Source organism: Pimephales promelas, chromosome 16, assembly GCF_988280905.1.
Source record: "Pimephales promelas chromosome 16, fPimPro1.hap1.1, whole genome shotgun sequence".
Lineage (NCBI taxonomy): Eukaryota > Metazoa > Chordata > Actinopteri > Cypriniformes > Leuciscidae > Pimephales > Pimephales promelas.
The window spans coordinates 29,337,144-29,598,482 of record NC_142784.1 but is presented as its reverse complement, the minus strand read 5'-3'; the positions used below and the strand labels follow the sequence as shown (position 1 = coordinate 29,598,482).

At 38.2% G+C, this 261,339-nt stretch overlaps 9 protein-coding genes, 1 long non-coding RNA gene and 1 pseudogene across 54 annotated transcripts in view; 7 read left to right on the top strand and 4 right to left on the bottom strand.

Moving 5' to 3' along the window:
* tenm4 (teneurin transmembrane protein 4) overlaps nt 1–5,577 on the top strand; it is a 267,387-nt gene extending 261,810 nt beyond the window's left edge. For all 11 annotated transcript variants that reach the window (XM_089121430.1, XM_089121432.1, XM_089121433.1 and 8 more), the window contains one exon: nt 2,529–5,577. In XM_089121430.1, the coding sequence (XP_088977556.1) occupies nt 2,529–3,287 (759 nt within the window). In that variant the 3' untranslated portion in view covers nt 3,288–5,577. The remainder of the gene's footprint in view (nt 1–2,528) is intronic.
* A 1,436-nt stretch (nt 5,578–7,013) lies between these two features.
* LOC148973373 (uncharacterized) lies at nt 7,014–13,656 on the top strand. The gene is made up of 3 exons (XR_016146901.1): nt 7,014–7,130; nt 12,359–12,445; nt 13,320–13,656. It is a non-coding gene; the product is annotated as an uncharacterized LOC148973373 (long non-coding RNA).
* A 12,162-nt stretch (nt 13,657–25,818) lies between these two features.
* Nucleotides 25,819–35,738, top strand: nars2 (asparaginyl-tRNA synthetase 2, mitochondrial). Of its 2 annotated transcripts, none has more exons than XM_039678538.2 (14): nt 25,819–26,279; nt 27,272–27,381; nt 27,828–27,948; nt 28,039–28,179; nt 28,526–28,606; nt 28,737–28,840; nt 30,084–30,216; nt 31,359–31,457; nt 31,571–31,608; nt 31,835–31,901; nt 32,431–32,568; nt 32,856–32,953; nt 35,107–35,133; nt 35,570–35,738. In XM_039678538.2, exons 1-14 carry the CDS (start codon nt 26,115–26,117, stop codon nt 35,712–35,714), a joined length of 1,467 nt encoding a protein of 488 aa, XP_039534472.2. In that variant the 5' UTR covers nt 25,819–26,114; the 3' UTR covers nt 35,715–35,738. The 2 variants fall into 2 exon arrangements, with proteins under 2 accessions (XP_039534472.2, XP_039534473.2); XM_039678539.2 differs by having other exon boundaries at nt 26,142–26,279; nt 27,272–27,352.
* Nucleotides 35,739–43,707: 7,969 nt separating this feature from the next.
* LOC148973372 (protein NLRC3-like) lies at nt 43,708–134,809 on the bottom strand (annotated as a pseudogene). Its single transcript, XR_016146766.1, has 5 exons — nt 134,025–134,809; nt 133,399–133,529; nt 44,432–44,506; nt 44,209–44,300; nt 43,708–44,122 (listed from the first exon to the last, which is right to left on the bottom strand). The product of XR_016146766.1 is annotated as a protein NLRC3-like (transcript).
* A 919-nt stretch (nt 134,810–135,728) lies between these two features.
* LOC120478693 (NACHT, LRR and PYD domains-containing protein 3) lies at nt 135,729–167,197 on the bottom strand. 29 transcript variants are annotated; one of them, XM_089121434.1, is made up of 16 exons: nt 166,923–167,197; nt 165,185–165,241; nt 164,876–164,983; nt 164,510–164,623; nt 163,889–164,002; nt 163,531–163,620; nt 161,121–162,923; nt 158,533–158,703; nt 157,707–157,877; nt 156,990–157,160; nt 155,711–155,881; nt 148,016–148,186; nt 147,175–147,345; nt 146,336–146,506; nt 137,885–138,060; nt 135,729–137,096 (listed from the first exon to the last, which is right to left on the bottom strand). In XM_089121434.1, coding segments are annotated over exons 2-16 (3,654 nt in total). In that variant the 5' UTR covers nt 165,235–165,241; nt 166,923–167,197; the 3' UTR covers nt 135,729–137,094. The 29 variants fall into 29 exon arrangements, with proteins under 29 accessions (XP_088977560.1, XP_088977562.1, XP_088977567.1 ...); XM_089121436.1 differs by having other exon boundaries at nt 167,035–167,197; XM_089121441.1 differs by lacking the exon at nt 146,336–146,506.
* An 11,281-nt stretch (nt 167,198–178,478) lies between these two features.
* sacs (sacsin molecular chaperone) lies at nt 178,479–207,550 on the top strand. Of its 3 annotated transcripts, XM_089121421.1 has the most exons (11): nt 178,479–178,801; nt 180,505–180,868; nt 182,158–182,308; nt 186,022–186,112; nt 188,746–188,831; nt 189,385–189,496; nt 190,111–190,257; nt 190,753–192,235; nt 192,903–192,994; nt 193,973–193,999; nt 194,748–207,550. In XM_089121421.1, the coding sequence occupies exons 2-11, from the start codon at nt 180,846–180,848 to the stop codon at nt 206,300–206,302; spliced, it is 13,767 nt and encodes a 4,588-aa protein (XP_088977547.1). In that variant the 5' UTR covers nt 178,479–178,801; nt 180,505–180,845; the 3' UTR covers nt 206,303–207,550. The 3 variants fall into 3 exon arrangements, with proteins under 3 accessions (XP_088977547.1, XP_088977549.1, XP_039526586.2); XM_089121423.1 differs by lacking the exon at nt 193,973–193,999; XM_039670652.2 differs by lacking the exon at nt 178,479–178,801 and having other exon boundaries at nt 180,441–180,868.
* A 607-nt stretch (nt 207,551–208,157) lies between these two features.
* sgcg (sarcoglycan, gamma) lies at nt 208,158–218,003 on the bottom strand. Its single transcript, XM_039670655.2, has 8 exons — nt 217,517–218,003; nt 215,423–215,617; nt 215,155–215,256; nt 214,921–215,008; nt 214,456–214,575; nt 212,346–212,418; nt 211,717–211,840; nt 208,158–210,200 (listed from the first exon to the last, which is right to left on the bottom strand). Exons 2-8 carry the CDS (start codon nt 215,615–215,617, stop codon nt 210,024–210,026), a joined length of 879 nt encoding a protein of 292 aa, XP_039526589.1. The 5' UTR covers nt 217,517–218,003; the 3' UTR covers nt 208,158–210,023.
* A 2,503-nt stretch (nt 218,004–220,506) lies between these two features.
* Nucleotides 220,507–222,381, top strand: trappc4 (trafficking protein particle complex subunit 4). The gene is made up of 5 exons (XM_039670787.2): nt 220,507–220,712; nt 220,820–220,994; nt 221,364–221,467; nt 221,696–221,822; nt 221,952–222,381. Exons 1-5 carry the CDS (start codon nt 220,538–220,540, stop codon nt 222,028–222,030), a joined length of 660 nt encoding a protein of 219 aa, XP_039526721.1. The 5' UTR covers nt 220,507–220,537; the 3' UTR covers nt 222,031–222,381.
* Nucleotides 222,382–222,425: 44 nt separating this feature from the next.
* On the bottom strand, nt 222,426–234,292 carry slc37a4a (solute carrier family 37 member 4a). 2 transcript variants are annotated; one of them, XM_089121420.1, is made up of 10 exons: nt 234,101–234,292; nt 231,001–231,027; nt 230,767–230,925; nt 229,137–229,369; nt 227,011–227,254; nt 226,461–226,619; nt 225,167–225,252; nt 224,780–224,893; nt 224,393–224,531; nt 222,426–223,110 (listed from the first exon to the last, which is right to left on the bottom strand). In XM_089121420.1, the coding sequence occupies exons 1-10, from the start codon at nt 234,156–234,158 to the stop codon at nt 222,944–222,946; spliced, it is 1,386 nt and encodes a 461-aa protein (XP_088977546.1). In that variant the 5' UTR covers nt 234,159–234,292; the 3' UTR covers nt 222,426–222,943. The 2 variants fall into 2 exon arrangements, with proteins under 2 accessions (XP_088977546.1, XP_039526719.1); XM_039670785.2 differs by lacking the exon at nt 234,101–234,292 and adding an exon at nt 231,165–231,419 and having other exon boundaries at nt 230,767–231,049.
* Nucleotides 234,293–237,433: 3,141 nt separating this feature from the next.
* On the top strand, nt 237,434–238,438 carry kcnk20 (potassium channel, subfamily K, member 20). The gene has a single exon (XM_089121419.1). The coding sequence runs from the start codon at nt 237,521–237,523 to the stop codon at nt 238,352–238,354; it is 834 nt and encodes a 277-aa protein (XP_088977545.1). The 5' UTR covers nt 237,434–237,520; the 3' UTR covers nt 238,355–238,438.
* A 1,807-nt stretch (nt 238,439–240,245) lies between these two features.
* On the top strand, nt 240,246–251,194 carry calm3a (calmodulin 3a (phosphorylase kinase, delta)). Of its 2 annotated transcripts, XM_039670854.2 has the most exons (6): nt 240,246–240,379; nt 245,955–245,985; nt 247,593–247,736; nt 248,363–248,469; nt 249,932–250,067; nt 251,107–251,194. In XM_039670854.2, the coding sequence occupies exons 1-6, from the start codon at nt 240,377–240,379 to the stop codon at nt 251,133–251,135; spliced, it is 450 nt and encodes a 149-aa protein (XP_039526788.1). In that variant the 5' UTR covers nt 240,246–240,376; the 3' UTR covers nt 251,136–251,194. The 2 variants fall into 2 exon arrangements, with proteins under 2 accessions (XP_039526788.1, XP_039526787.1); XM_039670853.2 differs by lacking the exon at nt 240,246–240,379 and having other exon boundaries at nt 245,949–245,985.
* The last annotated feature ends 10,145 nt before the right edge of the window (nt 251,195–261,339 follow it).

The following is a 261,339-nucleotide window of genomic DNA, read 5'->3' as shown; positions in this document are numbered from 1 at the left end:
TCTGTGTCCAGAACAAGCCATTGAGACATTATAGAGACCTTATGTTTTTGTTTTTTACATGTTCAGTAACTTAATCTGTAGTGAAGGGCGACACTACGCAGAGAGTAAAAAGAAGGCAAAGGGAGAGATGGGGACATGTACTCGAGGGGGAATCATATCTGATAACACAAGAACTTTGTTCCAGTGCCAGAGCTTCAGCTGGACTCTGTTTCTCCTTCCGGACAGGAGCCCTGGAGTCTGACATACACAACTCACCATTTCTAAGACTCGTACATCGCGGCCATCTAATCTAAATCTGCGCTTGGGGCGAGGATTTCCCGTCAAGTCACATTAAAGGGTCACTTATCAATGGATTATTGTTGTCCTAAAGAGAGAATCTTGTATTAGTTTCTTTTCAATATATTATTTGCTTGTGGCAATAACTGCCTGAAAAGTACTTTAAAGTCACTTTATTTCTGTAAAAGTCAACATGAAACTATTCATATATAATAAACGTATTAATGGACGTTTATTTCAGCACTATAAACGCTTACCACACATCAATTTAATGGCAGTTTTAATTAAGATTGTGAAATAACTGCAGACTTGAAAAGGAAGTGATGTCCTTTGAACACTAAAAGATGCTTTGACGAGAGAACTTGACCTCCAGATTAACATCTGTTATCACAGTCCAATCTATTTATTAAAGTCCCTCCCTGCATTTTTATTCATAAGTATTGTTGAAAATGTTGTTTCACGTTACAGAAGTTAAATAGGTTGTGAATGCCGTTTAAACCACAGCTGATGCTCCTTTTTAAATAGCGCAAATCGGCTGCAAATGATGCTTTAATAAAGAGAATCGTGAGAAGAACTGCAAGCCCTCTTCGGAAGCTAGTGGGAGGTAAAAAATCACGGGTTTACTCCCTACAAACAAAAAGTTATTTACGTGTTGAAGAGTCAGATGGAAGATCTTCAAAATAAATCACTTGATTCACACCCGTTCTCACCTGAACATAAAATAAGAATGAGTTACGCTACGTACAGTAGTTATATCAGGAAAGTTGGCATGTTTGAAGTGTTAATGAATCGGCATGATTCTCGGTTGAGGGGAAAGTTGAGCAGCTGAACGCGGGGGTAAGATGAGTCTCCCGCTGAGATCACCCATCTCGCACAAGCCATCAGGAAACGTCACTTACTCCCAGGAAATAGCAGAAGCCGCAGTGCCGCTGGAGGAGATGACATTATGAATGTGAAAATCACACACAAAGATTTACAACATGCAATGTTTTGCTGAGATGAAACATGCCATAATATGTCACATTCAATCAGTAGCGCCAATATTGTTTTGGAGATGCAATCTCGTGCGCTTAATTTAATCGCTCAAGGTACACCACCAGTCAAAAGTTTTGGATCGAATTTTTTTAAAAGTCGTCTCTTCTGCTCTCCAAGTATGCATATATTTGATAATAATAATAAAAAAACGTATATTGTTAAGTATTATGACTATTTAAAATTACTGTTTTCTATTTGAATATATTTTAAAATGTACTGTATTCCTGTGATCAAAGCTGAATTTTCAGCATCATTACTCCAGTCTTCAATGTCAAACGATCCTTCAGAAATCAGTATAATATACGGATAAATATATAAATAACTGTTTTCAACATTGATAATAATGAGAAATGTTTCTTGAGCAGCAAATCAGCATATTAGAATGATTTCTGAAGTTTCGTCATGTGACCCTGAAAACTGGAGTGGTGCTGAAAATTCAGCTTTGATCACAGAAATAAATTACACTTGACTATATATTCACATATCATATTTTAAAATGTATAATATAATTATAATATTTCACTAAATACATTTTATATATATATATATATATATATAGTCCTTGCATTCTTTCTTGTGTGCACATCTATTCAGCATTATGCAGGTCTGTGTCTTCTCAGGTGAGGACAGCCTAATTATTCACAATGGGTTTTGGCTGTTAACACCCATTTGCATATTGTCTTGGCAAACAAAAAAATGTTTTTCACAATTTAAAAGTATCTATTGTGTTATGTGAACGATTAGGAGGATGATTTTCTGATCATTTTGAAGAAAAAACTCTTGGCGACAACTTCCATTAGTCATGTCTTGTGGACGCATATTTAGTATGTGTTTTGAGGCCTTATTTCAGAAACTCTCATTTTTAGTTTTTTCAATAATCACGCATAAACAATATTCTATGTACATACATGTTGCTCACATATTACACATATACATGGATAAGGCACAGTGGATAAGACACATGCCTTTGGTGTGAGAGACCCACCCCGAGACACCAATGTGTCCCTGAGCAAGACACTTAACCCCTAGTTGCTCCAGAGGTGTGCGACCTCTGACATATATAGCAATTGTAAGTAGCTTTGGATAAAAGCGTCAGCTAAATGAATAAATGTAAATCCAAAAGGTTTGGCTGGTAGTCGTCCATAATCACAGTGAAATCCACAAAAGGTTGACGTCAGGACACTCACAGGGTTTGGTTTTGTTTTGTCTCTTTGCAGTCCATTCTGGGGGTCCAATGTGAAGTCCAGAGGCAGCTGAAGTCTTTCGTCCGACTGGAGCGTTTTGGCCAGATCTACGGAGCGAGTGATTCCGGCTGCCCTCAAACCCCCCTCTACACGCTCTTCGCCACAGGGGGGTCGCTCTTCGGGAAAGGTGTGAAAGTAGCCATCCGGGAGGGCCGTGTTTCTGCTGACATCATCAGCTTGGCCAACGAGGACGGACGGCGAATCGCTGCAGTCCTAGACAAGGCAACCTATCTGCAGGATTTACACTTCACCATTGCAGGAGTGGACACGCACTACTTTGTCAAATCGGGACCGGTAGAGGGAGACCTATCTCTGCTGGGAATGACGGTGGGCCAGCGCACGCTGGAGACGGGCGTTAACGTGACCGTCTCGCAGGTCAACGCGGTCCTCGGCGGGCGTTCGCGCCGCATAACCGACGTCCAGCTGCAGTACGGGTCACTGAGCCTCAACGTCCGCTACGGCAGCGGTCTGGACGAAGAGAAGGTGCGCGTACTGGAACTGGCGCGTCTGAGGGCCGTCGCTACCGCGTGGGCTCGCGAACGCCACAGACTTCGGCAAGGAGAAGAGGGCTCTCGAGTCTGGACGGACGGCGAGAGGCAGCAGCTCCTGAGCGCGGGACGCGTGCAGGGCTACGAGGGCTTCTACATAGTGTCGGTCGATCAGTTCCCCGAGTTGGCCGACAACGTAAATAACGTCCACTTCTTGCGACAGACTGAGATGGGTCGCAGGTGACATGAACGCAAGGGGAACCCGTGCTCGGACTCAGCGTCCGGGACTTCTTGCCAAAGACAAGTTTCGTTTGTGACCATATTATGTTACTTTATTTTTATGTTGACTGTGCCAGACTTATTTTTTTAATACATGACGTACATGGTTGCAAACAGTTGCACTGTTTTGACAGCAGAGTGCCCTTCTCTCTTTTGGTAATTCTTAAACCCTCTTCGTCCCACTAGGAGACGGCGTACGGCAGTGTCGGCGGTTTATTCGGCTCTGCCTTCGTGTTTTGTGGGTTCGCTCAAAGGAATATAGGAAGAAGGCTGGTAATGCATTATGCTCATTGGCTCAGCCTGCTGCCAGACGAGCAGATTGTTATTCACGAGCTTCACTCCACTCTGCCTTTCCCCCCCGCGCGCCTCAGCCAAGGAGAGACCTCTTTTAATCGCTTCTTTTTATACTTGAAAGCCTACCGGCTGTGTCATACTTAAACAAGGACATTGGTGTTTGCGGTTCAGACACCTCGCTGAACCCATCTCATTTTCAGAAACTTGCTGTGGTGTCTTGTAATATTTTGGGACTGAGTGGCTTGCTGGTAACATCCATTTTTATTATTATTATTATTTCTACCGTTTTGACCAAATGGCTTAAAACACATTTAGAAAGAGAAAAGACGAATAAAGAATGCCACTTAAAATCTGAAAAATGGACAAATTTAGTAAATAAATAGAAAATAGGAAGCCCCATGGTCTTTAAAGATGCTTGTGAAAATGAAATCGACACTGTTTTGAGAAAAAAAAAGCTCCAAAACCTAGTAATCTGCCCACCCAGAATTCATTACTTCGCTTTTGTTCTTCAAGGCAGCGAAGCAAGTATAAAAATCCAATGAGGTGAGACAAATGTTGATCTTTTTATGTTTTATTTAGTGCTCAAAAGTAGTCGGAACGAATTGGACACTTACCCAATATTTCGTGCTATGATGTTTCACGCACATTAGAGTACTGTGCATTTAGCATAGCAACATGCTAACATCAAACTCTATTGGAAAGCACAATTTGTGTGCACATAGTTTTGTTAGGATGCCTAAAAGGCAGCTCTGTTGGCGGTACACAGCACGGCAGCTCGCTAGGTTTTGGAATGGAGCTACTAAGACTTTATGAAGAAGGATTGTTTTTTTTTTTTGTTTTTTTTTTATTAAATAGTTTGAGATCAACATGTTATTTTATGGAAGCATTCACAATACACAGTATAATAACAGTTGTGAAAACAAAAATGTGAACGTTTGTCCCTTTTATCGCTAATTGTTGTACTTGAACAATGTTTCAACACATGGAATAAAGTCCAGAGAGTTGGTCGATTCGGTTGATTTTGTTTTCATGGTTAAAACAAAGAGTTGCATATGGACCATTCCTAAGAATGTCAGTATTTATTTTAGTGCTGTGTTTTTTAGAGGAGTACCTATACGTCCTCATGTTTGTCAGTGAAATAAACGCTTCAAGCGTAAAGCGGCATGAATGCTTAAAAAAAGCACATTACTTAAACGTGCACTCAGACTCCTTTTCTGTTTAGTGTTTTTTTTTTTTTTTTTTTTTTTTAAGAAATGTACTCGGTGCTCCAAGTACTGCACATCGTGGTAAGGAAAGGTGACATCCCCTGTGAATAGCCTTTGCCCCGAGGATCTCCCAAGCATGAGGCGACGTCGTGAGTGCTCTGAACGAAAGTCTGCAAGCTGCCTGAAATGCATTAAGGCCTGAAGCTGCGTCGTTTAGAGTTTGAAATGCACGTCAACCCACCATCTGGATATGTGAACTTCAAAGAGCATCTATTTCTGGTTGGGTGATGTTAATATGTCGGAGATGATGGCGCTTCACGTTAGCGTTCGGTGTTCGCTGACGCTCTTGGGGAATCACTTTGGGATGGTCACCGAGATGAATAGATCAAGTGTTTTAAGCTGTATAATGTCGTCGAGCATATTTTGGTTTCTTTAATGTCATTGAATGCAGTGGCATCGTGAGTCTGACAATATCGCTGTATTTAAAAAGAACAACGCTGAATGAAGGGAAAAAATGCTATTTGTTTTCAATTGCACTGAAACGCATCGGCTTTTATTTTTTTTCTAAACTTTCGGACTCATTTGGACTTTTTGTTCTCAACACTGTGTTTCTAAATGCTTCTCTTTGAAAATGTAAATAAGATGAGAAGTGGGCTGTAAATAAAATGCAAATGTAGATACCTTTTAGAGCTACAGCAGTGAATCTGTGTAGTCTAGACGAAAAAAAAAATAAAGAATATTTTGTGTTTACATTTATTTCACGTCATTGTGATTTGCACTGCAATTTAGAAACGGGCAACACTCCCGTTGGCCGCTGGTTTCCATTGTTCAAAAAACTCCCTGTTGATTATGACTTTATATTTCACAATTACAGCAATTTTCTCCCCCAATTGCAGCTTTATATCCTGCAATATGACCTAATATGGTCCACTTGCGACTTTGTTTCTTGTAATTGTGACTTTCACTGTTGCTATGACTTTAAACAAGTATATAACAATTGAGACTATTTCTCATAACTTACTCTAAAGTGGACTTTCATTCTCTTTGCACTATGATCGTATAATGAGTCAATAGAAAGATAGGCTACAATTGCAGTTGATCTTACTGTTTGGGTCAATGTCACTAGAATAATTTGTTTATTATGACGTTAAGATATAGAAGGCCTACAGTGCACATTTTAGATGTGGTAAATGCAGTAGGTCATCAAGATATTCCATGAATGCAGAAATATGCTTACTGTATGCTGAAAAACTAGAGATTATAGCATGTTAGCATACTAGTATGGTTCAGAATTCACATCCTTTACATTTAATATTCCTGGATTACTCTATTTTACCCGAGAACTTCTTTGATGCATGCAAACCCTATAAATCCAAATATCTCCAATTAATGTGACACACAGGGTGGAAAGTACACTGTCTGACTCTATTTCATGTCAATTTGCTTCTAAAGTGGAACTGCAAATTAATGCCTTTAATATGGATTTTGACGTTAAGTGGTTCTGGCATCTAATTGTGCATTGTTTAATGAGGTGTTTACAATTTTCGGAAGTTTTGCACAAGTAATTGAAATATTCATACAAAGTGATGAGGTTGTGGTGGATGAGGGAAAGAGTTACAAAAACAAAATAAAGCGCCACCAAGTAGTTGTCATTTTTATAACCATGAATGTATGAGACGAGTCATAATGCTAAAGTGTGTTTTAGTATTGCAACAGATGGATTTTGAGTACTACAGAAAGAATGCCAAAAGTTGGATTAATATGTCTTGACTTGAAAGATAGCCTTAAAATCTATATCTCTGTGTGCAAGCATCAGTTCTGAAGACATGAGTCGTTTAGGCATGTCAATAAATAAACCAGTGCATGAGAAAGTGTTACACTCAACAGCAGTGAGAAACCATAAATAATAGATGAATATCTTCAAACATGTCCAGATGTATGTGTTACTTCATTTGTTCTGTGATTTTTTTTTTTTTTTTTTTTTAAAGTACATTTTCCAGCTTTCGGCTAAAAAAACACACATTTAAAAATTGCAGAATGAAACTTTTTATACAACTACTTGTACTGTAAAACAAAAAGACCATTTTGAGTGTGTAGACAAAGAAACAACAACAAAAAAAAAACGAAGTGTTTTTCCGATGCAAGACTTTTATTTTGAAAAACGTGCGTGAGCGCTGTTGACTCTTACGAGACTAGTTATGTTCTGCCTGAAGCTGTTCACGTCCTCAGACTCGGATTTATGTGTTTCTATGTCAACAACACTACTCTGAAATGAACTGCAGCAGTCAGATGGTACAAGTCAAAGCTCTGTAAGTAGTTTACGTTCATTATTATTATATTGTTGTGTGCTTTGAGACAGGTAGTTTAACGGCGTCTCTTGTGACGCTTTGCAGACTGACCGTGTGTGTTCATGTGTTTTGGAGGTGGCGTGGCCTTGGAGAAGCTCTGAAGGGAGGGTGGGATCTTATGCTTTCAATGCTAACTTGCTATTGCTAGCCTCGTTTGAGATTGAACCACTGAGCTTGAGCTTGAACCACTGCTTTAGAAGAACCATTTTAGTTCCTGCAAAGAACCTCTGAGTGAAAAGTTCTTAAAAGAACCATGCTTTTTGTAAAGAACAATGTAATACTCGGAAGAAGAAACTTTGGTAACACCAGAGCCCGTCTAACGGAGAGCCTTGGCACTTCCTATTAGCCCCATTATGTATCAACCCCATTGGTTGCAGTGCCATTAGAATTTCACTGGAGGTGTTATCAGGGGCGAGTGCAGAATGAATGGGAGTCTATGGAGCTAAACGGCTAAATGTGTCTCTTTCTCCTGCTTGTTGTTGAATCAACATAGATTGTATTGTTGATTCCGCAAGTTCAATATATGTTTAGGCCAAAAGTCGAATGAACGAGTACTTGTGTCCTTTCGATTTCTTACAGGTTAGGCCGTTGTTGGCCGGAACACGCATCACATTTTTCAACGGATTTTTAGAACAGATAAGTGAACTTAAAAATGCAATTTTCAGCTGAGTGTATTATTTTAGCCCTCCCTTTTGAATGCAACTTTCAAATTACTTGACAAAAAAATACATCCTGAGAAAAGTGGATTTCTGGGGGTGAAATGATGTCTATGGGTGAAACCCCATAGACTCCCATTCATTCTGCACTCGACCGCGAGCGCCCCCGCATGGACAGACGTGTTACTGGAGCCAGTCCAGAAACCGGAAGTAACCAGCCCGTGCCAATTCTCTTCAATTAGACATTCTCTGGTAACACTTTACTTGAAGGGGTGTGCATACGACTAACATGAAACCTTCATAATCATGACATGACATATGTTATTAATCTGAAGGAATTTTATGCATGTTTGTGACAACTGTCATTAAGTGCCTTTCGCTCAATAATGACATTTTAAATGCAAATAGATCATTGTTTGAGATGTCTTTGTTATGACACCTTGACATAAACCAATACATTATAACCTGTCAGTGTCTTTGACCTTGACCTTACTAAGACAACAAAACCTGTCATAAACATGATGACATAGCAGATTAATTATCAAACTTAAGAAACCGCCTAGCTTTATTGGTTAACATTACATTAAACTGTCAGGTGGTTGGTTTTGACATTGGCTGTCATGAAGCCATTATAACTTTTTAATGACAAATTCAATTAGTACCACTGTAGTTGAGGTCACTAAAAATATTCATGACACAGTTATAATGGCCTCATGACAGCCAATGTCAAAGCCAACCACATGACAGTTTAACTTCATTTAATGTCAAGTTGTCATGACAAAGACACTGACAGGTTATGATGTTATGGTTTATGTCAAGGTGTCATAACAAAGACATCTCAAACAATGTCATATTTGCATTCAAAATGTCATTATTGAGGGAAAGATTTATTGAGATGTCATGATTATGAAGGTGTCATGTCAGTCTTATGCACACCCCTTCAAGTAAAGTGTTACCAAACTTTTCCAAAGAACCTTTAGTGCAATGAAAAGCTTCCAGAATTTTTAAAGGTTCTTCATGGAACCACAGATTCCATTAAAGAACCTTTATATTTAAGAGTGGCATGTACAAATGCAAGTGTAGATTGCCTTATAACATAAAGAATAGATAAGGTGTCACTTTCCACATTCTGTATGTGTGTCTTAAACCATAAGTGCGGTATTCAAGTGATTGACTATTATTTCTGAAGCTCTTAGTCAGAAACCTGTTCACAAATGAAATGATTTTGAAGTCTGGGCTCAATGCTGAAATATTATTACTCCAGGACTTCCTCTTGCTATCCATCTGTTCCTACTTGACTGTAAATTGAACCTTGAGAGAGTGTTGAGAAAACATTAGACAAGTGGGTACTATTAAAATCAGTGAAGAACTGATTCCATATGCATGCCTTGAGAGGCAGTCATTTATTTTTCTCCATAAATGCAGAACTTGCATAAACCTGCTTTGTTCACTTTCAACAGAAAGTTCAAGGATTTTAAAGTCAAAGAAAAAATTTAAAGTCGCGAAAAAAATTTCACAAACCATTTGATTTCTGTAATCTAGTTTTTGAGTGAAATAGGCAGCAAGAAAAAGTCTTTATCCATGGGGAATTGGTTGGAGAGGTATTCTTGACACCATTAGAAAGAGGCAAAGCAAGTTATTTCAATTTTGATTATTACAAAGACAACATTTTTCTTTGGAATAGTATGCATTGGTTAATCTAATAATTATGCGTATTGAGAACTAGAGTTCATGTTCATGTTGACTTGATTAAAAAAAAACTGGTAATACTTTACAATAAGTCTCGTTTGTTAACATAGGGCTGTCAAACGATTAATCGTGATTAATCGCATCCAAAATAAAAGTTTGTGTTTACATAATATATGTGGGTGCACTGTGTATAATTATTTTGTATAAATACACACACATGCTTGTATATATTTAAGAAATATTTTCATGTATATACTGTATATAGATTAATATATAATTTATATATAAATATTTTATATATAAATAATATATTTTTCTTAAATATACATGTATGTGTGTGTATTTATCTGTCTATATATATATATATACAAAATAATTATACACAGTGCACCCACATATATAATGTAAACACAAACTTTTATTTTGAATGTGATTAATCGCGATTAATCGTTTGACAGCCCTATTAACTACATTAGTTAATATGAACTGCACATATACAGCATTTATTGATCATTGTTAATGTTCATTTCAACATTTACTAGTATTTTATTTCAATTTTGTTAACATTAGTTAATGCACCATGAACTAACAGGAACAAACAATGAACAGCTGTATTTTTATTAAATAACATTAACAAAGATGAACAAATACAGTAACAAATGTATTACTCATTATTAGTTCATGTTAGTTAATACATTAACTAATGAACCTTATTGTAAAGTGTTACCAAAAAACAATTTAAAATTTGATGCAATATTTTTCTGTATAAAATTCAGTGACCTACAGTATTGTATCAAGTCAAATTCTTACTAAATTAAACTACTTTGAGAATATTTTACACATCAAATACATCTTCCCTTTATTGCAAGCGTGAAGCGTTTGATGCCACTGCTATCCCACAATGCACTTGATGAAAATAGAAATTTAGTGAAACTTAAACAAAACGTAACCTGAGATTGTTGAAAGAGCCAATCAGCCACCTGTCACTGAAAAGCACAAAGAAAGAGAAAAGAAGGAAAGAAAAAAAAAATCGAAAAACCAAAGAGAACTTGTGTTTTTGCTTTGTGTCCAGACGAGTATTAAGAAACAGGGGTGAAATGGAAAGAGGGAGGGAGATGTCAACACTCATTTTCTCTCATCTCTTTATTTCTCTCGTTCCTGCTGTCTAGTTTTCACAGGTCGGCATGAGGGCACATGATGTTCCTGCAAGAAGGGACACGTTTTCCCTGACAAAGATGTTGCCTGAGGATTCTCTGCACGAATGTCAAACTAGAGCACTGCGTGATTGCAAATTAGCTGCATATTCATCGTTATATCATTAAATTGAGGACTATTATGTTATTTTAAACGTTCCTAAATTTGTTTTTGAGATCTCCTATAATAGGATTACATGCATGCAAGGGCAAAAACAGTTTAATTTTCATTTTAATATACATTGCATGGAGAATTACTTTCCTCGCAGAGTCTGAAGCAATTCTATAAAGGATTACTTCTCTCTAAAAACCCCTCCTTTCTGAGAACCTACTCTGCTCTGATTGGTCAGATGAACCAGTCTGTTTTGTTGTGATTGGTCGACCTCTTACTAGGGCTGTAAAATAAAAAATCGAATTTTTGCCAAATTAAAAAAACTGCACATTCGAATGTAAAAAAAACGTGCATTCGAATTTTTGGTGTGTCAAGAGGCGGCACCAGACATGATGGTGGCGTAACTGACGCGGTTTGTTTTTGTTAGCTTATCACAGTAGTTATAGTTTTATTCACAGTGCGGCTGCGTTGTTAATTTGAAATGCTGGGAAAAGGCTACCTGCTGGCGAAAAGGTGGCAAAAATCGTGCAACGACATACTTGAAGTTGACCAAACCTGCACATTGGCCAGAGCTGAGTGTGAAACAGCAAAAAGCCCTCGCTCTCAGATCAAGTCATGCGCCTTTTTTATTTATTTATTTTTTTTTTTGACGAACACTGTGTAAGTTAGTGAGTAGAATTGGATTGTTCTGAATAGCAGTTTGCTATTTTGTGTTCATGTAGTAACGTTACATTACGCTGTCTGTTGGAGCTCGTTTTCTCCAGTTACTGATGTACGTAGACAGTTTTATGCATAGATATCTATATAAAGGCTAGATGTCTCACGGCGGAGTATTTATCGTCATCACCGGCGGCCATCTTGTCACACACAGGCTTTCTGGCGGGCTCTGTGGTATCTGATGTAAGAAATCTCGTTGAAATCTTGACGGATTTACAAACGTTTTGGTTTCTAACAAACGTTATTAACGTGGCTATAATTCTGGATAATTATTTATTTATACACTTATTAGTCATAAGTATGCAGTATCATAACTACATCTCTGCCGTTTATAACAAACCAGACCGTTTGAAAATCGGTAGAAAATTTAGCAAGTTACGGTGATTTAAAAAGTACATGCACCATTAAAACAATGTTACCAGTGAGCGAGCTGCCTGTGACAAGATGGCCGCCAGGTGCTGACATCGGCCTCCATTGGCCAGCAGCGCGGACGAAATATATAGCCTTTATATAGATATCTATGGTTTTATGCACTATGTAATCTAATTTTTAATAAAAGGGATAGTTCACTTTGAAATTAATTTTTGATATGTTTTAGCTTACCTCAAGGGCATCCAAGATGTAGGTGTCTTTGTTTCCGCAGTAGTTTCAATTTTAATATGTTTAGGTCAAAACGTTCTTGTCTGTCAGCCAGTGGCGGTTTCAGGCACGGGCGAACCGGGCAGTCGCCCGGGGCGGCATTTCTTCGTGTCACATGGGGGCGGCACGAGCAGTTAAAAAAATCCTCTGTGCCGCGAAGGTTTTTATTTTGTATCATTTCAGTTCAATTATTGGCAATGGCGCCCCTGCTTGCTGAGAAGGTGCGTGCACAGAAGCGATGTCAAGGAGGTCTCCTGATTAGCTCACCAAGTTGGTATCACGTCTTTTTCACTCTCGAGGTCGTTACTTTAAATGTAAGCGCACGGGAAGCGCGCTCATTATTTAAGCAACACGCTCATTTTTTTCCAGGAGCAGCGAGATGAAAAATTGTAAACTTTTCAGTATGGGAGTGCACGTGCAACCAAACACGTGGGTGTTTTTCTCTTCTCCATAAATAAATCTTTTAGCAGAGCTACAGCAAGTGTTTTTCTGTGGTGGAAATACATTAACGACTAACACTTCTTTGTCGTTGTGGAGAGCACAGTGCATGTTTGTATAGCAATGACAGCCATGGGAAAATCGGACCGAATTTTACTATTAAAGCGGTGGTATACGATGTTAAAAATCGGCCGAGAAAGCCTGAGACGGTATAGGGAAGTTTTTAAAAAACTCATCCCGCCCCTCCACACACACACACACCCCTCCCCTCTGTGCTACCTGATCCCTGAGCTATGTCACGTTTGAGTTCACGTCAACGCAAGACTAGCAACACATGAAATGTTCTTCTAAGGTTTTGAGTAATTGTTATAGCAGCACACAGCGCATCTTGTTCAAATTCCGATCGGCTCGAACAGTTAGTCTAAATTAAAATAATTTCATAAAATTCAAAACAATGACATAGTTCAGTTTACTTAAAATATTTCAGTTCTGTGAACTTGAAAGAAAAAGAGTGCGCTAAATACTCATAAAAGTTAATTTGACTGAACTATTTAGTTTAATTTAAGTTTGTCCTACTCAAACCAATTAATTATTTTGAGTGTACGGGTTTACAGTGTCACACTACATAAGAGGTAATATCTGGAAGGAAAAAAAGCATAATAAGCCCATTCGCCGAACTTTCCAAACAATTTTTGATTTTCTTCAGTGGAACACAATAGACGTACAGTTCAGCCAGCGGCATGTTGAAGAAGAAGGGATGATGAAGTGTTAAAGCAGTTGTTGATGTTGACGGACATCTGGACAGACGGACAATGAAGGGTCCTCAGCTGTGTGTTGTTGTCCCCAATCCCCCCACATTCCTCGTGACAGGTGAGAACAACGCCAGGGCCCGAGAAATGTCTCCACGCCATGTCTGTAAACCCAAGTGACATTGTGTGTGTTCGCCGGTAAGACCGACTTCACACATTATGCAAATCATATTGACAGCATAGCTAATGCTTTTTATTAAGCTAATTAGCCTTAAGGTCATTTCTGTTTTTGGCACCAAGGCAAAGGAGAAAACTAGTTTGGTAAGAGAGAGTTCAGTTTAGAACCTGTGCTTTAAATAAAGATCATTTTATCATTTATCAATGTTTAATTTCATTTTGTTGGTATTTAAAGGCCTAGTTCACCCATAAATGAAAATTCTGTCGTCCCAAACCCGTAAGACTTTGAAACACAAATGAAGGTATTTTTAATGAAATCTGAGAGATTTGTCCCTCCAAACTAAAACATTCATTAAGAGATCTTAAAATAAATCAGTTTAATCCAAGTCTGAAGAGACACGATCGCTTTATATGATGAACAGATTTAATTTAGGCTTTTATTCACATACAAACATATTTATATAAGCATGTGGCTAAGGAGACATTTCTCATTTTCTTTTATTTTGACTTAATGTACTGAAATAACAGTTTTTAACAAATTGCTAATTTTTTTTCTGTGGAACACAAAAGATATTTTGAAGAATGTTTCAGCTGTTTATGTCATAGACTGATAAACCCCAGACTTTTTATTGTATGGACGGAGAAACAAAAAATCGAAATATCTTTTTTTTTTTTTTTCTGTAGAAGAAAATAAAGTGCGTGTTTGAAAAGGATATTTTTGTTTCACGTTGTAAGTGCTAATCAAGATGCTGGATTTCTTTTATATGAAAATGTAATAAATGTGAAGATTTTCTTCTGCTAACCTTTTGTAGAAAGTGAAAATCCAGTAATTTTGTGCTTTAAAAAAAAAAACAAGCTCCCCTCTTAATGCACTTCTGCATCTAAATGGCTCCTGGAAAATGAGTCCAATCTTTGCACTGGCTTAAAAGGATTCTTGACGCAACCCTTTTATATTTCCAACAGCTTTCTACGTGACTGGCATGATCGGCATAAAGTGAGTTATACATTCAGTAATGAGCATTCTGAATCACCAGAATTACATTTCTATGTGTGCAAGCTCGCCATTTATCTTACACTCATGTTCACTGGTCAGGGTTGGCATGCACTAATTTCCAGAGGTTTCCGAACAAGGTAACAGATATCGAGTCATCAGGCAAGTACGGCATATTTGAGAATCATGCGGAATTAGTTTGGGAAGAAAAGCTGCCCTTGATCACAGGGGTTTGAAATACCCATTACGCTCATATGTTACAACAACAACTTCAGAGCTGGGTTCAGTGCGTATACTTGAGATTAAAATATGATATTATTAATACAGTTAGAATTTTCATATGCAGTTCAGAAATTGTCCCATCAGTCTCCATTAAGCTCAATTTCTATGAGCATGAAAAAGATTCAGACACACTTTTCTTTCTAGCATAGCATATCCTGTAAGCATAGAAGGGTTATTTAAATGAATAACTGTTACAAAGACCTTGAAATTTCATCTGATTTTTTATTATAGAATAGTTGACGTTCTAATAATATAATATAGCTAATAAAAATATGAATAAATAATAGAACTTTACAAAGCCACGGGCATCTCTGGAGTTAAATTCTCTGTTTCCTCTAAGCATTAAACCCAGTTCTTCTGAATTTTAACTGCATTTAGGCTCCGTTCCAAAACCTAGTGAGCTTCCCGGCTGTCTGCTGCCTACACACACTGACTGAGCAACTCTTCACCCACACATCACACAAATAGTGCTCTTCAAATCAATTGCAAAAGAGACTCACAGATTTCAGTTGGGTTGGGGGTTAGCATGTTGCTAAGCTAAAAACGTTTTGGAACAAAGCCTTATTCAGATTCAGACATCACTGAGGTAATGTTCCTCTCTCATTTTTCTATGCAAATTTGATTTGGCAGGTTTATTATGTCAACAGCGAGCCACAAAATGTTTTCATGAGTATCTTTCAGGGATTTCCTGAGGGCTCTGTTCCAAATCCTATTGTACAGGAACGTGTGCTCTCACTCTCACCACTAAAGGTGTTTCAAAAGGTACAACATTTACAAAAGACATTCATAGAGACATTTCAATGTAAAAAAAAAAAAAAATTCATCCAAAATCCTGAATAAGGTTCAACATAGTTACAGTATAGACTATGGGTAACGTTTCTATATGCAACCTACTTTTTATGCTTCTTAGATTATCATGTTAGCTAACAGGCTAACCGGCAAACTCTATAGTGTGCTGCAGGGATGATGTATTTTTGTTAGCCAAAACCTGGAAACTCGTGATTTTTTTAAAGGTGTTATGTGTCTTGAAAAAAGACGGTTGTTATCAAGTTGCTATATGGGATGCAACTCTGGTGTAGTTTGTTTATAGTCTAAGGTTAGCTTTTTATTTCTGGTGATTTATATTTAGGCTTCAAAGTTCATAAAAGGGCTTTTTTATATAATTCAAAAGCTAATGGACAAAAAAAATCTATGGGGTTTTTGTTGAGGGGAACCAGTGTGATCATGCAAACTTCCGGGTTGGCCTACAAAAATATGTGCAAGAGTCCAACTCAATCTCACAGGAAAACAGAACTACTTCAGAGGTGCCATTTTGGATGAATTTGTACAATGTGAATCATGCTAAAATGGAAGATTTTTATTAAAAAAGCATGAAGCTCCTCCTCTAAACTTAACTGGCACTGAGTTTGAGCAAATCAGACAACATACGAACAACATTGTATAAATTCGTATACGAATTAACCAAATGTAAAATAGCTATAATTGCCATGAGATTGTGTTGAACACAGTAAAAATGTGTTTTTTAAATGTTTTCAACAAAGGTTGTTAATTATGCTTTTGTTGAAGCCATCAGCCTACATTCTTGAAATGTATTATTATTCATTAAACTGTTTAACAACTTTCTTTTCTAATTTCAAATTGCATCAAATGAATAGTTTAGCTCCGCCCACTCCCATGAAGTAAATGGCGTAAAGATGTTTCTAAAGACAACATCTTAAAATTTCCATTGTTTTTATTGTCGTTCACAATGCTTCTGTTCATCATTAACACCTAAGAGTCTTTACCTCAGTCTGATTTTCTGAATTTTTTTTATTCAAATCAAACTTTGTAATGTTGTGCTTAACCTTATAGCTAGTTGGTTTATTTTGTTTTAAATGCCTATGGGAACAAAAGTCTCTAGAAAAGTGTCCGGGCACTGTTGCACTCGACTGAAATCGTTGTAAGTCTTCTCGTGCTTCGGGTGAGGTGCGCCAGAACCTATAGACTAAACTACCGGAAGTAAGCGGGCGCCATTACTGAGCTTTTGCTGGGTAGCGTTGCGCCATTGCCTCTTGCGTCCACTGGAATAAACAACCCGCGATTTACGACTGTCACTAACGTTACAAGGTTAGCCCTTGTATAATGTCGAGTGGGTAAACAGTTTCCGTTATAAATTGTTTCTATGGTGGCAGTAAAATTTCAATTTTGAAGAGAAAACATTGTGAATACCACAGGTCGACTGCCCCTGTCTGGTGCCGTACGGTTTACACAGATTTCCTGGGCGAGTACAAGACGCAGACATTCGCGTATAATAACAATTATTTAATGACATAAGTAAAAAAATATAATAAATATGTGATATAGTGATCAGCAAAATCTCCTCTCTTGCTATTTTTTCTATTCAATTAACATGCTATGGTCATTAAATGGCTTTCCTGAGCTAAATATAACGTTATGTGACATAATTGTTCTTCCACTGTTATATTGACCTCTTTCCATGGTTTAAAAACACTAATTGGTCGATATTATGTATACTTTCTAGCTGTAACGTTACCGTTACCTTACCCTTGCCCGTTGCAATGTGAAAATGAGATAAATAATGGACACAAATGAAAAACATGAAATTTGTTTATTTGATTTCATTTATTTATCTATTGTTGCCAAATGGACAGATCTTTTTATAGTTTCCTCGTTAGCAAAAGTTAGCCTAGCTAGCTTGCCAAGCTATTTTCATAAATAATCTGTAAGATCGTTTGTACCTTCACCTGTGACTGGAGGCCAAGGTCTAACATCATCAACCCAACAAGTCATTCTGCCTGGCTGTAGCTGTCATCGAGGGTGCGTTCGCGTTATCACCGAGGTTTGTTTACATACCGGTGCATATGTCTATGCCGGTGTAACAGCTCAGTAATGGCGTCGCCACAAGATGGCAGCCTACACAGAACGCTCGTCGGATTCGTCTATATAGAGCGTTCCAAATCAGTCACTGTTCCAGTTCAGTTTGGATGTTTCTTAGAAAGCTCACTAGATTTTGGAACAGAGATTGATTCACTTCACACACAGCACTTGCATTATAATTGAATGAATTACTAAAATATGTATATTATAAATTGGGCCATGATGCAGTTTTGCCAACAGCTCTACCTTTAGTTAACATATTTCACATGTGTATTGAGGCTACTCTTCAAATGAAGCTGCGGTGAAGGCCAAAGCTCTGTAATTTATATTTGGGCTAATTAGTGAGGTTGTGGGTCTTGTCTTATAAATAGAGGCAATTACTTATGAATATGTGTGGGGCTGTCCACTGAGGCTGAGCACTCGGTATACAAGATGTTGCTTACTGTGTGTGTCTGTGTCTATGTATGTGTGTGTGTATAACATATCCCCACAAGGATAAAACCTGAGATCACCTACATTGTGGGGACCAGCCAGCGGGACATGGATTAATAAACAAACCAAATTATGTTTCTTTGAAAACATAAAAATGCAGGCTGTTTTCTGTGATGGGTAGGTTAAGAATAAGGTTAGTGTAAGGGGAGATAAAATACAGTTTTTACAGCGATTTTTCATGAGAACCGTGCCCCGTTCCGAACTAAACTGCTAGTGTGAAAGCCGGTCTCTGTCTACATGTTCGGTACGCAGCAGGGTTTGTTTTAATCGAACCAAATATGCCTAAACACACCCTGCGGTGAAAATCAAGCTTGTAATGTTGTTTATGTGTGTATGTGATGTTTTTAATATAGGCCTACTTTCACAAACCATGTATAAATTCATAAGTCAGCATCATTGCTGAGTGTATTCTCCTTAAAACTGCAGTGAACCAAAGACAGTCTAAAAAAACACAGCTTGAAATGTTTCTGATGTCACAAGAAACCAATCAGGTCAACCAGTGGATCTCTGAGCTGCTGTGAGTGAGTGGAGGCGGAGCTAATTTACATATTCATAGAACCACGTATAGCCTATAAATGAGTGAGTTACATTCAAGCTATTTTAAGGCATGCAGATTAAAGGGGTGGGGAACGTTTAAAGTCCCTGTAAAGGCAATTCAAAAAAAAAAATTCTAAACAAATTATAAATGTTAGAAATGTATTGCTAAAACATACAAAGACTGTGAACTGTGAAGTACTGAATTGACCTATGGCTAAGCCACGCCCCCTCCACTCACTCGGACAAACAGTCAACATTCGGGGACAGGCGCTATGGAGGTGTCACAGTAAGAGACATTTCACAGGAGACAATTGGGGATTTTTGGAGACAGAAAGATTATATATCATCTTGAAGTCACCAAAAGGCCCTTAACTATGCATTGGAGGGTTGTATTAATAATTTTATTGTTGAGAAGGTCGATGAAAAGCTTCAGCTCCTGGCAAACATGTACAGGTCACAGTGTAAACGTGATAAACCGCATATCGTTGCCATCACCGTTTGGTACTACAGTATATGAATCATTCAGCACAGCATTGTTAACATTTGTTATCGCAGTTATTTACAGAAACGTTTATGAAGCTATGTGACATGATGTACAACGCAGCGAGAAGCTAGCGTTTGCGTTTTCTAATGTTCGTAACGTTAGCGATTTTAAAGATAACATTGAAATACGTTGATGACTTAACTTAGATTAGATCAGATGTAGACATCCTTGTTTCATTTATGGACATTTAGTTGGTGTTGTGGTCTACCGCATAACTTAACCGCATAACTCTCAGTTCTGAGAAAAAAATGTCCGAATCATGAGATGTAAAGTCCCAATTGTGAGAACCTCAGATAAAAAGTAGCAATTCCATTTTTTATGTACAGTATGTATTTCGTGGCGGAAACAACCCCCATAGGCATTCATCTCATCCCCTTCTCCTGAAATCTGAAATATTTTCCCCCTTATCAACAAAGTTTTATCCTTATAGAGAAATGAATAGTGCTTGCATCATTTATAATATTCTAATTGCTTTGACGTTGTTGTTTGTGACCTTGTTGTCTCGGTGGCTTTGTTTCTAAAGACGGTGTCTTTTTTCCTTCACCTTAAGACCTTGTTCAAGCTTCCCTCTGCCAAAAGCTCACAGAGAGTTATGTACGGCATATTTTTCCCAGTCTAACACGAGGGCATATGGCCTGCTTTATGAGCATGATGCTGCTGTAAATAAGAGCAATGCCACAGTGCTGTGCTTTAAGCAAACCGACAGCAGCAACGATCTGTTCTTTACTCTCTGTTAAGGGCTGGCAGCAGAAGATGCATATGTTATCTTGAACTCCTCTGATATGCTAAGAACAACTTTGCCTTTTCAGGATATAGTTTTTTCCTAATCAAAATGCACATTTTAGCAAACCTCTCTGTTGGATGTCTACAAGCTCACAGTGATTGGGAATGACCTGACCTTGACATAGGTCACACAAATAATATCTGAATTTGTGAAGTGAATAGCGAGCAGCATTAAGCTTTTAAAAAAAGACGCAAAAGTATCACAGATTGGTCCGATGCTACATGTCGTATATTAAAATTGTTCTGGTGGGATATGATAAGGTTTGGGGAAAAATAAACCAAAGTTAATGTATTATTTAACAGAAATCCAGACCTTTGCCGTTGGTCTTCTGTGCATGGCTGCATGACATGAAATACAATCCATCTCAGAGAAACGTCTATTTGATGTCTGAATTTACATCTGCAAGATGTATTTTTTGAGTGTTTGCTCATCTGCAACCCAGATAGCACAAGTCTATTTGATGTGTGTGTTTACATCTGGAAGACGTATTTTTAAGAGTGTTTGCTCATCTGCAATACGTCTATAGGACGTTTTCTGTCAGATGTCAAATAGACGTTTAGAAGATGTCAGTTTAACATCCATTCTAAATCATTACATCTTAAAGACATCTTCTAAACGTCTATTTGACATCTGACGGGAAACATCCTATAGACGTATTGCAGATGAGCAAACACTCTAAAAAATACGTCTTCGGGAAATACATCTCTGAGACTTCTCCTGTCAGATGACTTATAGACATCTAGAAGATGTCTGTAAGATGTTTATGGTTTAGAATGTATGTAAAACTGCTCTTTCTAAGATGTTTATCAGATGTATTTACAAAGCTGATTTTTTCTAGATCTCCAGATATTTAGCAGACATCCTACAGACGTACATGTGCTTTCTGGGTCTCTCAGATACTTCTTTGGGTATTTCCAGAGCTTTATATTTCATGGTACAGTTTTCTTAGGCTTGATTTCAATACTCTGACCGCAAGTACAGTATTTTAAAGATTTGAAGTGAAAATCAATACAATTAAGTGGACTTCTTTTTAACCATGGCTGTTTCAATAGAAAATGCAGGAAAGAAAATGTATTCATCAAGCCACTTCAGTAAAACCTCACAACGTTTGTTAAAAAGAGAATTTTACTATAGAGCCAATTACTTAAATAAAATCCTGGACGAGAGTTCTCTTTGAAATTTTTATTCTTTAAATAATGCAATGCTAAATTAATTAAATATGGCATTGATTAAGGCTTGAAAATGTTCACAAAATGATACATTTCCTCACTGTATCATTTTAGATCTAGGATCATTCTAATCATTTTCTTTTTCAGTCCACTTCAGGAAATTGAATGCTATATTTAGCATTTATTTAATTTAGTACAGTTATTTTTCTCATTATTTCCAGCATTGATGATTGTGTTCTCCAGAATCATTTGAGAAATTTTTAAGGTAAAAACATCTATCACAAATTTATACATTTCATTAGTGACCTAGAAATCTGAAATCCTCATTTAGTTTACACAATAATGTTTCTTTGTTCATTTTATTTTTTACTAAAACTTTTGTACTAAATTTCATGACTTTTGAAGCCCTCTGTGACTGTGTATGTAAGCTTGTTTCCGCCACTGAATAAAAAAAAGAAAAAAATAATTGTGACTTTTTATCTCACAATTACGAGATATGAAGTCAGAATTGTGAGAAATAAATTCGCAATTTCGAGATATAAAGTCGCAATTGCGTGTTAAAAAAAGACAGAAGTGCAACTTTTTTTCTCACAATTGCGAGTTTACATCTCGCAAATTAATTCTAACTTTATAACGCATAATTGCGAGTTATATGTCAAAATTCTGACATCTTTTCTCAGAATTATGAGATATAAACTCGCAATTGCGAGTTATCTGACCAATTCTAAGGGGAAAAAAAACTTTTTCCCCCTCAGAATAGTTTATATCTCACAAATCTGACTTTATATCATGCATTTCGGACTTTATAACACGCAATTGACTTAATATCTAGCGATTCTTACTTTATATCTCACAATTCGACTTTATAACATGCAATTGCGACTTTCTGACTTTATAACTCGCAATTCTGACTTTATATCTCGCAATTCTTACTTTATATCTCGCAATTCTGACTTTAACGCAACTCTGACTTTATATCTCGCAATTGTGACTTTATAACACGCAATTCTGACTATATCTTGCAATTCTTACTTTATATCTCGCAATTCTGACTTTAAAAGAGGCAATTCTGACTTTATATCTCACAATTGTGACTTTATATCTCCCAATTGTGACTTTATATCTCCCAATTCTGACTTTATATCTCGCAATTCTGAGAAATAAAGTCAGAATTGCGAGATGTAAACTCGCAATTGTGAGAAAAAAGTCTGAATTGTGGGATAAAAGGTCGCAATTACCTTTTTTAATTTTTCATTCTGCGGCGGAAACAAGCTTCCATAGTGACAGCCCATTTGCTGTTTGTGAAAGTATTTTGTCTCTGTCTTGCAGAAGGACTGCTTTCCCACAAATGAAAAATTGCCTTAATGAGGGTACAGTTGCCTTACATTTGACCTCTATTTGTGAGTTATTAAAATAACCATCACAGTATGATATAAAAAAACAAAGTTTGGAGGTTATTATAAAAGATGTAACCTGCAGGAAAACTGAAAATGAGAACTGAAGAGCATTTGAAAGAAAGTACCAGAACTTCCACAAAAAAAGGCTTGTGAAAGGTCAAGGGTCACTCGTCAGGATCTCCAGAGAATGGAGTAAAGGTGCAGCAGTCAACCATATCAAGAGCTCTGCATAACACAACAAAAGCCAGTTCCCAAAGAGATCCACGTGAAAGCATAAGAAGATTTTGCATAATAAAGATTAAGTTACGTGGGAAGATGTTTAGTTAGCCTGTTATGCATCACGGCACAAACCCTGTCCACACTCTGAATAAAAAACATTCGTCCCATGATATTTTGAATAAGCTGAGTATTTGAATTTTACCACTCTTTCATGTAAAAGATGTTTCAAATGCTGTAGGTTAAAAACACTTGCTCGATCCAGCTATTTCCGATGATGAAAAGCTGACAGGAAAAAGAGCTAGACGCAGCAGAGAGAAAGCGGTGTAATCGGCAAATTGAAGTCCCACTTTCCCTTATCAGCTTCTCGCAAACAAAAGGGACAAATTGATATGTTGGAGTTAAGGTGCTGCCGTAAAGATATTGGTCCGCTCCTGAAGGATTTGTCTAGTTAAGCTCATGAAACATTAAGCAGTGACAATTCCATAAGATCAATAGAGCGCGCCCGCTCTTCTCTGCTGCCTTTGTTATTCTTTCCTTTCTGTCCCTGGGTGTCTTTTACCATTTTACAAAAAAAAAAAAACTTCCTTCAGAACCAAGTCGGATCTCAGTTCATTTGCATTAAAATGCATCTGAGATATCATCTTTTTTAGTTTTGTATATTTTTTATTCATTTAATCTAATATAGGAACACCACTATTTTTAATGTCTTTGAAAGAAGTTTCTCATCGAGCCTGATTTTTTATTTATTTTTTATCGAAAACAGAAAACAAACAGTTTATGCGGGTGTGTGAACGATGTTATTTTTGAAAACGGAGAGGGGAAAAGTATTCGTTTCGCTATTATACCCGCGGCTTTGTGTAAACGTGGCCTTGATCACTGTCAGGTTTGTGGCGAGAGGCATGTAAAGTCTTTCCCTCAGATGACATCACTGTTTCGGCTTCATAAGTAGCCTAAACGAACAGCGTGACGTCTGACGTGAAATCAATGCTGCTTACAGTGCACATGCATATCGTGAGCTGCGCAGGAATTGATGATAAGCCGCTTGAATTAAGGGTCAATACAGCTTGTATAGTCAGTCAGGAGAGAGGACACTGCTGAGCTCCCAGCTTTTAAAACAAGATCCATGTTTGTGTTTGTTAATCACATATTGATTCAGGCCAAGAAACAGAGAAATAATGATGCCCTGAACTTGACTACACAATGTCTCTCTTTGTCATTTGCATATACAATAGATACATAGATAATATGACCTAGATTTTATAATTTGAAGGAACAAAAAACTGACAGCCACAATAGGTTAAAATGTATCTATGCATCACAGATTCATCAAATCTGCTGTAAAATTGAATGGCACCAAAAAGCAAACAAAGGCACAGATAGGCTACAATTATATAACACGCTGTAAAAACAACATTATCATTGCCTTTGGTGAGATGCAGTCCTTGGAGACCCTAAACCTGCATTAATAATTCACCGCTGAAGATGCTGAGCTAATAAATAAGTAATTAAATAGATTTGTCTTGTGAATGGCTGCTCTTGTGACTCAATGCATGGCGGACTGATGGAGCTACAGCGCCATCTTGTGGATTATACGTGGTTTCGCGTGAGTGTGAATTTACAGTCTAACGTTACTACACTAAGTGTTAAGTATATTGATTTGAAATAAATAAATACATTCAAATACATATAAAATAGATTCAATAAAACCTGAGTGAACCTTGGTTTAAACCTAGTGATGTGTATCATGTATTGCTAATTTACACGGAATGGCTTAATGCACCATGTTTTTTTTTTTGTTGCTTTTTTGTTTTGTTATGATCAATAAATTGCCTTGATCATTCCAGTATTTTATGATAACTGGATAAAGATTTGAAAGACATCAAGCATACCTGGAAAAAAATATATTCATATATTCATATTTTTTTTAAGTGTTTAGACTTTTTACAATGTGCTGTTTTGAAAAGCATTCCCAGACAGCAAGTGTAAATTTGGATAATCTCGGATAATCCCCTAAACAAGTAGCCTACCTAATGAGTGATGTTTATTTAGAAGCCTAACTTACACAGTTGCACTGACCTTTACAAAAGTCTTAAAAAGATTGTTATTGTATGATTTGTAAACGGGTTTTTTGGGTGTGCTGGGATTGGGATTGGGATATTTAAATTGTAATTAATGTTAAATTGTTTTTTAAATTCCCTTATTCGTCGTCTGGTGTAGTTCAAAACTCTCATTTGGACCTTGAATCGTTTGGTTCCCAATGAAGTCCATTATATGGAGAAAATTCTGGAATGTTTTCATCATAAACCTTAATTTCTTTTCGACTGAAGAAAGACTTGGATTAAAAAAGTGAACTATCCTTTTACCTACCTTCTGAAATGCTTGATTTTTGTTTAGCCAGTCGCGACATGATTCCAATATTATTAAAATCTTAATAAACAGCCACATGGCTATATGGTGGCACTGGTGGAACGTAATATGTAATTAATGTAACAAAGAAGCTTTTTTTTAAATGTCTTGATAAATATTTTTTGAACAGGTTCTTATAAATGATTCCTTGAAATGATTCGTGGAAATGATTCGGGCATCGGACTCTTTACTGCGCATGTCAAAGTTCAGCCAATGGGATGCTACGTACATGTTTCGTTCCTTATCGATATCAGGAAGAAGATGTGGTGAGATTAGGACATGGGTTAAATAGAACGTTATTTATAATGAATAAGCATGTTGATGGAAAATGTGATTACTGCAATAGTCAAGAGACATTAGAACATGTAATTATGAATTGTCCTAAATACCATCAAGTTAGGCAAAGATTGATATCACAATTGAGAATGGGATTACCCTTAACTTAAAGGAAATAATGCAAAGAGGGTCTGGTGAAATTTGTTTTTATTTTTTGTTTTATTTTTTAAAGATAACTGGATTAATAAAAAGAATTTAAAAAGTGTAGTCAGGTTGCAGAGTATGAGTTTGACCCATTGATCCACACTCCAGTCCAGATGGTGGCGGTAATGCACCAAAAAGCTGGTTGCCAACCGCCTTAGAAAGAGAAGAAGAAGAAGAAGATTTCAGGAAGCGCATGGAGACTGAGCAGTGAATGTCAAAACCAAACGGAGACCGACCAGACTTACCAATGGAGCTGTTGTAGAAGTGCATGAGTTTTATCATCACACATGAACAAAAATAACATCAATATCCCATTTACAGGACGTGAACTGCACTAGTCTTCAAAGCGGAAGGAGCAAAGAACATCAAGCTGTGTTGAATCTCTCGCTCATTTGAAATGCTGTCGCTCACGTTACAGAGGATTACTGCTTTCACTTCAGCATTATTCTGCAGATGTAGCTCAAAACTCATTCAACGACACTGCAGCCGCATGTTGTCCAAGAAAACGAGAGTATCCGATGCGCTCGCAAGCAAAGAGACTGGATCACATGTGAGAATACAGGTGAGAGCAACACTAACGTTACCCGAAATTATTCTGTTTCTTCAATTTGGAGTCAGTTTATATTTTATGCCCTTTATGTGAAGATCACATTAAAACTATCTTTGAAACATATTTACCATCCTCTCATTTATTGTCGCTATTTTGACTTTTATGTATTGATTTTATGTTATTAAACCCAGAATTTACTGTTTTATTATTACAATATAATTAAATATTTCATATGCGTGCACATACAGAGTAAACCAATTTCGGTATTTATTGTGTGAATGGCTGTTCCTTCAGTCTGTTTCATTACTATTATCAAGTTTGGTCCTAATTTGGTATTTTTTTTATTTTATTATTATTAAATAAAAGTTGGTGTACTTACCAAAGAGACTGAAGGATCAGCGAAGAGCTGAGATTAAGTATTAGATAAACATATTATTGTGAACATAATATTGTATTATTTTACATTTCCAATCAAACTAAAATCATGCAAAAAATGTCAAATATTATGTGTATATGTAGGATACATACTAACAAGACAGAGGAAGCTTTTTACTCCAGACATGTTTATAATGTCATTTACCCAACAAATTATATTTACAGAAAAATATATATATATATAATTTGAGATGTGGTAGAAAGTTGATGACGTATGTATAAACCAGGTAATTAATTTTAGTTAACTGAAATTAAATCCTATAAATTTAAATAAAAGAAACGTATTGCACCTAGTTAACAATGCAGCATTTCTTAATTTCATTGATTTGATCCTCTAAAATAACAAAAGCTAAAATAAAAAAATATCTAGACATAATTTAAAAAATACAAAAATAAAACCCACAAATGTGCTTAAAATTTAACTAAAATGAAAACTAACTCAAAATGTAAATTATAAGTAAATATAAATGGACAAATGTAAGTAGCAGTTGAATCAGCTTGATAATTGTTTTTTGTTTGTGATCTTTTTTTTTTTTTTTTGTATGTGAATATGTATGCTGTTCCTGCAGGGCTGGGTTCGATCCGTCAGGCCACAGAAAGACAACCTCTTCTTACATGTGAACGATGGAAGTTCATTGCAACCTCTACAGGTTGTTGCCAGCTCACACCTGAATACCAGGTGCTATTCTGTTCATGTGAAATTGAGTACTTAACACTCATGAATGAATATGAATTACTGTTTCAAATGAAAGTCTTGATATATGCAGTGATTTCAAAGGTTATTTGGACACATAAGCCACACAAATGTGTTTGAATGTCAGTAAAATAACAATCCAAATGACATTTATTTTAATTGCATTTAAGCACAAGCATAATTTTCAAACAAAATTCACAAAATCAGGTTTTAAATTATTAAACAATATACAGTTTACATTTAAAGGTAACTTTTGATCCTGTAGTCTAGTGTATAAAAATTAAAACTGCATGCATTTTGCAGAAGAACGTTATTTTGGTTGTGCTTTAGCTCTAGCGTAATGAATAAGAAAATGACATTTGTGTGTGTTCAAATACTTTTTGGGCCACTAGATATGTATTCTTGATAATATATCCTCCCTTCTTGTGAAGAGACCTCACATTTGGCTGTGCTGTTGACATCACTGGCACCTTAGAGAAGAGCCCAAATAAGAAACAGAGTGTGGAGTTAAAAGCTCAGCGCATTGAAGTGGTTGGAGAATGCAATCCTGTGGTGAGTCTTTACCTTTACATTGAATCAGCCAGATAAAACTGATAAAGTGATTTATATAAAGTGATGAATGACTGTGTATGTCTGCTCTAGGACTTTCCTTTCAAGATCAAGGAGCGTCATTCTCTGGAGTACACCAGGCAGTTTCCTCACCTCAGATGCCGAACAAATGCCTTCAGCTCCCTGCTCAGGATACGCAGTGAGGCTACAACTGCCATCCAGTCATTCTTCAGGGTATTAAAGTCACTTTAAACACACTAGTGTTCAAAAGTTTGAGGTCAGTAAGATTTTAAAAAAAAGTTTTTGAAAGATGTCTCTTATGCTTACCCTTATTTCAAATATCAACAGTGTTTCTCAGAAATCACTTACTGCACCTTTAATGTTAGTTAATGCATTTACTAAAGTTTTCTAATGGGACCTTATTTTCATACAGAATTAATTATCATTTTTTAATTTATTCTATAAACATTTTCAAATCCTGTATAATTTATATGGTTGCAAATGAGTGAAAATATGATTCTCACGCAGCTTGTGTGTGAACACCTCTCTTGTAGATTAATTGTGTTAATTGTTGTTTCAGGAGAACGGTTTTGTGCAGATACACACACCAGTAATCACCTCAAATGACTGTGAGGGAGCTGGAGAACTCTTCCAAGTTGAGGTGCATTTCAGATCTAGATAATTTATATTTTTTAGAATCGATTGCTTAGTTAAAGTGTGATAAATAACATGAATACTTTTAATTCCTCTGTGAATCTACAGTAAATGATCAGTGCTTGTGTTCTCTAAAGCCTGCAGGTGATAAAAAAGACTCAGATGACCCCAACCCACATTTCTTCTCAGTCCCAGCTTACCTAACAGTCTCAGGACAGCTACACCTGGAGGTGATGGCAGGGTAAAGCCAAAAACACTCGTATTTAATATTCAAAAGTTGATCTTAGTTTTATTTCATTATTATTAGGGCTGTCAGTTGATTAGGAAGTTTATTTGTTGTGTTGCATATAGAGGTGGGCGATATATCGAATAGACGATCATATCCAAATTGTTGTCTGGGCGATATGCAAAATTGGGATATCGAATATTTCATAATTTGTACAATCTGACCCCCCAAACATGAAAAGAGCTGAAGGAAGTTAAAAAGAAAACAAATTACGCACACTATAACCTTCTAAATAATTATATGTAGCTATTTTAATACTGCATGGCAGGTTTGTTTGACTATATTTTATTTTATTTTTTTGTACAAAATCATGATCATTCCTAAATTGCACGAAAGTAAGCTGCTACTAATTTGCAATACAACTACGGAGATCTTAACTGTGTGTTATGATGTTTCTTAGGTTGAAGTAACTATCCAAAAACGTAAAGAGTAAAGCCAATGTATGATTAAATGAATGAAATCTTTATTTCGAACAGTTAATTAAAAAAAAAATATATATAAAGACAGAAATACGTATGAGATATCCAAATAAATAAATAAACACACACACCCAAAAAAAAACAACAACAAGAAACTTTAGCATGATGATCAACCTGTTCGAAAAGGGATAGGTACTGTAGAAGCCCTAGGCTTATCAAGACCTAATGATGATTAATATAATAGCTGCTAGAAAAGGCAAAATAGTGTTGTTTGTGGAAAACTGAAGTCTGAAGTTAAAAAGTTTTGGCGTCCTCAAGTGGCGAGCTTCGTAATTGCATCATTAGAAAATTGCGTTGTATAATAATGAGATATAATATATAATAGACTAATATTTCGTACAGTAACTTGGTTCATGTTTAAATCAATAATCTATCTATGTACTAGTAATTCTATACAATAATAGGTCAAATGCAGCAAGTCAAAAAACCAACTGGATCTTCTTTGCACACATTTCTTTGAAGGATTGCAAAAATATCATCTGAATATCAATATATAAAAACATAGAGATATCCATTTTTTTCAATATCTCACACCACTAATTGCATATCAATACTTGCTGAGAAAAGCCCCTAAAGAAAATAATTGAAAAACATTACTTTATTGCTGCATTGAATAGTAATTGCAAAATGTATTTGACATAAATCAAATCTGCTTAATGAGAACCTTTAGCTAAAGGTGAATGCTAAACTATGTTGTGATTGCTGGTTGTCTGTTGCAGGGCTTTTTCAGCGGCGTACACATTCGGTCCTACGTTCAGAGCGGAGAACTCTCAAAGCAGGAGACACTTGGCAGAGTTTTACATGGTAGAGGCAGAGATTGCCTTCACTGAGTCACTAGACGACCTGATGAAGGTAGAAACCGCTCTGCTCCTCACTCATTGTATTACACGCACTGACAAGCAAATGATTATGTTTTAAATGGATTTGATCACGTTTTTTTGTTCCCCGGATCCAGTCCAAGTTATTGAAAATTGAGTATCTGCCAATGAGCCCTGTTCTGATACTTGTATTTTTCTAGTGCACTGTAAAAAATATATTTTTAAGATTTGTTATCACAACATTTTTTTCTTTTGTCAAATCAACTTTAATAATTTATTTAGTTCAAATAACTTATTATTTTGAGTTTCTGATTATTAAATCAATCTCCTTCATTGTTTTAACTCACTTTTTCCAGTTCAATCAACTTAAAATTTTAAGGCAACCAAGTTACTTCATTTTTAAGTTAAAGTAACGATATTTTTTTTTTACAGTGCACTGCAAAAAATATGTTCATAATTTGTAATCACAACATTTTTTTCTTTTGTCAAATCAACTTAAATAATTTATGTGGTTCAGATAATATAATATTTTGAGTTTCTGATGATTAAATCAATCTCCTTCATTGTATTAACTCAATTTTTCAATTTCAATGAACTTAAATTTTAAGGCAACCAGCTTACTTCATTTTTTTTTAAGTTAAACCAACAATATTTTTACAATGAGACATTGGTAGATTTAAACATTTGATACAATGGTAGAAATTGTAAACAGACTGTGCGGTCACAATTCTTAATATAGGACTGCTGATATAAAATTCTTGTATTTTATATGTATTTTAAGCAGAATAATTGCAACCAAAAGAAATAAAGGTGGTGATAAGGTTAGAAAACATGAAGCTTGCGGTGTCATAATGCCGGTCTGTCAGTCAAGTCCGAAGCGAGACGCAACCTTATGGCTGATAAAACTATACATTTTATTTTACAAACTATACATATTTTTGCTTGTTCTCATCTGTATTTAAATGTCAGAAATATAAAATAAACATTTAAGGTTGAAATTTTCACTGTTGTGTTCTTCCATCACTGTCTCAGCTCCAGCCAAAGAGCGAACGCAGATATGGGTTTAGTCAGATGATAACGTGATGCTCCGGTGTGATCGTACGGTTCAGGGGATTAATTATTAAATCTGTCTTTTGGAAGCTGCATTCTTTTTTAAGGCTGTTTCTTATTTTCCAGGTAATGGAGAATTTATTCAAGGCGACCACAGAGCATGTGCTGTCCCATCGTACAGAGGATGTCGAGTTATTCCACAAATATATGGCACCAGGACACAGGGTAAAACAAACAATACTATTGTGTCTCATGCAAGAAGCTGTAATAAGAGCATTGAGAGTTTCTCCACCATAATGGCTGTAGTAAACCGTTTCAACTCGTCTGAACATCCTCAGGACCAAGTGGATCTCATGTTGAAAAGAAAATTTCATGTGTATGTATTATATTTCAGTTCAGTTGGCTTTTTACGATTTTTAAGTCCTTTTACTTTTTAAAATAGGCCTTGAGCTTGGGATTAGACCGAATACAAGCTGTTACAAGTAAGAATTCTCTTGAAAATAATGAATAAATTATTAGTCATTTTACATGTAACCATGGGCTCTGTGAACTATACATCTTTACTGCTCTCTTTTAAATGGATTTGTATTTGCTTTCTACAGCATTTCTTACACCGAGGCGATAGACATTCTAAGGAGCAGTTCACAGGACTTTACATTCAGTACCGAGGCAAGTCAATTACATATGTTTGTGTTTACAATAGTTACTATACATAGAGATGCACTATATATGAAATGCATGAAGAAAACATAATGTGCATCATCATTCAAAAGTTTGGGGTCCATAAGAAATGAATACTTTTGTTCAGCAAGGATGCATTTAATTGATTAAAACATACACTATAATGTATTTCTTTTTCAAATAAATGCTGTGTCACGGTTTCAGCACAACTGTTTTCAACATTTATAATAATAATAAGACATTTTTTCTAGCAGTAAACCATATTTGAATGATTTCTGAAGGGTCGTGTGACAAGCTTTGCCATCTTAAAAAAGTTATTCAAATATAAAAGTCTAAATTGTAATAATATTGCTTTATTTGTGATCAAATCGGTGAGCACAAGAGACTTAATAAATATTAAAAAAATCTTACCAACCCCAACTTTTCAGTGGTAGTGTGTAATTTAGTTTGAGAATATTGATGTTTTATATGTAGATTTATTATAAAATTGGTTTAAGACTATCTATTCTGTCTTTAGTGGGGCTGTGATCTTCATACAGAACATGAGAAGTTCCTGGTGAAACATTGTGGTAACGTCCCAGTGTTTGTCATTAACTATCCATATGAGCTAAAGCCTTTCTATGCCCGAGACAACCAAGATCAACCCAAGCACACTGTAAGGATCAACTCTTACCATCAATCTTTTCTATATGTGGCCCTGCCACGAGTTTCACTCAAAGATCTCTCATAGACCAGCTAATATGTGTAAAAATGTTAAATATGATTATATTTGATGTGTTTGAAGCCTATAGAATAAATGCTAAATATCAAAAGGGGTAAAGATGTTATGAGTTGTTGCTATTTTTTAATTCAGCATGTCCATGAGGCCTATTTCTTCTTTGTTTTCCTCACCTCCATGCTCTCACTGCTCACTCAATCATTCCTGATGATGTTTTTGGACAGGCAGCTGCCGTAGACCTCTTGGTGCCTGGAGTCGGGGAGCTTTGCGGTGGATCCCTGAGAGAAGAGAGAATAGAAGTCCTGAGCCAACGACTAGCACAGTGAGAGTTCGAAAACAATTCCTCTTTGCGTTGATATAAGTCATAAAACATAACTTATGCTGATAATGTTTAAGACAGTGATACACTATGGTAAGATTTATTAATTTTTTGCTCATTAAGGCTGCATTTATACGGAAGCGTATTGCATTCACTTGAAGAACAAAAAATCTACTGTTTTTCTGAATTAACGAGTTAATTATCTGAGAATTACGAGATAATTTTTCATGGGAAAAAAAATTTGCTCTGTTTTTCTGAAGTAATGACTCAGAAATTCAGAGCAGATTTTTTTTTTCTTCAAGTGAATTAGGGCTGGGCGATAAAACGATAACGATAATTATCGCGATATAATTTTCCTCGATAAAACGATATCAAGAGGTCGATAAATGTTCGATAATATTTATGCGTCAAAAAAGCGGAACGAAACTCATTTAAACCGAGCGCGCCACACGGAGCATTTATCCGCTCGGCTCAAAGTCCAAACGGCAGTGCATTGAGCGGAGCGCGAGCTCACGCAGACGCGCCTCTGATCGTTTACGAGATCCAGTGAGAAGCACTTGAGTTCAGCGAAGAACACAAATGTCAAGTTTAAACCAGTTTAAAGGCAGATTAAACACCGCTGACAAAAAGGAGAAACACTGCGTGCAACGATACAGTCAGAATCTGAATTGATACTGAATCCATTTAGCCTACCATGGATTTACTGTAAGGTTAGCCTGGTAATATTAACTGCACCATGAAATGTGGGATATACTTGAATTGTATAATATTATTAATGTTGACGATGTATTATGACTAATGGAATATAAGTATAGTATTTAATAATGTATTTAGCTGTCAGGCTATTGTTTTTCATTCAAAAAATGCAGAAAACAAAGTTATGCCATGATAGTGAGGAGCTAAGTTATAGGCTATACCTGGTTTTATCTGTGGTTATCATGATCTAAATGCATGATACTGAATGACCAATGGTTAAATTGAATGCAACTCAAACAGTCAGAATATTACTTTTTACCAAATAAAAATGTGGTTGTTACATAAGAAAAAAAAGGAAAAAAAAACAGATGTTACTGTTTTTGTTAGTGAACATAAATTTAAAGAGTAGTTTAAAAACACAATTAACACTCTGGTTTATACAACTTTGTTGCAAAAATCTGCCTTTAAACTTGAAAAAAAAAATATTCGACATATATCGTGATAATTATCGATATCGACTGATATAAAAAAATTATCGTGATAATTTTTTTTGGCCATATCGCCCAGCCCTAAAGTGAATGCAATATGCTTCCGTACGTTTATTTGATCAAAAATACAATAAAAAATTTAATATTGTGAAATATTGTAACCATTTAAAATAACTCGGCATCAATACTCCAGTCTTCAGTGTCATGATCCTTCAGAAATCATTCTAATATTCGGATTTGCTGCTCAAGAAACGTTTATTATTATTATTATTATTATTATCCTATTCAGATGGTAATTGTTTTGGACGTAAGGTGGTGGAGCTGTCAAGAACAAAACGAAAGAGAACAAAATCGCAAACATTTGAAATATGCTGGTTCATACGGTCATGAAAACCTGGGAAAGTCATGTGTATCCATCGACAGAAGCATACATGAGCAGAACTCGGTCTGTCTGTTTTACACATTATTTTCAACAAACCTTATTATAGATGTATTGTTTAATTTAAGATGAACCGCGGCGCAAGTGCATGCCCAGACTGCAACATAGTGTCGGCCCAGATCCGGCCCACATCTTGTACGCGTTGAATCCACATTTACCAGATGTGGCCCGGATCTGTGACGACACTATGTTGCTGTCTGGGTGCCGATTCGTGGGTGGAGAACGTTTTTTTCGTTTTTTTCTACCTCTAGTTGGGTTACAGGATTCACTCCTCCACCAGAAAGCAAGAGTTTTATCACTAAGGTGCCATGCAAATTTATTTTTTCCCCATGAGAAACAATTACTATCCGAATAATGTTGAAAACCTTCTGCCGCACTGTTTATCTGTCTGTTAAAATTGTTTTTGTTTTTTTTAAAGAGATTTTATTTGAATTTTGTATACAAATACCCAAAATAAGTGATGCTTTCCAGATGATGCAAACTTTCACAGATGTATAACTACATGTATGTTCTATTCACTCTCATCCCCACAGGGCTGGATTGAAGGACACATATGAATGGTAGGTTCAGAAGATCAATTTTTGCATCTCACCCATATTTTTATTCCAAACTGAGGGTGTTTACATGACAACAATGTACTAAAAACTGAAAAATTTTCCACTTTACGTTTTTCACGTACAGACAAATGCATTGTCAAAACGACCCCTGTTCACACAGATCTGTAAAAAACAATAAAAACGCTGTATTCTGCGGCCAGGCCAGTAGTTGGCGATGTCACTTTATAAATAAACATTATGTGGCTATAGACTGAACAAGTAATACCGCCACCGTTTTCACAAATTTATGTTAGATGATAATGGTGTAGTTTTCAAAATCTTACACTTTAAAGCACACTTTCAAAAGTTTGCGGTCAAAATTCAACTAATAGTTTACTGGTTTTAGTTGAAAACGTTGTTGTGTAAACGTCCTCTGAGAGAATATCTTTGTGATTGAAAGGTATCTGCAGCTGAGAGAGTTTGGCTCTGTCCCACATGGTGGTTTTGGGATGGGCTTTGAGAGGTACCTGCTGTGCATTCTGGGGCTCCACAATATCAAAGATGTGATTCCATTTGCAAGGTTCTCACACTCCTGCCTGCTTTGAAATTAAAGGGAAAAAAGGATTGAATGTGCTTTTGTCTTTTTTTTTTCTTTGCTTTACTGAGGTTAAATGAATGTTTTTCACTTTTCATGTTTTAATTAATTGCACATTCTATACAGAGTTGCCAAAATTGACAATAAAAAAGTCCCTTTCCAGTGTAAAAAAAACAAATACTACATACACAAACAAACATACAAAAATAAGAGAGAAATAAAAAAAAAAATTAAATAAGAGAGAGTTAATGATGCAAGACAAGAGTTATTATAAAGTTCTATCCTGACCAGATTTGCCACACTGCATCAACACATAAGTTGTCCTTTCTTCATCAGTACTGACAAATGCAAAAATCAGTCATGTGATACAGGCAGGCAAATCGCATCCTCCTTTAATAGGTCAGTGCCACATTTTCCTCCGGTGGTAATATTCACACCTATTGATAACCAAACTGGTTCTGATCAGAATAGAGAGAGCAGCTTATTAACCTTTAACCGTAAAGTTGGCATCTGTCAAAATTTACTTCAAGGCATGTGTTTAATGTTATTAAATGTGCCTCTGCAGAATGGCACTGAGTGTTTCCCCAGGATTAGAAACAGCCGTCATGAACTTAACGAACAACGTGAACATGAGACCTGAGGGTGAGTTTGCTGCCACAGTCCCCAACAATACTCTCACAATATCTGCAAAGCACCACTAAGCATCGTCTTCTTCTCTTCATCTTTTAACAGAAGACATTTTTAGCCCCCTTGGAATTATAAGGTTCTGTTTTGAGATATTGAGCTTCAAAGTTTTGCATTGCATATAGGAAAATTTATATGGGGAACAAGTTTCATTCAAACATGAAAATAACAGGGACCCTAAATGTATTCTAAACATACAATATCAAAATCCTCTCAAATTTGTAAATGGGGATTTTTGGAATGGGTCAAATGCAGATAGAACCTTCTAAATCTAAAAAAAAAAAAAAACACTTTTCGCTTAGAATTATAAGGTTCTATCTGCCAAAACATTATTTGAACATTAAATTAAAAAATTAATGTTGTAACAATGTCTCAACATGTGTTAGAAAGTAAAATTTTATCCTTTCTATGACATTTATTTAATATTTTTTAGCACTTCCATGTCTTTAGGACATTTAAAATTAAGCAAGGTAGGTCTAAATATTTTCCCCAGTGCATAATCTTCATTTTTGGTACCAATTTGGTGGGTAATTAAACACATTATTGCAGAAATTATACTTTAATCTTTCTTTTGCTTAGAAAGAATGCAGCCACTGTAATACATCCGAGCAGGACTTTATTACAGCTAAAGTGGGCCAGGTAAAATGGCTTTCTCTCTAGACCTCAAAATGGCTGAAATAACATGCAAATGTTTATTGTTGTAATTTAGACCCCCATTAATTAAATTGTTAAATATATGACCTATAAGCCTTAATATGGTAAAAAAATTAAGACATTTTAAGACTTTAAAAACTGCAAGAAAATTGACATGCTTCAGCAAATTAATTCATAAAGTTTAATAATCATTGAAAAATTTTTCACTCACTATATAGTCTTTGTCTGCACCATTCTGTCTTCGTCATCTTCACTACACTTCCCAGCATCCTCTTGTCTCCACACCTGAACTCACTCCCTCAATCATCCACTTGTTCGTCGTCCTGATCATCTGTGTCACCTTGTTAGTGTTCATTTTGTTTCAGTCTGTGCTTGTCGGTTCTTGATTATGTTTCATGGATAGTGTGTGTAATCTTCTGCCAGTCTTCCTTGTACCTGTTTGAGTGAGCGAGAGTGTGTGTGATTAAAACTCCACTCACACACACATACACTTTCACACACACGTTCTCTCTCTCTCACACACACCAACACACTTTCTCACACATATGCACACGTACACACTCGCGCACACACACGCACTTGCATGTTGAATGGTTTTCTAAAATATTAATTTACTCACTGCATATTTGTATAATTCAGATAATAATTCAGATGCCACAATCCATCAACCTGTACAATGAAATTTTGAGTTTCTCTGATCTTCTTGAAACTCTGGATTCTGATAGAGGGCCATGGGACTTAGACCTGAGTGCAAAAATGGAGTCTCTAGACCCTTCCTGAGCTAAGTCTCATGGCCCTCTATCAGAATCCAGAGTTTTGAGAAGATAGGAGAAACTTAATTTCTCGCCCCGAAAAAAACGACAGGGGTTCCTCTTTTAGTTTTTTCGGGTCGAAATTTCGGGTCTAAGAGCTGAGATATTGAGATCCCACGTAGCATTTATGCCATTATAAATATCTCAATATCTCAGCTCTGGAAGGGCCTAGAGCCTCCATTTTTGCACTCAGGTCTAAGTCCCATGGCCCTCTATCAGAATCAGAGAGTTTCAAGAAGATTGGAGAAACTTATTTTTTCGCTCCAAAAAATAAAACGACAGGGGTACCACTGTCGTTTATTTTGGGGGGTTGAAATTTTGAGTTTCTCTGATCTTCTTGAAACTCTGGATTCTGATAGAGGGCCATGGGACTTAGACCTGAGTGCAAAAATGGAGGCTCTAGACCCTTCCAGAGCTGAGATATTGATATATTTATAATGGCATAAATGCTAAGTGGAATCTCAATATCTCGGCTCTGGGAGGGTCTAGAGCAGTGGTTCCCAACCTTTTTTGGGTACTGTACCCCCAAAACATTTTATCCTGCCTGAAGTACCCCCACAAGCGCATGTGATCGGTGTGATTTTTAGATTTGGTGTACATTTTAGGTGATACCTGAATTTACCTGTAAATAATGATATTTTTACTTCTTATAACTCTTATAATATAATACTTGTCTTTGTTCAATATTTGTGACCTTTTCACTTCTTCACATGTTCAGACCAATTATACAAAAACAAAGATTAATAATAATAATAATATTTCTTTTTTAATTTACAAACTTTAAATACAAAAATAAACCAATAAAATTAATAATCAAGTTCTAAAATAATCCTTCTAATGCAATCCTAAAATAAAAATTTTAAGAAAAGTTTGAGAAATGTTTTGAGTCACTAATGTATTTGAATTCCATACTGTAGCATAGGAACAAAACAGACAAGCACATTTGGCGGGAAGGACAGGGTAACCATATTATAACATGATTATAATTTTATATAATATATATTTTTATATTATATAATTATATTATATAATGTTTTGAGAATAGTCTGTGGTTAAAAAAAATGTTCTAGTCTTTTGAGAATCATCCCACGTACCCCCTGGGGACTGCTCACTTACCCCTAGGGGTACACGTACCCCTGGTTGGGAAACACTGGTCTAGAGCCTCCATTTTTGCACTCAGGTCTAAGTCCCATGGCCCTCTATCAGAATCCATAGTTTCAAGAAGATTGGAGAAACTTATTTTTTCGCACACCAAAAAGTAAAACGACAGGGGTACCACTGTCGTTTTTTTTGGGAGTCGAAGTTTTGAGTTTCTCTGATCTTCTTGAAACTCTGGATTCTGATAGAAGGCCATGGGACTTAGACCTGAGTGCAAAAATGGAGGCTCTAGACCGTTCCAGTGCTGAGATATTGAGATCCCACGGAGCATTTATGCCATTATAAATATCTAAAAATCTCAGCTCTGGAAGGGTCTAGAGACTCCATTTTTGCACTCAGGTCTAAGTCTCATGGCCCTCAATCAGAATCCAGAGTTTTGAGAAGATTGGAGAAGCTTAATTTCTCGCCCCGAAAAAACCACAGGGGTTCCCCTTTTAGTTTTTTCGGGTCGAAATTTCGGGTCGAAGAGATGAGATATTGAGATCCCACGTAGCATTTATGCCATTATAAATATCTCAATATCTCGGCTCTGGAAGGGTCTAGAGCCTCCATTTTTGCACTCAGGTCTAAGTCCCATGGCCCTCTATCAGAATCCAGAGTTTCAAGAAGATTGGAGAAACTTATTTTTTCGCACACCAAAAAATAAAACGACAGGGGTACCACTGTCGTTTTTTTTGGGAGTCGAAGTTTTGAGTTTCTCTGATCTTCTTGAAACTCTGGATTCTGATAGAAGGCCATGGGACTTAGACCTGAGTGCAAAAATGGAGGCTCTAGACCCTTCCAGAGCTGAGATATTGATATATTTATAATGGCATAAATGCTAAGTGGAATCTCAATATCTCGGCTCTGGGAGGGTCTAGAGCCTCCATTTTTGCACTCAGGTCTAAGTCCCATGGCCCTCTATCAGAATCCAGAGTTTCAAGAAGATTGGAGAAACTTATTTTTTCGCACCAAAAAATAAAACGACAGGGGTACCACTGTCGTTTATTTTGGGGGGTCGAAATTTTGAGTTTCTCTGATCTTCTTGAAACTCTGGATTCTGATAGAAGGCCATGGGACTTAGACCTGAGTGCAAAAATGGAGGCTGTAGACCGTTCCAGTGCTGAGATATTGAGATCCCACGGAGCATTTATGCCATTATAAATATCTAAAAATCTCAGCTCTGGAAGGGTCTAGAGACTCCATTTTTGCACTCAGGTCTAAGTCTCATGGCCCTCAATCAGAATCCAGAGTTTTGAGAAGATTGGAGAAGCTTAATTTCTCGCCCCGAAAAAACCACAGGGGTTCCCCTTTTAGTTTTTTCGGGTCGAAATTTCGGGTCGAAGAGCTGAGATATTGAGATCCCACGTAGCATTTATGCCATTATAAATATCTCAATATCTCGGCTCTGGAAGGGTCTAGAGCCTCCATTTTTGCACTCAGGTTTAAGTCCCATGGCCCTCTATCAGAATCCAGAGTTTCAAGAAGATTGGAGAAACTTATTTTTTCGCACACCAAAAAATAAAACGACAGGGGTACCACTGTCGTTTTTTTTGGGAGTCGAAGTTTTGAGTTTCTCTGATCTTCTTGAAACTCTGGATTCTGATAGAAGGCCATGGTACTTAGACCTGAGTGCAAAAATGGAGGCTCTAGACCCTTCCAGAGCTGAGATATTGATATATTTATAATGGCATAAATGCTAAGTGGAATCTCAATATCTCGGCTCTGGGAGGGTCTAGAGCCTCCATTTTTGCACTCAGGTCTAAGTCCCATGGCCCTCTATCAGAATCCAGAGTTTCAAGAAGATTGGAGAAACTTATTTTTTCGCACCAAAAAATAAAACGACAGGGGTACCACTGTCGTTTATTTTGGGGGGTCGAAATTTTGAGTTTCTCTGATCTTCTTGAAACTCTGGATTCTGATAGAAGGCCATGGGACTTAGACCTGAGTGCAAAAATGGAGGCTCTAGACCGTTCCAGTGCTGAGATATTGAGATCCCACGGAGCATTTATGCCATTATAAATATCTAAAAATCTCAGCTCTGGAAGGGTCTAGAGACTCCATTTTTGCACTCAGGTCTAAGTCTCATGGCCCTCAATCAGAATCCAGAGTTTTGAGAAGATTGGAGAAGCTTAATTTCTCGCCCCGAAAAAACCACAGGGGTTCCCCTTTTAGTTTTTTCGGGTCGAAATTTCGGGTCGAAGAGCTGAGATATTGAGATCCCACGTAGCATTTATGCCATTATAAATATCTCAATATCTCGGCTCTGGAAGGGTCTAGAGCCTCCATTTTTGCACTCAGGTCTAAGTCCCATGGCCCTCTATCAGAATCCAGAGTTTCAAGAAGATTGGAGAAACTTATTTTTTCGCACACCAAAAAATAAAACGACAGGGGTACCACTGTCGTTTTTTTTGGGAGTCGAAGTTTTGAGTTTCTCTGATCTTCTTGAAACTCTGGATTCTGATAGAAGGCCATGGGACTTAGACCTGAGTGTAGGGCTGGGCGATATATCGAGTTTGTACGATGTATCGTTATATTTTTTGAAACGATATGGAATGAGGCAATACCGTTTATATCGATACAGTAGTTTGATATGAGCACATCTGAAAAATAGCGGAGGTTGCAGTGTGAGCTGCTGCAGTGAAAGTAGCTAGGCTACGTAGTACAATTTGTCCTAAACATGACACAAGCTTATATTAATTGCGTCAAAATCACTTTGATATAGTTAACAAGTTTAAGGCAGCTTGCCGCCCTGTCAAATGCTCTGACAGACACTGTTGCTGACTGACAAGATATACTTGCGCTGTTTAATGCGTTTGAGATGTGGTGCTTTCCTCAGTGCTCAACTTACATTTCACAGGTATATTCTCCATCTGTAAAAGTTAGAAAGTAAAGCAAATATGTCCATTTCACAACAAATATGTCCATGTCAGAAGAGGACGAGTTTCTGCAAGTGAATCTCCGCTAAAATTCATGCTTCCTTGAACGAGCGCCGGCACGCGCATGCGCGTGAATAGTACTACGTAGTACGCAATAATTCTGACTAAAATAAACATATTGCTAAAATATTTGTTGTTGGAGAAAATAAATGTGCCATATGTGGAATTTTAAACCTACAAGTATATATTTGTTATGAAAGTGAAAGTGATTATAATGGGGTAATCAAATGCAGGCTAATATAATTAGTTTGTGCTTTTGTTTTTATTTTCATTTTTAGTTTAGCCTTTAGTCAATATAAAAACAAAAGCTTTTTGCACATAATATATTGCATAGCCTATATTATATTTGTTTCCATATCCTTCAATATCAACATTGTTTGTAGGATATCATTGGGCCGAATGTGAATATATATATATATATATATATATATATATATATATATATATTAAATATAAAGATTTTCTTTATCTAAATAGAAAACGTAGAAAGTACCGAGATATATATCGTATATCGCCATTTGACCAAAAAATATCGAGATATGATTTTTTGGCCATATCGCCCAGCCCTACCTGAGTGCAAAAATGGAGGCTCTAGACCCTTCCAGAGCTGAGATATTGATATATTTATAATGGCATAAATGCTAAGTGGAATCTCAATATCTCGGCTCTGGGAGGGTCTAGAGCCTCCATTTTTGCACTCAGGTCTAAGTCCCATGGCCCTCTATCAGAATCCAGAGTTTCAAGAAGATTGGAGAAACTTGTTTTTTCGCACCAAAAAATAAAACGACAGGGGTACCACTGTCGTTTATTTTGGGGGGTCGAAATTTTGAGTTTCTCTGATCTTCTTGAAACTCTGGATTCTGATAGAAGGCCATGGGACTTAGACCTGAGTGCAAAAATGGAGGCTCTAGACCGTTCCAGTGCTGAGATATTGAGATCCCACGGAGCATTTATGCCATTATAAATATCTAAAAATCTCAGCTCTGGAAGGGTCTAGAGACTCCATTTTTGCACTCAGTTCTAAGTCTCATGGCCCTCAATCAGAATCCAGAGTTTTGAGAAGATTGGAGAAGCTTAATTTCTCGCCCCGAAAAAACCACAGGGGTTCCCCTTTTAATTTTTTCGGGTCGAAATTTCGGGTCGAAGAGCTGAGATATTGAGATCCCACGTAGCATTTATGCCATTATAAATATCTCAATATCTCGGCTCTGGAAGGGTCTAGAGCCTCCATTTTTGCACTCAGGTTTAAGTCCCATGGCCCTCTATCAGAATCCAGAGTTTCAAGAAGATTGGAGAAACTTATTTTTTTGCACCAAAAAAAAAAAACGACAGGGGTACCACTGTCGTTTTTTGGGGATCGAAATTTTGAGTTTCTCTAATCTTCTTCAAACTCTGGATTCTGATAGAGCGACATGGGACTTAGACCTGAGTGCAAAAATGGAGGCTCTAGACCCTTCCAGAGCTGAGATATTGAGATATTTATAATGGCATAAATGCTAAGTGGAATCTCAATATCTCGGCTCTGGAAGGGTCTAGAGCCTCCATTTTTGCATAATTGCATTGTTAGCCCACCCCAAAACTTAAACAAAATAATAATATTAAATGCTGACCAATACTTAATTATATAACTTTTTTATATACTAAATATATAACTTAATAAAACAAGCAAAATGTAATTTGTTTTGTCATATGACAGTTATGCATGAATTCATTTATATTGCTAAATGCAGTGAAACATCTCAATTGTCAATTGATGAATTAATGCATACATTAATTAAATTGTATATACTGACAACAATAAGAAACATGAATAAATGAGTAAAAGGACAAAAAAAAGTAACCATCACAATAAACAAATGCATATACAAATTAATAACACATGAAACAAAGCTTTATTCAAACTACAAGCATGTATTTACAAGCCGCTGAACACCACATCCTACTGCCGACTCAACACAGCGGTTCCCATTCTGCAGCTCTGATCAATTCACCAGAGGGGACTGTGCCTTCGTGCCGGAGCTTGTTGCTGCACTGTGCTTCACAATCTGAGGCAATAAGGGCAGGTGGAGCGATGGAGGGACTCAAAAGGGCAGGTGGAGAGATGGAGGGACTCATCCATGACACCACTTCCAGGATGCAGCTATGGGCTACTCATCCTCAGTGCTCACACCAGTCTGCAGACTTTTCAGATCCTACAAAAATGCTCACAAACATTACACAAAAGCAGTCATTTTAACAGCACAATGTCATTTGATTTATGTATTAAAAATAGCCTTACTTTATATTTGAGTAAAATCCCTGAAACCTTTTTTTCCCCCAACAAATGCTGCCATCATCTTTCCTTGCAGGTCCTGCTCCACCTCAAAAGCTCTGCAGCAAATGCAGAAATCAAGACTCAGAAAGGTGGTGTTGTAATTTCTCAGTTTGAAATTACAATCATTCAAATAAACTACAACTTAATATTTAATAGATTTTGTTATCCATTTCTGTAGTATACTCACTCAGAGCCATTGATGACAGCATTCAGCATCATGAGCTTCTCTCCACCGGATAAACACACGTGTGTTCTTCTGTCCCTGTAACATACAGACAAGATTCACATTATGAGCTCAACACTGAATTTACATGCTGAGGTTGATGTGTTAACTCACTTTTAATCCAACTTAAATGTTCCTCAATATATCAACACTGATAAGGGACAAATTATATATATATCATGTTTAGTTACTTTATAGATGTGTTTATTTACAGCACATATTTGTCTAATGTAAGCAGTGTTGACAACAGTGAATTATCCTACATAATAGCACACACATGTATTTTTCATGTTGGGATGTGCTCACCTGCAATACAGTCGTACCCCTTTCGGTTTTTTTTTCGGGGCGAAATTTTGAGTTTCGATATCTCAGCTCTCGAAGGGTCAAGAGCCTCCATTTTTGCACTCAGGTCAAAGTCTCGTGGCCCTCTTTCAGAATCCAGAGTTTTGAGAAGATTGGAAAAACTTAATTTTTCGCCCGAAAACGAAAAAAAAAAACGAAAGGGGTAACACTGTGGGGGTTTTTTTCGGGTCGAAATTTTTAATTTTGATACCTCAGCTCTGGAAGGGTCTAGATCCTCCATTTTTGCACTCAGGTCAAAGTCTCACAGCCCTCTATCATAATCCAGAGTTTTGAGAAGATTGGAGAAACTTAATTTTTCGCCCGAAAATGAAAAAAAAAACGAAAGGGGTAACACTGTCGTTTTTTTTTCGGGTCCAAATTTTGAATTTTGATACCTCAGCTCTGGAAGGGTCTAGATCCTCAATTTTTGCACTCAGGTCAAAGTCTCTTGGCCCTCTATCAGAATCCAGAGTTTTGAGAAGATTGGAGAAACTTAATTTTTCGCCCGAAAACGAAAAAAAACGAAAGGGGTAACACTGTCGTTTTTTTTTTTGGGTCGAAATTTTGAATTTCGATATCTCAGCTCTGGAACGGTCTAGAGCCTCCATTTTTGCACTCAGGTCAAAGTCTCACAGCCCTCTATCATAATCCAGAGTTTTGAGAAGATTGGAGAAACTTAATTTTTCGCCCAAAAATGAAAAAAAAACGAAAGGGGTAACACTGTCGTTTTTTTTTTCGGGTCGAAATTTTGAATTTCGATATCTCAGCTCTGGAAGGGTCTAGAGCCTCCATTTTTGCACTCAGGTCAAAGTCTCGTGGCCCTCTATCAGAATCCAGAGTTTTGAGAAGATTGGAGAAACTTAATTTTTCACCCAAAAAACGACAAAAAACGAAAGGGGTAACACTGTCTGGTTTTTTTTTCGGGTCGAAATTTCGAATTTTGATATCTCAGCTCTGGAAGGGTCTAGAACCTCTATTTTTGCACACAGGTCAGTCTCGTGGCCCTCTATCAGAATCCAGAGTTTTGAGAAGATTGGAGAAACTTAATTTTTCGCCCGAAAACAAAAAAAAACGAAAGGGGTAACACTGTCGTTTTTTTTCGGGTCGAAATTTTGAATTTCGATATCTCAGCTCTGGAAGGGTCTAGAGCCTCCATTTTTGCACTCAGGTCAAAGTCTCGTGGCCCTCTATCATAATCCAGAGTTTTGAGAAGATTGGAGAAACTTAATTTTTCACCCAAAAACGACAAAAAACGAAAGGGGTAACACTGTCGTTTTTTTTTCGGGTCGAAATTTTGAATTTCGATATCTCAGCTCTGGAAGGGTCTAGAGCCTCCATTTTTGCACTCAGGTCAAAGTCTCACAGCCCTCTATCAGAATCCAGAGTTTTGAGAAGATTGGAGAAACTTAATTTTTCACCCAAAAATGACAAAAAACAAAAGGGGTAACACTGTCGTTTTTTTTTCGGGTCGAAATTTTGAATTTCGATATCTCAGCTCTGGAAGGGTCTAGAGCCTCCATTCTTGCACTGAGGTCAAAGTCTCGTGGCCCTCTATCAGAATCCAGAGTTTTGAGAAGATTGGAGAAACTTAATTTTTCACCCAAAAACGACAAAAAACAAAAGGGGTAACACTGTCGTTTTTTTTTCGGGTCGAAATTTTGAATTTCGATATCTCAGCTCTGGAAGGGTCTAGAGCCTCCATTTTTGCACTGAGGTCAAAGTCTCGTGGCCCTCTATCAGAATCCAGAGTTTTGAGAAGATTGGAGAAACTTAATTTTTCACCCAAAAACGACAAAAAACGAAAGGGGTAACACTGTCGTTTTTTTTTCGGGTCCAAATTTTGAATTTCGATATCTCAGCTCTGGAAGGGTCTAGAGCCTCCATTTTTGCACTCAGGTCAAAGTCTCGTGGCCCTCTATCATAATCCAGAGTTTTGAGAAGATTGGAGAAACTTAATTTTTCACCCAAAAACGACAAAAAACGAAAGGGGTAACACTGTCGTTTTTTTTTTCGGGTCGAAATTTTGAATTTCGATATCTCAGCTCTGGAAGGGTCTAGAACCTCCATTTTTGCACTCAGGTCAAAGTCTCGTGGCCCTCTATCAGAATCCAGGGTTTTGAGAAGATTGGAGAAACTCAATTTTTCACCCAAAAATGACAAAAAACGAAAGGGGTAACACTGTCGTTTTTTTTTTCGGGTCGAAATTTTGAATTTCTATATCTCAGCTCTGAAAGGGTCTAGAGCCTCCATTTTTGCACTCAGGTCAAAGTCTCGTGGCCCTCTATCAGAATCCAGAGTTTTGAGAAGATTGGAGAAACTTAATTTTTCACCCAAAAACGACAAAAAACGAAAGGGGTAACACTGTCGTTTTTTTTTTCGGGTCGAAATTTTGAATTTCGATATCTCAGCTCTGGAAGGGTCTAGAGCCTCCATTTTTGCACTCAGGTCAAAGTCTTGTGGCCCTCTATCAGAATCCAGAGTTTTGAGAAGATTGGAGAAACTTAATTTTTCGCCCGAAAATGAAAAAAAAAAACGAAAGGGGTAACACTGTCGTTTTTTTTTTCGGGTCGAAATTTTGAATTTCGATATCTCAGCTCTGGAAGGGTCTAGAGCCTCCATTTTTGCACTGAGGTCAAAGTCTCGTGGCCCTCTATCAGAATCCAGAGTTTTGAGAAGATTGGAGAAACTTAATTTTTCACCCAAAAACGACAAAAAACGAAAGGGGTAACACTGTCGTTTTTTTTTCGGGTCCAAATTTTGAATTTCGATATATCTCAGCTCTGGAAGGGTCTAGAGCCTCCATTTTTGCACTCAGGTCAAAGTCTCACAGCCCTCTATCATAATCCAGAGTTTTGAGAAGATTGGAGAAACTTAATTTTTCACCCAAAAACGACAAAAAACGAAAGGGGTAACACTGTCGTTTTTTTTTTCGGGTCCAAATTTTGAATTTCGATATCTCAGCTCTGGAAGGGTCTAGAGCCTCCATTTTTGCACTCAGGTCAAAGTCTCACAGCCCTCTATCATAATCCAGAGTTTTGAGAAGATTGGAGAAACTTAATTTTTCGCCCGAAAATGAAAAAAAACGAAAGGGGTAACACTGTCGTTTTTTTTTCGGGTCCAAATTTTGAATTTCGATATCTCAGCTCTGGAAGGGTCTAGAGCCTCCATTTTTGCACTCAAGTCAAAGTCTCGTGGCCCTCTATCAGAATCCAGAGTTTTGAGAAGATTGGAGAAACTTAATTTTTCACCCAAAAACGACAAAAAACGAAAGGGGTAACACTGTCGTTTTTTTTTCGGGTCGAAATTTTGAATTTCGATATCTCAGCTCTGGAAGGGTCTAGAACCTCCATTTTTGCACTCAGGTCAAAGTCTCACAGCCCTCTATCATAATCCAGAGTTTTGAGAAGATTGGAGAAACTTAATTTTTCGCCCGAAAATGAAAAAAAACGAAAGGGGTAACACTGTCGTTTTTTTTTCGAGTCCAAATTTTGAATTTCGATATCTCAGCTCTGGAAGGGTCTAGAGCCTCCATTTTTGCACTCAGGTCAAAGTCTCACAGCCCTCTATCATAATCCAGAGTTTTGAGAAGATTGGAGAAACTTAATTTTTCACCCAAAAACAACAAAAAACGAAAGGGGTAACACTGTCGTTTTTTTTTCGGGTCCAAATTTTGAATTTCGATATCTCAGCTCTGGAAGGGTCTAGAGCCTCCATTTTTGCACTCAGGTCAAAGTCTCACAGCCCTCTATCATAATCCAGAGTTTTGAGAAGATTGGAGAAACTTAATTTTTCGCCCGAAAATGAAAAAAAACGAAAGGGGTAAGTAACACTGTCGTTTTTTTTTTTCGGGTCCAAATTTTGAATTTCGATATCTCAGCTCTGGAAGGGTCTAGAGCCTCCATTTTTGCACTCAGGTCAAAGTCTCGTGGCCCTCTATCAGAATCCAGAGTTTTGAGAAGATTGGAGAAACTTAATTTTTCACCCAAAAACGACAAAAAACAAAAGGGGTAACACTGTCGTTTTTTTTTCGGGTCGAAATTTTGAATTTCGATATCTCAGCTCTGGAAGGGTCTAGAACCTCCATTTTTGCACTCAGGTCAAAGTCTCACAGCCCTCTATCATAATCCAGAGTTTTGAGAAGATTGGAGAAACTTAATTTTTCGCCCGAAAATGAAAAAAAACGAAAGGGGTAACACTGTCGTTTTTTTTTCGAGTCCAAATTTTGAATTTCGATATCTCAGCTCTGGAAGGGTCTAGAGCCTCCATTTTTGCACTCAGGTCAAAGTCTCACAGCCCTCTATCATAATCCAGAGTTTTGAGAAGATTGGAGAAACTTAATTTTTCACCCAAAAACAACAAAAAACGAAAGGGGTAACACTGTCGTTTTTTTTTCGGGTCCAAATTTTGAATTTCGATATCTCAGCTCTGGAAGGGTCTAGAGCCTCCATTTTTGCACTCAGGTCAAAGTCTCGTGGCCCTCTATCAGAATCCAGAGTTTTGAGAAGATTGGAGAAAATTAATTTTTCACCCAAAAACGACAAAAAACAAAAGGGGTAACACTGTCGTTTTTTTTTCGGGTCGAAATTTTGAATTTCGATATCTCAGCTCTGGAAGGGTCTAGAGCCTCCATTTTTGCACTGAGGTCAAAGTCTCGTGGCCCTCTATCAGAATCCAGAGTTTTGAGAAGATTGGAGAAACTTAATTTTTCACCCAAAAACGACAAAAAACGAAAGGGGTAACACTGTCGTTTTTTTTTCGGGTCCAAATTTTGAATTTCGATATCTCAGCTCTGGAAGGGTCTAGAGCCTCCATTTTTGCACTCAGGTCAAAGTCTCGTGGCCCTCTATCATAATCCAGAGTTTTGAGAAGATTGGAGAAACTTAATTTTTCACCCAAAAACGACAAAAAACGAAAGGGGTAACACTGTCGTTTTTTTTTCGGGTCGAAATTTTGAATTTCGATATCTCAGCTCTGGAAGGGTCTAGAGCCTCCATTTTTGCACTCAGGTCAAAGTCTCACAGCCCTCTATCATAATCCAGAGTTTTGAGAAGATTGGAGAAACTTAATTTTTCACCCAAAAACGACAAAAAACGAAAGGGGTAACACTGTCGTTTTTTTTTCGGGTCCAAATTTTGAATTTCGATATCTCAGCTCTGGAAGGGTCTAGAGCCTCCATTTTTGCACTCAGGTCAAAGTCTCGTGGCCCTCTATCATAATCCAGAGTTTTGAGAAGATTGGAGAAACTTAATTTTTCACCCAAAAACGACAAAAAACGAAAGGGGTAACACTGTCGTTTTTTTTTCGGGTCGAAATTTTGAATTTCGATATCTCAGCTCTGGAAGGGTCTAGAACCTCCATTTTTGCACTCAGGTCAAAGTCTCGTGGCCCTCTATCAGAATCCAGAGTTTTGAGAAGATTGGAGAAACTTAATTTTTCACCCAAAAACGACAAAAAACGAAAGGGGTAACACTGTTGTTTTTTTTTCGGGTCGAAATTTTGAATTTCGATATCTCAGCTCTGGAAGGGTCTAGAACCTCCATTTTTGCACTCAGGTCAAAGTCTCGTGGCCCTCTATCAGAATCCAGAGTTTTGAGAAGATTGGAGAAACTTAATTTTTCACCCAAAAACGACAAAAAACAAAAGGGGTAACACTGTCGTTTTTTTTTCGGGTCGAAATTTTGAATTTCGATATCTCAGCTCTGGAAGGGTCTAGAGCCTCCATTTTTGCACTCAGGTCAAAGTCTCGTGGCCCTCTATCAGAATCCAGAGTTTTGAGAAGATTGGAGAAACTTAATTTTTCACCCAAAAACGACAAAAAACGAAAGGGGTAACACTGTCGTTTTTTTTCGGGTCCAATTTTTGAATTTCGATATCTCAGCTCTGGAAGGGTCTAGAGCCTCCATTTTTGCACTCAGGTCAAAGTCTCACAGCCCTCTATCATAATCCAGAGTTTTGAGAAGATTGGAGAAACTTAATTTTTCACCCAAAAACGACAAAAAACGAAAGGGGTAACACTGTCGTTTTTTTTTTCGGGTCCAAATTTTGAATTTCGATATCTCAGCTCTGGAAGGGTCTAGAGCCTCCATTTTTGCACTCAGGTCAAAGTCTCGTGGCCCTCTATCAGAATCCAGAGTTTTGAGAAGATTGGAGAAACTTAATTTTTCACCCAAAAACGACAAAAAACGAAAGGGGTAACACTGTCGTTTTTTTTTTTCGGGTCCAAATTTTGAATTTCGATATCTCAGCTCTGGAAGGGTCTAGAGCCTCCATTTTTGCACTCAGGTCAAAGTCTCGTGGCCCTCTATCAGAATCCAGAGTTTTGAGAAGATTGGAGAAACTTAATTTTTCACCCAAAAACGACAAAAAACAAAAGGGGTAACACTGTCGTTTTTTTTCGGTTCGAAATTTTGAATTTCGATATCTCAGCTCTGGAAGGGTCTAGAGCCTCCATTTTTGCACTGAGGTCAAAGTCTCGTGGCCCTCTATCAGAATCCAGAGTTTTGAGAAGATTGGAGAAACTTAATTTTTCACCCAAAAACGACAAAAAACGAAAGGGGTAACACTGTCGTTTTTTTTTCGGGTCCAAATTTTGAATTTCGATATCTCAGCTCTGGAAGGGTCTAGAGCCTCCATTTTTGCACTGAGGTCAAAGTCTCGTGGCCCTCTATCAGAATCCAGAGTTTTGAGAAGATTGGAGAAACTTAATTTTTCACCCAAAAACGACAAAAAACGAAAGGGGTAACACTGTCGTTTTTTTTTCGGGTCCAAATTTTGAATTTCGATATCTCAGCTCTGGAAGGGTCTAGAGCCTCCATTTTTGCACTCAGGTCAAAGTCTTGTGGCCCTCTATCAGAATCCAGAGTTTTGAGAAGATTGGAGAGTTTTGAGAAGATTGGAGAAACTTAATTTTTCACCCAAAAAACGACAAAAAACGAAAGGGGTAACACTGTCGTTTTTTTTTTCGGGTCGAAATTTTGAATTTTGATATCTCAGCTCTGGAAGGGTCTAGAGCCTCCATTTTTGCACTGAGGTCAAAGTCTCGTGGCCCTCTATCAGAATCCAGAGTTTTGAGAAGATTGGAGAAACTTAATTTTTCACCCAAAAACGACAAAAAACGAAAGGGGTAACACTGTCGTTTTTTTTTCGGGTCTAAATTTTGAATTTCGATATCTCAGCTCTGGAAGGGTCTAGAGCCTCCATTTTTGCACTCAGGTCAAAGTCTCACAGCCCTCTATCATAATCCAGAGTTTTGAGAAGATTGGAGAAACTTAATTTTTCACCCAAAAACGACAAAAAACGAAAGGGGTAACACTGTCGTTTTTTTTTCGGGTCCAAATTTTGAATTTCGATATCTCAGCTCTGGAAGGGTCTAGAGCCTCCATTTTTGCACTCAGGTCAAAGTCTCACAGCCCTCTATCATAATCCAGAGTTTTGAGAAGATTGGAGAAACTTAATTTTTCGCCCGAAAATGAAAAAAAACGAAAGGGGTAACACTGTCGTTTTTTTTTCGGGTCCAAATTTTGAATTTCGATATCTCAGCTCTGGAAGGGTCTAGAGCCTCCATTTTTGCACTCAGGTCAAAGTCTCACAGCCCTCTATCATAATCCAGAGTTTTGAGAAGATTGGAGAAACTTAATTTTTCACCCAAAAACGACAAAAAACGAAAGGGGTAACACTGTCGTTTTTTTTTCGGGTCCAAATTTTGAATTTCGATATCTCAGCTCTGGAAGGGTCTAGAGCCTCCATTTTTGCACTCAGGTCAAAGTCTCACAGCCCTCTATCATAATCCAGAGTTTTGAGAAGATTGGAGAAACTTAATTTTTCGCCCGAAAATGAAAAAAAACGAAAGGGGTAACACTGTCGTTTTTTTTTCGGGTCCAAATTTTGAATTTCGATATCTCAGCTCTGGAAGGGTCTAGAGCCTCCATTTTTGCACTCAGGTCAAAGTCTCACAGCCCTCTATCATAATCCAGAGTTTTGAGAAGATTGGAGAAACTTAATTTTTCGCCCGAAAATGAAAAAAAACGAAAGGGGTAACACTGTCGTTTTTTTTTCGAGTCCAAATTTTGAATTTCGATATCTCAGCTCTGGAAGGGTCTAGAGCCTCCATTTTTGCACTCAGGTCAAAGTCTCACAGCCCTCTATCATAATCCAGAGTTTTGAGAAGATTGGAGAAACTTAATTTTTCACCCAAAAACAACAAAAAACGAAAGGGGTAACACTGTCGTTTTTTTTTCGGGTCGAAATTTTGAATTTCGATATCTCAGCTCTGGAAGGGTCTAGAGCCTCCATTTTTGCACTCAGGTCAAAGTCTCACAGCCCTCTATCATAATCCAGAGTTTTGAGAAGATTGGAGAAACTTAATTTTTCGCCCGAAAATGAAAAAAAACGAAAGGGGTAACACTGTCGTTTTTTTTTTCGGGTCCAAATTTTGAATTTCGATATCTCAGCTCTGGAAGGGTCTAGAGCCTCCATTTTTGCACTCAGGTCAAAGTCTCGTGGCCCTCTATCAGAATCCAGAGTTTTGAGAAGATTGGAGAAACTTAATTTTTCACCCAAAAACGACAAAAAACAAAAGGGGTAACACTGTCGTTTTTTTTTCGGGTCGAAATTTTGAATTTCGATATCTCAGCTCTGGAAGGGTCTAGAGCCTGCATTTTTGCACTCAGGTCAAAGTCTCGTGGCCCTCTATCAGAATCCAGAGTTTTGAGAAGATTGGAGAAACTTAATTTTTCACCCAAAAATGACAAAAAACAAAAGGGGTAACACTGTCGTTTTCTTTTCGGGTCGAAATTTTGAATTTCGATATCTCAGCTCTGGAAGGGTCTAGAGCCTCCATTTTTGCACTGAGGTCAAAGTCTCGTGGCCCTCTATCAGAATCCAGAGTTTTGAGAAGATTGGAGAAACTTAATTTTTCACCCAAAAACGACAAAAAACGAAAGGGGTAACACTGTCGTTTTTTTTTCGGGTCCAAATTTTGAATTTCGATATCTCAGCTCTGGAAGGGTCTAGAGCCTCCATTTTTGCACTCAGGTCAAAGTCTCGTGGCCCTCTATCATAATCCAGAGTTTTGAGAAGATTGGAGAAACTTAATTTTTCACCCAAAAACGACAAAAAACGAAAGGGGTAACACTGTCGTTTTTTTTTCGGGTCGAAATTTTGAATTTCGATATCTCAGCTCTGGAAGGGTCTAGAGCCTCCATTTTTGCACTCAGGTCAAAGTCTCACAGCCCTCTATCATAATCCAGAGTTTTGAGAAGATTGGAGAAACTTAATTTTTCACCCAAAAACAACAAAAAACGAAAGGGGTAACACTGTCGTTTTTTTTTTCGGGTCCAAATTTTGAATTTCGATATCTCAGCTCTGGAAGGGTCTAGAGCCTCCATTTTTGCACTGAGGTCAAAGTCTCGTGGCCCTCTATCAGAATCCAGAGTTTTGAGAAGATTGGAGAAACTTAATTTTTCACCCAAAAACGACAAAAAACGAAAGGGGTAACACTGTCGTTTTTTTTTCGGGTCCAAATTTTGAATTTCGATATCTCAGCTCTGGAAGGGTCTAGAGCCTCCATTTTTGCACTCAGGTCAAAGTCTCGTGGCCCTCTATCAGAATCCAGAGTTTTGAGAAGATTGGAGAAACTTAATTTTTCACCCAAAAACGACAAAAAACAAAAGGGGTAACACTGTCGTTTTTTTTTCGGGTCGAAATTTTGAATTTCGATATCTCAGCTCTGGAAGGGTCTAGAGCCTCCATTTTTGCACTCAGGTCAAAGTCTCGTGGCCCTCTATCAGAATCCAGAGTTTTGAGAAGATTGGAGAAACTTAATTTTTCACCCAAAAAAGACAAAAAACGAAAGGGGTAACACTGTCGTTTTTTTTCGGGTCCAATTTTTGAATTTCGATATCTCAGCTCTGGAAGGGTCTAGAGCCTCCATTTTTGCACTCAGGTCAAAGTCTCACAGCCCTCTATCATAATCCAGAGTTTTGAGAAGATTGGAGAAACTTAATTTTTCACCCAAAAACAACAAAAAACGAAAGGGGTAACACTGTCGTTTTTTTTTTCGGGTCCAAATTTTGAATTTCGATATCTCAGCTCTGAAAGGGTCTAGAGCCTCCATTTTTGCACTCAGGTCAAAGTCTCGTGGCCCTCTATCAGAATCCAGAGTTTTGAGAAGATTGGAGAAACTTAATTTTTCACCCAAAAACGACAAAAAACAAAAGGGGTAACACTGTCGTTTTTTTTTCGGGTCGAAATTTTGAATTTCGATATCTCAGCTCTGGAAGGGTCTAGAGCCTCCATTTTTGCACTCAGGTCAAAGTCTCGTGGCCCTCTATCAGAATCCGGAGTTTTGAGAAGATTGGAGAAACTTAATTTTTCACCCAAAAATGACAAAAAACAAAAGGGGTAACACTGTCGTTTTTTTTTCTGGTCGAAATTTTGAATTTCGATATCTCAGCTCTGGAAGGGTCTAGAGCCTCCATTTTTGCACTGAGGTCAAAGTCTCGTGGCCCTCTATCAGAATCCAGAGTTTTGAGAAGATTGGAGAAACTTAATTTTTCACCCAAAAACGACAAAAAACGAAAGGGGTAACACTGTCGTTTTTTTTTCGGGTCCAAATTTTGAATTTCGATATCTCAGCTCTGGAAGGGTCTAGAGCCTCCATTTTTGCACTCAGGTCAAAGTCTCGTGGCCCTCTATCATAATCCAGAGTTTTGAGAAGATTGGAGAAACTTAATTTTTCACCCAAAAACGACAAAAAACGAAAGGGGTAACACTGTCGTTTTTTTTTCGGGTCCAAATTTTGAATTTCGATATCTCAGCTCTGGAAGGGTCTAGAGCCTCCATTTTTGCACTCAGGTCAAAGTCTCACAGCCCTCTATCATAATCCAGAGTTTTGAGAAGATTGGAGAAACTTAATTTTTCGCCCGAAAATGAAAAAAAACGAAAGGGGTAACACTGTCGTTTTTTTTTCGGGTCCAAATTTTGAATTTCGATATCTCAGCTCTGGAAGGGTCTAGAGCCTCCATTTTTGCACTCAGGTCAAAGTCTCACAGCCCTCTATCATAATCCAGAGTTTTGAGAAGATTGGAGAAACTTAATTTTTCGCCCGAAAATGAAAAAAAACGAAAGGGGTAACACTGTCGTTTTTTTTTCGAGTCCAAATTTTGAATTTCGATATCTCAGCTCTGGAAGGGTCTAGAGCCTCCATTTTTGCACTCAGGTCAAAGTCTCACAGCCCTCTATCATAATCCAGAGTTTTGAGAAGATTGGAGAAACTTAATTTTTCACCCAAAAACAACAAAAAACGAAAGGGGTAACACTGTCGTTTTTTTTTCGGGTCGAAATTTTGAATTTCGATATCTCAGCTCTGGAAGGGTCTAGAGCCTCCATTTTTGCACTCAGGTCAAAGTCTCACAGCCCTCTATCATAATCCAGAGTTTTGAGAAGATTGGAGAAACTTAATTTTTCGCCCGAAAATGAAAAAAAACGAAAGGGGTAACACTGTCGTTTTTTTTTTTCGGGTCCAAATTTTGAATTTCGATATCTCAGCTCTGGAAGGGTCTAGAGCCTCCATTTTTGCACTCAGGTCAAAGTCTCGTGGCCCTCTATCAGAATCCAGAGTTTTGAGAAGATTGGAGAAACTTAATTTTTCACCCAAAAACGACAAAAAACAAAAGGGGTAACACTGTCGTTTTTTTTTCGGGTCGAAATTTTGAATTTCGATATCTCAGCTCTGGAAGGGTCTAGAGCCTGCATTTTTGCACTCAGGTCAAAGTCTCGTGGCCCTCTATCAGAATCCAGAGTTTTGAGAAGATTGGAGAAACTTAATTTTTCACCCAAAAATGACAAAAAACAAAAGGGGTAACACTGTCGTTTTTTTTTCGGGTCCAAATTTTGAATTTCGATATCTCAGCTCTGGAAGGGTCTAGAGCCTCCATTTTTGCACTCAGGTCAAAGTCTCGTGGCCCTCTATCATAATCCAGAGTTTTGAGAAGATTGGAGAAACTTAATTTTTCACCCAAAAACGACAAAAAACGAAAGGGGTAACACTGTCGTTTTTTTTTCGGGTCGAAATTTTGAATTTCGATATCTCAGCTCTGGAAGGGTCTAGAGCCTCCATTTTTGCACTCAGGTCAAAGTCTCACAGCCCTCTATCATAATCCAGAGTTTTGAGAAGATTGGAGAAACTTAATTTTTCACCCAAAAACAACAAAAAACGAAAGGGGTAACACTGTCGTTTTTTTTTTCGGGTCCAAATTTTGAATTTCGATATCTCAGCTCTGGAAGGGTCTAGAGCCTCCATTTTTGCACTGAGGTCAAAGTCTCGTGGCCCTCTATCAGAATCCAGAGTTTTGAGAAGATTGGAGAAACTTAATTTTTCACCCAAAAACGACAAAAAACGAAAGGGGTAACACTGTCGTTTTTTTTTCGGGTCCAAATTTTGAATTTCGATATCTCAGCTCTGGAAGGGTCTAGAGCCTCCATTTTTGCACTCAGGTCAAAGTCTCGTGGCCCTCTATCAGAATCCAGAGTTTTGAGAAGATTGGAGAAACTTAATTTTTCACCCAAAAACGACAAAAAACAAAAGGGGTAACACTGTCGTTTTTTTTTCGGGTCGAAATTTTGAATTTCGATATCTCAGCTCTGGAAGGGTCTAGAGCCTCCATTTTTGCACTCAGGTCAAAGTCTCGTGGCCCTCTATCAGAATCCAGAGTTTTGAGAAGATTGGAGAAACTTAATTTTTCACCCAAAAAAGACAAAAAACGAAAGGGGTAACACTGTCGTTTTTTTTCGGGTCCAATTTTTGAATTTCGATATCTCAGCTCTGGAAGGGTCTAGAGCCTCCATTTTTGCACTCAGGTCAAAGTCTCACAGCCCTCTATCATAATCCAGAGTTTTGAGAAGATTGGAGAAACTTAATTTTTCGCCCGAAAATGAAAAAAAACGAAAGGGGTAACACTGTCGTTTTTTTTTTTCGGGTCCAAATTTTGAATTTCGATATCTCAGCTCTGGAAGGGTCTAGAGCCTCCATTTTTGCACTCAGGTCAAAGTCTCGTGGCCCTCTATCAGAATCCAGAGTTTTGAGAAGATTGGAGAAACTTAATTTTTCACCCAAAAACGACAAAAAACAAAAGGGGTAACACTGTCGTTTTTTTTTCGGGTCGAAATTTTGAATTTCGATATCTCAGCTCTGGAAGGGTCTAGAGCCTGCATTTTTGCACTCAGGTCAAAGTCTCGTGGCCCTCTATCAGAATCCAGAGTTTTGAGAAGATTGGAGAAACTTAATTTTTCACCCAAAAATGACAAAAAACAAAAGGGGTAACACTGTCGTTTTCTTTTCGGGTCGAAATTTTGAATTTCGATATCTCAGCTCTGGAAGGGTCTAGAGCCTCCATTTTTGCACTGAGGTCAAAGTCTCGTGGCCCTCTATCAGAATCCAGAGTTTTGAGAAGATTGGAGAAACTTAATTTTTCACCCAAAAACGACAAAAAACGAAAGGGGTAACACTGTCGTTTTTTTTTCGGGTCCAAATTTTGAATTTCGATATCTCAGCTCTGGAAGGGTCTAGAGCCTCCATTTTTGCACTCAGGTCAAAGTCTCGTGGCCCTCTATCATAATCCAGAGTTTTGAGAAGATTGGAGAAACTTAATTTTTCACCCAAAAACGACAAAAAACGAAAGGGGTAACACTGTCGTTTTTTTTTCGGGTCGAAATTTTGAATTTCGATATCTCAGCTCTGGAAGGGTCTAGAGCCTCCATTTTTGCACTCAGGTCAAAGTCTCACAGCCCTCTATCATAATCCAGAGTTTTGAGAAGATTGGAGAAACTTAATTTTTCACCCAAAAACAACAAAAAACGAAAGGGGTAACACTGTCGTTTTTTTTTTCGGGTCCAAATTTTGAATTTCGATATCTCAGCTCTGGAAGGGTCTAGAGCCTCCATTTTTGCACTGAGGTCAAAGTCTCGTGGCCCTCTATCAGAATCCAGAGTTTTGAGAAGATTGGAGAAACTTAATTTTTCACCCAAAAACGACAAAAAACGAAAGGGGTAACACTGTCGTTTTTTTTTCGGGTCCAAATTTTGAATTTCGATATCTCAGCTCTGGAAGGGTCTAGAGCCTCCATTTTTGCACTCAGGTCAAAGTCTCGTGGCCCTCTATCAGAATCCAGAGTTTTGAGAAGATTGGAGAAACTTAATTTTTCACCCAAAAACGACAAAAAACAAAAGGGGTAACACTGTCGTTTTTTTTTCGGGTCGAAATTTTGAATTTCGATATCTCAGCTCTGGAAGGGTCTAGAGCCTCCATTTTTGCACTCAGGTCAAAGTCTCGTGGCCCTCTATCAGAATCCAGAGTTTTGAGAAGATTGGAGAAACTTAATTTTTCACCCAAAAAAGACAAAAAACGAAAGGGGTAACACTGTCGTTTTTTTTCGGGTCCAATTTTTGAATTTCGATATCTCAGCTCTGGAAGGGTCTAGAGCCTCCATTTTTGCACTCAGGTCAAAGTCTCACAGCCCTCTATCATAATCCAGAGTTTTGAGAAGATTGGAGAAACTTAATTTTTCACCCAAAAACGACAAAAAACGAAAGGGGTAACACTGTCGTTTTTTTTTTCGGGTCCAAATTTTGAATTTCGATATCTCAGCTCTGAAAGGGTCTAGAGCCTCCATTTTTGCACTCAGGTCAAAGTCTCGTGGCCCTCTATCAGAATCCGGAGTTTTGAGAAGATTGGAGAAACTTAATTTTTCACCCAAAAACGACAAAAAACGAAAGGGGTAACACTGTCGTTTTTTTTTCGGGTCGAAATTTTGAATTTCGATATCTCAGCTCTGGAAGGGTCTAGAGCCTCCATTTTTGCACTCAGGTCAAAGTCTCGTGGCCCTCTATCAGAATCCAGAGTTTTGAGAAGATTGGAGAAACTTAATTTTTCACCCAAAAAAGACAAAAAACGAAAGGGGTAACACTGTCGTTTTTTTTCGGGTCCAATTTTTGAATTTCGATATCTCAGCTCTGGAAGGGTCTAGAGCCTCCATTTTTGCACTCAGGTCAAAGTCTCACAGCCCTCTATCATAATCCAGAGTTTTGAGAAGATTGGAGAAACTTAATTTTTCGCCCGAAAATGAAAAAAAACGAAAGGGGTAACACTGTCGTTTTTTTTTTTCGGGTCCAAATTTTGAATTTCGATATCTCAGCTCTGGAAGGGTCTAGAGCCTCCATTTTTGCACTCAGGTCAAAGTCTCGTGGCCCTCTATCAGAATCCAGAGTTTTGAGAAGATTGGAGAAACTTAATTTTTCACCCAAAAACGACAAAAAACAAAAGGGGTAACACTGTCGTTTTTTTTTCGGGTCGAAATTTTGAATTTCGATATCTCAGCTCTGGAAGGGTCTAGAGCCTGCATTTTTGCACTCAGGTCAAAGTCTCGTGGCCCTCTATCAGAATCCAGAGTTTTGAGAAGATTGGAGAAACTTAATTTTTCACCCAAAAATGACAAAAAACAAAAGGGGTAACACTGTCGTTTTCTTTTCGGGTCGAAATTTTGAATTTCGATATCTCAGCTCTGGAAGGGTCTAGAGCCTCCATTTTTGCACTGAGGTCAAAGTCTCGTGGCCCTCTATCAGAATCCAGAGTTTTGAGAAGATTGGAGAAACTTAATTTTTCACCCAAAAACGACAAAAAACGAAAGGGGTAACACTGTCGTTTTTTTTTCGGGTCCAAATTTTGAATTTCGATATCTCAGCTCTGGAAGGGTCTAGAGCCTCCATTTTTGCACTCAGGTCAAAGTCTCGTGGCCCTCTATCATAATCCAGAGTTTTGAGAAGATTGGAGAAACTTAATTTTTCACCCAAAAACGACAAAAAACGAAAGGGGTAACACTGTCGTTTTTTTTTCGGGTCGAAATTTTGAATTTCGATATCTCAGCTCTGGAAGGGTCTAGAGCCTCCATTTTTGCACTCAGGTCAAAGTCTCACAGCCCTCTATCATAATCCAGAGTTTTGAGAAGATTGGAGAAACTTAATTTTTCACCCAAAAACAACAAAAACGAAAGGGGTAACACTGTCGTTTTTTTTTTCGGGTCCAAATTTTGAATTTCGATATCTCAGCTCTGGAAGGGTCTAGAGCCTCCATTTTTGCACTGAGGTCAAAGTCTCGTGGCCCTCTATCAGAATCCAGAGTTTTGAGAAGATTGGAGAAACTTAATTTTTCACCCAAAAACGACAAAAAACGAAAGGGGTAACACTGTCGTTTTTTTTTCGGGTCCAAATTTTGAATTTCGATATCTCAGCTCTGGAAGGGTCTAGAGCCTCCATTTTTGCACTCAGGTCAAAGTCTCGTGGCCCTCTATCAGAATCCAGAGTTTTGAGAAGATTGGAGAAACTTAATTTTTCACCCAAAAACGACAAAAAACAAAAGGGGTAACACTGTCGTTTTTTTTCGGGTCGAAATTTTGAATTTCGATATCTCAGCTCTGGAAGGGTCTAGAGCCTCCATTTTTGCACTCAGGTCAAAGTCTCGTGGCCCTCTATCAGAATCCAGAGTTTTGAGAAGATTGGAGAAACTTAATTTTTCACCCAAAAAAGACAAAAAACGAAAGGGGTAACACTGTCGTTTTTTTTCGGGTCCAATTTTTGAATTTCGATATCTCAGCTCTGGAAGGGTCTAGAGCCTCCATTTTTGCACTCAGGTCAAAGTCTCACAGCCCTCTATCATAATCCAGAGTTTTGAGAAGATTGGAGAAACTTAATTTTTCACCCAAAAACGACAAAAAACGAAAGGGGTAACACTGTCGTTTTTTTTTTCGGGTCCAAATTTTGAATTTCGATATCTCAGCTCTGAAAGGGTCTAGAGCCTCCATTTTTGCACTCAGGTCAAAGTCTCGTGGCCCTCTATCAGAATCCAGAGTTTTGAGAAGATTGGAGAAACTTAATTTTTCACCCAAAAACGACAAAAAACAAAAGGGGTAACACTGTCGTTTTTTTTTCGGGTCGAAATTTTGAATTTCGATATCTCAGCTCTGGAAGGGTCTAGAGCCTCCATTTTTGCACTCAGGTCAAAGTCTCGTGGCCCTCTATCAGAATCCGGAGTTTTGAGAAGATTGGAGAAACTTAATTTTTCACCCAAAAATGACAAAAAACAAAAGGGGTAACACTGTCGTTTTTTTTTCTGGTCGAAATTTTGAATTTCGATATCTCAGCTCTGGAAGGGTCTAGAGCCTCCATTTTTGCACTGAGGTCAAAGTCTCGTGGCCCTCTATCAGAATCCAGAGTTTTGAGAAGATTGGAGAAACTTAATTTTTCACCCAAAAACGACAAAAAACGAAAGGGGTAACACTGTCGTTTTTTTTTCGGGTCCAAATTTTGAATTTCGATATCTCAGCTCTGGAAGGGTCTAGAGCCTCCATTTTTGCACTCAGGTCAAAGTCTCGTGGCCCTCTATCATAATCCAGAGTTTTGAGAAGATTGGAGAAACTTAATTTTTCACCCAAAAACGACAAAAAACGAAAGGGGTAACACTGTCGTTTTTTTTTCGGGTCCAAATTTTGAATTTCGATATCTCAGCTCTGGAAGGGTCTAGAGCCTCCATTTTTGCACTCAGGTCAAAGTCTCACAGCCCTCTATCATAATCCAGAGTTTTGAGAAGATTGGAGAAACTTAATTTTTCGCCCGAAAATGAAAAAAAACGAAAGGGGTAACACTGTCGTTTTTTTTTCGGGTCCAAATTTTGAATTTCGATATCTCAGCTCTGGAAGGGTCTAGAGCCTCCATTTTTGCACTCAGGTCAAAGTCTCACAGCCCTCTATCATAATCCAGAGTTTTGAGAAGATTGGAGAAACTTAATTTTTCGCCCGAAAATGAAAAAAAACGAAAGGGGTAACACTGTCGTTTTTTTTTCGAGTCCAAATTTTGAATTTCGATATCTCAGCTCTGGAAGGGTCTAGAGCCTCCATTTTTGCACTCAGGTCAAAGTCTCACAGCCCTCTATCATAATCCAGAGTTTTGAGAAGATTGGAGAAACTTAATTTTTCACCCAAAAACAACAAAAAACGAAAGGGGTAACACTGTCGTTTTTTTTTCGGGTCGAAATTTTGAATTTCGATATCTCAGCTCTGGAAGGGTCTAGAGCCTCCATTTTTGCACTCAGGTCAAAGTCTCACAGCCCTCTATCATAATCCAGAGTTTTGAGAAGATTGGAGAAACTTAATTTTTCGCCCGAAAATGAAAAAAAACGAAAGGGGTAACACTGTCGTTTTTTTTTTTCGGGTCCAAATTTTGAATTTCGATATCTCAGCTCTGGAAGGGTCTAGAGCCTCCATTTTTGCACTCAGGTCAAAGTCTCGTGGCCCTCTATCAGAATCCAGAGTTTTGAGAAGATTGGAGAAACTTAATTTTTCACCCAAAAACGACAAAAAACAAAAGGGGTAACACTGTCGTTTTTTTTTCGGGTCGAAATTTTGAATTTCGATATCTCAGCTCTGGAAGGGTCTAGAGCCTGCATTTTTGCACTCAGGTCAAAGTCTCGTGGCCCTCTATCAGAATCCAGAGTTTTGAGAAGATTGGAGAAACTTAATTTTTCACCCAAAAATGACAAAAAACAAAAGGGGTAACACTGTCGTTTTTTTTTCGGGTCCAAATTTTGAATTTCGATATCTCAGCTCTGGAAGGGTCTAGAGCCTCCATTTTTGCACTCAGGTCAAAGTCTCGTGGCCCTCTATCATAATCCAGAGTTTTGAGAAGATTGGAGAAACTTAATTTTTCACCCAAAAACGACAAAAAACGAAAGGGGTAACACTGTCGTTTTTTTTTCGGGTCGAAATTTTGAATTTCGATATCTCAGCTCTGGAAGGGTCTAGAGCCTCCATTTTTGCACTCAGGTCAAAGTCTCACAGCCCTCTATCATAATCCAGAGTTTTGAGAAGATTGGAGAAACTTAATTTTTCACCCAAAAACAACAAAAAACGAAAGGGGTAACACTGTCGTTTTTTTTTTCGGGTCCAAATTTTGAATTTCGATATCTCAGCTCTGGAAGGGTCTAGAGCCTCCATTTTTGCACTGAGGTCAAAGTCTCGTGGCCCTCTATCAGAATCCAGAGTTTTGAGAAGATTGGAGAAACTTAATTTTTCACCCAAAAACGACAAAAAACGAAAGGGGTAACACTGTCGTTTTTTTTTCGGGTCCAAATTTTGAATTTCGATATCTCAGCTCTGGAAGGGTCTAGAGCCTCCATTTTTGCACTCAGGTCAAAGTCTCGTGGCCCTCTATCAGAATCCAGAGTTTTGAGAAGATTGGAGAAACTTAATTTTTCACCCAAAAACGACAAAAAACAAAAGGGGTAACACTGTCGTTTTTTTTTCGGGTCGAAATTTTGAATTTCGATATCTCAGCTCTGGAAGGGTCTAGAGCCTCCATTTTTGCACTCAGGTCAAAGTCTCGTGGCCCTCTATCAGAATCCAGAGTTTTGAGAAGATTGGAGAAACTTAATTTTTCACCCAAAAAAGACAAAAAACGAAAGGGGTAACACTGTCGTTTTTTTTCGGGTCCAATTTTTGAATTTCGATATCTCAGCTCTGGAAGGGTCTAGAGCCTCCATTTTTGCACTCAGGTCAAAGTCTCACAGCCCTCTATCATAATCCAGAGTTTTGAGAAGATTGGAGAAACTTAATTTTTCACCCAAAAACGACAAAAAACGAAAGGGGTAACACTGTCGTTTTTTTTTTCGGGTCCAAATTTTGAATTTCGATATCTCAGCTCTGAAAGGGTCTAGAGCCTCCATTTTTGCACTCAGGTCAAAGTCTCGTGGCCCTCTATCAGAATCCAGAGTTTTGAGAAGATTGGAGAAACTTAATTTTTCACCCAAAAACGACAAAAAACAAAAGGGGTAACACTGTCGTTTTTTTTTCGGGTCGAAATTTTGAATTTCGATATCTCAGCTCTGGAAGGGTCTAGAGCCTCCATTTTTGCACTCAGGTCAAAGTCTCGTGGCCCTCTATCAGAATCCGGAGTTTTGAGAAGATTGGAGAAACTTAATTTTTCACCCAAAAATGACAAAAAACAAAAGGGGTAACACTGTCGTTTTTTTTTCTGGTCGAAATTTTGAATTTCGATATCTCAGCTCTGGAAGGGTCTAGAGCCTCCATTTTTGCACTGAGGTCAAAGTCTCGTGGCCCTCTATCAGAATCCAGAGTTTTGAGAAGATTGGAGAAACTTAATTTTTCACCCAAAAACGACAAAAAACGAAAGGGGTAACACTGTCGTTTTTTTTTCGGGTCCAAATTTTGAATTTCGATATCTCAGCTCTGGAAGGGTCTAGAGCCTCCATTTTTGCACTCAGGTCAAAGTCTCGTGGCCCTCTATCATAATCCAGAGTTTTGAGAAGATTGGAGAAACTTAATTTTTCACCCAAAAACGACAAAAAACGAAAGGGGTAACACTGTCGTTTTTTTTTCGGGTCGAAATTTTGAATTTCGATATCTCAGCTCTGGAAGGGTCTAGAGCCTCCATTTTTGCACTCAGGTCAAAGTCTCACAGCCCTCTATCATAATCCAGAGTTTTGAGAAGATTGGAGAAACTTAATTTTTCACCCAAAAACGACAAAAAACGAAAGGGGTAACACTGTCGTTTTTTTTTTCGGGTCCAAATTTTGAATTTCGATATCTCAGCTCTGGAAGGGTCTAGAGCCTCCATTTTTGCACTCAGGTCAAAGTCTCGTGGCCCTCTATCAGAATCCAGAGTTTTGAGAAGATTGGAGAAACTTAATTTTTCACCCAAAAACGACAAAAAACAAAAGGGGTAACACTGTCGTTTTTTTTTCGGGTCGAAATTTTGAATTTTGATATCTCAGCTCTGGAAGGGTCTAGAGCCTCCATTTTTGCACTCAGGTCAAAGTCTCGTGGCCCTCTATCAGAATCCAGAGTTTTGAGAAGATTGGAGAAACTTAATTTTTCACCCAAAAATGACAAAAAACAAAAGGGGTAACACTGTCGTTTTTTTTTTCGGGTTGAAATTTTGAATTTCGATATCTCAGCTCTGGAAGGGTCTAGAGCCTCCATTTTTGCACTGAGGTCAAAGTCTCGTGGCCCTCTATCAGAATCCAGAGTTTTGAGAAGATTGGAGAAACTTAATTTTTCACCCAAAAACGACAAAAAACGAAAGGGGTAACACTGTCGTTTTTTTTTCGGGTCCAAATTTTGAATTTCGATATCTCAGCTCTGGAAGGGTCTAGAGCCTCCATTTTTGCACTGAGGTCAAAGTCTCGTGGCCCTCTATCAGAATCCAGAGTTTTGAGAAGATTGGAGAAACTTAATTTTTCACCCAAAAACGACAAAAAACGAAAGGGGTAACACTGTCGTTTTTTTTTCGGGTCGAAATTTTGAATTTCGATATCTCAGCTCTGGAAGGGTCTAGAACCTCCATTTTTGCACTCAGGTCAAAGTCTCACAGCCCTCTATCATAATCCAGAGTTTTGAGAAGATTGGAGAAACTTAATTTTTCGCCCGAAAATGAAAAAAAAACGAAAGGGGTAACACTGTCGTTTTTTTTTCGAGTCCAAATTTTGAATTTCGATATCTCAGCTCTGGAAGGGTCTAGAGCCTCCATTTTTGCACTCAGGTCAAAGTCTCACAGCCCTCTATCATAATCCAGAGTTTTGAGAAGATTGGAGAAACTTAATTTTTCACCCAAAAACGACAAAAAACGAAAGGGGTAACACTGTCGTTTTTTTTTCGGGTCCAAATTTTGAATTTCGATATCTCAGCTCTGGAAGGGTCTAGAGCCTCCATTTTTGCACTCAGGTCAAAGTCTCGTGGCCCTCTATCAGAATCCAGAGTTTTGAGAAGATTGGAGAAACTTAATTTTTCACCCAAAAACGACAAAAAACAAAAGGGGTAACACTGTCGTTTTTTTTTCGGGTCGAAATTTTGAATTTCGATATCTCAGCTCTGGAAGGGTCTAGAGCCTCCATTTTTGCACTCAGGTCAAAGTCTCGTGGCCCTCTATCAGAATCCAGAGTTTTGAGAAGATTGGAGAAACTTAATTTTTCACCCAAAAAAGACAAAAAACGAAAGGGGTAACACTGTCGTTTTTTTTCGGGTCCAATTTTTGAATTTCGATATCTCAGCTCTGGAAGGGTCTAGAGCCTCCATTTTTGCACTCAGGTCAAAGTCTCATGGCCCTCTATCAGAATCCAGAGTTTTGAGAAGATTGGAGAAACTTAATTTTTCACCCAAAAACGACAAAAAACGAAAGGGGTAACACTGTCGGTTTTTTTTTCGGGTCCAAATTTTGAATTTCGATATCTCAGCTCTGAAAGGGTCTAGAGCCTCCATTTTTGCACTCAGGTCAAAGTCTCGTGGCCCTCTATCAGAATCCAGAGTTTTGAGAAGATTGGAGAAACTTAATTTTTCACCCAAAAACGACAAAAAACAAAAGGGGTAACACTGTCGTTTTTTTTTCGGGTCGAAATTTTGAATTTCGATATCTCAGCTCTGGAAGGGTCTAGAGCCTCCATTTTTGCACTCAGGTCAAAGTCTCGTGGCCCTCTATCAGAATCCGGAGTTTTGAGAAGATTGGAGAAACTTAATTTTTCACCCAAAAATGACAAAAAACAAAAGGGGTAACACTGTCGTTTTTTTTTCTGGTCGAAATTTTGAATTTCGATATCTCAGCTCTGGAAGGGTCTAGAGCCTCCATTTTTGCACTGAGGTCAAAGTCTCGTGGCCCTCTATCAGAATCCAGAGTTTTGAGAAGATTGGAGAAACTTAATTTTTCACCCAAAAACGACAAAAAACGAAAGGGGTAACACTGTCGTTTTTTTTTCGGGTCCAAATTTTGAATTTCGATATCTCAGCTCTGGAAGGGTCTAGAGCCTCCATTTTTGCACTCAGGTCAAAGTCTCGTGGCCCTCTATCATAATCCAGAGTTTTGAGAAGATTGGAGAAACTTAATTTTTCACCCAAAAACGACAAAAAACGAAAGGGGTAACACTGTCGTTTTTTTTTCGGGTCGAAATTTTGAATTTCGATATCTCAGCTCTGGAAGGGTCTAGAGCCTCCATTTTTGCACTCAGGTCAAAGTCTCACAGCCCTCTATCATAATCCAGAGTTTTGAGAAGATTGGAGAAACTTAATTTTTCACCCAAAAACGACAAAAAACGAAAGGGGTAACACTGTCGTTTTTTTTTTCGGGTCCAAATTTTGAATTTCGATATCTCAGCTCTGGAAGGGTCTAGAGCCTCCATTTTTGCACTCAGGTCAAAGTCTCGTGGCCCTCTATCAGAATCCAGAGTTTTGAGAAGATTGGAGAAACTTAATTTTTCACCCAAAAACGACAAAAAACAAAAGGGGTAACACTGTCGTTTTTTTTTCGGGTCGAAATTTTGAATTTCGATATCTCAGCTCTGGAAGGGTCTAGAGCCTCCATTTTTGCACTCAGGTCAAAGTCTCGTGGCCCTCTATCAGAATCCAGAGTTTTGAGAAGATTGGAGAAACTTAATTTTTCACCCAAAAATGACAAAAAACAAAAGGGGTAACACTGTCGTTTTTTTTTTCGGGTCCAAATTTTGAATTTCGATATCTCAGCTCTGGAAGGGTCTAGAGCCTCCATTTTTGCACTCAGGTCAAAGTCTCACAGCCCTCTATCATAATCCAGAGTTTTGAGAAGATTGGAGAAACTTAATTTTTCACCCAAAAACGACAAAAAACGAAAGGGGTAACACTGTCGTTTTTTTTTTCGGGTCCAAATTTTGAATTTCGATATCTCAGCTCTGGAAGGGTCTAGAGCCTCCATTTTTGCACTCAGGTCAAAGTCTCGTGGCCCTCTATCAGAATCCAGAGTTTTGAGAAGATTGGAGAAACTTAATTTTTCACCCAAAAACGACAAAAAACAAAAGGGGGTAACACTGTCGTTTTTTTTTTCGGGTCGAAATTTTGAATTTCGATATCTCAGCTCTGGAAGGGTCTAGAGCCTCCATTTTTGCACTCAGGTCAAAGTCTCGTGGCCCTCTATCAGAATCCAGAGTTTTGAGAAGATTGGAGAAACTTAATTTTTCACCCAAAAATGACAAAAAACAAAAGGGGTAACACTGTCGTTTTTTTTTTTCGGGTTGAAATTTTGAATTTCGATATCTCAGCTCTGGAAGGGTCTAGAGCCTCCATTTTTGCACTGAGGTCAAAGTCTCGTGGCCCTCTATCAGAATCCAGAGTTTTGAGAAGATTGGAGAAACTTAATTTTTCACCCAAAAACGACAAAAAACGAAAGGGGTAACACTGTCGTTTTTTTTTCGGGTCCAAATTTTGAATTTCGATATCTCAGCTCTGGAAGGGTCTAGAGCCTCCATTTTTGCACTCAGGTCAAAGTCTCGTGGCCCTCTATCAGAATCCAGAGTTTTGAGAAGATTGGAGAAACTTAATTTTTCACCCAAAAACGACAAAAAACGAAAGGGGTAACACTGTCGTTTTTTTTTCGGGTCGAAATTTTGAATTTCGATATCTCAGCTCTGGAAGGGTCTAGAACCTCCATTTTTGCACTCAGGTCAAAGTCTCACAGCCCTCTATCATAATCCAGAGTTTTGAGAAGATTGGAGAAACTTAATTTTTCGCCCGAAAATGAAAAAAAAACGAAAGGGGTAACACTGTCGTTTTTTTTTCGAGTCCAAATTTTGAATTTCGATATCTCAGCTCTGGAAGGGTCTAGAGCCTCCATTTTTGCACTCAGGTCAAAGTCTCACAGCCCTCTATCATAATCCAGAGTTTTGAGAAGATTGGAGAAACTTAATTTTTCACCCAAAAACAACAAAAAACGAAAGGGGTAACACTGTCGTTTTTTTGTCGGGTCCAAATTTTGAATTTCGATATCTCAGCTCTGGAAGGGTCTAGAGCCTCCATTTTTGCACTCAGGTCAAAGTCTCGTGGCCCTCTATCATAATCCAGAGTTTTGAGAAGATTGGAGAAACTTAATTTTTCACCCAAAAACGACAAAAAACGAAAGGGGTAACACTGTCGTTTTTTTTTCGGGTCGAAATTTTGAATTTCGATATCTCAGCTCTGGAAGGGTCTAGAACCTCCATTTTTGCACTCAGGTCAAAGTCTCGTGGCCCTCTATCAGAATCCAGAGTTTTGAGAAGATTGGAGAAACTTAATTTTTCACCCAAAAACGACAAAAAACGAAAGGGGTAACACTGTCGTTTTTTTTCGGGTCGAAATTTTGAATTTCGATATCTCAGCTCTGGAAGGGTCTAGAACCTCCATTTTTGCACTCAGGTCAAAGTCTCGTGGCCCTCTGTCAGAATCCAGAGTTTTGAGAAGATTGGAGAAACTTAATTTTTCACCCAAAAACGACAAAAAACGTAAGGGGTAACACTGTCGTTTTTTTTTTCTGGTCCAAATTTTGAATTTCGATATCTCAGCTCTGGAAGGGTCTAGAGCCTCCATTTTTGCACTCAGGTCAAAGTCTCGTGGCCCTCTATCAGAATCCAGAGTTTTGAGAAGATTGGAGAAACTTAATTTTTCACCCAAAAACGACAAAAAACGAAAGGGGTAACACTGTCGTTTTTTTTTTCGGGTCCAAATTTTGAATTTCGATATCTCAGCTCTGGAAGGGTCTAGAGCCTCCATTTTTGCACTCAGGTCAAAGTCTCGTGGCCCTCTATCAGAATCCAGAGTTTTGAGAAGATTGGAGAAACTTAATTTTTCACCCAAAAACGACAAAAAACAAAAGGGGTAACACTGTCGTTTTTTTTTCGGGTCGAAATTTTGAATTTCGATATCTCAGCTCTGGAAGGGTCTAGAGCGTCCATTTTTGCACTCAGGTCAAAGTCTCGTGGCCCTCTATCAGAATCCAGAGTTTTGAGAAGATTGGAGAAACTTAATTTTTCACCCAAAAATGACAAAAAACAAAAGGGGTAACACTGTCGTTTTTTTTTCGGGTCGAAATTTTGAATTTCGATATCTCAGCTCTGGAAGGGTCTAGAGCCTCCATTTTTGCACTGAGGTCAAAGTCTCGTGGCCCTCTATCAGAATCCAGAGTTTTGAGAAGATTGGAGAAACTTAATTTTTCACCCAAAAACGACAAAAAACGAAAGGGGTAACACTGTCGTTTTTTTTTCGGGTCCAAATTTTGAATTTCGATATCTCAGCTCTGGAAGGGTCTAGAGCCTCCATTTTTGCACTCAGGTCAAAGTCTCGTGGCCCTCTATCATAATCCAGAGTTTTGAGAAGATTGGAGAAACTTAATTTTTCACCCAAAAACGACAAAAAACGAAAGGGGTAACACTGTCGTTTTTTTTTCGGGTCGAAATTTTGAATTTCGATATCTCAGCTCTGGAAGGGTCTAGAGCCTCCATTTTTGCACTCAGGTCAAAGTCTCACAGCCCTCTATCACAATCCAGAGTTTTGAGAAGATTGGAGAAACTTAATTTTTCACCCAAAAACGACAAAAAACAAAAGGGGTAACACTGTCGTTTTTTTTTCGGGTCGAAATTTTGAATTTCGATATCTCAGCTCTGGAAGGGTCTAGAGCCTCCATTTTTGCACTCAGGTCAAAGTCTCGTGGCCCTCTATCAGAATCCAGAGTTTTGAGAAGATTGGAGAAACTTAATTTTTCACCCAAAAATGACAAAAAACAAAAGGGGTAACACTGTCGTTTTTTTTTCGGGTCGAAATTTTGAATTTCGATATCTCAGCTCTGGAAGGGTCTAGAGCCTCCATTTTTGCACTGAGGTCAAAGTCTCGTGGCCCTCTATCAGAATCCAGAGTTTTGAGAAGATTGGAGAAACTTAATTTTTCACCCAAAAACGACAAAAAACGAAAGGGGTAACACTGTCGTTTTTTTTTTCGGGTCGAAATTTTGAATTTCGATATCTCAGCTCTGGAAGGGTCTAGAGCCTCCATTTTTGCACTCAGGTCAAAGTCTCGTGGCCCTCTATCAGAATCCAGAGTTTTGAGAAGATTGGAGAAACTTAATTTTTCACCCAAAAATGACAAAAAACAAAAGGGGTAACACTGTCGTTTTTTTTTCGGGTCGAAATTTTGAATTTCGATATCTCAGCTCTGGAAGGGTCTAGAGCCTCCATTTTTGCACTGAGGTCAAAGTCTCGTGGCCCTCTATCAGAATCCAGAGTTTTGAGAAGATTGGAGAAACTTAATTTTTCACCCAAAAACGACAAAAAACGAAAGGGGTAACACTGTCGTTTTTTTTTCGGGTCGAAATTTTGAATTTCGATATCTCAGCTCTGGAAGGGTCTAGAGCCTCCATTTTTGCACTCAGGTCAAAGTCTCGTGGCCCTCTATCAGAATCCAGAGTTTTGAGAAGATTGGAGAAACTTAATTTTTCACCCAAAAACGACAAAAAACGAAAGGGGTAACACTGTCGTTTTTTTTTTCGGGTCGAAATTTTGAATTTCGATATCTCAGCTCTGGAAGGGTCTAGAACCTCCATTTTTGCACTCAGGTCAAAGTCTCACAGCCCTCTATCATAATCCAGAGTTTTGAGAAGATTGGAGAAACTTAATTTTTCGCCCGAAAATGAAAAAAAACGAAAGGGGTAACACTGTCGTTTTTTTTTCGAGTCCAAATTTTGAATTTCGATATCTCAGCTCTGGAAGGGTCTAGAGCCTCCATTTTTGCACTCAGGTCAAAGTCTCACAGCCCTCTATCATAATCCAGAGTTTTGAGAAGATTGGAGAAACTTAATTTTTCACCCAAAACCAACAAAAAACGAAAGGGGTAACACTGTCGTTTTTTTTTTCGGGTCCAAATTTTGAATTTCGATATCTCAGCTCTGGAAGGGTCTAGAGCCTCCATTTTTGCACTCAGGTCAAAGTCTCACAGCCCTCTATCATAATCCAGAGTTTTGAGAAGATTGGAGAAACTTAATTTTTCGCCCGAAAATGAAAAAAAACAAAAGGGGTAACACTGTCGTTTTTTTTTTCGGGTCGAAATTTTGAATTTCGATATCTCAGCTCTGGAAGGGTCTAGAGCCTCCATTTTTGCACTCAGGTCAAAGTCTCGTGGCCCTCTATCAGAATCCAGAGTTTTGAGAAGATTGGAGAAACTTAATTTTTCACCCAAAAACGACAAAAAACAAAAGGGGTAACACTGTCGTTTTTTTTTCGGGTCGAAATTTTGAATTTCGATATCTCAGCTCTGGAAGGGTCTAGAGCCTCCATTTTTGCACTGAGGTCAAAGTCTCGTGGCCCTCTATCAGAATCCAGAGTTTTGAGAAGATTGGAGAAACTTAATTTTTCACCCAAAAACGACAAAAAACGAAAGGGGTAACACTGTCGTTTTTTTTTCGGGTCCAAATTTTGAATTTCGATATCTCAGCTCTGGAAGGGTCTAGAGCCTCCATTTTTGCACTCAGGTCAAAGTCTCGTGGCCCTCTATCATAATCCAGAGTTTTGAGAAGATTGGAGAAACTTAATTTTTCACCCAAAAACGACAAAAAACGAAAGGGGTAACACTGTCGTTTTTTTTTCGGGTCGAAATTTTGAATTTCGATATCTCAGCTCTGGAAGGGTCTAGAGCCTCCATTTTTGCACTCAGGTCAAAGTCTCACAGCCCTCTATCATAATCCAGAGTTTTGAGAAGATTGGAGAAACTTAATTTTTCACCCAAAAACGACAAAAAACGAAAGGGGTAACACTGTCGTTTTTTTTTCGGGTCGAAATTTTGAATTTCGATATCTCAGCTCTGGAAGGGTCTAGAGCCTCCATTTTTGCACTCAGGTCAAAGTCTCGTGGCCCTCTATCATAATCCAGAGTTTTGAGAAGATTGGAGAAACTTAATTTTTCACCCAAAAACGACAAAAAACGAAAGGGGTAACACTGTCGTTTTTTTTTCGGGTCGAAATTTTGAATTTCGATATCTCAGCTCTGGAAGGGTCTAGAACCTCCATTTTTGCACTCAGGTCAAAGTCTCGTGGCCCTCTATCAGAATCCAGAGTTTTGAGAAGATTGGAGAAACTTAATTTTTCACCCAAAAACGACAAAAAACGAAAGGGGTAACACTGTCGTTTTTTTTTCGGGTCGAAATTTTGAATTTCGATATCTCAGCTCTGGAAGGGTCTAGAACCTCCATTTTTGCACTCAGGTCAAAGTCTCGTGGCCCTCTGTCAGAATCCAGAGTTTTGAGAAGATTGGAGAAACTTAATTTTTCACCCAAAAACGACAAAAAACGTAAGGGGTAACACTGTCGTTTTTTTTTTCTGGTCCAAATTTTGAATTTCGATATCTCAGCTCTGGAAGGGTCTAGAGCCTCCATTTTTGCACTCAGGTCAAAGTCTCGTGGCCCTCTGTCAGAATCCAGAGTTTTGAGAAGATTGGAGAAACTTAATTTTTCACCCAAAAACGACAAAAAACGTAAGGGGTAACACTGTCGTTTTTTTTTTCTGGTCCAAATTTTGAATTTCGATATCTCAGCTCTGGAAGGGTCTAGAGCCTCCATTTTTGCACTCAGGTCAAAGTCTCGTGGCCCTCTATCAGAATCCAGAGTTTTGAGAAGATTGGAGAAACTTAATTTTTCACCCAAAAACGACAAAAAACAAAAGGGGTAACACTGTCGTTTTTTTTTCGGGTCGAAATTTTGAATTTCGATATCTCAGCTCTGGAAGGGTCTAGAGCCTCCATTTTTGCACTCAGGTCAAAGTCTCGTGGCCCTCTATCAGAATCCAGAGTTTTGAGAAGATTGGAGAAACTTAATTTTTCACCCAAAAACGACAAAAAACGAAAGGGGTAACACTGTCGTTTTTTTTCGGGTCCAATTTTTGAATTTCGATATCTCAGCTCTGGAAGGGTCTAGAGCCTCCATTTTTGCACTCAGGTCAAAGTCTCACAGCCCTCTATCATAATCCAGAGTTTTGAGAAGATTGGAGAAACTTAATTTTTCACCCAAAAACGACAAAAAACGAAAGGGGTAACACTGTCGTTTTTTTTTTCGGGTCCAAATTTTGAATTTCGATATCTCAGCTCTGGAAGGGTCTAGAGCCTCCATTTTTGCACTCAGGTCAAAGTCTCGTGGCCCTCTATCAGAATCCAGAGTTTTGAGAAGATTGGAGAAACTTAATTTTTCACCCAAAAACGACAAAAAACAAAAGGGGTAACACTGTCGTTTTTTTTTCGGGTCGAAATTTTGAATTTCGATATCTCAGCTCTGGAAGGGTCTAGAGCCTCCATTTTTGCACTCAGGTCAAAGTCTCGTGGCCCTCTATCAGAATCCAGAGTTTTGAGAAGATTGGAGAAACTTAATTTTTCACCCAAAAATGACAAAAAACAAAAGGGGTAACACTGTCGTTTTTTTTTCGGGTCGAAATTTTGAATTTCGATATCTCAGCTCTGGAAGGGTCTAGAGCCTCCATTTTTGCACTGAGGTCAAAGTCTCGTGGCCCTCTATCAGAATCCAGAGTTTTGAGAAGATTGGAGAAACTTAATTTTTCACCCAAAAACGACAAAAAACGAAAGGGGTAACACTGTCGTTTTTTTTTCGGGTCGAAATTTTGAATTTCGATATCTCAGCTCTGGAAGGGTCTAGAGCCTCCATTTTTGCACTCAGGTCAAAGTCTCGTGGCCCTCTATCATAATCCAGAGTTTTGAGAAGATTGGAGAAACTTAATTTTTCACCCAAAAACGACAAAAAACGAAAGGGGTAACACTGTCGTTTTTTTTTCGGGTCGAAATTTTGAATTTCGATATCTCAGCTCTGGAAGGGTCTAGAGCCTCCATTTTTGCACTCAGGTCAAAGTCTCACAGCCCTCTATCATAATCCAGAGTTTTGAGAAGATTGGAGAAACTTAATTTTTCACCCAAAAACGACAAAAAACGAAAGGGGTAACACTGTCGTTTTTTTTCGGGTCCAAATTTTGAATTTCGATATCTCAGCTCTGGAAGGGTCTAGAGCCTCCATTTTTGCACTCAGGTCAAAGTCTCGTGGCCCTCTATCAGAATCCAGAGTTTTGAGAAGATTGGAGAAACTTAATTTTTCACCCAAAAAACGACAAAAAACGAAAGGGGTAACACTGTCGTTTTTTTTTCGGGTCGAAATTTTGAATTTTGATATCTCAGCTCTGGAAGGGTCTAGAGCCTCCATTTTTGCACTCAGGTCAAAGTCTCACAGCCCTCTATCATAATCCAGAGTTTTGAGAAGATTGGAGAAACTTAATTTTTCACCCAAAAACGACAAAAAACGAAAGGGGTAACACTGTCGTTTTTTTTTCGGGTCGAAATTTTGAATTTCGATATCTCAGCTCTGGAAGGGTCTAGAGCCTCCATTTTTGCACTCAGGTCAAAGTCTCGTGGCCCTCTATCATAATCCAGAGTTTTGAGAAGATTGGAGAAACTTAATTTTTCGCCCGAAAATGAAAAAAAACGAAAGGGGTAACACTGTCGTTTTTTTTTCGAGTCCAAATTTTGAATTTCGATATCTCAGCTCTGGAAGGGTCTAGAGCCTCCATTTTTGCACTCAGGTCAAAGTCTCACAGCCCTCTATCATAATCCAGAGTTTTGAGAAGATTGGAGAAACTTAATTTTTCACCCAAAAACAACAAAAAACGAAAGGGGTAACACTGTCGTTTTTTTTTCGGGTCCAAATTTTGAATTTCGATATCTCAGCTCTGGAAGGGTCTAGAGCCTCCATTTTTGCACTCAGGTCAAAGTCTCACAGCCCTCTATCATAATCCAGAGTTTTGAGAAGATTGGAGAAACTTAATTTTTCGCCCGAAAATGAAAAAAAACGAAAGGGGTAACACTGTCGTTTTTTTTTTCGGGTCCAAATTTTGAATTTCGATATCTCAGCTCTGGAAGGGTCTAGAGCCTCCATTTTTGCACTCAGGTCAAAGTCTCGTGGCCCTCTATCAGAATCCAGAGTTTTGAGAAGATTGGAGAAACTTAATTTTTCACCCAAAAACGACAAAAAACAAAAGGGGTAACACTGTCGTTTTTTTTTCGGGTCGAAATTTTGAATTTCGATATCTCAGCTCTGGAAGGGTCTAGAGCCTCCATTTTTGCACTCAGGTCAAAGTCTCGTGGCCCTCTATCAGAATCCAGAGTTTTGAGAAGATTGGAGAAACTTAATTTTTCACCCAAAAATGACAAAAAACAAAAGGGGTAACACTGTCGTTTTTTTTTCGGGTCGAAATTTTGAATTTCGATATCTCAGCTCTGGAAGGGTCTAGAGCCTCCATTTTTGCACTGAGGTCAAAGTCTCGTGGCCCTCTATCAGAATCCAGAGTTTTGAGAAGATTGGAGAAACTTAATTTTTCACCCAAAAACGACAAAAAACGAAAGGGGTAACACTGTCGTTTTTTTTCGGGTCCAAATTTTGAATTTCGATATCTCAGCTCTGGAAGGGTCTAGAGCCTCCATTTTTGCACTCAGGTCAAAGTCTCGTGGCCCTCTATCATAATCCAGAGTTTTGAGAAGATTGGAGAAACTTAATTTTTCACCCAAAAACGACAAAAAACGAAAGGGGTAACACTGTCGTTTTTTTTTCGGGTCGAAATTTTGAATTTCGATATCTCAGCTCTGGAAGGGTCTAGAGCCTCCATTTTTGCACTCAGGTCAAAGTCTCACAGCCCTCTATCATAATCCAGAGTTTTGAGAAGATTGGAGAAACTTAATTTTTCACCCAAAAACGACAAAAAACGAAAGGGGTAACACTGTCGTTTTTTTTTTTCGGGTCCAAATTTTGAATTTCGATATCTCATCTCTGGAAGGGTCTAGAGCCTCCATTTTTGCACTGAGGTCAAAGTCTCGTGGCCCTCTATCAGAATCCAGAGTTTTGAGAAGATTGGAGAAACTTAATTTTTCACCCAAAAACGACAAAAAACGAAAGGGGTAACACTGTCGTTTTTTTTTCGGGTCCAAATTTTGAATTTCGATATCTCAGCTCTGGAAGGGTCTAGAGCCTCCATTTTTGCACTCAGGTCAAAGTCTTGTGGCCCTCTATCATAATCCAGAGTTTTGAGAAGATTGGAGAAACTTAATTTTTCACCCAAAAACGACAAAAAACGAAAGGGGTAACACTGTCGGTTTTTTTTCGGGTCGAAATTTTGAATTTCGATATCTCAGCTCTGGAAGGGTCTAGAGCCTCCATTTTTGCACTGAGGTCAAAGTCTCGTGGCCCTCTATCAGAATCCAGAGTTTTGAGAAGATTGGAGAAACTTAATTTTTCACCCAAAAACGACAAAAAACGAAAGGGGTAACACTGTCGTTTTTTTTTCGAGTCCAAATTTTGAATTTCGATATCTCAGCTCTGGAAGGGTCTAGAGCAGTCATTCCCAAAGTCGGGGTCCCGACCCACACGTGGGTCGCGGGAGATTTTGTCTGGGTCGCCAAGTCGAGCACTATTTTTCAGTGTGTTGTAGGCTACTCTCTAGATATGGGCTATTCAATTGGCGGCCCGCGGGCCAAGTGCGGCCGGCCAATCATCTCCATACGGCCGAGGGCACCCCAACCTCTCTCTCCTCCTATTTTCTGGTGGTGCCGCGCGGCTAAATTTGGTTAGATATGCGCGTGGACGCAGTGGCGCGTGCAGCTGGATGACTATACGCACGCACTGTGTGTGTACCATGAGCACTCCGACTGACCTGAGAGAAAAGTTTACAGTCCGAATATTTCAGCAGCTTTTATGTGTGTCCCGCATTTCTGTCGGATGAACCAGCGATAATAATCATTCGTTGGTTTGATTATTTCCTTTCCATGAATTGGCCATTGGCCAAACGCGCGTGCATAACGGTCTGAAACGATTCGGATTTGTTCACCTGAAGCGGTTTCTCGGTAAGTAACAACAAATAGAGAACAAAATAGCGCTGGTTTCAGTCGTTTCACTAGTTTACTTTGAACTAGGCAGCACGGCCCAGTGGATAACGGAACGCAAAGCTTAAAGGAGTTGCGTTTACTCCCGGTCCCGGACACTATTATTAAACAACGTTGCGCGACATCCTTTAAGAAGCGTCGGACACGTACTCCTCTCTCTTACAAACCACACATCACTCAATGATTTTAACTAGTTTTAAATCGGATGAAACAGTCTTAACATTCCCAACACTACTGATGAGAAAAATAGAAGAAACATGAATAAAGTTAGAAGACTAAATGCCCTAATCACCCCCCTTACAAACATTTACCATGTAATAGCCTGAATGTAATAATTTACCATGGTTTGGGCATAAATGTGGAATATTTATATTGAATGCTATGTTATAGTCATTTATATTGCCTTAGATTTATTAGGGGGGTAGAGGAATATGTATTTAATCGTGTGTGTAGTTTTTTTTTTTTTTTTGTGCCTGTTTAGGCATTTTTATGCAGTGGTAGTGAGCCATGCATGATTACAAAGTCTCAGTGTCAGAATATTTTAATTTAAGCCTATAATAATTATTATAGTAAATTATGTACACTGTAACTATGAGAATATGAAAACAATGAGATGCCCTGTCAACTTTTCCTTTCTCATTTCACCTCTGCATATTGTCAACAACAGGTTAAACAAAAAAAGTGCTTTGTCAAATATCTGTATCTCTTTTAAATAGTTAACTGGAAGCTTAAAAAATGACCTTAAAAATGGTCATACATATTTTGTTAATGCATAAATTCTCTTCGTGATATATGAACTATATGGGCCTAATGTTTTTTGGGTCACAAGGATTTATCGACTTTAAAATGTGGGTCGCCAGAAAAAAAGTTTGGGAAACACTGGTCTAGAGCCTCCATTTTTGCACTCAGGTCAAAGTCTCACAGCCCTCTATCATAATCCAGAGTTTTGAGAAGATTGGAGAAACTTAATTTTTCACCCAAAAACAACAAAAAACGAAAGGGGTAACACTGTCGTTTTTTTTTCGGGTCCAAATTTTGAATTTCGATATCTCAGCTCTGGAAGGGTCTAGAGCCTCCATTTTTGCACTCAGGTCAAAGTCTCACAGCCCTCTATCATAATCCAGAGTTTTGAGAAGATTGGAGAAACTTAATTTTTCGCCCGAAAATGAAAAAAAACGAAAGGGGTAACACTGTCGTTTTTTTTTCGGGTCCAAATTTTGAATTTCGATATCTCAGCTCTGGAAGGGTCTAGAGCCTCCATTTTTGCACTCAGGTCAAAGTCTCGTGGCCCTCTATCAGAATCCAGAGTTTTGAGAAGATTGGAGAAACTTAATTTTTCACCCAAAAACGACAAAAAACAAAAGGGGTAACACTGTCGTTTTTTTTTTCGGGTCGAAATTTTGAATTTCGATATCTCAGCTCTGGAAGGGTCTAGAGCCTCCATTTTTGCACTCAGGTCAAAGTCTCGTGGCCCTCTATCAGAATCCAGAGTTTTGAGAAGATTGGAGAAACTTAATTTTTCACCCAAAAACGACAAAAAACGAAAGGGGTAATACTGTCGTTTTTTTTTCGGGTCCAAATTTTGAATTTCGATATCTCAGCTCTGGAAGGGTCTAGAGCCTCCATTTTTGCACTCAGGTCAAAGTCTCGTGGCCCTCTATCATAATCCAGAGTTTTGAGAAGATTGGAGAAACTTAATTTTTCACCCAAAAACGACAAAAAACGAAAGGGGTAACACTGTCGTTTTTTTTTCGGGTCGAAATTTTTAATTTCGATATCTCAGCTCTGGAAGGGTCTAGAGCCTCCATTTTTGCACTCAGGTCAAAGTCTCACAGCCCTCTATCATAATCCAGAGTTTTGAGAAGATTGGAGAAACTTAATTTTTCACCCAAAAACGACAAAAAACGAAAGGGGTAACACTGTCGTTTTTTTTTTCGGGTCCAAATTTTGAATTTCGATATCTCAGCTCTGGAAGGGTCTAGAGCCTCCATTTTTGCACTGAGGTCAAAGTCTCGTGGCCCTCTATCAGAATCCAGAGTTTTGAGAAGATTGGAGAAACTTAATTTTTCACCCAAAAACGACAAAAAACGAAAGGGGTAACACTGTCGTTTTTTTTTCAGGTCCAAATTTTGAATTTCGATATCTCAGCTCTGGAAGGGTCTAGAGCCTCCATTTTTGCACTCAGGTCAAAGTCTCGTGGCCCTCTATCATAATCCAGAGTTTTGAGAAGATTGGAGAAACTTAATTTTTCACCCAAAAACGACAAAAAACAAAAGGGGTAACACTGTCGTTTTTTTTTCGGGTCGAAATTTTGAATTTCGATATCTCAGCTCTGGAAGGGTCTAGAACCTCCATTTTTGCACTCAGGTCAAAGTCTCGTGGCCCTCTATCAGAATCCAGAGTTTTGAGAAGATTGGAGAAACTTAATTTTTCACCCAAAAACGACAAAAAACGAAAGGGGTAACACTGTCGTTTTTTTTTCGGGTCGAAATTTTGAATTTCGATATCTCAGCTCTGGAAGGGTCTAGAACCTCCATTTTTGCACTCAGGTCAAAGTCTCGTGGCCCTCTGTCAGAATCCAGAGTTTTGAGAAGATTGGAGAAACTAAATTTTTCACCCAAAAACGACAAAAAACGAAAGGGGTAACACTGTCGTTTTTTTTTTTCGGGTCGAAATTTTGAATTTCGATATCTCAGCTCTGGAAGGGTCTAGAGCCTCCATTTTTGCACTGAGGTCAAAGTCTCGTGGCCCTCTATCAGAATCCAGAGTTTTGAGAAGATTGGAGAAACTTAATTTTTCACCCAAAAACGACAAAAAATGAAAGGGGTAACACTGTCGTTTTTTTTTCGAGTCCTAATTTTGAATTTCGATATCTCAGCTCTGGAAGGGTCTAGAGCCTCCATTTTTGCACTCAGGTCAAAGTCTCACAGCCCTCTATCATAATCCAGAGTTTTGAGAAGATTGGAGAAACTTAATTTTTCACCCAAAAACAACAAAAAACGAAAGGGGTAACACTGTCGTTTTTTTTTCGGGTCCAAATTTTGAATTTCGATATCTCAGCTCTGGAAGGGTCTAGAGCCTCCATTTTTGCACTCAGGTCAAAGTCTCACAGCCCTCTATCATAATCCAGAGTTTTGAGAAGATTGGAGAAACTTAATTTTTCGCCCGAAAATGACAAAAAACGAAAGGGGTAACACTGTCGTTTTTTTTTTCGGGTCCAAATTTTGAATTTCGATATCTCAGCTCTGGAAGGGTCTAGAGCCTCCATTTTTGCACTCAGGTCAAAGTCTCGTGGCCCTCTATCAGAATCCAGAGTTTTGAGAAGATTGGAGAAACTTAATTTTTCACCCAAAAACGACAAAAAACAAAAGGGGTAACACTGTCGTTTTTTTTTCGGGTCGAAATTTTGAATTTCGATATCTCAGCTCTGGAAGGGTCTAGAGCCTCCATTTTTGCACTCAGGTCAAAGTCTCGTGGCCCTCTATCAGAATCCAGAGTTTTGAGAAGATTGGAGAAACTTAATTTTTCACCCAAAAATGACAAAAAACAAAAGGGGTAACACTGTCGTTTTTTTTTCGGGTCGAAATTTTGAATTTCGATATCTCAGCTCTGGAAGGGTCTAGAGCCTCCATTTTTGCACTGAGGTCAAAGTCTCGTGGCCCTCTATCAGAATCCAGAGTTTTGAGAAGATTGGAGAAACTTAATTTTTCACCCAAAAACGACAAAAAACGAAAGGGGTAACACTGTCGTTTTTTTTTCGGGTCCAAATTTTGAATTTCGATATCTCAGCTCTGGAAGGGTCTAGAGCCTCCATTTTTGCACTCAGGTCAAAGTCTCGTGGCCCTCTATCAGAATCCAGAGTTTTGAGAAGATTGGAGAAACTTAATTTTTCACCCAAAAACGACAAAAAACAAAAGGGGTAACACTGTCGTTTTTTTTTCGGGTCGAAATTTTGAATTTCGATATCTCAGCTCTGGAAGGGTCTAGAGCCTCCATTTTTGCACTCAGGTCAAAGTCTCGTGGCCCTCTATCAGAATCCGGAGTTTTGAGAAGATTGGAGAAACTTAATTTTTCACCCAAAAATGACAAAAAACAAAAGGGGTAACACTGTCGTTTTTTTTTCTGGTCGAAATTTTGAATTTCGATATCTCAGCTCTGGAAGGGTCTAGAGCCTCCATTTTTGCACTGAGGTCAAAGTCTCGTGGCCCTCTATCAGAATCCAGAGTTTTGAGAAGATTGGAGAAACTTAATTTTTCACCCAAAAACGACAAAAAACGAAAGGGGTAACACTGTCGTTTTTTTTTCGGGTCCAAATTTTGAATTTCGATATCTCAGCTCTGGAAGGGTCTAGAGCCTCCATTTTTGCACTCAGGTCAAAGTCTCGTGGCCCTCTATCATAATCCAGAGTTTTGAGAAGATTGGAGAAACTTAATTTTTCACCCAAAAACGACAAAAAACGAAAGGGGTAACACTGTCGTTTTTTTTTCGGGTCCAAATTTTGAATTTCGATATCTCAGCTCTGGAAGGGTCTAGAGCCTCCATTTTTGCACTCAGGTCAAAGTCTCACAGCCCTCTATCATAATCCAGAGTTTTGAGAAGATTGGAGAAACTTAATTTTTCGCCCGAAAATGAAAAAAAACGAAAGGGGTAACACTGTCGTTTTTTTTTCGGGTCCAAATTTTGAATTTCGATATCTCAGCTCTGGAAGGGTCTAGAGCCTCCATTTTTGCACTCAGGTCAAAGTCTCACAGCCCTCTATCATAATCCAGAGTTTTGAGAAGATTGGAGAAACTTAATTTTTCGCCCGAAAATGAAAAAAAACGAAAGGGGTAACACTGTCGTTTTTTTTTCGAGTCCAAATTTTGAATTTCGATATCTCAGCTCTGGAAGGGTCTAGAGCCTCCATTTTTGCACTCAGGTCAAAGTCTCACAGCCCTCTATCATAATCCAGAGTTTTGAGAAGATTGGAGAAACTTAATTTTTCACCCAAAAACAACAAAAAACGAAAGGGGTAACACTGTCGTTTTTTTTTCGGGTCGAAATTTTGAATTTCGATATCTCAGCTCTGGAAGGGTCTAGAGCCTCCATTTTTGCACTCAGGTCAAAGTCTCACAGCCCTCTATCATAATCCAGAGTTTTGAGAAGATTGGAGAAACTTAATTTTTCGCCCGAAAATGAAAAAAAACGAAAGGGGTAACACTGTCGTTTTTTTTTTTCGGGTCCAAATTTTGAATTTCGATATCTCAGCTCTGGAAGGGTCTAGAGCCTCCATTTTTGCACTCAGGTCAAAGTCTCGTGGCCCTCTATCAGAATCCAGAGTTTTGAGAAGATTGGAGAAACTTAATTTTTCACCCAAAAACGACAAAAAACAAAAGGGGTAACACTGTCGTTTTTTTTTCGGGTCGAAATTTTGAATTTCGATATCTCAGCTCTGGAAGGGTCTAGAGCCTGCATTTTTGCACTCAGGTCAAAGTCTCGTGGCCCTCTATCAGAATCCAGAGTTTTGAGAAGATTGGAGAAACTTAATTTTTCACCCAAAAATGACAAAAAACAAAAGGGGTAACACTGTCGTTTTTTTTTCGGGTCCAAATTTTGAATTTCGATATCTCAGCTCTGGAAGGGTCTAGAGCCTCCATTTTTGCACTCAGGTCAAAGTCTCGTGGCCCTCTATCATAATCCAGAGTTTTGAGAAGATTGGAGAAACTTAATTTTTCACCCAAAAACGACAAAAAACGAAAGGGGTAACACTGTCGTTTTTTTTTCGGGTCGAAATTTTGAATTTCGATATCTCAGCTCTGGAAGGGTCTAGAGCCTCCATTTTTGCACTCAGGTCAAAGTCTCACAGCCCTCTATCATAATCCAGAGTTTTGAGAAGATTGGAGAAACTTAATTTTTCACCCAAAAACAACAAAAAACGAAAGGGGTAACACTGTCGTTTTTTTTTTCGGGTCCAAATTTTGAATTTCGATATCTCAGCTCTGGAAGGGTCTAGAGCCTCCATTTTTGCACTGAGGTCAAAGTCTCGTGGCCCTCTATCAGAATCCAGAGTTTTGAGAAGATTGGAGAAACTTAATTTTTCACCCAAAAACGACAAAAAACGAAAGGGGTAACACTGTCGTTTTTTTTTCGGGTCCAAATTTTGAATTTCGATATCTCAGCTCTGGAAGGGTCTAGAGCCTCCATTTTTGCACTCAGGTCAAAGTCTCGTGGCCCTCTATCAGAATCCAGAGTTTTGAGAAGATTGGAGAAACTTAATTTTTCACCCAAAAACGACAAAAAACAAAAGGGGTAACACTGTCGTTTTTTTTTCGGGTCGAAATTTTGAATTTCGATATCTCAGCTCTGGAAGGGTCTAGAGCCTCCATTTTTGCACTCAGGTCAAAGTCTCGTGGCCCTCTATCAGAATCCAGAGTTTTGAGAAGATTGGAGAAACTTAATTTTTCACCCAAAAAAGACAAAAAACGAAAGGGGTAACACTGTCGTTTTTTTTCGGGTCCAATTTTTGAATTTCGATATCTCAGCTCTGGAAGGGTCTAGAGCCTCCATTTTTGCACTCAGGTCAAAGTCTCACAGCCCTCTATCATAATCCAGAGTTTTGAGAAGATTGGAGAAACTTAATTTTTCACCCAAAAACGACAAAAAACGAAAGGGGTAACACTGTCGTTTTTTTTTTCGGGTCCAAATTTTGAATTTCGATATCTCAGCTCTGAAAGGGTCTAGAGCCTCCATTTTTGCACTCAGGTCAAAGTCTCGTGGCCCTCTATCAGAATCCAGAGTTTTGAGAAGATTGGAGAAACTTAATTTTTCACCCAAAAACGACAAAAAACAAAAGGGGTAACACTGTCGTTTTTTTTTCTGGTCGAAATTTTGAATTTCGATATCTCAGCTCTGGAAGGGTCTAGAGCCTCCATTTTTGCACTGAGGTCAAAGTCTCGTGGCCCTCTATCAGAATCCAGAGTTTTGAGAAGATTGGAGAAACTTAATTTTTCACCCAAAAACGACAAAAAAACGAAAGGGGTAACACTGTCGTTTTTTTTTCGGGTCCAAATTTTGAATTTCGATATCTCAGCTCTGGAAGGGTCTAGAGCCTCCATTTTTGCACTCAGGTCAAAGTCTCGTGGCCCTCTATCATAATCCAGAGTTTTGAGAAGATTGGAGAAACTTAATTTTTCACCCAAAAACGACAAAAAACGAAAGGGGTAACACTGTCGTTTTTTTTTCGGGTCGAAATTTTGAATTTCGATATCTCAGCTCTGGAAGGGTCTAGAGCCTCCATTTTTGCACTCAGGTCAAAGTCTCACAGCCCTCTATCATAATCCAGAGTTTTGAGAAGATTGGAGAAACTTAATTTTTCACCCAAAAACGACAAAAAACGAAAGGGGTAACACTGTCGTTTTTTTTTTCGGGTCCAAATTTTGAATTTCGATATCTCAGCTCTGGAAGGGTCTAGAGCCTCCATTTTTGCACTCAGGTCAAAGTCTCGTGGCCCTCTATCAGAATCCAGAGTTTTGAGAAGATTGGAGAAACTTAATTTTTCACCCAAAAACGACAAAAAACAAAAGGGGTAACACTGTCGTTTTTTTTTCGGGCCGAAATTTTGAATTTTGATATCTCAGCTCTGGAAGGGTCTAGAGCCTCCATTTTTGCACTCAGGTCAAAGTCTCGTGGCCCTCTATCAGAATCCAGAGTTTTGAGAAGATTGGAGAAACTTAATTTTTCACCCAAAAATGACAAAAAACAAAAGGGGTAACACTGTCGTTTTTTTTTTTCGGGTTGAAATTTTGAATTTCGATATCTCAGCTCTGGAAGGGTCTAGAGCCTCCATTTTTGCACTGAGGTCAAAGTCTCGTGGCCCTCTATCAGAATCCAGAGTTTTGAGAAGATTGGAGAAACTTAATTTTTCACCCAAAAACGACAAAAAACGAAAGGGGTAACACTGTCGTTTTTTTTTCGGGTCCAAATTTTGAATTTCGATATCTCAGCTCTGGAAGGGTCTAGAGCCTCCATTTTTGCACTCAGGTCAAAGTCTCGTGGCCCTCTATCAGAATCCAGAGTTTTGAGAAGATTGGAGAAACTTAATTTTTCACCCAAAAACGACAAAAAACGAAAGGGGTAACACTGTCGTTTTTTTTTCGGGTCGAAATTTTGAATTTCGATATCTCAGCTCTGGAAGGGTCTAGAACCTCCATTTTTGCACTCAGGTCAAAGTCTCACAGCCCTCTATCATAATCCAGAGTTTTGAGAAGATTGGAGAAACTTAATTTTTCGCCCGAAAATGAAAAAAAAACGAAAGGGGTAACACTGTCGTTTTTTTTTCGAGTCCAAATTTTGAATTTCGATATCTCAGCTCTGGAAGGGTCTAGAGCCTCCATTTTTGCACTCAGGTCAAAGTCTCACAGCCCTCTATCATAATCCAGAGTTTTGAGAAGATTGGAGAAACTTAATTTTTCACCCAAAAACGACAAAAAACGAAAGGGGTAACACTGTCGTTTTTTTTTCGGGTCCAAATTTTGAATTTCGATATCTCAGCTCTGGAAGGGTCTAGAGCCTCCATTTTTGCACTCAGGTCAAAGTCTCGTGGCCCTCTATCAGAATCCAGAGTTTTGAGAAGATTGGAGAAACTTAATTTTTCACCCAAAAACGACAAAAAACAAAAGGGGTAACACTGTCGTTTTTTTTTCGGGTCGAAATTTTGAATTTCGATATCTCAGCTCTGGAAGGGTCTAGAGCCTCCATTTTTGCACTCAGGTCAAAGTCTCGTGGCCCTCTATCAGAATCCAGAGTTTTGAGAAGATTGGAGAAACTTAATTTTTCACCCAAAAAAGACAAAAAACGAAAGGGGTAACACTGTCGTTTTTTTTCGGGTCCAATTTTTGAATTTCGATATCTCAGCTCTGGAAGGGTCTAGAGCCTCCATTTTTGCACTCAGGTCAAAGTCTCACAGCCCTCTATCATAATCCAGAGTTTTGAGAAGATTGGAGAAACTTAATTTTTCACCCAAAAACGACAAAAAACGAAAGGGGTAACACTGTCGGTTTTTTTTTCGGGTCCAAATTTTGAATTTCGATATCTCAGCTCTGAAAGGGTCTAGAGCCTCCATTTTTGCACTCAGGTCAAAGTCTCGTGGCCCTCTATCAGAATCCAGAGTTTTGAGAAGATTGGAGAAACTTAATTTTTCACCCAAAAACGACAAAAAACAAAAGGGGTAACACTGTCGTTTTTTTTTCGGGTCGAAATTTTGAATTTCGATATCTCAGCTCTGGAAGGGTCTAGAGCCTCCATTTTTGCACTCAGGTCAAAGTCTCGTGGCCCTCTATCAGAATCCGGAGTTTTGAGAAGATTGGAGAAACTTAATTTTTCACCCAAAAATGACAAAAAACAAAAGGGGTAACACTGTCGTTTTTTTTTCTGGTCGAAATTTTGAATTTCGATATCTCAGCTCTGGAAGGGTCTAGAGCCTCCATTTTTGCACTGAGGTCAAAGTCTCGTGGCCCTCTATCAGAATCCAGAGTTTTGAGAAGATTGGAGAAACTTAATTTTTCACCCAAAAACGACAAAAAACGAAAGGGGTAACACTGTCGTTTTTTTTTCGGGTCCAAATTTTGAATTTCGATATCTCAGCTCTGGAAGGGTCTAGAGCCTCCATTTTTGCACTCAGGTCAAAGTCTCGTGGCCCTCTATCATAATCCAGAGTTTTGAGAAGATTGGAGAAACTTAATTTTTCACCCAAAAACGACAAAAAACGAAAGGGGTAACACTGTCGTTTTTTTTTCGGGTCGAAATTTTGAATTTCGATATCTCAGCTCTGGAAGGGTCTAGAGCCTCCATTTTTGCACTCAGGTCAAAGTCTCACAGCCCTCTATCATAATCCAGAGTTTTGAGAAGATTGGAGAAACTTAATTTTTCACCCAAAAACGACAAAAAACGAAAGGGGTAACACTGTCGTTTTTTTTTTCGGGTCCAAATTTTGAATTTCGATATCTCAGCTCTGGAAGGGTCTAGAGCCTCCATTTTTGCACTCAGGTCAAAGTCTCGTGGCCCTCTATCAGAATCCAGAGTTTTGAGAAGATTGGAGAAACTTAATTTTTCACCCAAAAACGACAAAAAACAAAAGGGGTAACACTGTCGTTTTTTTTTCGGGTCGAAATTTTGAATTTCGATATCTCAGCTCTGGAAGGGTCTAGAGCCTCCATTTTTGCACTCAGGTCAAAGTCTCGTGGCCCTCTATCAGAATCCAGAGTTTTGAGAAGATTGGAGAAACTTAATTTTTCACCCAAAAATGACAAAAAACAAAAGGGGTAACACTGTCGTTTTTTTTTTCGGGTCCAAATTTTGAATTTCGATATCTCAGCTCTGGAAGGGTCTAGAGCCTCCATTTTTGCACTCAGGTCAAAGTCTCACAGCCCTCTATCATAATCCAGAGTTTTGAGAAGATTGGAGAAACTTAATTTTTCACCCAAAAACGACAAAAAACGAAAGGGGTAACACTGTCGTTTTTTTTTTCGGGTCCAAATTTTGAATTTCGATATCTCAGCTCTGGAAGGGTCTAGAGCCTCCATTTTTGCACTCAGGTCAAAGTCTCGTGGCCCTCTATCAGAATCCAGAGTTTTGAGAAGATTGGAGAAACTTAATTTTTCACCCAAAAACGACAAAAAACAAAAGGGGGTAAAACACTGTCGTTTTTTTTTTCGGGTCGAAATTTTGAATTTCGATATCTCAGCTCTGGAAGGGTCTAGAGCCTCCATTTTTGCACTCAGGTCAAAGTCTCGTGGCCCTCTATCAGAATCCAGAGTTTTGAGAAGATTGGAGAAACTTAATTTTTCACCCAAAAATGACAAAAAACAAAAGGGGTAACACTGTCGTTTTTTTTTTCGGGTTGAAATTTTGAATTTCGATATCTCAGCTCTGGAAGGGTCTAGAGCCTCCATTTTTGCACTGAGGTCAAAGTCTCGTGGCCCTCTATCAGAATCCAGAGTTTTGAGAAGATTGGAGAAACTTAATTTTTCACCCAAAAACGACAAAAAACGAAAGGGGTAACACTGTCGTTTTTTTTTCGGGTCCAAATTTTGAATTTCGATATCTCAGCTCTGGAAGGGTCTAGAGCCTCCATTTTTGCACTCAGGTCAAAGTCTCGTGGCCCTCTATCAGAATCCAGAGTTTTGAGAAGATTGGAGAAACTTAATTTTTCACCCAAAAACGACAAAAAACGAAAGGGGTAACACTGTCGTTTTTTTTTCGGGTCGAAATTTTGAATTTCGATATCTCAGCTCTGGAAGGGTCTAGAACCTCCATTTTTGCACTCAGGTCAAAGTCTCACAGCCCTCTATCATAATCCAGAGTTTTGAGAAGATTGGAGAAACTTAATTTTTCGCCCGAAAATGAAAAAAAAACGAAAGGGGTAACACTGTCGTTTTTTTTTCGAGTCCAAATTTTGAATTTCGATATCTCAGCTCTGGAAGGGTCTAGAGCCTCCATTTTTGCACTCAGGTCAAAGTCTCACAGCCCTCTATCATAATCCAGAGTTTTGAGAAGATTGGAGAAACTTAATTTTTCACCCAAAAACAACAAAAAACGAAAGGGGTAACACTGTCGTTTTTTTTTCGGGTCCAAATTTTGAATTTCGATATCTCAGCTCTGGAAGGGTCTAGAGCCTCCATTTTTGCACTCAGGTCAAAGTCTCGTGGCCCTCTATCATAATCCAGAGTTTTGAGAAGATTGGAGAAACTTAATTTTTCACCCAAAAACGACAAAAAACGAAAGGGGTAACACTGTCGTTTTTTTTTCGGGTCGAAATTTTGAATTTCGATATCTCAGCTCTGGAAGGGTCTAGAACCTCCATTTTTGCACTCAGGTCAAAGTCTCGTGGCCCTCTATCAGAATCCAGAGTTTTGAGAAGATTGGAGAAACTTAATTTTTCACCCAAAAACGACAAAAAACGAAAGGGGTAACACTGTCGTTTTTTTTCGGGTCGAAATTTTGAATTTCGATATCTCAGCTCTGGAAGGGTCTAGAACCTCCATTTTTGCACTCAGGTCAAAGTCTCACAGCCCTCTATCATAATCCAGAGTTTTGAGAAGATTGGAGAAACTTAATTTTTCACCCAAAAACAACAAAAAACGAAAGGGGTAACACTGTCGTTTTTTTTTCGGGTCCAAATTTTGAATTTCGATATCTCAGCTCTGGAAGGGTCTAGAGCCTCCATTTTTGCACTCAGGTCAAAGTCTCGTGGCCCTCTATCATAATCCAGAGTTTTGAGAAGATTGGAGAAACTTAATTTTTCACCCAAAAACGACAAAAAACGAAAGGGGTAACACTGTCGTTTTTTTTTCGGGTCGAAATTTTGAATTTCGATATCTCAGCTCTGGAAGGGTCTAGAGCCTCCATTTTTGCACTCAGGTCAAAGTCTCGTGGCCCTCTATCAGAATCCAGAGTTTTGAGAAGATTGGAGAAACTTAATTTTTCACCCAAAAACGACAAAAAACGAAAGGGGTAACACTGTCGTTTTTTTTTTCGGGTCCAAATTTTGAATTTCGATATCTCAGCTCTGGAAGGGTCTAGAGCCTCCATTTTTGCACTCAGGTCAAAGTCTCGTGGCCCTCTATCAGAATCCAGAGTTTTGAGAAGATTGGAGAAACTTAATTTTTCACCCAAAAACGACAAAAAACAAAAGGGGTAACACTGTCGTTTTTTTTTCGGGTCGAAATTTTGAATTTCGATATCTCAGCTCTGGAAGGGTCTAGAGCCTCCATTTTTGCACTCAGGTCAAAGTCTCGTGGCCCTCTATCAGAATCCAGAGTTTTGAGAAGATTGGAGAAACTTAATTTTTCACCCAAAAATGACAAAAAACAAAAGGGGTAACACTGTCGTTTTTTTTTCGGGTCGAAATTTTGAATTTCGATATCTCAGCTCTGGAAGGGTCTAGAGCCTCCATTTTTGCACTGAGGTCAAAGTCTCGTGGCCCTCTATCAGAATCCAGAGTTTTGAGAAGATTGGAGAAACTTAATTTTTCACCCAAAAACGACAAAAAACGAAAGGGGTAACACTGTCGTTTTTTTTTCGGGTCGAAATTTTGAATTTCGATATCTCAGCTCTGGAAGGGTCTAGAGCCTCCATTTTTGCACTCAGGTCAAAGTCTCGTGGCCCTCTATCATAATCCAGAGTTTTGAGAAGATTGGAGAAACTTAATTTTTCACCCAAAAACGACAAAAAACGAAAGGGGTAACACTGTCGTTTTTTTTTCGGGTCGAAATTTTGAATTTCGATATCTCAGCTCTGGAAGGGTCTAGAGCCTCCATTTTTGCACTCAGGTCAAAGTCTCACAGCCCTCTATCACAATCCAGAGTTTTGAGAAGATTGGAGAAACTTAATTTTTCACCCAAAAACGACAAAAAACAAAAGGGGTAACACTGTCGTTTTTTTTTCGGGTCGAAATTTTGAATTTCGATATCTCAGCTCTGGAAGGGTCTAGAGCCTCCATTTTTGCACTCAGGTCAAAGTCTCGTGGCCCTCTATCAGAATCCAGAGTTTTGAGAAGATTGGAGAAACTTAATTTTTCACCCAAAAATGACAAAAAACAAAAGGGGTAACACTGTCGTTTTTTTTTCGGGTCGAAATTTTGAATTTCGATATCTCAGCTCTGGAAGGGTCTAGAGCCTCCATTTTTGCACTGAGGTCAAAGTCTCGTGGCCCTCTATCAGAATCCAGAGTTTTGAGAAGATTGGAGAAACTTAATTTTTCACCCAAAAACGACAAAAAACGAAAGGGGTAACACTGTCGTTTTTTTTTTCGGGTCGAAATTTTGAATTTCGATATCTCAGCTCTGGAAGGGTCTAGAGCCTCCATTTTTGCACTCAGGTCAAAGTCTCGTGGCCCTCTATCAGAATCCAGAGTTTTGAGAAGATTGGAGAAACTTAATTTTTCACCCAAAAATGACAAAAAACAAAAGGGGTAACACTGTCGTTTTTTTTTCGGGTCGAAATTTTGAATTTCGATATCTCAGCTCTGGAAGGGTCTAGAGCCTCCATTTTTGCACTGAGGTCAAAGTCTCGTGGCCCTCTATCAGAATCCAGAGTTTTGAGAAGATTGGAGAAACTTAATTTTTCACCCAAAAACGACAAAAAACGAAAGGGGTAACACTGTCGTTTTTTTTTCGGGTCGAAATTTTGAATTTCGATATCTCAGCTCTGGAAGGGTCTAGAGCCTCCATTTTTGCACTCAGGTCAAAGTCTCGTGGCCCTCTATCAGAATCCAGAGTTTTGAGAAGATTGGAGAAACTTAATTTTTCACCCAAAAACGACAAAAAACGAAAGGGGTAACACTGTCGTTTTTTTTTTCGGGTCGAAATTTTGAATTTCGATATCTCAGCTCTGGAAGGGTCTAGAACCTCCATTTTTGCACTCAGGTCAAAGTCTCACAGCCCTCTATCATAATCCAGAGTTTTGAGAAGATTGGAGAAACTTAATTTTTCGCCCGAAAATGAAAAAAAAACGAAAGGGGTAACACTGTCGTTTTTTTTTCGAGTCCAAATTTTGAATTTCGATATCTCAGCTCTGGAAGGGTCTAGAGCCTCCATTTTTGCACTCAGGTCAAAGTCTCACAGCCCTCTATCATAATCCAGAGTTTTGAGAAGATTGGAGAAACTTAATTTTTCACCCAAAACCAACAAAAAACGAAAGGGGTAACACTGTCGTTTTTTTTTCGGGTCCAAATTTTGAATTTCGATATCTCAGCTCTGGAAGGGTCTAGAGCCTCCATTTTTGCACTCAGGTCAAAGTCTCACAGCCCTCTATCATAATCCAGAGTTTTGAGAAGATTGGAGAAACTTAATTTTTCGCCCGAAAATGAAAAAAAACAAAAGGGGTAACACTGTCGTTTTTTTTTTCGGGTCGAAATTTTGAATTTCGATATCTCAGCTCTGGAAGGGTCTAGAGCCTCCATTTTTGCACTCAGGTCAAAGTCTCGTGGCCCTCTATCAGAATCCAGAGTTTTGAGAAGATTGGAGAAACTTAATTTTTCACCCAAAAACGACAAAAAACAAAAGGGGTAACACTGTCGTTTTTTTTTCGGGTCGAAATTTTGAATTTCGATATCTCAGCTCTGGAAGGGTCTAGAGCCTCCATTTTTGCACTCAGGTCAAAGTCTCGTGGCCCTCTATCAGAATCCAGAGTTTTGAGAAGATTGGAGAAACTTAATTTTTCACCCAAAAATGACAAAAAACAAAAGGGGTAACACTGTCGTTTTTTTTTCGGGTCGAAATTTTGAATTTCGATATCTCAGCTCTGGAAGGGTCTAGAGCCTCCATTTTTGCACTGAGGTCAAAGTCTCGTGGCCCTCTATCAGAATCCAGAGTTTTGAGAAGATTGGAGAAACTTAATTTTTCACCCAAAAACGACAAAAAACGAAAGGGGTAACACTGTCGTTTTTTTTTCGGGTCCAAATTTTGAATTTCGATATCTCAGCTCTGGAAGGGTCTAGAGCCTCCATTTTTGCACTCAGGTCAAAGTCTCGTGGCCCTCTATCATAATCCAGAGTTTTGAGAAGATTGGAGAAACTTAATTTTTCACCCAAAAACGACAAAAAACGAAAGGGGTAACACTGTCGTTTTTTTTTCGGGTCGAAATTTTGAATTTCGATATCTCAGCTCTGGAAGGGTCTAGAGCCTCCATTTTTGCACTCAGGTCAAAGTCTCACAGCCCTCTATCATAATCCAGAGTTTTGAGAAGATTGGAGAAACTTAATTTTTCACCCAAAAACGACAAAAAACGAAAGGGGTAACACTGTCGTTTTTTTTTCGGGTCGAAATTTTGAATTTCGATATCTCAGCTCTGGAAGGGTCTAGAGCCTCCATTTTTGCACTCAGGTCAAAGTCTCGTGGCCCTCTATCATAATCCAGAGTTTTGAGAAGATTGGAGAAACTTAATTTTTCACCCAAAAACGACAAAAAACGAAAGGGGTAACACTGTCGTTTTTTTTTCGGGTCGAAATTTTGAATTTCGATATCTCAGCTCTGGAAGGGTCTAGAACCTCCATTTTTGCACTCAGGTCAAAGTCTCGTGGCCCTCTATCAGAATCCAGAGTTTTGAGAAGATTGGAGAAACTTAATTTTTCACCCAAAAACGACAAAAAACGAAAGGGGTAACACTGTCGTTTTTTTTTCGGGTCGAAATTTTGAATTTCGATATCTCAGCTCTGGAAGGGTCTAGAACCTCCATTTTTGCACTCAGGTCAAAGTCTCGTGGCCCTCTGTCAGAATCCAGAGTTTTGAGAAGATTGGAGAAACTTAATTTTTCACCCAAAAACGACAAAAAACGTAAGGGGTAACACTGTCGTTTTTTTTTTCTGGTCCAAATTTTGAATTTCGATATCTCAGCTCTGGAAGGGTCTAGAGCCTCCATTTTTGCACTCAGGTCAAAGTCTCGTGGCCCTCTGTCAGAATCCAGAGTTTTGAGAAGATTGGAGAAACTTAATTTTTCACCCAAAAACGACAAAAAACGTAAGGGGTAACACTGTCGTTTTTTTTTTCTGGTCCAAATTTTGAATTTCGATATCTCAGCTCTGGAAGGGTCTAGAGCCTCCATTTTTGCACTCAGGTCAAAGTCTCGTGGCCCTCTATCAGAATCCAGAGTTTTGAGAAGATTGGAGAAACTTAATTTTTCACCCAAAAACGACAAAAAACAAAAGGGGTAACACTGTCGTTTTTTTTTCGGGTCGAAATTTTGAATTTCGATATCTCAGCTCTGGAAGGGTCTAGAGCCTCCATTTTTGCACTCAGGTCAAAGTCTCGTGGCCCTCTATCAGAATCCAGAGTTTTGAGAAGATTGGAGAAACTTAATTTTTCACCCAAAAACGACAAAAAACGAAAGGGGTAACACTGTCGTTTTTTTTCGGGTCCAATTTTTGAATTTCGATATCTCAGCTCTGGAAGGGTCTAGAGCCTCCATTTTTGCACTCAGGTCAAAGTCTCACAGCCCTCTATCATAATCCAGAGTTTTGAGAAGATTGGAGAAACTTAATTTTTCACCCAAAAACGACAAAAAACGAAAGGGGTAACACTGTCGTTTTTTTTTTCGGGTCCAAATTTTGAATTTCGATATCTCAGCTCTGGAAGGGTCTAGAGCCTCCATTTTTGCACTCAGGTCAAAGTCTCGTGGCCCTCTATCAGAATCCAGAGTTTTGAGAAGATTGGAGAAACTTAATTTTTCACCCAAAAACGACAAAAAACAAAAGGGGTAACACTGTCGTTTTTTTTTCGGGTCGAAATTTTGAATTTCGATATCTCAGCTCTGGAAGGGTCTAGAGCCTCCATTTTTGCACTCAGGTCAAAGTCTCGTGGCCCTCTATCAGAATCCAGAGTTTTGAGAAGATTGGAGAAACTTAATTTTTCACCCAAAAATGACAAAAAACAAAAGGGGTAACACTGTCGTTTTTTTTTCGGGTCGAAATTTTGAATTTCGATATCTCAGCTCTGGAAGGGTCTAGAGCCTCCATTTTTGCACTGAGGTCAAAGTCTCGTGGCCCTCTATCAGAATCCAGAGTTTTGAGAAGATTGGAGAAACTTAATTTTTCACCCAAAAACGACAAAAAACGAAAGGGGTAACACTGTCGTTTTTTTTTCGGGTCGAAATTTTGAATTTCGATATCTCAGCTCTGGAAGGGTCTAGAGCCTCCATTTTTGCACTCAGGTCAAAGTCTCGTGGCCCTCTATCATAATCCAGAGTTTTGAGAAGATTGGAGAAACTTAATTTTTCACCCAAAAACGACAAAAAACGAAAGGGGTAACACTGTCGTTTTTTTTTCGGGTCGAAATTTTGAATTTCGATATCTCAGCTCTGGAAGGGTCTAGAGCCTCCATTTTTGCACTCAGGTCAAAGTCTCACAGCCCTCTATCATAATCCAGAGTTTTGAGAAGATTGGAGAAACTTAATTTTTCACCCAAAAACGACAAAAAACGAAAGGGGTAACACTGTCGTTTTTTTTCGGGTCCAAATTTTGAATTTCGATATCTCAGCTCTGGAAGGGTCTAGAGCCTCCATTTTTGCACTCAGGTCAAAGTCTCGTGGCCCTCTATCAGAATCCAGAGTTTTGAGAAGATTGGAGAAACTTAATTTTTCACCCAAAAAACGACAAAAAACGAAAGGGGTAACACTGTCGTTTTTTTTTCGGGTCGAAATTTTGAATTTTGATATCTCAGCTCTGGAAGGGTCTAGAGCCTCCATTTTTGCACTCAGGTCAAAGTCTCACAGCCCTCTATCATAATCCAGAGTTTTGAGAAGATTGGAGAAACTTAATTTTTCACCCAAAAACGACAAAAAATGAAAGGGGTAACACTCGTTTTTTTTTCGGGTCGAAATTTTGAATTTCGATATCTCAGCTCTGGAAGGGTCTAGAGCCTCCATTTTTGCACTCAGGTCAAAGTCTCGTGGCCCTCTATCATAATCCAGAGTTTTGAGAAGATTGGAGAAACTTAATTTTTCGCCCGAAAATGAAAAAAAACGAAAGGGGTAACACTGTCGTTTTTTTTTCGAGTCCAAATTTTGAATTTCGATATCTCAGCTCTGGAAGGGTCTAGAGCCTCCATTTTTGCACTCAGGTCAAAGTCTCACAGCCCTCTATCATAATCCAGAGTTTTGAGAAGATTGGAGAAACTTAATTTTTCACCCAAAAACAACAAAAAACGAAAGGGGTAACACTGTCGTTTTTTTTTCGGGTCCAAATTTTGAATTTCGATATCTCAGCTCTGGAAGGGTCTAGAGCCTCCATTTTTGCACTCAGGTCAAAGTCTCACAGCCCTCTATCATAATCCAGAGTTTTGAGAAGATTGGAGAAACTTAATTTTTCGCCCGAAAATGAAAAAAAAACGAAAGGGGTAACACTGTCGTTTTTTTTTTCGGGTCCAAATTTTGAATTTCGATATCTCAGCTCTGGAAGGGTCTAGAGCCTCCATTTTTGCACTCAGGTCAAAGTCTCGTGGCCCTCTATCAGAATCCAGAGTTTTGAGAAGATTGGAGAAACTTAATTTTTCACCCAAAAACGACAAAAAACAAAAGGGGTAACACTGTCGTTTTTTTTTCGGGTCGAAATTTTGAATTTCGATATCTCAGCTCTGGAAGGGTCTAGAGCCTCCATTTTTGCACTCAGGTCAAAGTCTCGTGGCCCTCTATCAGAATCCAGAGTTTTGAGAAGATTGGAGAAACTTAATTTTTCACCCAAAAATGACAAAAAACAAAAGGGGTAACACTGTCGTTTTTTTTTCGGGTCGAAATTTTGAATTTCGATATCTCAGCTCTGGAAGGGTCTAGAGCCTCCATTTTTGCACTGAGGTCAAAGTCTCGTGGCCCTCTATCAGAATCCAGAGTTTTGAGAAGATTGGAGAAACTTAATTTTTCACCCAAAAACGACAAAAAACGAAAGGGGTAACACTGTCGTTTTTTTTCGGGTCCAAATTTTGAATTTCGATATCTCAGCTCTGGAAGGGTCTAGAGCCTCCATTTTTGCACTCAGGTCAAAGTCTCGTGGCCCTCTATCATAATCCAGAGTTTTGAGAAGATTGGAGAAACTTAATTTTTCACCCAAAAACGACAAAAAACGAAAGGGGTAACACTGTCGTTTTTTTTTCGGGTCGAAATTTTGAATTTCGATATCTCAGCTCTGGAAGGGTCTAGAGCCTCCATTTTTGCACTCAGGTCAAAGTCTCACAGCCCTCTATCATAATCCAGAGTTTTGAGAAGATTGGAGAAACTTAATTTTTCACCCAAAAACGACAAAAAACGAAAGGGGTAACACTGTCGTTTTTTTTTTCGGGTCCAAATTTTGAATTTCGATATCTCATCTCTGGAAGGGTCTAGAGCCTCCATTTTTGCACTGAGGTCAAAGTCTCGTGGCCCTCTATCAGAATCCAGAGTTTTGAGAAGATTGGAGAAACTTAATTTTTCACCCAAAAACGACAAAAAACGAAAGGGGTAACACTGTCGTTTTTTTTTCGGGTCCAAATTTTGAATTTCGATATCTCAGCTCTGGAAGGGTCTAGAGCCTCCATTTTTGCACTCAGGTCAAAGTCTCGTGGCCCTCTATCATAATCCAGAGTTTTGAGAAGATTGGAGAAACTTAATTTTTCACCCAAAAACGACAAAAAACGAAAGGGGTAACACTGTCGGTTTTTTTTCGGGTCGAAATTTTGAATTTCGATATCTCAGCTCTGGAAGGGTCTAGAGCCTCCATTTTTGCACTGAGGTCAAAGTCTCGTGGCCCTCTATCAGAATCCAGAGTTTTGAGAAGATTGGAGAAACTTAATTTTTCACCCAAAAACGACAAAAAACGAAAGGGGTAACACTGTCGTTTTTTTTTCGAGTCCAAATTTTGAATTTCGATATCTCAGCTCTGGAAGGGTCTAGAGCAGTCATTCCCAAAGTCGGGGTCCCGACCCACACGTGGGTCGCGGGAGATTTTGTCTGGGTCGCCAAGTCGAGCACTATTTTTCAGTGTGTTGTAGGCTACTCTCTAGATATGGGCTATTCAATTGGCGGCCCGCGGGCCAAGTGCGGCCGGCCAATCATCTCCATACGGCCGAGGGCACCCCAACCTCTCTCTCCTCCTATTTTCTGGTGGTGCCGCGCGGCTAAATTTGGTTAGATATGTGCGTGGACGCAGTGGCGCGTGCAGCTGGATGACTATACGCACGCACTGTGTGTGTACCATGAGCACTCCGACTGACCTGAGAGAAAAGTTTACAGTCCGAATATTTCAGCAGCTTTTATGTGTGTCCCGCATTTCTGTCGGATGAACCAGCGATAATAATCATTCGTTGGTTTGATTATTTCCTTTCCATGAATTGGCCATTGGCCAAACGCGCGTGCATAACGGTCTGAAACGATTCGGATTTGTTCACCTGAAGCGGTTTCTCGGTAAGTAACAACAAATAGAGAACAAAATAGCGCTGGTTTCAGTCGTTTCACTAGTTTACTTTGAACTAGGCAGCACGGCCCAGTGGATAACGGAACGCAAAGCTTAAAGGAGTTGCGTTTACTCCCGGTCCCGGACACTATTATTAAACAACGTTGCGCGACATCCTTTAAGAAGCGTCGGACACGTACTCCTCTCTCTTACAAACCACACATCACTCAATGATTTTAACTAGTTTTAAATCGGATGAAACAGTCTTAACATTCCCAACACTACTGATGAGAAAAATAGAAGAAACATGAATAAAGTTAGAAGACTAAATGCCCTAATCACCCCCCTTACAAACATTTACCATGTAATAGCCTGAATGTAATAATTTACCATGGTTTGGGCATAAATGTGGAATATTTATATTGAATGCTATGTTATAGTCATTTATATTGCCTTAGATTTATTAGGGGGGTAGAGGAATATGTATTTAATCGTGTGTGTAGTTTTTTTTTTTTTTTTGTGCCTGTTTAGGCATTTTTATGCAGTGGTAGTGAGCCATGCATGATTACAAAGTCTCAGTGTCAGAATATTTTAATTTAAGCCTATAATAATTATTATAGTAAATTATGTACACTGTAACTATGAGAATATGAAAACAATGAGATGCCCTGTCAACTTTTCCTTTCTCATTTCACCTCTGCATATTGTCAACAACAGGTTAAACAAAAAAAGTGCTTTGTCAAATATCTGTATCTCTTTTAAATAGTTAACTGGAAGCTTAAAAAATGACCTTAAAAATGGTCATACATATTTTGTTAATGCATAAATTCTCTTCGTGATATATGAACTATATGGGCCTAATGTTTTTTGGGTCACAAGGATTTATCGACTTTAAAATGTGGGTCGCCAGAAAAAAAGTTTGGGAAACACTGGTCTAGAGCCTCCATTTTTGCACTCAGGTCAAAGTCTCACAGCCCTCTATCATAATCCAGAGTTTTGAGAAGATTGGAGAAACTTAATTTTTCACCCAAAAACAACAAAAAACGAAAGGGGTAACACTGTCGTTTTTTTTTCGGGTCCAAATTTTGAATTTCGATATCTCAGCTCTGGAAGGGTCTAGAGCCTCCATTTTTGCACTCAGGTCAAAGTCTCACAGCCCTCTATCATAATCCAGAGTTTTGAGAAGATTGGAGAAACTTAATTTTTCGCCCGAAAATGAAAAAAAACGAAAGGGGTAACACTGTCGTTTTTTTTTCGGGTCCAAATTTTGAATTTCGATATCTCAGCTCTGGAAGGGTCTAGAGCCTCCATTTTTGCACTCAGGTCAAAGTCTCGTGGCCCTCTATCAGAATCCAGAGTTTTGAGAAGATTGGAGAAACTTAATTTTTCACCCAAAAACGACAAAAAACAAAAGGGGTAACACTGTCGTTTTTTTTTTCGGGTCGAAATTTTGAATTTCGATATCTCAGCTCTGGAAGGGTCTAGAGCCTCCATTTTTGCACTCAGGTCAAAGTCTCGTGGCCCTCTATCAGAATCCAGAGTTTTGAGAAGATTGGAGAAACTTAATTTTTCACCCAAAAACGACAAAAAACGAAAGGGGTAATACTGTCGTTTTTTTTTCGGGTCCAAATTTTGAATTTCGATATCTCAGCTCTGGAAGGGTCTAGAGCCTCCATTTTTGCACTCAGGTCAAAGTCTCGTGGCCCTCTATCATAATCCAGAGTTTTGAGAAGATTGGAGAAACTTAATTTTTCACCCAAAAACGACAAAAAACGAAAGGGGTAACACTGTCGTTTTTTTTTCGGGTCGAAATTTTTAATTTCGATATCTCAGCTCTGGAAGGGTCTAGAGCCTCCATTTTTGCACTCAGGTCAAAGTCTCACAGCCCTCTATCATAATCCAGAGTTTTGAGAAGATTGGAGAAACTTAATTTTTCACCCAAAAACGACAAAAAACGAAAGGGGTAACACTGTCGTTTTTTTTTTCGGGTCCAAATTTTGAATTTCGATATCTCAGCTCTGGAAGGGTCTAGAGCCTCCATTTTTGCACTGAGGTCAAAGTCTCGTGGCCCTCTATCAGAATCCAGAGTTTTGAGAAGATTGGAGAAACTTAATTTTTCACCCAAAAACGACAAAAAACGAAAGGGGTAACACTGTCGTTTTTTTTTCAGGTCCAAATTTTGAATTTCGATATCTCAGCTCTGGAAGGGTCTAGAGCCTCCATTTTTGCACTCAGGTCAAAGTCTCGTGGCCCTCTATCATAATCCAGAGTTTTGAGAAGATTGGAGAAACTTAATTTTTCACCCAAAAACGACAAAAAACGAAAGGGGTAACACTGTCGTTTTTTTTTCGGGTCGAAATTTTGAATTTCGATATCTCAGCTCTGGAAGGGTCTAGAACCTCCATTTTTGCACTCAGGTCAAAGTCTCGTGGCCCTCTATCAGAATCCAGAGTTTTGAGAAGATTGGAGAAACTTAATTTTTCACCCAAAAACGACAAAAAACGAAAGGGGTAACACTGTCGTTTTTTTTTTCGGGTCGAAATTTTGAATTTCGATATCTCAGCTCTGGAAGGGTCTAGAACCTCCATTTTTGCACTCAGGTCAAAGTCTCGTGGCCCTCTGTCAGAATCCAGAGTTTTGAGAAGATTGGAGAAACTAAATTTTTCACCCAAAAACGACAAAAAACGAAAGGGGTAACACTGTCGTTTTTTTTTTCGGGTCGAAATTTTGAATTTCGATATCTCAGCTCTGGAAGGGTCTAGAGCCTCCATTTTTGCACTGAGGTCAAAGTCTCGTGGCCCTCTATCAGAATCCAGAGTTTTGAGAAGATTGGAGAAACTTAATTTTTCACCCAAAAACGACAAAAAACGAAAGGGGTAACACTGTCGTTTTTTTTTCGAGTCCTAATTTTGAATTTCGATATCTCAGCTCTGGAAGGGTCTAGAGCCTCCATTTTTGCACTCAGGTCAAAGTCTCACAGCCCTCTATCATAATCCAGAGTTTTGAGAAGATTGGAGAAACTTAATTTTTCACCCAAAAACAACAAAAAACGAAAGGGGTAACACTGTCGTTTTTTTTTCGGGTCCAAATTTTGAATTTCGATATCTCAGCTCTGGAAGGGTCTAGAGCCTCCATTTTTGCACTCAGGTCAAAGTCTCACAGCCCTCTATCATAATCCAGAGTTTTGAGAAGATTGGAGAAACTTAATTTTTCGCCCGAAAATGACAAAAAACGAAAGGGGTAACACTGTCGTTTTTTTTTTCGGGTCCAAATTTTGAATTTCGATATCTCAGCTCTGGAAGGGTCTAGAGCCTCCATTTTTGCACTCAGGTCAAAGTCTCGTGGCCCTCTATCAGAATCCAGAGTTTTGAGAAGATTGGAGAAACTTAATTTTTCACCCAAAAACGACAAAAAACAAAAGGGGTAACACTGTCGTTTTTTTTTCGGGTCGAAATTTTGAATTTCGATATCTCAGCTCTGGAAGGGTCTAGAGCCTCCATTTTTGCACTCAGGTCAAAGTCTCGTGGCCCTCTATCAGAATCCAGAGTTTTGAGAAGATTGGAGAAACTTAATTTTTCACCCAAAAATGACAAAAAACAAAAGGGGTAACACTGTCGTTTTTTTTTCGGGTCGAAATTTTGAATTTCGATATCTCAGCTCTGGAAGGGTCTAGAGCCTCCATTTTTGCACTGAGGTCAAAGTCTCGTGGCCCTCTATCAGAATCCAGAGTTTTGAGAAGATTGGAGAAACTTAATTTTTCACCCAAAAACGACAAAAAACGAAAGGGGTAACACTGTCGTTTTTTTTTCGGGTCCAAATTTTGAATTTCGATATCTCAGCTCTGGAAGGGTCTAGAGCCTCCATTTTTGCACTCAGGTCAAAGTCTCGTGGCCCTCTATCATAATCCAGAGTTTTGAGAAGATTGGAGAAACTTAATTTTTCACCCAAAAACGACAAAAAAACGAAAGGGGTAACACTGTCGTTTTTTTTTTCGGGTCGAAATTTTGAATTTCGATATCTCAGCTCTGGAAGGGTCTAGAGCCTCCATTTTTGCACTCAGGTCAAAGTCTCACAGCCCTCTATCATAATCCAGAGTTTTGAGAAGATTGGAGAAACTTAATTTTTCACCCAAAAACGACAAAAAACGAAAGGGGTAACACTGTCGTTTTTTTTTTTCGGGTCCAAATTTTGAATTTCGATATCTCAGCTCTGGAAGGGTCTAGAGCCTCCATTTTTGCACTGAGGTCAAAGTCTCGTGGCCCTCTATCAGAATCCAGAGTTTTGAGAAGATTGGAGAAACTTAATTTTTCACCCAAAAACGACAAAAAACGAAAGGGGTAACACTGTCGTTTTTTTTTCAGGTCAAAATTTTGAATTTCGATATCTCAGCTCTGGAAGGGTCTAGAGCCTCCATTTTTGCACTCAGGTCAAAGTCTCGTGGCCCTCTATCATAATCCAGAGTTTTGAGAAGATTGGAGAAACTTAATTTTTCACCCAAAAACGACAAAAAACGAAAGGGGTAACACTGTCGTTTTTTTTTCGGGTCGAAATTTTGAATTTCGATATCTCAGCTCTGGAAGGGTCTAGAACCTCCATTTTTGCACTCAGGTCAAAGTCTCGTGGCCCTCTATCAGAATCCAGAGTTTTGAGAAGATTGGAGAAACTTAATTTTTCACCCAAAAACGACAAAAAACGAAAGGGGTAACACTGTCGTTTTTTTTTCGGGTCGAAATTTTGAATTTCGATATCTCAGCTCTGGAAGGGTCTAGAACCTCCATTTTTGCACTCAGGTCAAAGTCTCGTGGCCCTCTGTCAGAATCCAGAGTTTTGAGAAGATTGGAGAAACTTAATTTTTCACCCAAAAACGACAAAAAACGTAAGGGGTAACACTGTCGTTTTTTTTTTCTGGTCCAAATTTTGAATTTCGATATCTCAGCTCTGGAAGGGTCTAGAGCCTCCATTTTTGCACTCAGGTCAAAGTCTCGTGGCCCTCTATCAGAATCCAGAGTTTTGAGAAGATTGGAGAAACTTAATTTTTCACCCAAAAACGACAAAAAACAAAAGGGGTAACACTGTCGTTTTTTTTTCGGGTCGAAATTTTGAATTTCGATATCTCAGCTCTGGAAGGGTCTAGAGCCTCCATTTTTGCACTCAGGTCAAAGTCTCGTGGACCTCTATCAGAATCCAGAGTTTTGAGAAGATTGGAGAAACTTAATTTTTCACCCAAAAACGACAAAAAACGAAAGGGGTAACACTGTCGTTTTTTTTCGGGTCCAATTTTTGAATTTCGATATCTCAGCTCTGGAAGGGTCTAGAGCCTCCATTTTTGCACTCAGGTCAAAGTCTCACAGCCCTCTATCATAATCCAGAGTTTTGAGAAGATTGGAGAAACTTAATTTTTCACCCAAAAACGACAAAAAACGAAAGGGGTAACACTGTCGTTTTTTTTTCGGGTCCAAATTTTGAATTTCGATATCTCAGCTCTGGAAGGGTCTAGAGCCTCCATTTTTGCACTCAGGTCAAAGTCTCGTGGCCCTCTATCAGAATCCAGAGTTTTGAGAAGATTGGAGAAACTTAATTTTCACCCAAAAACGACAAAAAACAAAAGGGGTAACACTGTCGTTTTTTTTTGCGGGTCGAAATTTTGAATTTCGATATCTCAGCTCTGGAAGGGTCTAGAGCCTCCATTTTTGCACTCAGGTCAAAGTCTCGTGGCCCTCTATCAGAATCCAGAGTTTTGAGAAGATTGGAGAAACTTAATTTTTCACCCAAAAATGACAAAAAACAAAAGGGGTAACACTGTCGTTTTTTTTTCGGGTCGAAATTTTGAATTTCGATATCTCAGCTCTGGAAGGGTCTAGAGCCTCCATTTTTGCACTGAGGTCAAAGTCTCGTGGCCCTCTATCAGAATCCAGAGTTTTGAGAAGATTGGAGAAACTTAATTTTTCACCCAAAAACGACAAAAAACGAAAGGGGTAACACTGTCGTTTTTTTTTCGGGTCCAAATTTTGAATTTCGATATCTCAGCTCTGGAAGGGTCTAGAGCCTCCATTTTTGCACTCAGGTCAAAGTCTCGTGGCCCTCTATCATAATCCAGAGTTTTGAGAAGATTGGAGAAACTTAATTTTTCACCCAAAAACGACAAAAAACGAAAGGGGTAACACTGTCGTTTTTTTTTCGGGTCGAAATTTTGAATTTCGATATCTCAGCTCTGGAAGGGTCTAGAGCCTCCATTTTTGCACTCAGGTCAAAGTCTCACAGCCCTCTATCATAATCCAGAGTTTTGAGAAGATTGGAGAAACTTAATTTTTCACCCAAAAACGACAAAAAACGAAAGGGGTAACACTGTCGTTTTTTTTTCGGGTCCAAATTTTGAATTTCGATATCTCAGCTCTGGAAGGGTCTAGAGCCTCCATTTTTGCACTCAGGTCAAAGTCTCGTGGCCCTCTATCAGAATCCAGAGTTTTGAGAAGATTGGAGAAACTTAATTTTTCACCCAAAAAACGACAAAAAACGAAAGGGTTTTTTTTTCGGGTCGAAATTTTGAATTTTGATATCTCAGCTCTGGAAGGGTCTAGAGCCTCCATTTTTGCACTCAGGTCAAAGTCTCACAGCCCTCTATCATAATCCAGAGTTTTGAGAAGATTGGAGAAACTTAATTTTTCGCCCGAAAATGAAAAAAAACGAAAGGGGTAACACTGTCGTTTTTTTTTCGGGTCCAAATTTTGAATTTCGATATCTCAGCTCTGGAAGGGTCTAGAACCTCCATTTTTGCACTCAGGTCAAAGTCTCGTGGCCCTCTATCAGAATCCAGAGTTTTGAGAAGATTGGAGAAACTTAATTTTTCACCCAAAAACGACAAAAAACGAAAGGGGTAACACTGTCGTTTTTTTTCGGGTCCAAATTTTGAATTTCGATATCTCAGCTCTGGAAGGGTCTAGAGCCTCCATTTTTGCACTCAGGTCAAAGTCTCGTGGCCCTCTATCAGAATCCAGAGTTTTGAGAAGATTGGAGAAACTTAATTTTTCGCCCGAAAATGAAAAAAAAAACGAAAGGGGTAACACTGTCGTTTTTTTTTTCGGGTCGAAATTTTGAATTTCGATATCTCAGCTCTGGAAGGGTCTAGAGCCTCCATTTTTGCACTGAGGTCAAAGTCTCGTGGCCCTCTATCAGAATCCAGAGTTTTGAGAAGATTGGAGAAACTTAATTTTTCACCCAAAAACGACAAAAAACGAAAGGGGTAACACTGTCGTTTTTTTTTTCGGGTCCAAATTTTGAATTTCGATATCTCAGCTCTGGAAGGGTCTAGAGCCTCCATTTTTGCACTCAGGTCAAAGTCTCACAGCCCTCTATCATAATCCAGAGTTTTGAGAAGATTGGAGAAACTTAATTTTTCACCCAAAAACGACAAAAAACGAAAGGGGTAACACTGTCATTTTTTTTTCGGGTCCAAATTTTGAATTTCGATATCTCAGCTCTGGAAGGGTCTAGAGCCTCCATTTTTGCACTCAGGTCAAAGTCTCACAGCCCTCTATCATAATCCAGAGTTTTGAGAAGATTGGAGAAACTTAATTTTTCGCCCGAAAATGAAAAAAAACGAAAGGGGTAACACTGTCGTTTTTTTTTCGGGTCCAAATTTTGAATTTCGATATCTCAGCTCTGGAAGGGTCTAGAGCCTCCATTTTTGCACTCAGGTCAAAGTCTCGTGGCCCTCTATCAGAATCCAGAGTTTTGAGAAGATTGGAGAAACTTAATTTTTCACCCAAAAACGACAAAAAACGAAAGGGGTAACACTGTCGTTTTTTTTTCGGGTCGAAATTTTGAATTTCGATATCTCAGCTCTGGAAGGGTCTAGAACCTCCATTTTTGCACTCAGGTCAAAGTCTCACAGCCCTCTATCATAATCCAGAGTTTTGAGAAGATTGGAGAAACTTAATTTTTCGCCCGAAAATGAAAAAAAACGAAAGGGGTAACACTGTCGTTTTTTTTTCGAGTCCAAATTTTGAATTTCGATATCTCAGCTCTGGAAGGGTCTAGAGCCTCCATTTTTGCACTCAGGTCAAAGTCTCACAGCCCTCTATCATAATCCAGAGTTTTGAGAAGATTGGAGAAACTTAATTTTTCACCCAAAAACAACAAAAAACGAAAGGGGTAACACTGTCGTTTTTTTTTCGGGTCCAAATTTTGAATTTCGATATCTCAGCTCTGGAAGGGTCTAGAGCCTCCATTTTTGCACTCAGGTCAAAGTCTCACAGCCCTCTATCATAATCCAGAGTTTTGAGAAGATTGGAGAAACTTAATTTTTCACCCAAAAACGACAAAAAACAAAAGGGGTAACACTGTCATTTTTTTTTCGGGTCGAAATTTTGAATTTCGATATCTCAGCTCTGGAAGGGTCTAGAGCCTCCATTTTTGCACTCAGGTCAAAGTCTCGTGGCCCTCTATCAGAATCCAGAGTTTTGAGAAGATTGGAGAAACTTAATTTTTCACCCAAAAATGACAAAAAACAAAAGGGGTAACACTGTCGTTTTTTTTTCGGGTCGAAATTTTGAATTTCGATATCTCAGCTCTGGAAGGGTCTAGAGCCTCCATTTTTGCACTGAGGTCAAAGTCTCGTGGCCCTCTATCAGAATCCAGAGTTTTGAGAAGATTGGAGAAACTTAATTTTTCACCCAAAAACGACAAAAAACGAAAGGGGTAACACTGTCGTTTTTTTTTCGGGTCCAAATTTTGAATTTCGATATCTCAGCTCTGGAAGGGTCTAGAGCCTCCATTTTTGCACTCAGGTCAAAGTCTCGTGGCCCTCTATCATAATCCAGAGTTTTGAGAAGATTGGAGAAACTTAATTTTTCACCCAAAAACGACAAAAAACGAAAGGGGTAACACTGTCGTTTTTTTTTTCAGGTCGAAATTTTGAATTTCGATATCTCAGCTCTGGAAGGGTCTAGAGCCTCCATTTTTGCACTCAGGTCAAAGTCTCACAGCCCTCTATCATAATCCAAAGTTTTGAGAAGATTGGAGAAACTTAATTTTTCACCCAAAAACGACAAAAAACGAAAGGGGTAACATTGTCGTTTTTTTTTTCGGGTCCAAATTTTGAATTTCGATATCTCAGCTCTGGAAGGGTCTAGAGCCTCCATTTTTGCACTGAGGTCAAAGTCTCGTGGCCCTCTATCAGAATCCAGAGTTTTGAGAAGATTGGAGAAACTTAATTTTTCACCCAAAAACGACAAAAAACGAAAGGGGTAACACTGTCGTTTTTTTTTCGGGTCCAAATTTTGAATTTCGATATCTCAGCTCTGGAAGGGTCTAGAGCCTCCATTTTTGCACTCAGGTCAAAGTCTCGTGGCCCTCTATCATAATCTAGAGTTTTGAGAAGATTGGAGAAACTTAATTTTTCACCCAAAAACGACAAAAAACGAAAGGGGTAACACTGTCGTTTTTTTTTCGGGTCGAAATTTTGAATTTCGATATCTCAGCTCTGGAAGGGTCTAGAACCTCCATTTTTGCACTCAGGTCAAAGTCTCGTGGCCCTCTATCAGAATCCAGAGTTTTGAGAAGATTGGAGAAACTTAATTTTTCACCCAAAAACGACAAAAAACGAAAGGGGTAACACTGTCGTTTTTTTTTCGGGTCGAAATTTTGAATTTCGATATCTCAGCTCTGGAAGGGTCTAGAACCTCCATTTTTGCACTCAGGTCAAAGTCTCGTGGCCCTCTATCAGAATCCAGAGTTTTGAGAAGATTGGAGAAACTTAATTTTTCACCCAAAAATGACAAAAAACGTAAGGGGTAACACTGTCGTTTTTTTTTTCTGGTCCAAATTTTGAATTTCGATATCTCAGCTCTGGAAGGGTCTAGAGCCTCCATTTTTGCACTCAGGTCAAAGTCTCGTGGCCCTCTATCAGAATCCAGAGTTTTGAGAAGATTGGAGAAACTTAATTTTTCACCCAAAAACGACAAAAAACAAAAGGGGTAACACTGTCGTTTTTTTTTTCGGGTCGAAATTTTGAATTTCGATATCTCAGCTCTGGAAGGGTCTAGAGCCTCCATTTTTGCACTCAGGTCAAAGTCTCGTGGCCCTCTATCAGAATCCAGAGTTTTGAGAAGATTGGAGAAACTTAATTTTTCACCCAAAAACGACAAAAAACGAAAGGGGTAACACTGTCGTTTTTTTTCGGGTCCAATTTTTGAATTTCGATATCTCAGCTCTGGAAGGGTCTAGAGCCTCCATTTTTGCACTCAGGTCAAAGTCTCACAGCCCTCTATCATAATCCAGAGTTTTGAGAAGATTGGAGAAACTTAATTTTTCACCCAAAAACGACAAAAAACGAAAGGGGTAACACTGTCGTTTTTTTTTCGGGTCGAAATTTTGAATTTCGATATCTCAGCTCTGGAAGGGTCTAGAGCCTCCATTTTTGCACTCAGGTCAAAGTCTCGTGGCCCTCTATCAGAATCCAGAGTTTTGAGAAGATTGGAGAAACTTAATTTTTCACCCAAAAATGACAAAAAACAAAAGGGGTAACACTGTCGTTTTTTTTTCGGGTCGAAATTTTGAATTTCGATATCTCAGCTCTGGAAGGGTCTAAAGCCTCCATTTTTGCACTGAGGTCAAAGTCTCGTGGCCCTCTATCAGAATCCAGAGTTTTGAGAAGATTGGAGAAACTTAATTTTTCACCCAAAAACGACAAAAAATGAAAGGGGTAACACTGTCGTTTTTTTTTTCGGGTCCAAATTTTGAATTTCGATATCTCAGCTCTGGAAGGGTCTAGAGCCTCCATTTTTGCACTCAGGTCAAAGTCTCGTGGCCCTCTATCATAATCCAGAGTTTTGAGAAGATTGGAGAAACTTAATTTTTCACCCAAAAACGACAAAAAACGAAAGGGGTAACACTGTCGTTTTTTTTTCGGGTCGAAATTTTTAATTTCGATATCTCAGCTCTGGAAGGGTCTAGAACCTCCATTTTTGCACTCAGGTCAAAGTCTCGTGGCCCTCTATCAGAATCCAGAGTTTTGAGAAGATTGGAGAAACTTAATTTTTCACCCAAAAACGACAAAAAACGAAAGGGGTAACACTGTCGTTTTTTTTTCGGGTCGAAATTTTGAATTTCGATATCTCAGCTCTGAAAGGGTCTAGAGCCTCCATTTTTGCACTCAGGTCAAAGTCTCGTGGCCCTCTATCAGAATCCAGAGTTTTGAGAAGATTGGAGAAACTTAATTTTTCACCCAAAAACGACAAAAAACAAAAGGGGTAACACTGTCGTTTTTTTTTCGGGTCGAAATTTTGAATTTCGATATCTCAGCTCTGGAAGGGTCTAGAGCCTCCATTTTTGCACTCAGGTCAAAGTCTCGTGGCCCTCTATCAGAATCCAGAGTTTTGAGAAGATTGGAGAAACTTAACTTTTCACCCAAAAACGACAAAAAACGAAAGGGGTAACACTGTCGTTTTTTTTTCGGGTCGAAATTTTGAATTTTGATATCTCAGCTCTGGAAGGGTCTAGAACCTCCATTTTTGCACTCAGGTCAAAGTCTCGTGGCCCTCTATCAGAATCCAGAGTTTTGAGAAGATTGGAGAAACTTAATTTTTCACCCAAAAACGACAAAAAACGAAAGGGGTAACACTGTCGTTTTTTTTCGGGTCGAAATTTTGAATTTCGATATCTCAGCTCTAGAAGGGTCTAGAGCCTCCATTTTTGCACTCAGGTCAAAGTCTCACAGCCGTCTATCATAATCCAGAGTTTTGAGAAGATTGGAGAAACTTAATTTTTCGCCCGAAAATGAAAAAAAAACGAAAGGGGTAACACTGTCGTTTTTTTTTTTGGGTCGAAATTTTGAATTTCGACATCTCAGCTCTGGAAGGGTCTAGAGCCTCCATTTTTGCACTGAGGTCAAAGTCTCGTGGCCCTCTATCAGAATCCAGAGTTTTGAGAAGATTGGAGAAACTTAATTTTTCACCCAAAAACGACAAAAAACGAAAGGGGTAACACTGTCGTTTTTTTTTCGGGTCCAAATTTTGAATTTCGATATCTCAGCTCTGGAAGGGTCTAGAGCCTCCATTTTTGCACTCAGGTCAAAGTCTCACAGCCCTCTATCATAATCCAGAGTTTTGAGAAGATTGGAGAAACTTAACTTTTCACCCAAAAACGACAAAAAACGAAAGGGGTAACACTGTCGTTTTTTTTTCGGGTCGAAATTTTGAATTTTGATATCTCAGCTCTGGAAGGGTCTAGAACCTCCATTTTTGCACTCAGGTCAAAGTCTCGTGGCCCTCTATCAGAATCCAGAGTTTTGAGAAGATTGGAGAAACTTAATTTTTCACCCAAAAACGACAAAAAACGAAAGGGGTAACACTCGTTTTTTTTTCGGGTCCAAATTTTGAATTTCGATATCTCAGCTCTGGAAGGGTCTAGAACCTCCATTTTTGCACTCAGGTCAAAGTCTCGTGGCCCTCTATCAGAATCCAGAGTTTTGAGAAGATTGGAGAAACTTAATTTTTCACCCAAAAACGACAAAAAACGAAAGGGGTAACACTGTCGTTTTTTTTTTCTGGTCCAAATTTTGAATTTCGATATCTCAGCTCTGGAAGGGTCTAGAGCCTCCATTTTTGCACTGAGGTCAAAGTCTCGTGGCCCTCTATCATAATCCAGAGTTTTGAGAAGATTGGAGAAACTTAATTTTTCACCCAAAAACGACAAAAAACGAAAGGGGTAACACTGTCGTTTTTTTTTCGGGTCCAAATTTTGAATTTCGATATCTCAGCTCTGGAAGGGTCTAGAGCCTCCATTTTTGCACTCAGGTCAAAGTCTCACAGCCCTCTATCATAATTCAGAGTTTTGAGAAGATTGGAGAAACTTAATTTTTCACCCAAAAACGACAAAAAACGAAAGGGGTAACACTGTCGTTTTTTTTTCGGGTCCAAATTTTGAATTTCGATATCTCAGCTCTGGAAGGGTCTAGAGCCTTCATTTTTGCACTCAGGTCAAAGTCTCACAGCCCTCTATCATAATCCAGAGTTTTGAGAAGATTGGAGAAACTTAATTTTTCACCCAAAAACGACAAAAAACGAAAGGGGTAACACTGTCGTTTTTTTTTCGGGTCGAAATTTTGAATTTCGATATCTCAGCTCTAGAAGGGTCTAGAGCCTCCATTTTTGCACTCAGGTCAAAGTCTCACAGCCGTCTATCATAATCCAGAGTTTTGAGAAGATTGGAGAAACTTAATTTTTCGCCCGAAAATGAAAAAAAACGAAAGGGGTAACACTGTCGTTTTTTTTTTCGGGTCGAAATTTTGAATTTCGACATCTCAGCTCTGGAAGGGTCTAGAGCCTCCATTTTTGCACTCAGGTCAAAGTCTCGTGGCCCTCTATCAGAATCCAGAGTTTTGAGAAGATTGGAGAAACTTAATTTTTCACCCAAAAACGACAAAAAACGAAAGGGGTAACACTGTCGTTTTTTTTTCGGGTCGAAATTTTGAATTTCGATATCTCAGCTCTGAAAGGGTCTAGAGCCTCCATTTTTGCACTCAGGTCAAAGTCTCGTGGCCCTCTATCAGAATCCAGAGTTTTGAGAAGATTGGAGAAACTTAATTTTTCACCCAAAAACGACAAAAAACAAAAGGGGTAACACTGTCGTTTTTTTTTCGGGTCGAAATTTTGAATTTCGATATCTCAGCTCTGGAAGGGTCTAGAGCCTCCATTTTTGCACTCAGGTCAAAGTCTCGTGGCCCTCTATCAGAATCCAGAGTTTTGAGAAGATTGGAGAAACTTAACTTTTCACCCAAAAACGACAAAAAACGAAAGGGGTAACACTGTCGTTTTTTTTTCGGGTCGAAATTTTGAATTTTGATATCTCAGCTCTGGAAGGGTCTAGAACCTCCATTTTTGCACTCAGGTCAAAGTCTCGTGGCCCTCTATCAGAATCCAGAGTTTTGAGAAGATTGGAGAAACTTAATTTTTCACCCAAAAACGACAAAAAACGAAAGGGGTAACACTGTCGTTTTTTTTCGGGTCGAAATTTTGAATTTCGATATCTCAGCTCTAGAAGGGTCTAGAGCCTCCATTTTTGCACTCAGGTCAAAGTCTCACAGCCGTCTATCATAATCCAGAGTTTTGAGAAGATTGGAGAAACTTAATTTTTCGCCCGAAAATGAAAAAAAAACGAAAGGGGTAACACTGTCGTTTTTTTTTTTGGGTCGAAATTTTGAATTTCGACATCTCAGCTCTGGAAGGGTCTAGAGCCTCCATTTTTGCACTGAGGTCAAAGTCTCGTGGCCCTCTATCAGAATCCAGAGTTTTGAGAAGATTGGAGAAACTTAATTTTTCACCCAAAAACGACAAAAAACGAAAGGGGTAACACTGTCGTTTTTTTTTCGGGTCCAAATTTTGAATTTCGATATCTCAGCTCTGGAAGGGTCTAGAGCCTCCATTTTTGCACTCAGGTCAAAGTCTCACAGCCCTCTATCATAATCCAGAGTTTTGAGAAGATTGGAGAAACTTAACTTTTCACCCAAAAACGACAAAAAACGAAAGGGGTAACACTGTCGTTTTTTTTTCGGGTCGAAATTTTGAATTTTGATATCTCAGCTCTGGAAGGGTCTAGAACCTCCATTTTTGCACTCAGGTCAAAGTCTCGTGGCCCTCTATCAGAATCCAGAGTTTTGAGAAGATTGGAGAAACTTAATTTTTCACCCAAAAACGACAAAAAACGAAAGGGGTAACACTCGTTTTTTTTTCGGGTCCAAATTTTGAATTTCGATATCTCAGCTCTGGAAGGGTCTAGAACCTCCATTTTTGCACTCAGGTCAAAGTCTCGTGGCCCTCTATCAGAATCCAGAGTTTTGAGAAGATTGGAGAAACTTAATTTTTCACCCAAAAACGACAAAAAACGAAAGGGGTAACACTGTCGTTTTTTTTTTCTGGTCCAAATTTTGAATTTCGATATCTCAGCTCTGGAAGGGTCTAGAGCCTCCATTTTTGCACTGAGGTCAAAGTCTCGTGGCCCTCTATCATAATCCAGAGTTTTGAGAAGATTGGAGAAACTTAATTTTTCACCCAAAAACGACAAAAAACGAAAGGGGTAACACTGTCGTTTTTTTTTCGGGTCCAAATTTTGAATTTCGATATCTCAGCTCTGGAAGGGTCTAGAGCCTCCATTTTTGCACTCAGGTCAAAGTCTCACAGCCCTCTATCATAATTCAGAGTTTTGAGAAGATTGGAGAAACTTAATTTTTCACCCAAAAACGACAAAAAACGAAAGGGGTAACACTGTCGTTTTTTTTTCGGGTCCAAATTTTGAATTTCGATATCTCAGCTCTGGAAGGGTCTAGAGCCTTCATTTTTGCACTCAGGTCAAAGTCTCACAGCCCTCTATCATAATCCAGAGTTTTGAGAAGATTGGAGAAACTTAATTTTTCACCCAAAAACGACAAAAAACGAAAGGGGTAACACTGTCGTTTTTTTTTTCGGGTCGAAATTTTGAATTTCGATATCTCAGCTCTAGAAGGGTCTAGAGCCTCCATTTTTGCACTCAGGTCAAAGTCTCACAGCCGTCTATCATAATCCAGAGTTTTGAGAAGATTGGAGAAACTTAATTTTTCACCCAAAAACGACAAAAAACGAAAGGGGTAACACTGTCGTTTTTTTTTCGGGTCGAAATTTTGAATTTTGATATCTCAGCTCTGGAAGGGTCTAGAACCTCCATTTTTGCACTCAGGTCAAAGTCTCGTGGCCCTCTATCAGAATCCAGAGTTTTGAGAAGATTGGAGAAACTTAATTTTTCACCCAAAAACGACAAAAAACGAAAGGGGTAACACTGTCGTTTTTTTTCGGGTCGAAATTTTGAATTTCGATATCTCAGCTCTAGAAGGGTCTAGAGCCTCCATTTTTGCACTCAGGTCAAAGTCTCACAGCCGTCTATCATAATCCAGAGTTTTGAGAAGATTGGAGAAACTTAATTTTTCGCCCGAAAATGAAAAAAAAACGAAAGGGGTAACACTGTCGTTTTTTTTTTTGGGTCGAAATTTTGAATTTCGACATCTCAGCTCTGGAAGGGTCTAGAGCCTCCATTTTTGCACTGAGGTCAAAGTCTCGTGGCCCTCTATCAGAATCCAGAGTTTTGAGAAGATTGGAGAAACTTAATTTTTCACCCAAAAACGACAAAAAACGAAAGGGGTAACACTGTCGTTTTTTTTTCGGGTCCAAATTTTGAATTTCGATATCTCAGCTCTGGAAGGGTCTAGAGCCTCCATTTTTGCACTCAGGTCAAAGTCTCACAGCCCTCTATCATAATCCAGAGTTTTGAGAAGATTGGAGAAACTTAACTTTTCACCCAAAAACGACAAAAAACGAAAGGGGTAACACTGTCGTTTTTTTTTCGGGTCGAAATTTTGAATTTTGATATCTCAGCTCTGGAAGGGTCTAGAACCTCCATTTTTGCACTCAGGTCAAAGTCTCGTGGCCCTCTATCAGAATCCAGAGTTTTGAGAAGATTGGAGAAACTTAATTTTTCACCCAAAAACGACAAAAAACGAAAGGGGTAACACTCGTTTTTTTTTCGGGTCCAAATTTTGAATTTCGATATCTCAGCTCTGGAAGGGTCTAGAACCTCCATTTTTGCACTCAGGTCAAAGTCTCGTGGCCCTCTATCAGAATCCAGAGTTTTGAGAAGATTGGAGAAACTTAATTTTTCACCCAAAAACGACAAAAAACGAAAGGGGTAACACTGTCGTTTTTTTTTTCTGGTCCAAATTTTGAATTTCGATATCTCAGCTCTGGAAGGGTCTAGAGCCTCCATTTTTGCACTGAGGTCAAAGTCTCGTGGCCCTCTATCATAATCCAGAGTTTTGAGAAGATTGGAGAAACTTAATTTTTCACCCAAAAACGACAAAAAACGAAAGGGGTAACACTGTCGTTTTTTTTTCGGGTCCAAATTTTGAATTTCGATATCTCAGCTCTGGAAGGGTCTAGAGCCTCCATTTTTGCACTCAGGTCAAAGTCTCACAGCCCTCTATCATAATTCAGAGTTTTGAGAAGATTGGAGAAACTTAATTTTTCACCCAAAAACGACAAAAAACGAAAGGGGTAACACTGTCGTTTTTTTTTCGGGTCCAAATTTTGAATTTCGATATCTCAGCTCTGGAAGGGTCTAGAGCCTTCATTTTTGCACTCAGGTCAAAGTCTCACAGCCCTCTATCATAATCCAGAGTTTTGAGAAGATTGGAGAAACTTAATTTTTCACCCAAAAACGACAAAAAACGAAAGGGGTAACACTGTCGTTTTTTTTTCGGGTCGAAATTTTGAATTTCGATATCTCAGCTCTAGAAGGGTCTAGAGCCTCCATTTTTGCACTCAGGTCAAAGTCTCACAGCCGTCTATCATAATCCAGAGTTTTGAGAAGATTGGAGAAACTTAATTTTTCGCCCGAAAATGAAAAAAAACGAAAGGGGTAACACTGTCGTTTTTTTTTTCGGGTCGAAATTTTGAATTTCGACATCTCAGCTCTGGAAGGGTCTAGAGCCTCCATTTTTGCACTGAGGTCAAAGTCTCGTGGCCCTCTATCAGAATCCAGAGTTTTGAGAAGATTGGAGAAACTTAATTTTTCACCCAAAAACGACAAAAAACGAAAGGGGTAACACTGTCGTTTTTTTTTCGGGTCCAAATTTTGAATTTCGATATCTCAGCTCTGGAAGGGTCTAGAGCCTCCATTTTTGCACTCAGGTCAAAGTCTCACAGCCCTCTATCATAATCCAGAGTTTTGAGAAGATTGGAGAAACTTAACTTTTCACCCAAAAACGACAAAAAACGAAAGGGGTAACACTGTCGTTTTTTTTTCGGGTCGAAATTTTGAATTTTGATATCTCAGCTCTGGAAGGGTCTAGAACCTCCATTTTTGCACTCAGGTCAAAGTCTCGTGGCCCTCTATCAGAATCCAGAGTTTTGAGAAGATTGGAGAAACTTAATTTTTCACCCAAAAACGAAAAAAAAACGAAAGGGGTAACACTGTCGTTTTTTTTTTCGGGTCGAAATTTTGAATTTCGATATCTCAGCTCTGGAAGGGTCTAGAGCCTCCATTTTTGCACACAGGTCAAAGTCTCATAGCCCTCTATCAGAATCCAGAGTTTTGAGAAGATTGGAGAAACTTAATTTTTCGCCCGAAAATGAAAAAAAACGAAAGGGGTAACACTGTCGTTTTTTTTTCGGGTCGAAATTTTGAATTTCGATATCTCAGCTCTGGAAGGGTCTAGAGCCTCCATTTTTGCACTGAGGTCAAAGTCTCGTGGCCCTCTATCATAATCAAGAGTTTTGAGAAGATTGGAGAAACTTAATTTTTCACCCAAAAACGACAAAAAACGAAAGGGGTAACACTGTCGTTTTTTTTTCGGGTCCAAATTTTGAATTTCGATATCTCAGCTAGCCTCCATTTTTGCACTCAGGTCAAAGTCTCACAGCCCTCTATCATAATCCAGAGTTTTGAGAAGATTGGAGAAACTTAATTTTTCACCCAAAAACGACAAAAAACGAAAGGGGTAACACTGTCGTTTTTTTTTCGGGTCGAAATTTTGAATTTCGATATCTCAGCTCTGGAAGGGTCTAGAGCCTTCATTTTTGCACTCAGGTCAAAGTCTTACAGCCCTCTATCATAATCCAGAGTTTTGAGAAGATTGGAGAAACTTAATTTTTCACCCAAAAACGACAAAAAACGAAAGGGGTAACACTGTCGTTTTTTTTTTCGGGTCGAAATTTTGAATTTTGATATCTCAGCTCTGGAAGGGTCTAGAACCTCCATTTTTGCACTCAGGTCAAAGTCTCGTGGCCCTCTATCAGAATCCAGAGTTTTGAGAAGATTGGAGAAACTTAACTTTTCACCCAAAAACGACAAAAAACGGAAGGGGTAACACTGTCGTTTTTTTTTCGGGTCCAAATTTTGAATTTTGATATCTCAGCTCTGGAAGGGTCTAGAGCCTCGATTTTTGCACTCAGGTCAAAGTCTCGTGGCCCTCTATCAGAATCCAGAGTTTTGAGAAGATTGGAGAAACTTAATTTTTCGCCCGAAAATGAAAAAAAACGAAAGGGGTAACACTGTCGTTTTTTTTCGGGTCGAAATTTTGAATTTTGATATCTCAGCTCTGGAAGGGTCTAGAAACTCAATTTTTGCACTCAGGTCAAAGTCTCGTGGCCCTCTATCAGAATCCAGAGTTTTGAGAAGATTGGAGAAACTTAATTTTTCACCCAAAAACGACAAAAAACGAAAGGGGTAAAGGCCATTGCACACCGAGCACGAAATATTCGTATGGGTATTTCCGTATTCGTCAGCTTAAAAATTCGTCACTTATAGAAACCTTGCACACCGAGTCCGTTGCGTATTTCTTAAACCTTTGCGGGGAAAAACGCAAAAATACCAAATGGATTCGTCAAGCAGTGAGGATGATTTTTGCCCTCTCTCTTATTGAAAAGGGAAGAAAGAGAAAATATTATGTCCATCCAATCCTGAAATTGCGCCGAGAGGAAGGAGAGTTCCTTATCAAGGAGTTGCGAATTTATCCTGAGCGATTCAAAATTTACCTCAGAATGTCAGTGGGACAGTTCGATGCTTTGCTAGCGATTCTGGAGCCACATATTAAAAACAAGACCACCAATTTCCGTGAATCAATCGATTCTGAACGGAGACTGGCAGTGTGTCTGAAATGGACCAGGTATGGACACACACACACGGACAAACACACACCCGCGCGCGGCCCGTTGGAAGCGCTGGGCAGACAGAACAGCTAGGCTGTTATTGTGTATACTGTATTGTGCCCAAATAATACATTAGTTATCGAATAGGCTGCTCAATCACACCTTATTCGATCCTAAATTTCAATCTGATTGAAAGGGGAGGTTTATTAATTTCATAATCCAATATAGAGAAGAGATCATAAACACTTGATCGAATTGAAAACCGAAACTGAAAGCACGGCGCATATGTGCAATGATTTGAGGACGAGCTCCCCCCGGCCCTGAATTGTCAAAAGACCTCTCAAAATGCTGGCTCTGGATGCGAAAAACGCAGAAAATCGAACCCGATCCGATTAATTTTATGACGGACGAAAGTTTCGGAGGCGGTGTGCAAGCGTGACTGACATAACGTGAGGTCGAATTTTTTTTTTAACGTGCGAAAATTTCGGATGCGAATTTCGGACTCGGTGTGCAATGGCCTTAACACTGTCGTTTTTTTTTCGGGTCGAAATTTTGAATTTCGATATCTCAGCTCTGGAAGGGTCTAGAGCCTCCATTTCTGCACTCAGGTCAAAGTCTCGTGGCCCTCTATCAGAATCCAGAGTTTTGAGAAGATTGGAGAAACTTAATTTTTCACCCAAAAACGACAAAAAACGAAAGGGGTAACACTGTCGTTTTTTTTTTTCGGGTCGAAATTTTGAATTTTGATATCTCAGCTCTGGAAGGGTCTAGAGCCTCCATTTTTGCACTCAGGTCAAAGTCTCGTGGCCCTCTATCATAATCCAGAGTTTTGAGAAGATTGGAGAAACTTAATTTTTCGCACGAAAATGAAAAAAAACGAAAGGGGTAACACTGTCGTTTTTTTTCGGGTCGAAATTTTGAATTTCGATATCTCAGTTCTGGAAGGGTCTAGAGCCTCCATTTTTGCACTCAGGTCAAAGTCTCGTGGCCCTCTATGAGAATCCAGAGTTTTGAGAAGATTGGAGAAACTTAATTTTTCACCCAAAAACGACAAAAAACGAAAGGGGTAACACTGTCGGGTTTTTTCGGGTCGAAATTTTGAATTTTGATATCTCAGCTCTGGAGGGGTCTAGAACCTCCATTTTTGCACTCAGGTCAAAGTCTCGTGGCCCTCTATCAGAATCCAGAGTTTTGAGAAGATTGGAGAAACTTAATTTTTTGCCCGGAAACGAAAAAAAAACGAAAGGGGTAACAGTGTCGTTTTTTTTTTCGGGTCGAAATTTTGAATTTTGACATCTCAGCTCTGGAAGGGTCTAGAGCCTCCATTTTTGCACTGAGGTCAAAGTCTCGTGGCCCTCTATCAGAATCCAGAGTTTTGAGAAGATTGGAGAAACTTAATTTTTCACCCAAAAACGACAAAAAACGAAAGGGGTAACACTGTCGTTTTTTTTTCGGGTCCAAATTTTGAATTTCGATATCTCAGCTCTGGAAGGGTCTAGAGCCTCCATTTTTGCACTCAGGTCAAAGTCTCACAGCCCTCTATCATAATCCAGAGTTTTGAGAAGATTGGAGAAACTTAACTTTTCACCCAAAAACGACAAAAAACGAAAGGGGTAACACTGTCGTTTTTTTTTCGGGTCGAAATTTTGAATTTTGATATCTCAGCTCTGGAAGGGTCTAGAACCTCCATTTTTGCACTCAGGTCAAAGTCTCGTGGCCCTCTATCAGAATCCAGAGTTTTGAGAAGATTGGAGAAACTTAATTTTTCACCCAAAAACGAAAAAAAAACGAAAGGGGTAACACTGTCGTTTTTTTTTTCGGGTCGAAATTTTGAATTTCGATATCTCAGCTCTGGAAGGGTCTAGAGCCTCCATTTTTGCACACAGGTCAAAGTCTCATAGCCCTCTATCAGAATCCAGAGTTTTGAGAAGATTGGAGAAACTTAATTTTTCGCCCGAAAATGAAAAAAAACGAAAGGGGTAACACTGTCGTTTTTTTTTCGGGTCGAAATTTTGAATTTCGATATCTCAGCTCTGGAAGGGTCTAGAGCCTCCATTTTTGCACTGAGGTCAAAGTCTCGTGGCCCTCTATCATAATCAAGAGTTTTGAGAAGATTGGAGAAACTTAATTTTTCACCCAAAAACGACAAAAAACGAAAGGGGTAACACTGTCGTTTTTTTTTCGGGTCCAAATTTTGAATTTCGATATCTCAGCTCTGGAAGGGTCTAGAGCCTCCATTTTTGCACTCAGGTCAAAGTCTCACAGCCCTCTATCATAATCCAGAGTTTTGAGAAGATTGGAGAAACTTAATTTTTCACCCAAAAACGACAAAAAACGAAAGGGGTAACACTGTCGTTTTTTTTTCGGGTCGAAATTTTGAATTTCGATATCTCAGCTCTGGAAGGGTCTAGAGCCTTCATTTTTGCACTCAGGTCAAAGTCTTACAGCCCTCTATCATAATCCAGAGTTTTGAGAAGATTGGAGAAACTTAATTTTTCACCCAAAAACGACAAAAAACGAAAGGGGTAACACTGTCGTTTTTTTTTTCGGGTCGAAATTTTGAATTTTGATATCTCAGCTCTGGAAGGGTCTAGAACCTCCATTTTTGCACTCAGGTCAAAGTCTCGTGGCCCTCTATCAGAATCCAGAGTTTTGAGAAGATTGGAGAAACTTAATTTTTCACCCAAAAACGACAAAAAACGGAAGGGGTAACACTGTCGTTTTTTTTTCGGGTCCAAATTTTGAATTTTGATATCTCAGCTCTGGAAGGGTCTAGAGCCTCGATTTTTGCACTCAGGTCAAAGTCTCGTGGCCCTCTATCAGAATCCAGAGTTTTGAGAAGATTGGAGAAACTTAATTTTTCGCCCGAAAATGAAAAAAAACGAAAGGGGTAACACTGTCGTTTTTTTTCGGGTCGAAATTTTGAATTTTGATATCTCAGCTCTGGAAGGGTCTAGAAACTCAATTTTTGCACTCAGGTCAAAGTCTCGTGGCCCTCTATCAGAATCCAGAGTTTTGAGAAGATTGGAGAAACTTAATTTTTCACCCAAAAACGACAAAAAACGAAAGGGGTAAAGGCCATTGCACACCGAGCACGAAATATTCGTATGGGTATTTCCGTATTCGTCAGCTTAAAAATTCGTCACTTATAGAAACCTTGCACACCGAGTCCGTTGCGTATTTCTTAAACCTTTGCGGGGAAAAACGCAAAAATACCAAATGGATTCGTCAAGCAGTGAGGATGATTTTTGCCCTCTCTCTTATTGAAAAGGGAAGAAAGAGAAAATATTATGTCCATCCAATCCTAAAATTGCGCCGAGAGGAAGGAGAGTTCCTTATCAAGGAGTTGCGAATTTATCCTGAGCGATTCAAAATTTACCTCAGAATGTCAGTGGGACAGTTCGATGCTTTGCTAGCGATTCTGGAGCCACATATTAAAAACAAGACCACCAATTTCCGTGAATCAATCGATTCTGAACGGAGACTGGCAGTGTGTCTGAAATGGACCAGGTATGGACACACACACACGGACAAACACACACCCGCGCGCGGCCCGTTGGAAGCGCTGGGCAGACAGAACAGCTAGGCTGTTATTGTGTATACTGTATTGTGCCCAAATAATACATTAGTTATCGAATAGGCTGCTCAATCACACCTTATTCGATCCTAAATTTCAATCTGATTGAAAGGGGAGGTTTATTAATTTCATAATCCAATATAGAGAAGAGAACATAAACACTTGATCGAATTGAAAACCGAAACTGAAAGCACGGCGCATATGTGCAATGATTTGAGGACGAGCTCCCCCCGGCCCTGAATTGTCAAAAGACCTCTCAAAATGCTGGCTCTGGATGCGAAAAACGCAGAAAATCGAACCCGATCCGATTAATTTTATGACGGACGAAAGTTTCGGAGGCGGTGTGCAAGCGTGACTGACATAACGTGAGGTCGAATTTTTTTTTTAACGTGCGAAAATTTCGGATGCGAATTTCGGACTCGGTGTGCAATGGCCTTAACACTGTCGTTTTTTTTTCGGGTCGAAATTTTGAATTTCGATATCTCAGCTCTGGAAGGGTCTAGAGCCTCCATTTCTGCACTCAGGTCAAAGTCTCGTGGCCCTCTATCAGAATCCAGAGTTTTGAGAAGATTGGAGAAACTTAATTTTTCACCCAAAAACGACAAAAAACGAAAGGGGTAACACTGTCGTTTTTTTTTTCGGGTCGAAATTTTGAATTTTGATATCTCAGCTCTGGAAGGGTCTAGAGCCTCCATTTTTGCACTCAGGTCAAAGTCTCGTGGCCCTCTATCATAATCCAGAGTTTTGAGAAGATTGGAGAAACTTAATTTTTCGCACGAAAATGAAAAAAAACGAAAGGGGTAACACTGTCGTTTTTTTTCGGGTCGAAATTTTGAATTTCGATATCTCAGTTCTGGAAGGGTCTAGAGCCTCCATTTTTGCACTCAGGTCAAAGTCTCGTGGCCCTCTATGAGAATCCAGAGTTTTGAGAAGATTGGAGAAACTTAATTTTTCACCCAAAAACGACAAAAAACGAAAGGGGTAACACTGTCGGGTTTTTTTCGGGTCGAAATTTTGAATTTTGATATCTCAGCTCTGGAAGGGTCTAGAACCTCCATTTTTGCACTCAGGTCAAAGTCTCGTGGCCCTCTATCAGAATCCAGAGTTTTGAGAAGATTGGAGAAACTTAATTTTTCACCCAAAAACGACAAAAAACGAAAGGGGTAACACTGTCGGGTTTTTTTCGGGTCGAAATTTTGAATTTTGATATCTCAGCTCTGGAAGGGTCTAGAACCTCCATTTTTGCACTCAGGTCAAAGTCTCGTGGCCCTCTATCAGAATCCAGAGTTTTGAGAAGATTGGAGAAACTTAATTTTTTGCCCGGAAACGAAAAAAAACGAAAGGGGTAACAGTGTCGTTTTTTTTTTTCGGGTCGAAATTTTGAATTTCGATATCTCAGCTCTGGAAGGGTCTAGAGCCTCCATTTTTGCACTCAGGTCAAAGTCTCACAGCCCTCTATCATAATCCAGAGTTTTGAGAAGATTGGAGAAACTTAATTTTTCACCCAAAAACGACAAAAAACGAAAGGGGTAACACTGTCGTTTTTTTTTCGGGTCGAAATTTTGAATTTTGATATCTCAGCTCTAGAAGGGTCTAGAACCTCCATTTTTGCACTCAGGTCAAAGTCTCGTGGCCCTCTATCAGAATCCAGAGTTTTGAGAAGATTGGAGAAACTTAATTTTTCACCCAAAAACGACAAAAAACGAAAGGGGTAACACTGTCGTTTTTTTTTCGGGTCGAAATTTTGAATTTTGATATCTCAGCTCTGGAAGGGTCTAGAACCTCCATTTTTGCACTCAGGTCAAAGTCTTGTGGCCCTCTGTCAGAATACAGAGTTTTGAGAAGATTGGAGAAACTTAATTTTTCGCCCGAAAATGAAAAAAAACGAAAGGGGTAACACTGTCGTTTTTTTTTTCGGGTCGAAATTTTGAATTTTGATATATCAGCTCTGGAAGGGTCTAGAACCTCCATTTTTGCACTCAGGTCAAAGTCTCATGGCCCTCTTTCAGAATCCAGAGTTTCAAGAGGATCAGAGAAACTCAAAATTTTGACTCAAAAAAAAAACCGACAGTGGTACCCCTTTCGTTTTTTTTTCGGGGCGAAATTTTGAGTTTCGATATCTCAGCTCTGGAAGGGTCTAGAGACTCCATTTTTGCACTCAGGTCTAAGTCTCATGGCCCTCTTTCAGAATCCAGAGTTTCAAGAGGATCAGAGAAACTGAAAATTTTGACTAAAAAAAAAACGACAGTGGTACCCTTTTCGGGGTTTTTTCGGGGCAAAATTTTGAGTTTCGATATCTCAGCTCTGGAAGGGTCTAGAGCTTCCATTTTTGCACTCAGGTCTAAGTCTCATGGCCCTCTTTCAGAATCCAGAGTTTCAAGAGGATCCGAGAAACTCAAAATTTTGACTAAAAAAAAACAACAGTGGTACCCCTTTTGTTTTTTTTTCGGGGCGAAATTTTCGGATGCGAATTTCGGACTCGGTGTGCAATGGCCTTAACACTGTCGTTTTTTTTTCGGGTCGAAATTTTGAATTTCGATATCTCAGCTCTGGAAGGGTCTAGAGCCTCCATTTCTGCACTCAGGTCAAAGTCTCGTGGCCCTCTATCAGAATCCAGAGTTTTGAGAAGATTGGAGAAACTTAATTTTTCACCCAAAAACGACAAAAAACGAAAGGGGTAACACTGTCGTTTTTTTTTTCGGGTCGAAATTTTGAATTTTGATATCTCAGCTCTGGAAGGGTCTAGAGCCTCCATTTTTGCACTCAGGTCAAAGTCTCGTGGCCCTCTATCATAATCCAGAGTTTTGAGAAGATTGGAGAAACTTAATTTTTCGCACGAAAATGAAAAAAAACGAAAGGGGTAACACTGTCGTTTTTTTTCGGGTCGAAATTTTGAATTTCGATATCTCAGTTCTGGAAGGGTCTAGAGCCTCCATTTTTGCACTCAGGTCAAAGTCTCGTGGCCCTCTATGAGAATCCAGAGTTTTGAGAAGATTGGAGAAACTTAATTTTTCACCCAAAAACGACAAAAAACGAAAGGGGTAACACTGTCGGGTTTTTTTCGGGTCGAAATTTTGAATTTTGATATCTCAGCTCTGGAAGGGTCTAGAACCTCCATTTTTGCACTCAGGTCAAAGTCTCGTGGCCCTCTATCAGAATCCAGAGTTTTGAGAAGATTGGAGAAACTTAATTTTTCACCCAAAAACGACAAAAAACGAAAGGGGTAACACTGTCGGGTTTTTTTCGGGTCGAAATTTTGAATTTTGATATCTCAGCTCTGGAAGGGTCTAGAACCTCCATTTTTGCACTCAGGTCAAAGTCTCGTGGCCCTCTATCAGAATCCAGAGTTTTGAGAAGATTGGAGAAACTTAATTTTTTGCCCGGAAACGAAAAAAAACGAAAGGGGTAACAGTGTCGTTTTTTTTTTTCGGGTCGAAATTTTGAATTTCGATATCTCAGCTCTGGAAGGGTCTAGAGCCTCCATTTTTGCACTCAGGTCAAAGTCTCACAGCCCTCTATCATAATCCAGAGTTTTGAGAAGATTGGAGAAACTTAATTTTTCACCCAAAAACGACAAAAAACGAAAGGGGTAACACTGTCGTTTTTTTTTCGGGTCGAAATTTTGAATTTTGATATCTCAGCTCTAGAAGGGTCTAGAACCTCCATTTTTGCACTCAGGTCAAAGTCTCGTGGCCCTCTATCAGAATCCAGAGTTTTGAGAAGATTGGAGAAACTTAATTTTTCACCCAAAAACGACAAAAAACGAAAGGGGTAACACTGTCGTTTTTTTTTCGGGTCGAAATTTTGAATTTTGATATCTCAGCTCTGGAAGGGTCTAGAACCTCCATTTTTGCACTCAGGTCAAAGTCTTGTGGCCCTCTGTCAGAATACAGAGTTTTGAGAAGATTGGAGAAACTTAATTTTTCGCCCGAAAATGAAAAAAAACGAAAGGGGTAACACTGTCGTTTTTTTTTTCGGGTCGAAATTTTGAATTTTGATATATCAGCTCTGGAAGGGTCTAGAACCTCCATTTTTGCACTCAGGTCAAAGTCTCATGGCCCTCTTTCAGAATCCAGAGTTTCAAGAGGATCAGAGAAACTCAAAATTTTGACTCAAAAAAAAAACCGACAGTGGTACCCCTTTCGTTTTTTTTTCGGGGCGAAATTTTGAGTTTCGATATCTCAGCTCTGGAAGGGTCTAGAGACTCCATTTTTGCACTCAGGTCTAAGTCTCATGGCCCTCTTTCAGAATCCAGAGTTTCAAGAGGATCAGAGAAACTGAAAATTTTGACTAAAAAAAAAACGACAGTGGTACCCTTTTCGGGGTTTTTTCGGGGCAAAATTTTGAGTTTCGATATCTCAGCTCTGGAAGGGTCTAGAGCTTCCATTTTTGCACTCAGGTCTAAGTCTCATGGCCCTCTTTCAGAATCCAGAGTTTCAAGAGGATCCGAGAAACTCAAAATTTTGACTAAAAAAAAACAACAGTGGTACCCCTTTTGTTTTTTTTTCGGGGCGAAATTTTGAGTTTCGATATCTCAGCTCTGGAAGGGTCTAGAGCCTCCATTTTTGCACTCAGGTCTAAGTCTCATGGCCCTCTTTCAGAATCCAGAGTTTCAAGAGGATCAGAGAAACTCAACATTTTGACTCAAAAAAAAAAAAACGACAGTGGTACCCCTTTCGGGGTTTTTTTCGGGATATATCCCACTGAACAGGCTCTTATTAAACAAATGTGCGATACTCAGTGCTACGCAGTCAAATGTCTGCTTTAACAGATGACTAGGCATCACATCATTTGCCCCGTAAGTTGGTTTCAGTTTTTGAGCAATATCCTGCAAGACTGTCAAGGTAATAGGTTCAAAGGCACCCCATTCAGCAGTGCAGGCAGAATAGATTGATGGATCTATATTTACCAGAGGAATCTGAGAGCGTTGGTTGGCGATTTTTTGACTGAAGAAATTAAGAAAGTCCTCACAAGAAATAAGTGAGGACTTTTGATGTATGTTATTTAAAGGTTGCATTACAGAATTAATAATAGAAAAAAGGAGTTTTGAGTTATTACTATTAGCTCTAATTATATTGGAAAAATAAGTATTTTTGGCCTTGGTTACCGATTTTTGATAACTGAATAGAGCGTCTCTAAGCGCGTCGTAGTGGACTTGTAATTTACTCTTTTTCCACTTTCTCTTCCTCTGCCTACATTGCTTTCTGACGTCCCGAGTGTTATCATTTAACCATGGATTTTACTTTCTTTTATTACCTGTCGGTCTGGGCAGGGCTATAGCATAGAGAATTGCCATGTAAGTTGAGTTTAGTAAAGTCCAATGCTCATCAACACTTAGGTGTCCAGCCTCAGAATATTACACTTAGTTTTAAAAAGTGCTGAGAAGTCCATGCTAAAGTTGCTACTTATTCTCCTTGACCAACGCCTCATGTCCCCCTGGGATACACATTTGATGGTAGTAGGAGTATTGAAAATGATTGGCATGTGGTCAGAGAAATTAGTCTCACAGATGTTTACATCGTCTATTTGCAGGTTATGGGTTAAAATTAGGTCTAACATATGTCCTTGTTTATGGGTAGGACTTTTAACCCATTGTATTAAATCAAATGCCTCTAACAAATTTAAGAATTCCTTCGAGAGGGTATCATTTGCACAACAAACATGAACATTAAAGAGATATTTATAATGGCATAAATGCTACATGGGATTTCAATATCTCAGGTCTGGAAGGGTCTAGAGCCTCCATTTTTGCACTCAGGTCCAAGTCCCATGGCCCTCTATCAGAATCCAGAGTTTCAAGAAGATCAGAAAAAAAACTTAAAATTTCAACCTGAAAAAAAAACCTGACAGTGTTACCCCTGTCGGGTTTTTTTTTTGTGTGTGTGTGAAAAAACAAGTTTCTCCAATCTTCTTGAAACTCTGGATTCTGATAGAGGGCCATGGGACTTAGACGTGAGTGCAAAAATGGAGGCTCTAGTCTAGACCCTTCCTGAGCTCAGATATTGAGATTCCACGTAGCATTTATCCGATTATAAAAATAGTGGGTTTGTGGACGTTGGAATTTCGGGGCGCCCCTTGGTGCCACAGACTCAGGGGGCCTCCCTGAGTGTAGTAAAATAGTTTATCCAAAAATTTTGAAAGCTAAGCTTAAAAACCACGTGTCCACAAACCCACTATTTGTCCAATAACCCACTATTTTTTCTAAGTCTCATGGCCGTCTATCAGAATCCAGAGTTTTGAGAAGATCAGAGAAACTTATTTTTTCACCCCGAAAAAAATGACAGGGGTACCCCTTTTAGTTTTTTCGGGTCGAAATTTTGAGTGTCTCTGATCTTCTTGAAACTCTGGATTCTGATAGACGGCCATGAGACTTAGACCTGAGTGCAAAAATGGAGTCTCTAGACCCTTCCAGAGCTGAGATATTGAGATCCCATGAACCCACTATTTTTATAATGGCATAAAAGCTACGTGGGATCTCAATATCTCAGCTCAGAAAGGGTCAAAGAAAGGAATATCGCCCGAAGCACCTGTCTTCGTCCTTGGTGATTTTAACCATTGTTAGCTGAAGAAATGTCTGAGAGACTTTCACCAATATGTTACGTGCCCGACCAGACAAAATAAGTCATTGGACTTTGTGTTACGGTTCTATCCAAGACGCATACAAAGCACTCCCGCTCCCCCCGCTGGGCGGGGCAGACCATAACTGTGTCCAGCTCATCCCGTCATACCGCACGGCCTTAAGGAGGGGGAAATCTCTCACTAAACGCGTTAAGAACTGGACTGAGGAAGCAATCCTGAGTTTACAGGGTTGTTTCGATTGTACCGATTGGGGCATGTTTAAGGAGTCCTGTACCAATATAAATGATCTTACAGATGTTGTTAGTTTCCTACTGTGTTGATAATGTAATTCCTGATAAAATTGTACAGGTGTATCCAAATAATAAGCCATGGGTAAGGAAATCACTTAAGGTGTTACTAGGGAAGGAAACATTTTAGAAAGTTGGAAAAGGAAATAAGAAGTGAGGGCAAAGCAGGGTTACAAAGAAAAAATAGAGAAAGACTTTGGTGGTAGGAATTTACGTTCAGCCTGGGATGGTATGAGAACTGTTGTCGGCACCAGCAGTGAAAAGAATGTTAAGGTTGCGTTAGAAGGTTTTAGTTGTGACAGTTTGCTTGCAACAGAGCTAAACAAATTTTATTTGAGGTTTGATACCACAAATTTTAGTAATGTTATTTTAGAACACAAATCACATTTATCTGGAAAAGTTGTTGTCCCCTCCTTTGATGAACAAGCTGTCAATAAGTTTAAGCACTCCAGATCAGGAAAAAGCCCTGGGCCTGACAATATAAGCAGTCGCCTGCTCATCTCTTGTGCAGAGCAGTTAGGCCCAATTTTCATTATATTTTCCTAATGTCTCTAGAACAACAGAGAGTGCCGAAGATATGGAAACAGTCCACAGTTATTCCAGTGGCCAAACTAAATCATCCAAAATTACTGAATGACTTCCCAGATAGCAAACTGACATTGAATCAACGTGGAAACGACGTCTCTCATGACATTGAAACAACGTTGATTTGCTCATCGAATTAACGTTGAACCAACGTCAGACGCGGCATTCTTCAAAGCTAAATGAAATCGAAAATTGGTTTGCTTTCATAACGTTGAAACAACGCGTTGATTTCAAGTTGATTTTCCGTTAGTTTTGAAAGAATCACGCATCTGACGTTGGTTCAACGTTAATTCGATGAGCAAAACAATGTCAGATCAACGTTGTTTCGATGTCATATTTCCACGTTGATTCAATGTCAGTCTGCTATCTGGGTTTAGGCCAGTAGCTCTGACCTCCTTAGTCATGAAGTGTTTTGAAAAACTGGTTAAAAAAAGTAATACTCACAAAAACAGAGAATCTCCTAGATCCACTACAGTTCACTTATAGGGCCAAGCGAGGGGTGGATGATGCCACTACTACCCCTGTTAAACTTACTATTCAAACATCTTGAAGGTAGTAAAACACGCAAGAATTTCATTTGTTGATTGTTCATCGGCTTTTAATACAATCCAACCACATATTTTAGTTGATAAGCTCTTAAAGAACTTTGACCTTGATTTTAATATCGTGAGGAGATGTCATCATCCACTGGGTCTCCTCAGGGGTGTGTCCTTTCACCTCTCCTTTATATCCTTTATTCTAACGATTGCCGCAGCCAGCATGAAAATAGATACATATTAAAATTTGCCGATGATTCTGCTATTGTCAGTCTCCTTTCTAATGAGGAAAGCGATCATGGTCCTGTTGTGGATGATTTTGCACTCGGGCATTCCTTCAACTAAATGTTGAAAAGACAAAGGATATGCAGATTGATTTAAGGCGTGAGTCATCAAATCCACAGTCCGCTATTATAAATGGGAAGACGGTGGAATTCGTTGAAACATACAAGTATCTAGGCAGTTTGATCGACAATAAGTTAAATTTTAATGCGAACACTGAAATGCTTTGCAAAAGAGGCCAACAAAGACTGTTTTGTCTTCGCAAACTGTCAAAATTTCGTGTCGATAAGACTCTCATGACCCTTTTTTATAAATCATTCATTGAGTCTGTTTTAACATTTTCATTAATTTGCTGGTATGGTAGTCTCACTGTCAAGGCCAAAACTGCTCTTTCCAATATAGTGAAGGTCAGTAGTAAAATTACAGGAAAAATTATAAAATTACAGGTAGTTAGGAAGGCCAACGTAGTTATCTCTGATAGCTCCCACCCCCTTCATTCGTCCCGAGAGCCATCATGTTCATTAATTCAGTCCGTAGGAGCAGACAGACTATAACTATTAAATAGTGATGGGGTTATTATTATTATCATATGTATAGTATTGCTTGATTTTGATGATGTTGTTGTTGTTGGAATGGGGGATGGTTATGGAAATGTTGCTATATTATGAATTGTTAGATGTTATATTAAAAATACTCTGTTTTTTATACTCAGGGCCTGTTTCATTAAGTGTTTTTAGTGTGCATTTATGACAGTTCTGTGCTTATCTTGCGGCAAAACCAATTGCCCTATGGGGACAAATAAAGTCTAAAGTCTAGAGACTCCATTTTTGCTCTCAGGTCTAAGTCTCATGGTCCTCTATCAGAATCCAGAGTTTTGAGAAGATTGGAGAAACTTAATTTCTCGCCCAGAAAAAAAACGACAGGGGTACCCCCTTTTAGTTTTTTCGGGTCGAAATTTTGAGTGTCTCTGATCTTCTTGAAACTCTGGATTCTGATAGAGGGCCATGAGACTTAGACCTGAGTGCAAAAATGGAGTCTCTAGACCCTTCCTGAGCTGAGATATTGAGATCCCACGTAGCATTTATCCCATTATAAAAATAGTGGGTTATTGGACAAATAGTGGGTTTGTGGACATGTGGTTTTTAAGCTTAGCTTACAACATTTGTGGATGAAAACTATTTTACTGCACTCAGGGAGCCCCCCTGAGTCTGTGGCACCAAGGGCCGTCCCGAAATTCCACCGTCTGCGAACACACTATGTCGACTTTTATACACTTTTAGATTTTTCGTGTCGAAATTTTGAGTTTCTCTGATCTTCTTCAAACTCTGGATTCTGATAGAGGGCCATGAGACTTAGACCTGAGTGCAAAAATTGAGTGTCTAGACCCTTCCAGAGCTGAGATATTGAGATCCCACATAGCATTTATGCCATTATAAAAATAGTAGGTTCATGGACGGTGGAATTTTGGGACGGCGCTTGGTGTATCGTTATGTATCGTTACTGTGATATATATATTTTTTTTATAAAAGAAATTTCAATCAGCATTACTGAAAATGTGACTTCAGTAACAGGCTTTCAAACCTACTGTCCATTCTAATGGACAGACACATTTAAAAAAAATCCTGATTTAAAACGTGCAATTCTACAGTCAATTTTTAACTTTAATTAATAAGTTCAATCTTTCTATTTTACATACAAACTATGAAATACTGGCAAAAATATATACAAAATGTAAATACACCTTAGAAGATGTTGCTTGCTTCTGTGTTTGGAGTGAAGTGCTGCCATGCTTCTCTTCAATGTAGAGGTTTTTTTTTACTATACTGTATGCAGAGCTTTACTAATGACAAACGTCCAATCTCATGGACTGCAGGCTCTAAACTAGGTGAAATGCTCCAGAAGTTAAAAAAGGGGGCTGACATGTAATGTCCATTGTAATGGACACAGGGTCTGAATGGGTTAATCAATTACTCTTTTCACTACATATTACATAGATTAGTTTTCCAGAGATCTGTACTATGTATCGCTAATAAATTAGTGTGTGTGCGATTTTATTCTACAAAATTACAATACTTCAGAAAGTGTCAATGCAAAAAGTTAAACATTATTAACAGTAAGAATGAATCCTGGATGTTCTTCATTTCTCAGTTCTGACTGTGTTGAACTCGAGTCTGTTTAATTCAAGAGACTGAAATGTTGATTGTGAGTGAAAGTGTGTATCTGTAAGTGTGTGACTCTCAGTCCTGCAGTTTCATGTTATTGAGGATCAGCTCGTGTGTTCAATCATTTACAGCTCAATCAGCTGAACTCACAGCAGCAGAAAGAGGCTGAACACTTCAAATATACTTTACATTGTGATTCATGTGTGAGAGTCAAATATGATCTTACCCCAGTCTCTCCAGTTTACAGTGAGGATTCTGTAGTACATCAGACAGCAGATTCACTGATTCTCCTATTTTATTCCAAGACAGATCCAGTTCTCAGCAAAACATTCATCTGTGACGCCACAATCCTTCAACCTGTAGAGAGATGAAAATAGCATCATTTAAACACTATCAAATGGCTTTCCAAAAAAAATGTTAATTCCAATATTTTTTAACAATGTCAAATTATTATCCACGGTTCATGGTAAAATGTTTTTATTAACATGTTTTTTCAGAGAGAAATGAACGCAATAGTCCATCTCTTGAATGCAATGGCCAATCAGAGGTGTTTCATTTAGTCAGAATCCACTCAGTTTTTGTTCAGTGCAGATTTCTGCATGTTCGCAAATCCTTTCATTAACATTTTTTTTCTTTATACAGTGTAGACATCTTTATTTTTTATAATGAAACTTTGTGAGATTGTGAACTGAGATGAGTGACAGTTTTTAGTTTTTTGCAAAGGAAGTGCTCTTTCTAGGCTATATATAATTCAATGAATAAAAGTTTTGTTTTTCTTGCTGCTGAGAGGACCGTTAAAGCTGTTAAAGGTACTTATTGTACTGTGAACTGATTGTTCTGATTGATACTTACTGAACTGATCTGGATTCTTTAATCACAGGAAGCAGCTTCTGAAAAACCTTTAGTTTTTCTGTTTTATTTTCTCTTCCAACAAAATCATTAATATTAAACTCACAAAGCTTCTCCTCTGAGGTCAACAACACAAAGACTACAGCTGACCACTGAGAGAGAGTTTGGCTTCCTTTATTCTTCCAGATTTCAGATACTGTTGTATTTCCTCCACTAGTGAACGATCACCCAGTTCATTCAGACAGTGGAACAGATTGATGGATTTCTCTGGAGAGTTAATGGTCTTGATCTTCCTCTTGATGTACTTAACTGTTTCCTCATTACTGTCAGATCTGCGTGTCTGTTTCATTAGTATTTGTAGGAGAATCTGATTAGACTTTACTGACAGACCCAGAAGGAACCGCAGGAAAAGGTCCAGATGTCCATTTTTACTCTGTAGAGTCTCTTTCACAGCTCTCTGATGCAGAGCAGATAATGAAACATGTAGACATTATTTGAAACCAGTCCTTAACTTTAGACCGCAAACTCTGTTTAATGATTGAGTCAAACACATTTGTGTTGTTGTTTGTGAAGGAGAGATGCACATATAGAGCCGCTAGATGTTCCTGAACACTCAGATGAACAAAGCAGAAGACTTTCCCCTGATACCAGCCAAACTCCTCTCTGAAGATCTGAGTGCACAATCCTGAGTACACTGATGCTTCTGTCACATCAATGCCACACTCTCCCAGGTCTTCCTCATAGAAGATCACATTGACAAAGTCAGTTTGCCCAGTTTTGAGGATCATGTCTTCATCAGTCACCTTCTTCTCGCGGCGTCACGTGGCTAGTATACATCGACCTGCCCACAACTACCCTCATTGGCTCCGTCATCTTTCACTCGTTTTTGCTCGTAGTTTGTCTAGCTGGTCAGTACTACCACAAACTGTGGTCAGTACATGGAATGATGATAAGCACAATTATTTTATGTGCCTTAATAATTCACGTAAAAAATAGATATGTATGAATGTTGTGGTGTAAAAAGTCGGATATTTGGCCTATGCTGTGGATGAAATGCAGTGAAAATAACAAGAAAGATATATTTGTCATTCCAGAGTTATTTGGTTCTCATTCCAGAGTTATTTGGTTCTCATTTAACTGTATAATCTGTCATTAAGATTTGGCCGTTCTGCGTAACAAATATTTAACCAGTGAGATACAATAAAAGACCAGAGATAGCACACTGTAGTTCAAGAAAATTGCCACCAGGTGGGGACAAAATCCAACTTTTCAAGATCCATTACGACAACATTTTTTGCGGACTAAAAAATATATCGACATTTAACAAACTATGACAACTGCATTTGATTCTGCGTGGCTCAAAGAGCTATATTATAAAACTCTACAATACGGCATAGAAATGTATCCTAACACAATTCATTCCATAGAAAGACAGAAAAATGTGGTTTAGTTTAGTTTCTTATGTAAATCACATTTCTTCTGTCCCAAGTGCAACTCAAAGTGCGGTATGAAACAATCAAGAAAACACTCAGATACTAGAGGCTGCAATTTAACAGCTGGTCATATTCCAAAAATAGATCATGTAAGGAACTTAGCTATACGAAATATTGATAATCAATAATAATAACTTATGATTAATTATTAATATTTGGGTCAGTTAATTGGGTTAACCTGACATGGCTAATATTATTACAATCAGATAATTAGTTCGTCCAACAAACTCTTTTGTTTATTAATTTATTCTAAGAAAAGGGTATCTTTCACGGCCACAGAAGAATAATTATTTCTTAGCATGTAGCAGATAAAGATCGGAAAAGAGACTTTGTTTGCAAGCAGTGAATCAGAACCAAATACATAAAGTGCACACGTTTTATCTTAAACATGAATAAATCATGATAATAAACTAAACTAACAGTTGTTCTTGACACCCGCAGGAGAAGTGAGGAAGTCAGAAGAGTGGGTGAATGGAGACGTTGGTTGGAGTCCTGGTTCCAAACTCCTGAGATTGTCCATGGTTCTTTGTGAGAGAGTCTTCTCTCTCCTGCATGAGCTCATATCTGGTTGGATCAAGGCCTGCTGGGCCCCCGTGGAGAGGGAAGGGTTCCCCAGTATCACCAGAAACAGTATCTCTCATAAAGCCTGAGAAAGATCCAACCCCTAAGGTTTGACTGGACCAATAAGCATGGTGAAATGTCAGAGTGGGAAGGTTGCTCTAGTAAATTTACGAGTCATTGTCCCAAGCATGGTCAAAGTCAAACCTTCATTAATGCTCAGATAGATATAACACATCCACACTGCATTCTAGAAGAAGGTGATGTCCATCAAAGTGTGACTCATTAAATGAGGATTAATTAGGTAGGAGGCATGATACAGGCAAGTTTTACATTGATTGTTAGTTGGTTGTATACCAAGTTACCACAATATGTACACAATAGTACACAAGACAGTAAATCATTTACACAATGATATGAAGCATGTTCATTTATAGATCAGTTAGTCTATGATTAATGCAGCACAGTCTGTTTTAAAGATTGTTCCTGTCTTCCCATTGTCTCTCTCTCTCACATGCACTCTCTTCCAAAGGAATGTGGTCGTAAAACCTCCTTATCAGCCCTGTAACATCATGACACTTTTTCAGGCCTGGTGTTCAGTTCCTTTGGGATGTTAGTTTTGGAGTTTCATAAACCTTTGTATATAATGAATAATTAGTGTGTGTCAAATGAGTCCAGACCCTACAATACAAACTAATAAATATTTTACAGAAATAAATGTTCAGTGAAATTATTTGCATAATCTTTGTCTCCTTCTGCTGGTAGAAAAATGTACAACATTGATCTCAGATTTTTGAAGCAATTCAAAGCTGTTATTTTCAGCACTAATTTTCATGAGACATAACTATAAAACTAGAGACTGGTGTGAAGTCTCACTCACACACACACACACACACACACATACACACACACACACGTCAGTGTGATTGCTGTGTGTCTCTGTGTCTTCAGTCTCTTTAGCAACTCCTTATTCACCATCAGCTGATCCTGAGGAAACTGGACTGACGTCTAAACATTGAAAGTCCTATAAATAAAACACACAGTCAGACACTGTATGAGTATGAGATATTACTGCTGCCATATCACGATATCATGATCTGGAGATCATGTATATTCATTTTACAGCCAGGGATATTAATGAAAAAACTAATAAATTAATAACAATAAATTACAACTCTCTCTCACACACACAATCCGATCGACATGACATATAAACACTTGATCAGATTGAAGACTAAAACTAGAAAGTGCTGTGTGTGTGTGTGTGTGTGTGTGTGTGCGTAATGACGTATGATGCGTAAGAGCTGTTGTAAAATGTTGAATGTGTCATGAATGACCAACACAATCTCACGGCTATTCGTACATATTCGTGTCATTCAAAAAATTCTCCTTCAATTTTATAATCTGTGGAGTGGAGCAGGACTTCGCCCCACCGGTCCTTCTTTCATACTCATCCACAGGCTGTTTTGGGTGCAGGCATACGTGTTTTACTGCCTGATAAATATAAGCAGCACAACGGTTCATACTGTATGCTCATTGTCTCCTAATGAGGACCTGACCCGTGATATATCATTATTAAGTTTGTGATAGCCTATAAACTCACACATCAACACGATAATTCTATTTATTGTTCATGTAAACACTACATTTGGATTTATCAATCGGAATTAATTAAATCCAATTGAAACAAAAGTTGTGCATGTAAGATCTTACATTACATTACATCTTACATGTAAGAGATGAAAATATTTAGACCTAGTCTATTCATAAAAATTGGGTCAATTTAAAGGCTTGAAATAAAAATATACTCACAGTAAACTAGTTCCTTCAGTTTATAATGTGGATCATCCTTTAGAAAAGAGAGCAGCTTCACTCCTGATCCTATTTCATTCTCAGACAGATTCAGTTCTCTCAGGTGTTCAGGGTTTGATCTCAGAGCTGAAGCCAGAGCAGCACAACCTTCATCTGTGACGCCACAATCCTTCAACCTGTAGAGAACAACGACACACTCTTCACTCTCTCAGTTCAGATCAGCAATCAATCCATTGTTAAAGAGGAAGTCCAAACTTAAAGCACAAATTATTGTTTGATCATTAGATTAAAGGGGTGATGAACTGAGAAATCAAATTTTCTTTGAGGTTTGACATCTAAAAGGTTATCATATAATAAGAATATCCTGTAAGTTTCAGAACTGAAAACGTCCTTGTTAGTCCAATAAAAGCTTTTATCGACACCAGCCCCAGCAAACGACTCGTTTTTAAAAGTGGGGAACTATGACATCAAAGAGGATAAAGCACCACCCCCGCAAGAGAAGATCAACGCCTACTTCAACACGGCCGGTTTAGCCCCGCCCACTGATTCGCGCATTACACGCATAGCTAAATAACATAGGCCTACCTCATGATGACAAACCGGATCGAGCTACTGAGCAATACAGAATATTGTGCAGTGCCTGGTTGTGGAAGAAGACAGTGGCTGCATACTCTTCCTGTGGATTCCAATAGGACTGCATGGATAAATTTTACTTTTCATGACGTTCCAGCTGATGAGGTAAAACATTGTTGTCTGTTCGCTTAATTTCACTGAGGATTGTTTTGTAAACAAGACTGGATTTGCAGACCGATTAAGAGTAAAGAACGGTGCTGTGCCGTCTATAATGGATCTGACAGGAATGTTGCAACACACGGACTCTGGGTCGAACATGTATGGGCGAATCCTTCCGGTTGTCATTTTACAACATTGGACATTTTTAAAACAATTTTCCCTCGTACACCGACGAGGTGAGTTGGTTGAAACTCATTATAATGCAAAACTGTTATCCACTCACAGCAGTGGGCATTTACTTCCAAGTCTTCAGTGCGAGACGCCCATAAAGACCGAGCGTTTCTGAGCTGGGTTGAAAACTAGGGTAGAAAATAGCCTATTACTTATTCGTTTTGATGTTTTTGAATGCAAAAACCAATCGAACATCATAAGTTGACCTCCGACAACAATATAATAAAATTTAAAAAGCCAGTTCATGACCCCTTTAAGACCTAAAATGTCACAAAACATGATCATATTTTGTCTGTCTTGAGCAAAATCTGTTTAATAAATGACACTATTCACAACATACAGTAGGTAGACAACCAGAATGTGGTTTTTACCGCCGCAGGTTTGCCGCGGCAGTAAAAGTTGAGGTGTATTTGCTGCCTTTGGCCGCTAAGAGGCGCTACAATCACAGACTTTGAAAAGTGTCCGTTTTTTGTGTAATCTTCAGCTGCGCCGCGGCTCTTTCAGAGCGATTGAAAGATGGTAGCAGATTAATTCAAGTGAAACGTTGTTAAATTAATTAATTAATCACAATACTGAAATTAAATTGAAAAGATAATGAAACCTTAAAACATTGCAGTCGAAACATATTAGGTACATCAATGAGGCTTTACAATCGTATAAGACAACATTGCGATAGCTGTGTGGTTAACGCATCATCCTCAACCTCATCGACTTCCAAACGACGCGAGATCGAACCTCGTTACATGCTGTTGGCCGACAGCTTTTATGTTTTAGCCTACCGTTCTTGAAGCTTAAATAGATAGCTGTTTATTAGCGAGTTTATTAACTGTTTATTTAGGCCTACTTATAGTGTCCGACTTAATTTGCCACTTCTCATTGAGAGCTGAGGTAGCAGATAAATTCAAGGTTAACACTCTAGCCTGTAAGGGGTGGGACATGTCCCTTTTTGACAGTGTCGATATTGTCCCCACCACTTTTGAAAGCTAACCGCATTCGTTTCATTCATCTAGCGCTGCAATGTGTTGTCTTCAATCGGACGCACGCTGCAATCAGTTGTGGAGGTTTCATTCGTTCCGGTGAAATCACAAATCAATCCGTCCCCTCAGTTTTTTAAACTGTAGGCTACTCACGGATTCTTAAACTGTTCCCTCGGTTTAACAATTCGTGCCTACGGATTCATAAACCATACCCACGAGTTCCTAATCCGTGTTCTCAGATTTGTAAACCGTTTGTAAATCTGTACCCACAAATTCATAAACTGTGCCCACGCTTTCGCAATCCGTACTCGCGGGTTTGTGGCTCGTCCCCGAGAATGTGCCGCATGATTCAAACAGGCCTCCTGTTTAGATGCGGGATGCATTGTTTTTAAAAGGACTCTTACTTACAAAAAAATAAATAAATAAATATAGCCTAACACAAACACAAAGTTATAGGCCTATACAAATAAAACATTCATAAATTGTTTTATGATTAACATATTCCTTTTTTAAGTGAACTCATTTAAAGTTATAAACGCAAATAATAGGCCTAATAATAATATGCTATTATTATTACATTTAGGCTACATAGGCCTACTGCATTTAGATAGGCCTATAAGACGCTTTTATCAAAAAAAGAAAAAAGAAAAAAAGAAACAAAGCAATTCGTCAAATGTCAGTCATAGACAATAATAAAACAGGGCTGAGATTATCACAAATAGGCCTAAACACAAGATTTTGACGCATAGGCTATCCAAGTGTTTGTGCACAAAAAAATAAATAACATTGACTTTTTGCCTTTATTAAACATTTAAAATATTCGCAAATTAATATGAAAAAAAAAAAAGATTTTACTTTCTAAAAACTATATTTTGCAGTGCTAAATGAGAAGAGCATGTCTCGGGAAGCATAGAGTGAGATGATTTATAGGTGATTTATAGGCTAATCATAATAAATGTGTCTGAAAAATAACGACGTTTTCTTGTTATTGTGAGTTTACACAAATAAAAGTAGTTGCAAATAATTACGTATTTTTTTCCCGCTAGATTATTTTAAATTGTTCCACTGTTGATAACATGCAAGTGTTTGCGGCCGCGGCAGTGACATGCATGTGCGCGCTTCACACAAACAGTTGGATATGCTTAAAAACCTGTTTGTTTGTTAGAATCTTAGCCCATTATTATTGTCTAAGACTGACATTTGACGAATTGCTTTGTTCTTTTTTTTGTGGATTAAAAAGCGTCTTCTAAATAGGGTAGACTAAATGCATTTTGATGTGTTAGCTAATTATTATTTACGTTTATTACTATGAATGAGTTCACCGAAGACAGTAATATATTTAACATAAAATAATTTTAAACTTATAAACAAACCTTTTGGAGTTTTTGAACTGTGTGTTATTATTAGCCTATTTTATTTTTATTTTTTCGCTTATTATAGTAGGCTACTGAGCTTTTTCCTCTAAAAATTTACTTTAAAGATAAAAGTATCCTAAATGTATTTTTTTTTTTAAATACAAGAAATTATCCATTTTAAAAAAGGATTTTAAAAACAATGCAATGCATCCCGCATCTAAACAGGAGGCCTGGTTGAATCATGCGGCACACTCTGGGGGACGAGCCACAAATCCGAGTCCGGATTGCGAAAGCGTGGGCACGGTTTATGAATTTTTGGGCACAGATTGCAAAAACTGAGGGCACGGTTTAAAAATCTAAGAGCACAGATTAGGAACTCGTGGTTACAGTTTATTAATCCGTTGTGATAAAGTGCAGTTATGTTTCTAACGTTAGTGTTTTGGAGCAATTGAATGCCTTCAAACAAAAGCTACCGAGGAATCGTCAAGAAAAGTAAAGGCCAGTTTTAAAGTTTCACAAAAAATGAACCATGTTCAATTTGTAGCCTATAGCCTACATTGTTCTTGAATTGTTCGAAGAAAAAGCGACATACTAGAAACGCCAGCCATCTCAGGAGCTGCTTTGATTAGGTACGCTCATAGCGTTTAAAAAAACGCGGTGCTCCCATTGAAAACAATTGAAAACATATACGCCAGGCGTGTGGAAAAACACTTTGGTGGATACACGGCCTTTCAAGTGGGGGAGGGTGCATATTTGCATTTGAATGTTGTGTTACATTCTAAAACATTTAACGTGTGACGCACACACACAACTGCACATGCACACACACACACTTACATTCTGTTTGACTGTGTTATTGTTGCAAACATGCTGCTCTAAACTCTAATATACTAGTGTTTTTTTGTCGGTGTCAGCAGCAAAGATAAAGTTGATGATGCTGACTCGCCTTCACAGTGAACGCGCATAGGCCTAAACGCATAGGCTACTTCGAATTAGCCTACTTACGCAGAGAGTTGCCAATTTATTTTCGTTTTTAAATGTTTTGTTTTAAAGTAGACATTTAAAGCTTTCTAGTTCTCGCAGGCAAGAATCGCGGTGTTTCGGTTATGAGACACGCTCCAGTTCACACACGCGCCTCTGTGTCCTGATTATAGCCTATTGTCTGATATTTACTTATGATGTGTTAATCCAGTCAATTTGTTGATGAAACATTAATTAAAATGAAGATAGAATTTATCTGAAACGAAATTTACAAGCTTTCTACAAAACAAAACTTAATTGGTGGTCAAAATCATGTCTGACCCACAAATATTTTCCGATATATTGGGTAGCTTTAGATCCTATCTTACTCATCTCATGCGGTTCACTTTTCATATAGCCTACTCAACATAGACGAAATAATAAAAATAAGTAACATAATATTATTAAACATAAATGCGTTTATTTAGCGTTTTGAAAAAAAAATAAAAAAAAATAAATAACTTTTAATTTATCATTAACAATATTGTTGTTTGACTTAATAATCATTGTTCAACATGTTCAGACTGAACCAATAAAACATTTAATTTGAATATTCACAAAATGTGTGGGTCTAGGTAAAAAATGTAGTTTTCCTAAAAACTATTGAAATGGATTTATAGTGTTTTGGAATACAAGCAAAAAAAAAACAACTAAATGGTGTAGGCTACTGTAACAGTTTTAGAACTAGACAAATCTTTCTGCATACCTAAATATAAAATTTAACTACAATTATCCATGTTGAATCGGGCTTCGAACCCATGTCATTATCATGTTCTAACCGTGAGTTCTACCACTCGGCCATGTGTTCACTCACGGGAAAATGCCCAATGTTTCTCCAGTGAGTATTCGCTCAAATGAGCAGGAAAAAGTTTTGTCGTTAACCTATTGTGAGTGTAAGCCGACTTTACACGAAAACGTACACATTTTAAAGTTTAAAAGATGATTTTATTTTAGCTGTTATGAGAAAAATAAATTCAAACCGCCACGTTTGTCGAACACAATTAATGCCAGAATAAAACCTGATTTTAGAATATAGGGCTACACTGGGCGTGGTGTGTCAAAAAATACTCAATTATAAACTTCAATATTTCGTTCAAAACCACCTCAAAACAATTCGTGACATTTTAAATAGTCGTGAATCAATGTATTAGGGCCACTGAAACTGAAACTGACATCTCTCAATACAGGAGCAGAAGCGCTGGTTCTGATTTTATTATTTGTTGTTTAAACATGCGTGTTGCATATTTAAAAATAAATATATATATATGCTATATATTGGTCTAGGCTAATTATAGCATTGATTACTGTGGAGGGGGGATATTTTTTTAATTCTACATGATGGAACCCCATTAAGTTTTATTTTCTATATTTTTTGCATAACTGCTTTTGAAGATGTATATTCAGTCAATCTGTTGGAAGAGATTTGTTCCTTAGTGTAAAATAGAAATGCATGGTTATTTCATTTTATAAATATAAGCAAAAAAAAAAAAAAACTAAATGGAGTTTTAGAACAAATCTTTCTGCATTAATAGCCTAAAAATAAAATACAACTACTGTAAGTTTGATCAAGCTTCGAACCCATGTGTTTGGAATGGTAGAACCGTAGGCCTATGTTCTACCATTCAGCCATATGTTCGCTCTCATGAGAAAGAAAAAGGTTTGTTGTTATGCCTATTGTGAATGTAGGCCTGGGCTACTTTAGGCTACATGAAAAAGGAGACCTCTTACAGTTTTAAAATATGATTTTATTATAGCTGTGATGAGAAAAATAAATTCAAGTGAGCACCGCCGCGTTTGTCGAAGAATATTAAGGCCACTGAAACTGAAACGCGCGCTGCATGTTATGTCTCAATGCAGGCGCAGAAGCGCTGGTTCAGATTTTATTAGGCTATTTGTTGTTTAAACGTGCGTGTTGCATATTTAATATATATATATGTATATGTAGGCTATATGTATATATACACATATTTGATATTGTCTTAGAGGGGGAAATACCCACCGGCAATTCGCAACTTGCTTAGCTTGGTTATGTTTTTTTTTTTTTTTTTTTTTTTTTTTTTTTAAATCTACATGGAATTTTTTTTTTTTTTTTACATAACTGCTTTTGAAGATGTAAATTCAGTCAATCTATTGGAAGAGATTTGTTCCTTAAATGTAAAATAGAAATGCAAGGTAATTTTATGTTTACGCGGGATTTGAAACAGTGTCATCAAAATAAGTGTACCAAAGTTCTACCACTCGACCACGACTTTTCTCACTGACAAAAGCCCAGATGTTCGGTTGTTCAGCAGTCAGTGTGCGCGGTGCGCACGCGAGAGAAGCGCTCTTCAGTCTTTGCATTCCTCAATAGCGTCATTGGGCAGCACTTTAATTATTTTCGCTGACTGCGAGATAGGCCTATTTTAACTTTTGATTAATAAAATGTTCTCCTATAGCCTAAAAGTTTATATTCTAGTTAAAGCTATATTCCATTTAAAATGTAGGCTACATACGTTTTGCTTTCGCTTAATGTCCCTTTGCGCCACCTGGTGGTCATTTCTCCACCGACTTTGAAATACTGCTGGTTTATTTTTGCCGCGGTAGATTTACCGCGGCAAGTAACGACATTCTGGTTGTCCACCTACTGTAGGTTAGTTTTACTATGTTACTAAGATCTGTGTGGAGTATCAATTTGTGTGTGTGTCTGTGTGTGTTTAAAAACATTTTAGAAAGTGTCAATGTAGAAAGATGAACTTAACAGTAAGAATGAATCCAGGATGTTCTTCATTTCTCTGGTCTGACTGTGTTAAAGGGTAACTAAAGCCCTGGTTAGAGCCTGACTCCACCCACTGGCAATATTTGAAAAAGCTGAAAAAGTGGGCTGACCCCAACGGAGATAGAGGGGACGAAATAGATGCTAAAACACTCTATCCTGATCGTTTTCAATACTCACAATTCCAATTCCTGACTCCCTACAGTGGTTTTGACGACACAAGATGGTTTTTATACTGCCAAGGGCGTAGCTCGCGTGGTGAGCTGAAACCTGCGTACGTCACCAAGTGCAGAACATCCAATAGGAAAATTCAACTGCAGTAGCCACCGTTCAACCTGAAGAGGGCAGCACTAAGACGTTTTACACCATATATTGTAGAAATAGAGCACTTTATAAACAAATGTCAAAAAGTTACTCGAATCAATGACTGGTATTAATTAAGATCCATTCTTACAGATCATTAACTAAAAAAAGTTGGTTAAGTGTTTAGTTACTCTTTAAGCTCGAATCTGTGTAAGTCAAGAGACTGAAATGTTGATCGTGTGTGAAAGTGTGTATTTCAGTGTGACTCTCAGTCCTGCAGTTTCATGTTATTGAGGACCTATGGAGGGATTATTGGGTCAGATTGAAAACTAAAAGTCTTAAACGAAAAGTAAAAGTCTAAATTTGAAACTAAAAGTCGAAAACTAAAACTCTAAGTCGAAAATGATTTGGTATTTAGGATTGGGCATTTTTATTTAGGATTGGGTATTTGGTCATTTAACCATTTAGGCTTGGGCATTTAGGGATTGAGGAGTGTATGCAAATAAGGAGCCATGGCCCAAATACTGGAGGCTCGGTTTGAAATGGCTGGTACGCAGAGGCACCTTATGGACAGCAGAGGGCGCTTCAAATTCCCGATCCTAAATGCCCAATCCTAAATCCTAAATGGCTAAATGACCAAATGGCCCAATCCTTATACCAAATTCATTTTTGACAGACTTTTAGTTTCAAATTTAGACTTTTAGATTCAAATTTAGACTTTTAGTTTTAGACTTTTAGGACCATAAAAGACCATCATAAGGACCGGCTCATGTGTTTAATCATTTACATTTTCATTTTTTCATTTAGCTGACACTTTTATCCAAAGCGACTCACAATTGCTATATATGTCAGAGGTCGCACGCCTCTGGAGCAACTAGGGGTTAAGTGTCTTGCTCAGGGACACATTGGATTCGAACCCGGATCTCTCACACCAAAGGCATGTGTCTTATCCACTGCGCCATCACCGCACCCATCACCATTTACAGCTCAATCAGCTGAACTCACAGCAGCAGAAAGAGGCTGAACACTTCAAATATACTTTACATTGTGATTCATGTGTGAGAGTCAAATATGATCTTACCAGAGTTTCTCCAGTTTACAGTGAGGATTCTGTAGTACATCAGACAGCAGATTCACTGATTCTCCTATTTCATTCTCAGACAGATTCAGTTCTCTCAGGTGTTCAGGGTTTGATATCAGAGCTGAAGTCAGAAAAGCAAAACCTTCATCTGTGACACCACAATCCTTCAACCTGTAGAGAACAAAGACACACTCTTCACTCTCTCAGTTCAGATCAGATCAGTTTAGCAGTGAATCCATTATTAAAGAGAAAATTCAAACTTAAAGCACAAATGAATATGCTTGATGGTCATTAGATTGAGATATAAAATATCACAAAACATGATCATAAAACATCTTAAGTATCATTCAATCAGGAAAAATAATCTATTTGCACTATAATAAAAGCCAGTCTCATGCAAAATCTGCTTTAATAAATGACTCTTTTCACTACATAGATTAGTTTTACTGTGATCTGTACTATGTAATATGTATGGAGTATCAATTAGTGTGTGTGTGAGATTTCATTTAAAAAATGTAAAAACAATACTTTAGAAAGTGTCAATGCAAAAAGTTAAACATTATTAACAGTAAGAATGAATCCTGGATGTTCTTCATTTCTCAGTTCTGACTGTGTTGAACTCGAGTCTGTTTAATTCAAGAGACTGAAATGTTGATTGTGTGTGAAAGTGTGTATTTCAGTGTGACTCTCAGTCCTGCAGTTTCATGTTATTGAGGATCAGCTCGTGTGTTCAATCATTTACAGCTCAATCAGCTGAACTCACAGCAGCAGAAAGAGGCTGAACACTTCAAATATACTTTACATTGTGATTCATGTGTGAGAGTCAAATATGATCTTACCCCAGTCTCTCCAGTTTACAGTGAGGATTCTGTAGTACATCAGACAGCAGATTCACTGATTCTCCGATTTTATTCCAAGACAGACTCAGTTCTCTCAGGTGTTCAGGATTTGATATCAGAGCTGAAGTCAGAAAAGCAAAACCTTCATCTGTGACGCCACAGTTACTCAACCTGTAGAGAACAACGACACACTCTTCACTCTCTCAGTTCAGATCAGATCAGTTTAGCAGTGAATCCATTATTAAAGAGAAAGTTCAAACTTAAAGTACAAATTAATATGTTTGATGGATCATTAGATTGAGATATAAAATGTCACATAACATGATCATAAAACATCTTAAGTATCATTCAATCAGGAAAAATAATCTATTTGCACTATAATAAAAGCCAGTCTCATGCAAAATCTGCTTTAATAAATGACTCTTTTCAATACATAGATTAGTTTTACTGAGATCTGTAATATGTAATATGTATGGAGTATCAATTAGTGTGTGTGTGTGTGAGATTTCATTTTAAAATTTTTAAAACAATACTTCAGAAAGTGTCGATGCAAAAAAGTTAAACATTATTAACAGTAAGAATGAATCCGGGATGTTCTTCATTTCTCAGTTCTGACTGTGTTGAGCTAGAGTCTGTTTAAGTCAAGAGACTGAAATGTTGATTGTGTGTGAAAGTATTTCAGTGTGACTCTCAGTCCTGCAGTTTCATATTATTGAGGATCAGCTCGTGTGTTCAATCATTTACAGCTCAATCAGCTGAACTCACAGCAGCAGAAAGAGGCTGAACACTTCAAATATACTTTACATTGTGATTCATGTGTGAGAGTCAAATATGATCTTACCCCAGACACTCCAGTTTACAGTGAGGATTCTGTAGTACATCAGACAGCAGATTCACTGATTCTCCTATTTTATTCTCAGACAGATTCAGTAGTCTCAGGTGTTCAGGGTTTGATCTCAGAGCTGAAGTCAGAGCAGCAAAACCTTCATCTGTGACGCCACAATCCTTCAACCTGTAGAGAACAACGACACACTCTTCACTCTCTCAGTTCAGATCATTTCAGTTTAGCAGTGAATCCATTATTAAAGAGAAAGTTTAAACTTGAAGCACAAATTAATATGTTTGATGGATCATTAGATTGAGATATAAAATGTCACAAAACATCTAAAGTATCATTCAATCAGGAAAATAATCTATTTCACTATATTAAAAGTCAGTCTAGTGCAAAATCTGCTTTAATAAATGACTCTTTTCACAACATAGATTAGTTTTACTGTGATCTGTACTATGTAATATGTATGGAGTATCAATTAGTGTGTGTGTGAGATTTTATTTTAAAAATTTAAAAACAATACTTCAGAAAGTGTCGATGCAAAAAAGTTAAACATTATTGTAAGACTGGAAAAACTGGTTAAAGAGAAAATATCTGACCAGTGGCCTCTAAAGACAAATGGCATTGCTTGCAAATGAACATTTGACACCCTACCCCCTACACCCTCTGAACATCTTATTTGCTCTCTTTCCCTCTCTCAGTCAATGATACTGAAAGCTCACACAAGAATATGGTTTTAATGTGAATCTGATAATCTTTAAGGATTGTTTAGAATCATTTTGTTGGTCTCAGGGTGACTGGTAATAATGTCTCATTTCCAAAGAAGTTAAAGAAAAGGTAATAAGGTTTTTAAGAATATAGAAATATCTTGCACACAAAAGGGTGTGTCTTTGAGTTAATCTGAATGCAAACTCTCCTTCCCCCAGTAAACATGGTGGGGGTTTCAGTCCATTGTAGTTTGGTGATTGGATCAGGTAAATTTGGTGATTAGATCAGGTAAGGTTTGGCTCTATTTAAGGAAAATGCACAAGAGTTCATGGCTGCTTTCTGTATTCAGATCAGCCCGTGATGTTGTGTCTTCAAGGCTCAGCTCATGTAGTATGTTGGGTAAAGTTCCTTTGTCCTAAAACAATTGATGGTTTGCTCTGATTATCTTGTGGAATTGTAATAATGCATTTACCTGACATAATAAATTGTTATATTTGGCTATTCTAACAGACTTTGACTTTATTTTCATTAGAGTTAAAAGGAATAGTCAAGCATTAACTACTAAATGATGCACAGATATCATTGATAAACCCTTTTCATTTTATGGAGTCAGATGAAACGAGTTAATACATAAGATTAAATGTATTGCATTTAATTAAAATACACTTTGCTTGGAAAAGACAGAACGCGCTTGAAACCTTCACCACGAATCGAATTCCGCGATTTGGGTCGATTTCGTGGCCCTTTTTACAGTGGTGACCCCGACGTGATCGCAACAGATGGATTTAGCGAGCAAAGTCCTTTCCAACAAAGTACGGGAATCTTAAAATCAACAAGAGGTTTGAACATCTTCCTTTCTTCTGCCGCTGTGGTAAGTCACATTTTTCTACCCTTTTGAAAAGTGTTGAGAAAATGTTGTTTGCCGTGGTTGCGGGTCGGAAAGACCTTTGTTTAGTCCGAAACTAAAACGTGAGGACATGATAACGGCCGCAGCGCGCAGATAAAAGTGTAAAACCCTTGTTTTTAAAGATATCCTTGTTTGATTAGGCAAAAAGAAATGAAACCTAAAATTGGAATAACATCTTCCAAATGATTTTCTGGTAGCCTTAACGTTACTCGAGGAGCTATAAAACAAACTTGCATGTCTATCATCATTGTTGTAGTGGCTTTGTGGAAACAAACCAGCTAACGTTAACGTGAAGAGAATCGACGAACAACAGAAATACAAATCTAAGTTTGTAAACGATCGGAAAACACGTGATTTTATAAATGAGGCAGATCGATGCATTGTTTATGATAAAGCAAACTTAATATTGCATTGGAAAGCTTCCGCTGTAAAACAGATGGGATTAAAAAGCAATAATACAATAGTTTGTATTTTCAAATTTGGAGTTGTGCTTCACAATGTAACGCACTCATAGAACACACTGTATAGTTGTTTGTGCTACTCTATGTGCACATAGGCTAATGTAAGTTTATTCTTTAAACACAGGATTGCTTTACTGTAAGTGTTTTGGAACACTTAGGTAAAGGCTGTTGATGTTGTATTCAAGGCCATATGTATCCTGTGAACTGAATTAAACACGTGTGTGCGTCTATGCTGAATGTGGTTATAATATGATTCACAATGCTCATTAATTCTTGAAAATTTTGAGCAGAAACTGTGAACGGGCAAATCATTAATCCTAAAACAAAAACCTATTTATATTCAAAGCTTCAGGGAAAGAAATTTCCCCAAATATAAATCGGAAAATGTATAAAGATTCTGTCCTGTTTACACTATGGGCCGAAAAGGTCGAGCCTACACTGCATAAGCTAAGTAAAAAAGGTCTTAACATGGACGCTATTGACAGTGAAATTCTCACTTGGTGGGAAACAGTGGGTAGCAAGCAGAAGAAATCAAAACATGATAAAATAATTGAGGCCTTAAACTTCATAAGTTATAAACGGCTAGATAAGTCAACAACATTTCTATCCTCGCTTATGGATATTAAATGTGAAGAAGTGCATTCTAAAAATGCAGAGGCAAAAATGTCTGAGGCAAAGATCCAAGATCTTCAAACACAGTTAGATCAACTACTAACTGAGCAGTTAGCCCTGACTGAAAAGTGTAAAAATCACAAACACACTATTGCAGATCTTAAGGCTAAACTAATTGTTCAAAAGTCCATTTCTCCCAAAACGCTCAACAGCGATGGGACTAAAAATGTGCGCTTCTTAAACGAGTCAGCCTGCTCTAATAACCCTGTACCTTTTCAGACAGATGAAGCATGCGATAAAGTTTTGAACGAAGTGTCTGTTTCAGCCTTTAAGGTGATACGCCACCCAAACGGCACAGAGTCAACCATTCGGCGTCCTCTAACGGTAACTGAATGTAGCTCGTTTAAAGCAGAGATCGGACCATTCCCTTTGAAAGGGCCATTCGAACCATGGTGGAGACGCATTGTTAGCCTAAAACATGCATTTCAGCTTGAACCAAAAGATATTTGGCAAATTGTTATCAGCTCAATTCCAGATGTCCTGAACTATAAGATACCACCGGCTTTGATGACAGGCACCATTGTGCAGTCAATGCATCAAAACGAGCCTGAGAGTGAAATCTTAAATAGATTAAAACAATGTCTGCGCGATCTACGTGGTTGTAGTCCTGTTGGATGGGAACTGATTCTCAATCGGAAACAGAGTACTGAAGAATCGTTTGAGACATACGCAGAGAAAATGTTTGAACTGTTTGAGGAGTATTCTGGAATTGAGGGCGTTAACCACAACAATGTAACTCTCCTTGACTTACTACTTACAAATGCAGGGCCGCAAGTACAGCAATCGCTCATGTATGGTGCTTCTCCAGCAAAAAATACATTCGAAGGTATTGTTAGCTGGGCAACAAGAATTGAGTCACGAAAACAAATACATGGTGAGGTAGCTGTGTTAGAATGTCATGAAAATCCTCCATTTGCAGGAGAATTCAGAAAGCCACACGGTGGCAAACTGAGCAGATTCTGTAATTCCTGTCACAAAACAGGTCATACAGAGGAAAAGTGCTGGTCGTTGGGCAGAGGCAGACCTCCACCCTATTTCAAAAAACGCAGACAACCACAATCTGATGACACAAGCCAGCGCCCTGCCAGGAACCAAAGCTCAAATGCATCTAAAGCCCTCACAGAGCTAACAACTTTGGTCACTCAAGGCCTTCAGCTATTAGCGACATTTGCTAGTCGGGTAGCAGCTCAATAGCAAATAGCTTAATAGTTTACATCTAAATTTAACAAATCTGTAACATTTTTTTCCCAGAGACTGGAAATAATAATTTCATTTATATTCTTAAATTCGAATATACATTATATTGTAATCGCCAAGCAGGCATTAATTGGACAAGTGTGAAATTAATCCTTACAATTCGATTTCGTTGACCAATACCCAGTGCCAAAAGGGCGGAAAACACTCACTGAAGTGTGGTGTGGCACAGGTAATTGCCAACTGACCAAAGAAGAAAATTTACAAGGAGGGTGTGAACTAAACATCAGAGGTAACGAGAGACCACCACTAACCAAATGTGTGAATGACACCATGAAATAATTCATGCCCACAGATCTGGCTGTAATGAAAGCAACTTGAAGTTTAAAACCCGAAGACTGGGATCTCTAATGCTGGGACACAGCAGACTGTGAAGGTGGACTGCAAGAGCAGTGTTATTTTAGGTGTCGCACACTGAAGCAACAACAGCAATAATTCAGACCTGGTCAATGAAACTCGGTTTCATGTGACAGCTGGAATTAAAATTGCAATGGACATGATAATGGAGCAAGCAAACGAATGTGTCCACATGTCTGAATTTGAAACTCTTGAAAATATCAAAATTAACTGTGGTTCTCTCTGCATTTGTTTCTGTCAGGTTAACTTCTACAATTCCTCGAAGGACGGAGGCCGGGACGGCCGGCCTTCACGATTGTTAGAACGTAACCTGAGATTCGGGAGATGGGTGAAAAGACGATTCAAGAGGCCTTTACATCCCACAACAACACATCACTACATTAGCATGGCCTCCCAGTTTAGAACTGGAACTAAAATTTGCAACACAATTGTTATACAGTAGAATTCCACCCATCTCCTAGACATGAACACTGACTGAACACACTCCTCCATCACAACACACTCACAGCATCATCACACGGAATAGATCAAATCTATCCCGACTAAACACTACACATCATAAGAAGATGAAGATGATGTAGAGTCCAATAGTGTCACTTCACTAAAGATCTATTGTGCATCTTCACACTCACAGATCCGGATAGCTTCACACACATAAGGATGGGAAGCTGATCCCATGACATAGCACACACTATTCACCACACTCTGCCAACTCATGAAAAAACACTGGAAAACACACACACACACACACACACACACTCTCTTCTCTCTTTCTCTCACAAAAAATGCTCAAACTCACACTCAGACGAAAAAACACACTTTCACACAGAGACGCACTCACACCCTCACACAAACACACACTCTATGTTGTAAGGAATGAAAAATCTCCATTCTTGAATACATTTAAGAATGTCCCAAGTCACTTCCTAGATTTGCAAAAGTGGCTTGCATTGGAAGATTCCTTAACAAACACTGATTATTATATACATATTCATTTGTTGATTGTTTTTATTACATGACTTCTTGTCAGAGAAACTATGTGATTGTTTTGAGTACACTGACCTCTTGCTGCATTTCCTTTTTAGAATTCAGACCAAATAATATATTTAAGAATTGGATATTTAATATGAGACATCCTTACCATTCAATACCCTGAGAAAAATATGAGCACACTTGCTGAAAGGAACATGGTATTTTACATTGAACATGACATGATTTTGTTTTGTTGCGTTCTTATGCATTTCTTCATGAGTTCAAGTTCATATGTGTTTCAATTGTGAAGTGGACATTTAAGATGCTTTTCAGATGCCTCACAGAGAGCCCATTCACCCACTGAGGTCTGTCTAGACAACCGTACCACTGGAGGTGACAGGATTGGTCAAGAAGGGACAGATTATCGTTATGGGGAAGGTGCCAGGAAAACGTGAGTGTCTTCATGAAGGAACGACACGCCAACTGAAAGTCCAGATTGACTCTATGAACTTTGCTCACATCACCAGAAGAAAGCCTGAACGCCTCATCCACCTGCTGGACTCATGCTACAATTGCCTGATGAGAACAGGTGTTCTGCAGGTGAACAATGCCCTCTGAGCTTCTACAGATGCCAACATTGCCAAGAGACAATTGTTGAATTACACCAAGGATTACACCAAACGTCTTACTCTGTGACCCCTTAAGTGTCTGAATCTGACCCATTGGGGTCAAGGAGGGAATCTGTAAGACTGGAAAAACTGGTTAAAGAGAAAATATCTGACCAGTGGCCTCTAAAGACAAATGGCATTGCTTGCAAATGAACATTTGACACCCTACCCCCTACACCCTCTGAACATCTTATCTGCTCTCTTTCCCTCTCTCAGGCCCCGTCCACACTACTGCCTTTTCGTTTAAAAACGGAGAATTAAAACGAAAACGATCTCCGTCCACACCAGCGTTTTGTCTGCGTATTAGAATTGATCTCCGTCCACATTAAAACGACTGAAAACGCAGATCACGTGACCATTCACCAACACTGGGCATGCGCGCGCCGGTGTAAACAGTGTTTGGCGAATCAGGGAAGGACACGTCATGACTGATAACACCCAATCATAGAGCCGAGCGTGAGCCTCTGCGTCATCGTTTGTAAACTCCTTCGTTTTGTCTCGTCCACACTAAAACGCCCTCCGGAGATTCAAAACGCAGCTGCAGCGTTTCTAAACTTCTCCGTTTTAGGTCTTCGTTTTTCCCGTTTTAGTGTGGACGGGAGGTGCAAACGTAGCAAAAGGTCTCCGTTTTTAAACGAAAACGTAGTAGTGTGGACGGGGCCTCAGTCAATGATACTGAAAGCTCACACAAGAATATGGTTTTAATGTGAATCTGATAATCTTTAAGGATTGTTTAGAATCATTTTGTTGGTCTCAGGGTGACTGGTAATAATGTCTCATTTCCAAAGAAGTTAAAGAAAAGGTAATAAGGTTTTTAAGAATATAGAAATATCTTGCACACAAAAGGGTGTGTCTTTGAGTTAATCTGAATGCAAACTCTCCTTCCCCCAGTAAACATGGTGGGGGTTTCAGTCCATTGTAGTTTGGTGATTGGATCAGGTAAATTTGGTGATTAGATCAGGTAAGGTTTGGCTCTATTTAAGGAAAATGCACAAGAGTTCATGGCTGCTTTCTGTATTCAGATCAGCCCGTGATGTTGTGTCTTCAAGGCTCAGCTCATGTAGTATGTTGGGTAAAGTTCCTTTGTCCTAAAACAATTGATGGTTTGCTCTGATTATCTTGTGGAATTGTAATAATGCATTTACCTGACATAATAAATTGTTATATTTGGCTATTCTAACAGACTTTGACTTTATTTTCATTAGAGTTAAAAGGAATAGTCAAGCATTAACTACTAAATGATGCACAGATATTATTGATAAACCCTTTTCATTTTATGGAGTCAGATGAAACGAGTTAATACATAAGATTAAATGTATTGCATTTAATTAAAATACACTTTGCTTGGAAAAGACGGAACGCGCTTGAAACCTTCACCACGAATCGAATTCCGCGATTTGGGTCGATTTCGTGGCCCTTTTTACATTATTAACAGTAAGAATGAATCCGGGATGTTCTTCATTTCTCAGTTGTGACTGTGTTGAGCTCGAGTCTGTTTAAGTCAAGAGACTGAAATGTTGATTGTGTGTGAAAGTGTGTATTTCAGTGTGACTCTCAGTCCTGCAGTTTCATGTTATTGAGGATCAGCTCGTGTGTTCAATCATTTACAGCTCAATCAGCTGAACTCACAGCAGCAGAAAGAGGCTGAACACTTCAAATATACTTTACATTGTGATTCATGTGTGAGAGTCAAATATGATCTTACCACAGTTTCTCCAGTTTACAGTGAGGATTCTGTAGTACATCAGACAGCAGATTCACTGATTCTCCGATTTTATTCCCAGACAGATTCAGTAGTCTCAGGTGTTTAGGGTTTGATCTCAGAGCTGAAGCCAGAGCAGCAAAACCTTCATCTGTGACGCCACAATCCTTCAACCTGTAGAGAACAACGACACACTCTTCACTCTCTCAGTTCAGATCAGTTTAGCAGTGAATCCATTATTAAAGAGAAAGTTCAGACTTAAAGCACAAATTAATGTTTTTGATGGATCATTAGATTGTGATATAAAATGTTACAAAACATGATCATACAACATCTAAAGTATCATTCAATCAGGAAAAATAATATCTTATTTGCACTATATTAAAAGTCAGTCTAGTGCAAAATCTGCTATAATAAATGACTCTTTCACTGATTCTCAAACTGTGGTACGCAGAGGAATCACTGAAATTAAATATTATTTTACTGGTGGATGATGAAATGATTAAAAGTTCAATGAAACTGATATCTATCATGGCTTCAGTCTGGCAAGAGAAGTGCAGATCATTGTTGTGTTTCCCAAAAGCATTGTTGGCCAAGTATGGTTTCCTGTCGCTCAAACAGTCAAGCGTTGCCGCTTGCAATGTCAAGGTCATGGGTTCGATTCCCAGGGAAAGCAAGAACTGATAAGAATGTAAATGTGTACCTTGAAATGCAATGCAAGTCATTTAGTATAAAAGCTTCTGCCAAATGCAGAAATATAAATGTAATGTAAAATGGTTGCATGTTCTGTCGTTATCAACGTAGTTCAACAAGTCAGTGTTTCCCGAAACCATTGTTTTAACGGACAATCATAAAGTTGTGTGGTTGGAACGACAGCTCTCGACCTGTGGTTAGAAGAATAGTTTCTAGTTTTCATGGCATGTGGACTCAATAAATCCTTATCTTCAGCTAAATAAGCAAGCTATTCACTACAATCTGTATCTTTTATTTAGATGTCATATGAATGTCATTTACGTCTTTTAGTTTGTCAAGAGATTTAAAGCATTGTTTTTTAAAGTGTGCGCATGCGAGTACAGAAAATGTTCATTTTACATTTGATTGTGTGTGAAAGTGTGTATTTCAGTGTGACTCTCAGTCCTACAGTTTCATGTTATTGAGGATCAGCTCGTGTGTTCAATCATTTACAGCTCAATCAGCTGAACTCACAGCAGCAGAAAGAGGCTGAACACTTCAAATATACTTTACATTGTGATTCATGTGTGAGAGTCAAATATGATCTTACCCCAGTCCCTCCAGTTTACAGTGAGGATTCTGTAGTACATCAGACAGCAGATTCACTGATTCTCCTATTTTATTCTCAGACAGATTCAGTTCTCTCAGGTGTTCAGGGTTTGATCTCAGAGCTGAAGTCAGAGCAGCAAAACCTTCATCTGTGACGTCACAATCCCTCAACCTGTAGAGAACAACGACACACACTTCACTCTCTCAGTTCAGATCAGATCAGTTTAGCAGTGAATCCATTATTAAAGAGAAAATTCAAACTTAAAGCACAAATTAATTTGATTGATGGATCATTAGATTGAGATATATAATAACACAAAAAATATTAACATAAAACATCTAAAGTATCATTCAATCAGGAAAAAAATCTCTTATTTGCACTATAATAAAAGTCAGTCTAGTGCTAAATCTGCTTTAATAAATGACTCTATTTCACAGATTCTCAAACTGTGGTACGCAGAGGAATCACTAAATTAAATATTATTTTACTGGTGCATGATGAAATGATTAAAAAAGTTCAATGAAACTGATATCTATCGCGGCATCAATCCGGCAAGAGAAGTGTCTCTTGTCCTGCAGTTTCATGTTATTGAGGATCAGCTCGTGTGTTCAATCATTTACAGCTCAATCAGCTGAACTCACAGCAGCAGAAAGAGGCTGAACACTTCAAATATACTTTACATTGTGATTCATGTGTGAGAGTCAAATATGATCTTACCCCAGTCTCTCCAGTTTACAGTGAGGATTCTGTAGTACATCAGACAGCAGATTCACTGATTCTCCTATTTTATTCTCAGACAGACTCAGTTCTCTCAGGTGTTCAGGGTTTGATCTCAGAGCTGAAGTCAGAGCAGCAAAACCTTCATCTGTGACGCCACAATCCTTCAACCTGTAGAGAACAACGACACACTCTTCACTCTCTCAGTTCAGATCATTTCAGTTTAGCAGTGAATCCATTATTAAAGAGAAAGTTCAAACTTGAAGCACAAATTAATATGTTTGATGGATCATTAGATTGAGATATAAAATGTCACAAAACATCTAAAGTATCATTCAATCAGGAAAATAATCTATTTCACTATATTAAAAGTCAGTCTAGTGCAAAATCTGCTTTAATAAATGACTCTTTTCACAACATAGATTAGTTTTACTGTGATCTGTACTATGTAATATGTATGGAGTATCAATTAGTGTGTGTGTGAGATTTTATTTTAAAAATTTAAAAACAATACTTCAGAAAGTGTCGATGCAAAAAAGTTAAACATTATTAACAGTAAGAATGAATCCGGGATGTTCTTCATTTCTCAGTTGTGACTGTGTTGAGCTCGAGTCTGTTTAAGTCAAGAGACTGAAATGTTGATTGTGTGTGAAAGTGTGTATTTCAGTGTGACTCTCAGTCCTGCAGTTTCATGTTATTGAGGATCAGCTCGAGTGTTCAATCATTTACAGCTCAATCAGCTGAACTCACAGCAGCAGAAAGAGGCTGAACACTTCAAATATACTTTACATTGTGATTCATGTGTGAGAGTCAAATATGATCTTACCCCAGTCTCTCCAGTTTACAGTGAGGATTCTGTAGTACATCACACAGCAGATTCACTGATTCTCCTATTTTATTCCCAGACAGATCCAGTTCTCTCAGGTGTTCAGGGTTTGATATCAGAGCTGAAGTCAGAGCAGCAAAACCTTCATCTGTGACGCCACAATCCTTCAACCTGTAGAGAGACGAAAATAGCATAATTTAAACACTATCAAATAGCTTTCAAAAAAATGTTAATTCCAATTTTTTTTAACAATATCAAACTATTATCCGCGGTTCATGGTAAAATGTTTTTATTTACAACATGTTTTTTCAACAGTGAGAAATGAACTCAATGGCCAATCAGAGGTGTTTCATTTAGTCAGAATCCACTCAGTTTAAAACGCTGGAGCTTTTATTTAGTGCTGATTTCTGAATGTTCGCAAATCCTTTCATTAACATTTTTTTTTCCTTTATGCAGTGTAGACATCTTTATTTTTTATAATGAAACTTTGTGAGATTGTGAACTGAGATGAGTGACAGCTTTTAGTTATTGCAAAGAAAGTGCTCTTTCTAGGCTATATATAATTCAATGAATAAAAGTTTTGTTTTTCTTGCTGCTGAAAGGACAAAAGGACAATTACACGCTGCAAAACGGCACAAATTATGAAACAATATAAAATACGGACCACAGAACTCTAGACAACATCTGCAGCACTGAAGACTTATGAACTTTTATTTTCCTAATGTTTTAAAGGCACAATATGTACGATTTTTTCTAACGTTACACTATCAAAATAAAAGGGCATTTAAATGTGTGGTGAAAGTTATTCTACGTGTTAGTTTGCTTGCAATGCGAAATTAGCAGTAAGCTACAGTAGATCAACATTAGAATAACATACTAACCATATATTATATATATCGTCGCTGCCCGATGAAACTCACGTATGTCCAAAACGGTTACTTTTCAGGAAGTGAAAAAAAACACGTAATTTTAAAAGCAGCTGAACGTAGCGTTGTCATGCTTGGTACAACATCTTTAAATGTAACCATATTCTTGCCAGTGTCATGATATAATCCACATTTGACCCAAAATTGAGTTTAAATGGACATACGTGCATATTGTACAGTAATGGTGATCGATACGCGTTCTTCCGATCATTAATTAGAATGACCAAATCGCGTTTTATATTGACAGATAAATAGGCTACACTCAGTTTATCAAATACGCGGCTCAGTTAAATGTCTCTTGCAAACTATGAAATCAATCAATACACCGACATGGTGATGCTAGACTGATGCTTTATTTACACAATCCAACCATAATTTTGTCGGATATGAGCTGCATTTTATTACAGAGATGAGCTGAATTTTATTAATCATCAGCTAATTTCAAAATCAAAGACATCAATAAGAGAGAGAGGCAATAGCCCTGGTAAGTTCATTTTGTTTCTTTACTTGAAGATGATCGTGTGATTGTGAAGATGATTAAGCGTCTGTGACTTACTTTCACTTTGCGATTTTTGCACGTTGGCTTGATGAATAGACGCTCAGCTATAACACGCTCTCACTCGTTTATTTTTTTTAGCATTTTTGGGAGGAGTAAAATATACATATGCGATTTCAACAATTGCGTTTACACCTAGTAAAGATCCGGACACAATGCGAGCCAGACTACCTCCAGATGGTCAGGCAGATCCGATCACAACGTATTTACACCTTGCATTAACATGCCTTTTTTTATTATCCGGATAACTTATCTGCATACAGATCGCATTTTAATACCAGGTGTAGGGGTCTCAGAGACGAGACCGGCGAGAAACTTCACGGGACCGGCGAGATGCCTCCACAGGGCGGGGAGATACGCAAATGTATACGTGGAAATCAGATGACATGATTTCACAGCTTTTCATTGGTCATTTAGATAATGGGAAGCATGCTGTATACGGAAACGAACCCGGACATTCTATCCGTCAAAAAATCTCAAAATCGGCAACATGGACATTCGCGGTTTTCATCGGACAGCGACGATATATATATACATACACATATACTGTATATATATATATATATATATATATATGTGTGTGTGTGTGTGTGTGTGTGTGTGTGTGTGTGTATGTGTATATGTATATGATCTTATATAACATTGATTTGTTTTATGTACATTTGCTCAACTGTCTAATTAAGCTGTCAAGTCATGACTCGTTAAGCTCTGTCAAGTCTAAGTTAGTGGTGGACGTGGAGCTCTCGACATCTCAAAAACGCCACGCTGATATTGATCCTCATTTTAGTTCTCTTTGTTTGTCCCAAAGTCTACTTGCAATGGTCTATGCTTGAAAGAAACAAGAACTGTGTGCTGCTAAACTTTACGCACAACGCAGTTCTCCACGTCCGTCACCATGGTTACGTCATGCCATGGCAGAACGAGCAGAAACCGAGGCTAGCGCGGATATTGCGTCATTGACAGGCGACATTTTCTTCCGGGATGGCAACTTTTTTTAAAAAATTCTCTGAAATAAAAAAATCTTTGGAGACTTTTAGGATATTGTAAGTGAATTCTTACATATTGTACCTTTAACAGTGAAACTGATTGTTCTGATTGATACTTACTGAACTGATCTGAATTCTTTAATCACAGGAAGCAGCTTCTGAATAACCTTTAGTTTTTCTGTTTTATTTTCTCTTCCAACAAAATCATTAATATCAAACTTGTCCAGCTTCTTCTCTGAGGTCAACAACACAAAGACTACAGCTGACCACTGAGATGAAGAGAGTTCGGTTTCCTTTATTCTTCCAGATTTCAGATACTGTTGTATTTCCTCCACTAGTGAATGATCACCCAGTTCATTCAGACAGTGGAACAGATTGATGGATTTCTCTGGAGAGTTAATGGTCTTGATCTTCTTCTTGATGTACTTAACTGTTTCCACATTGCTGTCAGATCTGTGTGTCTGTTTCATTAGTCTTTGACAGAGAATCTGATGAGACTCCACTGACAGACCCAGAAGGAACCGCAGGAAAAGGTCCAGATGTCCATTTTTACTCCGTAGAGCCTCTTTCACAGCTCTCTGATGCAGAGCAGATAATGAAACATGTATAGACATTAGTTGAAACCAGTCCTTAACTTTAGACCGCAAACTCTGTTTAGTGATTGAGTCAAACACATTTGTGTTGTTGTTTGTGAAGGAGAGATGCGCATATAGAGCCGCTAGATGTTCCTGAACACTCAGATGAACAAAGCAGAAGACTTTCCCCTGATACCAGCCAAACTCCTCTCTGAAGATCTGAGTGCACAATCCTGAGTACACTGATGCTTCTGTCACATCAATGCCACACTCTCTCAGGTCTTCCTCATAGAAGATCACATTGCCTTTCACAAGCTGCTGAAAAGCCAGTTTCCCCAGTTTGAGGATCAGGTCTTCATCTGTCACCTTCTTCTCATAGTCCTTCCCATGTTTGATGTTGGTCTGAAGGATCAGGAAGTGTGTGTACATCTGAGTGAGAGTCTTGGGAATCTCTCGTCTCTCTGCTTCGCTCATCATCTTCTCCAGAACAGCGGCTGAGATCCAGCAGAACACTGGGATGTGGCACATGATGTAGAGGCTCCTTGAGGACTTCAGGTGTCTGATGATTGTATTGGCCAGACTCTGATCACTGATTCTCTTCCTGAAGTATTCCTCCTTCTGTGGATCATTGAAGCCTCGTACCTCTGTCACTCGATGGACACACTCAGACGGGACGAGATCGGCTGCTGCTGGTCTGGAGGTGATCCAGATGAGAGCAGAGGGAAGCAGATTCCCCACAATGAGGTTCGTCAACAGAGCGTCCACTGAGGCTGATTCACTTACATCACACAACCTCACATCGCTCTGAAAATCCAGAGACAGACGACACTCGTCCAGACCATCAAAGATGAACAACACTTTATATTTGTCACTGGATATTTCTATTTCTTTAGTTTCAGGGAAGAAGACATGAAGAAGCTCTGAAAGACTGAGTGTTTTGTCCTTCATCAGATTGATCTCTCTGAAAGGAAGTGGAAATATGAGCTGGACGTCCTGATTGTCTTTCTCTTCAGCCCAGTCTAGGATGAACTTCTGCACAGAGACTGTTTTTCCAATTCCAGCGACTCCCTTTGTCAGCACAGTTCTGATGGGTTTGTCTTGTCCAGGTAAAGGTCTAAAGATGTCATTGCATTTGATCGGTGTGTCCTCTGTTGCTGCTCTCCTGGATTGTGTCTCAATCTGTCTCACCTCATGTTCATTACTGATGTCTCCACTCTCAGTCTCTGTGATGTAGAGCTCCGTGTAGATCTCATTCAGGAGTGTTGGGTTTCCTTGATTTGCTGTTCCTTCATACAGACACTCAAACTTCTTCATCAGATTTGATCTAAATGTGTAGAGGACTTCATGTCTGTAAAATGTAAATGTGTCATTATTATTACATAAACATTGATTATTTCTTTTTTCTACATACAGGAGAACTTCTCATGAAAAATCTTAGCCTAATTCACAACACATGCATACGCTCATGAATTTGTTCTTGATCTCATTCTAATGTTAATGAATTGTGAGCATTATAAATGAGTGGCACAAGCACAAGTTTAGTCATTTGCACAAAAGATGCCCAAACCATCTCCATATAAGGGCTTTCTGCACAACTTACCTCTATATCCTTTGAGATTAAATTACATTGCAGACCTATTATTTATTCATTTTATAACTAATATAATGGAATAACATTTGTAGCTTTATAATAAGAATTAATCACTAAAACAATTATTTTTGAATAGCACTGTTAGACAATTTAATTTTATTCTGTTACAAAAATTGTAAATTGAACTTAGTGCTTTCACATGTGTCTCCCTGTGTGAGCAACATACCCGTTCAAATATCAGATAAAAATAAAAATGCCTATAAACAATCTACAACAAGAAATTTGCTTATAAAATACTGATCACATTCTAATAATGTCTAAAAATGCCATACTATTATCATATTTTTTATTATCAAGAGTATACCTGAGATCAGTCTGTGTATCTCCACTCTTAAATTGCATTGGTGGATCCATAGACCAGTCACCAGACGCACAGCTGGGCTCTGGCTCTGATCTGAACAGAGAGGTTCATGTTAATAATTTAAAATACCATATTTAATAACCTACATATTACTTTATTATCAAATTATTAAAACAATCAATTAATGATCATCATTTAGTTATTTAAAAATTATAAAATTGAACAGTGCTTTCACAGATGTGTCTCTCGGTGTGAGGAACACTATATATGTTAAAATATCCAAGAAAAAAATAAATACTATTTATATTGTTCTAATAACATAAAAACCTATATAATCACTTTTTTTCTAGAAAGAGAATACCTGAGATCAGTCTGTGTATCTCCACTCTTAAAATGCATTGGTGGATTCATAGACCCGTCACTCCTCATAGACACACAGCTGGGCTCTGGCTCTGATCTCTTCTGATCAACTGAACTATAACAGAGAGATTAATGCTAATAATTTAAAATATCATATTTAACAAACTACATATTTGTTTATTATCATCAAATTATAAAAACAATCAATTAATGATCATTATTTAGTTATTATGTATAGTGCCCTGCAAAGCAAAAAGGGCAGTAACTAGGCAGAGTGCAGCAAAATGACTTTCACTAGGGCTTTTTGCAGTTACTGTATAAACGACTTACCAATTCTCAAAACGACACACATTTGAGATAAGATGTTTTGTCACATAACAAAGGATGCCTTGAATGTCATGAAAATAATAACTAATTTTTGACCAAAAATGCATTGCCTTTTTGCTTTGTAGGGCAGTATAAATATATAAATTAAACTTTGTTTAATAAACTGAGTGCTTTCATAGATGTGTCACTCGGTGTGAGGAACACTATATATGTTAAAATATCTAAAAATAAATACTATATTATTCTGATAATATAAAAAGCTATATAATCATTTTTTTTTCTAGAAAGAGAATACCTGAGATCAGTCTGTGTGTCTCCACTCTTAAATTGCATTGGTGGATTCATAGACCCGTCACTCCTCATAGACACACAGCTGGGCTCTGGCTCTGATCTCTTCTGATCAACTGAACTATAACAGAGAGAGGTTCATGTTAATAATTCAAATACATATTGGTTTATTATCAAAATTATTAAAACAATCAATTAATCATCATTATTTAGTTATTTAAAAATAAATTGACCAGTGCTTTCACAGAGGTGTCTCTCTGTGCGAGGAACACTATATATGTTAAAATATCCAACAAAAAACAAATACTATTTATATTGTTCTGATAATATAAGAAGCTATATAATCATTTTTTTTTTTCAATAAATAATATACCTGAGATCAGTCTGTGTATGTCCACTCTTAAAATGCATTGGTGGATTCATAGACCCGTCACTCCTCATAGACACACAGCTGGGCTCTGATCTCTTCTGATCAACTGAACTATAACAGAGCAGATTTAATCCTTTATGATGATAATCATTTAATAAAAGGTCTAAACATTTTTTTCATTAAACAGAACTTTATGTGGAGGCTGATCTAATTGTTTTTAAATAAAATTAGCAGATTTACCCTAATTTAGCCTATCATCTTCTTGTCATCTTCTGTCATTTAAATGTGGTTTAATTTATTTATTCAAAGTACCTGCATCCTGGTGAAAAATTTTCATCTCTGGATGTTTGAGTGTCATCCATGATGAATCTGAAGAGTTGAAACAGAATCTGATCTCAAACACTGATTATGTATGGAAATGATAAACAATCAATAATTCAGAATAATTCAGCTGAATAGATCCTGAGATTCAGAGAAACAGGATCATGAGAAGCAGCGTTCAATCAAATACACAATAGTTGCAGAAGCGGCTGGTCTATTATGGGTGCTGAGGCGCCGGCCCTCCTACCAAGTAAAAAAAAAGTTTTAAGTTTGACAAAAATCATTTCGAGTGAAAAAACGAAGAGAAAATCCCAAAAAAAGTCAAGGGTACAAGACTGTGTACATATTTTAATTTCCAAGCAAAGGAACTACTCCTCCCATAAACCACCGCGCCTCACTGAAGTCGACTGAAGCCAGCGTGAAAGAGCATTTTGAGTGACTTCCAAAACTGACGACGGCCTTTTGAACTTTTTTTAGTGAATGTGCAGGGAAACTCCTTTTCCTCGATTTACTGAAGCTTATATGTAAAACGCAATTGCAGCTACACAGCCAAAACACTGAGCATCTGGTTCGCTCATAGGCTGAGCTGTGGCAACTGCACATCCAATGGCGCGGGGGCGCCTCTGAGGTGCGACCAATCAACTAGACCTACGTCATTACACCATCTTCAGTCTTCACTGACCTTCACGGGGTTTAACCAGACAGTTACCCACACTCACCTCACACTCACCCATCTTTCTCTTCAACACTTTGAACCACACACACACACACACACACACACCTGCTATCTCAATTCAATAAGCTTTATTGGCTGTCTCTGTCACTCGCTCACTCACACATACACACCATGTTTCACACACATTTGCCATTAAAATCTCAATAGGAATGTAACTGTATGTTTGCTTCTGAGGTGCTGGATTACCGTGTTTCATACTAGTTAAAATGTTAAAATCATCTTTCTTCTCATACTTGGTGTTCACGTCAAGAATGTTGTCCCATCCTCTCTTTGAGAACCTTCTCTCTCTCTTTCTGTATAATCAATACAGACTGTTAATATCCATTATCCAACCGTCAATTTGACTACAGTGAATGTTAAAGATATGTAGTCAGCTGGGAATTGATTAAAGAACTGTATTGTATTCCCTATTATTATTTATTGTTATGCGTTTGCACTTTTTCTGTCTGGACATGGGGCATAATAAACATTCAAAAAATAAACAACTTGTTCATTATCATTACCTGTGAAACTGTTGATTTCTACAAGGCAGTTCACTTAATATTGTATTGGGGGGGAGGGGGGGTGATCTTAAGGAAGCAAGCTGACAGATACACTGACTGATCCTGAAGAAGCAGTCAAAACGTCAGACAAGGTTTATTTTAAAAGTTTGGAGGCCTTCGTAAACAGGAGGCCTTTTTCATCAAAAACACTTTAGGGGGAGGCTAGCATATTGTTTTTAAATAAAGTTCTCAGTTTTAACGTAACAAAATCATCTTCTTGTCATCCCCTGTCATTTAAATGTGGTTTAATAGAAACAGGACCATGAGAAGCGGCGTTCAAACAAATAGGCTACACAATACTCGTATACACAAAAGCAGGCACAATAAAGCACAATATCATCAGGCAACACGACACTGCAACACCAGCGAAACAACATTAACATGCTAAAATTGAAAAGTATCAAATTCATATCAAAGAAATAATGCTTATGGAAAATGTGAAGGAAGTCACCTGTAGTCTCGCGTATACAGGCCTTCAGACTGACGGCTTTAGCCAACGTTCCGTTGGCGTGACGTCTGAGGGTGAGACTACTTGTAAAGCGTCTCGAGACCTGAACACTCACCTTGATCAACATGTAATTAGATTCACAAATATTCCTTTTCCTTCAAGTAAGTTAGCTGCACGCAAATTTTAAATTTTCTCATTAAACACTTTGATACTCCGTGTTGTAAAGAACTGACTGCGACCGTTCAAACGGCGGATCAACTCTGAACATTACTTTCACTTTTTATTTGTGTGATTTGTGACGAGCGATGATGACGTCACGTCAGGTTGCATTGCACTGGCAAAGCACATTTTTTAGACTGTGGGAAGCAGTGGCGGTTCTACTCGGAATTACACCCAGGGCGAGACCCCCTTCGAGCGCCCCCCAATCCCCCCCCCCCCCCCCGCAAACAAAACAAAACAAAAACAAAATAAAACAACAACAACCCAACAATAAAATCACATACCGTTCATTTGAAAAACACAGTTAATAGAATCCAGTTATTTTGCTAGTTTAATCTAACTTTAAAGAGAGGAAGTAACCATTAGCGCATTGGTTAGGCTATTGCCTTAAATTATATGCATGGCACACTTTTAGTTATGGCTTGTTAAACAATATTTGTCACAAAATGGAGTTTTTAAAAGTAAAAGGGTCTGAGAGATACTTATTTAGTAACACAATACTTATCTCTTATTTCTTAAATAATTTTGAACAGCTCTCATATTAAACACTATCCAAACTGTTATAGACCTAAAATAGCTTTTGTAGTGTAACGGATCTTGTCGCTGTCATGACTGGATCTGGTCTCTCGCTCGTATTCTGCGTTGTGATTTAACCAATTTCGCTCATTCGTTCCTCATGCACTCAGATGAACAGCAGTCAGCGGGCTCAATTTCTCAATAAATTGCAAGGACACATCGTTTTTGTTGATTGGTATTTACTGAAAAGTGAAATAAAACATCCTCTCAGTGGTGTTTTGCTGCAGACATAACATGTATCAACAGCTCGCGTTCCCCATAGCAACTGTTGAGTTACACTAACAGTATAACCAATAATAGAACATAACACATGACCACATTTCGTATGAAACATGATGCAATAATAAAAACAAAAGCAATAATAAACACAAAAATATACATAAAAACATACCTGAAAAGTGAAATAAAACATCCTCTCAGTGGTGTTTTGCTGCAGACATAACATGTATCTAAATAAAATATAAGATAAAATTAGCAACCTCGTGGCCTTGCTAACGAGAGCACTATCGGACGGAAGTTCACAAAAGGCCATAACTAATCAAATTTACTACTTGAATTAAATGATTTAAACATTGGCTAAACCAAATCACAAACAAAATATTTGAAATCGCTAGTCATTTTGCGTCATAATCGCACAAATATTGCCAAAATGAGACAGAGCATGACCATACGCACCAACAGCTCGCGTTCCCCATAGCAACTGTTGAGTTACTCTATTTACCGTCAAACCACGCATTTTTGTCTGCAGCTCCCAAACAAACCACATGAGGGCACTATTTTAACATGAAATGAATAACTGCTGTTGAATTCAGGAGGATTCACAATAAAACTAAATACAAATCTAACTCTGTTACATTCACCCCCACTGAATTCTACTGAATTTAAGCAGCGGTAGCACAAAAATAAAACACACTTCAATACATTCACATTGGCGTACACACACAGAGATACCTACTGGTATGCCAAACTCTAGGTTATCTGAAAAGAAGATGAAGTGGAAAGAGAGTAGCGCAACACTCTCAGACCAACATCTGGCAGTAAGATGCCCATATACATCTCACAAAACTCCATGTCAAGGTATACCATGGAAAGAAAAAAAAAACATTAAAACATTGGAAAAAAAAAAAATAAATAAAAATGTTGTACCTTGTGTCTTATTTGTTCATCTTAAACGATATTTGTTTACAAACATATTGAACAACTCAGTACTAAAACAAATAAACATTCAAACTGTCTGAATTCTGCAACTAGGCATTGACACAACATCTTGTCTAGTCATAGTGTACAACAGTCTATTCACAGGCTTAAGGAGACGTCCAAAACGAGACCTGGCCACAATAAAGGTCCCGGTGTCAGAACGTGACACATCTTCATCATCAACTTTGGAAACATCTGCTGAAGGATTTGAAATCACAGGATGTACAAGACTCACAGATTCAACCTCTGAATCCAAATACCCAGTAACACTCGAAAAGTCAGACTGTTCGTTTCGTGCACTCACTGAAACATTGCTCAAAGACACAACTGATCCCAGCTGTGAACATTTATCAGGCAACCCAGAAACCCAGTCAGACGTTCTGGCACAACTGTCAATTGTAGAAGTTGAGACATTAGCATCAAGAGACAGACCATCATCAGGTTTAACAGACTTCGAATCCTCGTGCGTCTTTGCCAACCCAGCATCTCTGACACTCTGCCCCGAGTTCAAACTGTCAACACCCATTCTTGTCACAGAGTTTGCAACGTTGTTTTCATCACATGAATCAGGCACAGACGAAGATGAAACTGTGTCGGATACTGCACACTCCGCTTTGTCTAATGGCAAAAAGTTCACAGGTAGCAAAAGATTGCGATGCACAACCTTTTCCTGACCAGTGCTTGTATCTCTTATCTTGAAAATGTGAGTGTCTACATTTCTATCCACCACGACAAAGACGGCAGACATCCATCTGTCAGCTAGTTTTCGCTTGCCTCTCGCAGCCTTGTTCGCTAGAAGAACACGATCACCAACATCAATGCCCTGACCTTTGACTCTCCTGTTGTAGAGCACTGCATGTCTACTCTGTTCCTTTGAAGCATGCGCTTGAGCTAATGACAAAGCCTCCTCCAAATCTTTCAAAAGAGAAGCCACATACTTGTCATAGCAAGTCACAGTGTGATCCTCCAATACAGAGCGGAAGATTATGTCAACAGGAAGGCGAGGAACTCTACCGAACATGAGATAAAATGGAGCATAGCCCGTCGTCTCATGAACAGTACAGTTGTACAAGAAAGTCAAAGATTGAAGTTGTCTTGGCCAATTACGCTTTGCATCAGGAGCCAATGCACGAATCATGCTCCCCAGGGTTCTATTAAATCGCTCCACACTACCATTCCCCATAGGATGGTAGGGAGTTGTATGCGATTTCTGTACCCCAGACACCCGAAGAAGCTCACCAATCAACTGGCCCTCAAAACTTGCCCCCTGATCACTGTGTATGCGTTCAGGAAACCCAAACACACAAAAGTATTTGTCCCACAAGACACGTGCCACTTGTCTAGCAGACTGATCTTTGCATTGAAACGCTTGCACCAACCTGGTAAAGTGATCGGTGATCACTAAGACATCAACTGACTTGTTGTTTTGATCCTCAGCAGACCAAAAATCGATGCATACCAACTGCAATGGTCTATTGGTCACAATATTCTCTAGGGGCGCTCGACCCTCAGGCTCAGTGGTTTTACTGACAACACACCTCTGACAGCATCGTACATACTCCCTAACATCTCTGTCAATGCTCAACCAAAAGAAACGGCGTCTTGCCAGTCCCAAACTTCTGGACTGCCCCTGATGACCCGCATGATCGTGAATTCCCCTCAACACCTCCAACTGAAGTGCTTCAGGAACAACATACTGGAAACGCTTACCCTTAGACAAACGATCACGAGAGATCCTGTAGAGAATACCATTTCTCAAAACAAATTTCTCCCAATGCTTAATGTATCTAAGGACCCAAACTGATTCCTTTGCTCTTTCACGCCTGCTTGGTCTGCGATGTCTTTCCACATAATGAATAACCCTTGACAGCACACTATCAGAGAGTTGCTTTTCACGCAGGTCACGTTCGGAATATGTAGGCTGCATCTCCAAGTCAGGAACCATCTGAGGAAGATGATCCAAAACAGACAAAGCACGAAGTCTTGCACCGTCTTCCCATGCCATTTGTGAGTCAAACACGGCCATTACATCCTCCTTATCCAAGGAAGTTCGTGCAACATTCACCGAATTACTGTGCAAAGGACCGCTGCTAGAAATACTCTGCTTTCCTTCAGACCCACAAGACCACCGAAAAGCATCCTGAACTGAGCTGGCAGAAACCTCCTGTACTTCAGACAAAAGTTTGTCATATTTCTCACATAACAGTCTAGAGCCAATGCTAGTGTTCACGAATGGAACCCTACTCAACGCGTCAGCCACAACATTCTGCGCACCCGGTACATACTTGATGTCAAAATTGTACGCCGCAAGTTTGGCCACCCACCTCTGCTCACAACAATCAAGCTTAGGTTTCGACAAAATGTGAGTGAGCGGATTGTTATCAGTCCACACTGTAAATACGTGACCTTTCAGCCAGTGGCTGAACTTTTCACAAACCGCCCATTTCAACGCTAGAAACTCTAAGCGATGTGCCGGGTAATTCCGCTGAGATGAAGAAAGCGACTTACTGGCAAATGCTATAGGTCTAGCTCTAGTGTCTCCTGCCTGAACTTGAGACAGCACAGCCCCAATGCCGTCTAAAGAAGCATCTGTCGAAAGGACAAAAGGGCGGCTAAAATCCGGATGAGCTAAAACAACTGCTTCTAGCATGGCAGTCTTAAGATTCTCAAATGCCAGCTGCGTCTCAGGTGTCCAATCAGCTAGAGTCAATTTCCTTAACGCACAGTTCCTTTTATTTGCGCAACTCCTTTTGGCTCTTTTTTTCTGACCTTTCAATAGATCGAAAAGGGGTTTGGCCACGGTTGAGTAGTTGGGTACAAAATGCTGATAATAGTTAACCATCCCAAGAAAGGATCTTATGCGTTTCTGGGATGGCGTAACTCCATCAGCCTCCATCAGATCCAAGTTAGTCATTTTGGATATACTCTCTACCTTACTTGGATCTGTTGATACACCAAACTCATCAATCACATGTCCAAGAAATTGCACAGATCTCCTAAGGAAATGACATTTCTTGGGGGCAAGTTTCAGATTGTGCGTTCTCAACCGACCGAATACCATCTCAAGACGTCTCAATGCTGTCATTTCGTCAGGTCCAAAAACAATCAAGTCATCTAAATAGCACAACAAACTTAGGAAGTTTTGGTCCCCAAAAATACTTGTCATCATGCGCATAAAACTCCCCGGACTATTACAAAGCCCTTGAGGAAGCCGATTGTACTCATATAGGCCCATAGGCGTAGTAAAAGCTGAGTACTTTCGGTCATCCTCATGTAAAGGCATATTGTAAAAGCCCGAGGTCAAGTCCATCGTGCTGAATAGTGAATTTCCACCTAACGCAGCCAAACAATCGGCCTGGTGAGGCAACGGATGAGCGTCTTTGAACGTCCTTTTGTTTAACCACCGGAAATCCGTACATACGCGTAAATCACCATTCTTTTTCCAAACAAGGACTAAAGGAGACGCAAACTCGCTAATCGATTTGCGAATAATCTCCTTTTCCTCCATTTCATTCAAAACACGACGCAACACTTGATACTGACTGGGCGCCACACGTCGGTACGGAAGTCGGAAAGGTTTTGTGTCTGAAAGATGGATCCTATGAACAAATTCAGTAGCATTTCCACAATCCAAATGATGGCGTGAAAAGACATCATTGTACTGCATGATTGTATTTGCCAATTTCTGTCTACAACTTTCAGACACATCACAAGAATCCAAATCAAGCCCTTCTAAACCAACTGACCTTAGTTTCTCAGCAACAGACCTCAGATCAATGGAGTTACTACCCTCTGGTTTAGTCTGTTGCGTCTGAGAAAGCAGGTTCCCATCATCCATGTCTTCGAGAGCAATACCCGGAAACAAATCGGCTATCTTGGCATTACGTCTTAGCATGACAGGTTTTTCCCAAGTATTAATCAACTTCAATGGAACCCACCTGTCCCCCCATAGGTGTGTGACAAGCCTGGCCACAAGAACACCTCTAGGTGCCGACCGCGAACTTGTAGCCTCAATCAGCACAGCACTACCTGGAGACACCTTCGTGTGTTTAGGCAACCTACCCCACACAAGATACTCGCGACCAGGCTCCAGACAGACTGCAGAATTACATCTCACAGTGCCAATTTTGTCAGGCACCCCATCACCCCTCCAGCGATTCAAGCCTGCAAGCATAGACAGGAAAGCCTCAGACATAGGATCATTACACACATTAGGAGTCGAAACTGTCTTCCAAAACAAATCACATTGCTTAGAGCATCTTATGATGTGTTTGATAACATTCGTACCAACAATGAATTCATCATGCTGCCCACTGACAATCAATGTAGGTACCAACATTTTGCATCCATAAACCTCCAGCTCAAGTGTGACAGTACATTTTGGTTTTACCCGGCTGCCTCCGCAGCCAATAAGTGTAACATCTGGGCTGCCTCTACACTGATCGCTGATTATTCCAGCATCTAACAATTTCTGTTCTGCACTCTCACTCATGGTACATGCCATGGATCCGCTATCAAGCATTCCATCCAGGACCACTTTACCAGCCACCATGACGGGAGTGTAGAACAGACTGTCATTTCTGCAGACGACATTCGTGTTCTGAAACACAACATTCTCACCACAACAAGATTGTTTAGCAGACATGAAAATTTTTTCAGCATTTGCAATATTGACATCATTTTGGGAGTTACTATCCACACCTGTACAGCCTCCCTCAATATACAGGTCGGTTAGTTTCCCGACGGAGGCTGTGGACAGGCTGAATGAGCATGCCCCGGAGAAAAACAACCAAAACACAACCTGTCTTTAAGGCAGTGAGATTTAGTGGAATGTGCAGTGCTACCACAAACTCCACAGCCACTCGCTCTGCCTCTGTATCTGAAATTCACATTCTTCTCAGGCTTGACATTGTTACCTTGCTGTAATCTTTCCATCACCTGCTCCAACATACCCATCATACGGTTCAGGACATTTTCATCTGATTTTCCCATATCCTGTGACTTAGGAACAGTCTGATCAGAACAGCAAGCATTGCGCAAAGGGTCGTGTATGCCACCGGCCGCAGGAGTGGGACTCACATAGTTTGCAAATCTAGCACCTGTTTCCTGAAAGTGAGACATCGGCAAACACTTATCAATATGTGCAACATCAACATTTCTCAAACCGAGAGAGCTGGCAGAAGCCAGAGAGGAGCGACGCTCTCTCTGATACTCATCCAATCTCCCCTGGACTTCTTTTGCAGTCCATTCACTGATCGGCTTGTGCTTAAAGAGACGAGACAGAACAGGATCAGGGCAATATTTTACAAACATGTGAGCCACCTCTTCACTGATATTATCCATGGCCCGCCCTTGTCTACGCAGGCCTTCATCAGCTAGATCTGCTGCCTTATTGAGTCTGATCCAGTAATCTACTGCAGTCTCACTGGGCTTAGGTAGAGTCGAGTAAAAGTCGGCTAACGGAAGGCATGATGGTGCAACACTGAAATACTTCAGAAGAATAGAGTAGATTATGTCAGGGTCATTCTTGACATCAAGAGACGGGTCACTTCTTAGACTAATTCTCACAATATCCCCTGCCTTGCCCATCAATCGTGACATTATCTCATCTGCTTGATTTTCAACAGCACACTTCTGTTTTGACAGAAGAGTCCTGGTCATCTCAATCCATTCATGTACCGGAAATTTATCACTACTGTCACCTCTGAAAATTACAGGTTCTCTGTCGGTAGTGACATGCACGGTCAATTGAGAAACATCTTGTTTGGTTAAACTGTCAGAATTTACCCCTCCACTGACATGAGACTCACGGCTAGTAGTAGTCATTGTTCCACTTTCAATTATTTTTGCAGCGACAGCATCACTAATTTGGTCACCCAGCCGCCCAAACATGTCGGTTAAACAATCCAACATCTGATTATCGCAATTAACACTACGTGGGGTAGACGTGTTTCCAACATGGTACTTAACAGGTGGGTCTCGAAAAAGCAAACCACGTCCAGCACTCTGTGCATTATCGAACGCCATGCACAAAGGATTTTCCCTACTGACATTAGGCGTAGGTTCGCCAGCACAAAGACTGCTGGTCATGACACCCCTTCCACGTGGAATAAAAGGGCTCCCAGGACTGCTAACATTAAATCGTTGAACAAATTTTTCACCCATTAATGAGAGTTATGAAACAATATGAATTCAAAAGTTACTCAGCAGTCCATAACTCGATGTAATTAACAGTCCGAAAGCAGCAGTGACATATCAGTTGAAGATGTCCTCATTCAAAAGTCTGTACGCAAAAACAAAAACATTCAAAGTCTTTCATCCAAAAAAAAATGTTGAAAAAGACTTTACATTCAAAAAGATTTCCTTCAAAAAGACTGCATTCAAAAAGTACTTAAATCAACAAACTCCAGGTAAACAGCAACCTCACGGCGATCTTCTTCAAGATGATCAGGTGATCCAAAAGGTCACGGCACCAATGTAACGGATCTTGTCGCTGTCATGACTGGATCTGGTCTCTCGCTCGTATTCTGCGTTGTGATTTAACCAATTTCGCTCATTCGTTCCTCATGCACTCAGATGAACAGCAGTCAGCGGGCTCAATTTCTCAATAAATTGCAAGGACACATCGTTTTTGTTGATTGGTATTTACTGAAAAGTGAAATAAAACATCCTCTCAGTGGTGTTTTGCTGCAGACATAACATGTATCAACAGCTCGCGTTCCCCATAGCAACTGTTGAGTTACACTAACAGTATAACCAATACTAGAACATAACACATGACCACATTTCGTATGAAACATGATGCAATAATAAAAACAAAAGCAATAATAAACACAAAAATATACATAAAAACATACCTGAAAAGTGAAATAAAACATCCTCTCAGTGGTGTTTTGCTGCAGACATAACATGTATCTAAATAAAATATAAGATAAAATTAGCAACCTCGTGGCCTTGCTAACGAGAGCACTATCGGACGGAAGTTCACAAAAGGCCATAACTAATCAAATTTATGTTACTACTTGAATTAAATGATTTAAACATTGGCTAAACCAAATCACAAACAAAATATTTGAAATCGCTAGTCATTTTGCGTCATAATCGCACAAATATTGCCAAAATGAGACAGAGCATGACCATACGCACCAACAGCTCGCGTTCCCCATAGCAACTGTTGAGTTACTCTATTTACCGTCAAACCACGCATTTTTGTCTGCAGCTCCCAAACAAACCACATGAGGGCACTATTTTAACATGAAATGAATAACTGCTGTTGAATTCAGGAGGATTCACAATAAAACTAAATACAAATCTAACTCTGTTACAGTAGCCCTATGTCACTCTTAAAATGTTAGAATGTTAGAAAATAGAAAATTGCACTTTGCATATAGGCTACTGTAAAAAGACAAAGTTGATCATTATGTAAATTATTTTCATTTCATGAATATAGTGACCAACATGATCACATACACAAAAAGCCTATACACAATCAATTCACCAAGTTAATAACATTAAAGATTTGTTTTAAAGGAGTGTCTTTTATCTTCACTAAACTTAAAAAAGGGTTAACACAAAAAGAGATTTTATAAAAATATATACCTCATATTTCATGCATTCAATCATCTCTATAAAAAGAATGAGTCAAAAAAGATACATTCCTGACATTTATAATGCACAGTAGCTTATCTTTTATTATTAATAGTAAAATTCGGACCGATTTGCCCATGGCTGCCGTTGATAGAACCATGCACTGCGCTATCCACAATGACAAAGAAGTTTTAGTAGCAAATGTATTTCCACCACAGAAAAACGCTTGCTGAAGCTCTGCTAAAAGATTTTTTTATGGAGAAGAGAAAAAACACCCAAGTGTTTGGGTGCACGAGCACTCCCATACTGAAAAGTTTATGAGCGCGCCTCCCGCGAGCGCATAATGAGCGCGCTTCCCGTGCGCCTAATCGTATTTGAAATAACGACCTCGAGTGCGCAAAAGACGCGATACGTGAACTAATCAAGAGACCCCCTTGACATCGCTTCTGTGCACGGCACCTTCTCAGCAATTAGGGGCGCCATTGCCAATAATTGAATCGAAATGGTAAAAAAATAGAAAACCTTCGAGGCACAGAGGATTTTTTTACCTGCTCGTGCGTGCCGCCCCCCATGTGACATGAAGAAATGCCGCCCCGGGCGACTGCCCGGTTCGCCCGTGCCTAGAACCGCTACTGGTGGGAAGGACAGTAGTGCACTCTTTCTAGTAAACCTAATCTTATTCGTTGCCAAATTCCATATCCATAAGTGTAAATTCAGTAATAAAAAAACTCTTTTTTCTGTGCTAAAAGCTGAAATGGAACAATATATTTCTACTATTTCTTCTATGCAAAACAAAAAAGCTGTTAAAACTGTGGTTATTTGTTCTACTTTTAATGTTTTTATGTGATTAAATGTGTTGTTTTTTTTTGTTTTTTGTTCTTTTATTACTTTAACTGTACTGTTTTATTATTTATTTTATTTTTTGCTACTTTGATTGTAATGCTCTTTACTTTTAATATATATATATATATATATATATATATATATATATATATATATATATATATATATATATATATATATGAAGAGTTCAGATGCAAAAGCCTCTAAGTGCCATTTGAAATTTTCTTCTAGAATGATCATTTTTATCAAGCTTGTATATTTAAGTTCAGTGATTTCACTTAAATGGCAATGAAGATTACCTATTAATTGTTATTTAAGTGAAATTACTGAACTTAAATACACAAGTTTGATAAAAATCATCATTAAAGAAGAAAATTTCAAATGGCATTAAGAGGCTTTTGCATCTGAACTCTTCATATATATATATATATATATATATATATATATATATATATATATATATATATATATATATATATAAAATAGGTTTGACTCGCAAAAAAAAAAAAAAAAAAAAAAGCACATTTTTTAGTTTTCCCTGAATAACTGATTACAGTCATTTACCAAGTCGTATAATGTTAAAATATAGCCTACAACAGGGCAAACTTAATTTAGTTGAGCATGAGATCATTTTGTTGAGGCAACGAGTTCAATGCGTAAACAAACTTGAATGGCCATCAGTCAGATCTTGTGCAACAGGTTTTCCAGCAAAGGTTTTATGTTGGAAGTTTGGGGGCCTTAGAAAATAATGTATCATATATTGTATCCCCCCTTGGTCTCTTCAAACTTTTTTTTTTTTTTTTTTTTTTTTGAGAACATTGTACCATATCTCCACCTACTGGACTGTTGTGAAATCATGATTTATATTCCTACCTATAGCCTTTTTCTCGTGTGTCTGTTTCTTCTGTTTATCTCTTTTCTTTTTCATATTGGGATCAACTAAAATTAAACATTCCAACCTACTGTGACTACTTAGCTATATCCCTCGTAGACTCGTTTTCATTATATCGATCTACTCGTACGTCTACCCCTATTTTTTACAGTCTATGATCTACCCTCCCTGACTAAGGTGTTTACTGTAGCTTTAAGAGATCTGGTTTGCTCAAACAGCTGATGCAGTGCTATGATGCAGTGATGATGAAACGGTGACTCGCAAAAGACTGCTTGATTTAGTTTAGTGTATAGTGGGCATTATGCATTTTAATGATAATGCATGTGCCATAAAGAACACCCATACAAGCACAGCTACCGCAGCATGCTGCAGGGATGCGTCTGAAGAACATGATCAGTTCAGCAGATCAAATCACACTGACCCTCGGACTGTCCCGTGAGGAACTGCCTACTGCAGCACTGGATTTACAGAGGAAAACATGCTGAGACATGCTTTGGATTCGCTCGAATGTCATCTAATTCACTTTGCGCGATTTCAGGAACTGAAAAACAAAATTAGGTCATAAAAGGTACGTTTATATTTTTATAACATCACGAATTCATTCAGTATCTATAGGCTATATGCAATTAAATAGGATGAGAACGATGCAAATATATTTTTAAATGTTCGAGAAATTGCAAGTGTTTGCAATTTTAATTGTCATTTGTTGGCATCTCCTTTACAAACAACAACAAAAACAACAACAAAAAAAAAAACATTTTGCCAAGGTTAGTAATGTTTGTGTATTGGTGCAATGGTAATGTGACGTCATTCGGTATCTCCGATACTGCGTCATAACTCCTTTCTTATGTATGCTTATTCTTTTATATTTTCCAGTTTTCTGCCACAAAAAAAAAAATGTAGTTAAGAAAACTTCAGCATGATGACATGTTTTCACTCTGACTTCAGATGCATTTAACATTTAATTCCCAACTGTAAGTGTGCATAATGCAGGCTATTTAACTTATGGGATAGGCTTTTTTAAAAAAAAAAAAAAAAAAAAAAAGTTTTAAAAGAGTTTTTGAAAGTATGTGTTTTATGTTTACAATTGTAACTAATGTGACTTTTAACAGTAAAAAATCACTCAGTGGCTCAATAAGATTGCAAAGTTGCTTGCAATAGCATATAGGCCTTATTATATATATATATATATATATATATATATATATATAGCCCTATATATATATATGAAGAGTTCAGATGCAAAAGCCTCTAAGTGCCATTTAAAACTTTCTTCTAGAATGATCATTTTTATCAAGCTTGTATATTTAAGTTCAGTGATTTCGCTTAAATGGCAATGATAATTACCTATTAATTGTTATTTAAGTGAAATTACTGAACTTAAATACACAAGTTTGATAAAAATTTCAAATGGCATTTAGAGGCTTTTGCATCTGAACTCTTCATATATATATATATATATATATATATATATATATATATATATATATATATATATATATATATATATAATTAGAAAAGGGGAAAGATACAATGCTTTCAATTTTACAAAATGAGGTACCTTATTTTAGTGTTACATGTTAGTAATAACAGTAGGCTAAATTACGCATAATTACATGCAACTAACCCTAAATCAAACCCTATTCCTAACCCTATAGTAAGTACATGCTGTTAAATAATATTACTCAGTAGCCTACTTAAGTGTATATTACACTGTAAAAAAGGATCCCTTATAAAAGTTCAACCCAATATTACAATCGGTTATTTATTCAAATTAGAATTGATCTTGCATGTTCTGAGATAATCTGAACTTTCATTTAGGCTATAGTTGTTTAACTCTGTGTAAAATACATAGGCTACATTTTTAGATCCTTCAAACTCAAACGTTTGGTCACAGACTCTTAATGTCAAAAAAATGCTGTATTTGTATGTATTATGTATGTGCTTATTATTTTTATAGTATTCTGTAGGCTATAATATAATAATAATGTAATAATACATTATTAATGTATTATATAATAATATAATTTCTTATTATTATAGTGTTCCTTTACGAAGTGTATATAATGTATATAATATTATGTAGGACTAGTTTTCTGCCCATATCAAGTGCATAACACTAGACTTGAGGACTTCAACTCCCAGCATTCATGGCGCGCTCAGTCAGAATCAAAATTGCGCAGACAACCGCAGCCGTCATAGAAACGCTCATAAAAGGCGTTATCATAGATGATGCTGTTTTATGACATTATACTACTTTCTTTCTTCCAGAATCCTTATTTTAAAACACTGCGACAAAGCGTGACATCTCTCTGGGACAACCCGTTGTCTGAACACCGCGAGCCGTTTATCAAACCGCATCAATACCACTCAGGACGAGGAGGAGGAGGAGAAGGCGGGTCCAAGCGCAAAACACGGCCACACTGCACAGGATGGGATGATTCTTTGAGACTGAGACCAAAAGGGTCGGAGTAACGTTAAATCAATGAATGCCCAATGCGGAGGATTTTCTCCGGGAGATAACGGTAACTTACAGCATTAGCGTAATGCTCCATGCGGAGGGATCGATGAATGTCTGCGCACGCGAATAACGGCAGTTTGGCTGAAAAGCAATGGCAACCATTCACGACCCGTGGTAAGTTAAGATTAATTAGTTTAGTGGCCGGCTTGTTGTTGTTTATGACTTGGACGAGACCGCTAACTATTCAAAACTACACTATACCATAGTCTTTTGTTATTAATAACAAATTCAACATGATAATTAACTAGTTAGGCGGTCTAAATGTGTTATTCCTATCAATACAGTAAATTGGTAGCATGTGAATTGTCACTAGATAGTGTGCATAGTATTATGCCCCACCCTTGCACACAAATACATGATACAGTCATTGACCCACAGGGACTTTCATTGGTTGCCTGACAACAGGTCAAGATCTAAAACTAGACATACAGTACAGTATGTGTCACTCACTTGTGTTCTTTTACTGCAGTAAAATGTCATAATCTGTCAGCTGGGCAAAATACAAATCCCTTCAAGTTCTGGCTGTTAGAAGTGTATTTGGATACAGCTCAAACTTGATAGCCCCTAATAGGTGTAATTTGATTTTTAACTGCAGAGGTGACGTGACAGGATCCAGGCATTTCTATTAGGGATTGTTTTTGTGCATGAAAATATTATCAGTCTAAGCCATAAAAAAGCACCCAAGAAGACAAAGCCTTGCTTCTCCTTTGGATGAACAGAAATAAAGAGATCATTGTGTGTTGTTTGTCAGACTCACTTTGTCTTAAGACAGAAACTCTTGACCACACATTGAGAATTTGGAATTTAACTGGAATGTCAAAAAAACAAAATTTATAGAAAATGTCGTTTTTTCTTTAGTATTATTATCATGATGGCCAGATAGATCACTGTGGATGTCCAGTTCCATTCATTTTAAAAATCAAGGATCATTAACATACTTGCTTCGTAACATTGAGCCGACTTTATAATTCTCATGAGATTTTTATTATTTTAAAATAATTTATAATTATTTACTGTAAAAGATAAAAATACTGTAATTAGTCACAATGTACATGAACTATGTATACTTGCATGATATAAATAATTTATACTTGAAATAGTTTTTCCCACATTGCATGCAATAATGTCAAAAATTTTCTTTTTTTCAATTTTTTTAATTAGAATTTGGGGGAAATGCACTTTATTTTTATAAAGACAACACCACAGTGAAAATATCTATCTATCTATACATATATATATATATATATATATATATATATATATATATATATATATATATATATATTCTTAAAAAAAAAATCTTTCTTTGATTTTGAGGTGAAATATCACCTGAACATGGAAGATTTCGTGAGATTCAGGACTGTGAATAGTTATGGGTTACAATATTTCCTTGATGATTTTAGGTTGCCATCGGTGATAGTCTATCATGACTATCTAGGCAAGAGGGTCTTCCAGGTTCCCCCGTCTACAGTGATCAGGTACATCAAGACCCTGATCTATCAAGAAACAGACTATCCTGTGCCTCAGCAGCAGCTGTTTCACAATGGAAAACTGGTGAGTTAGAAACTTTAGTAAAATGATTATCTCATGTGATCACAATCAACCCCACAAAATACACAGGTTTATAATTTCACCCAAAGAAACTGATTTAGAAACAGGCCAGACGCCAGATTGTTTAAATGTGCTCCATTGTGCTGTAATCTGTGTGCAGCCCAGGGTAAGAGCTCATGATAGTTCCCATTCCCAATGTTTTTCATTGTATACACAGCCAAATCCACAGCGATGTTTGTGCCTTTCCACTGCACGGATACACAATACAACTGCACATATAAATAAAATCTATTTGGATTTACTTTTTATATTGCGGTTTCTACTTTTGCGTTCACATGAATGTCTAGCCTATTGGTGATTAAACATTTCGAATTAAATATTTTAATACTACATTTTTTAATAAAGTGGAGCTTTCCCAATCAAGATTAAACTGCTGTGTGGTATAGACCTTATTCACAGCAGCGCCATGTTTGATGTCCGAGATGCCTAATGATTATGATGCCTAATTGCCTAATTGTTTGTTAGCTGTATGAGACTAGCAGTAAGCTAGGTCAACATTAGAATAACATACTGATCATATTCTAACATTTCATCGTAATGACTACACAAACTTAGTCCCAGTCACGTTGGAAGTTACCGAGCTGGGGACTATTTTCAGGCGCTGTGTCATATCATTACGCCTGCTGCACTCATGGTACGGCAGTAAAGTTTCTTGATTATTAGGCAGGAATGAGAGTATAGTTCCTAGCCATATCAGCCTAGAAAATCGCAACTTTACATTTTCCGTTGGTCTTAGTGCACGATGTAACTACAGAAGAGTCCAGTTTTAAATAGGAAAAATATTGGAAAATATCTTTTTTTTTTTTTTTGAGAGAGAGAAATGCTAATGGTGTTGTCCACTTCAATGATGTATGCTAAGCTATGCTAAAAGTGGTACCGCCAGAACCAGAGATCGGCTGAATGGATTCAAAAACAGTTTAACTCTGGGGGAGTTGTAAAATGAGCCTATTTCCAAAAAAAGTGGAGTATCCCTTTAATACACAAGATAATGACAAACTTAACCATGACAACCAGTGAATAGTGGGAACATGAGAAACACAGGAAACAGGAGCAGAACACAGGAAAACAAAGTGATACAAACTAAAAGCCCATAAAACAAAACATAAACCTGAAATACAGTATCAAAGTATCTGTATCAAAGACGTATGAGGTTTTTGATGTACATCTAGATATGTATTCTGTAAATGAATCTAAAAAAAAATGTTTTTATGAATATTTTTGAAATGTTCTTTCAAATCTTGTTATTTATGATATCCCAAAGTTCCCATAAAACGTGGTTGGAAACCCGGCTAATGACTTAGTGTAAGTGGCGCAACTGTTTAGTGAAATTGCCCTTTGTATTCCAAATATTTAGTCAAATATAAATAAAAAAATATGATGAAAATCACAAGATGAAATGTATTCACTGGTAAATGGAATCAGACGCTTTATGCACAAGCCAAAGTTTTTCTTTATACTTGTCAAGCCTCAGAGCCTTTTCTCTTAGCTTGAAGCGGGAAGCGTCCCTGAATGATGGGAGCAGGTGGGAGATTATTCCTCTACTCATGTCAGACTCAGAAAATAGCCTGGAGTGAGCCAGCTCTCAGAACTTAGCTAAAATTCACACTACCCCAGAGGACTGGACCGCACAAACTGGTCCAAATTTATTTTGGAAATTTCCTGTGCCAGTTTTATGAGTTATTTGAGATGTATCTGCACTATAGTCTGATTTCGTGTGATCATAAACTATGATCGCTAATCTTGGCATCAGTCCAGCGTCTCTAATAAGTTTGGGAATTTTTGGTAATTCTTCCTGGATGTGCTGTGACAAGTTGGTTTCTTCCAAATGTCTCCAAGGGGTTAAGGGCCCAATATATGTTTTCGCAAATTATCTTTAAGACAGTATGTCATTGAGTGTGTGTTTACAACAGTTGTCGTGTAAATGTACCCGGCCTCCATGTTTTAACATTCACAATACATCAGTGAATGGCTTTTAAATGGTATATCAATTATATGTCACTGAAACAACTCTCCACTTTTCCCTCAAAAGGATAAAATACTAAGCCCTCTGCACATAACATGGAGAAAAGAAATTATAGACATTGTGGCCACAAATAAAAAATTAAATCCAGTGATTTATTAATTTGCGGCTGCGTTTTATTAATTTGATCCCTTTTTAGTTGAATCGTGACCACTGTGTACTGATTTGTTCCATTTTTTTTTTTTGTTTAATCAAATTAGCACAATGAATGTGGCCACGATTTACCTAAAATGTAATAATTTGGGGGAACAAATTCTTGGTTAATGGCATTGGCAATGCATTTTTTTCCTGCCTTGTCATGTGAAAAACCTTTTCATTGATTTAACAAAATCAGTCTTTTATTTAATTAATGTGATTTTGGCTATATTCTATTTTAAGGTCTTTATTATAGTGTAATTATACATTTTAATTTTGGCTTGGTTTAAAGATTAGATGCATGTAATTATGCATAATTTACTGTTATTACTACAGTAAGTACAGAAGCTCAGCGCTCTGAATTTGCCAGGTAGTCCTTTCTTCTGGTCTCTGCATTCATGATCAGTGTGTGTGTGTGTGTGTGTGTTAGCAGAAGTGCTGATCAGTGTGTGTTTGCAAAAGCTGATTCCACCATGAATAGCTGAAGACAGCAGTCTCTGTCTGAACTGGCACAATCTCAGCCTCATCTCTTAATAAACTAAAAACGGTGGTATATCTCAGTGAATTATGGGTAGGCCGAGACACCTCAGGGCAGTTTACAGAGGTGCATTGCAGGCTAAGAGTTTAATAGATGGAGGGTGAAAAGCTCAAGAAAGGAATAATCTATATCCTTTCTGATGTAATTGTTGCTCCTGGCTTCATGCTTCTGCACAGCACTTCACTTGCGATGAAATGTTGCTCTTTGAAAGCTCAAGAACATATCACTTAGAGATTAAGGGGCCACTTTACGAGACACAGCTATTAACAAAAAACGTAATTTTTTTTAATGTGTTTTGGCCGTTAATTTACTCGATAACAGCGTTTTGGCAGTCTGAAATGCAACTTTTAAAAACAGGTTTCAAGGTGCAAGTTGACAGGTGACAATGATACCATTAACATCTTTGTGTGAACTACAAAAATGAGAATTTGTGAAAACGGTGAGGTGGTCAAGATGAAGCATATAGTGTGTTCAGTCTGGCCTGGCAGCAAAATACATTATTTTGTTTTTTTTCACGTCCTTGTGAACGGGATTGTTTTGACAACGTTGTATGAATGCAAAAAATGCAAAGGAAAAACTTTTCAGTTTATTTACATTGTCCTGTAAACGTACCCTAAGACAAATCCCAGACCATTTTACTGTTATATGCATTACTCATGAATGATGCCTCAAATAGTGCGGATCGTTTAGGAAAGTTGTTCTTTTAAGTCTCAGGGTGGTCGCATTTACAATGTTTTGCCTAACAGATTACAAAAGGAAAAGGTATTGCAGGAGGAGACCATATTAGAGACCAGATTATCATAGAAATGGTGGGCTATTTTAGTTAGGGGCCGTAACTAAAATAGCCCACCAGAACACCCTAGCATTGTGGAAGTGACTTATGCATGCACCATTCCCATTTTCTTCATGAAAAGCCCCAAGAAAGATCAACCAAATTTGTTTTTATTTTTCCTTGTTGTATAGGTTCAGGATTTGGTTGAAATTAGAAGCTTGGTGCCACACGGGAGCCATGAAATAATCATGACGTTGCATGGACGAGGCCCGAAAGGAGGAGGTAAGACAGTTTAGGTGCACGGACACTTCATTTATCAAGAATGTCTGCTGCTCCAATTTTTTTTGACATTCTCTCACACGAAAATCTGCAGATGACATTTAAAAACACAATATGGATGTGGCGAGAGAGATACGTGACCGGTGTGTCGCGCAGGTGTCGCTCATTAGTAATCACGCCACCAGTCTCGCGCCATCCTCCCACGACCCTCGACCTGCTCGCCACAATGGGAGACCCATTTTAGTTAATGAGTTTGGCTATTTCAGCGACAGAACCCATTGCTAGCAGAGACATAACATTAATCCTGTTCAAAAAGCCTTGCAAGCTAGAACTAGTCTGACCAACTAGGAGTTTATCAATGGGTAATCAGTCTTACTCTTCAGATTCAAATTAGTCAATATACTTTTTTATTTGACAGACACTATAAACAGTCTTGAAGAAAATAATTATATAACTAATGTGTAATAACAGTCTAAGCAGTTTATGCAACTGGTCACAGGTCCAGGGCCTGAAGTTAATTTTTTCGGCCACCGGCCACTGTGGCAGGTGGATTTAAAAATTCACCCGCCACAGAGACTTTTTACCAGCCATTTTTTTTTTTTGCCTCATAAACGTAAAAAAAAAAAAAAAAAAAACAAACCCGGGAATTTCACAATATTGTTCTTTAACTTGTAAGAACACACATTTTAGTGCTGTCAAGTAATAATAACTCTAATAACATACATAAAAAAAAAATATTTGTATTCATTGATTTTGACAGACACACACACACACAACATATATAGTATATACTCAACAGATAGACCTACCGCAGCTCGTAAACAAATCACACGCGGCTGTGTTGATGGCGGATTTAGTCACGTACAGGTCTTACTCTTTTACACACAGCTTTTAGTTACAGCGTTCAGGAACGGTTAAATATGAACTAAATTAATAATGTTATTACTGATAAAATTACCGGGTACCGGACATTTTCTCACCGTTTCCCAACTCCCAACATGCACAGTTGCACACGCACACACATCTGTGCAACTGTCATTGTACTGTAACCTACAACAGCGACGCGTTACATTATCTCATCCCATCTCATCAACAGTTTAATACTCGCACACGTAGTCAGAAAAAGAGCCTCATCTTCTTTCTGATCGCATGAACGTTACGAAACAACAGTCGCTGTTATAAATCAGCCGCTCACGAACCTTGCCATTGCCGCCGATTGTTCACTTTGTATTAAAATGTCTTCTTTACTTTTTCTTTTTCTCATCCTCATCTTTTTGTTGGCTGTTTGTTTTGTTTCAGCTGGCCTCTTTACCCCAGTAATGTGCAGCCACATTTTAGCTAAAGTCCACCGCAATAGCGGACTTCGTTGAAATGTAAAAATCCTAATGAATCACTCAATTCTCATTGGCTACCCGCCAATGTGGCAGGTAGATTGACAGTGTTACCCGCCAATAGCAAAATTCACCCGCATTTGGCAGGTGGTCGGGTGTTAATTTCAGGCCCTGCACAGGTCTGTAGGGAAATTGTGGTAACACTTTATTTCGATAGTCCACTTTAGACATTCAACTAACTATAAGTAACTTTGCAGCTACATTTAAATTAACGCTCATTAGAGTATTAGTAGACTGTCTGCTTATTATCTGCTAAAACTTTATTTTGTTGGTCCTCCAACAGACTTTCTACTGACTATAAGTAACTTAGCAACTTGGTCTCCTAACCCGAATCATAACACCTAACCCTAACCTAACAGTCTACTGACAGTCTACTACAGCCTACTAATACTCTAATTACAGTTAGTTGACATGTTGTTGAAAAGTTACTTATAGGTACTACCTATAAGTTACTATTTTTTAACTTTTACTACCTATAAGTAACTTTTCTACTACCTAGGCAAGGCAAATAAACTTGCCTTGCCTAGGTAGTAGAATGTCTAAAGTGACTATCAAAATAAAGTGTAACCGAAATGGTATATTGGGTCTGGTGTTGAAGAACTTGACTGGACTGCACAAAGCCCACAGCTGAACCCCACTGAACACCTTTAGGATGAATTGAATGTTGACTGAGCAATATCCCATCACCAAACATTAGTGAACTCACTAATGCAGATCCCTACAGATGCTCTCAACATTTAGAGGAAAGATTTTCCAGAAGCGTAGAATCTGTTATTCACTGAAAATCTTGACATCTGCCCCAGTTCCTCCTGGTAGGCTCATTAGAGAAGCATAGATATCTAATTTGGGATTGAATCATTCATTTTGGATGATATGTTCATAAATTTGAATTCATCTAGTTCTCACGTTTAACTCACTGAGTGATCCAGTCATAGTGGTTAACAGCTCATTGGATTAGAAGATAATCAGTGAATAATGACATCAATTTAGCAAGTTTGTAAACATAAGTTTTGTAAAACATAAAAAAGTTTATTTTTCCAGATTTTCTAGGTTTCGAACGATTTTTGTTTTTTAGGGGTATACTGTCCCTTTAACAAGCATTTATTGGAACGGTATTCACATATCTACATAACTTTGGCTGTGTAGTTTTCTAGTCTTGCATTAGTGTGTGTGTGTGTGTGTGTGTGTGTGTGTGTGAAAGTTACTTACAGTATGCTGCATTTCTCATCATTTTCTCTTTTGCAGGGAGGTTTGGCCAGACGACACCACCGTTGGTTGACTTTTTGAAAGATATTTTGAGAAGATATCCAGAGGGTGGACAAATTCTAAAAGTATGAATATGACATGTAAATGGTCACTGTAAATGATCAAGTTATGGCATTTCATGTCAATAGTGCTTCAAAAGTTTCCTGCTCCTATATCATGGTTACTTTAGATAAAGGTATCCAGGATTTTCTTAGAAATCAGGCTTTTGCATATTTTGCACTTTGATCATAGAATAACTTTCAGAACATGTTACAGCTTAATCATTTTGTTACCATGGGAGAGTTTAAAGCTCTGCTAAAAAATGTGCAACTGAAGAGTGTAACGTCTATTCATAAGACGGATTTTAAGTATATAGTGTATTTGTAGTCTTTTGTGTTGATGTTTTATTTTTGTAGTTTTATTTTTATTTGGGGGGGGATTTTTTAGTTTTGTTTGTATTTTTACGATTGAGGAGGCACATATTGAGGCATTCTTGTTGCAAATAACACCTTGTACAAACTATATAGTTTTTAAGGGGAAAAATACATTCATTTTCATATATTTAAGTCATAACCTGTTACTGTTCTCCACCCTGTTGAACAAGCAGTTTAACAACAGCTGTATGTGTCTGTCATACAGGAGCTGATTCAGAATGCAGAGGATGCTGGGGCCACTGAGGTCAAGTTCTTGTATGATGAGACAGAATATGGAGTGGAATCACTGTGGTCACCTGATATGGCTCAGTATCAAGGTAATTAATGCAAATATGCTGATCAATTGCAACATGTCCCTTCACATGTTCAATATTATTCTGTCAATATGCAATAGTTTCAAGTTTCAAAGTTTATAAACAGAATTAGTAGTTAAAACTGGTTTATAATCTTTAAATACAGTGCTACATTGATTTTTTTTTTCTACAGGAACAGTGTTAGCTTAGCTTACAAACAAGATATTGTTTGTAAGATATATAGAATATATATGCAAAAAGTATATTGCTTTTAGTTTTAGAAAGTGAAGTCCCACCCACTGATCTGTAATAGGTCTGTAGCGTAAATGGGTCCCATCCCCTGGGAAAATGAGGAACAAGTATTTGTGGTCTCAACCCCTCTATAAAGATATGGGACTTCCTGCTTAGAATGATGCAAAATGACGATTTTTATATCATTATAAGCAGCAACTGCAACACTGAAATCCTTATTTCTCCCATCTCAGGGAAAAATGAGCGAATAATGCATGACCATTCAAAAATATGACTTTTTGAAATCATCTAAAATGATTTCTAACGATACAAAGCTTAATGCAAATGGGTGAAGTTTGCCTTTATATACAGTGCTAGATTGATTATTATTTTTTTTTTTCCTATAGGAACAGCGTTGTATGTCTATAATGATGCCGTCTTCACCACTGAAGACTGGAATGGTATTCAGGAGATTGCACGGAGTAGAAAAAGAGAGGACCCTCTTAAAGTGGGAAGATTTGGTATTGGATTTAACTCTGTTTACCACATAACAGGTGAGAAAAATATGTTTTTATGATAGTTAATGCATATAATGAACATTTATATTAATGTACAATAGAACTTTTATAATCACTTTCTTGCTCTCGCTTGATCTTTTTAAATGGTCATGTGGTGTGACACATGGATGTTTAAAAATACAAATGTTCCATGTAGTCTATAAATAAATGTCAGTTCATGAAATCAGCATGCATAATAATCAAATGAATTTGCAAAATGTGATTTGAAATCTTTTTAGATGAAGTACATCATGACATTTTGCAAAAGTTCAATGCTCCAACGGTTAATTAACACATTTTATTTCATGTCACCTAATTAAATAATTTTTTCAGCCGGGTAGACGAAAATAAAGGACCTAATGTAAAGTAGACCCACCCTATATCCATAATTTTGTGTTCCCATATATCTTTATATATGTGCATATGCTTATATAGTTAAAATAATTAAAACTTAATGTTTTACTATTCTACAAATGCTCCATTTTTTTGTAGATGTTCCTAGTATATTCAGTGGGGATCAAATTGCGATGCTGGATCCTCATCAGATGTTGTTTGGAGTCCATGAGTCTGGCCAGTGCTGGAATTTGAAGTCTGATATAAAGGAAATATCCGAGCTTAACGATCAGTTTGCCCCTTATTTTGGCCTGCTCGGTAGCTCTGAGAAAACCATTAGAGATGGCAACTTTCCAGGAACACTCTTTCGTTTTCCACTCCGAATGAAACCCTCACAATTAAGTAACAACATCTACAATAAAGAGAAGGTTCTGGAGCTCTTTGAATCCTTCAAAGTTGATGCAGACACCGTGCTGCTCTTTCTAAAGAGCGTGCAGAAGGTCTCTCTGCACGTACGAGAATCAGATGGAACAGAGCGGATGCTTTTCCAGGTCACAGCAAGCGATATCCAAGAAGATGATTTGGAGCGGCCCAACTCACTGAAAACCCTGGGACAGGCTATAGATAGCTACAGTAATGGTGTCCTGAACAGTTCGGTCACCTGCGCTACCTACCAACACTCCATTGAAGTGCGGGATGAAACTGCCAAAGAGACTCAGAAAACCACCTGGTTGGTGTGTAATGGTGTGGGAGGGCGAGGCATGTGTGGTGAACTGGATTCTCTTGCTGATGATCTGAAGTTCATCCCAACTATTGGTATTGCCTTGCCCCTCACACTAATTGATGAGGACAAGGGGGCAACTTCTAGTTTCTCAGGACGTGCTTTCTGTTTCCTCCCACTGCCCCTTGGAGAAGAAAGTATGACAGGATTGCCAGTCCATGTTAGTGGTTTCTTCGGCCTCACGGACAACCGCAGGAGCATCAAATGGCGGGAGGTAGACCAGTGGAGGGACCCGGCAGCTCTTTGGAACGAGCTTCTCATAGTCACGGTAATCCCAAGGGCTTACTTCACACTCATAATGGAGACTTTCAGACGAATCCAAACTAAGGAGGACCAAGATTTTCCCCTTTCCCCGAGAGGTATTTACGGAGCCTGGCCTGTTCCAAACAGAGTTCGACACCACTGGAAACCTATTCTTGAACCCCTCTTCAATGACTTGCTTCAACAGCCGGTCATCTACTCGATCAGCGAAAGCTGGGTCCAGGTGGATGAAACCGTGTTCTTGGACCTAGACTCCAGCTTGGACACCACAGAAACCATCATCAAATACCTCCAGAGCTCAGGGATGATACTGGCTCAGGTTCCAGCCCACATTGATGCAGTACTGACAATGTTTGTCTCCAAGCCAGGTAGCCTAAGGAGAGTGACCCCTTCTTTTGTGCGTCAGACTCTGAGAAAATGTCGTCATAGAGGGCCCGCCAACGAGAAGCTGATCCTGCTAGAGTTTATCCTAAGCGATGCCTGCTACAATGACCTCATTGGACTGGAACTTCTGCCTTTGCAGGATGAGACATTTGCTGTGTTCTCATCTTCTGTGAATGACAAAGATGCTGTCTACATTGCCTCACAGGAGTATCCAAGGTATGGGGAAACATTTATATGGTAATGTTCATTCATTGCTATCTAAATGCTATCACATCAAAACAGTATTCAGCAAAATTTGGAATTTGAAGTTGGAATTTAAATTGAGTTGGCTGCGCACCACAGAATGTAGAATTTAAATTTGAATGACAAATCTAATTCCCTGAATTCCAACTCAGACACAACAATACTACAATAATGAATTTCCCCTAATCATGCCCATTTTCTTCTTTAATAATATTATTTTATTTATAATATTTAATATAATATTAATTATTTATAATATTATAATATTTAATATAATATTACAATATTTATAATATTTATTTATTTGATTTTATTTTAATTGAATTGAATTTTTAATCAGATTTAAATTTTGCCATATAGCTTCAAAAAATCAAATACATTGTCTTACACAACAATAAATACTATAACTAAGTATAAATTTAAACTAAACATTTTAAAAATAAATATTTGACATTCTTCTACTATGGAACTTAATTAACTAAAATATTAAATTAATTTTATTTCCTTAATTTCTCAAATTCACGAAAAGCATTCTTCATTCAATTCTGAATAACATTTATTCCTGAATCCTGACCAGAACTTGTAATTGGAGTACATTATGTGATAAACATATTATTATGAGCTTGATTTTTCTTTACAGGTCCCTTTATCCAGGACTGGAGGGAAGATTTGTTTTAGAAAGTATTGCCCCACATGTCATGACGAGCCTGAAAGAAGCAGCCAAAAGCAGAGGTAGACACCTGCTCATAATGCCACTCTTATACTCTAATCGAGGGTATATACTGAGCATCTGCTCACAACTCACAACATCTTAGGGCTTCATTGCTTGCTATTACGGGTGTCAGAATTTTGAGTTACACTTTTTCATGCTTAACCTAGTACATGCCAAAAAAGATGTCCATAAAATAAGCAGAACCTATAAATTCTGCCCTTAGGCATCCTTTTTAGCTTGACTTGATAGTCATTTGAGAATAGTGAAGATTACATTTTTTCTTCTCTATTTTTAAGGATTACTAATCTTTGTCTTTACATTTTTGTACGGCTTATGCTACAATTGGCCATTGGACATGTCGTTGATAAGGACATTAAAATGACTGTTAACGGGAAGCAGCATTCTTCCTCTCTTTGCATGACATTACACGATTAGAGCATTTTCACAGGATGCATTCTTGCATTTGGTTGTGTCGTGTCTCACAGTTTTTTTCAGCATCTCTGGCCTTATGTTGCATTTTTAAAAGGATAGTTCACCCAAAAATCCTATGTTCTTCCACACAGACCTATGTTTCTTCAGCACATGACACTCTTAGCAGAATGTTCATGCTGCTTTTTCGCCACACACTGATATATCCTGTTTTTAAGCACTTTTAGCATGTAGATGCATCCTGTTATTACCAATATTATTATTTCATAGGCTAATTAATTATATACAAATTATTGTTGTGTATAATATTTGAAGGTGCTCCCTCAGATACTCTGTGTATTTTTTTAACTAGGACTTCCTTAAATAATTTGTATAAAGAGTGTCTGCCTCATTGTATCCATAAATATTACTTTACAATAACAAAGTGGTATCTTAAAAACGTTTCTTATTTGATCAGTATCAGCAAAATGCATTGCGATGCTTCTATAGAATGTCATTATTTGCTTTATCATTTTTATTTTCACTATTTTTTTCCCCCATTTATCCTTATTTTTGCATTTTAATTCCAGTTCAACAATATCTTTGGGGTTGTTCTGGTAAGTGCACAATGTGTTGTCTAATGCCTGTAGAGCTGTAGTTGCCATGGCTTTTCTGGATATACTACTTATTCACTAACATCTTTGTATTTGAATAACCCATTTACCATATATCAAAACAAAACATACAGAACTAATGCATTTAATAATGAAAAATGCTTATATTATAAAAAATGTTAATGTGTTAATGTGTTTTTGTTTTATGCAGATGCAGTTTTTTTTAATTTATAAAGAAATAAAACTTAAATGCACCAGTTCAATCAATCAATTGCAAGTGGTAAACTGATAAATGATTACAAGAACTAACATGCAACATTAACAGCTAAAAATAGGATATCAACTTCTAATTAGAATCTTTTCAACTATTTCTAGCATGCGAGCCATTCTAACAAGTTTTTTTCTGATTTGTGCATTGATTGTAAATGTTTTTGAATGTTTTGATTATTCCTAACTTACTAATAATGTGTCTCAGTAGAGTTCTTTGAAGCTCTAAGTGTCTTATAGAATATATTGTTGCAGGAAAAAGTATTTGAAACCTTGGATTTACCTGCATTTCTGCATAAATTGTTAATAGAACAACAGAAGACAAACAGCCACAATTGTTGTGTTGATCTATGTATGAAATCAAATTTGATGAGAAATCTAGGTAAATCCAAGACTTCACAGTGTTTTTCCTGAAGATGTACATACAATCTGTTATTTTGTCTAAAACCAAGTGCAGCTTACATCATGTTTTTTGTGCTTTCAGGCAGGCCTTGTACTCAGGTTCAAGTGCTAACCCCAGAGAGATCAGCACGGCTAATTAAAGAAGTCCTTACCACAGCATGGCCTTCTAGAGATTTTGCAGTTCATTGGAACCTTGGTGATCAAGAGAAGAATCACCCCTCAGCATCTTGGCTCAGAATGATTTGGAAGCATCTCTACATTAACTTTGCGGATGACCTTAGTGTCTTTGAAGATTTGCCTTTGATTCCAAATGTGCCACTGACTGACACCTTGGATTCTCTAGAGCTACTGCGCTTGAAAATTCCATCACCCATTTTTCTTGTAAATGAGGAAGAGGGCCCTCCTTCGGAAGACTTACTTGAAGTCATGAAGAAGCTTGGCTGTGTTATCCTGAAGCAGCTTGATCCTTGCTTACAGCATCCACTCCTGAAAAATTACATTCACCAGTTATCACCAAGCAACCTACTGCAAATTATGGACAGATTTTCTTCATCCCAGAGATTAGCAAGCCAAGTTGCATCTCTCTCTGTAAAGCAGAAGATTGCATTGAGATGTTTTTTAGCCAGTCTTACTGATGTCACAGAAAAAGAGAAACGCATAATCCAAGAGCTTCCCATCTTTGACAAAGTTGGACAGAAGTCCAAAACAGACCCTTCACCTTTTACCTTGTTGAAAGGAGCCAGAGTATTACATCATACCGCCAAGCATCCATTAGATGTGAAATTGTCCATAAATGTAGTAGACTGCAGTGATGAGGCAACCATCCGTCTAATACGGCTGTTGAACTTCGAGCAGGTGAAAAGCACTGAATGCCTAAAGGTGATAATTCAGGACATTGAGAAAGGATTCTACACAAAAGAGGAAGTCACAAAAATCATGCTCTGGGCTCTAACTCATTTGTCTTTTCTGAAGAATGAAAACAAGGCAGTAATTAGTTGGCTTTCTTCACTGAAGTTTATTTATACCTCTTCAGAAAAACCTCATTCACCAACAGACTTTTTTGATCCAGAGTTGGAGATTTTGCAGAACCTTTTCTTCATGGAGGAAAAGATAAGGTTTCCCCCAGATGAGTATACATCATCTCCTGATGTCCTTCATTCACTGAGGCAACTGGGGCTGAAAAATGAGGTTCAGCTAAGTGAAAAGGACGTGCTTCAGGTTGCCAGAAAAATTGAGGAGTTGCAAGGAAACAGCAAACCAGAATGGGATCCCATTGTAATGAAGGCAAAAACACTCCTTACTATCCTAAACAAACAGACAAAGTTGGTGAAGTCCTCTGAGGTTCAGACAAACCTTCAAAAATTGAAATGGGTACCTGTTTGCAAAGACAGACCTCTGAATTACCCAAAGTCACTTGCTTGGAGAGGTGATTCTTGCAGTATTTCGTCTCTTTCAGAAATGTGTGAAATTTCTCATGCTGTGCTTGTTGGTTCCTCGGTTTCCCTGGTGGAACGTACCTCTGCGGGCATGAAAAAAGCCCTGAAGTTGTCATTAGAGCCTCAAGTAGAGCAAGTGCTCCAGCATTTGAAAGCAGTAAATGACTGGCACAGATCTCAAGCATTTAGCACTGAGGACTGGTATCAGTTTCAGCAGATCTTGTTTGAGATATATGAATTCATGCAAGCCCATTTGGAGGACGCAAGGGAAGCTGTCAAGTCTTTGCCCTTTGACTGGGTTTGGACAGGGAAAACCTTTGTTTCCCCTGGACACACAGTTTTAAAGCCCATATCAGATTTGGACCTCCAGCCTTACCTGTACTCATTACCAAAGACTATTGCCAAATTCAACAAGCTTTTTAAGTTCTGTGGCTCTATTGAAGAAGTTGTCCCCAGCCATGTGTTTGAAGTTATCAAAACGATCAGGGAAAGAAGTGAGCATGAGATGACAAAAGAAGAGAGCAAACGCAATGTCCTACTTCTTATTAATATTTTACGGTGGCTATACAGCTGTCAAATATCAGTAGATACTGACATGCATGTACCCATTCTTTACCACAAAGATCCAAGCAAATTGGTTATGAAACCTATCCACGAATGCACATACTGTGACATCAAAGTAGAGGATTTGAATGACTTACTAGATGACGTTTCAGAGCCCATCATCCTTGTCCATGATGACATTCCAATGAAAACAGCTGAATGGTTAAGAGTTCCATGTTTGAGCACAAGATTAATTAACCCAGAGAATCTGGGGTTTGAACAGTCAGGCCAAAGAGAGCCCCTAACGGTGAGAATAAAGAACATTCTAGAGGAGTATCCTTCAGTGGCAGATATCTTCAAAGAGCTTTTGCAGAATGCTGACGATGCAAATGCCACTGAATGTAGTTTCCTGATTGACATGCGAAAGAACCTTGAAATCCGAGAGAATCTGCTCGACCCTGGCATGATTGTTTGTCATGGTCCAGCTTTGTGGTCCTTCAACAATTCTGTTTTCTCTGATACAGACTTCCTTAATATAACCAGACTGGGTGGGTCCATGAAAAGATGTGAAGCTGACAAAGTGGGCAAATTTGGCCTAGGGTTCAACTCTGTTTATCATGTGACTGACATACCCATTATCATGAGTAGAGAGTTCATGATCATGTTTGACCCCAACATCAATCATATCAGCAAACACATTAGAGACAAGTCAAATCCAGGCATCAAAATAAACTGGAGCAAACAGCAGAAACGGCTACGGAAGTTTCCCAATCAGTTCAGATCTTTCATCAATGTATTTAACTGTCAGCTTCCACTGTCACTAGAGTGCCCTTACAAGTATGATGGAACACTCTTCAGACTTCCTTTCAGAACTGAGCAGGAGGCATCTGTAAGTGAAATCAGCAGTATTTACTACAATACCACTGACATCTACTCTCTTGTAGATGAATTTAGTATCTGTGGTCACCGGCTCATTCTCTTCACTCAGCATGTTGGAACAATGGTCTTGAAATATTTGAAATGTGAGGAGCCAAACCCTGCTGCTGCGCAGGATGTGGTCACGATAAACAAGAGTGTGTGGTCTTCCAAAGCAGCTTATGGTCCACTAAGTGTTCTGAAATCTGCTGCCAAAGTCATGAAAAAAGTTGCAGCCACCAGCAGAGTCCCAGCAGAGGTCCCCAAGTCTGGTTGCATCATCAGAATTGTAGTGGAGGAGTTCCACAATGTCTTCCGACGCATTGTTGACCTTCAGTCCCCACTGTTCAGAGGTCCTGAAGAGGATCCATCGTCCTACTTTGAGATGGCAGCTAAAGGCACACAAACTAAGAGACTTACAGATGACATGCCACAGAAGGGAGTGGAAAATACAAACTGGCTTATCTGTTCGTGCATGGATGTTACAGAAGCTCTGAAGTTCTCCTTGAGTGATAGTGGAAAACGCCTTGGTCTGGTTCCATGTGGAGGCATAGCCGTGCTGCTCTCTGAAGAAGACAATAGAAAATGGACTGTAAAGACAAGTGCAACACCAATTGGTGAAGTTTTCTGCTACTTACCCCTCAGAATCAAAACTGGCTTACCTGTGCACATAAATGGTTGCTTTGCTGTCACATCAAACCGCAAAGAGATCTGGAAGACAGACACAAAGGGACAATGGAACTCCATTTTTATGAGACATGTGATTGTCCAAGCGTACTTGGCTGCATTTAATATGCTGAGGTCAATGTCAGAAAATGGGGAATTATTGGACTACAGCTATTATGCAGTCTGGCCTGACCCTGGCATTGTCCATGATGATTTCAGCCTGATTTGTCAAGGGGTTTATCAAGAAATAGCAAAAGGAGTTGATGATGACTGTGCAAAAGTCTTTTCTGATGGGAAAACCTGGGTGTCAATCAAGGATGTCCGGTTTTTGGATGACACTTTGCTTTGCAGACCAGACATTGGGTCTGCTGCTTTCAAGATATTCTTAAAATACCTCAGAAAGTGTGGTTCCCAAGATCTCTGTGCTGTCGAGCTGCCAGACTGGGTGAAGGAAGGCTTTGATGATGCTGGCTGTAAAGGAAAATTGATGGAGAACACCCTGACAGAGACACAGTTTTTCTCAGAAGTGTTCTTCCCACATATCCAAGACATAGATAAGGAACTACGCGACCCTCTGATGTACTATGTACTCAATGAAAAACTTGAGGAGTTTGCATCCATACTGAGGGAAACCCCATGCATTCCATGTTCAGGACCATCCCAGAAGCTTGTTTTGCCATCTCGACTCATACATCCAGAGGGCAGAGTAGCCAAACTGTACAACGGTGAAGATGGAAGGTTCCCTGAAGGAAGTTTAAGAGACTATGCCAATCCAGTATGCTTGGTGAAGTTAGTGCAGCTGGGTATGGTTAAGGATGACCTTTCTTGGGAAGACTTGATTGAACGGGCTGAGTCTGTATTGGCTCTAAATGAAAATGACCACACGATTGCATGCCACAGGAGCAGTGTAATCCTTAGTCTCATTGATGAAAAGCTAAAAATGAGAGATCCAGCAGCAAATCAGTATCTTGCCAAATTACAAAATATCAAGTTCCTTCCATTCTTGACAAAGCCAGCTGGATTTTCACTTCCATGGCATGGAAACAATTTCTCCCAATCTACCATGTTCTCGGCAAAAGAGCTTTTTACAACAGACCATCAGGACACTGTGTGTTTAATGAAGCCTATTCTGAATGAAAATTCCCCTTCCTTTAAAGGATGTGGTCCTATCTCACTGGCTGTGAAAGACTTTCTTGGATTGATAAAAAAGCCAATGGTTTCATTAGTCATCAGCCAGCTGAAAGAGCTCTCAAAATCCTTTGATGGAGTGACTCTGTATCAAGAGAACATAACCAATGCTTGCTACAAATATCTCTATGAAGAGTTGCTACAGTCCAGTGCTTCGAAAGAGGAAATCATGGAGGAGCTAAAAACATTCTCCTCAATTCTAGTCGAGAACACATATGTGGAACCATCAAAAGTAGCATTTCACTTAAACTTTGATGCTGCTCCATATCTTTATCAGCTTCCCAACAAGTACAGAAATAGTTGTCGGGAACTATTTGAAAATGTTGGAGTTCACCCGAGCTTCACCGTTGAAACATTCTCAGCAGTTTTACAGCTGATAAAGAATGAATGTGGGAGAAAACCTCTTACTGAAGAAAACTTTCAACTGTCTCGTAGAATAATTAGTGAGGGAATATGGAGCTTGATCCGAGACAAAAATCAAGAATTCTGCCTAAGCAACTATGGGGAGATTCTTCTTCCTGATGGCAATTTCACACTACAGCCATCAAAATCACTTTGTTATAATGACTGTCCTTGGATTAAAGTCAGGGACACAACCGTTAAATACTGCCATGGTGATATTCCAAGAGAGGTGGCAGTAAAGTTGGGGACCGTTCCAAAACGTCACAAAGCCTTAGAAAGATATGCCTCAAACATCTGCTTTACTACGCTTGGAAGTGAGTTTGGGCAGAAGGAGAAGCTTACCAGCAGAATAAAAAGTATCCTCAATGCTTATCCATCAGAAAGGGAGATGTTGAAAGAGCTCCTACAGAATGCAGATGATGCAAAAGCCACAGAAATATACTTTGTCTTTGATCCCAGGACCCACCCAACTGACAGAATCTTTGATGACAAATGGGTTCCCATGCAAGGCCCATCACTCTGTGTGTACAACAATCAACCATTTACAGAGGATGATATTAGGGGGATCCAGAATCTCGGAAGGGGCACCAAAGAGGCAAACCCTGGAAAGACGGGGCAATATGGCATTGGATTTAACTCAGTTTATCACATTACTGACTGTCCGTCTTTTATCTCAAATAATGACATTCTCTGCATCTTCGATCCACATGCCCGTTTTGCACCTGGTGCAACATCTGTCAGTCCAGGAAGAATGTTTAGAGATTTGGATTCAGACTTCAGATCCCAATTTTCTGATGTTCTCAACTTATACCTCGGAAATCACTTCAAGTTGGAACGCAGCACAATGTTCAGATTTCCCATACGAAATGTCGAAATGGCCAAAATCTCAGAGATCAGCTCAGCACCTGCTTCAGACAGAATGGTTCAAAATTTCCTTGATAAAATTCGAACAGATGGTGCAGAACTTCTCATGTTTTTGAATCACATGGAGAAAATTTCCATATGTGAAATTGAGAATGGGACTGGGGATTTAAAAACTATTTATTCGGTGACAGCGAAAATCTCAGATGGTGATCGACTAAAACGCAAGCAATTTCACGCCTCAGTTCTGGACAGTGTCTCCAAGAAAAAACAGCTGGCTCAAATTCCAGTGCAACAGATTACCTACACAATGGACATAGAAGACACAGATGGTAATTCTACGACTTGGCTGATATGCAACAGATCTGGATTTTCTGATATGGAGAAGGTATCAAAGAGTGTCATTTCAGCTCACAAAAATGAGGACATAACACTCTTTCCACGTGGTGGTGTTGCAGCATGCACCAGCCACAACTACAAAAAAACACACAGAGCCTTCTGTTTTCTTCCTCTTTCTCTGGAGACTGGTCTGCCTTTCCATGTGAATGGCCATTTTGCTTTAGACTCTGCCAGAAGAAATCTGTGGAGGGATGACAATGGAGTTGGTGTGAGGAGCGACTGGAACAACAATCTAATGAAAGTGCTAATTGCGCCTGCATGTGTAGAACTGCTAATTCAGCTGAAACGTCGACTGTTTCCAGGCCCTGACCCCACTATGACAATATTTCAAGGAACTCCATTGCATGTTGTCAGGGATATTTTGAGAAAATTGTTGTCTATCTTTCCAGTAAACAGACTGGACATTCAACCAGATTGGTATTGTTTGGTGAAGGCAATCTATCTTTGCATTCATGTAGACTTGAAAAGACTACTCCCTGTTGTTAGAGCACCCCACGTTGATAACTCTGATATGCACTCTGCAATATACATCTCCTGGGTGAACACATCCAGCTCAACCAAAGGCCAAGCTTTCTTTGACAACTTACTTCAGGATGAGTTGCAGCATCTTAAAAACACAGAGTATAACATAACCACAAGAAAATCTGTGGCAGAAAATGTTTACAGAATGAAGGCCATGCTCCTGGATGTTGGCTTCAACCTAATCTACAGCAGTGATGAGACAGCCAGTCTGTACTTCTGCCTTGAAGATGCTGGGATTTCAGTCAACTATGTGACACCAGAGGATGTTCGCAGATTCCTGCTGACATTCTCGTCTCCAGACACATCTTGTCAAGTTGGAAAGCTACCATGTCGACTCCAGCAGTCCAATTTCAAGCTGTTCCATGGTCTGAAACTGCTGGTTGACTACTGCTTCAAAGATGTGGAGGAAAATGACATAAACATACAGGGGCTGCCACTACTGATGACAATGGACAATGTTCTGCAAGTGTTTGACTCCAGACATCCAAAGTTTCTGAGCAATCATCATGAGCTTATTGCATCAAGGAAGGAACTTTTCATGCACACAATGTACATAAGATACAGTAACATCCTTCTAAAGGCAGGTGTGGCTATGACTTTTGACATTCGTAGTTTTGGAGATCTTCTGGGATCTGCACTTCCCCGAGAGTGCAGAACAAGGAGCTCAGTAAAGTGGAAAGAGAACTTTCCTACAGAATCTTGGCTTAAAAGTGCATGGCACTTTATCAGTGAACAACTTGCAACCAAGGATGACCACACAGAGATCAACCCTACATTTGAGACCATTTTGGAGATCTTAAAGGATTGGGCACTTCTTCCAGGAATCAAATTTATGGTGTCAGGAAACAAACTGGTTGTGCCAGAGCATGACGTTTTGTTACCCCTGAGCTTAATCTTTGCAGCCATCTTTCCAAATGGACAAAATGACAAAGTCTTTCATACCCTGATGAAGGGAGGATGCTTTCAATTGGCTGTGAATAAAATATGTGCCAAAGAGAGTCCTGTCTTGCCTCTGTTGGCCCAGCATACAGCAAATATAGACAATCCTTCAAGCATTCTTCGAGCACTTGAGTACATGATCCAGATATCAGCGTTTAAAACAGCAAGTTTGACAGACAAAGACTTTGAAGCACTGTTGTTGTACTTTAACTGCAATTTGACTAATCTGACCCAGGATGATGTACAATGTCTGAAACTGTTGCCATGTTACAAAGCTGTCAGTGGACGGTACATCTGCATTGCAAACTTCGGAGCATGCTATGTTCTAACAAAGACCATTCCCTCTGCCGACATTGAAAAGTGGGCACACAATACATCCTCGGCCTTTCTCACTGACAGTCCACAGCTGAAAGAACTCTACAGCTTTCTTGGGGTCACACCAATTGATGACCTTGAGGTGTACCTGGATCATATCTTTCCAAAATTTGACATTTTATCATATGATGCCAAAATCCAACATGTAATTTATCTAAAGGAAAGGTTATTGGCAATGGAGGAGCCACTCAGCATCAAGGATCAGCTCTTTGAAAAACTAGAAGCTCTGTCCTTCATTCATGACTCCACGAGTAGGCTAAAACCTGCCAAAGCCTTCTTCGATCAAACAGTTAAAGTGTTTGAAGTAATGCTTTCACAAAAAGCCTTTATTCCCAATGATTTCTTCAGAAAAATTGAGCAGGTATCAAAGCCAAAAAGTGGGACATCCTTTTTACCCTCGTGGATAGCGTTCCTTCGTAACATTGGCTTGAAATATGTAGTATCTCAACAGCAAGTTCTACAGTTTGCAAAAGAGATCAGCATCAAAGCTCATACAGAGAACTGGTCCAAGGAAAAAGTTCAGACCATTGTAGATGTACTGCTAACTCACATTTTCAATGAGAGAACAGATCTGTTTGATGGAACATTCCTCAAAGAACTCTCTATGATACCATTCCTATGCCCAGAGCGTGCACCAGCCGAGCTTGTTCGCCTTCACGTTCAGTACCAAGAAATGAATGGCACCGTCCCTCTAATTCGCTTCAATGGATCACAAGTCAATCCAAAGTTCAAACAAAGTGATATCATGCAGTTGTTGTGGACATCTTGTCCTATACTACCAGAAAGGGCCACCCCAGCAAGCATAAAAGACCAAGAAGGAAACACACTTACCAGCCAAGAGCAACTCGATCTTATTTTGACCATGTTAAATGTTAATGTGGACCCACCATTGGAAAAAGTCATTAGCAATTGCAAAAACATATGTAGCATTACAAACTTGGATGATGACACAGTCAAAACACGAAGCAAGGTCTTGAGAAGCATTTATGAATTTCTGAATGCAGATAAACATGAATTCCGCTTTCAGTTACGAGGAGTAGCCTTCATCATGGTTGAGGAGGGTTGGAAACTCCTCAAACCAGAAGAGGTTGTCATTAATTTGGACAGTGAATCTGACTTCAAACCCTACTTGTACAAACTTCCCCTCGAGCTTGGTACATTTCACCAACTTTTCAAACTGTTGGGAACTGAGGACATTGTTTCAACAAAACAATATGTTGAAGTTTTGTGTCGGATTTATAGAATTTCAGAAGGCAAGCAGCTTGACCCAAATGAAATGAGAACAGTGAAAAGAACTGTCTCAGGGCTATTCAAAAGTCTCCAGAATGACCCAGTACAGATCCGTAAAGACCTTGAGAATCTCAGGGATTTGACATTTTACCTTCCGAGTCATGACGGACGATTGGCCAAATCAAACACATTGGTCTTTGACGATGCACCACACTTCAAGAGTCGAATTCAGGGTAATGTTGGTGTTCAGATGCTAGTTGACATGAGCCAGTGTTACCTAGGCAAAGACCATGCCTTTCACACAAAGCTGATCATGTTGCTTCCGCAGAAACTGAGGCCCAGGCTTCTGAGTAGTATTTTGGAGGAACAACTTGATGAAGACTCACCAAGAATGTGCCAATTTGGTGCCCTTTGCTCCCTGCAGGGACGGCTTCAATTGCTTCTGTCTTCAGAGCAGTTTATAACTGGATTAATTCGGATCATGAAACATGAGAACGAGAATGCATACATGGTGAATGAGGAGAAAGCAATAAGGTTATGCAAAGCACTGTGTGAGGGCTTAAAGGTGTCTTGCTTTGAGAAACTACAGACTACATTGCGAGTGAAAGGCTGCAGCCCAATTCTCCACAGCCGTAGTGAAACTCTTGCCTTTCTTAAAAGATACGGAACAGCCGTTATCCACCTCTACATTCAGCATTCTGACAGCAAAGACATTAATTTTCTTCTTGCCTTGGCAATGACCCTCAAGTCAGCTACAGACAACCTGATTTCTGACACCTCCTATCTTATTGCTATGTTGGGTTGCAATGACATCTACAGAATAACAGAGAAGCTAGACAACCTGGGTGTCAAGTATGACACAACTGAACCCTCAAAGCTGGAACTTCCACTACCTGGTACACCCATACCTGCTGAGATTCATCATTTACTGCTCATGGACCCCATGAATGTCTTTTATCCTGGAGAGTATGTTGGTTACCTGGTAGATTCAGAGGGAGGTGATATTTTAGGCACTTACCAGCCAACTTACACATATGCTATCATCGTTCAAGAAGTGGAAAGAGAAGAGGAGGAAAGTCCAAGTGTCCTCGGCAAGTGCTTTCAAATTGACATTGGGTACAGTGAGTACAAAATTGTGAGCTCTCTTGATCTGTATAAATTTTCTAGACAGGATGATAGCACCAATAATCGAGATGGCACGCCAACTCCAACAAGCCCCTCGGAGGGTCATTCCCCTCGTTCCAGAATGGTCCCACCATTATTTCCTGGAAAGGAAAATCACAGGGCTCCTCCAACAAAGGCGTCCCCCAAAAAGATAAAACTCAATGCATTACCAGAAATTCTAAAAGAAGTTACTTCAGTAATAGAACAAGCTTGGAAACTTTCTGAAACTGAACGCAAGAAGATTATCCGGCGCTTATACTTGAAGTGGCACCCTGACAAAAATGCAGAGAATCTTGACATCGCAACAGAAGTCTTTAAACACCTACAGAATGAGATCAACAGGATGGAGAAGCAAACCCAAGCAGAGCAGACGACTGATAGAGGATCAAGGAGACCTTACTCTTCATCTTCCACACGATTCCAGTCAGAGAAATTCTCATTTCAGCGATTTTACACATCATGGAACCAAGAAGCAACAAGCCATAAGTCGGAAAAACACCAGTTCCGAGGACAGTTTACTAGCTATTCAGGCACATCGCACTCAAATCGCTTCTTTGTACCACCATCGTTCAAGTCTGTTGGTAACCCTGTGGAGGCACGGCGGTGGTTAAGGCAAGCAAGAGCCAATTTTTCTGCTGCAAGAAATGACCTTCATAAAAATGCCAATGAATGGGTATGTTTCAAATGCTACCTGGCAACAAAGCTTGCATTAATTGCAGCAGATTATGCAGTCAGAGGAAAATCAGACAAAGATGTGAAGCCCACAGCACTTGCCCAGAAGGTGGAGGAATACAACTCCCAGCTGACAGGGTTGGCCAAGGACGTAAATATCCTGGAAGGTTATGGCGTGGACAGCTTGAGAACTCGCTACCCTGACCTATTGCCCTTCCCTCAGATTCCCAATGACAGGTATACTTCGGAAGTAGCAATGAGAGTAATGGAATGTACAGCTCGGATAATCATCAAACTTGAGACATTTGTCCAGCAAAAAATCTGAATGTCAGCATTAGACAATGCAAAACACTGACAGATGAATCAACAAAGCAGTGGCTGTGCAATATAGACCAGGAAATATTGTAATAGTTATAACAGACTTTTTAAAAGTAAAATTATATATCTTGCTGGCATTTTTATTTGAACAGTGCCACCTCTGATGCTGTGACCCATGCTTATTATCGCGTAGATTTGCTCCATTTCTCTGAAAGGTTGTCTGAGCCCCAAAAATAGTGTACACTGTTATATTTAACATGCTGAGGTGTACATAATGTTCAAAAGCATAGAAATACCTTTTTATTATTTTAACTACATTTATTGATTATTGTTGTTCCTTTGTACATAATGAATACCGATGCTGCTTTTTTTTATCTTTTCTAGAAATGTATTTTCCTGCCATAGTCATTAAGTTGATGGTATTGTGATTTATTAGCATGAGTTGCACTGCACTTTCATGTAAATAGCTCTTGAGTGATTGTAGGAATTTGAGTGAATGACACATGAAAAATTATCATGTGCAATCAAGCAATGTCAGGTCAGTCAGCTCACGGTTCATTTATGGGATCTTTATCAGTGCCAGTAATTCATATATTGTGCATACAACTTTTTCTCAGCTGATAATTGACATTCAATGATAATTGACATTTCAATCTAAGTGTGATATTGATATCAGTGCATAACCTAGACATCGTAAGATATAATATGACTGTAGGTTCATTCAGTAAGTGTTTACCTGATGGAATTGTCTGTCTTGTTGCAAGATTTATAGAATGCAAAAATGAAATGTATTCCATAACTTCACAATCACCTTTATCTCAACTGAACTATACATATGCATACATCGTTGGCTAGGGGAGCAACGGAACACTTTTTTATTTCCCATACGACGATATTGGTGGGTTTAGTTTCAGCACAAAAAAAAAAGGTACCATTTTAAAAAAAAATAGAGACATTCAAAATTACATTTTCTCTTGAAACTTAACATTTCAATTACCTGCTGTGGCTGTACACATACATCATGCATATTTCCTCAGAATTATGTTGATTAAATATGTATTTTCTATTATTTACAATGGGAACCTCTACTAATGAGAATTGTTTGCATGAAGTTCTCTGAAATTTGTCTAAGAGGAACATACTGTAGATGCTCATATGGTGCTCAATGTCAATGATGTTTTTCATCCATTTCCTTTGTTTAACTGTGAGAAAGACTGAAATTAAACACTGGCTCCTATGTTTTGACAAATAGTCATTTGTCTCAGTCTCATTATTTCATATTACAGCTTTGTTTGAGACCCACTAACATTGTGAATATATTTAACATGTTCAATAATCAAGATATATTATTTAAGTGCTATATCTAATAAAGTATGCACACATACTTAAAAAAAAAAACTATCCTGCATTAAGTAAATCTGCTTTTCATACAAGTAATAGTGTCAAGTAATAATAATATATTTTCAAAATACAACATATAGTTTTTTTTATATATTTATTGGACATAAGAAATTCTAAGTTTCATGATTTCTTTGGTTAGTTTGAATGAAATTACATTTCAAACATTGAAACATTTCAGCTAATTTACATGTCCATGCACGTTTGATCAGTATGGCAATGATTCACTTGAAATATGTAAATCTAAAAATGAAAGTTTACCTGTTTGAAAAAAATACATCAATAAAAGTATAATATACAACTGATGTATAAATCGGAAGATCCCCTGTCAAAATATATATATACAAATTATCACTCTCACAATTTTCATACAGTACATACACAAAACAGTCCTGGAAAAAAGAAACACAAATCCCAATGTTTCAAGCTGCCATAGGGATTATTTAGCATTCTTGATAACTAAATAACAGAGATGCCAAATTTAATATCAAACCATTGCGTATAAAATTCAAAATCCAAGAGCACTTTGTATCTTACAACCCAGACCAGAGAATTAAATCTGATAATATTACAATGCTTTATCAAAGTGGGATTTGGGATTGTGGGTAGTGTAGTTCTTGAGTGGGAATTTTCATATTTTACAAAAATGTTGAAATCAAACTGACTACAGAAGCATACAGTATATCATCACCCTCGGAGGAGCTCAAGGCACGACCATATCAATGTTTTATGTTATCAATTTACCTATTAACGAATGCATCTCTAAACAATAGTTGATATTCAACACACAGAATTTGGTTATTTATTGCACCTCAAAATTATATTGCATAGGATGTCAGCTGTTGACCAGCCCCTTTATTGCCCAGCCTAATTTAGAAAAAATTTTACATAACAGAAAAAAAGACAATCATTTTGTTTCAAACTATATACCAACTCAATCTCATGAGAAAATTTAACTATTTTAAGAGGTGGTGATTTTGCATGAATTACTACAACATGATTTGTATGGAACCATGTTTTGTTTTTTACGAAGGACCACCCTTAAACCTACAAGTCAGTGGGTGCAAGCAGATCGTACGGAAACATACAAATGAGATCATATGGATTCATGCGAATTAACCACCAAACGTAAAACAGTTATGAATTGCTATGAGAGTGTTTTGTCTATACTACACATTTCATTTTCCCTATCATGATGAAACCCCAACCAAACAGATAAACGTACCCTCTAGGCCAGGCTTGGGCAACTCAGGTCCTAGAGATCCACCGTCCTGCAGAGTTTTGCTCCAACCCTAATCACACACAACTGAACAAGCTAATCATCATCTTCAGGTCCTACTAGAAAGTTGTAAGCAAAGTGGATCTCACCTCCCTATAACTTTCTAGTAGGACTTAAAGACCTCGATTAGCTTGTTTGGTTGTGTTTGATTAGGGTTGGAGCAAAACTCTACAGAAAAATGGATCTCTAAAGGGCCAGAGTTGCCCATTCACTGCTAAAATTCAGTAACAATTGTTCCCAACCCTGTTCCTAGAGTGTCCTCAACACTGCACGCAAGTAAAGACTCAAGTTACATGCATCCTGTCGCCATTTAAACTGCTCTGTCAGTCATCTTGTCACAGTTCAAATCCTCCATATTCAATTTCCTACTGCATCAGTGAGTAATGTATTAGCATGTTGTGGATCTCTCATGTGGAGAACACTTCTTGTGTTTGCATAACGATGCATTTAAAAAATAATGACCAAACGTATCTTCAAAGTTCATACTGCAGTTGCAGATGAAATATAATAATGAATAAATATATTTTTTGTCAGGTTACATACTGAAATAATCATATAAAACCCTCTAAAATTTCTAAACCTCTCTACTTAACCATTGGACTCGCACACCGCCATGTTTGTAGTTTAACTTTTTTTAGTTTTGCTTGTCTAATTGAATCCTCGCCCAACATGCAATGGGTTGTGGGCGATATTAGCCATTAAGAGTTTACATGGATCTGCACTTCAGACTCTAACCGGAAAAAGTAGACCATCCTTGGAATCCTCATTTCATCATGCTATGATTTGGGACAAATTCATTCTAATTTCAAATACTATTTAGGACGCAAATTTGGATGCAGAACAAGACGTCAGATGAGTGTTTCAGATAAGAGAGACATAAACGTCCAGTGTTGGTGGAAATCCAGGAGCAGGGTTGGGAACAACTGTTCAGTAACATAATACATTTTGTAACTAAATTAGTGTGGCTTTTTTTTTTTACCTTGCTCAGAGACAAATCCTTGTTTCTATTGGAGATTTGTTACTACTGTTTATGTTACAGACAGAAGCTCATTCAGCAGTCCTGGTGCTCGCTGCAGGTCGAGGAGACACCAGCTCTGGAGAGGAACAGCTTACCGCTGGGACAAACACACACCTCAAACATGTCGTACATTCCCTGAGAATCACCTGAAGTCCGGGCTTCTCCCACTGGTAATGTCGGCAGACGAACAGATTCAGCATCTAAGATCAGCTGAAACATACAGAAACCCCAATAATGAGGCATTCAATTAAATAAGGATTAACCCTTCATATTCACTTTGGGTTAAATACAGTTCATTTAAAGGGTTGGGCTAAAGTGGCCACGGACTCAGCATCTCCGGTTGTCATTTCATCATCAGCAGGGAACAGACCAGAAAAAGGTCAGGGAAAGAGATTTGGTGCCTCTTTTAGCACCACAATACAGCGTTCACTTGCATAGTGCATGTTTCTGGATGGCACGCAAGTCTGAAGTAATGAGTTTGGGTAAAAGGGAGCAGAGCCAGTGGTTGTTCTGCAGGCAAAATCAGTGACTTGAGTTTAAAGGAGTAGTTCACTTTCAAAAAACCACACTATCCATGTCTTTCTTTCTTCAGTCGAAAAGAAATTAATGTTTTTGATGAAAAAATTACAGGATATTTCTCCATATAATGGACTTCAATGGACCCCAACCGGTTCAAGGTCCAAATGAGAGTTTCAGTGCAGCTTCAAAGGGCTTTAAACGACACCAGACGATGAATAAGGGTCTTATCTAGCGAAACGATCGCTCATTTCAAAAATACAATAAAAAGTTTAAGTTTTAAAAGCACAAATGCTCGCCTTGCTCTGTTCTGTGATGCACGTTCGTGACTCTCCTGTTCAAACAAATCTTTTTCAGTTTCTTTTTGACTGAAGAAAGAAAGACATGGACATCTTGGATGACATGGGGGTGAGTAAATTATCAGCAAAAGTTTTTTTAAAAGCGAACTACTCCTTTAATGCGAGCGGCAACTGGTAACCAGTGCAATTTTGTGAGGAGAGGAGTGACGTGTGCTCCCTCGGCTTGTTAAAGACCGTCTGGATAGAACAAATTAGCCTTGATCTTTTGACATATCCTGCAAGTTTCATTGTTTCTAATACTGTAGATATCGAAACAACATTATACACAAAATATAACCCATGGTGAACTCGTTCGTTTAAATAAGAGTAGGGAATATTTAAATTTCACTCTTTAAAAACAAGGTTGTTCATTTTTGTGCATGATATGTACATTTATGTCCCATCTCAAGCTAGTCTATTGTCAGCTCAAGCTCATATCTGTCATGTGTCGACAACATAGAATCTGGCCCCTTTTTTGGAAACCTCAGGGTTTCATGAACCTCAAGGATCATATTTCACAGTACTACAAAAATGAATGTCAATACCTCTTTAAATACAACTAATACTGTGCTATCATTAACAACCATTTTAGAAGAAAATAAGGAAGAATAAACACAAGACTTTTGCTAAAGTCTACTGTTTATCCGAAGAAGACGACACAAGTAGTCTCACATGTGTTCAGACTGTGCTCAGATTTGCTAAAACACGAATGTTGCTAAATAACAACAATACAAAGTCCTCAAATTCTTTCAAAACCAAATTATATGAGTTACGCTAGATCAGGCAAAGGTGAGTAGCTCCATCCCTCATTAAACACACATGAAAAATCTAACATTCTGGATTCCTTGAAAATCACAGACAGGTGTGCTTACCAGTCCTGCAGTTGAGTGTAGCAGAATGTCAAAATGTGCCGTCACGTCGGCGTTTCCAGCCAAGGCTTTGACGTGAACGCCTTTTGGGGCATCCATGCTGAGAGAGCGTGTTGGAGACTCCAGTCTTAAATGACAGGGGAATGCATTGAGTTACAATGCATTGTTTAGACACAAGATGGCCACAAAATACTCTCAAATTCATACATGGAAACGGAAGGAAACTGCATTATATTTAGGCCTATTTGGGAAAGTCATTTTTGGAGAAAACCCCCCCCCCAAGAATTAAGCTTTTGTTGACAACCAGATGCCTTCGTGACTCTTAGACTTCAAAGATCACAGCTGGTTAATGCCCTGTTGGAAACTTCTATAAAAGTTATACTCAGTACCATTACTTTTAATAGGCTGACATTTGTAAGCAATAATGTTTTTAAAGGGGGTTGAGATACAAAAATATCACAGCATATGCAAAGACAAAATTGGAGCAAATTATAAAAACCTAAGTTAAAGTAAGCTAGTTAGTTTTAGTTTATAAGCTAAATAAGTTTAACGACCAAAATCCTTTATTTTTTACAGTAATGGCAATGAGTATGGGAAGAAATGATGTTATGAATTATGTAGTCTATGCTTACTTTAGCTCTTTGTTGAGGACTGCTTTGACCAGAGGAGTCCTAACCGAATGCTCAAAGAAAGCACCTTCTGGACCTGTCCAAACACAAGAAAACTTACAATCAGACAAAGAAAGTCTACAGATCACTCAGTAACAGATGTGACATTTCATTACAGCAAATAATCACATCATTGCAATTATTAAAGGGATAGTTCACCCAAAAATGAAAATAGGCTCTATGCACGAACCCTGCTGACGTGTGTCCGAAAAAATCTCAGTCAGCTTCTTTACTTCAAAGTAAAGTGTATAGCGGCAAAACTTTAATAAAATCCGTTTTCTCAGAAATGGAGACAACGATTTTAGAAACGCTGATTCGCTAGTTGGATTTCGTACGATATGCGAGAATACTAACCTTCAAAGTTGTTGATGTAGCTCGAAATATATAATTTAAATAACTTCTCGGTTTTACTCTTCTGTGACAGCTAACTGGCTCACAGTGTTGTTAACATCATTCACGGACGTTTTTATAAACAGCAAGTGTAATTTGACACTATCTCCACCTTACGCAAAACCGGCTTCTGACGCAGCACCGGATGTAACTGGGCGTGCTGAGACAAACCCATAGAGGCTATTCTGTCAGTATTTACTCACCCTCATGTTGTTCCAACCCCGTAAGACTTTCGTTCATCTTCAGAACACAAATTAAGATATTTTTGATGAACTCTGAGAGCTGGATCACTCCTCCACACTAGTCCATAGGCTTCTAAGGGATTGAAACTTGCCGGCCCGAAAAGTTATTAAAGACATCGTTAAAATAGTCCAAGTGACTACAGTGACTCAATCTTAACTTTATCAAGTGACAAGAACACTTTTTGAGCGCAAAAACAAACATAAATAACAACTTTATTTCAAATATTCATGTCCTTCTCTTTGGGCCTCTAGTCGGTTAAACTAGTGTAATTGCGTAGAGCTACGTCACACGTAGGCTCACTATTATAGACCGACACTGGTCATGTGTGTGATGCGTGTGACGTACAACAACAGATCATACGCTGTTAAACTAGTAACCTGACTCGAGACCCAGAGAGAAGGAAATGAATAGTTGAAATAATGTCGTTCTTTTTGTTTGTTTTGCACACAAAAAGTATTCTCTTGATAAATTTAGGATTGAGCCACTGTAGTCACTTGGACTATTTTAACGATTTGCCTTATTTGCCTTATACTATTTTAACGATTTTGCCTTATTTGCCTATTTAACTAATTTGTGTTCCCTTAGATGAACAAAGGTCTTAAGGGGTTGGAACAGCATGAGGGTGAGTAAATACAGACAGAATTTTAATTTTTGGGTGAACCAACCCTTTAACATAATACAGATTATGAAATTGGACCTGAAATGTCCGGATCATTATTTCAGCATAATATATATATATATATATATATATATATATATATTGTACCATTACTTTTCTGCATTGGGAAATTTTTTCAATAAAATCCAATCCAATTATTTTTCAGTCAAAATCAGCATATATTTAAGATGTGGAACAAATACTACATTCATGCGTAAGCAATGTACAATTGAAATAATAATAACATCTTTTTTTTCAAATCATAGTAATGAGACTTGACATGGAAATTTGCTACATGTGTCATAAAAATGTCAATAATAGAAAATAACAAAAAAAAAAGTCCTGACACAGCGTTCATTCTTAAAATAAAATATAATTTCTTCTTTTGACTCCGGGGTGAAATAAGATTTAAAGAATGGTCTTGGCAAGATTTAAGAAATTCACCTAAGCATAACCAAAATCGAAATAGCTAGAGGCTAGTTTGGATGAAGTATTAATATTTAATCTAGTGTGTAAACCCATTGTGAATCATGAAATAGTGGATGTGTGTTGTTAAGGCCAGAGCTGTTGTTTGCGAAATCTCAGTTTTAACCACTGTGTTAAAGCGACTGTTTCATACGTTAAATACTAACTTAGCTCTTCAAACATTTTAATGAATATGTGCAGTAACATAAAGTGCAACAGTACTTTTTTATCATTATAACAATACTATTAATACACACACGCAGATTATCTTTTTTTTGTTTTTTATTGTACATTATGCATGTCTAGTTTCAGACTCACCTGTTACACGGAGCTTTCCTTTTCCCACAACAGCTCCATTTCTATCTGCATAAAACACATTTTCATCATGGTTTGAACTGATGTTGAAGTGTTGGCCAAAGCCCTCAGCCTGACTGGGACCTGCAAACAGAATAAAGGAGAGAATGTAGACAAACATCACACTTTCTACCAAAAGAAAGACATTTAGTTTCATTAAATGTCTAATTTCACTCTGAAATATGTCACATTATTAAATTATAATGGCTTGTTTCATGTTGTGGCTGTCCTATTAGACATGAGGCATGTTCTGTGTGACCCACATTAAACAAAATCATGAACTCAACTAATAAATATATATCATGCATATACCCAGACAGCAACATAGTGTCGGCCCAGATCCGGCCCACATCCACCGGATGTTGGCCTACACTATGTTGCTGTCTGGCTATGATGTATAACCAATAATACATTTTTTATGTCTCATACCTACGGACACACTTCCTGTGACGTCACCATTGGCATTGCGGGCATTGAGCATCACATTCTCAGAGGAGTGCACCAGAAGAGATGAATCCTGTTATGAAGAGAAGAATGAGCAAAATGGGTGACTAAATCTCACTCACTATCTATCTATCTATCTATCTATCTATCTATCTATCTATCTATCTATCTATCTATCTATCTATCTATCTATCTATCTATCTATCTATCTATCGTTACCTCTCTGGAGTGGATTTCCTGGGCATAAAGAGGAAACAGAAAGTCTGATTCTCCCTCCAGTCTCAGCCCATCTGCATTGACTTGCAGGTATCCCATGCCTTCCTGAAACAGTCAATAACACAAAGAGCTCTCAACATTCGTGTGACTTCATGCAACATCACCACTGAACATGCTCATCGAAATATTTAGGAATCCAAATATGGATTAATATTTCTATTAAAGTCAATCAAATATGTGATCTAAAGTGCTTTGAGTAAAGTCATCTTACTGTATTGAACCACATAACTCGCAGGATCCAGATCGTAAGGGCAAAGTTCACCACCAGGATGATCAGGAGAAGCAGAACAAACAGATAGAGGCAGCGTTTCCTCCAGCCGTAGATGCCGATCATGTAGATGTACTCTGAGACTGAAGCCAGGGTCCCAGAGTCATCTGTGGTGGTGACGTACTGCTCACGCACCATCTGACAATCAACATTAGTGTTTAACTCATTAGTCAAGACTCACTCTAATCGAATAATACCTCATGCAACTCTATCAAAACTTAAAACAATTCATAAAAGTATGCGTGAAATATTTACAACCTGGACTAACATACTTTGTTATTAAAAATTGACACACCATAATTTTTGTTCTGGATGTATTTCAAACATAATATGATTATGATTTTTCAAATATTAATAAGCATTGAGGCAGTTTTGTTACAAAACTTTTTCATTCGCTTAATACTAGGTGTAAATGAGGTCTTTGCCAAGTATGCTTTAAAAGACTTGATATACTAAGAACACTCATAATACTTATGAAAGGGGCAAACGCAATTTTCAACATAAGTGTGCCTTCTAAATAAAATAAAACTTTCAGCATAATTACTCCACATTACTCTAATATGCTGATTTGCTGCTGAAGAAACATTTATATCAATGTTAAAAACAGTTTTAGGAAACTTTCAGGATTCTTTGTTGAATAGAAAGTTTAAAAGAACAAGAATATTTTGCAACATTATAAACGTATTTACTACTACCTTTTAAATGTAATGCAGCAGTTTTTTGTTTTGTTTTTTCAAAAAACGAAAATCTTATTCTTAAAACCATATTGGCATACATAACATACTTGTAACCAGCATAGCATCAGCCTCACATTTATTTGATAAAATGTAAATCTCGTTATTCTATATGCTGTTTTCTGTCAAAAAAGTGATCTTTGAGATTTTGTCAGAAGTAAGTGTAGCGCAGCATTTACTTTAAATCAGATGAAGGAAAAACTAAAACAGCCTTCATGTCTCCCCATGGCAATTCATCCAAACATTCCTTGAGTTTGGTTTTGCATGATCCAATTTCTTTCTACTCCCATTACCAGCCAGAAATTAAACATTTATATATGATATCAATGGTTGCAGAGGATCATTAAAGTCCTGTAAGAAAGTAAACATCTTGACTCCACAAGTTGCTCACAGACAGCCTCTCTCGGTCTCTCCCTCAGGACTTTTTTCCATGATCCCACCCTACTGATGCTCTTTCACTGTTTCCAGCCTCATCTAAGTTGCCAAGAGGAGAAACTCTGCCTTTCCAAACCACCGGAGTCTGACTTTGTTTTAAACCGAGATTCCAAGATCCTCGTGGTGTCAAAGCCGGACCTGATCAAATATGGTGCGAATCCAGTAAGATTGAGCAGGCGTGGTATTGCGCTGTGTCTGTGTGGAGTTCTGCTGGAGGATAAACAGTTATGAGGTGGGAAAACCAGTTCTCTGAGGAGCCCAGATAAGAGCTTGCGGAGAGAGGCTGTGGGCAAACATAACAAGCTGTATGAAGTTCTCCCCACTCAGTCTAATCTTGCAGTCTGCATAACTCCAGCGCGCCGTAATGCCTCGGCCCTCTAAAAATAGGTCCCAGGACTGTGCTCTCGTTTTAAAAGGGGAAAAACAGCCAAAGTGTTGGAAATAATGATTAGAGCGCAAACATTATGACTGAGAAAGTCTAAATAAGTCTTAATTTAATAGGCTGATGTTATGATTTAGACCACATGACAAACAAGGGATAAAGATACAATGCTGTGCAAAAGTAAGTGCACCCCATTAAAAAGTATTTTTTAAACATGTGTGGCCATTTTGATAAAGACATGGATAACATTAATGAGTAAAGATGGTATAATGTAACACAGAATGGCCATTGTTTTGACAAAATACTGTTAAATTGAGTATATAAACAGGTTTAATTTTGTCATTTCATTCATTTCTCTAACAATTCCACATATTCTGGCCATTCAAACATTATTAGTGTTGAGAAACAAGAAATATATTTTAAAAGATCAAGTCATGAGTCAAACTTGATTGAAAGAAAAAGAGTCGAATTTAAAGCGTGACTTACCCTTGCTGTTTTAGTGTGACCGGACACACTCCTCTGCAGGCTCAAATCTGCTTGTGTTGCGCAGCAGTGCTGGAGTCCTCCGATCCGTCTGTCTGTCAAACCCTCAACAGCTGCCTTCCATAAATCTGATTCTGGATCAGTCTCAGTGCGGACACCCTCCCCAAACCTCCTTTCAGGATCTCACATATCCTTCAGAGGTCTCTCTGCACCTCGCGTTACGCACATGCGAGACTTTACTGAACACTTGATAGTGGATTCATAAGTGTTAGCGAAACTTAAACAACAGTAGCTGGTTGTGTTGTTTCTCAGGGAGAGCGAGAGGGGGAGGGAGGAAGGGTAGAGTGCGCGGGAAGAAGGAAAATATGACTGTCGAGAGATCTTTTTCTGCACTTGTTTGACTTTTATGCATGTGAGTCATTTTGTAAGCACGAGCTCTGGAGAGGAAACTAAAGTTAGAGGATTCGCTCATTGATCTGCCTGTCTGTTGGACAGTGAGTCTTGCTCAATAAAGGAGTATTAATAGATGTGTGAGTCTCTCTGCCAGCTGCAGCAGGGCTTCTGGCTTGTTTTATGTTGTATCTCTAACATAACTGGTATAAAACAAACGGTATCGATTTCCTAAATTTTAAAGGTTTGAGAAATGCTGTAGTCAGAGAACCGGCTTCCCTCAGCCAGCAAAGACAATGACGGGTTTCATCTCGCTTTTATTTACCATGCAGAGCTGTTTGTGGCAAACAGAATGTATAATAAAGACCTGACTAAAGTAGTAGTTCACTTTAAAAAAAAAAAACTTTTGCTGATAATTTACTCACCCCCATGTCATCCAAGATGTCCATGTCTTTCTTCAGTTGAAAAGAAATTAAGGTTTTTGATGAAAACATTCAAGGATTTTCTCCACATAATGGACTTAATTGGAAACCAAACGGTTCAAGGTCCAAATGAGAGTTTCAGTGCAGATTCAAATAAGGGCTTTAAACGATTCCAGACGATGAATAAGGGTCTTATCTAGCAAAACAAGTGTTGGAAATGCTCTATAGAAGGGAAATATCCGAATAGACTAAAAGTAAATGCATATATGTAAATGCATTTACTTGTATATAGATTTTCACATAAATGTATAACAAGTAGAAAATTAAAAAAAAATTGAAAATACAACACAGAAAAAAAATGTCTCCATATAATTCCATAACTGAGCATCTAAAGTTTAAGCTAGCCTAAACCCTTTTTGAGTTGAAAGTATACCAAGAGCACAACCCTGACTTTTTAAAGTGTGAAAACAAATGTCTGTTCAATTAGACATTGACAATAGCTAATTTTACTTAAGCAAATTAACATTTTTATACCTTAAAACCGAGTTTTATCATATAAAATAGGATAAATTCAGGTTGATTGGGACACTTTTTACCATCATCTCAATGGCAAAAAGTGTCACAACCAACCTGAATTTACCCTAAGCGTAGAACCTAACCTGAATTGGGTCAATAAAAGCAGGGAAGTAAAAAATAAAATAAATAAAAGCTCTGAAAAGGAGGCAATTTTCAGACAGGCTAGCATTAGCGAGCTAGCTTTAAAAGCACAAGATCCCACCCTCCCTTCAGAGTGTCTCAAACACCAGAGGCCTCTTTCAAAACGCATAAACGCACACAGCAGGGAGCAAACAAAAGCGTCACGATATACTGCTCATGTCTCAAAGCAGCGAACATTGCTGTTATAATCAACATAAAAACTTAAAGAGCACTGACCTGTATCACCTGCAGATTCATTTCATAAGATGGCGACCGAGACCGGAAGTAGGGTAATCTTTTTTCCGGTGAAAGCGTTTATCGCTAGCAGCCTAGCACAGTTGCAGTCGGTGTACAAACACTTTTATAATGTTTATGTCAACCCAAAGAAGAAACAGAGTAATTTATCACTTCACAGCTTTCCGTGTTTTCATGGAATAACTGGGGAGAAGTTAAATCACGTCAGACAAAGACGACAACAATACGACTAGCAGCTAGCTACATCGACATTAATTCTCAAAATGGACTGTGAACAGCTTGTTGTTTTCTCTCAATCATTCATATATCTGACAAAAGTAAGAATAGCAGATGTTTTCAGTTTTGTTGATAGTTTTCAGGGAGCTGTGAAAACATCGAAATTGGACAAAGGTTACAAATTCTTGACGTTTGCTTACATAAAGTTCCATTCATAATGCCATGACACTTGATAACTTCTCACATTCAACGTAAATATATTGAAAAACAATAAATAAATAGATTGAAATGATGTCTGATTATAGGCTATGAGTGAAATTTAGTGGCTTTTGTTAAAAAAAAAAAAAAAAAGTTAAAGAACTTTTGTTAGGAATGTTCTGTTCGTCACCGTTTCCCACGAAAGTTTGCATTGCCAGAGGGCGCGTGGGAGCTATGAAAAAAAGAATTCAAACTGCATGCAGATTTTGTTAAATCTTTAATATGTGCTCAATGAAACGTTAAAAATAACAAATTAAAGACTGATAACTGAATAAAAAAATGAAATGGGCACAACATATATATTTTTAATTAAATCTTGAATAGGACTCATCAGAAACAACCGTGATTAGTCCATCCTGAAAGCGCGGAGGAAAGTAACAGGTACTATGTGACAGCGCTATCTCTTTAACCTTCTTCAGTAGCTGTTTGGGTAATCATTTACACCGTAATAAGAATGATACTGATACTCGAATATTAAATTAAATACATTAAAATAAGACACTTATTAAAGGAAAGATGCTGGAAATGAAATATAAGCCCTGGTTAATCAGAGCGTTCGGTGGGTATGGTTTTATGGGAAATGTAGTTTCAAAAATCAAACTATAAACACATTAATTCAATCGTTTACAAAAAAAAAATACTGCATGATAATACTATTGTTATATTTAAAATATAATTTGTGTATGCGGTCTTGCATTGTCTGCCTGTTTATTATTTTTAAATTGTTCGACTTTATTTCCTCATTCCACAAACAAAGTCACATGACTGCCCCTTTGACAGGAAGAAAATGGCGATCTTCAGTGTATATGTTGTCAATAAGGCTGGTGGACTCATCTACCAATACGATAATTATGTACCTCGAACTGAAGTCGAAAAAACGTTCAGCTTTCCTCTTGATTTAGTTTTAAAGATTCATGATGAGAAGGTAATTGTGTCATTCGGACAGCGGGACGGGATCAGAGGTGCGTGTTTTTATGTGTCTGCAAACCATCCCATGAATTAATACATATTTGTAGGTCAGTTAACCTTCGTTTATTGTGAATTATATGAATTGTTTTCTTTTGTGCAGTCGGTCATGCGCTTCTTTCCATTAACGGAGTGGATGTGAATGGCAAGTACACGGCTGAAGGAAAGGAGATCCAGGAATATCTGAAAGATCCTGCTAACTATCCGGTGTCCATCAAATTCGGCCGACAGAGACTCTCATCCAATGAGAAGCTCATGCTGGCTTCAATGTTTCACTCGTGAGTAGATTTCCTTAATAGATATTTCACTACATTATTATTGTGATGTCTTCTCAAACCTATATGACTTACTTTCTTCATTGAAACACAAAAGCCATCCGCATAATATCAGAAATATTTACTATTATTATCAATGTTGAAAAGAGTTAATATTTCTGTGGGAACTGATTATAACTTTATAATCAGTTCATTATAATTTTTAAAAGAAACTAAGCTACTGACTTTAAATTTGTGATCAGTAGTGCAATATAGGCTAGATAAAACATAGTCAGAAGCATACTAAACCATACATTTTTTCATCAATATGCTGTTATGTATTTTGAAACTGACTTGTTTTTATTCGATGTGCCTTTTCCTGTCTTTTCTAAGGCTGTTTGCCATTGGATCACAGTTGTCGCCTGAAGTTGGCAGCTCTGGTATTGAAATGCTGGAGACGGATATGTTTAAACTGCACTGCTTTCAAACACTCACAGGTCTATGTTTTCTCTTGTTGAAATGACAAAATGATATGAAAGGTGCAGTAAGTGATTTCTGAGAAACACTGTTGATATTTGAAATCAACCCAAACTCTCTGTCCTACCCAGTTTCAACAGCGTTTCTCAGAAATCACTTCCTGCTCCTTTAAGACATAGAATGATGTGTTAATTTGGTGGCAAACAAAACCAGTGATTCTGACAGGACTTGTTTATGTGTTTTTGCAGGCATAAAATTCATTGTATTGGCAGACCCTCGGCAGTCTGGCATCGATGCCCTCCTAAGAAAGATTTACGAAATCTACTCAGACTTTGCACTGAAGAATCCTTTCTACTCTTTAGAGATGCCTATCAGGTGTTTTTTATTATTACAAACATTATGGATTTTTTTTTTTAGCTTTGCAGGCAGTTTAATTTGATGCTGGTATTTGATGCAACAAGGTTGTGTTGTGTATAACAAAAACAAATGCATGATTTCTTTCAGATGTGAGCTTTTTGACCAAAACCTAAAGATGGCTCTGGAAATAGCAGAGAAAGCTGGGACATTTGGACCCGGATCCTGAACTGGACTTGCATTGAGTGTGTTCATCCACCTGACAGGACCTCTAGAAGTTCTGGAGTCAAACCGGTCAACAGAAATGGCTTAAGGATTTCCATCCTTTCAAGCGTTTTTCCTCAAGCTCGGTTTAAGACCACTGTAACTGTCTCGTTTATGTTCTTTTTTGAAATGAAGTCCCACATTCACAGTGAGACATAACCTTTGTAAATAATGTACATGGACAGTTTAAGTTTGTAATGTGATCAACAACATGCTCAATACGTTTCATCAAAAAATGTTTATTGGTGTCTATCCAAATGAAACGAAATTTACTTGTAATTTGCGTTCTGTCAACAGAATAAAAAAGTGTACTGTATCATCCGTTCAGTCCAAATTTTAAAAGAAGGTCAAACAATAATATCATGAATATTTAAATCTTTTATTTATATAAACTCATTTCATTGTGCATTGAACAGTCACGTGATATAACTTACAGTTAGGTCACGTATTTCATCATACACATTACATGATTTTGTAATACTAAAGATACAGAGGTAGGACCAGTTAAAGTTCTGAAACGGATGAAAAGTACAAGAAATAAATGTTATTCTATCAGATTTAATGGCAGTCATTTACAACCACTAAAGAATTGGCTTTAACATGCCTTATAAAACGATTAATTAGTGAGTTCTGTAATGCAAGTAAAATGATGAACAATGTAAAATACTGTTATCCGTTTTCAAAATGAACAGAATAAATAACAATGTGCTTCTGAAAGGGACACATGGTATCCTATTTTGTACATTGGTAAAAATATAATGTAATATCTTGGGAATAGATATCCACATTGAATTCATCCATTGTTCATAAACACACAAGTTAAATCCTAGACATTTTCAGAAATTGTGTCCTTTATACCGTATCTAAAAATACTCGGTTTAGTCATCCTTCTTAGGTAAGCTTCCCATCTTTGTGCGAATATTTCGGAGCAGGAAGTATCCAACTGTGGTGACCGTACAGGCTACTTCTGCTACCCAGAATGCTGTGTTCCAGCTATAGTGTTTAGCAATGGTGCCAAATGGCAACCCTGACAGGAAACCGCCAACTGCGGGCAAAACAAACACAAAAGCACGTTAGTATTCTTTGAAATAGACAACTGGCTATGTAAATGTAACGACTTTTGGAACGCTAATTTGGATTGGATACTTGTTATAAAATGTAAAATTTCGATTAATCTTATCAATTGCTCTAACGTGACTTTGAACCATTCGAAGCGCAAGAAGACCTGCAAACTGTTTTCTATGCTCTACATATTCAAAGCGTGCTCATCTGTGTGTTTTTTTGCACTTGAACAGACAAATACAGACAAAATTAAGTCAAAATATCCTCGTAAACGCAGTGTCTTAACCCTCAAACTGTATCCTGTAATTGTGGACAAATGTGGGCACAGAGGACTCAGGTGTGATACTAATTTTTATTTATTATAAATGTTATATCACTGTCTTCGATAAAGTTTTGTCTATCCGTTTCTGGTGTTTTTTTATTTTGGGGGTATTTTTGAATTTATTTACTTCAAAAAGTACCATATTTTCTATGTAAATTATGCTTATTTTTATGTTTTATGTTTGATTTTTTTAACTACATTAAAATATCATTCCAATAAGTTCTTAGAGCTAAAAGGCTCTAAATTACAGTTTTTCCCATTCATTTTTATGGGTGCCCATTTTTGACCCAAATACAAGATTAAGGAGTTTTTTTCACCCACTTAACATTGTAGAATTGAGTCAAAAGAAATATGTGTGTGCTCAGGAGGCAAACTTAGGAAAAGTAGCCAAGTCTTGTACTGCTCAGATCACGGGAAGTATTTTTTAAAAATAAATCAAAACTATTTTGCCCACATTTGTCCAGAATACGGTTTTAGGGGTAAGTGTATGTAAACAGTTGACAAAAAAACGCATGTGTAACAGTATTGGATCCGTGCAGCTCTTAAAGTGACGCAGCCTAAAATTGTGCGATTGCTGATTTGTTTATTTTGTTTACTTGTCTTTAGTAATGCTTGGCATTTATATTTGTTAGGCTAGTTGTTTTTGCTACGGTATTTTTAAACCATAGGCAAAAGTTCCTTGTAAAGCAGATTTTTAAATTAGGAATCGATGAAAATCGTTATCAATAAGCAGAATCAGAATCGTTAAAATTCAAACGATACCCAATCCTAATAAAATACATACTCTAGAAAACACAGAATAAAAGTCCTAACACTGATGTTCCTACTGCTTATTTTATTCTACAAGTAGCTGACAGATAAAACCATACTTGTAGAATACATTTTCCAGGAAAAGCATTAGTGTGGACAAAGGACTTTGAATAAAATGGAGAAAAATGTTCACCGTTTGCCATCAGGGCAACGATGGCATGAGAGGTTCCACAGTAGTTCGATGGAGCGCTTTCATTGGCTAGAACTCCAAACAAGGCAATCGGTCCATAGGAGGAAAAGCCAAAAGCAGCACCCAACAAAAGAATCCAGACCTGTGTGTAAAATCATAATAAAACCAGTACATTACAGACATGATAATTGCAATTTTCTTTCTAGGTTAAATGCAGTTTGGGTAGGTTTGTCTTTTTTTTTTTTTTTTTTTTTTTGCTAATTGCTAGTCATTGGAAGTTGGTACTAGGGGGAGGGACATTCTCTACTAGAAGCATTTGATTGGACAAAATTATTTGTAGTACAGGATGAGTCATCGATATTATCCGTCAGTTTTGTGTAAAGAGCTTACATTTGAGCTGTGTGCTGTAACAGTAGTCCGGAAGAGGTACATGGAGACACACATCCCAGCCATCATGGAGAGCAAGAGCCCATGGCGAGGGTTTCCATACAGGCGCAATCCATGCTGCAAATACAAGAGAGAGAAAAATCCACCTCTTTAGATACACTACTGAGGTCAGTAAGAAGAAATTAAGCAAGAACACGTTAAATTGATCAATAGTGACAGTAAATATACAATGTTACAAAAGATTTCTTTTCAAATAAATGCTGTTCTTTTGAACTATTCATCAAAAAACCATGGGGGAAAAATGATATTGTGGTCGTACTTTATGGCTCATTGTTTGTCATTCATGGTTTTTGGATTTCATTTAAATAGACATTGGTAGTATAAACTCACCTTTGAAACGGCCCTGTCTGACAGGAATCCTGCAGCTAAACTACCCAGCAGTCCTCCCATCTCCAGGGCACTCATAAAGGAACTGCCTGTGAAAATCAGCACCAATACACACTTAAGTCTCCATAACCCAAAAGTCTCATCGCACACTTAGCTAGCTATTTCTAAAAGAGAAATAATATAAAATTGTATTATGACAGTCTCTATCAAAACATACTTTTTAACTTATAGAAGTGAAAATGTCTTCATAGTACAAAAAGCTGCACCTATCTATGGACACTTGTTTCTGCAACAGAATAAAAAAATTAAAATGGTAATTACAACTTTTTAATCTCACGATTCAGACTTTATTTTTCACAATTGCGAGTTTTTATCTTGCTATTTTGATTTCCCCCCCTCGTAATTCAAACGTTTTTCCTCGTAATTGTGGGTTTATATCTCACAAGTCGTACTTTTCCCCTCATAAATCTGTTTACATCTCACAATTCAAAGTTTTTCCTCGTAATTCTGGGTTTATATCTCGCAATTCTTACTTTTTCCCTCATAAATTTGTTTACATCTCACATTTCAAACGTTTTTCCTTATAATTTTGGGTTTATATCTCGGCAATTCTTACCTTTTCCCTCATAAATCTGTTTACATCTCACAATTCAAACGTTTTTCCTCGTAATTCTGGGTTTATATCTCGCAATTCTTACTTTTTCCCTCATAAATCAGTTTACATCTCACATTTCAAACGTTTTTCCTTATAAGTTTGGGTTTATATCTCGCAATTCTTACTTTTCCCCTTAATAAATCTGTTTACATCTCACAATTCAAACCTTTTTTCCTCCTAATTCTGGGTTTATATCTCGCAATTCTTACTTTTTCCCTCATAAATCTGTTTACATCTCACAATTCAAACGGTTTTCCACATAATTCTGAGTTTATATCTTGCAATTCTTACTTTTTCCCTCATAAATCTGTTTACATCCTGCAATTCAAATGTAATTCTGAGTTTATATATCACAATTGTTTTTTGTTTCACAAAACAAAAAAAATAAAAAAAGGAACAATTTTTCATCTCACAATTAGAAGTTTTTCTTGCATTTGCAATTCAGACTTTTTTATCTTAGAATCGCAGTTTACATCGTGCAATTGTGCGATATAAACTCAGAATTGCAGTATAAAAAGTCACAATTACCTTTATTATTTTTTTTTCCATTGAGGAAACAAGCTTCCACACCTATTAGGCCCTCATCAGGGCACATTTGAAGCCTAACACCAAAGCCTAAATACTTTGGACCACACACAGTACCCATTAGTGCTGACTGGCCCATGTCCTGGATGAGGAAAAGTTGTCCCCAGTCAGTGTAAGCAGTCTTCACCCCAAACACCACCAGATAGCCCAACGATAACACCCACAGATACGGAGAAAAGATGAACTCTTTGAAGGTGCTTTCATTTTTGCTGGAACCTGAAATCAAAAGGTATAGAGCCCAGATGGATCAAATGTTATTAGAGGAGAGACAGAAAAGTCCATTGGTTCAACACGAGTGACCTTCGACAGAAAAAAAACATAAATTAACACACAGACACAGTAAAACACACCCCTTTGTACTCTGTTTTGGTCCAATAGTTCATTCTTTAAAGAACTAGTGAGTGAAACCTTTGATCTAATGCAGACTTCCACAACATCATAGAACAGCAATGACCTATATAAGCAGAACCAGTTATAGCAAAGACAACAGAGTATGGGAAATTTATATAACATAAAGCAGCGTTCCCATCTCCTTATAATTCCTTAATGTAACCTATTTCCTACTGATATAAAATACACATGCATGAGGATTGTGAAGTCTTCATACCTCCTTTGCCTTTCTTTGCACCAGCTTCAATATTAGGCAGTCCGACTTCACTGGGCTCATTTCGGATAATGAGCAGACAGAAGAAGGACATGACCACACAGGTCAGGCCGGAGATGGACAGCGTGGACCTCCAGCTGTAGCTTTGGGCCATCAGTGTGGCAATTATAGGCCCCAAACCACCAGCCAAATTCATACTACAGGACAGCACTGCCCACCAGGTCCCAAACTGAGATGGCTCAAACCACTATTGAAACAAATGAATTCATCTCATATGTAGTACTGAATCTGAAATATATGGGTATTATATAAAGTATACAGCAGTTTAAATATATATACATTGTACAATAAGTTTCCATTTGTTGAAGGGATAGTTAATTTAACAGGTTAATTTACTTTAGGCCAACCAAGATGTAGGTGTCATTATGCGACAGGAAGCTCACGCTCCAGACTGTCATGAACCCGTTTGCCGAGGATGTGAATTACCGGTAGCAAAATTTTTTTATTTAGCTTACTCGACCCGGAGTTCTGACGATTTATGCCGCCTTGTCGAAAAATGCTACCGTAGTGCGAATCGATCACAGAAAATGTTGATTGATATTATATGAAATACAATTATAATACAATTCTAAGTTACGAGTAGCTACTGTATACTGTAGACTACTGTTTTTATTTTTAAAACGTTGTGAAAAGTAAAAATTATCATCAAATATTAATCTTGTCAAAGCACATCTTTCCTTAATAACTAAAACTTTCAGTCATTCTTGTTCAGCTGGCTTACCGTACAAATATTCATATGGTAGTTAGCATTTTTTTAAAGGGAAATTACATTATAACACATGAAAATTGACCTGAGTCAATTGAGTCTGCGCAAAATTGAGTCTGCGCATGCGCATAACCAGTAAGTAGCAAATCTCGATGGGTAGCATTCGCGGCGGGCGATATTTTTTTTCCCAGGATGGTAGGGGAAGACTCATTAATATTCATTAGGGAACTCATTCCTGATTGGTCTTAACCCCAGTGACGGTTAGGTTTAGGGGCGGGGTTAGGGGTAGGTCGTCAGTCCTCAGTGACGGTTAGGTTTAGGGGCGGGGTTAGGGGTAGGTCGTCAGTCCTCAGTGACGGTTAGGTTTAGGGGCGGGGTTAGGGGTAGGTCGTCAGTCCTCAGTGACGGTTAGGTTTAGGGGCGGGGTTAGGGGTAGGTCGTCAGTCCTCAGTGACGGTTCAGGTTTAGGGGCGGGGTTAGAGGTAGCTCGTCAGTCCTCAGTGACGGTCATAGACATATACACTAGACCTCACCTTGGGGCTCTAAGCATGCGTCAAAACCGCCGCCATCTTGGAACAGGGGCCTTGTCATAGGAAGTAGCTAGGTAACGCTGCTATCTTTGCCTTTACGTCAAATTCATTGATGGTGGCGGACTTTTGTGCAGTGTATGATGTTCAGTGTATGATGTTCACGGATGTTCACGGATTTTGAAAAAAAAAAAAAAAAATTTCTTTCTGGAATCAATGATAAATACATGTCTGACCGTTGGAACAAACCAAAAAAACAAGAAAAATCGCATTCATGATGATTTATGGTGATTTTATTTCCGTTAGACCTGTGTCTACTACATTGACGCTGATGCATTAAAGTGGAGGGGCTCCCCTGTTTCAAGATGGCGGCTCTATTGACGCATTCGTTCCAATGAACTGCCGTAGCCAAGGTGACGTCAAGTGTATGAGTGACGGTTAGGTTTAGGGGCGGGGTTAGAGGTAGGTCATCAGACCAATCAGGGATGAGCTCCTTAATGAATATTGATGAGTCTTCCCCTACCATCCTGGGAAAAAAAATATCGCCACCGGCGGCACCATTATAACCGACCCCATTAATGAGGTTAACATACTCCGATTATTGGCCTACGTCCTGTTATATACATAATGCACAGAAGAACAATCGTTTCACTCTATAAGACCTCAATGTATAGTCAGAGGCCATGTATTCGTTTTAATTTGCCTGTATCTGTTTTAACATCCATAGACGTTAAAAGATCTTCATGGAACCATCGATGGCAATAAAGATCCTGAGTATATGTATTTTCATGTACAATGCAAGTCTATAACGTTATACTGCAGGAACGGACCCATACCTTGCGTAGTACTTTTGCACACGGTGGCCATCCTAGACCTTGACCCAGTCCATTCAGAAACCACAGGCCTGAGAACACCACCACCGAGGAGGACTGAGAGAAAACCACGTTGATGCCGCCAACCATAAACAGCCCAATAGAGAAAAGCCATCGAGCGCTCATCTGATCGGACAGCACTCCGCTTATGAACTTGCTAATGGCGTAGGCCAGCGACTGACTGCTAGTGATAAGACCTGCAGTGCACAAAGAAACATTGATTAGACTTCTGAAGGAAGTGATTACAATTCAGAACATATGGGTTTGCAAAGATTGGGCAAAAGAGAAATTCCAAATGCGTTATCACTCTTCATTGGCTTATGAACTGTAAATTCAGTGATAAGAGCAATTCAATCAATGTGCTGATAAAGTAGATCCGGGCCAACACACCAAAGCAGATTCAGTGATTTTAACATTATTGTTTGTGGTCGATCTCATGAAATGTTGTCAGCAAAGGGATTTATTTGGCGTTCAGAAAATAACACCGGTTCAGCTTAATCAGCCCACATGTATGAAATTAATGATAATCGAATATGATATAACAGGCCAAATTTGTGTATAAATGTTTGTAAATGATATTCTGTTTATATAATCATGACATTTAAAGAAAAAAAATGAAACTAAACATGCATTTCAGTTGCATTTTCTAGACAGTTAGACATCATACAGCTTTTTTTTTTCCTTTTTTAACAGGGTGGAACTTAGATATGTGAATATGTGAATCTGTAAATATATTACCTGATACTTTCTGATATTTAATTCATTTTTTTGATGACATTTCAGTTGGGTAATGTTAAGTAACAGGGTGGAATGTGTATGAGTGGGAATAAACAATTATGTTGATAAAACATCAAAAAGATCACAACTAAAAAGCAGCATTGACATATGAGATGTTTCTCAAATTAAGATGTCACATCAGGGGAATCAATGTCACAGTGTGTAAGTTTAATATTTTACACCTGCATTTCATACACACTAACAGGGTGGAAAGGACTATCATAAAATGTTTTGGGTTTTCTTAAGATTTTTACATGTTTTTGAAAGAAGTCTCTTATGCTCATAATGCTGCATTTTACAGTAAAAAACAATAATATTGTGAAGTATTATTATAATTTAATTAGTAATTAATTCCTATGATGCAAAGCTGAATTTTCAGCATAATTACAGACAGTCAGATTCAGACATACAGAATTTTCTGCTCAAGAAAAACATTTATTAATAGTTTTATTATTATTAACAGCTGTGCTGCTTTTATAATATTTATCTGTTCATGACATCAAAAGATGACAGTCTCAAACATCTTCTCTATTAGGTAATACATTATCAATCACTGGAAATGTACTGTTTATTCAAATATGTGTATTACGTTCTGTTGACATTCAGCTAAATCTGAATAATAATCCTTTTGGGAGCTTTTTTTTTCATTCAAGATGATTTGGGCACTGAATATCACTGTCTTAGTGCCTTCCGTCCATTGTTTATCATACTCATTTACTGTAATTCCAATGAATGCATGTGTAATAGGTTATAAACATGAGTGGGCACATGACAGAGAGGTAAGACAAAGTACAAGCGACTAGTTGCACATGCTCACCCAGATCATCCTTATCCAGCGGGATCTCCTGCATTACAGAGGGCATCACGAAGGAAAATGTCTTCCGGTTGAAGTAATACAGCGTGTAGCCCACAAACATGGCCAGGAATATAGTAGCTCGGTAGTAGCCATATCCGCTCTTCGCCATGGTTGGCACAACTTTAAAAAATGATAAGTAAGGGTCTTCTTCAGCTCGACACAGTTACCAGGAGCATCTGAGGGCTATGAACTCACGAGTGTGGATCCGTGGAACATGAAGAGCTGGTGAGGTCCGGGGAAAGAGCTGTAATCAATGGCAGGGTTAATGGTCAACCTGGCAGAGATCTTTGGAGTGTTCTCCGGCAAACAACTGTGTCATGGGCCGAAATCAAACGTACTCTACTGAACTGAAACGTTACCTTTGCAGCAGGTCTGCTGTTGTCTGTAGCCAATGTTTTTCTACTATTTCTACTTTGTTGTTGTCTTAAACTTGTTGTGAAGAGGGTGTTTTTGAAGATCCCCTAATCTGAGGAGTTTAATGATTGACGTGGGGGTCTGTATGTATGTGACAGTTTATAGGTTTGACTATTGGCAACGTGTGTTGTGTAAGATTGCACTATGGTTGTGAATGCTCTTTAGGGGTCGAGCACCAAATGTTCACCACCAACAACACAAAGTTGTCTAATTATAATTATATTTTTTTCCTGCTGAATTAAATGTATTCCTTGCTTTAAATCTGAGTAGATTTTACAGCCTTTTCAACACTTCCCTGGTGAGAAAAAAAAAGTAAAACCAGCCAAACCCAGAGAGCAACATTGCGCGTGTACCAGATGTGGGCCGAACTATGTTGCAGTCTGAGAAGTTGCCTGGTCCAAGCCCAGTTAAAACTGGTTTAGCAGACTGGTTTTACCCTCTTCTTTAGATGATCAGGAAGGTTTTAGCTTGTCAGGCTAATCCAGCTAAAAAAGCTAAAATCCAGCTAATCCAGCTAACACCAGGTCAGACCGCTAATAATAGGTGTGGTCACATTAGCAACATTTCGGTTCAATAGAGTGCCGGAGTGACGACGTCACTTTGTAGGACAACTCAGAAGCTAGCGGCGCATGGGTTCCGATCGAAAAGCTATGTATTTTCCCCATCAAAAAATAAGATCTGTGTTCAACAAAGAGTTGTGACCCTTACATGTTTTGTCTATCAAGATAATATTTACAAGTTAATCCAAAATTTATACATTTTAAAGCGTATATAAAGTTAAGTTTTTAAAAAGCACAAGCAGACACAATAAAGTTTAAAAAAACACAAGCAGGTTATAACTGTTTGTTCTATGTCATCGATCAAAACGTGAAAATATTTAAAGTCTTTGTTCACTACAGACCTTATTTCATGCGATTTAACAAAAACCCATTCAAAAATCCCATAGACTTTAGAGCGAGGGAACCGGAAGTGCTAAAACTCACTTCCGCGTTTTGGCCAACAGAGTGACGTCGTAACTTCGGCACTCTATTTCGCGCAGTATATGTAGTGATGCACAGGTCACAGAAGTCGCTTTCAAACGCATTCTGTTGATTAATGCAGCGAATTTGCATTATTGACTGAATTTTAAACACTTACGCCACATTCACACCATTCGCAAAGCGTCCCACCCCCTACATTATAAATAGACACTGAAACTAAAATCTTTTTAGTTTTAGACTCTTTAAAATGTTCTACTTGGTGAATGGCACATAGTGCATTATATTGTGATATTTCAGCTGCATCTTAAATTTGCATACTGTACAATAGCAACTACATTTGATTTGAAAATTGATTTGTGACCTACCTATGGGATCAGTTGAATCACTTCACTGCCTTTCACAACTCCTCACCCGTGGTCTCATGGGAAAGTAAAGTGTCCATCAAATGCAAACTTCAAAATATCACGCAAGTAGTAGGTCATCCAGTTACTTTTCACCTACTGTTTTCTGAATTTGATGTGTAGTATGTCACTAAGCACATTCAGATTCAGGGAATGTGAATGCACCAAAATTGTCTGTACGACATTTTGAATTTTGACATTTAATGTCATATTTTACCATATCAACACATAACCTAGCAACATGTGCTGAGGGTATCTGGTCAAACTAAACTAACAAAATAATCAAATTGCAATAACACTCTCTGTCCGTATTTATAATAATTAAAACATTTTAGCCAACCATTTTTTCCAAATTTGTATTTTAATACAAACCTCTGGGTTTTGCTTTGTTTTTAGTTTTTTCGGGGGTTTTTTGGAACCCCCCCTTATTTAAAGGGATAGTTCACTTTGAAATTAATTTTTGAGATGTTTTAGCTTACCTCAAGGGCATCCAAGATGTAGGGTGTCTTTGTTTCCACAGTATTTTCAATTTTGATATTTTTAGGTCAAACTGGTCTTGTCTGTAAGTCATATAATGCAGGTTTATGGGGTTCACCTCAAAGAGCATGCACAGAGAAGTCCAAATTAAACATGATTTAATAACTCGTAAATGTAAGTACACATTGATGGCCTAAGACACGAAACGAACAGTATTTATATTGTTTTTACCTCTTGTAATCACAGTCACATCCAAGTACTCTGAGGGCGAGGGCGCTTCTGTCTGTGCTCGTTGCATTGATACACGTTGCATTGATACACATTGATACCTGCTCGTTTCGTGTCTTATAGGCCATCAATGTGTACTTACATTTACGAGTCATTAAATCATGTTTAATTTGGACTTCTCTGTGCATGCTCTTTGAGGTGGACCCCATTAACCTCGATTATATGACTGACAGACAAGAACGGTTTGACCTAAAAATATCAAAATTGAAAATACTGTGGGGGAAAAAGACACCAACATCTTGGATGCCCTTGAGGTAAGCTGAAACATATCAAAAATTCATTTCAAAGTGAACTATCCCTTTAAAATCCTGACAATATCTCTTTTTTTTTTTTGACAACAGCACCACGTATCGGTCAAACTTTATAAGCAATGCGAAAGCAAAGGGACTGTATGTCTATTTAAATGTAACATATATATACTACTTATGGCCAAAATGCTGCTTGCAGAAATGCGTTGTGTTTAACATAACATATACAGACGTGACTGTAATACAACATACGGGTATTTTTCGTCCTACCAATAGTTAAAAGTTGGGACATGCTGCTGCTCAGTGCCCCGTGAGCTGGTGTGAGACTGCAGCTCGCAAACGTGGCAACACAATCAGTACAAAAATCATCCACTAGCTAACCGGCAAGTAACAACAATGTCGTTTCTGTGAGTTGAGAGGTTAGTAGAAGGGTAACGGTGAAAAAAAATCTGATAACTGATAATCATGAAAATAATAACATGCCTACTTCCGTGAACCAGAGGTTGCCTTTCGGATGTCTGTTCCAGGAAGCAAACACTTTTCATTAACCCTTTATCCACGACCAAACCATGTCGATCCGACACACGGTCCTTAAATCTCCATGTTTTTTTTTCTTATAGATTAGTGGATTTCGTCTAAATGCTGTAAATTCCTGAAATACTGGTCAAACTAGCCTAATTCAGCCCATTGCTTCCACCTATTGGACGAGTAGAGTAACAACTCAAATTAAGGGTTATACAATCATATTGTTCAAATGTTCTGCAGTGTTTTTTTATTACATGAATTGTGGATTTACACAAACTGTTTACTGCTGGGCAACGAGGGATAAATGCAGTTATTGAAATTACAATTGCAGAATTATGCATTTGTTTTTACAAGCTACATAGTGTAATTTAATGATAGTACATTAAATGATCAGTGATATGAAATTGTAAAAAAAATGTGATGTACACTACCAAAAAGAATGAAATAAAAGAAATAAATACTTTTTAACAGCTAGAATGCATTCAATTAATCAAAAGTGACCGTTCATGATGTTACAAAAGATTTTGGTAACAGTTCATTTTGATGGTCCACATTTTGATGTAACTTTGCAACTACATGACAACTTATTCACATTAGAGTGTTAGTAGACTTTCTGTTTAATGTCTGCTAACACTTTATTTTGAGTTCTAAAAGTAACTTTGCAACTACGTCAACTTATTCTCCTAACCATAAACTAACAGTCTACTACACTAAGTTAATGATGAGAAGAGCTAGTTGACCTGTAGTTGCAAAGTTACTTTTAGAACTTTCCATTTATCAAAGAATTCTGAAAATAAAAATTATACAAAAATATTAAGCAGCACAACTGATTACAACATTGATATAAGAAATGTTACGTGACTTGTCATAGTCCCTTATGGACTTTTATGTTATTTCTGGTTCTGCACCATGTTTTGTAGTCCTTTGTAGTTTTTCTTGTTCCCAGGTGTGTCTTGTGTGCCAATTACTCCTTGTATTAAACCCCAGTGTTTCTTGTGCTCCGTGTCAAGGCTTGTCCTATTGGATGTTATGTTCCGTTGGATTTGTTATGTTTATTTTATTATTAGCTCAATGCATCCAACTCTCATTTGTTTTTGACCTCGTAATAGCACTTAATCAACATAGAATGATTATTTTTGAAGGATCATGTGACGCTGAAGATTGGAGTAATGATGCTGAAAATTTCAATTTCAATTTCCCATCACAGAAATACAGTACATTTTAATATATATTTAAAATTGTAATAATATTTGACTGTTTTACTATACTTAGTATGTATTAAAGAGACAATCCCTATGAATCCCCCAAAATCTTGGTCCAATGGTGAAGATTCATATGTAACATCTTGCAAAGTAGAGACCTCAAACCTCTTGCCTAGATCTTTATCCATATACCATGTGTGACAGTAATAAAGGCAGGGCAATAAAGTACAATATATGAAGTGTACATAAGCGGGGAGATGGCAAGGATGATCATGTTTACTGTTTGCTACACAGCATTTTCTGCAGCAGCTTCTGAATCTAAATCTGTTTTGGATCAATAGCTTTTAAGGATGGTGTGCTAAATATTCTGATATAGGTGATAAACATTAAATTTGTTCTCTGGAGGTATAATGCAATTGAAGACCTGCTGGTTTTGTCCTCTTTATACATTTTATTTCTGGATATTAATGGCTCAGTCAGATCATTCTGGTAGGAAAGACTGTGGTTGCATTTGGTCTCGTGTCAACATAGACTTGGTCCGAATATTTCTGTTATGATTTGTGATTTTTTTCTACACCTTGTTTGGGGCTGCTGTCTTCTCGGCTCTCGAGAGACCTTCAGAACTGGAGGCACATTGCAAATGGAACAGACAGCTGGCTGAATTTGTTCGGGATCACCGGGTTCCTCTGGAGGACTTGCGCGAGCTCCTGGGACACTATGAGGGGGCCGTTGCCGCCGGGATTCAAATGGAACCACGAAGACCCCGGTGGGATTTCTCAGGAGCTTTTTACTTTGTGGCAACTGTAGTCAGCACTATTGGTATGTGATCGATCGATCGATCGATCGATCGATCGATCGATCTATCTATCTATCTATCTATCTATCTATCTATCTATCTATCTATCTATCTATCTATCTATCTATCTATCTATCTATCTATCTATCTATCTATCTATCTATCTATCTATCTATCTGTAGACTGTCTGTCTTTCTTTTTCTATCTATCTATCTATCTATCTATCTATCTATCTATCTATCTATCTATCTATCTATCTATCTATCTATCTATCTGTAGACTGTCTGTCTTTCTTTTTCTATCTATCTATCTATCTATCTATCTATCTATCTATCTATCTATCTATCTATCTATCTATCTATCTATCTGTAGACTGTTTGTCTTTCTTTTTCTATCTATCTATCTATCTATCTATCTATCTATCTATCTATCTATCTATCTATCTATCTATCTATCTATCTATCTATCTATCTGTAGACTGTCTGTCTTTCTTTTTCTATTCTATCTATCTATCTATCTATCTATCTATCTATCTATCTATCTATCTATCTATCTATCTATCTATCTATCTATCTATCTATCTGTAGACTGTCTGTCTTTCTTTTTCTATCTATCTATCTATCTATCTATCTATCTATCTATCTATCTATCTATCTATCTATCTATCTATCTATCTATCTATCTATCTATCTATCTATCTATCCATCTATCTATATATTTGTCTGTAAACTGCATATCTATCTATCTATTTGAAATGATTATTATTGCAATTATGAAACATAATAGTCCTAGTTGTAATTAAAACATCTGTGTGAATTTAGCAACTAACATAATTATCTTTATTGATATAAAGTCGATAAATAACCTTTTTACTCCATACATCTGTCCCTATATTTGAAGAAGCTGACTACTACTTCTCCCAATACAGACTCCATGTAGTAATTAGCTTTGGAAGAAACAGCATGTTTACACGTTATAAACATCTTCAACAATCTAGTCTTATCAGCCTCTGAGCTTATCTTTCAGTGGTGAAATAGCAAGAAAGTCAATTTCCTGATTCAAATCCCCAGGGCTCAGATCATAATAGCTTTGTAATCATGGATACACGCAAGCAAATCTTAAATTGTACAATGTAAAGTGTAGTCTGTCAATATATAAAATGAAATGCGTACACACACACGTCACAAAAGATTACCTCAAGATTATGGAACGATACTCAAAGCTGATGAAAATCTTGTTTTTTGTTGTGGTAGAGGCTATCATTCTGCTTTTTAGATTGCATTCAGGAACAGCATACTGTATATCCATTCTACTCTTAGCATTTCTACTAGTACGGCAGAAATAAAAGTGTGCATTCACTTGTGTGTCCATATCAGGTTTTGGGATGGCAGCACCCGCTACTCTCCATGGAAAAATCTTCCTGATCTTCTATGGGCTGATTGGCTGCTCAACCACCATCCTATTCTTCAACCTCTTTCTGGAACGCATGATAACGCTGATTACATTCCTCACACGCAGATGTCGAAAGCAAAAACAAAGGGCAGAGCTGAGTAAAAAACATAACACACAACCAGAAAAAGGAGACGGTCAAGAGGACTGGAAACCTTCAGTTTACTATGTAACCCTCATTTTGTCAACAGTCACACTTCTAATGAACTGCGGAGCATCGGGCCTGTACTCGACTATGGAGGATTGGAGCTACCCAGAGTCTATGTACTTCTGCTTTGTGGCTTTTAGCACAATGGGTTTCGGGGACATGGTGAGCGGACAGAAGGCCCATTATGAAGCACGTTGGGCCTACCAGATAGCCAACTCTTTAATGATCATCCTTGGTGTGAGCTGCACCTACTCTCTTTTCAGCGTCACCGCCATCATCATCAAGCAGATGTTGAACTGGGTTTTGTCTAAGCTGTTTAGTCTGTATTGCTGTGGGTCTCAGGGCTGCTGCTCTGTCGCAGGTCTGAAAGTCGAAGAACCGGCCGATCAGCAGATCCAGAACACAAGCAACCATCCCGGCATCTGTCATGTGGTCAAGGCCTCTCACCCTTCCAAGAGCAAATGTAAGTGTGCCAGCACTGCAGTAAAAACTGTGTGCCAGAGCCTGGACACAGCGAACAGCCCAACTTTTGAACACGAAATCAGAGATTCGGAAAAACTGCCGAAGTATGATGGAGAGAAGGAAGTTTTCAGTGCTGTCAGCAAGAACTGTCACCGTTAGGATATGAGAACACTGTCAAATCATCAGCAGCAAGAGAAAATGCAAAAACAAAAATATTGGTAATTAAAGTAAAAAGAATGGAGAAATACAGTAAAAACCTGTAAATGTTTGTTTCATTACTATGTGAAAAAGTGATTTTCCTTTAACAGGGTAATGAATTTAATTTGTAAGTAATATGTGAATTACCTTTTAATTTTGTGTAAACCTCTATATTGTATGTTTAATGTACTTTTACAGTAAAAATATTATTTTACAGTACATGAAAAGACATTCTGAAAATAAAAATGGGAATCGTCTCATGATTATTTGTTGTAAAATAGCAATACTTAGGGTGTGTTTACACAGCAACAATGTACTAAAACGGAAAAGTTTTTCCTTTGCGTACAGGCAACAACGTTGTCAAACCAATCCTGGGTCACTCGGTTACGCGGAAACGATTAAAACCACTGTATTCTGCTGCCAGACCAGTAGGTGGCGATGTCACTTTGTAAAGAAACACGATGCACTTGTAGACCTTATGTAGCCCCGCCCCTTTTAAGCGCTGCATTGATTGTGTTCTTATGGAACGGCAAAAGGGTCAAATTTCACCACTAACCAAATGCGTCTCATTCTCAAAATGCCAGTGTTTACGGCGTTTCTGACGAAAAGACGCTGCAAAGTACGCCGTTCTGTGGTACAAACGCTGCAAATTACGGAGTTTACAAAGCAAAATCGCGCTCATTATCAGCGTTATTATTATCCAGCCAATGACGCCGTTTCTGACGCCGCAGGCTATCCATAGTGCGCCGGTATTTGCGGTGCTTCTGTCTGACAAAGACGGCATAAAAAGCGGCGTTTTGGATAATATTATAATCAGCCCCATGCTTTTTTGCAATGCGGTACAAAACTACAGCAAAAACAGAAATTCAAACTCAAAATTCTAAAGCTGGCTGCACGAGATATGAGATAAAATGAAAAATTATGAGATAAAGTCGAAATTTTGACTGTCATAATTTCGATTTAGTAGCCTATGTCTTGATTTTAATGACTATTTGTCATAAGAATGGCTTTTAAGTCATAACTTTTACACTTTTCATCTCACTACAAATCTTCAACTACAATCAGATACAATGACAATGTATGACTGTGGGTGGCATCACATGGCGATTCATCCTCACACTTATAGCCTGTGACGTGTGGCAAGCCGATTTTACAAGATTGATATCAACAATTTTCACTAGTTAAAGAGCAATTTTGAAATCATGAATTCTATTTCCATTTGTTATTTCTGATATCTCAAATGTATTTCTGATATCAATAGTTAGCAGTTATATTAGATATTTAAAATGGCTTTCTTACTAGTGACATTCACATTCCTGGTAACATTGTCACTACTGAAAATCGAATTATTGACATCCAAAATTAACTTTTTTACTAGTAGCAGTTAATATCAAGAACAGACAATTACCCTAGTAACCACAAATTATTGATATCAAAATTATTATTTTTTCCCTAGAATTGAATTTCTGATTGAACTGGTAAGAAATCAATTCTTGATATCTGTAAGGTGATATGATCACATTTGAAATTCAAATTCAATTGTTTATATCAAAAATGTATTTCTTACAAGTATTCCTATCAATAATTCATATTTCTGCGAGTGATGATGTCATTGTTAATATCAAGAGTTTTTTTTTTACTAGTGGAAAGTAATTCCTGATATCAAAAATTACTATTTTAACTAGTGAAAATGTAATGGTCGATATCATTTCACATTCAGATCCTGGGAATGGAGAAAAAAAAAGTCTAAACGGCTTGCCATAGTGATGTGTTCAGTATTACAGTAAGATGAGCTGGCGCGGAGGGATACAGTATGAATGAGGCCAAAGCGCAGCGGCAGCGCATTACTACACCTCTATCCGGCGGTGGGTCAGTCACTCGCTCACTCACAGGAACAGGTCCTGCGTTAATACGTCAACATATCAAACACAACCAGCCCTCAGTTGATTTTACACACATTTACCGGACGGGCATTGCTTAACGATGGTGAGTTCAGCCTGATGTTTATGTCATTTCTTTTTTTTTCCTGCTAACGGTTTACGTTAGCCACTTTAGCATCCTGTCAGACTTTGACAGCTAATTATGGTTTACTAATATATTAAACGTATTAAGAGTGTTTATCTTTTAACTTCAGTGCTTTTATTTAAACAAACTGCTAAAAATAGCCAGTTAGCGCTATCCAACAGATGGACATCAACGTGTGATCTATATAATAAGAAAACCATATAGCAAATATGAATTGGGCCAAAAGAGATAATAAATGGATTAATTGCGTTGCGTTTTTGCGCGTTCCCGCTGCTGTTCCATTTGAAGTCAATCACACGCGCACCAGTTTCTGTATTAGGTTTCTTGCATATTCTCTAACACAAACTTGCTGTTTTTGTCACATTAGACTCTAGTTGTTGCGAATGCATATGATAAATGAAATGCACAGCATGCACGGTGTCTGTCCACAGCATTGACAGCTTAGTGTGTGTTGGTGCGGGTTTAGTATGTAAAGCATCATGCGTGTTGAATCCACGCAGTGCCAGTGCCTTTGCTCATCTCGGTGTGTGTGTGAACAGTGACTGGCTGCTAATTTTACATGGGCTGAGCTCATTGCCTTTAACAGAAGGATAAGTGTGGGCGTGGCGGTGTAAAAATAACCATCAGCAAAAGCATATGCGCTCAAGTTCTTCATTTCTGGAATAATCTGAATCGTTCTGAGCTTGTTTTGCCTCCATATATTTGCATTGCATGCACGTTCACTAAGTTTGCAAACGTCCTGCGGATATGAGGATGTTGCATTTGCATGGGCCAAAGTTGCAACATGTAAGGTAGCTGTTGCACACTGGTTGGTCAAAAAACAATGAATGGAGTGGGCAGTGAGGTTGCATATTGCAGCAGGCTGAACTGCAGTGAGGGATCCTGGTTGTCCCCCTCCCCCTTTCCCCCTGCATTGAACCAAATCATAGCTGGTGCAGCAACACTCTGACACTAAATCTGCAGTGCAGACCAATGGCGGACTTAACCAATAAGCGAGCTAAGCAGCCGCTTGGGGATCCAGGGAATCAGGGGTCCCAAACAAATACCTTGAAGCCTATAAATAATATATCTTTTTTTTTTTTTTGTATTTTCAGGATGCCATCATTAAAGTTTTAACTTTAGTATTAGGCCTACATTTTCGTGAATGAGAAAATTAGTGGACCATTCCAGTGAATATGCGTGAATTTCCTTGGGATTTTTTTAAATTGTTCCCTCAGGTTGAAAAATTGCTGCCCATTCATTGACATACAAATTTGCTGCTCTGACCCTATCCAAAATTCTGCAAATAAATTCAGCGATCTAACCCGACTCCCTCACCGGAGAAAATCGCTTTGGGCTAGTTAGCATAAGGAGTTTTAAAGTCATCATCTGATTTAATTCTACAGGATTTCCGAGAGGTGTGTACGTGTGTAGCGTTCGTTAACAAACCGCCTGGAAACAAAGCCGTAATAGACCTTATTCAGAGCAGCGCCATGACAGGTATGAAAGTGAGGCTGTGAGGGATAGACTTACCGTGTTTCCAATGGCATCCGCTGTAAAAAGCTGAATAAAGCTCCTAGATTACTTACAATTTTCCACAACTTACATTGTCGGGAGTTTTTTGTCAACTGTAATTTCTTGGAAAGATATTTTTCCAGTGTTTCATGAGCAGAACAATCCGAAAACACATTAAATAACAATACAGCCCATTGAAGAGATGCATGTCTATCCCTCACAGCCTCGCTTTCATTCTCATTAAAATTCAAAGATGGCGCTGCCATGAATAAGGCGTATGACGCCAAATCCTCTAATGGTAGAAGAATGCCGTTGTATAATTTACAGCTGTGACAATAACGCTTTACAGGATCAACTAAACATTGGATTTTTAAAAGTATGTGAAGTTTATGGCATAAACTCTTTAAAATAGGTCCAAGAGTTATTTGTTGGGTTGTTATTGGGTTGTTGAGTTGTTATTGTTGGGTCTTTGACTTTACATTTACATACCCCTATTCATGACGCTGAACAAAACAAACTGTTATTGGTTGCTTTATATGTCAGTCAGACGTCCCTGCTAGTAAACAGTCAGTTATCGCTTAAGTGAGTGTAAACAGTCGAGAAAGAGAACTCATCTGTAACACAATATTCGATCTGGACATTAGCTCTTAAAGTGACAGCAGCGTAATAATCCGGCTGCTTTCTGTGTTTTTAATGTTTTTAACAACAAAGGACCGAGAAAAAAAAAATCACTTGCTTCTCTTGACTGAATTACTGCTAAATATAATATCTAGATTTAATTTATACAGTGAAGACTATGCAGTTTACATTTAATTATTCAATTCCTATTCCTGAAAACTACAGTTAGGTGGTCGCCATGATTTTGCGAAAAAAAGACATGTAGAAAAACATAATCCTAACCCTATCCCACCACTAAACCTAACCCTACCTATAACCTATCCCTAAAATCAGAGAGAAATGATGGGTGAAAAAGAATTGTGTAGAAGCACCTAAGCCTTGTAATAAGCTTTAACTTAAAGTTTAAACTAACTGTAAACCCGTCCTTTAAATCTGATTGGTTGATGGGAATGCTGTTCCAGGATCAACAAGGATGTTGATCTAGTAGGCACATATTCTATGTTGAAATCAAATTCACTGCTGTTACTGTTAGACTTAACTGAACATCCTGAAAAGTACTGATTATTTAATTTGTTCTTTTGTATTTATTAATGCTATTGCTATTATTTGTTATTTTATTAATGTCTGTTTACTTATCTCTAATAATATTTGAGATTTATATTAGTTAAGCCAGTTGTTTTTGCTTTGGAATCAAAATTGCAATGTAGAATTGAGAAATGTCACTTGTATCTGAAATTTGATTTCATAACCTTTAATTTACTTATTTATTACTTTTTATGTAAATAAATGGGGGGCCAGTGAAAATTTTGGCAGGGCAAGCAAAAATCTAAAAATACTTGGCGTTAGGCATTGGGTTAATTGTTACAGATTACATTACATTAGGATTTGACATGCACTCTTAGAAGAAAAGGTTCTATATAGAACCTTAAAAGGTTCTATCAGCACTACTTATTTGGAACCCCTATAAGGTTCTATACACTCTTAAAAAAAAGGTTCCTCTGGGTTCTATATAGAACCCTGGGGTTCCATACTTGGCCAATAGAACCTTTTACCAAAAAAAAATGGTTCTATATAGAACCATTTTGGAGTTCCATATATGAAGCGGGGGATGGAACCATTTCTGGTTCTAAATAGAACCATTTCTTTTAAGAGTGTATGGTTAATTTTACAGTTGTGGTTTATTGTTGTAAGAAAGAGAGAGCAAAATAAGGGTTACAAAGGTAAAATAACTTGTGTGTAGTTGATGTGTTGGGGACCCATGCCTGGAATTGCTTAGGGCCCCAAAATCACTGTCACACACACACACACACACACACACGCTCTTGCTCATCAAATTGGAAAGGACTCTTGTTGCATGACAAACATTTGTCCCATCATGCTCCACTTAATCCACAGTAATTGCTGCAGTCATTGACATGCAGTAACGGGCCTGAGAAGCGTTGCACAGAATATGTTAGCCAGCAGCAACAGAGACGGCAGCCCACCTGCATCCAAACTAGGCATTTAACCATTCGTGTTCCTGGAGGACAGGTCCACCTGAGGTCTGATAGGGCTGAGGTTTGAGATTTAACAGTTCTCCTCGTGAGAACGAATCTATGCCACTCCCTCACCATACACGCGTCAAAGTAGCCGGAGCAACTTTTCTCTCATCGTTTCATTATTTACTCACCCACCCTAGTGTCGTTCTAATGCAGTATTCCCTTCGTTCCTTTCGGTCCACAAAAGGAGAAATTTAACCCTCAAACCATATTCACTTTATAGCCCTTAATCCTGTAATTGTGGACAAATGTGGGCACAGGTGTGATCCTAATTTTTATTTATTATAAATGTTATATCACTGTCTTCGATAAAGATTTGTCTATCCATTTATGGTGGTTTTTTTTATTTTAGGGGTATTTTTTGAATTTATTTACTTCAAAAAGTACCATATTTTCTATGTAAATTATGCTTATTTTTATGTTTTATTTTTTATTTTTTTTAACTACATTAAAATATCATCCCAATAAGTTCTTAGAGCTAAAACCTAAAGATGAAGTAACTTTGCTGTCACCTGGTGTCTTATTTTGGCTTATTTTAGAAGGCTCTAAATTACAGTAAAGATTTGTCTATCCATTTATGGTGTTTTTTTTTATTTTGGGGGTATTTTTGAATTTATTTACTTCAAAAAGTACCATATTTTTTATGTAAATGATTTTTATTTTAATGTTTTTTTATTTTTTTTATTTTTTTAACTACATTAAAATATCATCCCAATAAGTTCTTAGAGCAAAAACCTAAAGATGGAGTGACTTTGCTGTCACCTGGTGTCTTATTTTAGCTTATTTTAGAATGCTCTAGTCTAAATTACAGTTTTCCCATTCATTTCTATGGGTGCCCATTTTTGACCCAAATACAAGATTAAGGAGGGTTTTTTTTCACCCACTTAACATTGTAGAATTGAGTAAAAAATGTGTGTGTTCAGGAGGCAAACTTAGGAAAATTAACCAAGTCTTGTACCGCTCAGATTAAGGGAAGTATTTTTTAAAAAATAAATCAAAACTATTTTGCCCACATTTGTCCAGAATACGGTTTTAGGGTTAAAAATGTACCTCTCGCGCTCATTCATATAGTGGCAATGAATAGTGACCTGCATCAAGCTTTTAAAAAAGATGCAGAAGTACTGAATGATCCCATGAAAGACATTTGATGAATTGATAGTCGAATAAGCACAGAAATTAAAGAGATGTGTTCAAGTCATTGCATATGAATTGTTTTTTTTTTCAATACTTAATAGATCCAGGACAAAAAAGTTAGCATCATGTCATTAACCCAATGCCTATTTGAGAACTATAAAGCACCATTTCCATAAACAATTTGACAACAGCACGTTGAGCTTTGCTTAGGCAGCTCATACGCATCATGTTCAGAAAAGTCTAGTTCCTCTTGATTAGAGCTTGTGTGCTCTTGTTATTAGGGTAACCATTTATATCAGCTGTTTTCTCATCTCGCAAATGGTAAGCCAAATGTATTCAAGCTAAAGTCAATGAGTCAGACCCGTGTCCACTGTATTCTCATAGATCATTTTACACCCTGTCCGTTTTAAGCTCCAAGCTTTATGAATCACCCGTCTTTGAATACAAGGCAGCGTGTTCCTCTTCACAAAAGTCACAGCTGAATCACGGCGAGTGAAGCTGAATCCTCTCGTCTTTAATAATTGAATAATGAACTCTGTGTCAGAGAGAAGCGCAATCATTTTAAGTGTGTCGCATTCATGACCCCATAAGTGGCACTGTCTAATTATAACTTCCGTGGATATTTTTAAAAGAGTATTATTATGCACGTCCTTCATTAGTCAGAGGTGTGTGTGCGCAAAAAACTGGAGCTTGTCTTGTGGTGATGTGACACTGAGCTGATTGACTTCCTCTTCCTCTCTTTTCTAATGCAGGCAGATCAGCTGACCGAGGAACAGATTGCTGGTGAGTGAACTCTACACTAAGGCCGTCTTAAACGACATCATCGGTACGCACCGACAGCAGAAGACAATCATGTGCTTATAGAAGCTTATATTGCAAAAGATTGTGCTGATAAATGGTATTATAAATATAACTCTGACCTGAAGAACATGTTTAGACGGTGTCCCACTAGCCTACTCCAAGCAACTTGATTAAAGTCCCCGTGAACCGGAAGTTGCAAACGACTTTTCTCCAGTGTTGTGACGTATTTTCGAGAGAAACGGAATACTAAATGAGGCAAAATAGTGGGCGTGGCTTTTCCCCAACTAGCACCTGATTGGATCTAGAAAAATGGGCGTTTCATTCTGAAATGGAGGATGACGCAAGTTTACACACGCTGTCAATCAATGCTCGCTCGGCGCTCGCAAACACACAGCAGCTGTCAGTTGGAGGGGCGTGGTTATGGATGTTAAGGAGACACCCAAACCGTAAAGCCTACGTCATCGGGCAAGGTCCTCCAATGCAGAGGGGAGGGGCATTTTCAAAATTTGATTAAAGCCATTACAAAGCCAAAAAAAATTTTTTGTGTGGATTGACTTGCGTGTATGAATTGTTCACTACAAAACGATCAATTTAGGCAAACAAAGTAAGTATGGTCAATTTTGATTTCATGGGGACTTTAAGAATGGAAGAAGGTTGACAGACTAATTCACTGCCCTTGATTTTTCTTGAGATTAATTTTCAAGTAATATCAGCTGAACAAACGTGTCTTGTGCAATTATTTTCGATCAGGGATGCACTAAGGGGGCCGCAAGATGGCTTAAAATTAGTTAACAAATATTAAATAAGCTAAATCATAGAAATTGGCTAAAAAGATGAACTGACAAGCTGTTTATTTCAATTTATTCCCTTTAGCAACGTTATTTTTATTTCAAACCAGGGTTTCCTCGCACTTGGGAAAACCTGGAGATATAAGGGAATAATTTCTAGACCTGAAAAAAGTCATGATGTTAAGTCTAAGATGTTAAGTCATGAGAAATTATGTATAATTTTCATAAGTTGTCAAGCTCTGAAATATGTTAGGTATAAATTGTTGAGAAGTTGCTATTTGCGAGTAAAAAAAAAAAAAAAAAGTCTCCCGAAATAACTTGGAAAATCATGTAAATTTACTAGTCGTATAAATAAGATAAAACCACAAGTTCTTGAAACTTCTGGAATTATTTAATTTAATAATTTGAATGTTATACTTTTTGTTAATAATACAAAAGGTTAAAAACAAGCATCTTTGTCATTACATTAGAAATATGCTGACCTTACAGAATAGACTCTGCACTCCTCTAATGTTCATATGTTAAATAGTGTGTAATTTGCAGCTTTAAAGCTGTAACTGTGCAAAAGTCGTAAGCCGTAACTATGAGGATAAGTGGTAAATTATGTTCTGATTGACACTTGACCATGCTACTTTCACTCTTTGCAGTATACTGTTGGTAGAATGCAAATTTTCTTTATGCAAGGAGTGCCAAGATGACCTACTTGCCAAAGTGTGCAAAGAGGGTTAGACTTCAAAAATAAAGCTCCTTTGTCATCGCAGTGTACATGCACTGTACTTACATGTCTGTAATTCAAAACAGAGTTCAAGGAGGCGTTCTCACTCTTCGACAAAGATGGCGATGGCACCATTACCACCAAAGAGTTGGGCACAGTCATGCGCTCATTGGGTCAGAACCCCACTGAGGCTGAGCTCCAGGATATGATCAACGAGGTCGACGCTGATGGTAAGACCAGGAACGCTTTTGTAACATTCATAGTTTGATAGGATAAGTGTCTTATGTTAGTCCATTAAAGTTATGTGGCTTCTTGTGTAGCAGATCCTGTTCATCTACATACATTTACAATACAATACCCTCTCAGATCACGGGTCTCCAATCCGGCTCCTGGAGGGCCACATTCCTGCAGAGTTCAGCTCCTATCCTAATCAAACTCTGAACCAGGGATTATTAGAAACTTCCAGGCCAGTGTGTTGGAGATAAACTCTGCAGGATGTTGGACATCCAGGAGCAGGATTGAACACCCCTGTCCTAGATCAAGCAGGTATTGGGTGTTTTTTCTCATGAGGGAAGAGTAGCATTGACAAGGATCGTCATGTTACTCACATGGACTTATCACTTAATCACACGCATCAAGGCTGCGTTTAATGTCAGTTTTGAACATGCACTCGCAAACTTCCCTAATGGCTCATTTCCACTGAGCGGTACAATACGCAATTATTTGCGTTTCCACTGTCAAAAGTTGTGAATGGTACCAAAAAGCCGAACCGTACCGTAACACTTTGGGGTACCTAACACAGTGGTACGGTAAATCTTGTGGTAAATTGCTACAACATGGCACTGTCTGTCCACAGGCAACGGAACTATAGACTTCCCAGAGTTCCTAACCATGATGGCGAGGAAAATGAAGGACACGGACAGTGAAGAGGAAATCCGAGAAGCTTTCAGAGTCTTCGACAAGGTATGGAAACGTCACCATTAACAGCAGCTGCCATGAAGTTGAAACCAGATTAAGCACTGAACCGATTCATGAACAGTAATCATTAGGAATCTTAATGAATGTACAAGGAAGATACTTTAGAGCACAAGAACGTGCCATTGTTATGTAACTTCAGGTTTAAGCATACAAGGCTTTCCTAAAAACGACAAGTCGACCAATCATCCAGGAAAACTGTGAAAGCTGCTAGTGTATGAAGTGTTACGTAAGGACTGTGCAGGTGTGTTTTCCAGACAGTGGATTAGATTATTCACCATGTGGGCTCGGGCTGCTTCAGGCCGTTGGCGTAAGAGCGTGCTTCAAACGGCTTCAGTTTCGTTTGGGTTCTCTTGATTGCTTCACCTCTTGCTTTGATCTACGGATGGACATTTTGTAGTCGGATACTTAAACACAAAATCAAATAAAGTAAATTAAAAAACCCTTTTAAAATCCATTAAACCCATTTTAATGTGGCTTAAGTTTTAAGTTGTGGTGTAGACTGTAAAACCGGGGTTTTTGCCTTGCGACGTCAGAGTGTGCTGCGCCAACTGGAACCTGTAATAACTTTTTGTTAGGCTTCTGATTGGCCAACATTGCTTTACAGTTAGGATTGGCCAACATTGCTTTACAGTTAGGGTTATATCGCCGCCTGCTGGTGTGGCATGCTCTTGACAGAGAGCATGACAGTGTTTTTGCTTTTTCATGTGGACGGGATTTTTTTTTATTTACCGCTGGTGGAAAAACTATGGTTATAAAAATACCTGTGTCCATGTGGACAAGGCCTGAGATGGCGTTTTATGAACGAAATCAAAGCTTTTTGAAAACGCTTTCCAAAGTGAATAAATTTGAAAATGGCGTTTTTGCGTTACTTAAACAGAGGTACTTGAAAATTATGACGCATGTTTAGTCATGTGACGGATATTGTGCCGATAGATATTAATGTTTATTCCGATATTGTGCCCGTTCGGTATTGTGCTATTCACTTTCACACAGTTTGGTAAAATATGTTACTTTGCGCTAGGGTTTAGGCATGCGCAGTAAGGTGAATTTAGCGTTTTCCGACTTATTTGTGTGGATGAGAAACTTTTGGAAAACTCCTTACTCAACTCAAATGTATCCAGATTAATGTAGACGTAGCGCTGGTAACCTACACGCATGTAAATAATTAAAGCGCATATGTATATCTATAGTATAGTTTTTAAATGGTTTTAATATATTGTGCAGCCTTAGAAAACGTGTAATAATGCGGTTCATGGACTCTCGTCTGTGGAATGCACCGCTTACAGTATTTTGCCGGATATTCTACATGGGTAAAATGCAATTGAGGATTTTTTTTTTTTTTTTTTAATCGAGTACTTGAATTTAATTGAGGAATCGTGACCGCCCTAATTTATAGTACACCACAAAAGGACCGGATGTGTGATGAGACATAACATTCTCTTCTCAGGATGGAAACGGCTACATCAGTGCAGCCGAGCTGCGTCACGTCATGACCAATCTGGGCGAGAAGTTGACCGACGAGGAAGTGGACGAGATGATCCGAGAGGCGGATATCGATGGAGACGGTCAAGTCAACTATGAAGGTGAGCAGCTGTGGCGCATGTTCCCAATCAATCAGGAAACGTTTTATTGCGTAACCAGAATGACATTTATACAAACTTTATTTATTTAGATGGAAGGTGGTTCATGTGAATTAATTTTTTTAATTAGTTTTCCAGAGAAAGTGTTTTTGTCTTGCATTCGTTCTTTACACCTGCATTGGACGTTCAACACATAACTTCTAGAATGTGATGGTGTAATGTAATTCAGTGACAGTATATGGGTGATATATCTAAAAATAGCAAGGACTTGTACCTGAAAGTCTTGCATTCCAATTAATATTGCTATTTTGAATGCTTAACCTTAAATATTAAACTTCAAATGCATTTTACATTTATATATACACTTTCATTTAAAGGTTTAGGGTCAGATATTTTTTTGAAGAAAAATCATATTTTAATTCAGCAAGGACTGAAAGACACAAATCATTTGTAACAATTTTTACAAATTCATCAAAGAATCCTAAAAAATGTTTCAGGTATACACTAAAATAATAAGCTGCTTTTAACACTGATAATCTTAAATGTGTTTGAGCAGCAAATCAGCATATTATGATTTCTAAAGGATCATGTGACACTGAAGACTGGAGTAATGATGCTAAAAATTCAGCTTTGCATTACAGGAATAAATTACATTTTAAAATATGTTCACATTGAAAACAGTTATTTTAAAATGTAATAATATTTCACAATATTGTATATTAGACCAACCAAATAAATGCAGCCTTGGTGAGCAGAATAGACTTTTAACAAAAACCATAAAACATCTTGACCCCAAACTTTTGTTGTGTGTATATATATATATATATACTTTTATTTTTTTAATTGTGTATATTTAACCAAGTGATTACAGAAACTTTAAAATTAACTTTTCAAATAAAAAATAAAAATGAGAATAAAATGTTTAGCGAAAGGTTGCTAAAATAATATACCAGCACATATTATTTCATAATAGAAAGAAAAATCCTTTCAGTGTCAGGAATCATTAGATTTCTATTATCTGTTTTTCTGTCTCTTTTCACAGAGTTTGTCCAGATGATGACTGCAAAGTGAAGGATTATCTTATCCTGTATCTCTCTTTCTCTCTTACATTGCTTGTCCTACTAAGATCACTCTGTCTTTAAAAAGAAAAAAAATCTAAAGTTTACTTCAGAGAGTATTAGAATGTCAAATTCTGTGATCTCTTACCAAAAGAAAAAGAAAAAGAAAAAACTAAATTCAGAAGCAATTTGTGAAATATACTAGCAGAATTGTCCCAGCAGAAGTGAATGGACCAAGCATAACTGCATGAGCCCTTTTGGAGCAAACGTCTCCAGACCTGACAAAAATTTCGTGGACAGAACGTCTCTTTAGTCGCACACGAGTTGAAGTCCATGCCTAGTACGGCAGCATTTAATATGCAGAGGACATCTCCTTTCATGAGTGTTCTTTCATCGCACCAAAATAGAGTAAATATATCAAAAAAACTATATTAATAATGCTAAAACATTGTGGTAATTAGTCCAGGGTCACACTGCTGCCTTCAATACAAACTGAGCGGAAACTTTTGCGTGTGACCCCTGTGGTGAAGTCATGCTTACAGTACGTGTATTGCCTTCTCCTTTTAAAGACTCGGAACGGAACGAAAACTGGATGTTTATGAAGACGTGCTCATTGTAAAAACCCGACGTCATACTCATACTCTGCGGTTTAATGGCGCCGTACGACTTGAAGCGTGTCTTTATGGGCTGTAAGGCACGTACTTGGTTGACCGTGGTTATCGTCAGCTGGTTTAAACCTTTATTTTAATGTGGGTTTTGTCTCTGAAGACTTCAAACTTTGTGGGAGCGTGGAGATGTGAAGTATGTACAGCAGAACGTGACAGAACGACGCAAATAGCATAACTGTAAAAATATAGTTACATAGATAATCAGTGTTATGCTTTATAAATGTACTGTTCTGCGATTATTAACGTCTGGTAAACTTCGCATTGCATATTGTTATTCTAGTTAGGTCTGTGACTTTCGTTTGATTCATGGTCTTGAAATGTGCCATATTACTCGTAAGCCTCAACTTTCTTGCAAGAGATCTTGTAGTCAACTAACTATGTTATCAATCTGTGAATATACACACAAATATCTCTATATATTTGCACTTTTGTGTAGATTATACATTCAAACACAGAAGAACCAACTGCGTCTTTCTCCTGTTCTCGTGGGTTTCACACCTCTTGTTGTCAAGTGCTCCAAATTTCATTTGCGCTCTGCTAGCGAGACGACGGATAAAGGTGAAACTGTCTTGAGGGGTGGATCAACGATGTATTGAATTATGTTGCTTGCTATTGGTCTCATAATTGTTTTGTTTTTTTCTTGCCAAAACATATTACTCCTGTGGAAGAGCTTTACATAGCATATCTTACTCTATTCTGGACTTGAGAGTTTCATGTTGGCTGGGTTAGAAAACGAGCGACAGGACGGGGAATACTCAACATGTGAAATCTGTATGGATAATATGTGAAATATGTATCTGTGTTTTACAATAAAAAATAAATGTATATGTTTATGCATATACTTCTATGTTTGATGTTCTTGTCGTCATATGCAACTGTAAATCATTAGGTTTTGTCATTAGCGCCAAGCTAATCCGCTTACTCACCCGAGAGGTCTCCTGTCAAATCTGGCCTATATTTAGGTCTGACTCTGAGGATTGTGCTGGATGGAGCTGTAAATAATCTGGGGTTAAATAGGGACACGTCTCCTTTTCCCGTTTTGTATAAGATGTGCGACACCGAGTGACTTGCCCTTTTAATGATGTGCTTGTTTTGCCATGTTCACTCAGGGCATCTCAGAAGGAGGACCTTATTTGCACTTAGGCTAATTTGAAATATGTAATTGTTAAATGCATGAGTTTTAGATGTGTGTGGAACAAGTCTTGCTTATCATATCAAAAGCAGGTGAATCTTTCATATGACACGAGGCCTTGTGGATATTGGTGTGAATCAGTAGACTAGTGGGATTTTTATTTGTATTTAATGAAATTCTTTTTATTTAGAAGAATAACCAAGATTCACTCATGGAAAACTTGCTAGTATTGAGGTAGCCTAACTAAAAGTGGGATTTCTAGCCCTGGAAAAAGTCATGTAGTCTTGATCCATGGGTATTTTTATAACGAATACTATTTAAGCTAAGCTGTAAATATAGAGTAGATTTTGTGAGCAAGAAATATATATGTTTATAAAAACCTTATCAACTGGAAGAGTCCTGATGTAAATTCATTGGTTACAATGAGCGGGAGCTCTGAAGAACATTCTACTCCTAAATGTTCTGTAATCCTTGATTTTTAATTAATAATCATTTTGATTACATTTTTAGTTTTCAAAAACTGAGCGCATGTAATAGTGTACCTCACTGTTGGGAGTCAAAAGGTTTAGAACCAGTCACTGCACTAGATGTGATTGGGAGTGAAATACACAAGCTGGACAGAGGATGGCGCCGTTGCGTCACTATTCAATATTTTGCATTTCTGTGAACATATATATTTACTTGATAATTTATATGAGAAAATAACATTGAAATAATCTGACGGAATGAAAAAAAAAAATATATATATATATATATATATATATATATATATATATATATATATATATATATATATATATATATATATATATATTGTCATTCTTTCTCATTCATTAGATCTGCACTTTACCTGCCTTTTGTCCTTCTGATTGCAAAACTGATTAGTCACTATCACTATAATGCCTTATACTTGGTTTAATACTTGTTCAAATCTTTACCATAAGTGTTAAACTTTAGGTAGTGAATTATTACTCGGCCTTTTCACGTGTCAGATATGTTTATGCAGCCTAGATTACCTCAAGTACAACAGATAGACATTTGTATTGGCCTACTTCCAGATATGACACAGCACGTATACTCACTGTATTCCAGACACCGTGGTGTTCCAGACACTAGACCGTTTCCCACCAATTCTGTTTCAATAAACATTTCACAGTCATTGCATCTATATACACTCACCTAAAGGATTATTAGCAACACCTGTTCAATTTCTCATGAATGCAATTATCTAATCAACCAATCACATGTCAGTAGCTTCAATGCATTTAGGGGTGTGGTCCTGGTCAAGACAGTGGCCCTGTCCCAATATCCGCACTTGCGCCCTTGTGCCCCTCAATGCGCGTTCTCGCTAAGGGGTGCAAGACCGTAGGGTGTCCCAATCCTCTAATAGTGTTCTCCAGGGGTGATCAAAAGGGCACTTAATGCACCCTTTTCGTAAGTGTGCATCAGACCTCACTTTGCTGTGGGATATTACCCAGAATCCTTGTAGGGGAGAACGGTTGCTATGGTGCTGTTCGGGAGCGGAAACTCCGAAGATGAAGGAAGCCATTGTGGTGAGTTTTTCCAAAAATATTTATGTTATTGGGTTACGAAATTTAGTTTTAAGAGTTTTTCAGTCGAGAATATAGTTGTTTAAAGCTAAAATCTGTGGTTTATTTATAAAAATAGCGCCTATTTAAAAAAATGATCTGACGTTTTCGGAGTTCCAGGTGATCACAGGGCGGCGGGTGCTCAGCGCTCATGTACCCCGCCTGCAACAGCCTTGCCCCGGCTAGTCTTTCGCGTTTCCCGCGGGCTCTGTTTCTAGTGGTTAAACATGAGTTATACATCGGCTTGTGTATATCAGACGGGCGATCTTTGGTCTCATTAATCTATGATTTGTTCCCTGGCAAATCGTTTTGGCTGAGGGGAAAAGTGAAGTTTCATAACTTTATATATTTAGGCTATTTATCTGTAACGTTGAAACGTATGTTTGACTGAATCTTTTAACTTGCCTTATTTCTTGACTTATATAGCTCCTTATACTTTTTAAGCTACTTATACTTTAATAATGGCTATTCTTGGTCAATAAAATAAAAAGAGACAGGGTTGTGTCATTTTATTTTATACAGCCTATATGTTAGACTATTTTAATATATAGCCTATACAAAATATATCACCAACACGTCATGTTTTTTTTTTTTTTTCATGTATGGGAATTTCATCAATTTCCATAATAACAATTAACATTGCATTTCGAATCTCTGTGAATATGGTAAGGCAGTATAAACTCAGGCAAACCTCAATCACATATTATCTTAGCCAAAAAAAAAATGTTTTAATATTAATAACATTAACAGAAAGGTTGCTGGCTAATAGTAAAAAAAAAAAAAAAAGATATTAATTTTTTCATTCAAAGGATTGTGTCATGTTACAGCTATTATAAGCATAACACACATTAGCCAAATGAACAGTGTTTGCTTATCACAACAGAATTGATGTAGCTTTTTCACGTGTGCAAAACTGTCCCAATTCTGCTCTTCACAGCTTCGGGCCCTTGCACACTTTCTCCGCTAAGTGCACTTTCAACAAGTGTCCACTTCGAGGAAGGCCTTAGGGCTCAAGGGAGTATTGGGACAGGGCCAATGGCCCTGTCCCAATATCCGCACTTGCGCCCTTGTGCCCCTCAATGCGCGTTCTCGCTAAGGGGTGCAAGACCGTAGGGTGTCCCAATCCTCTAATAGTGTTCTCCAGGGGTGATCAAAAGGGCACTTAATGCACCCTTTTCGTAAATGTGCATCAGACCTCACTTTGCTGTGGGATATTACCCAGAATCCTTGTAGGGGAAAACGGTTGCTATGGTGCTGTTCGGGAGCGGAAACTCCGAAGCCATTGTGGTGTAGAGTTTTTCAAAAATATTTGTGTTATTGGGTCACGAAATGTAGTTTTAAGAGTTTTTCAGTCGAGAATATAGTTGTTTAAAGCTAAAATCTGTGGTTTATTTAAAAAAAAAATAGCGCCTATTTTAAAAAATTGATCTGACGTTTTCGGAGCTCCAGGTGATCACAGGGCGGCAGGTGCTCAGCGCTCATGTACCCCGCCTGCAACAGCCTTGCCCCGGCTAGTCATTCGCGTTTCCCGCGGGCTGTTTCTAGTGGTTAAACATGAGTTATAAATCGGCTTGTGTATATCAGACGGGCGATCTTTGGTATCATTAATCTATGATTTGTTCCTTGGCAAATCGTTTTGGCTGAGGGGAAAAGTGAAGTTTCATAACTTTATATATTTAGGCTATTTATCTGTAACGTTGAAACGTATGTTTGACTGAATCTTTTAACTTGCCTTATTTCTTGACTTATATAGCTCCTTATACTTTTTAAGCTACTTATACTTTAATAATGGCTATTCTTGGTCAATAAAATAAAAAGAGACAGGGTTGTGTCATTTTTTTTTTATACAGCCTATATGTTAGACTATTTTAATATATAGCCTATACAAAATATATCAACAACACGTCATGTTTTTTTTTTTCATGTATGGGAATTTCATCAATTTCCATAATAACAATTAACATTGCATTTCGAATCTCTGAATATGGTAAGGTAGTAAAAACTCAGGTAAACCTCAATCACATATTATCTTACCAAAAAAATGTTTTAATATTAATAACTTTAACAGAAAGGTTGCTGGCTAAGAGTAAAAAAAAAAAGATATTAATTTTTTCATTCAAAGGATTGTGTCATGTTACAGCTATTATATTATATATATATATATGCTGATCACAACAGAATTGACGTAGCTTTTTGACGTGTGCAAAACTGTCCCAATTCTGCTCTTCACAGCTTCGGGCCCTTGCACACTTTCTCCGCTATAAGTGCACTTTCAACAAGTGTCCACTTCGAGGAAGGCCTTAGGGCTCAATGGAGTAGGGCCAATCTCCTGAACTTCAAACTAAATGTCAGAATGGGAAAGAAAGGTGATTTAAGCAATTTTGAGTGTGGCATAGTTGTAAGGTGCCAGACAATGCCTTGTTGATGCTAGAGGTCAGAGGAGAATGGGCCGACTGATTCAATCTGATAGAAGAGCAACTTTGACTGAAATAACCACTCGTTACAACCGAAGCATTTGTGAAGCCACAACATGCACAACCTTGAGGCGGATGGGCTACAACAGCAGAAGACCCCACCGGGTACCACTCATCTCCACTACAAACAGGAAAAAGAGGCTACAATTTGCAAGAGCTCACCAAAACTAGACAGTTGAAGACTGGAAAAATGTTGCCTGGTCTGATGAGTCTCGATTTCTTTTGAGACATTCAGATGGAAGAGTCAAAATTTGGCGTAAACAGAATGAGAACATGGATCCATCATGCCTTGTTACCACTGTGCAGGCTGGTGGTGGTGGTGTAATGGTGTGGGGGATGTTTTCTTGGCACATTTTAGGCCCCTTAGTGCCAATTGGGCATAGTTTAAATGCCACGGCCCACCTGAGCGTTGTTTCTGACCATATCCATCCCTTTATGGCCACCATGTACCCTCTGATGGCTACTTCCAGCAGGATAATGAGTAGAAATTTTCAGCCGTACGGAACACCGTGAGTCAACGTTAGGTTATCTTTAATTTACACATGGTTTTAATGTATCCTGTTATACAGTTGTGAAATCGCATAGCTATGTCTGGCAGATAATACATTACTTGAGCAACATTAGCTAGAAAATTGCAGGTACTGGGAAACGCTAAGCTAGTTCATCATTCCCGGGCGCAATGGAAAAATAGCGACGACGAGTGTGATGTTAATCTAAAGCACTCCCTCTGACCTGTGGAAACAGTTTATGTTATCCCAACGCATTCTCACCCCAAGGCGTCACCTTTGACCATGCTTCAATATTTGACGTTTTAGGCGCCCTTTAGCGTCACTTACATGACGCGATCCTACGGCGTCATCTAACTGACGCTAAAGGAAAGCGTCAGTTAGAGGACGCGGTTAGGTTTAGGTGTGGGGTGGGGGTAGGGTACACGCGATCCTAGGGCGTCATCTTACTAACGCTAAAGGGTGCCTAAAGCGTCAGATATTGAAGCATGTCCAAATGCTTCCCAAGGCGTCAGTTAAGTGACGCCTTGGGGGTGAGAATGGGCTGGTTATCCACACAGTGTTGAAGCTGACGTGTATTTAAATTATTGATCCATTGGCAAATGGAGGTGAAAACCATCTGGTTTCTTTCGTCCTCCCTGTACAGTTCCCCTCCCCTCATATCACACTGTGTGTAATATTGATTGTAAACTGAGGAGCGGCTTTGGTGGCCATATGATGCTCATAATTACTCGCTCGTACGTCCAGTGACGGTGTCCAAACTCAACCCTTTTCTCACATTTATACAGCATATGTAAGGCTGTGGTATTGTTCTTAAAAATGTAGACACGTGACTTGTTTTATATTATATTATAAATGAACGTTGCTCACTGATGCTCAGTCAACACCAACCAAGACATGTCATCTGACCTGGACCAATCGTTTACTATTGGAAATAATTAGTTGACCTTTCACAGATTTCAAATACTGTACACAGATATGCTAGTAAATACCAGCTGCTGTCATTGCTGTTGAAATGTTAACAGAATTTGATTCATGACTCTATAAAGGCCAAACATCTGGTGTGTGGCTGAAGTGTCTCACTTCCAGTCAATCTGTTATCATAAATCCCATCTGTCGTTGGACTCATCTTTCCTTTCTTCTGAAGCATTGTGAAACACAATCAAAAGAAGACAAATATGAATAATAAAATGATAAAGAATATGAAAACGATGCTCAAGAACATTTGGCTCATTTTCATACATTTCAGCGTTGGGATCAGTGGTTTTCACATCTTTCAAAAAAAAAAAAAAAAACTGCTATACTTGTGCTGACTAAATGAAATAAAAATAATAATGTAATATAGGCCTAACAATAATACAAAATCATTACATTAAACTATTATTACAATCTAAAGGCTTTGGCAATGTGGGAAATGTGGCCATTTAGGAGCAGGACACATGACATTATAAATAAAGAATTTGGGTCAACAAGGAGTCAAAACGATCCTATTTGCTTACAAATTCCTGGTCTTTTTGTTAATGATTCGCTTGAATTGTGCAATTTTCCCATTATTGCAACACTAATCTGACATGATTTTTTATACTTTTGAGGATGGTTGCAGTTGTATTCGCATTATAGGCGACTCCTGGGGTGCGTTTCCCGAAAGCATCGTTAGCCAACTAGGTCGCAAGTTCCGTTGTTATCTGCATAGAGTCGGTGTTTCCCGAAACCATCTTTCCAACGGCCATTCGCAAACAGCATCCGCAAAGTTGTGTGGTTTGAACGACAGCTCTCGACCTGTGGAGGCATCGTTTCTGTATTATTGCATGACATTTGGAGGTAATAAATCCTTATCTTGAGCAAAATAAGCAAGCTGACATTCAGTACAACCGATGCCTTTTATTTAGAATACATACAAATGGAATTTACTCTTTTAGTTTTTCAAAAGATTTGAAGTAACGTGTTTGAAGAGTACGCATGTGCGAACGTGCTCTAGCCTACTATGTAAGAACGAGCCAAATATTGAGTCTGGTAATAAAGCAGAACAACTGAGAACAATTAGAAATAGTCACATGACATGTCTATAATTTATATAAAACAAATCTAGCGTTAATTGGATCTCAAACAGTTTCATTAGTTATTACTCCACCACGTGCGAAACCAACGTGGTTGAACGATATTGCGACAGTGCGTTTTGGGAAACAGTCGTGACTAGCTAGTTGATTTTTCCAACGATGCATTGTAGCCTACTATGGTAGTGAAACAGTGAACTACAGGTACGTCGTTGTACGGGAAACGCACCCCTGGGCTGCAATTTCCCAGAATCATGAGAACAGGGCCATCACTAGTGAACAGTGATGACATTTCTAGGGGCCCCCGGCCTTAGAGGGGCCTGTGATAGGGTGACCCACAACAACACACACACCAGGATTTTATCCAAGGATCTAAACATCCATCTGTCGCTTTGAAGTCCTGCCTTCATGGCAGATGCTTTTTACACTAGTTCAGCTCACCATTATCTGAATGAAATAAATTACAACAATCGAAATCCTGCTGACAACAAATTAAGTGGCGTGAGCTTTTGACATGACCGACCCGAGTTTGAATACACCTTTTTTACCAACCTTCTCTCCTTTCCCAAACTTCTTTTCCCATCACATATCAGATCAAGTGTATGCGTAAGTGCTCTGCGAAGTACGTCAAATGTTTCTATTTACAGAATGTTTTTGCAGCATTTAGCTTTGTATCCAATCACAGACATTTCTGTTGAGTGTGTGCCAATCAGATGTTTCATTTAATCAGAATCCACTCAAAACGCCGGAACTTTAGTTTGGCGTGAGTGCTACACAGCTTTACTGATTATAACAGGAGTTAGTTGACTAGTTTTAGAATTGCGTATAATTTTGTTCTTGAGGTTGGTGGGGTTAGCCTACTAAGTGACTATAATGCCAAATTAGTGTGATTTAATACAACAGCTTTCAAGCTAGCTGTAATGTGAATGCATCTTTCACAAAGATCAATAAATCACTGATCCTGAAATTATCACATGCTTAGATTAGTATTCCAAATAGCGCTCATTAAGTATAATTGGATGTTTTCTGCTGCCAAGACTCACTTTGTCTGAATCTTTCAGGTGTAAGGACATGGACATTACTGCTTTTAAAATGTTTAGCATTGTCAGGTTTGGCCTGAAAGTTCAATTCTTGATTACATAGTGTTATATTTCTTAACTTCCATGACTAATTCATTGCTAGTTTAATTGCTAGCGCTTAATGAAACCCGAGCTGCTCCGTCACAGCCTGTCTATTCATTACTTCAGTACAGAGAGGGACTGTAAATGCAGGACAGCAGCCCATATCTCACTTTATACATCCACTGAAGCATTGCAGCATTTTCACAGAGCAAACACACATAAGCTCTCATAAACACACAATGCCAACATGCCTTTGATGCTCGTTCCACCATTATATATGTATGTATATCTATATACACTCACATAAAGGATTATTATCATTTTTTTTATATATATAAACAATCATATCTTCAATATCTTTGCCTTGCTATTTGAAAAATTTTAGGCCAATAATGTAAGATCAGGTTTATTGGGACATTTCAATATTTTTCAGCATTCTTGTGATATGAAAACAGAAAAGTGCATGTATTAGAGGTCATGTATCATTTCTTTATAAACCTAAAAAAAATGTGCACCACTCTGTTTATATATAAATATATAATGTTATACTGATTATCCCAATAACAGCCTGAAGAAACCGACAAAGACAAATGTTTGCTTGGACAGGGTGTTGTGTTCTTTACTAAGTGTCCATTGTTTCTAGCATGAGTCAACACTGACTGCATGAACAAAC

Coding starts and splice junctions, on each gene's coding strand:
- nars2 (XM_039678538.2), top strand. CDS start 26,115: ATGCTGTCGCTCACGTTACAGAGGATTACTGCTTTCACTTCAGCATTA. Junction 31,609..31,834: donor TTGAAAAGAAAATTTCATGT/GTATGTATTATA, acceptor TGCTTTCTACAG/CATTTCTTACACCGAGGCGA. Junction 35,134..35,569: donor TTGAAGGACACATATGAATG/GTAGGTTCAGAA, acceptor TGTGATTGAAAG/GTATCTGCAGCTGAGAGAGT.
- LOC120478693 (XM_089121434.1), bottom strand. CDS start 165,234: ATGGATGACACTCAAACATCCAGAGATGAAAATTTTTCACCAGGATGC. Junction 163,621..163,888: donor GATACACAGACTGATCTCAG/GTATTCTCTTTC, acceptor CTCTCTGTTCAG/ATCAGAGCCAGAGCCCAGCT. Junction 147,346..148,015: donor TGTAAACTGGAGTGTCTGGG/GTAAGATCATAT, acceptor TGTTCTCTACAG/GTTGAGTAACTGTGGCGTCA.
- sacs (XM_089121421.1), top strand. CDS start 180,846: ATGGCAACCATTCACGACCCGTG. Junction 186,113..188,745: donor ACGAGGCCCGAAAGGAGGAG/GTAAGACAGTTT, acceptor TCTCTTTTGCAG/GGAGGTTTGGCCAGACGACA. Junction 189,497..190,110: donor TGATATGGCTCAGTATCAAG/GTAATTAATGCA, acceptor TTTTTCCTATAG/GAACAGCGTTGTATGTCTAT.
- sgcg (XM_039670655.2), bottom strand. CDS start 215,617: ATGGTGCGTGAGCAGTACGTCACCACCACAGATGACTCTGGGACCCTG. Junction 215,257..215,422: donor GAGTTATGTGGTTCAATACA/GTAAGATGACTT, acceptor TGACTGTTTCAG/GAAGGCATGGGATACCTGCA. Junction 210,201..211,716: donor TACACTCAACTGCAGGACTG/GTAAGCACACCT, acceptor TGTATGTTTCAG/CTGATCTTAGATGCTGAATC.
- trappc4 (XM_039670787.2), top strand. CDS start 220,538: ATGGCGATCTTCAGTGTATATGTTGTCAATAAGGCTGGTGGACTCATC. Junction 220,713..220,819: donor ACAGCGGGACGGGATCAGAG/GTGCGTGTTTTT, acceptor TCTTTTGTGCAG/TCGGTCATGCGCTTCTTTCC. Junction 220,995..221,363: donor CTGGCTTCAATGTTTCACTC/GTGAGTAGATTT, acceptor GTCTTTTCTAAG/GCTGTTTGCCATTGGATCAC.
- slc37a4a (XM_089121420.1), bottom strand. CDS start 234,158: ATGAAAAGTGTTTGCTTCCTGGAACAGACATCCGAAAGGCAACCTCTG. Junction 230,926..231,000: donor TGTTCCACGGATCCACACTC/GTGAGTTCATAG, acceptor CATTTTTTAAAG/TTGTGCCAACCATGGCGAAG. Junction 225,253..226,460: donor GGGCCAGTCAGCACTAATGG/GTACTGTGTGTG, acceptor TGATTTTCACAG/GCAGTTCCTTTATGAGTGCC.
- kcnk20 (XM_089121419.1), top strand. CDS start 237,521: ATGGCAGCACCCGCTACTCTCCATGGAAAAATCTTCCTGATCTTCTAT.
- calm3a (XM_039670853.2), top strand. CDS start 245,949: ATGCAGGCAGATCAGCTGACCGAGGAACAGATTGCTG. Junction 247,737..248,362: donor CAACGAGGTCGACGCTGATG/GTAAGACCAGGA, acceptor GTCTGTCCACAG/GCAACGGAACTATAGACTTC. Junction 250,068..251,106: donor CGGTCAAGTCAACTATGAAG/GTGAGCAGCTGT, acceptor CTCTTTTCACAG/AGTTTGTCCAGATGATGACT.